This window comes from Hemicordylus capensis, chromosome 2 (genome assembly GCF_027244095.1).
Source record: "Hemicordylus capensis ecotype Gifberg chromosome 2, rHemCap1.1.pri, whole genome shotgun sequence".
NCBI lineage: Eukaryota > Metazoa > Chordata > Lepidosauria > Squamata > Cordylidae > Hemicordylus > Hemicordylus capensis.
In genome coordinates this window covers 432,359-705,545 of record NC_069658.1, presented here as the reverse complement: position 1 = coordinate 705,545, position 273,187 = coordinate 432,359, and the positions used below count along the sequence as shown (strand labels likewise).

Here is a 273,187-nt window from a genome sequence, read left to right as displayed (position 1 = left end):
CCCCCAAAATCACCCCTTTGCCCAATCCCCCTGAAATTTGGATGGTAGCCTCCACCCATTGGGCACTACCACCTCACCCCACTATTTTGCCCCTGTTACCCGTTTTTCTAACCCGAATCGATTCAGATTCGGATTCGGATTTAATCCGAATCCGAACTGAATCAGGGGTGATTCGGGTAGCCCATATTCGGGCACAGAACAGAACGGGGGTGATTCGGTTTGGGTCCCAAACCGAATCACCAAAAACCCAAATTGCACACCCCTAATACAAAGGCAGCCCCACACAGAGCACATTACAGAAGTCAAGTCTGGAGGTCACTGATCTCGAGAAATGGGTGCAGCTGTTGTATCAGCCAGAGCTGATAGGAAGCACCCTTGGCCATCGCCTCAACCTGAGAAACCAGGGAGAGGTGTGAATCCAGAAGTACTCCCAGACTGCGAACCTGTTCCTTTTGGGGAAGTGTGACCCCATCTAGAACAGGCAGATCAAAATTATCTCTAGAGTTCTGACCCTGCACAATAAGTACCTCCGTCTTATCTGGATTCAGCTTCAGTTTATTCTCCCTCATCCAGCCCATTACTGCCTCCAGGCAGGCATTTAGGGAGGATATGCCAGCTCTTGAAGAGGTTGACATGGAAGTAGAAGTAGATGCTAAGTTATGTGCTTTGGGTTGGATTTCAGGCACTTTGCACACACTGTTATAAGAACAGCCCTGCTGGATCAGGCCCAAGGAAGCCCATCTAGTCCAGCATCCTGTTTCACACAGTGGCCCACCAGATGCCGCTGGAAGCCACAGACAGGAGTTGAGGGCGTGCCCTCTCTCGTGCCATTACTCCATTACAGTAGTTTTCTGGTGGTTGATTTCATTCATTTGCCTGCTATTATATGCAGACACAGAATCCTAGAGCTGGAGGGTTCCTTGGAGGCCATCTAGTCCAGCCCCCAGCTTCATGCAGGACATCCAGAGCAAAAGCATCCTCAGCAGGTGCTGAAGACCGCCAGTGAGGAGGGGCCACCACTCTCCATGCGGATGAATCCACAGTAGGAGGATTGGGGGGGCCCACAATCTCTTCTCCTCCCCTCCCCCTTTTCTTTACTGGGGCACCAGCTCCAAAGCTGACACACCTTCTGTGCATAAGATATGCAGACCCCAGTTAGAATGATGAGGGCATTCCCAGGGGAAATGTCGGTGGCTGCCCCCATATCTTAGCAGCAGCACCACCACCACCACCAGGATGACCTCCCCCCTCTAGCTTGGCAGCCCCACCAGCCTCACCAGCTGGGCTCTCAGTCTCAACCGCAGTGGCGTATCGGGGGGAAACGGTGCCCAGGGCAAGCGCCCTGAAATGAAGCCCCCCCTCCGCCCCCCGGCCCCCACATACCCGGGTCGGCGTCGGCGTCCCAACTGCGCAGGCGCGCCTACACAGAAGCGAAGCCGGGCCAGAAGGCAGACTTGGCGTCGCTGCCTGCACTCTGCGCTGCCGCTTGGCCGCTACAGCTACACTGAGGAGGCCATCCCATCGCCGCCAGGCCAGCCACCACACCAGCCACCGCTGCACTCGGCGCGGCGGGCAACCCGCCGCCACCGCCACTTGGCGGGCAACCCGCCGCCGAATTGCCGCCCGCATGCCCGCTGCCACACTCGGCGGGCAATCCAGGGGTGGCGGGGGGAGCCACTTTTTGGCGCCCCCCATGTGGCCTGCCGGGGTGGCGCCTGGGGCACGTGCCCCCCCTGCCCCCCTATAGTTACGCCCCTGCTCAACCAAGCCCCACCCACCCAGGAGGGGGTGGCGGTGGCGGCTGCTGCTGAAGTCTGGAACTGTTGCGAGGTGTCTCGTGCCAGCTGAGGAAGAGGCACCAGCCTGGGAAGGTCACAAGACCTTCACAAGTCAGTGATTCAGCAAACAGGGCAGGGAATTCAGCAATATTCTGCACCACCACGGTGTCTTAGATAGCCACAAATATGGGAGCACACGGCTGTGTGGTGATTGTACGGCCACATGGAGCATCCACGTTCAGAAGCACTATATCTTGGGGAGGAGAGGAAACAGTGGGAGAGGGTTGTTGTGCTCCTGCCTGGCTGGTGGGGTTTCCATCCGGCCCTCCACTCTTGGAAAAACGCCAACTTCAAGTATACACTGATGGGATCTGAGCTGTCGGCGACTGACCAAGAGAGGGAGCTTGAGGTCATGGTGGACAGCTCGTTGGCAGTGCCAACTCAATGCACAGCAGCTGTGAAAAAGACCAATTCCATGCAAGGGATCATTAGGAAGGGGACTGGAAATAAAATGGCTAATATTATAATGCCCTTATACAAATCAGTGGTGTGGCCACACCTGGAGTACTGCGTACAATTCTGGTCACCACATCTGAAAAAGAACATTGTAGAACTGGAAAAGGTGCAGAAGAGGGGGACCAAGATGATCAGAGGCCCAGAGCACCTTTCTTATGAGGCAAGGCTACAACACCTGGGACTTTTTAGTTTAGAAAAAAAACAACTGCGGGGAGACATGATAGAGGTCTGTAAAATCAGGCATAGGATAGAGAAAGTGGATGGAGAGAAATTCTTCTCCCTCTCCCATAACACTAGAACTAGGGGTCATCCCATGAAATTGATTGCCAGGAAATTTAGGACCAGTAAACGGAGGTACTTTTTCATACAACGCATAATCAACTTGTGGAATTCTCTGCCACAAGATGTGGTGACAGCCAACAACCTGGATGGCTTTAAGAAGGGTTTGGAAAACTACATGGAGGAGAGGTCTAGCAATGGCTACTAGTAGGTCTAGCAACGGCTACTAGCCTCCAAGGCAGGATGCCTTTGAGTATCAGTTGCAGGGGAGCAACAGCAGGAGAGAGGGCATGCACATGCCTCTTGCCTGTGGGCTTCTCAGGGGCATCTGGTGGGCCACTGTGTGAAACAGGATGCTGGACTATATGGGCATTCTTGGGCCTGATCCAGCAGAGCTGTTCTTATGTTCACTACCAGGGCCTGATCCAGCAGCCAGGCTCTTCTCGTGCATTCTGGAGTGCGACTCTGAAGACAGGAGTCTGAGTGAAGCATGCATATCATGCATGCACACATTACATTCTCATGGGTTCATGTATGACTTAGCTCTCTGAGACTCAAATTCAAGGACCCAGAGAATCCTGGTTGGAAAGGCCAGGAGGGATTAAAGTGAATTTGGTTTGCACAGCACCAATGACACTAAAACCATTGCTGGTTAACTCCAGATTGTACAATAGGAGACGTGATGTACAAGACTGTGGCATTTGTGAACAGGGAGAAGGAAATTGTGGAAAGAAAGGTGCAATATATAAGATTCAATGTTTAGATTGCACTTCATTTTATATTAGAGAATCTGGTAGACCCCTGAAAGATAGATATAAATAACATCTAGTGGATTTGAGGTATTGTGCCGAGAACAAAGCCCTGGTCAATGCTGTATATGAGGAAAAAGCACAAAGGCAAAGTAGTGCCTACTAAAATGTCTGTTTTGGGGATTGAAAGGAATTTACAAAAAAGGAAAATAAAGCAAGCATTATTTATAGAGAAACGGAGACCAGAAGGCATTGGCTGATGCTATAAGGTTCATTAGCCCCTGAGAAACAGAAACAGGTGATTCCCCTTCTCCGCCCCGCCCCCGCCCCCAATCCTCACTTATTATCCCCTTATCCTTTCATTATCTCTTCAGTCACAGAATAGAGTATTATCTGCTCTAAAGGATTTAGCAGGTGGGGAACAGAAGAGGCCTCTTATCTGTGCTCCTTTGTTTAACCGATGATGGTGTGCACGCCAAAACGTTATAAAGAACATAAGAATGGAGCAGCCTGCTGGATCAGGCCCAAGAAAGCCCATCTAGTCCAGCCTCCTGTTTCGCACAGTGGCCCACCAGATGCTGCTGGAAGCCACAGGCAGGAGTTGAGGGCATGCCAGAGCGCTCAGTTCTCTTTTATTTTATGTATACCATACATAAAATAAGTTCCATACCATAGTTTGGCCTTTATTTTTGCATAATAAAGGATCTTTTTGAAGAATGTTGAGATGTTATTATGCACACTGCATCACCGCCATATCAACTTGTACCAAATGCAAGGTGCTAGTCCTCAGTGTTCAAGCCAGGAAGAGCAGCCGGAGGGAAGCATGTGGTTCCCAGAGCCTGAGGTGGGCCTTGGGGCATGGTGGGGTGGGGGGGAGCAGGGCGGATGCCAGTGCAGATTCAGCAGGTAGCTGGGGGAGGGGGGCTGTGCTGCCTCCCCCTCGGCCACCTGTAAAGTGGAAACAAAAGCAAAGTGCTTCCTGTAAGGAGGAGGGGGGGCACAGAGAAAGAGCTGCGCTCTAATGGAAGATGCTCCATGAAGGTAGAGGAGGAGGAGGAGGAGGAGGAGGAGGAGGAGGAGGAGGAGGTCAGTCCCAAGACTGTCAGGCTGGAGGTCAAGCCAGGAGGGACCAGAGACAGGGAGGAGGAGCCCACAGCTGCACCAGCGACAGGAAGCATTGCCACCACTTAGGGCAGCACAGCCGGGGGCCGGGGGTGATAAATCCACCAGACATGCAAGGAAGGCAGGGGCATAACTATCGTAGGGCAAGGGGAGACAGTTGTCTGGGGGCCCACTGCCTTGGGGGGAGGGGCCCAGAGGCAAGTCACATGACTGACTCCCCCAGCCGCGCACCCGCCCGGGCTTCCTTCCGTTGGATTCATCCTCCGAAACTGATGTGACCTGGAGCGACCAGAACAGCATCTCTTTCTCTAGTACCATCAAATGACTTGCATCGTCCACAATTGACAAAACCTTTTTAAAAATAAGGTAGGATGCTGTTCTCTTGTGGCACATAGGATAGATAGATAGATAGATAAGATATAAATTTCACTCTGCCTTTTGTTCCCACTATCCAGCCTCATTTAAGGTTGCTTTACTTCCTGAGCTGAGCTTCAGTGAGGGGGGGGGGCATATTAAAATCTTGTCTCTGGGCCCACTCCAGCCTTGCTATGCCCCTGAAGGAGGGTCAAGAAGAGAGCGGAGCTGCTGCATCCCTGCTTGGCGGTGCAGGAGGGTCCCTCCTCCCAGCTCCACCTCCTGGCAGCATTTCCAGCAGGGGCTGGGCAAGACTTCTGCCTGAAACTCTGGAAAGCTGCTGCCAGTCAGTGCAATCTTGAGCCAGCCAGACGTAGCAAGGGCTGACTCTGCCGGGCAGCTTCCTCTGGTCTTGCCAGTTGTCTGGTCTCTCGTGGTATTTCTCGTACCTGCAACTGCATGCAAACAGCCCGGCCCGATCCCGCTGCCGAAGTCCAGCTCCAGTCCTGCCAGCCAGGCCTTTCTCCTGTTCGGTTGGCAGCAGGCCCAGAGCGACCTGCGGGTCGGGCAACCGCAAGGAGGCTGTTCGCCTGTTGAAGGGACTGAACGGGCCGCGGCGGAGGGCAAATGGCCGGGGGTGGGGCGCAAGGCTTCCCTTTGAGGAACGGCTGAAGGGGTTGAAGGGAGGGAGACAGACACAAACTCGGACACACCCGCGCGCTCTCCTTGTAGCCGGACTTGAGCCGCCACCCACCCGCAATTCAGGGGCGGCAGCAGAATTTCTCTCCCAAAGAATCGCCGCTCCCGGCCGGGCCTGAGCGTGAGCGCGCCGGCCCAAGAAGGTGCGCCTTGCGGAGCGGAGAGGTGCCGCCGGCCGGGGCGCAACAGGCCTCCTGAGAAGCCCATTCTCCTCCTCCTCCTCCGCGCGGGGCTCGCGGGCGATGCGCTCACACTGCGCACGGACTCCGGCGGAGGAGGGGCTGAGCCGGGCCGAGCGACCATCTCCGGGGCTGAGCCGCGGCGAAGGAAGGACGCGAGCCGGCCTCGCACTCGCCACCTCCGCAGCAGCTCCCGGAGCGCCCCGCGCGGCGAGCGGGCAGTGGCGCTTCGCTCCGGGCTCGGCAGCCGAGGAGTTAAGGCTCGCCCCGCCCGCCTCCCGGGGCCAGCTCCGCCTCCCCTCCGCGCAGAGAGGGCGAGCTCCCCAGCGCCCGAGTCCTGCTGCTGCCGCCCCGCACCGGAGCGCCGCGCCTCCTCCTCGCTCTCGCCTCGGTCCCCTGGCCGGCCCTGCGCCCCCGCTCTGGCCCATCGGCTGCTCGCCCGGAGCGCGGCCAGGCGCTATGTGAGCGGGCGCGGGGGGGCCGCCGCCGCTGCTGAGGCCGCCGCCGGCCAGCCACCCCGGAGATGGACTGGGACAAGCTGCCGCGCCGGGCTGGGCTCTCGCTGCGGCTGGACGAGGCCGCCGAGGCGGAGCCCCCGGGAGGCTGGCAGGGTGGCGGCGGCGGCGGCGGCCGTCTCCGGCCGTCTTCGTACCGGGCCCTGCGCAGCGCCGTCTCCACGCTGGCGCGCCTCGACGACTTCTACTGCGAGAAGATCGGCGCCGGCTTCTTCTCGGAGGTCTTCAAGGTGAGCCGGGCAGGACGAGGCGGGTCACGTCGTGCTGGGAGGGAGGAGAAGCGGCCGGCCGGGCGGGCGAGCCAGGCGCTGGCCATCTCGGTGGCGGCGGCGGCGGCGCTTCTGCCTCTGAGCGGCTGCTGGGCTCTCGCTTCTCCCTCGGCCTGCTGGGCGTTTGGTGACAGGAGCTGTCAGCTGCCTCGGCGGGGGACGTGGGCGGCAGCAGCGGGGCTGAGGGTCGGCGGGGACGGGGAGGCCAGCTGGGTGGCCCCTGCCGTTGGCCTGGGAGGCCCTCGGGCCAGCAGCTCCAGGGGCCAGGCCTGCTTGTGGGGCGGGGCTGGGGGGGCACCTGCTGGCTGCGCCGCGAGTGGGGAGACGTGTGTCCGGGGGGGCTGATCGAGTCGGGTGAGTGCTGCGGAGCCCTTCCGGGCCTGGCCTCGGGCTGACCTCCTGGAGGGGCCCTGCATCGGGCGGGCTCGCTCCTGTCCCGGCCGCGGCGGCGTCTCCGAGCCGCTCGGCGAGTGGGAGTGTCCGGCGGCCGCCGCTCTGTTTACAGCAGCCTGGCGGCGGGGGTGGCTGGGGGTGGGGTGGGGAAGAGCCCTCCCGTCCCGCAGACTCGGCGCGGGGGGGGGCACCTCTGAGGACACCGCGCAGGGAGGCGGGGAGACGAAGGGGCTTTGCAACGGGCGGGGGGGGTGTCGTCCAGCGAGAGAGCAGAGACCGGAATGCCCCCTTTGCAGGCGGCGTAGCCAGCTCACGGGTTGGGGCATCCCGTCCTGGCTACCGCCGGAATGAGGGTCTGAGGGCCAGGGTGGGCCAGGCTGTGTCGCCGGCGCCGGCGCCTCCACTCTGTGCCCACAAGGGCTGCTGGTGGTGGGGCAGCCCCGTCCTGTTCCCGTGTGTGTGTGTGGGGGGGGGCTGTCACGTGGGGAGCGACTGGGTGGGCGCAAAGAGGCTCCAGCTCAGAGGCCGGGGCTTCCGGAGAAGGCGGCGCAGAGCCTGAGCTGGGCAGCACTGGGCTGGAGTCATCCGGTCTCTGCCAAGAACCCGCTGCTGGGGAGCCTCCAGCAAGCGGCCCCCCCTCCCGCTGCTGAGTGGGGACAGCAGCACTGGCCTGCCTTGCAGGGTGGTCGTGAGCATGAGCTGCCCCCCTTGCTCAGGGCCCTCCTTGTTTGCCTCTGGATGCCTGGCTGCGTGTGCGCGCTGGAAGAGATGCCATCGCTCCCTGGAGGAGCATCGACATGCTTGCATACCAAAGGTCCCAGCTGCAGTAACAGGAGTTTCCAGTTGTTGTTGACTACAACTCCCATAACCCGCAGGCAGAGGCCATGGCAGCTGGGGATGATGGAATTGTAGTCAGCCACATCTGGGCACTCCTGTTGCAGGGAACACTGCCCCCATGATCACTCCTTGGCATGGCTTCTCCAGGTAGGGCTGGGAGAGAGACTCCTGCCTGCAACCTTGGAGAAGCCGCTGCCAGTCAGTGTCGACAATACTGAGCTAGATGGAGCAAGGTTCTGACTCAGTAGAAGGCAGCTTTGAAATCCTGAGTGTGCAGCCTGTGGTTACTGTCACCTGAGCTAAGGCAGCAGGACGGGGCCTGGACAGTGTGCCCTCGAACAGGGATTCCCAGATGTTCTTGACTACAACTCCCAGCATCCCCAGCTGCAACAGCCTTGGCTTGGGGATTATGGGAGTTGTCGTCAACAAGATCTGGGAATCCCTCTTAGAGGGGACACTGGGCCTGGGAAAGCCAGAAGGCCCGCCGGCCCTGGTTGAGGAGGGCTTGTGAGATGGGGTCACCCACAGTGGGGTGGCACATCTGGCGGCCTTGCTGGCTTGGGTGACGTGGGGAGGCCTGGCTCTCTCCTCCCGCACACCTTGGGCTAGACTGGGGTGCTTCTGCTCCGGGGTGGGTGGGCACGCTGGACCGCAAAGCATCTGCCTCTGTCGTGTCCACCCTCCTCCTTCCCGCTTTTTGTGTGGCTTGTTGTCGCTCTCCATGATCCAGTTCGGCAGAGGGAAGCGTGTTCTGTGTGGGGCATCCGTCACCGTTTTTAGGAAGCAAGTGGAATCTTGGCTTTTCTACCCAGGGGCGGATTAACGCCTAGGCAATATAGGCACTTGCTACGGCGGTGGGGGCGGCAAATTATGAGAGGCGGCAAATTTGGGGGGTTGAGGGCAAGTTAAGTCTGCCTTTAAATGTTTTTCAACCACTGCTTAGTGGGGGGGGGCACACACGGAGGTGAGGGAGACCGAGGCGGGGGAGGCGGCGGCAAGAGGGCCCGCCTGCCGCTCAAATGACAGGCCATTTGGGGCCTCTACGGGCACACATGGCCAATCAGGCCGATAGAAAGATAAATAGCAACTCCCAAGGGATGGGGGGGGCTGCTGGTGACCCTCCCTTGTGGCGTGCCAGGGTGCCAGCCCAGGGCCTCATATTCCTCTTCTGGCCAAGGGGACGAGTGTGCAGTGGTGAGGGCTGCCTCGGGAACTGCTGCTTGTCATGGCCTGGCGGGCGGGGGGGGGCATCTAGCTCCCTCTCATGGTAGCCCTTTGCACCTTGTAGCCTCCTGGCATCAGCGGCTCCTTTGGCTACTCCCCCCCCCCGCAATCCAGTGGCTCCTGGAGGCTGCTTTTGCCCCCCTGGCTCTCTTCTTGCGGCAGTCCACCTGGCGGTGGCGGTGGTGGTGGTGGGGAGTGTCTCCTCTCCCCTGCCCAGGCCACGCCATCGCAGAAGGTCCCCTGGTTTGGAAGGAACCCATTGGACTCTGGGATGCTTGGACCCTTCCTTCGTTTGGGCACAGCCCTTGAGGAGTCCTTGCTGTAGGAGCAGTGCATGCTGGGATAGTGCCATGCCACTTGCCAGCCAGCTGTTGGGGAGGAGAGGCCTGTCCAGGCGGCAAAGGCTCTGCTGGGTGGACCTGGCAGGATCTTTAACTGGGGCCCAGGGAAGGGAGGCCAGCGAGGAGGGCAAGGTCCGTGGGGGCGGGAGGGGAGGGGAGGGAGGAGCCCAGTGCAGAACTCCAGGCCAGCTGGGCCAGTGAGGGCTCTCCTGGTGTGGCTCATGAGTCGCATCCCAGATTGGCCTCATCTGGGACCCGCTCCCAGAGCACGTCCTGGGCGGGCATGCCTGCCTTCTGTCCTGAGAGCTTTGTGTGCACCCTGCTGCCGGGTCCTGTGGATAAGTTGCTGGTGGGAGCCCGCCATAGTCCTGCTGCTGTGTGGACTGTCTTTGGGGCAGGGCACAGCCACAGGGCTCCGATCCAAGGGAAGGGGCCAGCCACAGTGCGGGCCGCTGCACCCTTTGCAGAGCTGGCTTCCTGCTCTGGAGAGGGGCGGGTCCAGCAGAGGCTTGTCCTAAGGAGAAGGGAGGGCGGGACCCGTGTTTCTGAGCAGCGTGGGTTGCTCCTCTCCCTCTCTCTCTCTCTCTCTCTCTCTCTCTCTCTCTCTCTCTCTCTCTCTCTTGACCCACGTGAGAGCTGTGCTGCCTGCAGGCTGGCCATTCATCAGGTAGAACTGCACAGTTAGCCACGCGGGCACTCTGGCTCTCGTGCTCTCCTCCAGGCTGCTTTCCTGGTGCCACCCTGGCCAAGATTCAGGTCTTCAAGGCTGTCCCAGTGCAGTCACTCAACTTGTTACATTTAAGTCAAAATGAGGGGCACAGACAGGCTCCTCGGTCAGATGGAGGCAGATGGCGATGGGCCGGTTCTGAACAAAAGTGATCTCCTCCTTGGGGGTCCCGGCAGCAGCAATAATACACAATACACCGGATATAACTGTAGTCGAGAAGAAAGAAAAACAAGTCAAAATAATTGACATAGCAATACCAGGGGATAGCAGAATAGAAGAAAAAGAAATAGAAAAAATCACCAAATACAAAGATCTACAAACTGAAACTGAAAGGCTGTGGCAGAAGAAGACCAAAATAATCCCAGTGGTCATTGGCGCCCAGGGTGCAGTTCCCAAAGACCCTGAAGAGCACCTCCACACCATAGGGGCCACAGAAATCACCATCAGCCAATTACAAAAAGCAGCTTTACTGGGAACAGCCCATATTCTGCGAAGATATCTATAACAACAACAACAGCAACAATATTGATAATAAAATTCAGCTATCCCAGGTCCTTGGGAAGGACTCGATGTCTGGATAAAACAAACCAGTCAATAACACCTGTCTGTGTAAATAAATAATAATAAACTTTATTTGTTAGCCGCCCCATAACAAATTGTTCTCTGGGTGGCTCACAACAGAAGATTAAAACATACAAGAAAAATATATAACACATTAAATCATAACAGACAAAAAAGTGAAAAGAAAATACAAAATAGAAGACAAAGCAGGTTAAAAACTCATTTTAAAATTAGTTAAAAATCAGACCAAATCAGAAAACCCGAATTTAAAAGGCCTGGGTGAACAGAAAGGTCTCTACCTGGTGTCCAAAAGAACCCAGTAATGAAGCCAGGTGGACCTCACTGGGGAGGCTGTTCCGTAAATGGGGTGCCACCACTGGAAAGGCCCTCTGCCTGGTAGCCACCGGCCTCACCTCGTTTGGCAGGGGCAGGGCCTCCAGAGATCTTAAGGTATGGGTAGGGACATAGGGGGCAAGGCGCTCTCTCAAGTAACCCCGTCCCAAGCCATTTAGGGCTTTTAAGGGTGAAACCAGCACTTTGAACTGGGCCCAGAAATGGACTGGGAGCCAGTGCAGCTGACGAAGCACTGGAGTAATATGATCAAAACATCCAGTCCCAGTTAATAATCCTGCAGCCCTATTTTGTACCAGCTGCAGTTTCCAAACCATTTTCGAAGGCAGCGAGAGGTTACCAGAGCATGAGCAACGATGACCAAGCCATCTCTGCCCACGTGAGGCTGCAATTGGCATATCAGCTGAAGTTGACACTCTAGTGACAGTGCTGGATCGGTGAGCAGCCCCAGACTGCGATCCTGGTCCTTCAGGGGGAGGGCAACCCCAGGCTGAGAACAGGCTGAGCATCATTCGCCCGGGCAGAGGAGCCCCCGACCAGCAGCCCTTCTCTCTTGCCTGGATCGAGTCTCAGCCTGTTCACCCTCATCCAGCCCATCACTGAATCCAGGCATGGATTCAGGACAGTCACCGCCTCGCCTGCCTCTGATGAAAAAGAGAGCGCCAAATCTCTGGACGGCCTTTCCCGGCGGTTCCCTGCAGACGTCAAACAGCAGAGGGGAAAGAAGGGAACCCGATGGTGGCACCCCAGAGCACAACCGCCCAGAGTAGTAACACACACACACACACACACACACACACACCCAGCAGCAGCACCTCATGGGAGCCGGGCCGCCTCCAGCAGTGCCTCCCACACTCAACTGGGCCAGCCTCTCCAAAAGGCTACCCTGGTCAACGGCACGGAGAGCCGCTGAGAGGGGTCAGCAAGGCACCCCCAGGACAGCCAGCGAGGCTTTCCTCCCACTCCTGGGCAGGACCTGAGAGGGGAGAGGCCTGCCTGCCCGCCTGCTTTGGAGGTGCTGTGCCACGCCACCGCCGTCTGCGTGGTCTGGAAGCTCCCTTCCGGCAGCGGTGGCTGGGCCACTTGGCTTCCCTCCTCCCCACATTGGGGATGCTGCTGAACCCCCCAGGACTCTGTGTGACCTGCAGGCCAAGCCCCGCTTCTGAAGAGAGGCCGCCAGCCTTGAAGATCTGGCGGGGCGGGGCCCTTTTGCTCTCACCATGGGTCCAGTGGCTGCTCCTGGAGCTGGGCGGGGATTTTTCTCCCGCTGGAGTGCTCTCCCACAGTGTCCCCTCGAACAGGGATTCCCAGATGTTGTTGACTACAACTCCCATAGTCCCCAAGCGAGAGCCATTGCAGCTGGGGATTCTGGGAGTTGTGGTCAACAAGATCTGGGAATCCCTGTTTGGGGGACACACGGCTCCCCAAGCCCCTGGGCCTGTCCAGGGCAGCACGTGGCCTGGCTGGCTGGCTGGAGGCAGCTGGCGGGAGGGGCTGTGCGGCAGGCAGGCCTCTCCCCCCCCCCGCTGCAGGGCGCTTGCTGCTTCCCCCTTGTGGCTTGTTGCCAGAGCCTGCCCTGTGCAGTGGTGGCGGGGGGGGGGGGTGATGGGGGGGCTGGTCCCAGCCGGCCTTCTGCCCTCCCCCCACCAGCGCTATGTCCTGGGCACGCGGGCCCCCATGCTCAGTCGCAGGCCGTGCATGCTGCGTGCAGAAGGCTGCCCCGGGCCAATCCCTGGCAGCAGCTCCAGGCCTCATCCTGAGTTCGATGGACCAAGAGTGTGAGAGGAGAGCTGGTCTGGTGGTCGCCAGCACGACTTGTCCCCGTAGCTAAGCAGAGTCCGCCCTGGTTGCATATGAATGGGAGACTAGAAGTGTGAGCAGCACTGGAAGAGATTCCCCTTATTAGGGGATGGAGCTGCTCTGGGAAGAGCATCTGAGGTTCCAGGTTCCCTCCCTGGCTGAATCCTCAAGATAGGGCTGAGAGAGAGACTCCTGCCTGCAACCTTGGAGAAGCTGCTGCCAGTCTGTGAAGACAATACTGAGCTGGATAGACCAAGGGTCTGACTCAGTAGAAGGCAGCTTCCTAGGTTCCTAAGAGTCTGACTCAGAGGAGGAGGAGGAAAGCCTGGAGCTGGGCTGTCTGGCTTGGGATGGAGGGCCCTGACTGGGGGGGGGGAGGAGGAGGAAGGAGCTGGGGGGGAGCCTTGCCTGCAACCAATGGCCTCCCCCAGATCCACAAGGGGGGGGGACCCAGCAGTCAGGTGGGGGGTGGCCAGGCCTAGCTCAGCCTGCGTGGCTTCTGACCTCTGCCCGCCACAAGGCTGGGTGGGCCCCCTGTGCAGCTGTGGGTCATCATGCCCCTTGTGTGTGTGTGTGGCTGTTGGTCTTGGGAGTGAGGCCTGGAGTGGGGTGTGTGTGCTGCTGCTTGGCCTCTCTGGGGACCAGCCTCTTTGTGTTGCTGCTGCGTGACTGAGGCTGCCATTGTGTGTCTCCCCTCCAAGTGGCCCAGGTCTCTGGGGCCCGGCCCTGGAGAGTGGGGTGGGTGCTGCAGCAGCCTGGGTCTGTGTGCGCGCTCATGCAGGAGCAGCTGCTCTTGGGAGGGGGGTGGCTGGCTGAGCGGGGCTCCAGGAATGTGCGGGGGGCGGGGGGGCACCACCGCAGGGGGATCTTGCTTCTCCTGCCTGGGCCACACACAGTGCCCCGGCACCTGCTGCCTGCCCCGGGTCCTGCTGGGTCCTGGGTCCTGCCACGGGCAGGGCCCAGGCAGGCGCATTCGTCCTGCTGTGGGTGTCCGTCCCCCCTCTCAGGGCCAGTGGGGGCTGTGCTCTCCTCTCTGCGGGACGACGTGCCTCCCTTTGGGGCCCAGGAGGTGCTCAGCACTGCCCTCCTTTCTCTGCCAGCCGTGGGAGGATTGATTGATGGATTGATGGATTGTTGCTTTTATATACTGCCTTTCATTAAAAACAATCTCAAGATGGTTTACAAAAGTTAAAAAAACATACAATAAAAAGACAATAAAATATTAAGCTAAAAATATTTTTTTAAAACCAAATTAGAAACCTATAAAATACAAGGATAAAAACTATACACAAGTAAAAACACACAGAAGCAGCAATAAAAACAATCATCTAAAAGCCTGGATAGAAAGTCAAGATTTAACAAGCTTTCTAAAAACTGTGATGGAGTCTGAGGAGCGAATGGCCACTGGGAGAGCATTCCAGAGTCTGCATTCCAGATGCATGTGTGCGGGGGGGGGGAGCCCTGGATGGGGGAGGGCCCTGATCCCACAGGGACTCTTGCTGGGCCCCCTTCCTCCTCCTCCTCCTCCTCCCCCCCCCAGCCTGGCAGCTGCTTTTGATCTCCTCTCCCAGCTTGTCAGCCTGGATTAGGGGTTTTGGGCTCCCCGGCCGGAAGGCTCATTCGAGGGGAATTACAGGGACAGCTAATCTGGGGCTGCCCCCACCTGGCCCTGGCAGCTGCTCCTTAAGACCCCCACACACACACACACACACAGGGTCTTGAGGCTAGCAGCCAGCCACCGGGGGCTTCCTGCTTGCCTCTGCCCTGGGGAGGCCTCCTGCTCTAGAGAAGCCCTGTCTCCACAAGACGTCATCTTGGATCTTGCTCCCTCCCTCCCAGCTGCTGGGGCTGGCCGAGGCTGCTGGCTCCCCCCTTGGGATGGTGGTGCCAGGGCCTGGGGGCACAGCAGGGTTGGCAGCTGGGGGGCGGGGAGAAGGGTAACTAGCCAGGAGGTCTCTGAATGTGGCTGGGGAGAGTCTGGACATGGAGGGGGCTTGGCTGAAGGCCAGCTGGACTTGGGGGGGGGCACTGCCACCACCACCAGGCCTACTCCTGAGTCCAGTGGCGCTCTTACCCCTGGACTTTGGGGCCCAAGTCCAGGGCCTCCACACCTCTTGCCCCCCCCAATCCTCATTAGTCTGTCCTGGGTGGTGTGAGTGTCACTGGCCACACTGTGCCGGGAGGCCGCATGTGATTATGGCCTGTGCCGGGTGCTTCAGAGACAGAGCGGGGAGTGGGGGAAGAAACATCTGGGGTGGGGATATGTTAAAGGCCGGGGGGGGGCTCCAAAGGCCTTTAGATGAGGATGCTTAACTTGCAGCGAGGGTGGTGGTGGTGATGGTGGTGGCTCCAAAGGCCTTTAGGTCCTGGCTCCAAAATTGCCTAGCTGCACCTCTGCCTGAGCCCCACCCTCACCGGCCCTGGCCTGCGCATGGTCCGAGGAGGAGGAGGAGGAGGAGGAGGAGGAGGAGGAGGTCTAATTTCCAAGGGGAGGGAGACCGGCAAGGGGAGGAGGATTGCCCACCCCTAAAGGAGCCCCAGGATGAGCCCAGCCTGGTTCCGGAGTGAGCCTTGAGGAGGCTCTCTGCTGCTGCTGCTGCTGCCGCCGCCTTCGGTGGAGTCAGAGTAGGCCAGTCTGGAATCCCAGGATCTCTGGCAGGGAGAGGCCTGTCCCAGCTCTGCTGCCGGAGCGCCTGGGGATGTGGCTGCTGGGCGCAGAGTTTATGCCCCCGCCCCATGCTTGGCCTGTCAGTGGAAGGATCTGGCAGGCTTTGTTCCTGAGCCTGGTGGTGCTCCTGGGAGCTCCTGGCCTCTCCCCTATCCCAGCAGGCCAGTGCAGAGTCCTGGGGGTCCTCCTGGTGTCGGGCCGGGCTGAGCTTGGGCCGGCTGCTTCAGGGTGGTTTGGACAGGAACCTGCAAGGGTGATGGCCAAGAATGCCACATGGTGGGAGCCTTTCCTGATAAGCGCGGTGAGGGCCCCTTCCTCGGGGCCCATGTGGCGCGCAACACTGTTCCTTCTCAGGCGTGCGCACGCTCACAAGTTTCCTGATGTCCGCTCAGTTCATTTAAGAGCCCGCTCAGGTGGAATCAGGAAGGCCCCGTTCTGGATGCACGTGGTGTGCGCACACCCTGCCTGGATCCTGCTGCTGCCCAGAACAACACTCGTTCTGCACAGAGATGGGGGGGGGAATAGAGGGACCTCCCTCATCACTGAGCTTTGTTTTCCTGCCTTCCTCATGCGGTGACCTTTCCCCATTCTGAGAGGCTGCTGGTGGGTCAGGGCCCCCTGGGCTGCAGATCAGAGGTGGGGCTGGACTGCCTAGGACTTTTGAGCACAGCAGGTTTTACCGCACGTTGACGGGGAGGCTTTACTGTGAACTCCAAGTCGTCCCCCCAAACCGCCACAAACCGTGGATTTTTTTACCCTGGATATAAATCAGGATATATAAATATACTCTAACGCAGCGCAGTGGAAATTCTGAATGTTGTGTGAACTGCTCCTCGGTAATTGGCAGGGGTAAATCTGGCCGATGTGTGAATGCACCCCCGAGTTAGAGGGCTTCAAAAGCCCCGTGTGAAAAGCTTCCTGGCGGGATTTGGTGAAGGACCGCGGGTCATCTCTTCTCCTCCTGCGGTGGTTTGTCCGTGGAGCTGAACTTCTCCCAGAAACACTCCTTGCTCCCATCCAGGGCTTTGGCAGCCTGGCCTTGGGCTGTGAGGGAGAGGAGGCGGAGGCAGTGCCTCCTGCAACCATCCAGCCACAGACCCAGCAGAACTGCTGACGGGCCCCAGTTCAGCAGGACGGGAGGAAACCACCCTCCGCTTCCAGGGCTGGGCCTCCCCGCAGGCCAGAAGCAGAAGCTGCTCTGGGTTCTGCTGAGATGGGCACTTCCTGGCGGGCACCTCCAGAGGCCTGCAAGGCACCGGAGGGGCCTCCCTGGGCAGACCAGCAGCTCCTGGCCTCTTCGGCTGCCCCTCCAGGCGGAAAGGAGCAGCCCTGGGTTCCTCACTGCCCCCCCCCCCCCGCCGCCCAGGGCGACTTTGGGCTGGCTGGCGGTGATCAGTGGGCCGCTTGTGACATCTGCATCAGGCAGCAGCCCTTCTGAGGAAGCAGGGAGGAGAAGGCGGGGCTGTGGCCGGCTCCTTCCTTCCTGCCTTGTGCCTTGACTCTGCTGCAGGGAGTTCTCTTGGAGCCGGGGGTGGGGGGGCTTTTGTGGGCTGCTTTCCAAGGTCTCTGTTTGCTCCAGGATTCTGGCACACAGTGAGGGGGATCACAGGGATTCCCAGATGTTGTGGACTACAACTCCCAGAATCCCTAAGCAAAAGCCGTTGCAGCTGGGGATGCTGGGAGTGGTAGGAATCCCTGTGAGAGGCGACACTGGAGGCCTGTGCAGCAGAAGGCTCTCTGCCCCCCCCCCGCCATCAAATGCTCTGGGCGTCCCCCGGCTGCTCACGGTGTCCAGGGCAGTGCATGGCCCCCTGGAGGCTCCTCCTGAGAGAGGCCCCTAAGCCCTCCAGGGTCAGGGACGTGCAGGCGGGACTCACCTGGAGGGCGTGGCTGGGGCCCAGGGGCCAGCCCCGGACATAGACAGCTGCCGGCGGCCCACCCAGCTCGGGGTACACTGGCTGGCAGCGGCTGTCCCGCCCCCCCCACCCCCAGGCGAGGCTGCGGGCGGGGGGGCGTCCCCTGGTTCGCTCTTGGCCCGCGGAGGCTTCCTGGCCATCGGCGCTCTGGGGTGCTGTGTGGGGGAGCCATGCCGGCTGCCCAGAGTGGGCCGGGAGGCCACGATCCGCAGGCAAGCGCCTCCTCCCCCAGCTCAGTCCCAGTCTGGGGGGGGGGAGGGAGGGTGCGGTTTCTTTAGCCAAGCACAGGAGAGACTGGCACAGGGGCAGGCGGCTGGCGCCTGATTCCACCTGGCAGGGTGCAGAGAGGTCCCTGAGGAAGCTGCCTTCTCCCGAGTCAGACCCCTCCCTGCCCCAGCGAGCTCTCAGCATGGTCTACCCGGACCGGCAGCGGCTTCTCCGAGGTTGCAGGTGGGAGTCCCTCCGCCCCAGCCGGTCTGGTGATGCTGCCAGGGAGGGAAGGAGGGCCTTCTGTTCTCCCCCCCCCCGTCCCATCCCCAGCGGCAGAGGCTCCCTCCTACCCAGGCAGTTCTTTCATGACTGAGGCTGCAGGAGTGTGAAGACCGGGATGGGGCTGGCCGGAAGCAGACTTGGGGTCTTGGGGCGGGGGGGGGGCGTCCGTCCTCCAGCTAGGAATGCCTGCTCTCTGCAGCAAAGGCCGCTTTGTGCTTCCTTCTTGAAGCCGAAAGGGGAGGCCCCTTCCCCCCCCCCCCGGGCAGAGCGGAGTTCTTCGGCTCTGGGGCCCGGCATCTCCTGCCTCCCCCTGCAGCGCAGCAGGCTCCGGAGCCATGGAGCTCTGCAACAAGTCTTCAGCATGGCGCATGTGTAGGGAAGTGCGCCACTGGGGGCTTTTTTGCAGGGTGGGGGGACAGTTTCTGTGCATGCAACTGGACGGAGGCGGGAGGGGCCTTCACCCCTTCTCCCGAGGAGCCGGCCAGCCTTGCTGCTTGGTGACTTCTGAGTCTTTAGTTGGCTGCCTCGCTACAGCTGGGAGACTAGAAAGCGCTGGGAGCTGCCCTTGGATCCGTGAGGCCGGGCCAGGCACTGGGGCAGAAGGAGGGCTTGTTGGGCAGAGCCCCACGGCGCTGCTCCCCCTCCATTCGGGCATTGATCTCTAGCTTCTGACTCATGCGCTTGTGGTGCTCAGGTAGGGCTGAGTTCCGACGTGGGGCGGCAGCATGGCGGGGTGGGGGGGCCTTGAGAGTCTGCCCCACTGGGAGGCTGCCAGCCTCCCCCACCGCAAACAGTGTGTACACCCAACATTCCCTGCCTGAGCAAGGTGAGATCCCAGCAACAGATCCCTGGACAGGGCTGAGCCGGGTGTGTGTGTGTCTCTCAGACACTCAGGTGCCGCTCCAGAGCTTGCTGAGCAAGCGTCAAAAGAGGAGGGTCCTGAGCATGTGCAGAGTGCATTTCCCTCACGCTAACCACCCATGGGCAGGGCTTCCTGGCCACTCCTGACTTGGCCTGAGAACAGAAGCCTCATCCTGGGGTGTGGAGATGCTGAGGCTTGAACCCGGGTCCACCTTCCAGGCACCTGCTGTGGCCGCCTTCTCTGTGGCAGGTGTGCAGCCATCCCTGCTGGCATCCAACCCCTTGGACTGGCGACAGGTCTGTGCCCCCCTGCACCAGCCCCTCCTGCAGCCCCTGCTCTCTCTCCCTCCCCTCCCCATCAGCCCCTCCTCCTGCTGAGCTCCCCCCCTCCCGCTGCAGGAGGCTGGCCCGGGCGGCAGCTGCTTTGTGAGAGCATTGACTAAAATGGGCAAGCGAGAGCAGGGAGCTGACGGCAGCACCGAGGAATCCGGAGGGGGGGAGCAGGCTTTGTGGCTGGCTCCCTGGAGGGCTGGGGCAGGAGGGGGCAGCAGCTGACTGGCCCCGTAGGTGGGGGCAGGAGACCCCTCCCTCCCTCCCTCTTGCCTGGGCACTCTCCCAAGGGGCCTGCTGGCTGCCAGCATGACTTGTGGGGAGGGAGGGAGAGAAGTGCTGTGAGCCAGAGCGCTCGGGAGCAGTGCCCGTCTTCTGTAGTTGTAAGGATCAAAAGGGAGGGGGGTACGAGATCCCTCCTCCAGCTGTGAGGAGTCCTGGGTAGGCGGCCACCATCCCCTTTCTTATAGGAGCAGATTCACCCTCCCAAGGGAATATTCTGGGAGAGTTACATGGAAAGCCCCTCCCTACAAGAAAGAGGCCTTCGCACACAAGCGCGTGTGACTAGGGCAGGGCCCAATAAGGAGTGACACTCAACAACAGCAACAACAACAACAACAAGGATTTATTGGTAATTGGTTGATAAGGGAGAGGACAGAGGCACCAACCAGCGCTGCTTGCATTCTAGTCCAACCCTTCCCCAGGAACCACAAGAAGCATGCAGTCAGATCCAAGCACTTAAGCAAGAATAAATTCCCTGACGCGTCTAGCTAAACTGGTCTCTATCCTCCCTGCTTCCTTCCAGCTTAAGGAACTCCCAGCTGATCCCCAGCCCAAGGCCGTTAGTCTCCCCTTTCCCTGCAGTAGCTGCTGACCAGACCTCACTCCGAGGCCCCTCCAGGGAGGGAAGACCTGTGCTCTGGCCTCCCCCTCCCCAGCTCCTCTCTAGGCTGGGGTCCAGGGAGCCCCTCGCTCTGCCCTGGGCCACGGGGGGCTTTCTTCCTTGGGCGGAGGGGAGGCCCACCCTCCCAGCAGCAGTTCCCCGTACTGAGGCCTGGCCCTCCTCCCTCATGACAGCAGCTGTTGCTTGGCGGGGTCTGGCCACAGCCCAGGCCTGGCTGTGGCTGCTGCGCTGGAGATGGCTCAGGGCTGCCAGGTGGGGGTGGGTGGGTGGGTGGGGGCCAGCCCTCCCCCCTCGCCTGCAGTCTGTGCTGCCTCACCCCCACCAGGGCTGGGCTCGGGGCCTTTGCCGTGGGGTGACGCAGGCTCTCTTCCTGAGGCGGGGGGTGCCTGGTTCTGCGCCCCACAGAGTGCTACCTTTTTGCCCTGGTGGGGTGGAGGGAGGGCTCCTGGCCATTCCTCGCCCTCAGCCCTCCTGTGGCCTGCTGGGTGCCCCTCTTCCCCAGCCCTTGCAGACCGTGTGCCTAAGAGCTTGTCAACTGCCTGTCTGGGCAGGCTGCCCCAATGCACAAAGCAGTTCCTGGGCATGCGTAGAGTGCTCTTGCCTCCCCGCAGGGACAGTAACTCTTCCGGGGTTTGATGGAAGCGCTTGGCGCATGTGCAGAGGTACTTCTCCTGCATGGGCGTCTGCTGGTCGTCACAGTTGGGCGGGTGGGGTGGGGGCTGCCTCCCCAGCTCCCACAGCCTAGACGTGCAAATGTGGCCAGCAGCAACCACTGTGGGGTCCGCCTGGAGTCTGGAGACCTCCCTGCTGCTCCTCGGCGGTGCTGTGTGCCCCCTCCGGAGAGGGAGGAGCCACGGCCGGCCAGGACCTGGACCCTGCCGGCAGGCGCCCTCTCTTCTGAGCCCCTGGCTGGCTTGGCTGCCGCGCCCACTCCCCGGGCACATCTCCGGCCTCTAGGCCTGCCTGCCCCCGCCCCAGCCCCACAGCGCCGGGCAGCAACTGCTTGCTCCCCCTTTGGGAGTGGGTCTCTGGTTCTTACTGGGCCTGCAGTCCCGCGGGTGAGGCCTGGAGACACTGGGGTGAGACCCAGCCCACGTGTGCCGTGCAGGAGAGTGGATTGGGCCCCTGCAGGTTGCAGGTGGGGGTGCCATGTCTAAATGCTCCCCTGTGGAAAGCGAAGCCCAGCTCCCCCAGGGAGAAATGCCGCATAACGTTGGGGCGAAAGGGCCAAGGCAGCGCACTGGCCCAGGTTGGCACCAGCGGGGAGTGGAGCGGGAGACTCCTGTGCCCACTCCTGATGGAGGGAAGCTCTTGGCCCGAATCGTTGGGCACTCCAAGCCCCACCTGATGCCCACATTTGGAAAGCCAGCCAGAGCCCAGGGAGGAGCCGAGGGCCCCTTTCCTGCTCTGAGCCCAGGGAAGGCGGTAGGGGCTGCCCAGAAGAGCCGGTTGGCTGCAGAAAGCTGGAGGGGGCAGCCCCAGAGGGAGGGAGGGAGGGATGGTGGCCCTCTTGGGGGTTGTGATTATGTAGCAAAGCACCAAGGAAGCTTCCACTCCACTTACAAGATGCAGAGTTTAGTTGCTGCAGCTATTTAGAGTAACACGTCGCATGGAGATCACTGTAGAGTCTAATATTTATTTATTTATTCATTCATTCATTCGTCTATTTATTTATTTATTCGTTTATTTATTTATTTATTTATTTCTGATGTCTTGTTTCGGATGTAATCGCTGCAATTTATTGCTATAACGTTGTATGTCTGGCGTCAAAAGTTTGCTGTCTTCTCCAGTTGTAAGTTTTCGCGAGACTGCTCCCCCTGCTGGTCGCTGTGCTATTTATGTTTTGAATGTGATTTGCCTGAACCGAAGCATTTTGCTGCTAATCTGGAAAGTTCCCTGGAGAGCCTTACTCACTGTCTCTACTCCCACTGCCCCTGGTGGTCGTTGGGATGAGGTCGATGCACTGGGACGCCATCTCCAACCCCCCGCCCCCCCCCCGCCCCCCCGCCCCTTAAGGCTTGCTGTGTCCTCTAGTTTATCCAATTTGCAGTCGAATGTCACTAATGGTATTAGTCAGAATTATCTGTTAGCCATTTGCTTCAAGGGCAAGTTGCTGCTTCAATCTGAGTGGGGAATTGTGGTGGCGGTGGGGGGGGGGGATGGCATGGGGTGGGGGGACTGTGAACCCCTCCTCCTCCTCCTCACTGTGTACCACATTCCCAGGCTGGATTGGGGCCCCACAGCTAATTTTGAAAGAGAGACAGCCCTGTCCTCACGAAGCCATCGAAGCCATCGTGTCATGCCAGGTTTGGGGGGGGGGGGCGGTGTCGTGTGGCTCACTCCCTTCTGATCAGCAAGAGCAGCGCCCTCTCTCCTCCTCTGCCCCAGAGAGCCTCTCTGTCTCCCAGGCTTCCCGGCCTGTTCCAGGTTGGCGCCTTTTGGATTATGAACCTGCAGGCAGGGCCCAGCCGCCCCCTCCAGGCCCAAGGAATGGGGACAGACCCATGCAGACCCCTTGCCTCTTCAAGGGTCCTCTCCTGTGTCACCATCGTCTGGTGGCTGGTCCCTGGAAGCCTTCCGAAAGCGGACGCTCCTGCCCCCCTTTCTGCCCCACCCGCCCCAGCTGGTCCTTCAAGCCTCGGCTCTTTCAGGGCTTCTGCTCAGAACCCCTGTGGGGTCATGTGTCCAGAGGCGTATCTAGGGAAAATAGCGCCTAGGGCAAGCATGAAATTGCGCCCCCTGTCCAAACATCTGACACCCATCTTTTACATAACTTTACTATAATATCAGCTGGAAAATATAAGTCAAGCTCGTTAATCTTCTAAAATTTCAAAAACTATTTAGCAGTGGACGTCACCAGAGCAAAAAATGCTGGAAAACTACCAATTTCAGTATGCTGGGGCTCATGAAATACCCAAATACTATGTGGAGGTGTACTTGCAAAACTAAACAGAAGTGCCTGTCTAATTCTCTACTATGCATTGTAGCATCACTATTACATCAGTTTTAAAAATAAATGGAGAATTTGGCTTTTCCCAGATACTCTGAAAATAATTAATGGATATGCAGAGTAAACTGTGGCACTGCTTGGAATATATTCTAATATTTCAGAAAGACAGTTAAAATGAGAGAAAGAGAGCAAGAAACTCCTAGTGGGCCTTAATATTAAGGATTTCACACTGATTCAAAGACAAACTCACCATTAATAGCCATATTGTTAAGACACCACATTTAACTCACTTATCACAAGAAGCAAAGTAAGAGCAAATGAATACAATCCTAGCTCATAAGCTTCAGCTCTGTATTCACAAGCCCTGATTCTCTGTACAAAGTGTCAAACTGAATATGTGTACAGTGACTTATATTATATTTAAAAAATTTTTTAACCTGTAGCCCCTTTGGGGCGCTTCCTATAGGCCATGGGAGGGGGGCATCTGCAAAGGTTACCCCTCCCACTGCTGGCCTCTGGGGCCTTGCAGAGACCATTTGAGCATTTGCTGTGGCCATTTTTTAAAATAATTGGGTTTAAAAAAAAAAAGGCTGCTGAAAACAAAATGGCCACTGTGCATGCTCAAATGGCCTCTGTGAGGCCTGGTGTGGCCTAGAGCCTCACAGAGGCCATTTGAGCATGTGCAGTGCCCATTTTGTTTTTGGTGGCCATTTTTTTTTTTTAAATTAATTTTAAGAATTTGCGCCCCCCCTTCAAGTGGCGCCCAGGGCACGTGCCCTGCCTGCCCTACCCTAGATATGCCCCTGTGTGTGCCAGCCCCCTTGCAGACTCCCTTTTTCGAGGGTGTCAAGAGCAGTTTGGGGAGGAGGCCTTTTGCTCCTGCCCCGCCCTCCAGGGCAGCCTCTCCTGGGCCTTCTCCTTCAGCAGATCCTCTCCTCGAATCTATGGCCCCTTCCTTGCTCCGCCTGTGCCAGAGATGCTCCAGCCAGGGAAGGAGCAGCCTCCCCTCTTGGCAGCCCTTCTGGGGCTCCAGACGGGAGGGGCTGTGGGGAGCTGAGAGGCTTCTTGGATGCTTGTCTCGGTCATGGGGGGACGGGGTGGGTGCCCCGTACAGATCTGTGGGGGCGTAGTCAGTGCTCTCCTGAATCCTTGGCCGAATTATTTCTGAGTCCACTTGTCAGGAGGCCGGTTCCAGGGTTTGGGGCTTGCCGCCTGGGCAGGCTGGCTGCCTGCCCCTCTGTGGCTGCTCTGGCCGCCCCCTCGCCATGCGGTGGCCGCCCCCTCCTCCTCTGGGCGCCATCACTGCTCAGAGCGCTTTACCGGGAGTGATTTGACTGGCCTTGCTGACCGCGGGTGGGAGGCGAGGGGCTGGCTGCTCCTCCTGGCTGGTGGGTCCCTGCCAGGTGGAGAAGGAGCCCCTTGCATGGGGCCTGGCAGCCCCGGGGGGGGGGGCTGAGGCCCTGGGGGGAGGCTGCCCTGGGGGCTGGCAGCCACCCCCTGGACTAACCCCGGCCCTTTCCTGCAGGTGAGGCACCGCCAGTCGGGCCAGATCATGGTGCTGAAGATGAACAAGCTGATGAGTAACCGTGGCAACATGCTGCGGGAGGTGCAGCTCATGAACCGCCTTTCGCATCCCAACATCCTCCGGTGAAGCTCTATCCGGGGGGGCCGGGGGGGCTGCCTCCCTCCCTCAGCACTGGGTGGCGGCTTTGGCCCAGATTAGGGGGTGCTCGGAGATGCCCGCCTTCTGCTCCCCCCCCGGGGCTCCTGGCAGCCCCCCCCCTCCAGTAGCCTGCCCTGCCAAGGCTGGGCTCAGAAGACACTCGGGCCACAGAAGTGGGCTGCCCGCTGCCCTTCTCCTGCCCGGAGGAAGAGGTCCCTTTCCGTGCTCCTCCAGAGCAGACAGCCCACCCCCATCCGTGAGGCTGGAGTCTGGCCTGTGGCTCTGTCCAGGGAGGGGTCCTCTCCTACCCCTGAGAGGTCCGCCCACCCCTGGAGTTGGGGCCTGCTGGATCTCTCCGCCTGCCTCCCCCACCCCCAGAGTCTAGGTGCTCCCAGTCCCGTGCCAGCCCCCAGCAGAGAGCCAGGCTTGTGGGCAGCTGTTGGAGGCTCTCTGTTTGCCTTCCAAAGCACAGGCGGGTGCACTGACCCCCCCCTCTCCCTCCCCGCCCCCAGGTTCATGGGTGTCTGCGTGCACCAGGGCCAGCTCCATGCCTTGACTGAGGTGAGTCAGCTGCCAGACCTTTTCCTGTGGGAGGGGCGGGGCTCAGGAGGGGGCTGCACAACTGGCAGGGGGGCTCACTGCAGGCCTCTGTGGGGAAGGGGGAGCCGGGCCACAGGCTGATGGAGCCCTTCCTGCCTCCCTCCCTTCCTTCCTGTGGACTCTCCTGCCAGTACATCAATGGTGGGAACCTGGAGCAGCTGCTGGACAGCCCCACCGCTCTGCCTTGGCCGGTCCGCGTCAAACTGGCCCTGGACATCGCCCGCGGGCTGCGCTACCTGCACAGCAAGGGCATCTTCCACCGGGACCTCACCTCCAAGGTAGGGAGGAGGCCCTTCTCCTGGCTCCTGGCTTCAGCCGGGGCCCTGCCCTGCCCTGCCCCGCTCCAGCCACTGAGCCTGCTGGTGCGGAATGCCCTCCCCCCGCCCCCCCCCCCACCTTTGAGCTGCCATCTGTGGCTGGGGGGGCTCATGGTGGATTGTTCTCCCCGCCCCAACCAGAACTGCCTGGTGAGGTGTGAGGACAACGGCTACACGGCTGTCGTGGGTGACTTTGGCCTGGCTGAGAAGATCCCGACCTACAGGTGAGTCCTGCTCTGCTCAGAGGGCCCCAGATGCCCGTTGGGTGGGGCCGCCCCTGGTGGGGGTGGGGGGGCAAGGGGGCTCCCGCATTGGATTCATGCTCCTCTCTCTCCTCCTGCCCCCCAGCGAGGGGAGTGAAAAGGAGCCTCTGGCGGTGGTGGGCTCTCCGTACTGGATGGCGCCTGAGGTTCTGCATGGGGAGCTCTACAATGAGAAGGTAAGGGTGGGGCAGGGTGGGGGGGCTTCAGGCGGGCCCCCTGCAGTTACACCAGCTGGTTGCCAGCAGGATATTTGCTGGGACAGGGAGGGGGCAAATCTGTGCCCAGGCCTGGAGGGAGGCTTGGAGGGGAAGGCCAGAGAGCTTCTCTCCTGCTGGGAGGGGCACTCCATCCCACCCACCCCACCCTGGGGTCTTAGGATGAAGGCTGCTGCAGGCACCACTCCCTCCCTCAAATGAATGTGCTGGGTGGGGCTGCCTGCCTCATGGCCTCCTGCCTTCTGCCCCACCAGGCTGACGTCTTTGCATATGGGATCATCCTCTGCGAGACCATCGCCCGGGTGCCAGCTGACCCGGACTACCTGCCCCGCACAGAGGTAAGCCCCTCCCTCCAGTGCTGACTGCTCCCCCCCCCCGAGCCGGGGGCTTTTCCCTTTCCCGCTTTGTTGGCACATGGTGTTGTGGGAAGAACTAGGCTGGGTTGCAGCAGGGAGATTTGGGGAGACCCCTGAGAGACCCCCTGTCTGGAATGGCCCTTCTGAGCCCAAGGAGCGAATCCCATACTTTGGAGTGTTGGTGACAGAATAGATGTTGTTGCTGAAATAAAGCAAAACACTCAGCTTCTAAAGTGGAAGAAAAATATTTGTGCGTGTATGGATGCGTGCACACACACACACACACACACGGCACCACCATTCCAGGTAGTGTGAAGGTGAGGTGTAAACATGGCGTTCATCCATTGCTATAACTCTGGGGAAAGCCCTGAGCATTTGTGGTCTGCAGCGTCTGTGCCGTTATTCCATTGTCCGGAGACGTGTCTCAGGTGTCATCAAGGTGACAAGCACCACCGCCTGTTCCACGTTCTGTGAAGATCCATTGAAAAATGGGCAGATGCCACAGTATTTTGGCAATAGACATTTTGTAAGGCATAGCATACCGAACATTCCCTGGTCCATTTTTAGCCTGCTTTCCTTAAGGAAAGTAAACGTATGAGATCAGCCGGCATCCTGTGTCCGTGTCCCCCGCTATCAACTTGGCAATGCCTGGACCAACATGAACCAAATTTGGTACAGTTGTAGTTTGTAATGATGTCATCCACCCTGATTCAAGATGGCGGACACATGAAAGTTTGAGGCATGAGAGGTCCTCAAACTGGTGGACTGTTTAACCAATTTGAACCAAATTTGGTACAGTTGTAGTGATAGCAAAAGGGAAGTAGGCAGACTAGTTCTTACCAGAACGACTTGTGATTTTATCCAGAAATGTAGGTCCAGCTGGGCTAGTGCCTCTTGCTTGTTTGAAAAAAATTCTGCCCTGTATTTTTCAAGTTATTCGCATCTGGAGTTCCCATAATAGCAGGCTAATCATTTAAGGGCACACGCCACAGATTCTGACAGTTGAGGGAACTGAAGCCAGAGCTAGGAGTGACAAGTCCTGGCAAGTTCTGGAGAGGGGCTTCCTGAGGCTGAGCACTCCGGCCCTTGTGCCAGTGAACCAAGTTCCCCTTTCCTTTTATGAGCTTCCTCTTCTCTTCTCCCACCCCCACCAACCTCCGCACAGGGGAAGCTGCCCTCGACTCAGTGAGACCTTTGATCCATTAGGTCAGTATTGCCTGCTCTGACAGGCAGCGGCTATCCAGGGGATCAGGCAGGGATTTGTCTCAATCCTGCCTGGAGATGCTGTCAGGATTTGAACCTGAGACCTTCTGCATGCTAAGCAGATGCTCTACCCCTGAGCTGTGGCACCTTCCCCACTGAGCACCCAAGTAGGGAAGCAAACCTTGGAAAAAGCAGGTGAGAAGGAAGCCCGTTGGTTTTCGTGGGCCTTGTCTGTGAGCCGGTGGGCCATCCCTGAATCTGGGGGAAGTGACTGTAGCTGGGTGGTGGACCTGTTGAATTCGTGCCTGGACACTGACTCTAGGCACTGGCGTTTGGGAGAAGCCCTGTGCCTTGCAGAGGTGCCTCCACAGAAATCCATAAGGGGCATCTGCAGCAGGAGGTTGGGAACATATTAGCCACACAGGGAGCGGCCTCCTACCGAGTCAGGCCCCGGGTCCATCTAGCTCAGTCTTGTCCGCACAGACTGGCAGCGGCTTCTCCCAGGTGTCAGGCAGGAGTCTCTCTCAGCCCTCTCTTGGAGATGCTGCTGCTGCCAGGGAGGGGACTGGGACCCTTCTGCATGCAAGCCGCTCTTGCCCGTGCTCTTCCCAGAGCCATGGCCCCGTCCCCTCAGGGGAATATGCTACCAGTGCTCACACATGTAGTCTCCCATTCAAATGTAAACCAGGACAGACCCTGCTTGGCAAAGGGGACAATTCATACTTGATGCCACAAGACCAGCTCTCCTTCCCCAGATGGGGAAGCTGCATCTGTTGAATTTCTGCCTGGATGCATCCTCTGCCGCCTAGTGTCAAGATGAAAGACCAGGGTAAAGTATGGGCTCATGGAGCCCAGTTTGTAAATCCAGCATTTTAGTACGTGGAATGTGAGATTACGGTGAGCACCTTCCGTGGCAGCTGGCATGCTTTTTACGGCACCCTTGAAAACGGAAAGGCCCCCAAGTCCCTCCCCAGAGCCAAAGGGTGGTTGTTCCTGTAGGGCCAATGCTGTGTGATGGTTGCAGTGGGGAGGCCCAGGAACAAACCCCACCCGCCCCCCTAAACTCACTGGGTGGCTGTGAAGATGAAAATAACTGTATACTATATACCACCCCATCCACCTTAAGTGGCACAGCAGGGAAATGCTTGGCTAAAAAGCAGATGGTTGCTGGTTCGAATCCCCGCTGGGACTATATCAGGCAGCAGCGATCTAGGAAGATGCTGAAAGGCATCATCTCACACTGCGCGGGAAGAGGCAATGGTCAACCCCTCCTGTATCCTACCAAAGACAACCACAGGGCTCTGTGGCCTCCAGGAGTCAAAATCGACTTGATGGCACACTTGACCTTTAGACACCACCCCAAGCTCCATGGAAGAAGAGCAGGGTGTAAATGTAAACATCTCTTTTATATAAAAATGCACGTCTCCCTGGCTAAGCGGTTCAGGATTGAGGAGGTGCCATTGCTGAGATATATTTCACCCATCATCTCCCCACCCCCACCCCCTCCGGCCCCTCCTCTGAAATATTGGCCACCAGGGATCCAGCCACAGTGCAGATGAGCTCCAGCCTCTCCCAACTCCCTCTCACTGGGAGGCTCTTAATTACGCAGATTTTTATTTATTTATTGTTAGATTTTTATATCGCGTTTCATGAAAACCATCTCAAGGGAATTTGCAAAACTTTTAAAACAATCTAAGACTATAAAACAATTATGCAATAAAAATATTAAATTGGAATATAAAAATACAAATCTAATTAAAAGTTTAAAACACACACACAATAGGACCATAAAATACAGAGCAGCGGCAACAACATAAATAACACTATAAAAGCCTGGGGGTAAAAAGCCAAGATTTCACTTGCTTCCTAAAAAAAAACGGTGATGGAGACTGAGGAGCGGACGCCCAGGACGCCCACCCGGAGAGCATTTGGCTTGTGGAGGGAGGAGGGGGGTAATTGCCCCCCCCTCCTACCTGTGGAATGTGTCTTGTGCATCACCTGAAGGACTTAACTAGCTGATTAAACAAATGGTTCATTTCCTCTCTAGGATGTTTGTGTTCATTCATGGGGGATATTCATCCATCCATTCATTCATTCATTCATCCATCCATCTGATTTCTATACTGCCCTTCCAAAAATGGCTCAGGGCCATTTCGAAGAAACTCTCCTGCTCAGGAAACCTTCTGGGCTCTCGTTTCACACTGGATCTGTGAAAGGATTTCTGGTCTGCACTTCAGTCCCCCAAAGGCCTCCAAGGTGGCTTACAAAGTCAAACCACCACCACGCAAGAGAGTCTGTCCCTCATTGGACGTTCTTTCAGCAGATTGGTCCCATGAAAAAGTTGCCCAGTACGAGGGCCTGATCCAGTCCGATCCAGTACAGTGCAAGTGGCCTTGTGCACCCTGGATTGGATCCGTGGGCTCTGCTTGTGTGCTTGGGGTGGGGGGAGATTCTCCTTCGGAAGCCTGCTGCCCAGCGGAGAGGGGGCCTGTGTTCAGGCCGTTGGTCCCTCTAGCTCAGCATGGTCTACCCGGACCGGCAGCGGCTCTCCCAGGTTTCAGGCCCAGGGCAGGGGTCTGTCCTCCCAGCCCTCCCGGGAGTGGCTGCTGCCAGGCCTGCACCTGCTGGGGCTTCCTGCAGGCAAGCGGGGGCTTTCCCACTGAGCTCTGCCCCCTGCTTGGAGGCATCTGGCTGGCCACTGTGGGGAAACAGGAGGCAGCAGGGCTCATCTGATGCCATAAGCAAACCGCTGCCTGCCATGGCGTTCTGTGTGGCTTGCAGACTTGACGTTGGGTGTTTTGCGTTCATTGCCGTTTGTCCAATGAAAGTTGAGTTCGAAAACTCCTCTCCTCACACCTTGCTGTGAACTGTGGGGAGAGAGAATTATAGGCAGGAAGGATCAGAACAGCCCTGCTGGGTCAGGCCCCCAAAGAGGCCCATCTAGTCCAGCATATCCTGTTTCGCACAGTGGCCCACCAGATGCCCCTGGAAGCCACAGGCAGGAGCTGAGGGCGTGCTCTTTCTCCTGTTGTTCCTCCCCTGCAACTGGCACTCAGAGGCATCCTGCCTTGGAGACTGGAGGTGGCCCACAGCCCTCCAAGGATGGCCAAGCACTCTGTGCCATTCGTTCGTTCGTTCATTCCTGTACCGCCCTCCCAAAATGGCTCAGGGTGGTTTGCAATCAAAACAAAACCATTAAAATCCATTAGTGGGCCAAGCTACTTTACAGCAGCCTTGTCAAACCAAGAGAACCGTCGGAGGTTCCTTAGGAGAGAGCAGCGGGCTTCCTGCAGGCAGCACCCCCTGCCCGTGGCTCCTGTCCCTCCCCCTTGTGGGGCTGGCTGCCAAGGGGAGAGGCGGCTGGCCTGGAGCCTGGAGCCGCCCGGCTTCCCCGCCACCCCCCCCCCCCGCCCCCGTGACTGGGAGTTGAGCAAGGCGCCTCGCACAGCAGGGCTTGCATCAGCCGGCTCAGAACTGGGTCGTGGCTGTGGCGGCCTCCTTGTTTTGCAGAGCAGCTCTGTCCTCATAACAGGCTGGCCTGGTGCAGCAGGGCACCTTCAGGGCTGGGCGGGGAGCGCCCTCGGCATTTCCGGAATGGCTGGCGTGGGAGCCGGAGCCCTGCCCAGTGCCAGGGGAGGCCTGGCCGGAGGAGGAAAGCGCTCCAGCTGGCTGGCCTGTGCTCTCCCCCCCCCCCGCCCTCCCAGAGGTCCCGTGTGGGTCTTCTGGAGTAGCTCCCTCCAGGGGATTTGGGCCCCGTGGCCTGGGAAGGAGAGAGGCCTTCCTCCTGCCCCCCAGAGGTGCTGTGATCGGAACCCAGGTGGTGGACCCATGGAGGGCTCAGCCCTAGAGGGGTGCTGGGAGGGCCCCATCTCCTCCCCTCTCCGGGCTGCTCTGGAGTGGTTCTTGGCATAGCTGTCCATGCTGAGGGCGGGGGGGGGGCCCTCTCTTGCCCAAGGCCGGCTTCCAAATTGCACTGACTGAGAACTCATTTGTGGGGCTAAAGGGAGTCTTCAGACTTGGCTCCCGTGCCCAGCTTTGGGGCTGGGGCAGGTCGAGGCTGCAGTGGGCAGTTGTGGGCTCTTGGTTCGCTTCTCAGCTAGGAATAGGCCCGTGCAGCTGCATCCCTCCCTGTGCCAGGGTGCCATGGATGGCTGCCTGCCCCTTCTGAATACCGTAATTCTTGGTTCGATCGATCTATCTAGCTGTCTAGCTATCTATCTAATTTGCTAAGATGTACCAGTGGCTAATCCCGTGTGTGGCAGCTCTCGCGAGAGAGCTGCTGGGAAGGGGAGAGCAAGCGGCGGTGGCTGGGGGGTGGAGTGAGAAGGGGGGGAGCCGAGAACAAGGGCGGGGGAGAGAAAGGGGAGAACTTGAGGCACAGATGTTCTGCTCCAGGGCCAGCTAGTTTGGGTTAATTGTCCAATGTGCCTTTCAAATGTGGGTCGGGCAAAGGCTGTGTGTGCTGCCCCTGCCTTGGTCCTGCCTGGGCCTTGGCAGCCTCCTGCATCAGGAAGCTCTCCCCCCCGCCCCCGCCCCCGCCCCTACTCTCCCTTCCCTCTTTCTCCTCTGCAGGACTTTGGGCTTGACGTGGCCGCATTCTGCAACCTGGTAGGAGCCGACTGTCCTGCGACCTTCCTCCAGCTGGCCTTCCACTGCTGCAGTGTAAGACCCCCACCCCACCCCACCCCCGGGCCTGCCCCCCCCCCACCAAGGCTCCTCTGCAGGTGCAGTCAAAAGGCCCCCAGTGGCAGAGTCAGCAGAGGGCAGGAGCTGCACTGTGTGTGAGCCCAGCGGCCTCCCCAAGACTTGGCATGAGGGAGGCAGGCAGGCCCCGCAGGCAGGCGTGTACATTTGTGGGGGCTCAGAGGACAGGACAGGTCTACCTGTGGCTACCAGGCTGGTGGCAGTGGGCCCCCTCCAGCCTCCAAGGCACGATGCCCCTGAAAACCAGCTGCAGGGGAGCAGCAGCAGCAGGAGAGAGGGCCTGCCCTCCCCTCTTGCCTGTGGGGGTCCCAGAGGCATCTGGTGTGGGGCCAGTGTGGGAAACTGGATGCCGGACTGGAGGGACCTCTTTGGGCCTGATCCATAAGAGGGCTCCTCTTCGATCCTGACCAGGGGCTCAAGGTTGACTCAGCCTTCCATCCTTCCGAGGTCGGTAAAATGAGTACCCAGAATGTTGGGGGGCAATATGCTAAATCATTGTAAACCGCTTAGAGAGCTCCGGCTATAGAGCGGTATATAAATGTAAGTGCTATTGCTATTGCTATGTACACCCTCATGCTGTGACCCAGCTGCACGTGTGGACGGACTCCCTGGGGTTGTGATGGGGGAATTATGCACGTGTGTGGCCAGGTAATGCTTCAGCCATCCTCTCCCGGAGGCCAGCCCACGGGTGGCCTCGATCTTGTGCTCAGGGGAGCAGCTCCCGAGGAGTTAATAAGCAAGCCCCAAAGCCCCACCTCCCTCGCCTCGCCTTGGTTCTCCTGGCTCAGCCCCGCTTTGCCTGCAGAAGGTCCTCCCAGGCTCAGTTCCTGGTGGTGGCGGCAGCAGCAGCAGCATCCCAGGCAGGGGTTGGGAAAGACCCCGGCCTGAGACCCGGGAGGTTTCCCAGACCGCAGGCTTTTCCAGGGGTTTACTGAGAGGCTTCACTGCGAGTTTGAAGTTGCCCCCAAAAACCGACACAAAAAGTGGATTTTTTAAAAACCTCGGATATAAACTGGGCGACACACTTAACATCCAATGGAAAACCCAAATTGTGTGTGAACTGCTCCCTGATAGCTCACAGGGACTTTGGGGTCAATTTGGCCGATCTGTGAACGCACCCGCACCCCCTCCATCCTGGACAAGATGCGAACTCAGAGCCAGGCGTGAAAAGACTCCCTTCAGAGCTATGCTGAGCTCCATGGATCCCAAGGTCTGCCTTGGTGTCAGCTGACTTGTGGAGTCATCCCCTGCTGACTGGGCAAAGAGGCACCTTTTTCAAAGGGTGACTCTCTCATACTGAGCAGGGGGAGAGCAACCGGGCCTCTCCATCCCCAGCACAGCATCCCTCCAGTGGCTGATGTTGCTGGTGTCTATCTTAATGTTTTTTTTTAGATTGTGAGCCCTGTGGGGCTGTTTTGTTTACTTTTTCTGTGTCGTTCTTTGAGAACGTGTCTTGAGAAGCAGCCTAGTAGCAGTTAGTCGTCTTTCCTCCCCGGGGACAGTCCCCCTGACCTCCCCCTTGCTGGCCTCTGAGCTTGCCTTTTGGAGGAAGTCTCTGAAACCAGGCGGGCTGGGCAGTCTGCTGGGCTGGACAAAGCAGCCAGGAGGAGGGACGCAGCCTGTGTGTGAGACGCCGAAGCCTGTGCTGTCTGCACACTCCCAGACATCTGTGCACTGCTACACTTTGGGAATGCAGCCCAGGCTGGGGAGCAACACCTCTGTCTCCCCATGGAGTTGCGGGGGGGGGTGTCCAGACTCTGGGCCGGGCACCACACGGCTAGGCTGCTCCTGGCGGGGCCTCTTGCTCTCTGCTGCCGCTGCGGAGTTCATCTCTTGCCTCTGTGCCCTCTGGGGTGTCGGAGCCCAGCCACCAGCCTGCCCCCTGGCAGGATGTGGCCGCCCCTGGCCTGCTCTCCTCCCTGCTGCCCTTACAAAGGCTTGGGGCAAGTGGGGACCCCAGCATAGGGATGTGCAAAACGTTTCGGGTACAGAACGATCTGTACCCGAAACTGCCTGTTTCGGGTGCTTCGTTGCCGAAACGAATCACCCTTTTGCCCTCCCGAAATGTTTTGGATCCGAAATGAATCACCCCCGTTTCGGCTAAGAATAATTTGAGGTTTCGGCCCTCCATTTTGTGGCCGATCAAGTGCTTCTTCTTCCTTCTCCATTTTCTGATGTCTATTTGAATTTCCCGCCTTTTTGCCTCCCTTTTGACTTCAATGCAGAAAGGTCCGATCCGACGTCCACCTGAATTTCGGGTCCCAGGGCCAAAAGAGGGGGGGGTGGGGTGGCAGTGCCAAATTGCAGTGGGACTGGGCAAAGGGCTGGGTTTGGGTGATTGGTTGACGTTTATGCATCTCTTTCAGACCTTTCTCCATAGGGAATCATGGAGGTTTCAGCCGCCCCATAACTGCACTTGGTGGGTGCTGGGGTGGCCCAGAGCGAGTGCCGGTGTTGTGCACAGAGGGTGCCAACCACCCCCAAGGGCTCTCTTGTTTCTGAGGTGTCCTGAGTGTAGATGCTCTGGTAGCATCTGGGATTTCCAATACAAACCATGAATCCACTCTCATATGCTACCAGAGCATCTGCACTCAGGACGCCTCAGAAACAACACTGAAAATCTGACTTGCACGCCCTGGAGGGAGGAGGCGCCCCTGCTCAGCACTCTCCTCCTCCTCCTCCTCCTCCTCCTCCTCCTCTCCCGCCTCCCCGCAGATGGAGCCCCCCTCCCGGCCCTCCTTCCTGGAGATCACGCAGCGCCTGGAGGCCGTCCTGGAGCAGCCGCCGCGCAGAGACTGCCACGCTGCCCTGCAGAGGAGCGAGGGGGTCTGCGGCCTTCCCGGGAGCCCAGCGGCTGCACTGCACGGTGGGTGCCGCTTCGGGCAGCCGTGCTCGGGGGGGGGGGCGGCGCCACTTTTCCTCGGGCACCTCGTCATCATCACCGTCATCGTCACTGGGGGGCACCTTCGGTTTCAACCAGATGTTTGGCCACGAATTGCCTGCTGCCTGGGGTGGGGGTGGGAAAGAAGGGAGGGCCGTCTAGAAAACCGACCAACCTGAGATGCAAGCAGAGGCCAAAGGAAGCCAGACCTTCCCTTTTGCCTTGGACGGGGCCTTTGCCGTGCCCCCTCCTGCCTCTGGGCAGAGCATAGAACGGGGCAGGGGGTTGCCAGGGATCAGGAGCTTTCAGGCTTGGTCTCGGTGAGTTCCCCAGAGCCGAAGCAAGAGCTCTCCAGCCCTCCTTGTGGCTAGGCGGGGGGCGGGGGGCAGGGTTGGCTTGCCACATCCAGGCTGGGCCTTGGCATGGGCTTTGTGGCCCCCAGGGTGCTTGGAGGCCCAGCCCTGGGTGACTCCGCTTCCTTGCCTCCAGGTCATGTGGCCAAGGAGCAGCCCGCCTTCCCCACGCCTCTGTCCAGCCTGCCGGACCAGCAGCACCTGCTCCCGGACCAGCGCCTCTCGCGCAGCCAGTCGGACATGTTCCCGCCCGGATCAGCCGCCTTGCCCCAGGCCCAGGGTGGCACTCCGCAGCGGGTCAACCCCTTCTCTCAGCGCCAGGACCTCCAGGGGGGCAGGATCAAGCTTTTTGACACCCCCAGCAAGTCCTTGATCTCGCTGACCTTTGACCTGCCCCCTCCCTCGCCCTTCCCGCCAGGCACCCCCATCACGCCGGAGCCCGCCGTGGAGGCCCACTGTGACTTCTCGGAGCCCCTCGCCTTCACCCGCAGGTGCCGCTCACTGCCAGCCTCCCCCGAGCTCTCCCGCCGAGGGCAGCCCCAGCCCCACAGCGACTGCCTCCTGGCCCTGGACTGCAGCCGCCTCCAGCCCCCCTGCTCCCCTGCCGCTGAGCTCATGGACTGCAGCCCCGACCCCGAGCCGGCGGCCCCCACCCCCCCTCTGTCCAACGGCGGCGGCAGCAGCTTCATCCGCACGGCTGTCTCTGGGCTCCAGCCGTGGCCCCCCAACGGGCTGCTCCTGAACAACAACAGCAAGCCCCACGGCTGGGGTGGGAGGTTCTCGGAGCTCAGCGTGCCCCCCACCGTGGACGGGGTGCCCTCGGAACACACGGGCGCGGCCCTGGCCCTGAGCGCCCCTGGTGGCGGCGGCAGTGGCGGCAGCAGCGCCGGCGCCGCCGTGATGGAGCAGGAGGAGGCGCTGGCTTGCCCCGCCTGCTGCCTGGGCCCCTTCAGCTTCAGCTTTGCCTCCGTCTGCCACCGGCCAGCCGCCAGCACCCCCCGCTACCAGAACCTCAACTGCGAGGCCAAGAGCCTCCTGTGCCCGGACAGGCTCCAGCAGCACCACCCCAAGGGCCCGGGGCCCGTGCTGGCCGAGCCCAGCCTCACGTTGCCCGAAGCCCAGTCCTAAGGCTGGGGGGTGGGCTGCGCTACGGACACACCCTGCTGGGGGCAGAAGAGGGCCGGACGCCCACGGCGGCGGCAGGCAGACAGCTCCCCTCCTCGTAGCAGCCTCAGGGATGCAGCCGCTGCAGCAGCTCCCCCCCCCCGTGAACGAGACCTGTTGTTGCCACAGCAACGCTGGGCCTGCGCTGGGTCCTGGCAGGCGGGAGTCTGGGGGTGATGTGGGGGGCGCGTTGTGCCAGGGACCAGCAGGAGGAGAAAAACACCAGCCGGTCACCTTCCTCAGTGTTGTGGGGGGGGGTGCAAGGGGGCTGCGCACCATCCGGAGGATATTGGCCTGGTGTGTCCGGGGGGGGGTCCCACTCCCCACAGATGTGTCCACATTGACAGAGAAGATGGGCTTGGCAGCTTCCCCAGGGGGAGGGAGACGCCTCTTGCTTTCCATCTGGGCTGAGGGAGGGGGGTGGGTGGTGGCTGCTCCGTCCCTTTGGCCAGAAATGGGACTTGGTGGGGGTGGGGCCGCCTCCCGCAGGCTGGTGGCCTGGGCCCTGCCAGTTGGCGTCACCTGCTCTGGGCATGGTCCTGAGCGGCTGGGGGGCCCCTGCAGGGTGGGGCTGGTGACGCCTGTGCCCGGCACGCCCTCTTCTCTGCTGGCCCCCCTCCTGGTGCAGTCATGGTGACCAGAGCTGCTCCCGGTTGTGGCTTGAGCCCCCCCCCCTTCAGAGGGCTTGCCCGCCTCCCTTGGGCCCTCTTCTCTATCCGGTGCACTGTGGGGGAGGTGCTGCCGCTGCCTTTTTAATGACGAGAAATGCTACACCCCCCAACCCTTATTTAAAGTGTTCAAGAAATAAAGCCTGACTCCTCTCCCAGCGCCTGGGCTGGCCTGGTTTTTGCTGACTGAGGTGAGGGGTCTGCCTGCCCTCCGGCCAGGCGGGAGGGCTGATGAGTCCCAAGTCGTGACCCACTGGGCTTTTTCATTCTGCTCTCCTTTGCGGGGCCCGTGACCCACATCCTAGCTGGGGGTCACCAGAGCTGGGCTAGGTCCCCCTGGCCTTCTCCTCCTAGTGATAGCAGCTGTGATTGCCACTGGGTCGATGCTGGTGGTGTTGGGGGGGGTGAGTTAGAATTGCATCCTGTGGGGAGGGAAGAGGGAAGAGAGGCCTGCTCTCCTGGGCCCAGAAGACCTCTCAAGAAAAGCCAGGCTCCCCCCTCCTGCTGGGCTGCGGCCTGGAGGGCGTCTCTTGCCCCACTCCTGGCACTGGCGCCCCTCCCAAGCACTAGAGGAACGGCCTTGGGGGTCAGACTAGCAAGGTCCTCCAGGAGGGGCCACCCTGCCCCATTGGGCCGGACCCTTGTATCTTTCAGACCCCTCTTGGGAAACCTCTCAAGCTCCCTGCAAGGCAGGTCCAGCCCCGGCACCCAGCTGTCCCTCCTTGGCCTGGCTGGGGCCCGAGAATGAGCTCCCTGCTGCCTTTCCCAGGGTCCCAGGGAGGCTGTCTTGCCGGAGAAGGAGAGCCATGGGTTCAAGGGCAAGGAGCAGCTGGCGGGCCTCCGAGGAGCTCCGGGTAGTGTGCAAAGGGTGTCGCAGTGCCACCTCCTGGCAGACATGTGCGAAGCAGGTTGGTCGAAAGTGATGCCCGTAGGGGCCGGAGATTCTGTGTTAGCAGGCAGGGAGAGCGATCCGGGCAGCCCGGCTGCTCCGAAGGCCACCTGGTCCTTCTGCATCTCAGCAAGGTAGCAAATCAAGGCGAGGGCTCGGACTCTGTTTCTTCTGCTCTGCTTCTGTGAAGCGTGGCCCAAAGCTGAGGGCAGCAGGCTTTCAGGGAAGGGGGCACCGGAGCCCCCTTCAGCCCCTGGCCCACCCTAGACGAGGTTTGCTGGCCATCCCTCCACTTCCCAGACGGGAAATGGGCCCTCCTCCAGCCGGGATGTGGGATGTGTATTCTGTGGGAAGCTCTCCTGCCAGCAGCCAGCCACCTAATAGCACAGCCGGAAAATGACTTGACTAGCAAGCCAGAGGTTGCCGGTTTGAATTGGTTTCCCCGACTCTGGGGACTCGGGCGGCAGCGGCACGCTTGACCTTGAGCTGCCAGCAGCACGAGGGCTTGTTTCCTGCAAGCTGCTGTTTCCTGTTGGCTCACTTCTAACAGGAGAGTCGTGCAAGGAATGGTTGCAGCCCCCACTGTCTTCTGGGCTCTTTCTCCCGCGAGATCCGGACTTGATTTCTGGCCCAGGCAGGGGATCCTGTCGCTCAGGAGCAGAGCTCAGACATCGTCTGTGGGGTTTAAGCTGATGGAGGCCCCAGGGCTGGAGAGGGCCTCTGCTGGCCAGAGGAGTCGGCCCTGGGCTAGAGGGACCAAGGGCAAGAAGGCAGAACTTGACCTGCAGCTTCCAGGGAGTGAGTGGAGGAGGATTTGCTCTCCACTGCCTGCCAGCCCTATTCCTGAGCAAGCAACCTTGCATTTGCATCCAGCTCTGGTGAGATGCTGGCCCTCTTCGACTGGCTTAGGAGAAGGGGGCTGAAGAGTGGGCGATGGGGGAACTCCCCCTACAGCAACAGACAAGTGCCTTGTTGTGGGGAGGGGAGAAGGGGAACTGGGATGCTGTTGCTACCCACCCACCCTGCAGCGGTCCTGGCCCTGGGAGGGAGAGCAAGGTGATCTCCTCCTGATTCTGCCCCCGGGAGCAGAAAGCACCACAGCCAGTGGGGTGTGGATCTGCAGTTTGTTTATTTATTTATTTATTTATTTATTTACATTTATATCCTGCTCTTCCTCCAAGGAGCCCAGAGCGGTGTACTACAGACTTTCTTTCTCACAACAACCCTGTGAAGTAGGTTAGGCTGAGAGAGAAGTGACTGGCCCAGAGTCACCCAGTTAGTTTCATGGCTGAATGGGGATTTGAACTCGGGTCTCCCTGGTTCTAGTCCAGCACTCTAACCACTACACCACGCTGGCTCTTGTAACTCAGTTGTAACTGCACTGCTACCAACTAGTGGAAGAGCAGCATTGCAGCACCAAGCAAGGGCCCTCAGCCAGAACCAGTCGTCTAGTCCCACCCCAGGCCCCTCCGGAGATGCCGCTCCTGAGCTTGCCCAGTGGCTGGAGGCTGTCAGGGTCTGGATGGGCCAAAACACGCTCCGACGGAATCTCTCCAAGACTGAGTTGCTCTCGCTTATTCCTCGATCTGGCCAATTGCCGAGTCTGAGCGCCTCCCTGGAGGGGGTTGTGCTGCCCCTGAAGGAGGTGGTCCATGACTGGGGGACCTCTTGGACTCGCGGCTGTTGCGGTCCAGGCCTGATTTATATACCAAATATGCTCATTAGCTAGCATACAAAATTAGGCCTGTCCCATAGTGTCACCAAGTGACCAAGTTCTTTTATATAGTGACCATGTAGGATCTGGGCGCAAGGAAGAAAGGAGATCAAACCACTCCTAAAAGGATTCAATGGGCTTTATTGAGTATAAAAGAATAACAACATCAATTCTAGCTGAGCAGAAAGCAAAACACTCTATCAATATTACTAACAGTATTTAAACAGAACATCCTAGCCAGCACCAATATTCAACCAGTGTTCCTAACTAACATATGTGTGTGTATTAAATCTTCCTAGAGCCTAATATAATTCAGATATAGACAGAAAAGGGGGGGGGGGTAAGGAAGGCTGAGGGCTGGCATGGTTTGGGGAGATCAGGAATTAGTAGAGGGAAAGGGGGGGGAGAGAAGAAGGGGAAGGGATGAAGGGATCCCAGGCTTGTAAGGGCAGCATATTACCAGGATCAGAGAGACTTGAGAGCGGTGGATCTCTTCAGCTGAAGGAGCAAGGCCTTTGGTTGGAGACAGGAGCTGGGGAGACATCAAGCATGCAGTTTGCTCAGAGCATGGCTGAGAGTCAGAGCACCATGGCTGGGGAAGTCTTGACTTCTCACTGCACAGTAGAAGTCACAGACAGCTCCTGTCCATGGACAGAGTTCCTGCTTGTTGCCCCGTGGCTTAGCAGCAAACTCTGGGATTGCTTGTGAGCGGGTCTTGCATGTAGGCACAAGATTGCCCATAGGCACAAGACTGCTAGCTCTCTGTCCAGTAGCCTCATTCTTTATAGTTGTATTTTCCTTTGATCTCTCAAATCTCATCTTTTCCTGGGTCCTCAAAAAGGGATGACAATGCTGTTACCTTCTGGATAATGTCTTTTAATTATTCAGGATATTGGCCAGTAGGGAGAGATCTGAATCTCATCTTCTGTAAACTGTGCACTGGGGGGGGGACATTGCCCAAAGCAAATCTGCATCTCTGAGCTACAAATGGCATCTTCCCCGATTTGCCAGTCTGACCCCAAAAGGTGTTAAAGTGTTAGTAAAGTAAGAATTATAGTCTATAGGTGTTTTCTTTGTATGCATCTACCTATGGTGGTGCAGTGGTAAAACTGCTGCCCTGTAACCAGAAGGTTACAAGTTCGATCCTGACCAGGGGCTCAAGGTTGACTCAGCCTTCCATCCTTCCGAGGTCGGTAAAATGAGTACCCAGAATGTTGGGGGCAATATGCTAAAATCATTGTAAACCGCTTAGAGAGCTCCGGCTATAAAGCGGTATATAAATGTAAGTGCTATTGCTATTGCTATTGCTATGTTGAATTTCTATAGAGAGCAATTGAGTTAATCCTTGGCAAGGATTAACTCTGACTTCTTGCAACAGGAGAGGGGAGATCAGCCTCTGGCCTCTTCCACAGACATTATTTGATAGTGAGTCACATTTTAGCATTTGGATTGTTCGGCCTGGCCTCCAGTACCCATTTCACAATACAATGCTGGATTGCCTCCTCCTTCACAGAGCAGTTGAGATCTGGGGTGCCAATTCACCCTGAGTCCAGGCGTTAATTGAACTCTTCATATAAAATGAAATCAGACACAGGCCTGCATTCCATGTATTTCTGGGCTGATACCTCTGGTTCTAATATGTTGGTGTTGGCCATCCGTAACACGGCTCCTGCTTAAGCAGCAGGTGGAGGCCATGGCCAGCGGTGTCTTTGCCCAGCTTCGGCTAGGCTGTCAGTGATGGCCCTGTCTTGACCGGCAGGGCCTGGCAATGGTCACTCATGTCCTCATCCTCTCTCATCTGGATTACTGCAATGCACTCTACCTGGGGTTGCCTTTGAAGATGACCCGGAAGCTTCCGTTGGTCCAGAATGCGGTGGCCCACCTGCTTATGGGTACTTGGAGATACGTTAGTGTGTCACCTCTCTTGCGGCTGCAGCACTGCTTACATATTTGCTTCTGGGTCCAATTCGGAGTGCTGGTTCTTCTCACCTTTAAAACCCTTCAGGGCTTAGTGCCTGCTTACCTTCAGGACTGCCTCTCCTGGCCAATCCTGTCCCATCCTGTGAGATCTTCTCAGGTTGCCCTTCTTTCGCTCCCTGGTCTCGGAGAGGTCTGTCGTACTAGGGCCCTTGGAAGGGCTTTCGCTGTCGCTGCCCCTTCACTTTGGAATTCTCTCCCCCCCCCCACCCCCGGATTCAGTCTGCCTCCTCCCTTTCGGCCTTTAAGATCTTATTGAAGACATTTCTTTTCTGCCAGGCATTTGCCTTTTAATTTTGTTGTTGTTTGTTTATCCCCCCCCCCACCTTAAATCTCAGATGCTGCTCTTGTTTATACACTGCCCTGAGTCTGTGGATTGGGCGGTATATTAAATCTCTTAATACAATAAATAAATAATAAAACCAGCCTCAGTCAACCCATGTGGCTTGACACAGACCAGGCAGGGAACTTCTTTTCCTAGGATCAAGAGGTTAGATCAAAGCATTACAAAAACCCCTTTGCTTACAATGAGAGTTGTGGTGCTTTACCATTTTCACTCATGCTCTAACAAGCATAGGGATTGCAAGCGGAGGTGGCCGCCTTGACTTCTATGCCATGTAAACAGTAGCGGCATCGTACGGTTTCATAGATTGGCCGTGGCCTTTCAGCCTCATCACTGGGCTGGGAAAGGATGTGTCCTGACAAGAATTCAGCAGGTGCAGCTTCCCCAATCACTTTCTAGAGAGGTCGTCCACTGAATTTCTGCCTGATGCTGTTCTGCATGGTACAGTGCTGCTCCCTCCAAATCCATCTTCTGTCATCAGGGTCTAGCCAGAAATTCAACAGCTGCTGTTGCTTGTTTCAACACTTAAGCATTCGGGCTTGTTACCCAAGTTGATGATTGCTGAGCATGGTTCGGTTTGGAAGATGCAGTCCCCGTCCCCCCACACAATTAGGTGGGGCATGCTGTGCCCACTGGGAAGAGCGGAGTGGACATCCAGTTGCCACCGGCTCCTCTGGTGGCTACGCAGGGATGGGCCTTCTCTGAGGCTTTCCTGGGACTCTGGAATGCACTCCCTGCTGAGATCAGAGCCTCCCCATCTCTGATAACTTTTTACAAATCTCTAAGGACTTTTTCTTTCACCCAAGGACTGTGGTTTTAAATTGTTTTAAGGTTTTCACTTTTAATCTGTTTTATGTTGTTTTAAACCGCCCAGAGATGAAGGTATGTGGTGGTTTAAACACTTGAAAAATGAATAAACAATGAATCAACCCCCTCCTGGCACATCCCTTTAGGTGTGGGGGGCCAGGCTGTTCATCCGAATGCTCCCTTGGCACACACTCTAAACACTTATTTACACAAGTATTTGGAGTGTGTGTAGAGATGCCATTTGGAAGAATAACCCCTGTACATGACACAGGGATTTGCCAGGAGGTGGTCAGGAGGATGTCCCATCTAATTGTATGGGGGGGGGGCTGAATTGTCTGAACCAGCCCACTAGGTTATCATGCTGCAAGGAGAGGAAACAACCCATAAGAGCAATTGTCTGTCTCAGTATGGTAAATATTAGATTAGAGCTAGTCTAAAAAAAGTCCAGGCCTAGTCCATCTTTTTGTTCTGCACCTGAAGACAGGCAGCAAGGTCTTGCCTCTATTTTATATTTTATATTATTTTATATTTTATATTATTTTATATTTTATATTATTTTATATTTTATATTTATTTTATTTCATGCATTTATATACCACCCCAAACTCATGTCCCCAGGAGGTCTGCACAGTAAAATATAACATAATTCAAACATTTAAAAACAATTTTATAAAAGAACACTCTTCAAATTTAATTGAAAGTTGGTGGTGGCTTGAGATTTTCAAAAGCTATCAGAGATGGGCAGGATATTTTGACCGGCAGGACATTCCAGAGCCCCGAAGTGGCTGCAGAGAAGGCACATCCTGAGAAGCCACCCGCTGAACCACTGGCAGCTGTAGATGGCCCTTCACAGACCACCGCCATCGGTGATGGGGCTCACAAGAAAGAAGATGTCCTCTCGGATATCCTGGGCACCAGAGGTAATAACCAGCACTTCGTTGTTTGCCCAGAAACATAGCAGCAGCCAGCGTAGTTCTTGTAATACAGGGCACTTTCCAGATTAGAACCTACAACGGGATCACGGCGTATCTGCTAAGTGTGCTTCCGTACTTCCTGTGTTGTGACAGCGCAGTCCTTGCACTGTCAGCAGGTGCCATTCACATTTTGGATGCCTTGTTTCAGATGTAATCGCTGTGATTTAGTGCTATAATGTTGCATGTGTGGCGCAGAAAAATAGCTGTATTTTCTGGTTGTGGAGTTTTTGCAAGACTGCTCCCTCTGCTGGTAGCTTTGCACAAGAGCCTTTATTTACGTTTTGAATGCGATCTGCACAAACCAAAGCATTTTACTACTGTTGAGCAGGTAATCTGGAAAGCGCCCAGGAGCAAGTGGATGATGCGTTGTGTGAAAAAGTATTTCCGTTTGTTGGTCCTAGATTTCCTGGCAATCAATTTCATGGGATGACCCCTGGTTCTAGTGTTATGGGAGAGGGTGAAGAATTTCTCTCTATGCACTTTCTCCACACCATGCATGATATAGACCTCTATCATGTCTCCCTGCGGTTGTCCTTTTTCTAAACTAAAAAGCCCCAGGTGTTGTAGTCTTGCCTCACAAGAAAGGCGCTCTAGGCCCCTAATCATCTTGGTTGCCCTCTTCTGTACCTTTTCCAGTTCTACAATGTCCTTTTTTAGATGTGGTGACCAGAATTGTACGCAGTACTCCAAGTGTGGTCACACCATAGTTTTGTATAAGGGTATTATAATGTTAGCCATTTTATTTTCAATCCCCTTCCTAATGATCCCGGTCCCAGTACAGATCCCTGGGGGACCCCACTTCTTACTTCCCTCCATGGTGAAAACTCTCCATTTATACCTACCCTCTGTTTCCTGTCTTTCAACCAGTTAGCAATCCACACATGTACTTGTCCCCTTATCCCATGACCGCTAATTTTCCTCAGGAGTCTTTGATGAGGAACTTGGTCAAAAGCTTTTTGGAAGTCCAGGTATACGATGTCAACTGGATCACCTTGATCCACACACTTGTTGACACTCTCAAAGAACTCCAAAAGTTTGGTGAGGCAAAATTTACCTTTGCGGAAGCCATGCTGGTTCTCTCCCAGCAGGGTCTGTTCTTCTAGATGCTTTACAATTTTATCCTTGAGGATGCTTTCCATCAATTTGCCTGGAACAGATGTTAAGCTAACCGGCCTGTCATTTCGTGGATCACCCCTAGATCCATTTTTGAAAATTGGTGTTACATTTGCTACTTTCCAGTCCTCTGGTAAAGAGCCCAATTTCAGGGATAAGTTATATATTTTGAGTTTTTTGAGGACTCTAGGGTGGATGCCATCTGGCCCTGGTGATTTGTTAGTTTTCAGTTTTTCCAGACAGTTTAGAACATCTTCTCTTGTCACTTCTATCTGACTCAGTTTTTTAGCCTCCATCCCTAAAAAGCCTGGTTCAGGAACAGGTATATGTTCAGTATCCTCTGCCATGAAGACAGATGCAACAAACTCATTTAGCTTCTCTGCAACCTCCATATCCTCCTTAATAATCCCTTTCACTCCCTCATTGTCTAATGGTCCAACTGCCTCCTTGACAGGTTTCCTGCTTCTGATGTATTTAAAGAAGTTTTTGTTATTCCCCTAGATACTTTTGGCTAAATGTTCCTCAAACTCTCTTTTGCCTCCCTTATTGTCTGTCACCTTGCATTTCTTTTGCCAGGGTTTGTGTTCCTTTCTGTTCTCTTCGTTTGGACAGGCCTTCCAGTTTCGGAAGGAAGTCTTCTTCCCTTTTATGGCTTCCTTGACGGTACCCGTTAGCCATGCTGGCATCCTCCTGGACTTAGTGGTACCTTTCCTCCTTTGAGGTATACAATCTAACTGGGCTTCTAGTATTGTGGTTTTGAGTAAACTCCATGCACTATGGAGCGAAGTGACTCTCCTGATTTTTCCTTTCAGCTTCCTTTTCACCATACTCCTCATGCTGGAGAAGTTTCCTCTTCTGAAATTCAAAATGTCTGTGTTAGACATCCTTGGTGATTCTCTCCCCGCATGTATGCTGAATTTGATGGCACTATGGTCACTGTTCCCTAAGGGGTTGATGACCCCAACATCATGCACTAGGTCCTGGGTGCCACTCAGGATTAAGTCCAAGGTCTCCTTCTCTCTGGTTGGTTCCAAGACCAACTGTTCTAGGGCACAGTCATTCAGCGTATCTAGAAATCTGACCTCTTTGTCATGACCTGACTGTGAATTTGCCCTGCCTCTCCTTGATGCCTCCCTGATTTCCTGCTGCAACACCCAGTCACTGTCAGCGTTTTGATTCGGAGGGCGATAGCACGTCTCTAGTAGCACGTTCCCTTTCAGGCCTTGTATTGTGACCCACAGGGTTTCTGTGGAGGAATCCAGTCCACCTAGGTTTTCTAGCTTGTGAGATTCAACCCCTTCTTTAGCATACAGTGCTACTCCACGGAGCCCCTCCCTGTCCTTTCTATAGCGTTTATATCCTATGGTTCTCAGTATTCCACCATGTTTCTGTTATGCCCACTATATCTATTTCTGCATTAGCCACCAAGCACTCCAGCTCACCCATCTTGGCTCAGAGGCTTCTGGCATTGACATATAAGCACCTATACACTGAATCTCTCACCTGATGTGTGCTATATTTCTTTTGACTCTTTCACCAGCTGGCACAGGCTCCTGTCTGCTCTTTATGTGGTTCTGCTCTGTCCCCATCTGTTTTATCTGAATTCTTTGCAGCCTCACACTTTAAAGGATGGCTTTTGCCAAACGGGATACTGCCCAGCTCCCATCGGCTGTTCCCCAGGCATCATTTTAAAAGCTGCTCTGCAACCTTTTTGATTTTAAGTGCCAGCAGTCTGGTTCCATCTTGGTTCAAGTGCAGCCCGTCCCTTTTGTACAGGCCTTGCTTGCCCCAAAATGTGTCCCAGTGCCTAACAAATCTAAACCCCTCCTCCCGGCACCAACGTCTCATCCACGCATTGAAACCCCTCAGCTCTGCCTGTCTCACTGTACCTGCGCGTGGAACAGGTAGCATTTCTGAGAATGCTACCTTGGGGGTCCTGGACTTCAATACGCTACCTATCAGCCGAAATTTGGCTTCCAGGACCTCCCGACTACATTTCCCCACATCATTGGTGCTGACATGCACCACGACAGCTGTCTCCTCCCCAGCACTGCCTAAGAGCCTATCTAGACACTGCGTGATGTCCACAACCTTCGCACCAGGCAGGCAAGTCACTGTGCGGTCAACACGCGGGTCACAAACCCATCTCTCTATCCCTCTAATGATCGAATCACCCACTACAAGGAGGCCCCCACCCCTCGGAGGAGTATCCCCTGTGCGAGAGGATATGGGCTCATCATCCATGGAAGGGGTCCGTTCTAAAGGAGCATTTCCCGCTTCCTCGGACCGATGTCCTCCTTCCCCAAGACCTTCATTCTCCCTGACAGCAGAGGAGCTACCAGCCCTGGAGTGGGATGCCTCTATCACATCCCTGAAGGTCTCGTCCACATGCCTCTCTGTCTCTCTGAGCTTCTCCAGATCTGCCACCTTGGTCTCGAGGGAACGAACTTGTTCCCGGAGAGCCAGGAGCTCCTTGCACCGAGCACACACCCATGACTTCTGCCCATGGGGCAAATAGTCATACATGTGGCACTCTGTGCAATACACTGGGAAGTGCCCCTTCCTCTGCTGATTTTCTATCTTCATACTGTTTTTGTTGGCTGTTTACAGTATTTAGAGATAGCTTATTTGAAGTAGTTTATTATCTGTTTATTATTATCTGTTTATTAGCTAGTTTGTTAAAAAGATAGGTCTCAACTGTAATGGTCTGCTATTTTTCTGTCCAAACAGCCTTTCCCAGGAATATGAGGGATATGAGGGAGGGATTTGTACTTACATTCTCTTCTCCACCAGGCTCCTTGTGATCACCGGGGCTTGTTCCAGGCTCCCCCGCACACTTCCTGCTAAACTCCTGCAAAACTCCTAAGTCCTGTTTGCTATCCCTGTTCACTATGCTCTGTTCGCTATGTTCTCGGGCCTTCACCTCTTATGTAGAGAGTAGTCTTCCAACTGAGACTCAGGATGTGAGTCAAAGGAATGTGAGGCCTCCCCCAGCCCTAGATGACTCCACCCCCTCCAGGCAGGGACAAAGTAAAACACTGGAGTTTGCTAGCCCTGGCAACTTCTAGCCCTGGCAAATAACACACACACAGAGAGACTAAGACTTACCCCTTAAAGAGAAACTAGCCCCTGAAAATCTCCCCTCTTCCTGTTAGTTAGTTTGAAGGGAAAAGGCTAGATGTTTAGAAAAGCTTGCTCCCTCTTCAGCTGTGTCTGCTCTTCACAGAGTCGTCTTCCAACTCTGAAAAAGAAAAGAAGACGTTCTCTGAAATACCCAGGGCCCAAGCTGTTTAGGGCTTTATAGGTTATAACCAAAACATTGTACTCTGCCTGGAAACTTAGTGGTAGCCAGTGTAGATCTTTTAAGCTGGGAGTGATATGGTCTCTCCAAGATGACCCAGAGACCAACCTGGCCGCCACATTCTGGACTAACTGCAGTTTCCGGACTATGTACAAAGGCAGCCCCACATAGAGCGCGTTGCAGTAGTCAAGTCTGGAACATAGGAAGCTGCCATACTGAGTCAGACCACTAGTCCATCTAGCTCAGTATTGCCTTCACAGACTGGCAGCAGCTTCTCCCAGGTTGCAGGCAGGAATCTCTCTCAGGCCTGTCTGGAGATGCTGCCAGGGAGGGAACTTGGAACCTAGATGCTCTTCCCAGAGCGGCTCCATCCCCTGAGGGGAATATCTCACAGTGCTCACACATCAAGGCTCAAGGTTGACTCAGCCTTCCATCCTTCCGAGGTCGGTAAAATGAGTACCCAGAATGTTGGGGGCAATATGCTAAATCATTGTAAACCGCTTAGAGAGCTCCGGCTATAAAGCAGTATATATATGTAAGTGCTATTGCTATTGCTATTGCTATCATGTCTCCCATTCATATGCAACCAGGGTGGACCCTGCTTAGCTATGGGGACAAGTCATGCTTGCTCCCACCAGACCAGCTCTCCTCTCAGGCAAGAGCCCCCACCTGCCAGCAGGTCCTCGAAACATGTCTCCTCCCTGCCGGCAAGGGCCTCCTGGGCTGGGATGTGGAAGGACCCCCACCTCTGGCCCCTTCTGCTTCTCTTGGTGATCAGCACAGCACAGGCTCCTCTGGGGAGCCTGGCAGGCTTCTTACCTTCTTCTCCTGGGGTGCTGTTGTGCTTGGCAGGCTTCATATGCCAGCAGGCCTGAGCTGCTTGGTGCAGAGGACAACTGCACCCCACATGTAGCATCAACTGGACTGCCAAGGCTGGGGGTAGCTGGGGGGGGATCCGGGGGGTGGGGTGGGCTGCAACAGCTCCTCGGAGCTGCCTAAGGCACAGAGCTCCCCTTCCCAGGTGCTCTGGGCTCACTGCCCAGCTCCAGGCCCACCATCCCCTGGACTCTCCCAGCCTTGCTCCTGATGGGGAGCCCCCCCCCCGTGCCAATCTCACCGGCAAGGGAGCAGGACTGAGGAGGACGGGGCTGTGTGGGCTCTGCTGCTCCCACTCTCTCCACTTGCCCCAGCAGCCAGACGCAGGTGGGTGGCCGGGCTCCGGGGAAGCGGGCTGTTCTGTGGGCCAGTCATCCAGCTGCCAGAGCCGGTGCCTGGGGCTAGCACAAAAACAGAAGGGCAACCATGACTGGACTTGGAATTGTGGGGAATCCATGCAGGACGGTAGGAGGAGCCAGTCTGGGATGCTGGGAGGGGCCAGTGGGGAGACAGGCCTCCATGCACTCAATCGCATCTTCAAGTTCCTAGTCTTGGGTGTTTTGTAGAAAGGGCTAAAAGGAGCCTGGCATCCAGAAGTGTTCGAAAAAAGTGTTGGGAAGTATTACCAAAATGTCAGAAGTGCCCAGGGAGGGATTGCAGATTGTGTGTGCGTGTGGTTTTCTCTCTCCCTAAATTGCATCAAGAAGGGTTCGTCTCTGGGTGCAGAAGGGACCCCACCCCACCCCCGTGCAGGCCAATCCTCTGATGACGTCCCAGTGGATCACCCCTCCGTTCCGCAGCCTGTTTTTAACTGGGGCGGTTCCCAAGTCTTCAGAGGAAACAGGGCGTGATATGAATGGGGAAACCCCCTCCCAGAGCTTTGAAACTGCAGAGGATCCTCCGTTTATTTTATATCCCGCTCTTCCTCCAAGGAGCCCAGAGCTCTTTGTACTACATGCTTAGGTTTCTCCTCACAACAACCCTGTGAAGTAGGTTAGGCTGAGATCCATGGGCTGCATCCCACTCTGTTCCCATCACAACTGTCATCCCAGCTCCTCCACTCTCACAGTAGGGCAGGGTGGGGGGGCACATTCCTTCCCCCCAGTTCAGACTCCCCAGCCCACAGCTGGTAGCCACAGTGTCCTCTCTCCTAGCCACTGGCCAAGCTGAAGCCCCACCCCCCGCACTGGGATGCTGGATGAGCAGCTCTGCCTTTCCCTGACAGCCCACAAGGCCCCCCCCCATGACTCCCTCCTCCCTTCAGGACCCACCTGTGGGCTGCTGGCCACTTTCCAGATACCACCCGAGAACAGCAGTGAAAGGCTTTGGCTTGGCAGGACCATATCAGGAACGGCGGTGTCACAACACAGGAATTATGGAAGCACACTTAGCAGATCCGTAGGGACACTATAGAGAGGGTGAATCTGGAAAGTGTTGGGAATTCTCTCTGGTAAGAGAGAAACCCTTTTTCATTATAGCAGAGTGTACAGAGGCACAACACAGCGGAATTTGGTTAGGCATGCGTGTATGCTGAGAGAAAAGTAACTTGGAGCCAGTTCATAGTTTCAAATAAATACTCCTTATATTTATTAGAGAACTCCATTGTAGATAGTAAAGTGAAGAGATAGGATCTCTAATCTATCTATCTAGCTGGATGCGGATGGATTCTGCATCTCTGCACACATGGTGCAGGGAGAGAGGAGCTTGCATGTTGCAAGGGAGAAGGAAGGGAAGAGGAAGTGGCAGGAAGGAAAGAAGGAAGTCCCTGAGATTAGCAATCTACACATCAAAGGGATAGTGTCAGAGTAGCAGAGAAGGGATGACCAATGGCTTGACCCTCTAGCCCTCTGACTCACTAGTCTGTCCTCCTATGTCACTGAGACAAGAGACAGCGTATAGTCCTTCACTTCCAACAGAAAGCACCCCGGCTACAGTCAGCATCCGCATGGTGAAGCCAGCGCTGGGTTCCTCCGAGGAAAGCTCCACACTGAAAGTGCCGTGAGTGGCCTGGCTGGATGTGGGCCAGAAGAACTCCAGGTATGTCTGCTGAAAGGAAGTGTGAATGTGCAGGGGAGCCTTTTGGTCAAGAGGATGGAGGCAAACACGTTGGTGCAGGCCAAGAAGGGATGTGTTCTCAGTTCAGGGCAAAGCGGCATCGACATGGCCACTTCCCATGCTGTCTGTCTCTCCACAATGCTGAGGAAAGCAGGATCATGCCCCTGAGCCCAACAGGGCGATGGTATACATTCTTTGGCTCACCTTGCGTCCTTATCTGACACCTTCTCCTTCTAGCACATGCAACCCACACTCTGCAAAGGTGTCTAAAGGGGTCGGAAGAGGGAGATGAAATGAGCCAGGCATTTCAGGAAACAGAGAGAGCAGCGGTGAGGTGGGAGCAGGCCAGGGCCCAGAAGCAGACCAGGGCTTGGGGAGAGGTCTGTGAAGTGCTGGCAGGCCCAGCAGCAGGTTGTAGAAGGAAGACAGACTCCACCACTGCCCACTGCCAGCTGGCACACTGAGGGTCCCTGAAATGGTGCCGTGTGGTCCATATGTGTGCATGTTCCTGTGCAAAAGCTGAGGTTGAGGTGTTGGAAGTTAAGGACTTTGCGCTGTCTCTTGTCTCAAAGACAGTGGAGGACAGACTAGTGAGTCAGAGGGCTAGAGAGTCAAGACACTGGTCATCCCTTCTCTACTGCTCTGACACTATCCCTTTGGAATGTAGATTGCTAGTCTCAGGGACACTTCCTCTCTCTTCTCTTCCTGTTCCTTCTGCCTTGCAACATGCAAGCAAGCAAGCAAGCTACTCTCCCTGCAGCATGTGTGCAGAGAAGATGCAGAATCCATCTGCATCCAGCTAGCTAGCTAAATTAGAGATCCTGACTCCTCACTTTCCTATCTAGAATGGAGTTCTCTAATAAATACCACTTATATTGATTTGAAACTATGAACTGGCTCCAAGTTACTTTACTCTCAGCATACACACATGCCTAACCAAATTCTGCTGTGTTGTGCCTCTGTGCACTCTGCTATAATGAAAAAGGGTTTCTCTACCAAAGAGAATTCCCAACAGAGGTCACCCCTTTATGCACCGCTAAGGCTGCTCCAGGGCTGGCTATGTGGCTGGATGAGGGAGCTAGGTCTGTGACTCAGAGCCATTGAGGCCCAAACACTTGTCTGCCACCCAGGAGGAGCCTCCTGGGAGCTGCCTCTGGAAGGTCTGGGGGGGCCAGCTGGACCAGGGGGCTGAACCTGGCTGCGGACTTCCTTCCTCTCAAACATCCTCAGAAACTAAGCTCATGACTGTGTGACAACAGAGGAGGAGGAGGAGGAGGAGGAGGAGGAGGAGCCTTCTCCCCCAACTGCCAGGTAAGGGCTGCTCATTCACAATGGTTCTCCGACTCCTGTGTGAAGCAGGCTTTTCCCATAAGGAGACCAGCCGCAAACATGCTAGCTGTACGCTCGTTTGAGCTGGTTAATGTACTTCTGGAAATGGTGTGCCTGTTCCTCTAGGTTTAATCCTTTAAAATTCTCTCAGCTGTTCCTTTGCGATGAGGGTGAACAGGCTGAGACTCGATCCAGGCAAGAGAGAAGGGCTGCTGGTCGGGGGCTCCTCTGCCCGGGCGAATGATGCTCAGCCTGGGGTCGCCCTCCCCCTGCAGGACCAGGATCGCCGTCTGGGGCTGCTCTGTCACCCCCAGCACTGTCACTAGAGTGTCAACTTCAGCTGATATGCCAACTGCAGCCTCACCTGGGCAGAGATGGCCTGGCCATCGTTCATCGTTGCTCATGCTCTGGTAACCTCTCGCTGCCTTCGAAAATGGTTTGGAAGCTGCAGCTGGTACAAAATAGGGCTGCAGGATTATTAACGGGGACTGGATGTTTTGAACATATTACTCCAGTGCTTCGTCAGCTGCACTGGCTCCCAGTCCATTTCTGGGCCCAACTCAAAGAGTTGGCTTTATTTATTTATTATTTATTTATTACATTTATAAACCGCCCCATCCAGAGGCTCTGGGCGGTGTACAACAACTTTTAAAAAGACATAAAAACACACAATTCAAAACACAGTATGAAAAACAATATAAAAACAATCCAAAAACAATTAAAACCATTTAAAACCAATTAAAATACTTTTAAAAAACAACACTTTACAAGCCTTGGAAGGCCAGGCCAAACAAATAAGTTTTTAGGGCTTTCTTAAAGGCCAACAGCGAGCCTAAACTGTGGATATCTGCCGGGAGGGCATTCCATAGACCAGGAACAGCTACAGAAAAGGCACAGTTCCAAGTTGCCAGCAGACGTACCGGAGGATATTGGAGACGGACCTCTCCAGATGACCTCAACGAGCAATGGGGATCATGCAGAAGAAGGCACTCTCTAAGGCAGGCTTCCTTAAACTGCGGCCCTCCAGATGTTGCTGAACTACAACTCCCAGCATACCCAGCCACATAAAATTGTGTCTAGGGATGCTGGGAGTTGTAGTTCAGCAACATCTGGAGGGCCGCAGTTTGGGGAAGCCTGCTCTAAGGTAACCTGGACATAAGCCATTCAGAGCTTTAAAGGTAATAACCAGCACTTTGTATTTCACCCGGAAACATATCAGCAGCCAGTGCAGCTGTTTTAAGACAGGCATAATATGGTCTCTCCAGGTTACCCCAGAGACCAATCTAACTGCTGCATTTTGAACTAACTGAAGTTTCCGAACTACATACAAAGGCAGCCCCACGTAGAGCACATTGCAGTAGTTGAGCCTGGAGGTTACCAGCTGATGCACCACTGTTTTGAAGTCATTCTCTTCAAGGAATGGATGCAGCTGTTGAATCAGCCAAAGCTGATAGAAAGCACTCCTGGCCATAGCCTCCACCTGAGATACCATGGTGAGGCCTGGATCCAAGAGCATTCCCAACCTGTGTACCCATTCCTTCTGGGGGAGTGTAACCCCATCCAGCACAGGAAGATCTAACTCATCCCTTAAATTCCGATCCCCACAATGAGCACCTCCGTCTTGCTTGGATTCAGTTTCAATTTGTTATCCCTCATCCAGCCCATTACTGCCTGTAGGCAGGCATTTAGGGAGTGAATGCCATTTCCTGATTATGATGATGATAAAGAGAAATAGATTTGGGTGTCATCAGCATACTGATAACACCCTGCACCAAATCTCCTGATGACCTCACCCAGCAGTTTCAGGTAGATATTGAAAAGCATTGGTGACAGAATGGAGCCCTGAGGGACTCCATATAACAGTTCCTGTTTTGAGGAGCAACTGTCACCAAGCTCCACCATCTGGAATCTACCCGCGAGATAGGAGTGGAACCACTGCAAGGCAGTGCCCCCTATCCTCCAGGTGATCCAGAAGGATCCCATGGTCAATGGTATCAAATGCCACTGAGAGATCCAAGAGAACCAACAGAGTCACAATCCCTCTGTCAATTCCCCAGTAAAGGTCATCCATCAGGCCGACCAAGGCATACTCAACCCCACAGCCCACTCTAAAGCCAGTTTGAAATGGGTCTAGATAATCAGTTTCCTCTAAAACCGCCTGAAGTTGGTAGCCACCACTCTCTCATTCTCCTTGCCCAACCATGGGAGATTGAAGACCAGCCTATAGCTATCCATCACTGAGAAACATTGGAAACATGGAGCTACCATTCCAAATAGAGTCGTTTATTGAGGAAATTCAGCAGGGAGAGTGAGAAGGCCTATCATACCTCATTGCTAGAAGGGGAGGGAGAAGACAGAAATCTCATTCTCTAGGAGCTTTCCCAGACAGCAAACTTTACTGTGGGTTTACTGTGAGTCCGAATATGCCCCCCCCCCAAGATGCAAAAAGTAGATTTTTTTTTACCCCAAACATAAATCGGGCTAGGCTCTAACGTGCAATTAAAAACCTGAATTGTGTGTGAAGTGCCCCCCCCCCCCACCGTATCTCGCACAGAGTTTGTCGTGGGTCTGGCCAATGTGCGAACGCACACCCTAACCCTCCGTTCCGAGCTAAAAGCTCCATCTGGAAATGCTCTAGGTGAGAGAATGGAAGCGGAGACCATCATGCTAAGGGAGGGGAGGCAGAGTGGAGAGAGCGTAGCCGGAGGGGGAATTCCCTTGCTCCCTGTTTCCTAGCGGCCAATGGGGCTGCTGGTGCTAAGAGTCGATGATGCCGTCAGGAGCTGCATCGCCAACATGTCGGGAGCTCTGCAGCAGAGGGCCGGTCTAGGCAGCGGAGAAAAACCTCCGTACATTCAGGAAATAAGCCTCCTGCCTGCCTGTCACCCGGGAAGGACTTCTGGTTCTCCTTCGGAGCTGGCTGCCTTCTCGCAGATGTAGTGATGCTGCTCTTGACAGGGGTACCCTGACAGCATTCCGTTGCTCAGTTTTACACAAAGTTGATGCCAATTCTTATAAGGAGAGACGTCATTTCTGGAAAGGTGGGGAGAAACCCGCAGAGGAAGTCAGAAGCTCGCACAGCTCTTCATTTTCTATTCTACCCCCAAACGTTTTACACACGTGCATTTGCCTCCCCCCCCCCCATTCACAAGGCTGGCTGCAGCCACACTCAGCCAGGTGAGGCCCCAGATGGACTCTTGGTGGCAGAGGCAGGTTTGGGAGCCCCGTCTCTGATGAATGGCTGGAAGGAGGGACTGTGCAGACGCAGCACAGAGGCCGATGATGATGATGATGAAGAAGAAGAAGAGGGTGCGCAACCCTTCCTCTTTTCACCTCCTTCAAGCTGCTTTGCTCTGCAATACAGCAAAGGTGTCTGGAGTCCCAGCTGGAGGGAAAGCAGCAGTCAGAAGAGTAGTGGGCGGGGGGGGGATGGCAGGTGCACCCCTCCCTGCCCCCCTTCTCCAGTGCCGGTTGCACTTCCCCCCTGCCCCACATCACACTCCACTGCCCCCCTGCTTTGCAGCTGTTTGGTCCCAGAGGTGCTCTTACCCCTGGACTTCGGGGCCACAGTCCAGGGCCTCCACACCCCCTGCCCCCCCCCTCTACTCTGTTCTGGGTGGCGTGGTCACCACCACTGGCCTGCACTCTGCTGGGTGGCTGAGTGTGATTGTGACCTGCGACAGGCGCTTAGAGACAGAGGGGAGAGGCGGGGAAGAAATATGTGGGGTGGGAAGCTGTTAGATTGCCTGTTGAAATGTTTCTGATCATGCATATTCGCATCAATAGACCTGTTTTATGTTCTTACATTCAGCAAGTTCAGTTGCTGTTTGCACCCTCAGGAAGCCACATGTTAAAAAAATACTGTCTCTGTGTGTGTGTTTGTGTAGAGCGATGATGTTTAACTTGCAGTGGGGTGTGTGTGTGTCCATAGGCCTTTCTGTCCAGGCTCCAAAGTTATCTAGGCACACCTCTGTTGGGGCCTGAGGTGGGGCCTCTGTGTGTGTGTGTGTGTGTGTGTGTGTGTGTGTGTGTGTGTAAGAACTGGAAAATTCCTGCCATGATTTGGTCAAAATAACGGGGGCAAGGAGAGAAGGGAGCAGGGCATGGATTACTAGAGGATTTTCAGGCCGGCTTTCACTGCACCATGAATGCTTCCTCCAAAAGAGGAGTGGTTTCCATAGGTGCTCGTGGCTATGAAGGGCAAGACTTTTGTCCATTATTTTAAAAACAAAACAACCTAAAAATGCTGATTGGATTTATCACAGAAACATAAGAACAGCCCTGCTGATCAGGCCCAAGTAAGCCCAACACAGGGGCGTAGCTATAATTGAGCAGATGGCTTCAAAGAACCCGGGGACTCCAGCTCCTGAGGGTCTTCCAGGTCCAGCCCTCCCTATTTCCTTCTTTATCTCCCTCACTCCAAGGGGCCTGGGGAAGAGGGGCAAACACGGCCCCTCCCCCCTAATTACGCCCCTGGCCCACCAGATGCCTCCAAGAAGCCTACAGGCAAGAGCTGAGGCATGCCCTCTCAGCTCCTGCGGTCCCTCCCCTGCAACTGGCATGGAGAGGCATCTTGCCTCTGAGGCTGGAGGTGGCCTATAGCCTTCTGACTAGTAGCCGTTGATAGACCTCTCCTCCATGAATTTATCTAAGCCCTTCTTAAAGCCACCCAGGCTGGTGGATTTTACCACATCTTGTGGCAGATAATTCCATAGGTTACTGTAATTATACGTTTGGTGAAAAAGTACTTTCTCCTGTATGTCCTAAAGTTCTTGGTAATCAGTTTCATGGGATGAACCCTGGTTGTAGTGTTATGCGAGAAGGAGAAATTTTTCTCTCTGTCCACACTGTGCATAGTTTTATAGACCTCTATCGTATTGCCTCTCAGTCATCTTTCTTCTAAACTAAAAAGCCCCAGGAGTTGTAGCCTTGCCTCATAAGGAAGGTGCTCTAGGCCTCTGGTCATCTTGGTTGCTCTCTTCTGTACCTTCTCTGGTTTTATAATGTTCTTTTTGAGGTATGGTGACCAAAGGCCAGGCCTTTGCCCTGTAGTTCATTTTTCTGTTTTTTTGGTAGTTACTTTAGTTCTTTAATAATTTTTAATTATTAACGCAATGTAATTTTTAATGTTGCCTGTTTGCCTGTTGTTGTATACCGCCCAGAGTCTTCGGAGTGGGCGGTATATTAAATGTCTCTACTAAATAAAAATAAATAAATAAAACTGTATCCAGCAATCCAAATGTGACTGCACCATAGATTTGTAAAAGGGCATAATAATCTTAGCATTTTGATTTTCAATCCACTTCCTAATAGTCCCTAGCATGGAATTGGCCTTTTTCACAGCTGCCACACATTGAGTCGACCCTTTCAATGAGCTGTCCACCATGACCCCAAGATCCCTCTCCTGTTCAGTCACCGACAGCTCAGACCCTATCGGTGTATATATGAAGTTGGGATTTTTTTGCTCCAATATGCATCACCTGACACTTGCCAACACTGAACCACATTTGTCATTTTGTTGCCCACTCCCCCAGTTTGGAGAGAACCTTTTGGAGCTCCTCACAATGCGTTTTGGATTTCACCACCCTAAATAGTTTGGTGCCATCTGCATATGTGTCCACCTTGCTGCTTACCTCAACTTTATCAGAGGATGCTAAAGTTGGGGTGGTGATTATGCTGTCTGAATGGGCTCCCCTCACTGCCTTGTCAAATGGGCAGCTTCACACGCATGACACACCCCTCCCCAGTGTAGGGGAAGAATGGCAGTTCAGTCCCCAAACAGCAGAGCAAAACCAGTTTGGTGAGAAAGCAGCAAAGCAAGAGGTCTTAAGACAGTTCTTTAGTACTGAAGAACTACAAGGAGTTATTTAAAGAAAAGGTTGCAAACAAACGCGAAAGAGCCTGCAGCTTATTCCAGCTGTAGAGACCAAAACAGCCAGCCATCTCTGGAGAAACAAAATGGAGACTAACACTGGAAGAACAAAGAGGGGAGGAGTCCGGCACTTTTATCCATGACCCTTAAAAACCCCAATGGTCACTATGGGACACTGCAGCTGAGAGCTGATGCTGCCAAGGTCCTAGCTCCGACACCCAGAAGGTCTTTGTGTTTGGGGGGGGGGGAAGGAGGGGTGCCATTGTTGTTGCATGGGCCAGAAGAGTCACCCAGGAGATCCCGTCTCTCAGCTGCAGAGCTCAGACACTGCGCCTGAAAAGTCGATCTGGTCAGAGGCCCCAGAAATGGCCGCTGCTTGAGACCCTGAAGGCCTCCTGCTGCTGGTCAGAGCAGGCAGTCCTGGGCTCAAGGGACCAAGGGGCTGCCTCGGTCCAGTAAGGCAGGACTCCACAGAAGGCTGCAGGTCCTGGGGGTGGAAGAATGGTCTGGATCCATGCTGCTGCCCATCCTTCACCCACCCACCAAAAATAATCCCCTACACTTACCTTTCATAGTGTGAGCCGTCAACCCATTCGTAGCCTGACCACCTTTTTGTTCTACTCAGTCCAATCCAGTAGTCCCTTGGTTGCTGATCGCTCTGGGGTCAAAAAGAAAGTATTAACTGAAGGTTACAGTCCTGGTTAATATAAGATTCCATGAAGAGAACCCCTTTTGTTCGCAGCCCTTAACAACTGGGCTATTTAGGCAATATGGAAATGGCATCCTTTGCCGTGGCCGTGGCCGTTCCAGATCCCCCCTTGCCTTGGAGCTGGCTGGCTGTCAGGGGCAGAGGGGAGGGGTCCCAGAGTTGCCTGTTCCCCGTAACAGACACATGGAGTCTATCCAGCTGAAACTATTGCCTCATGTGTCCAGGACCCAACTGGCAGCAACCCACAAGGTCCACACAGAATGACAGAGTTGGAAGGCTCCTGACCGGCCAACAGGCCCCACTCTCTGCTCCGTGTGGGAAGGCCACCTGAACAACAGACCCACCCTCCGGGGCTGGAGCCCTCCCCTCTGCGCCACTGACAGCCATCCAGCTCCAGGGCAGTGAGGAAGCTGGAACGAACCACGACACAGGATACCATTTTTGTTGGAAGTGAAGGACTATGCGCTGTCTCTTGTCTCAATGACATAGGAGGACAGACTAGTGAGTCAGAGGGCTAGAGGGTCAAGACATTGGTCATCCCTTCTCTGCTACTCTGACACTATCCCTTTGGTGTGTAGATTGCTAATCTCAGGGACTTCCTTCTTTCCTTCCTGCCACTTCCACTTTTCTTCATCCCTTCCTTCTCCCTTGCAACATGCAAGCTCCTCTCTCCCTGCACCATGTGTTCAGAGATGCAGAATCCATCTGCATCCAGCTAGATAGATAGATTAGCGATCCTATCCCTTCACTTTACTATCTAGAATGGAGTTCTCTAATAAATACTCCATATATTGATTTGAAACTATGAACTGGCTCCAAGTTATTTTACTCTCAGCATACACGCATGCCTGACCAAATTCTGCTGTGTTGTGCCTCTGTGCACTCTGCTATAATGAGAAAGGGGTTCTCTTACCAGAGAGAATTCCCAACAATTTCCATGCTGCCTAAACAGTTTACATGCTGCTTTTCATTAAAATAATCCCAAAGCGGTTTACAATATAATTAAAAATACACAATTAAAAGTGCAAATATTAAATGCAAATGTAAATATACAGCTATTTAAAAAGTTTAAAAACCTATATAAAATAATTTGTTCCAGTAAGAACTAACCTGCCAACTTTTCTTTCACTATCCCTACAACTGAAATAAACTTGGTCCAAATCAGTTAGACAGTTCACAGCCCACTTGTGCTCAAATGTTCACGTGTCCGCCATCTTGAACTGGGTGGATGACATAATCACAAACTATGCGTTTGAGGTGTCCCTACAACTTCATCAAATTTGGTCCAAATTGGTTACCACTTGCACCTCAGATGTTCACATGTCCACCATCTTGAATCAGGATGGATGACATCATTACTAACTATGCCCTTTGAGCCCTCCCTATGTGTCCCTACAGCTGTAGCAAATTTGGTTTAAATCAGTTAGACAGTCCACAAGTTAGCCCACATGCGCCTTAAAAGTTTAAGCATCTGCCGTCTTGAATCGGGGTGAATGACATCAGCCCAAACTGCACAGTTGGGGTGTCCCTGTGTCTCCCTACAACTGTATTCGATTTGGTTCATATTGGTCCAGGTATTGCAAAGTTGATGGGGGGGGGGGAAGGGGACACACACAGAATGCTGGGTGATCTCATAAGCCTACTGGAAAGTAGGTTAATAAAACAGTAACAAAACACAGAGCAGCAATAGCAAAAAACAGTTATCCTCTATAATAAAACCCTTGAGCGTGATCCCGTGCCGCCCGTATCTTTGTCGGCAGTTCTGGGCATGCACAAAGCGCATGCCCAGAACCGCCGAGAAAGACACAGCCACCCAGACACAGGTGGCCATGTTGGCTCCGGGATCAAGAGAAGGGAGCGGGGAAAGACGGGGCAGGGAAAAACGTGGGACAGGAAAAGGCGGCGGCGGCGGCAGGGACCAGGCGGCCACGTTGGCGGCTGCAACAGAGAGTTTAAAAGCACACACAGGCACGGAAAACGCCCGCCCCCCCCCAAACCCACCGGAGACGATCAGAGACACCAAGAGCAGTCACGATCCCCCTCCCCCACCCGAGAGCCGAGAGACTATAGCGGTCAGGCCAGACACTTCTACTGCCACCAGTCGCCCCCGCCCCCCCACCTGATTAAGGGCCAAATCGGCCCAAACAATGGCCGCCGCGGCCGCCGCCCACCCTCCCTCCCAGCTGCCCGAGTCCTCCTCACCCTGTAAGGCCCGCGTCAGACAGGCGATCAAAGATCATATTCTTAGAAGGAGAGAGGAGCTCGCAAACAGAGCTCCTCTCTCAGCAAAGCCTCTGCCCGAACTGGCGCTTTGGCCGCAAAGGATGCAACAGGCGGAGGAGGACTCAGGCAGCTGGGAGGGAGGGCGGGCGGCGGCCGCGGCAGCAATTGTTTGGCCTGATTTGGCCCTTAATCATGGGGGGGGGGGTTTAGGAGGATTCCGGCAGCTGGGAGGGCGGAAAAGAGAAAAAGAAAAGAAAAGAAAACAAAAAGTTATCTATTTTTCCCTATTAAAGGGAAACAAAAAAACCTAGCGCCCGTTATTATAATGGGCTTAAAAATACTAGTCTCATATAAAAGCCTGAGTAAATCACATGTTAACTTGCTTTCTAAAAGCTGTATTGGAGACTGAGGAGTGGATGCCTAACATGAAGGTCCCAGTCTTGCACATGTTTACTCAAAAGTAAACCTCAGATAAATCCATGGTTTTTTCTCTATGCTTTACTGAGCGGCTGGGAGGAAGGAAAAAGAGAGCCCGCATTCTTGCCTGGGATCTCCGCTGGTCCTCCTGCTGTGTGGGCTTACTGAGATTTACGTCCCTGTGGAATCAACGGGCTGCTAATAAACTCCTTCCAAACTGCTCTTGGTGGCTGGTGCATTTGCCCCCCATACTTCCCGAATTATCCTCTAAGTTTTTGCTGCATCTTCTCCAGACAGTCAATAAGATAATTCTCCTAACTAACCCTCAGAGGCTCGATGCCTCTCAGTCCCAGGGGCAGGGGAGCCACAGCGGCAGGAGAGAGAGTGCGCCCTCCCCCCTTGCCGGTGGGCTCCCCAGAGGCGGCATCTGGCGGGCCCCTGTGGGAAACGGGATGCTGGACTGGATGGGCCTCCTTGCGGGGCCTGACCCAGCAGGGCTGTTCTGATGTTCTTATGGAGGCAGCCAGAGAACACCATGTTGGAGATGGCATTCCAGTGCATTGGCCTTTTGCACCAACTATTCTAGTGACCACTAGGGGCATTGGGAGCAGAGGCAGTGAGTGGGGGTCTCCTTGCCTGTCCCTGCTTTGCCTCTCTGACCCCTGCCTTGACTCCTTCTCAGGTATTTCCTGTGGGGACTCAGCCCACTTCCTTTCCTCTTGGAGAGTAGATGGAAACCTCTCTCTCTCCCCATCTATCCATGATGTAGCTTTTAGACAGGGATTGATTGATTGATTATGTGCCGTCAAGTCGGGGTCGACTCTTAGCGACCACCTAGATAGATTCTCTCCAGGATAATGATCTGTCTTCCACTTGGCCTTAAGGTCTCTCAGTGGTGCATGCATGGTTGCTGGGATCGAGTCCATCCACCTTGCAGCTGGTCTGGCTCTGGGAGACAGGACTTTCCTGTCCAGAATGGACTTCACTGATAAACCGATTTAGTTTAGATTGTACCTCCATGTGTGTTCTTTAGATGACTGCAGCAAGAAAAGCTCTGCACTCTTTGTTGGTGCTTTGAAAAATAATTACAATCTCTAACACACCAGACTTCCACTTGAGGGCAGCACTGGTGAAGGCCAAAAGGCAGGAGGAGCCAAAAGGAGCCCGACGGCAGGATTTTGCCGGCCTCCCACCCACAGCATGGCAGCAGCTCCCACCATCGGATCATGACAGTCCTGCACGTAAAAAGCTTTGGCATGTTTGTGCCTTCAGTGCAAGAGTGGCTGCTTCCTCCAAGGGCTCCCAGAACGCCCTTCTCTCTCCCTTCCCTTTGTCCTTTTTTGCACCTGTCCTCGTCCCTCCACTTGGCTGCTTAAAAACACAAAAAACTGAAGCGGCTTCTTTGCCATCTGAGCCCGGCCAGTCAGGGACCAAGATGGGCTGAATGGGGTGCCTTGCAGGCCCAGCCCATGTAGCCCACCAGACAAGGCTACACCGTGACATGGAGGAGGAGGAGGAGGAGGTCAAAAAGGCGCCCGTCTCCCTGCTCACTCCCAACTCATTCCTGAGGCAGTCAGGGCCTGCTCCCTTGCTGTGCTTCGGGGTTCAGCAGCTCCAAAGCCACCTGCTGCCACATGAGCTGAGGTCACGTGAAGGAAGGAGAGAGCGGCCAAGGATTCCCCCAGAGCAGCTCTGGTTGGAGGTGGCGGGGAGGCTCAGCTGGCCCCCCAAGCAAACCTGTGCTTCTGAAGTGTTGGGAGAGCCCTTTGGAGAGCAGGGAGCTGCTGCTCCCTTCCATGGAGGAGAGGGGTGCCAAAAGCAAGAGCAGGGCCCCCCCCCTCTCAGGAAGGCGGGTTTGGGTTCAACCCTGGGGGGGAAACGCCTGCTTGCTGCCGCCCAGCAGTGAGGAGGAGTGGGAGTGGCCCGTCCTTCCAGGGCAAGGGAAGCGGCTGGCGGGGGGGGCACCCCTTGCTGAGCTGGCCTGGGCTGGGGCAGAGCTGGGCCCAGAGTGAGCCTCTGCCTGCCGCCCTTCCCGGCGGCCTCTGCTTGTCTCTCGGCACTGGCAGCAGCCCCTGCTGGCACTCTGGGTGTGGCTGCTCCCCCTTGCCTGGCCTTTCCACGGGGCACAAGGGCCGGGCGGACCTGCAGCGAGATGAGAGAGCAGCCGGGCAGGACGGCCCAATCCCGGTGCCGCCGCAGAGGGAAGGGAAGGGTCCGCTTTTGATGCCCTCCCCTTCCCCAGACGCCCCCTGTGCCTCCTGAGGGCTGCTCAGTCCTCAGTCCTGGGGAATAGGAGGGCGTCCAAACCGGCTGCTCCTCCCCTGCTGCAACGGGGCCTTGGTTGGGCCCTGGGGGGGGGGGCAGGCTGCTCTCTCTCTCTCTCGCTGCAGGGCAGCTGCACCTTTGCTCTCCAGCTCAGCCATTGAGATCAAAGGGAAACGCTTGTGCCGGTCAACCCTTGGGATGTTTGGTTAGTGCTTGCTCTTAACTTGTGCTTCACTGTCCACCCCAGGGAGGAAGGGCCCTGTGGAGGTACAAAGCAACACAGACTGCTCCTGCCCCCTCCCCCTCCCGGCTATTCCCCCCCCTCCACCTACCGTGATGACTTGAGCATCCCTCAGTCCTCCAGCATCCAAGGGCTCTTTTAAAACCAGCAGCTGAGACGATTGCCTTTCACAGGCCTCCTTGCTTCGTTCCCAAGTAGTCGTGACTGGAGAGACCCAGAAGCATTTCCACCTGAAGAGCTTCCATTCAGGGGGACAACAGCCTGGTGAAAGAGACAGGACGGGGCAAGAGAGAGGAGGGTCAGTCGGTCCCCTCCTGTTCTCAGAAGGGCGGCGGCTGCTGTTGTCGTGTGCTCCAGCCTGGCTCGTGGGAGTCCTGCTCCGGCAGCTGGATGAGGCCCAGTCTGCGGGGGGGGGAGGGGGGAGCCCCTGTGAGAGTCCAGAGGTGAGACACCCCCAAAGAGGAGCTGTGGGGCCCAGTTCAGGAGAAACATTGGCTGCTGGCTGCAAAGGTGGGGCATCTCCCTAGAGAGAGGTGTCTTCTCTCTGTGGCATCAGGTGGGCCACTGTGGGGAAAGGGATGCTGGGCTGGAGAGGCCTCCCTGGGCCGGATCCAGCAGGGCTGTTCTGCTGTTCATCCCTTCTAAGCTCAGCATCCACCCATTGGGAATGAAGGGAGCAGCAGCATCCGAACAGCCATGGTCCTGCGGGGCTTCATGAGCAGGGAGGTGTCCCGCCTCGGCCACCACCAGCAGGACCCACATGCTGCTGAGCAGGACGCTGCTGCCTCCCTCTCTGCCTCTCGCTTAGAATGGGGCGGGGGCAGGGGTGTAGCAAGGTTGGAGTGGGCCCAGAGACAAGATTTTAAAATGCCCCCCCCCAAAGTCCAGGGCCTCCGCACACCCCAGGCCCCCAAGGATTTAAGTCTGATATTCCAAAATAAGTATGCTGCCTGCAAATACATTTCACTGAATACACACACACACACACACACGTCACAATATATAGTGATATACATTGAGTACTATACATTTGTATTACTTTTAATGCCTAGAACACACTAGAAAGATGAATTATTAAAATGGGCCCCTCGCTGCAGATTAGCAAAGGAGACTTTCAACCATGCAGGGTGAGCCTATGTTCGTTTTCTCAGAATTCTGAACAAATTCAGTCAAGTTTGATTCCAGGAGGTTTTTCACAGGAGGCGTTTAAAGCCCTTTAAGACACATCTCCTCTGGAATGGAGGTGCTGCATTCACATGTTGGCCAGATGTCCCTGCAAGTTATTGGGGAGCAGTTCACACACAAGAAAAATAAAATAAAAGCACCACACATGCTTCCCAGTTCTCACTCAGACCTTCTGGGTTGCAAAACAACTTGAACATAAGTGCATTTATAAATGAATGAATGAATAAATAAAATTAATAAAATACTGTTCCAGAAGTTTTTGCAATTTTCTGCCATGAAACAAGCCACTTATAGGACTTTTTAGATAGTTTTTTTTAAGTCAGCAAATTTTCCAAGCTGTTTCAAAATAAATATTCAGAGACTTCTCGGTCCCTCCCCCCCCCATATCCAAGCCCTATGGCAAGCAGATCCCTATATATGGGGGGGGGGCGAGAAAGGTAACCACAAAAAGGAGTTCACACTCTACCTGGCCAATGCTGGTCTGGGTTAAGCAGGGCAGCAAGGGGTCTTCTGCTGCAGAGAACACTCTGGCTGCCTCCTCCTTCCTGGCTGGCTGGGGCCCTACTCGAGTTCAGGCTTCACTGCGGCCTACACAGAGGAGGCCTCCGTGGAAGCCCCGCCCACCCGCCGATCAGCTGAGAGGCGCCCAGGAGAAAAGGAGCTCTTGGCAGCTGGGCTGCTGCTTCCATTGCCGGCCAGCAGAACAAGCTGGAGAGACGGCGAAGAGGGCAAGGGGCTGAGGGGCCTTGGGGCTGGGCAGGGGGCAATGGGGAGTCACATGAGGTGCCTCTGGGGTGCCCCTCCAGGCAGTGGGGCCCCCAGACAACTGTCTCCCCTTGCCCTATCATTGTTACGCGCCTGGGCGGGGGCGGGGGGGGCCCTGTGACACCTGGAAGCCTCCGTCCTTTGCATGTAGTTTGATTTTCAAGGTTCGTTCTGGCCTGCTCTGGCTGAGTTGGAGGGAAATGTAGCATTGTGCAGGTGTTCTGACCGTTAGGAGATGTCAGTAAGCATCTGCTCAAACAGACATCAGGCTCCAACAGGTTTGAAATGCTTGGTTTGACTGCCAAGACGTGCGACAACCCTCTTGGCGGCAGGAACCGGCAGGAGGTTGCGGGTGCAAAATGGAAATACAAGCCTCACTGCCGATTCCAGCTGGGCAGACTTCCTCTCACATTCCATGAAATAGCACCACGGATACATGAGCTGCCTTGCATGCCAGAACTGAATTTGCTGCCTGTTTTGGCCTCTTTGAGTAATACTGGCTGAAATCGCAGGATGTTCCACAGGAGACGAGCTCTTCAGCCAGCCGAGTTCAAGGACAAACGGGACATGCTGCTGGCAAGAGGCAACCTGGCGCCCGTCACCTCTGACCACAGGGAGCCACCACAGCAGGTGGACTGAGCCATTGGATGGTCAGTTTGCTTCACTGATGGCAGTGCTGAAAGGCAGGAAGCCAATGCGGAGTGAGGGGAGCTCTCCCAGCAGCAGCACAGCCCCACCGGACGTACCTCTCTGCTGGCAAGATGTGGCCTGTAGCCATTTGGCCTCCGTCTCGTTCAGCCTCCGTCCCGTCTCCTGCCTCTGCTGCTGCACCCGAGCCACTGCCTCCAGTTGTTCTTCCAGCCGCCTCCGGGTCCGGTTCCCGGCCTCCCAGCTCTCCCAAAGGGCCGCCCTGGTGGAGCTGAGTCTCATCTCGGCCTCCCGCAGCAGCTGCTGGGATCGCTCCAGGCCCCCCTCCTGGGCCCCGATTCTCTGGGCCTGGGCCTTGCGCTCCCTTTCATGGGCCCGGGATGCCTGCTGGAGCTGACGGGAGACCTGCCAGTCTGTCGGGCACAGGCAGGAGCAGGATGAGGCCAAGGCTCTCCCAGCTGGGACTCGGGGCCATCAGACCCGCTTCGGACTGCGGGGAGGGGCAGGCGAGATGGCCCAGGGAGGCCGAGGGGGCCAGGTCTTCCGGGTGAGGGGCCACAGCCTGGCATTCAAGCCCCTCCGCGTCCTGCTCCCTGACCCCTCCCTGAGCCAGGGGAGGTGGCAGGCCCAGCAGCAAGAGGGGCCACTCCCCCCCCACCCGGGGTGGGCCTCTGCTACTCACATCGGACCCCGAGGCCTATGCTGGTGGCCAGGAGAAAGAGGCAGGTGCCCAAGACTGCCGCCAGGGCCGTGTACCCGGCTTGCCGGTGCAACGCTGGGAAAGAAACACACCGCGGTTGGCACGGCTGCAGGCTACTCCGGGAGGCCACCCCCTGGAACCCCAGCACTGACTTCCTGCAGGCAAAGCGCCACCCTCTCCACGATGGCTTCCAACTGTTACCTGAAGCTCGTTGCTGATTCCTGGAGACCCCAAGCCCATCCCGGAGGGGGGTGGCGGTGGCGGCAGCAGCCCAGCAGTAGGTTGGGGAGGGCCCTGGGGCCAGGGCAACCCCCACCCCCAATCACCCTGTCTGCAGACGGGGAGTGGCTGCTTCCAGAGGTGGGGCTGCAGATGGTTGTGGGGCATTTCCTTTCATGGCCTGGGGTGTGGGGTGTGTGCCCCATCTCTGTTCAGGGGGGGGGGAAGAGGGGGAAGTGAGGCTCTGTGGAGTCCTGTCCTGCCCTTTCTGGTTGCATCCGCACAGAGGTTAATCATGCCTCCTCCATGTCCCCATCTCTGGAGGGATGTGGTCCTAAGGAGGAGGAGGAGGAGGACCACGACTGCTGCCCCACATCCACAGTAGGGGCTGGCAACAGAGCCTCCAGCAGCCAGGTGAAGAAAGCTAGACGCTCCTCGGGGGGGGGGGGGTGACGACCTTCCCACCTTCCCTCTCAGGCAGACCGGAGCAGTCCTATGGGGCACTCACCTTCTGCACCCCCTGCGCTCCTGGGGGGACCCTCCTCCTCTTCCCGGGGCCTGGACACCTGGATGTTCTCATAGGTGAGGTCCCCCTCGCTTGCCTCTGCAAGAGGAGATGTGGGGAGGGTGTGAGGCCCAGGGAGGTGGAGGGGGAGCTTCTTGGAAGGGTGTCGCGGGGGGGGGGGGGACCTGGACCGGCTGGCCCCGTACCTTCCTGTTGGGCCTGGGGTTGCTGGCTCCTCTCCGGAGGGGCCTTCACAAACCTCAGGTCAGCGTAGGTCACGCCCTGGGACATCCTGGCGGCGAAAGGGCCTCCCCCAGGGTGCCTCGTGGTGGTGTCCTGCTGGCTTGCTGGGACCGCGGCTCTCTCTGCAGAAGAGAGGAAGCTGTGCGGCAGCAGCAGCTGGGGGTGGGAAGCAGAAGCTTGTGAGGGGCAGATGGGGCCAGCCAGGCATAGCCCAGGACTGCCGGCACCGCCCACCGTCTCCCCAGGGCAGAAGTGAAAGCCTCGGCCCCGCTGGCGAGGTGTCTCACGCACCCACTGAGGTGTGGCCGTGAGCGCAGCAGGGGAGCTCTGGGCGCTGTGGGGTCCTCCCAGTCCCTTTGCCTGATTGGCCAAAGGAAGGACAGACAGACCCCGAACGTACCATAGGAAGACAAACGCGTATTAACATGCTCACCACATCCCAGGGGGAGAAAAGCTACAGCTTCATTCAGACAACAGACAACCTGCCCTTGCTGTCTTAGGGCACCACCAGTACCCAACTCCACGTGCCTCCTGTAGAGGCCCAGAAGGAAGATGGTGACTCCGAATGTCCCAAGGCTCAGCCTTTTAGACCACTTTTCCCATCAGTGCCGCCTCCTCGTCCTCCTCCCTCCTCCATCATCATCATGACAGGTCACTGCGGCATCACAGAAGCCTCCAGCCCAAAGACACCATTGGTCCCCAGCATTCCTTTTTCCTGCCCTCCCGAAGTCAACCACGTGGCCCCATCCAGCTCTGAATTTCAGATGGCCAGTTAGGCGTGTCGGGATTTCTGCTGATGCTGCCTTATTTCACGTAACTGATGGATTTGCTTACAAGGCTGGTTTTGCATACTGGGAGCCACTTATAGACATTTGCCTCATCTGGACCACAAATAGCGATGAAGTCCACAGATTTCCGGTAACAGCCTCACTTCCTCTTCCCCAGCCTTGATGACGCCTCTGTTCTCACGCTCCGGCCCCAAGAGCGTTCAGCTGGGGAGGGCCAAGGCCACAGACATGGTCAGGAAACAGCCAGCCACAAGGCCGCCCTCCTGGCCCTCACGTGGCCTTATGGATTTATCAGCCCAGCCCCAAATTTATCACCTCAGTTCCATGCAATGCCACAGTTTTTCTCTACCCCCCCCCAGTGAGCCGAAGTGCAGAGGCGTAACTATAGGGGGGGCAGGGGGGGCACGTGCCCCGGGCGCCATCTTTTCTGGTCACGTGGGGGGTGCCGCCATGACAAAAAAATTTTGTTAATTTTTTTTAAAAAATTTGTTAATACAAATGTTTCCTGCTCAGTGCAGCAGCGCTGCAGCAGTTAAGGGAGCGCGTCGGCGCCCCCTCCCCCACGAGCGGTCCCTTCAGCGCCACCCGCGCCCCCCCATTGCTTTGCTGGCGCCTGGCGGCCAGTCAGTGGCCTGGCTTGGCAGCGGTGGGCGCTTGTGAGGAAAAACCTAAGTATAATGCAGTATGTTGGGGGGCGGGGGGCACCATTTCAGTGCTTGCCCCGGGCGCTGCTTTCCCTAGTTACGCCTCTGCCGAAGTGGGTGCATCGGCACTCACCCTGCAGTGCAAACCATCCTCCCTCCTCGCCCCCCCACCCCCCGCAAGGGATCAGGCCATTGCAGGCCCCCCTCAAGGTGTCCTTTCCCCAGCGCTGGGCCAGCCCCTCCACCCTGCCTGCCTGCTTCTCCCTCTGCCTAGTCAGTAAAGGAAGCTGCCTGCCTTTGTTTGAACGTCTTCCCACCGCTGGAGGAAGGGGAGAGAAGCCGGGCAAGGGTGGATCCTGCCCTGTCGCCGCCTCCTGAGAGTCGCCTTCCAGAAAGAGAGAGCCCAGGCAGGCAGCAGGCAGGCCGGAAGCCACGTCATATGGTCCGGGGCAGGGGAAGGGGAAGGAAAGCCCTGCCTCCTGCCTCCTGCTTCTCCTGCTTCCCCTGCTGCGGGCGGGGTGGGAAGAGAAAGCACCCCAGCTGCTGGGAGCCTTGCTCTGCTGCTCTGCAGGAAGGAAGGGGGTGGCCCCAGCTGGGCAGAGTCGGCAAGAGCCTTTCTCAGGAGCGCCTGGGGTCAGCCCTGGAGGCGCCCAGCACTCCCTGCACAGCCACCCAGCGGGGAGTGGGAGTCTGCGCTCATTCAGGCCCAGCAGGACTCCCGGCACCGCCCAGCATCTCCCCAGGGCAGGAGGGGAAGCCTGGGCCTCGCCTGCCCTTGGCCTCCTTGTGCTCCCCCGTGAGCTGAGCTGGGCGCATGGCTCTCCTCCCGCAGGACAGCCCATCAGCCGCAGGCTCCACCTGCAGCATCCCTGGGAGGAGTGAGGTGGCCGGCTCCGGGCCTGTGCACCCCAGGTGGGGCTCTGCTGGCCATCAGGAGGCCTTTGGTGCTTCCAGTCCGGGAGCTTTCAGTGCTGTCCAGGCATTGGTTTCTCCACTCTAAGCGACGTGCAGATTTGCAACTCAGCTTCCGTGTTTTGGGAGACATAAGGTGTGTGGAGAAGGACCAGCTTCTGGTCGACCCAAACGCCAGTGTGGACATTTTGACTCTGAACCTCCAGTCCAAGCCGGTCTAACCATCAGGCACCAGCCTGCCTGCTTACGGACATGTCTCATGCATCACCCTGGGTGCGTTTCCCTGTGTCAAGGAACCCACAAAAGGCCCTCAGGGCCATCATGCAGATCAGGGCAGGAAGGTGAGCACATGCTTTGGGTTTCTCTAGGACAGGCCCAGAGAGGAATGGCTCCAGCGCTTGTGCCTTCAAGTGCAGCAGAGCAGTTAACCCCGGAGGGCTGCATAGAGAGAGGGATGCAATTTTAATGAACACTCATCTGTCCAAACTCCCATGTCTGATGCTGGGTGGTGATCAGGAGTGTGACAGCTTTGTCCTTTTGATGTCCCTTATCAAGGCCAGAGAGAGCCCATGCTTTTGGGGTAAGTTTTTGTCCTGACTTGGTTCATGGCTCTTCCCCATGGGCTTCCTTGAAAGACTCTTCCTGGAGTCCAGACTGCATGCTCTGAGGAGGGTGCAGAGTTCCTTCCAGTCATGCTGAAAGGTATTGTTTTGTTAGAGGTTGTTGATTTTTACCCACAATAGGTAAAACAGCAGAGCACCAAGGAATGAGCACACACTCCAGTTACAGAGTAGGCAGCAGAGGATGGTTTGGATATTGCAGCTATTTAAAGAAAACACATGGAGATCCTTGTGTGACTAAACACTAAATATTTATTGGTTAAATACACTTAGATAGGAAAGACCTATCTCTAATCTAAAGGACTACATAGTGGATAGGTAAGGAGAGAGAGAGATGTTTCCATCTGCTCTCTAGGAGGAAAGGAAGGATTGTGACTCAGCCCAGCAAGTACTGCAGAGTCAGTTCAGGGGTCATAGAGTAGGGACAGATCGGGAGACCCTGACTCACTGTCTCTACTCCCAATGCCCCTTGTGGTCATTAGGACAGTTGGTGCAAAAGGTCGATGCACTGGAAGTTCATCTCCAGCAGGTTTGTGCCTCCATCCTTTGTCCCAAAGACCATCAGCCTCCTGGCCTCTTCACATCAATGCATTAGAGGAAGGTAATGTGATTTTGCTCTTGAACATTTGCTTTTATATTTTGCATTGCTTGAAAATGGTCCCTTAAATTTTTACTTAACAAATTAGACTTCTTCTACCATCACTTGGGCTTGTGCTAAGAAGTGCTCTGGGCCAGGAGACCGTTCAAGCCATTTTGCTACTGAAAAGGCTCTGGGGTGTGTTTTTGTTTGTTTGTTTTTGAGGTCACCCCTTTTGGGCTAAAGGGGAAACATTCTGTGTTCACACACTGGGCCACCCCTTGTGAGCGTGGGAGGTCCTGACTGTGGTTGGGGAGGCCCCAGTCCAGAAGGCTGGGTGGCGGTGGCACCAAAACTCACTTAAGGGAGGAAGTTGTACACAGACAAGGGCTGACTAGCCTCAACCCCCCCCTTTTGGGTGTGTGTGTGTGTGTGTGTGTGTGTGTGTGTGTGTGTGTGTGTGTCCCATACATCCTGCATGGAACACACACCATCTTCCATGCATCCTGCTACAACTCCATCCGCACGAGTGAGCACATGGGACAATGTCGAAAGGGTAGTGCTTGGGCAAACCATCCACCCACCTTTCCTCCACCCCCAGCTGTGAGGGGGAGACAGGAACAGAACTTCAACAACAGGCCTCTTGGTGGAAAGGAAACTCCATCCCACGCTCTGAGAGGGTGAGGGAGACATCCCCCCACCCCACCCCCTTGCAGCCCGACCTCCTGCCTGCTCCCCTGAAGCTGCCCAGACTCTCAGCTCTTGCCAGTCCGTGAAGCAAGAGCCTCGCCCCACCCATCCCCTTCCCTTTGCACCTCCCCCCGCCCCACACTCATACTGCTTGCTCAGGAGAGGCGTACCCGGCTGGGGTGGGGTGGGGGATCCAGGGCGACTCCAGCAGTCCTTCCTGTCAGCTGTTGCAGGGTCCTACGTTCTCTTGACTGCTGATTCTTTGGGCCAATTTTTGCAGTGGGGGTCAGATGTCATCCTGCACATCACATAACATCTGCTTGGAAATCTGTGAAACTCCCCCCAGTCTTTTTTCCATAGGACATTGATTCTAACTTGCCCAAGGAGGGAAAGGTGTGTGGACACACAGCCCAGTGCAACCTGTAAGGAGGACTGATCTGCGTAGGTGGCGACACATGTGGCAGAGGGGAGGTCGCCCGAAAAGGATGCTCCAGCGCACACACCCCTCACTTCCATCCCTGAGTGCACTTTTCTGCTGCTTTTTGCCTGAGGTTGTACTTTTTTTATTTTATTTATATTTTATCCAAAGGCAGTTCGGTTGCTATTACACCCTTTTGGCCCTCAATTCAATCCCTGACGGTCAGCGACCAGCATTATACACACATCAACTACATTAGAATATATACCACCTTCTTTATTTATTAAATTTGTACTCCACCCCACGCTTATGTCTCTGGGTGGCTCAAAACAAAAATAGCAAGACAAAACAGTAAAACAATTTAAGACTACAGTTCTAGTTAAAATGCTTGGGTGTTGTTTAGAGACTTTTAAGAAGCTGTCAGAGATGCAGAGGCTCTTTTCTCAGCAGGGAGCGCATTCTAGAGTCTCGGGTGGCAGCAGAGAAAGCCCATCCCTGAGTAGCCACCAGACGAGCCAGTGGCAATTGCAGACGGACCTTTCCAGATGACCTCATTGGGTGGTGGGGCTCATAGTGAAGCAGACGTTCTCTTAAATACCCTTAACCATACTTTCTTAAATATTGTGACCAAGTATCCAGTTGCAATAACCTGCAAGTCAGCACTCACACATAATATTCAACAGCTTGTCTACTTAGCTACCTATAAATAAAAAACATATCCACAGAGTACATTGATATTTAGGCTGAAATCACACCCCCTCTCCCAGGTCCTCTGTGGGAGGCTTGGACTGAAAAAGCTGAAGAAAAAGCCACCGTAAATGAAGTACCTTAGAGTAGAAAGAAATGCCGCCCAAGGAAAACTGTGGCAGGGAAAGTTCTTCGATGGACACTGAAGCTCTTCCCACAATCCGTGAGAAGAGCTTCGGGGCTGTCTGCGGGGAAGGAGGGTTGAGCTTCTCCTCCCTGCAGATGACCTCCAGGAGGTCCCTGGGCAGGCGGATCACCCGCCCAGACAAGCGGCAGCTCACCTACCCTTTGCCTGGCCGGGTGTCCATGGCGCCCCCACCCCCCCACCCCGGAGCCCCCCAAATGCACTGCATGAGTGCATGGTGCATTCCTGGGATCCCCTCTCCCTCCCCCCCAGTGTGCCCGCCACAGCTGCAAGCAGCTGCGGCAGACACATGATTTAAAAAACAAGGCCAAGGGCACGCTCGCTCCCTGAACCCCATTGAGGCAGGGGGCTACTGGGGTGGGTTTGCCGCTGTGTAGCCGCTGGGATCGGCCATGATCCCGGTGGTTCACACAAGTGTGCAAAACTGGGCTGGGCTCCCTTCGCCGGGTTTTGCACACTTGTGTGAATAGCCTCATTGTGTTAGGTTGTTTCAGTGTGCTGTGAATCCTACAAACCCGTTTGTTTTTCCTGTTACTAACCCTTATGTTTTTCTCAGCCATCAAGTACTTCAGAGAATGAAACACTCTTTCTTCTTTGCCATCGTTTGAAATCCTCTGTGGGAAAGGGGAGGGAAGTTCCTTAGCATCACGTCATCGAGCCCTGGAGCCAAGGGGTCACCAGTGGCGCCTGTCCTGTGAGAGTAATGTATTGATTCCCGTTGGATGGCGGGTGGTCTGGCTGCCCAAGGTGAGAGGGAGGGAGGACCCTACCCGAAAGGAGAGTAGGTGGCGGTGGCAGCAGGCATGGCCAGCCTGGAGGACCAGTCTCTTATGGGGAGTGAGTCCTTCAGTCACCCTGTAACTGGAGGGGGGTCCCCTCAGTGGGTCGGGGGGGGGGGCATCCTGCTATCATGGGATGTTCTGGTGTCTGCCATGCGGTACAGCGGAGAGTAGAACCTCATCGCCTTTGTTAGCACTCTCCTCAATTTTGGCCTTGTTAAATAAAATAAATAAATAGCTGGTATATCTTCAGTTCTAATGCTCAAATCCTCTTGGCATTCCATATCTCCGACATGCTGGATCAGCAATCATTTTGCATTATCATAACCTAATGAAAAAAGGTACTCCCCAGAAAATCCACATGCCTTCAGTTTTTTAGTCGCTGCTCCTAACCAATCAGAGGTGAAGACATCCCTTAATGTCAAGGGAACTAATCCTGTCAGGAAAAATTAATTTTAACCAAAAATTGAAGATATACAGTGAAGCCATGCTTGGGTTTCAACTCTCAGCAACCGCACCTGTAACCACAAGATGGTATTTGGTACACACCCTGAAACAGCCAAAATTGATCTAAGAAACTTTGTATCGCTTCCAGAGAATGGAAATACATAATTATGGACCATATAACAACTGGCACTTTGAAGCACTTTAACTTCAAATGCTTCAATGGCTGAGGTAGCATAATGACACCCCACCCCCACCCCCAGTGCCATAAAATCTAAGAATGGCATTTGCAGATCTCTCTTCATTCTCTTGCACATATTTGATTTGTTCACTCCAACTACCAGTAGCTTTTTAGATATTTACAAGACATTTCCTGCTCAATGTCAGCTCCACCTATCAGCCATTCATGCAGAGTGGGCCTGATCCTCCTTGTGAAGACTGCAGCCTTCATCTTTGGATCGTTTGTCTGCAGAAACTCTTCTCTGCCATCTGCCACTAAAGAGCGTTAACATCCTTCTCATTGCCGCCGCCACCGCCAGGGACAGGAGTCCTGCCTCATCAGCACAGAGAGGTGTGGCTAGATGCCTGTCACTTAATTTTGGAGGATGGAATTATAGGATTCATATAACAATTAAATAGTGGGGCCAATATACATCCCTGCCACACCCCTTTTGAAATCGTTATAAGGCTACTTAGATGACCCTGCAAATCACAATCTTCCCTAAGATGAGTGTTCTCATAACTTTTTTTGAGAAGAAGAAGTTGCCGCCGATCGGCCTGCACACGTTTTCACCAGATGTTGCAAACTGAGCCCCTGATCCAATGTAGTCCAGCCCACTCTAAAACCTGCTTGCTCATCTACTATAATATTATCTTGATCCATCTAGCTCAGTTTTCCAGTACAAATGCCCAGCATACAGTTTACTTATTATGCTTAAAAGGCTGATTGGCCTCAGGGGCATAGCAAGATTGTAGTGGGCCCAGAGACAAGATTTTCAAATGCCCCACCCCCACCCCCACTGAAGCTCAACTCATGAAGTAAAGTTGTGGACAATGCAAGTCATTGAATGGTACTAGAGAAAGAGATGCTGTTCTGGTAGCTCCAGGTCTTAACACTCACATCAGTTTCGGAGGATGAATACAACGGAAGGAAGCCCGGGCGGGTGCGTGGCTGGGGGAGAAAGTCATGTGACTTGCCTCTGAGGGGCCCCCCAAGGCAGTGGGCCCCCAGACAACTGTCTCCCCTTGCCCTATTATACTTATGACCCTGATTGGCCTGATTACGACCCTATAGTTCAATGGGCCAGCCCTATTTCCCTTCTAAAAAGGGGTATAATTATAGCTAGGCTCCAGTCTTTGGGCACACTGACCAATAGAGGTGCTTAAGGCTGCCCAAACTGGCTTGAATTGGTTCCACAGGGATAAAATAATGCCCTGGACCCTGATTTGTTAATTTTGACAGGGCAGTTTCATTTGTGCCTAGAGACACAGTGGGTGGGGATTAGCCACAGGTGAGTCACATAGCCTGTGGGAGGGGCCACATTCCTGAGGAGGACCAGTTTGGAGGAAGCTCTTGAGAAGACAACGCTCAGACCAGGGGAGCTTTGCTACCCAGAGCTTGGATTGTGTTAGACAACTCACTGAAAGTCAAAATGCTAATTGAAAATTAAAATGGTAATATTATAATGCCCTTATACTGATCTGTGGTGCAGCCACATTTGGAGTACTGCTTACAATTCTGGTCCCTGTATCTTAAGAAGGACATTGTAGAAGTGGAAAAGGTGCAGGAGGGGGCACTCAAAATGACCAGGGGCCTGGAGCACCTTCCTTAGGAGACAAGGCTACAGTAGTTGGGAAAAGAGGCAAGTATGGAGAAATGTGATAGAGGTGTGTGAAGGAATGAGGCCTAAACCAATTCTTGTTCTATATTAGCCCTGTAATTATTGCATTAATATTTGTCAAACTCTTCTTTCTGTAAATAGGATTGTATGTGCAAATTTCTCTGTGTTGGAAAATTAATAACAACAACAACAACAAATTCTATTTCTATACCGCCCTTCCAAAAAATGGCTCAAGGCAGTTTACACAGAGAAATAACAAACAAATAAGATGGCTCCCTGTCCCCAAAGGGCTCACATTCTAAAAAGAAACATAAGAGAGACACCAGCAACAGTCACTGGAGGTCCTGTGCTGGGGGTGGAGAGGGCCAGTAATTCTCCCTCTGCTAAATAAAGAGAATCACCACGTTCAAAGATGCCTCTTTGCCCAGTTAGCAGGGACAAGCTGGCAAGGTCAAATGTTCATGGCTTCTGCTCAAGCAAGATTCAGCTAAAGATGATGCAATGTACTGAACAGGGCAGAGCCACCATTGGGCCAATGGGTTCAAAGAACCCGGGCCGCTGACCAATCAGAGGCTGCATCTCACAGCCCCAACATGCCCCCCGCGTCTGGCGTCAGATGCGGGGATGCTAGTTTAGCTCCCGAGCGGGGGCTGTGCAGCCCCTTCGGGAGCTAAACTAAGGCTGGCACTGCCACGTTCGCAGTTCTCAGCAAGGAGCGACTCTTCCCTGCCTTTGCTGGATGGCGCTGCAAACGTGGCAGTGCCAGCCTTAGCCCCTGCTCGGGAGCTAAACTAGCATCCCCGCATCTGATGCCAGACACGAGGGGCATGTCGGGGCCGTAAGATGCGGCCCGATTGGTCAGCGGCCCAGGTTCTTTGAACCCGTTGGCCCAATGGTGGCTCTGCCCCTGTTCAGTACATTGCATCATCTTTAGCTGAATTTTGCTTGAGTTAGGGCCAGCCTAACTAGTTCCTGAAGGGGCCGGGCAGCCCCTCCGGCAGTTAAACTACACTAGTCCCATCCCTCCAGACCACGCCTCCGCCTCTGATGTCAGGCGCGGGGGCGGGGTCAGCGGGGCCGCCGTGGCACACCATCGCACACAGGCCACCGGCAGTCCCGCTCCGTCACTGGTACTGAATTAATTTTGGAGGGAAAGGGAGCTTTGGTTTAATTGGTTGCATTTTGTAAAATGGAGGGAACTTAAGTTGTGCTGATTGGGTTGTTTTAAAAATGGTTAGAGAAAGATTGTGTGTGTATAGGAGGCTGCTTTAGGAGAGAGTTAGAGTTCAGTTTGGAAATCAGGCTGTGCAAGACAGAGCTGAGATTCAGAAGAAGAAGAAGAAGAAGAAATCGGTTCTGGCTCAGAGGCTGTAGCCAAAACTGAAATGACTTATAGGGAGTGGAGACCCTCTGCTGGGGCTAAGGACCCGTTCAGATAGGTTAGTTCGATGTGTTTTTCCATAACCTTTTATTTCTTCCCTTTATGCTCTAATGGTAACTGTTTGTTTTTTCTAAGCTTATCTGTGTAAAGAAACCATAAAGCTAATGTTTTCAACTGACCAGTTTTTTACAAAGTAAACTTTCTTGTTGCATTTAAAGATTAGAAGCTTGTCTCCACCCCACGCCTAAAGCCTTTCCACTCTGAGGTGTTTGATTGTTTGTTCGTTTGTATTACTGCGGTTAAAGGGCTGTTTTAGTAGACACAGCCACCGAGAAGAAAAGTCTCCTTGGTGGCAGAGGTAAAGAACAGATATCCCAGGGCTGGTGAGAGCGGTAATTCCACCGCACATGGTGTCTCCAAGGTGGGACCAGTAAGCTGTTCCTCCATGAGGTGTATAAAAGTATGCATGGAGCAGAGAGAGTGGAGAGAAAGAAGTTCTTTCTCTCTTATAACATCATAGCCATTTATAGGCACTTAGTTCTGATCTTTTAAAGAACCGTCCCTGCAGCAGAGAGCAGCACAACCCTGCAGCTGTGAATTCCATTTTTAGCAATGCATCTTTCCTTGGTACGTCCTAGAGGGGCAGAAATGGCAGCTCCTGTGGGGCACTTTCTATGTCTGTCATTAAAAACAAATAGTGTTTTTTCCTTTGATGATACAGGAAACTGAGTTTATAGGACGGTATGGGAGTGAGGCATCTGTTAAGTTTTTACCTGGTCAGAAAAAGACCATCAACAGCCTGAGACAACAACCGTGCTTGATAAATCTTGTGTGACGTTTTTAATATTTAAAACCACGTTGGGTGCCTTGGTCAAGGCAGAAAGGTGGTATTAAAATGCAACACGTAATAATACTGGTGTCTACATGGCCAGAGAATTGGTTAGAGAGCAGCCATCCTAAGGAGAAGAGAACGCAGGGGTGGAAACTGGAGCTCCATGCCAAAAATGTCGACCTTCCCCTTCATTCTTGCTGCTTGTAGGTCATGGGTTGTAAAAACAATTTCTAAAAGATATAAGCAGTGCACATAACATCATAATAATAATCTTTATTATGGTCGTTGACTAGCACAGTGCACATAACAGCCCATAAACAGCAAGATAATCCAAGCCAGGGGGCAGAAAGAAACCACAGGGGACCACCAGAGCCTCTTCTGTCAGAGTTTGAATGGCCTGGACAAAGAAAAAGCACCTTTGGGGCAGATGTCCCAGAGACAAATGGCTCAGTGACAGGCAAGCCTCCCTGGGGAGGGCACTCCCCAGGCAGGGTGGCAGAGGGGACAGAGCCACCTCCCCAGTCACCCCCCACACACACACACCTGATCTCAGGTAGTGGGAAGAGAGAAAGCATCAGGAACCGGGGGTGGGGTGGGGTGGGGGTGCAGGCCGTGCGGGGTCTGGACAAGAGCCACCATCCTGTGGCAGAGCGCCAGCCACCACTGGTCTCGGCGATGGCAGACTCCATCAGGTCTGCTGCTCATGATTAGCCAGAAGAGTGTGCGTCCCTTTCAGCGGCACCGCCATTGGTACCCCAGTAATACGGCCCAGTGGCATCCATCCTCCTCGCTCCACGTAGCACACAGCTCAGCTCCCCTCCTTGGCCTCAGACAAGTCAGGCTGCATTTCACCAGTTCCACTGGGACGGGCACACGCACACACACCCCCAGCAGCTGAGGGTGGCGTCACAGCACGACCCGCTGCCCAAGACGGGCGTGCCTGTGGCGGTGCCTGCAGTGGGGATGAAGATTCTGGCGATGCCAGCAAGGAGGAGAGGGGCAGAGAGAAGGTGGGCTCTGCTCCTGCAGCAGCTCCAAGAGGGCTCCCCCCCCCGCCCTCCCCTGCAGATGGCGCTTTGCCCTTCTAAGAAAGGCTTGGCTCCCCCCCTCCCGCCAAAGACATCCCCTGCATGCTTCTGTGCCTCCTCCCGCCCACCCCACAAGGAAGGGAGGCCTTGGGCAGCCAAAGGACCTCTTATTATTGATCTATTCCTTACATTTCTCTCCTGCCCCATACCAAAAGGTCCCTGGGCAGTTCACAATCACAGGCTTCAGAAGCTGGCCCGATAGGTCTGCTCTTGGGCTCCTAGGGATGGGGGTGGTGGGGCCATTCGGCCGTGGAGATCACTGACTCCCCCTCAGCTGGAGTGCCACGAGAGGGGTGAGCTCCAGCTGTCCTTCCGGTTCCACGGTGCCCTCCGCCATGGGGCCCCTGAAGGATCCAGGTCCTCCTCTTCCCCCCAGGAGGCTTCGGGGTCTTGGCATACACTAGGAGGAGGCGGAGGCGTTCCTGGCACTTGCTAGCCAGGCGGCAGGACAGGATTTGCCTGGGCTTGGACCCGGAGGAGGAGGAGGAGGAGGAAGACCCGGAAGCCACTGCCTGACGGCTGGAACTACCCTCCTCTGCTGGCGCCGAAGCTCCCGCCCTGAGCTGCTTTTGGAACCCAGGCTGGAGCCTCCTCGGGGCTTATCCCTCCTGCGGCCCGGCCCAGGTACCTGGTCCTGCTGGAAGTTCCGGCAGGGGTCTTGCGGCTCCGGAGGCAAGAAGGCGAGTGGCCAGCTGGGAGGGAGGCGAGAGGGGGAGGCTGGTGTCCCAAGAAGCCAGGGGGTCGCTGTGGAGGGGCCACGTGGCAGCAAGGACCATGCCCGCTGGGGACGAAGGGGCCAGCCACAGAGGCCAAAAGGGATTGAAGCTGCAAGACAAATCCAAGGGTGAGTTTGTGGAGGGAGACCGGCCTGCCCTCCTGCCTGCCTGCCTTCCCCACAGAGATGATTGCCTTGCCAAGCTGCAGACCAACACTGTGGAGCCCCGGTGGGAGGCAGGCTGCGTGTCCGTGGCTGGAGGGCAGGCACAGCCCTTCCAGCTCTCACTGCCGATTCCACAGACAGGCAGCAGCCGGGATTGAGTCCCAGACGGGACGCCCTGCCAGCCCTCCCTCCGGCTTCCTGGCATCTGCAGGTCTGATCGGCAGCAGCCCCTCTATTCCCTCCTGCAAGTCAGGGGCGCAAATGCTGAAGAGTGCAGCAGGCCCCAGAACCCAGCCACCCCCCACCCCATGGGGCTCCACTCTGTACCTCCCTCCAGCCTGCCCTGGAGCCTTGGGTGGGGGCTGACTGGGCCCGTTCCTTCGAGCAGCTGTGAATCCAGCACCGAGAGTGGACCGAGAGGCCCCTCCTGGCCTGACGGATCTCAGCACCGGGAGGGCCCCTATCCCTCCCTCCGATTCCACCTCTCTCCTCAGCACTGAAATGAGCTCCGGAGGAGAACAACGACGAGGGCGGGTGTGTGGCGGGCCTTCCGTGGGCGGTGGAGGCCACAGCTGCAGGCGGCAGGTGGAGGCTGCTGCCCCTGCTTGCCCTCCAAGAGGGGGCACAATGTCGCCTGCTGTGGGGGGGGGGTCTGCGTGGCTGGAAGGCCACGCAGTGGGGGGGGCTCCCAGTGGGGCTCCCAGAAGCCCCTCCAGCAGCCCCTTGGCCCTTCACACCCGCTCTAGCCGAGGGACCGTCAGCACACCAGAGAAGGGCATCAACATGCCATACCTGTCAACAAGGAAAGGGGTCTGGCGGCCCAGGGTCCTCGGCTGGCTTCTCACAAATGTAGTGATAGGATTCTCTGCTAGCTTGTCCTGACAGACGCCCATTAATCAGTGCACCGTAGGTAGAGTGATAGCTAGAGGAAAGCGTCCTGGAAGATTCAAAAAAGAAGAACTGATGAAGGAATCCAAAAGTTCAAAAGTCACCACTCAGCCACTCCCCACCGACACCACCATAGAATGTACAACGCCCACATTTGGGAGGACTCAGATTTCCAGAGCTGGTCGTATCTGCAGGGGGCCAGCTGGCCTGTGGGGCTGGGAGAGACCCCAACCTCCCGTGGTGGCCTGGCAGAGACACCCGCCCCAACCCCCTCCGCTGCCCCCCCACCCCCGGCCAAGCCTCACACAGGTTCCGGCCCCACCCCACCCCACCTTCTTAAAAGGCAAAGGACAGAGCAGGCTCTGCCTTTTCAAAAGGCAAGGAGGGGCAAAGTCAGGGCACCTTGGGGGTGGGGGCAGGTGGGTGGGGAAGCGATTGAGCAGCAGGCCAGGAAAAACCAGCCGGAAGAGACGGGCACCCTCTGTCTGTCTGACGTGGGGTGGGCTGGGTCTATGGTGGCCGTGGGGTGTGCGTTTGTGTGTGTGTGTACGCTTAACCCTGCCCCGCTGATTCCCCCCTTCAGTCCCCTCCCTCAAGCCACTTTTCTCTGCGATGCATCTCGGTCTCACCCTTGCCTTGCATACAGACACTCGCATGCACCCCTGGAACCATGGGGTGGGGGGATGTAGCTGGGCCAAGGGGCTGCCGCCGCGGAAAAGGAGGGGTTCCTGCCTGGCGGCTGCTTCACTACAAATCAAGCCCCCCCGCCCCGCCCCCCCCCATGACTAGGCCTGAGGCAGAGCTGGTGAAAGAACTGGCAAATTGTTGCAATGGCCTGGCAAAGCCGACAGCCGAGGGACGGGCAGGGAAGGAAGGGCCACGCTTCTATTTTCTGCCAGCCCAGAGATGATCCCAGTTGACTTCCGTGATGTCAGGACTGCTGGGAGAAGGACCCTTCCCAGTGCATGGCAGAAGCTGGGAGGGGGAGGAGAGAGAAAGGCCTCCCCCCCCCCACGCCCCACTGCTGCCACTGGGTCAGCAGCTCCCAGTGTGCTCTCCTTCTCTAGAAGTTGAAGACTGAGGTGGGGTGTGTGGATGGGCTGAGCTGATGCTAGTGCCCAGAGATGCAGCCCAATGTGGATGCAAGGTGGGATCCGGATCTGCACCGATTCTGCCTTGGGACTCACCAAGGCAGAATTTGCGAGTCCCCAAGCGAGCATGCTTGGCCGCTCAGGCTCCATCCTTAGCACTTGCAGGTCAAGCCACTCAGGTGGCCAGACTGGGGGCGGGGAGCTTATTTCTTCTACCAAAGGGGAAACCAGCAGTTGGTTGGTTTCTCCCACGCTTGGAGCGCCATTGCTAGTCAGAGTAGTCGAGACGGTCCTGGGCTAGAGGGCCTGATCAGGGTCTGGGTCAGCACAAGGAGGCAGAAACCTCGAACACCAAAAGGACTGCAGGACAAGACTGTGGACTCTCGTGGTGGCTGCTGGTGAGAGGAGGAGCTGGGGCCATCATCCCTCTGCGCTCCACCCGTAAATCTGATTCTTCTCTTCTCCACTTTTCCACTTACCCTTCATAGCCTGAGCCATCAACCCAAACCCACTTCCTTGAAGAACTTATTTTATACAGTCCAATCCAGTATCCATTTGATGGCTCTAGGATCTAGGATCAAAAAGAAAATACGGAACTGGATAAGCATCAGTTTGGGAGGTTTGCCATATGGATCGCCTGCTGGAATGTTCAAACTATGCCTGCCCTTACCACGGGGTGGGGGGTAAGACAACTCCCTCCCAATGGATCTGTACTTACTCAGGGTGGGATCCAGTAGGGTTGTTCACATGACTGTTAATGGGGTAGGACCAATGACCTATCCAGCTGTAGGAGCTGTGAGCACTCCCCATTTTCAGTCGTGTGAGCAAAAAACAAGGCACAGGGGTGGAAATGAGATTGGGGGGGGGGCTGGGTAGGTGGTCTATCCAGAATAAGGCATAAGAAAGGTCCTAAAACAACCCAGATCTTAAAAGCACAACCCACCACAGTAGGACAGCCTGTCCTCCTCCCTTGTTAAGATCTTGGGTACCAGAGCTGGGTAGGATGCAGCCGCCCTCCCCAGCTCCTCTCTCACAGACAATCACTGCCCCTCCTCCCCACTGGGTTTTTGCAAAAAGAAGACTGAAATTGGGAGCATGCAAAGCTCCCAAAGTGGGGTAGGGCACTTGTCTCACCCCATTAATGGTCGTGTGAACAGCCTTTCTGGTTGATGAGAGTCGTGTGAGTTAAGGACTTATGACCAGATGGCAGAGGGGTTTTCTAGGAATTGAACAGTATTTCTGATGGCTGGAAGTTTAGCAGAGGCTGCTTGGTTTCTGGGTGGAGAAGTTTGTTGGGCGTTCCAAAGGACTGGGGAGTGGTAACAATAGTTCCAATCTATAAAAAGGGTGAAATAAAATTATCTTGAAAATTACCAACCTATTAGTCTCCTAAGTATAGTGAGTAAGATGTATGCTAGGCACTTGTGTGAGTGATTAGTGGATTGGATGGACTCTGAAAATATTCTTGCTGACTTAGACACATTCAGGTTTGTGCCTCACGGCTAGACCGTATGTGGGCAGTACTGCAAGTTTCAGAGCGGAGAGCTGGTCTGGTGGGAGCAAGCAGGACTGGTCCCCTTAGCTTAGCAGGGTCTGCGCCCTGGTTGCATGTGAAAGGGAGACTAGAAGTGTGAGCGCTGCAAGAGATTCGCCTCAGGGGATGGAGCCACCGCTCTGGGAAGAGCAGAAGGTTCCAAGTTCCTACGTTTTTGTTAGCAACCATGCAAGCACTCCAGCTCACCCATCTTGGCTCAGAGGCTTCTGGCATTGGTACACAAACACCTATATGCCGACTGTCCCTTACTGTCATTTGACTTTCCCTGCTGTTCCTTTCTTTTTCATCTCAACATCTTAGCATAGTTTCACAAACTGGCATCCTCACGGACTTGTGCTTTTTCTTCCTCCTCTGTTCTTTTCTGCTTCAGGCAAGGGCAGGTTGGATGTTCCAGCACAGAAAAACTCCCTCGTACAGAAAACTAGCACTTGAGGGAGAAGAGCTCAGCCTAGAATGGGAAGGGGTCCTCTAGGCCATCCTGTCCAGCCCCCGCTTGATGCAGGGAATCCAGAGCTAGCTCATCCCCCCTGGAGATGCCTGTCAAGCCTCTGCCTGAAGAGGTCCAGCAGCGAGCAAGGGAGACCCCGCCTCTCTCCGAAGCACTTTGTTCCATTGTCAAGCTAAGAAGTTTCTCTGTACGGTCAACTGAAATCTACCCGGCTTATTTTTCTGTGTTATTTTTTCTGCGACGAGAACTTTCCTTGATAAGTGATATATAAACCTTTGCAGTTGTGCCCTTCTGTAACTTATGCCTACAGGTCTGCTGCTCCTTCTTCTGTGTGAATGCCCCTCAGATGCTTGCAGACCATGATCATTCCTCCCGTAGGCTTTCCTTCTCCAGGCAAGGCATGACCAGCTCCCACAACCTTTTCCAGAGCCCTCAACAGCCCTCTCAGCACTCTAAAGTCAAGTGGCTTGTCCTGGGAGTTATCCAGACATGGCTTCATGGTTATCGGAGTTATTCAGTTATCCAGACATGGCTTCATGGTTATCGGAGTTATTCAGTTATCCAGACATGGCTTCATGGTTAGACATGGTTATTGCAAGAGTGAATCTGCTTCGCAGCAGATTCGGAGCTGTTTAATTCACAGCATTAAATGGACCGTTCGCATTTCCTCAGCTCCTCTCTGTATTCCCTGCTGATCTTTCTCTGTGTGCGTTCCCACAGCTTGCTCCGGGTTTTTTCTTCCACCAATCACATTCCAGAGGAGGAGTCATGAGATGCCTCCCTTCATTATTACTTTTTAGCCTACTTTCCAGGAGGCTTATGAGATCACCCGGCTTTCTCTGTGTGTGTGTGTGTGTGTGTGTGTGTGTATGTCCGTGTCCCCCTCCCCCATCAACTTTGCAACGCCTGGACCAATTTGAACCAAATTGGGTACTGTTGTAGGGACACATTGGGACACCTCAACGGCATAGTTTGTGATAGTGTCATCCACTCTGATCCAAGATGGAGGACACGTAAACTTTTGAGGCGCAGGTGGGCTAACTTGTGAACCACCTAACCGATTTGAACCAAATTTGCTAGAGCTGTAGAGACACATAAGAATGCCCAAATAGCGTGGTGTGCGATGATGTCATCCACTCCAATTCAAAATGGTGGCCGCATGAACATCTGAGGCACAAGCGGGCTAATTTGTTGACTGCCTAACCAATTTAAACCAAATTAGTTTCAGTTGCAGTGAGTGAAACACAGGGACACCTCAACGGCATAGTCTGATAGTCTGTGATGATGTCATCCACAACGATAGAAGATGGCAGACGCGTAAACTTTTGAGGCGCAAGTAAGCTAACGTGAACCGCTTAACTGATTTGAGCCAAAATTGCTGCAGCTGTAGGGACACATAGGAACACCTCATTGGCGTAGTTTGTGATGATGTCCACCCCAATTCAAGATGGTGGACACATAACCTTTTGAGGCGCAAGTGAGCTAACTTGTGAACCGCTTAACCAATTTGAACCGAATTTGGTACAGCTATAGGGACACATAAGGAGACATCAATGGTGTAGTTTGTGTTGATGTCATCCACCCCAGTCCAAGATGGTTGTCGCGTGAATGTCTGAGGTGCAAGCCAGCTAATTTGTGGACTGTCTAACCCATTTGAGCCAAATTGGGTACAGTTGCAGTGAGTGACACACAGGGACACCTCAATAGCATAGTTTGTGATGATGTCATCCACACCGATTCAAGATGGCGGACATGTAAACCTTTGAAGCGGAAGTGGGTCAACTTGTGAACTGCTTCACCTATTTGAACCCAATTTGCTGCAGCTGTAGAGACACATAGGGACACCTCAATGGCGTAGTTTGTGATGATGTTATCCACCCCAATCCAAAATAGTGGACATGTGAACATTTAAGGCACAAGTGCACTAACTTGAGGACTGTCTAAGCCAGGGATTCTCAACGTGTGGGTCCCCAGATGTAATTGGACTTCAACTCCCATAATTCCTACCAAAGGCCACTGGGGCTGGGGATTATGGGAGCTGAAGTCCAATCACATCTGGGGACCCACACGTTGAGAAACCGTGGTCTAAGCGATTAGAACCAAATTAGGTACAGTTGTAGTGAGTGACACACAGGGACACCTCAGTGGTGTAGTTTGTAATGATGTCATCCACCCCGATCCAAGATGGCGGATGCATGAACATTCAAGGTGCAAGAAATCTAACTTGTGGACCTTGATTTACACCAAATTTAGTCCAGATGTAGAGACAGTGAAAGGAAAGTAGGCTGATTAGTTCTTACTAGAACAACTTGTGTGTGTGTTTTTTTTAGTTTGACAGCCAGCCGGTGTTCCGCAAGACTGACTAGTCAAAACAACAGAACGCTTAACCCGAACCTCCTGAATCTGACCCAGATCTTTGCTGATTTTTATAATGAACTTGCCTGTGTGACTGCCTTCATCACCTCATGGCCTCCCACCCCACCCCAGACCATTTAAGAGGCCATGGAAGTTTAAAGTAGAAATCATTGCTTTCTCTCTGTGATGAAGAAAAATGCGGCCTCATAGAATCAGCTCAGACACAAAGGGCTCAGGGGACATCGAACCTGTAGTCTCCATTGTTAAGCACCCAGGCATCCTCCAACAACATCTGCATATGTAAAGCCTATGTTCCTATGGTGACCAAGCTTCAATAAGAGGAAACCTTATAGGAAGACCCACATTTTGCATTCCTTTTTAACTTGGGAATTTCTACCTCCCCCTCCCCTTCTGGACTCCCTCTACAGACTTTCACCAAGCGGCCACATCCCTGCCCCCCCGGCCCTAACCCTAACCCAGCACTCGAAATTGCAAATCACTCAGAGAGCAGACCATACCAGACACAGCTGTCAAACTCCCCTTCATGCTGACACTTGGCATTCTGGAAATCTACCCAGCAAACTTTTTAAAAAACAAAACAAAACATGAAAGTGCAAGTTTGGAAAAAAGCCGAATTATTGGCCATGGCCCCTCCACACATCACAGATAAGCATCGGGGTTAACCATAAGCCTCTGGTTCCTCCCACAAAAAAAGCTCCTGAAAATAGAGGATTTTTTTACACTGGACATAATTCAGGCTAAACCAGAATGTGCAGCCATAATTCAGGGGGAAACAGAGTTGTGTCTGAACTGGTCCCTGATAGCCTGCAGTGACTTTGGGGTAAATCCAGCTGATATGTGGACTCGCACCCTCCATTCCAGGGGAGATTCAAACTAACAGCCATGTGTGTAAAAGTTCCTGGGCTGGTGGAACTGGAGACCATGCCAGCTCCAGGTGTCTCCTTCTGGCTCACAGGGCTTGCCTGCAGAATCCCCCAGCCCCCTGCCCCCTACAGCTGCCATTACCTCTGCATCCTTTCCTCCAACAGCATCCCAAGGCTTTTTTACAATAAGCAGCTGAGCAGATTTCTCATGACAGGCCCAACGGCTGTTGGCCCAAGTCTCCTTTTCTTGCGAGATCCACAGGCATTTCCACCTGAAGAGCTTCCATCCACAGGGGCAGCAGCCTGGAGGAGGAGACAAGACAGGGGCAAGAGAGAGGAGGGGGTCAGTCCCTCCCTGGATGCTGCCATCTGCCTCCGCCTGGCTCAGGGTGAGTCCCACCCCAGGAGCTGGAGGATCCGATTCCAGTCTCCGTCAATGGGGGAGTGGAGCCCCTACGAGAGTCCGGAGAGGCAGGAAATGCCGGCAAAAGGGGGTCCGTGCAAGGGCCAGGCCGGGCTTCTTCACAGGGTTCCACACGTGACGGGACAACGACTGCCGCCCCAAACCCCTGCGTCTTCCTAGGGAAAGAGGCACTTTAAAAAACAAACAAACAACCCTTTCTTTCCTATGCCTTTTGGAGTCTGGCGAGGAATGTGAACCACGGAAGGACCAGCGAATGGCCTGAGGGTGTGTAACGCTGCTGCTACTGCTGCCACTGCCTTGTGAAAGCCACACTTGTGGAGGCTGTGAGAGGAGATCTTAGGAAGGCAGCCGTCATATCCCCCCGCCCCCGCCCCCGCCCCCGCCCTGTCTTCTCTTCTTGGGCTAAACATAGCCAGCAGCTCCTTCAAGAGCTCCATCTAGGACTTGATTTCCAGGCGCCTCACCAATGCCCTCCTCTGGACCCATTTATCAGCGTCCCTCTTAACATGTGGGGCCCCACAACTGGGCCCAGAATTCCCAGTGAAGTCTGAGCAGAAGAGAGGGGCAGGGTGACTTCTTGGGATCCAGCCGTGATGTTTCTGTTCCGGCAGCCCCAGACTGCCTTGGCTTTTTTAGTGACCGGTTCATAAATAAATAAGTTGTACTAAGAAAAGCGGCAGGGGAGCTCTGGAAGGAAGGAAGGCCACAGTGCCAAGCTCTGGGCGGGAGGGAGGGAGGGAGGGAAGAAGGCCAAAGCTGGAAGGCAAAAGGAACTCCTAGCCTGGGCCAAGGAGGTTGAGTCCGGGTCGGCCGTTGGGGGAGCTCTTCTGCCTTGCATATCACAAGGTCATATCGGTCATCCTGGCTTGCAGGCAAACTGTGGTCTGAGCAGGGTAGTTTGCCCAATGCAGATGCAGCAAGTCAGAGTCAAAGTCAAAGCAGAAGTCATTTCAGAAATCCTGGCATGTGAGCGGAGGGAGGCTGGGAAAGACCTGCTCGGTCTGGGACCCTGAAGAGCCAGGACTCCGCTAGATGACGTGGTGTAGGCAGCTCCCCGTGAGCCAGATGTGGGTCCTGGCACTGCTCCTGCGTCTGGTGCCATCTGAGCTGTCGTCAATGCTGCGCAGGATACCTTCTAGGCAACCGAGATGTGTTTGGTGTGTTCCTTCCCCTATAGGCCAAATTTTGCCAGAGCCAGCATGCAGAGTGTATGCAGTGTATGCGTGTGTGTGTGTGTGTGTGTGTAGTCAGTCGATGGATGAAAGGTACCCAAAGACAATTAACACTGAGAAGGCTGAAGAGGAGACAGAGAAGTAAACAAGAAAAGGACAGGGGGAAGCGGTCTTGATGAAAAGGGTTCGAGGGAAAGAGGTCTGTATGTCCATCTATCTCTTGATTTCTCCTAGGCGTACCCGTCGCTAATCCCATGCATGGCAGCTCTCGCAAGAGTTCGTGAGCAGCTGCCAGACTAGCGATGGGTGCGGAGAGAGAAAATGGTGGCTGCCGCTGGGCGGGCGGGAAGGAAAGCGCCCGCCGCCAGGCCGGCCAGTGGGGAGGGAGGGAGGGAGGGAGAGTGCCCACCACTGGGCCAGTGGGCGGAGGAGGAGAGCACACGGCTCCTTCCCGTGGGGAAGGAGAGCGCCTGCTGCTGGGCTGGCAGGCGGGGAAGGAGAGCGGCCACCCCGGGCCAGCTGGCCATCAGGGGACAGGATGAACGAGGGGTGCAGATGCTCTGTGCCAGGTCAGCGGGTTGAACATAATGTGTGAACAGAGCTCCAGCCACATTCAAAACTGGACATCCCCAGCCCTAGACCTCCAACTGATCCTGTAATCTGCCTGTCATTCTCAAGGTGCACCTCATTAAAGGCCTCCTTCCAATCAAAGACACTTCTCCCCTGCCCCCCCCCCCACCGAAGGAAGTGAGGCGGGGTCGATACATCCAAAGCCGCACGCGAATAAAAATCCCCTTGGCAGCCGCCAGAGCTGGACGTGGCACCCACAACCTGCCATGTTTCCATAAAACGGGAGAGAAGGTGGGCTGGTCCTCATGGCCGATGGCTGGGCAGGGGGAGCATCCAGCCAGGCTCTATGCCCCATGCAGGGCCCCCCCCCCGCAAGAAACGGGTGTGTTGGCAAAACTGGCGGGGGGGAGGGAGTGACCGCCTGCCATCCAGCTGGGCTGGCCTGCTGGCCTGCTGGCCTGGGCTGGCCTTCTGGCCTGCCATCCAGCTGGGCTGGATGGCAGCGGCCAAACCGCATTGTGTCCCCAGCACTGTAGTGTGTGTGTGGGGGGGGGGAGAAGCATGTCCTGCTCCGCCCCACCCTGACCCCCACCATCCCCCTTGATGTTTGCTGACACACCACCACCATGTCTCTGGAGGTGCAGGTGGGCTGGATGCTCTTCCTGCCCTGGGTCTGTGCAACTTTAAAGAACCTGGAGGAAGAGCTGTGGGAGGAGAGGGCAAGATTTGTCCACATTTCACCGCCGGAGGTAGTGACTGCTGCCGAGTGCCCCAAAGTGTGGAGCCAGTTGGGTCCATTCACACCAAAGCGAGAGGCAGGAAGCCAATGCGGAGTGAGGGGAGCTCTCCCAGCAGCAGCACAGCCCCACCGGACGTACCTCTCTGCTGGCAAGATGTGGCCTGTTGCCACTTGGCCTCCGTCTCGTTCAGCCTCCGTCCCGTCTCCTGCCTCTGCTGCTGCACCTGAGCCACTGCCTCCAGTTGTTCTTCCAGCCGCCTCCGGGTCCGGTTCCCGGCCTCCCAGCTCTCCCAAAGGGCCGCCCTGGTGGAGCTGAGTCTCATCTCGGCCTCCCGCAGCAGCTGCTGGGATCGCTCCAGGCCCCCCTCCTGGGCCCCGATTCTCTGGGCCTGGGCCTTGCGCTCCCTTTCATGGGCCCGGGATGCCTGCTGGAGCTGACGGGAGACCTGCCAGTCTGTCGGGCACAGGCAGGAGCAGGATGAGGCCAAGGCTCTCCCAGCTGGGACTCAGGGCCATCAGACCCGCTTCGGACTGCGGGGAGGGGCAGGCGAGATGGCCCAGGGAGGCCGAGGGGGCCAGGTCTTCCGGGTGAGGGGCCACAGCCTGGCATTCAAGCCCCTCCGCGTCCTGCTCCCTGACCCCTCCCTGAGCCAGGGGAGGTGGCAGGCCCAGCAGCAAGAGGGGCCACTCCCCCCCCACCCGGGGTGGGCCTCTGCTACTCACATCGGACCCCGAAGCCTATGCTGGTGGCCAGGAGAAAGAGGCAGGCGCCCAAGACTGCCGCCAGGGCCGCGTACCCGGCTCGCCGGTGCGACGCTGGGAAAGAAACACACCGCGGTTAGTTGGGAAAGGGCTGATGGGATGGTTGCCCCCCCCCCCTTGCCAAAAGCACCCTCATTCTAGATGGGAAATGAATGTTTCTGGATGGAGTAAAGCACCCCAAATGGCGGGGCTGGGATTGGGAAGGGATATAGGAGGCATTGAAGCCACCCCGCCCCACCCCCACGCTGCCTTTCACAGCCTGGTGTGTTGACTTGTGCCCATGTGTGTACACTGTGGGGGAGAGAGGGGAGGTCTGGGGTCATTTTGGCTGGGGGTGATGTTGGTAATCGGGGAGCTGCGACCTTGGAGGACCCAAAGCTGGGAAGCCCCCCTGCACGGTAGGGCATTCGTGCACTGGGGAAGGGGGCCAAATCTCTCCAGAAATGGAAGGCTCCTTCTTCACAGGGATGAGCTGTCGGTGACTGACCAGGAGAGGGATCTTGGGGTCATGGTGGACAGCTTGTTGGAAGTGTCAACTCAATGTGTGGCTGCTGTGAAAAAGGCCAATTCCATGCTAGGGATCATTAGGAAGGGGACTGGAAATAAAACGGCTAATATTATAATGCCCTTATACAAATCAATGGTGCAGCCACATCTGGAGTACTGCGTACAGTTCTGGTCACCGTATCTTAAGAAGCAGATTGTAGAACTAGAAAAGATGCAGAAGAGGGCAGCCAAGATGATCAGGGGCCTAGAGCACCTTCCTTATGAGGCTAGGCTACAACACTTGGGGCTTTTTAGTTTAGAAAAAAGACGACTGCAGGGAGACATGATAGAGGTCTATAAAGCCATGCATGGTGTGGAGAAAGTGGAGAGGGAAATTCTTCTCCCTTTCCCATAACACTAGAACCAGGTGTCATCCCATGAAACTGATTGCCGGGAAATCTAGGACCAACAAACGGAAGTACTTTTTCACACAACACATCATCCACTTGTGGAATTCTCTGCCACAAGATGTGGTGACAGCCAACAACCTGGATGGCTTTAAGAGGGGTTTGGATAACTTCATGGAGGAGAGGTCTATCAATGGCTACTAGTCGGAGGGCTGTAGGTCACCTCCAGCCTCAAAAGTACCAAAGGTACCTCTGAGTACCAGTTGCAGGGGAGTAACAGCAGGAGAGAGGGCATGCCCTCAACTCCTGCCTGTGGCTTCCAGCGGCATCTGGTGGGCCACTATGTGAAACAGGATATGATGGACTAGATGGGCCTCCTTGGGCCTGATCCTGCAGGGCTGTTCTGATGGGCTTTTGAGTCAGTATGCACCCCTCCCCCTGGCCCCGCCATTCCATGGTCCATGTCTGGGGGGGATCTGGAATCGTCTCCCAGATTCCTGTTCACCAAAGTTCACAGTTGCCCAGTGTGAATATTTGTGAAAGGTTGTGGGAGGATGACCATGTTTTGAAATGAAAGCAACAAAGAGTGACTAGTTTCTGGTTGGCCTGCAAGGTATACAGCAAGGCAAAGAGGCTTCCAGGGACATAAGCCCCCCCCCCCCCCAGCCAAGCAGGAGCCAACTCCGGAATAAAGCCTTCGCTTTCCACGCACTCCACGCCTGCTGCAGACAACAAGCCCTGTCAGGAAGGCAGGGCTCCTCCCGCAGCGGGGTGGGTGGGAGCTCTCCCGCACATGACCTTGAGTGCCGCATGGATGCCTGTTGGACCCCAGTTCCTGTTGCAGAGATGGGATTCCAGTGACCCCAATCCGAGCAGCACGTGTGTGAGAAGAAGCAAGTCCATTAAGAGTTACCTGAGACGGACATTTAAGGTCCCAAAACTTGTAAAGGTTTACTCAGGAAGTTACGACCTTGGTTAGAAAAGCTGGTGTCCCTGAGCTTTCTAGAGGAAAAGACTGTGTCATCGAATCGGTATCAACTCCTGGCGACCACAGAGCCTTCCTCCTACACAATATGAGATGACAGGATTTGAACTCACAGCCTCTTGCTCCCTAGGCAAGCTGCTTCTCCACTGCACCACCACAGCTGGTAGAATAAGGAAGGAGGGAGGTAAAAATGTGACAAGCAGGTACAAAGAGGGAGGGGCGTAAGTGCCTCTGTCCACCAATCAGAGGAAGCCGGAGACAAGGAGAGTGGGGAAACCAAGAACATGAGAACAGCCCTGCTGGATCAGGCCCAAGGAGGCCCATCTAGTCCATCATATCCTGTTTCGCACAGTGGCCCACCTGATGCCGCTGGAAGCCACAGGCAGGAGTTGGGGGCATGCCCTCCCTCCTGCTGTTGCTCCCCTGCAGCTGGTACTCAGAGGCATCCTGCCTTGGAGGCTGGAGGTGGCCTATAGCCCTCTGACTAGTTGCCGTGGAAAGACCTCTCCTCCATGAAGTTATCCAAACCAAGCCATAGCAATAGCAATAGCACTTACATTTATATACCGCTCTATAGCTGGAAGCTCTCTAAGCGGTTTACAATGATTTAGCATATTGCCCCCCAACATTCTGGGTACTCATTTTACCGACCTCGGAAGGATGGAAGGCTGAGTCAACCTTGAGCCCCTGGTCAGGATCGAACTTGTAACCTTCTGGTTACAGGGCGGCAGTTTTACCACTGCGCCACCAGGGGCTCATAGTGGGCTCACAGCCCCACCAGGGCTCACAGCCAACAAAGCATCCAGGTTGTTGGCTGTCACCACATCTTGTGGCAGAGAATTCCACAAGTTGATTATGTGTTGTGTGAAAAAGTACTTCCGTTTGCTGGTCCTAAATTTCCTGGCAGTGTGCATGGTTTATCCTCGCAACAGCCCTGTGAGGTAGGTTAGGCTAAGAGATAAGTGACTGGCCCAGAGTCCCCCAGTGAGTTTCATGGTCAAATGGAGATTTGAATTTGGGTAGGGAGTCCTAGAAGTGGGTGATTCAATCATTAGGAACTTGGCAAGATGGGTCTGTGAGGGGCATGCCAACCGCTGGCGATCCAGCTCCCAATGGCATCGACCTTTTGCACCAGTAGCCCGACAGACCACTAGGGGGGCATTGGGGGTAGAGACAGAGAGTTAGGGTCTCCTTCTCTTTCCTGTGTATCTCTGCCTCTATGAGTCACTCAGAACTTCCTAAGAGTGACGACTCCGACTCCTCCTCCTCTTCCTCCCCGCCTCAAATGCTTCTAGTGCTCTCAGTGCTCTCAGAGCACCATGTAGCCAGCTGTTAGATAGAAGTCTTTTTCTCTCATCATGGACTTCTGAATAAAGTAGATCAGTTTCACCGGACATGACCCTCCATGCTTATCATTGACAAGCTGTTGCCCCTGAGACCCTGTCAACTTCTGCTGTCCTGGGAGTGAGTGAGTGAGCTCCTGAAATACTCTGCTATATGAGTAATTGCCCCCGACACCAACCCACATGGTGAGCGGCCTGCCTGGGGTGACGGCCATGGGCATTCTGCATTCTGCCTGGAGTGACACAACCCGCCCTCTGTCCAGCCTGGCTTCTATTATCCGGCCGTTGGAGGGGGCTTGGTCGAGATCATGCGGGCTCCTCTGCAGGGGGGGCGCGATGCCTCCTCGTCTCCTTTCCAAGAGGCCTGCGCTGGATCGAGTGAGGCCGTTCTAGGCCCGTCTGCAACCTCCCGTGGATGGGGGCAAGGGGACTGAGAGGGTGGGGGCCGCTCTGCTCCAGGCAGTCTGGGAGGAAACGGATGATCCAGACCCATTTCAACCTGGATTTTGGTCAGCCTATGGGGCGGAGACTGCTTTGGTCAGCCTAATGGATGATCTCCCATTGGGAATTGACAAGGGGAGTGTGACTCTCTCGGTCCCTCTGGATCTCTCGGCAGCTTTCGATGCCATGGTATTCTTCTGGATCGCCTGCGAGGGTTAGTTGGGAGTGGGAGGCACTCTTTTACAGTGGCTCCATTCGTACCTCTCAGTCAGATTTCAGACGGTGTCACTTGGAAACTGCTGTTCTTCCAAGCGAGAGCTTTCATATGGAGTCCCCTAAGGCTCCGTTTTCTCTCCAGTGTCTTTTAAGATCTACATGAAACCTCTGGGGGAAATCATCAGAAGATCTGATGCAGGGCACCATTAGCACGCTGATGACACCCAAATCTATTTCTGCACATTCAGTGCTATAAGCACGTGACATTTCAGAGCCTTCTGGCCAGCCAGTTTGGGAGTCATTAATAGTTCTGAGTTTCCCATTGATCCCTATGGGGAAATTAGGATTGACGTTGGGAATTCCTTCCCGGCATGTAGCATGCTTATTGCTCAATTTTAGATCCGCCCCTGGACTTCTGACTGAGTGACCGCTGTGTGCTGTCAAAAAGGAAGGTTCCACGCCTCTTAGGGTGAAGGCACAGTAGAGCTCTGCACACAGCGGGAGGCTTTCTACGGGGTCCTAATCAGGGGCCCCTCCCTGAGGAAGTGCAGGCAGGCAGCTACCGTGGGCGGCAGAGGGGCGGCCCCTGCGGTGGCCCCACGCAACGGCTAATGCAAGAGGAGACCCCCCCCCGCCTGGTTTTTCTGCTGGCCCTTGGCCGTGCCCTCCTCCTCCTCTCTCCTCCACATCCTCCCAGGGCAGGGAAGGGGGCGCAGCTGGCAGGGAGCTTCCTCGCCCTCCTGCCGCCCCGACTCCCTGGCTCTCAGCCTTGCAAACAGCCGGGGGGCGGGAGGAGGACGGAGGAGGAATGGCTCTATGGCCACGGCCCAAGCAGGGGAAGGGGAAAGGGGACAGAGGAAGCTGCCACCTGCCGGGCCAGACCCTGGGTCCACCTCGCTCAGGAAGGATTGTCTACCCAGACTGGCAGCGGCTTCTCCAAGGCTGCAGCAGGCAGGAGTCTCTCTCGGCCCCGTCTGGAGATGCCGCCAGGGAGGGAACTCGGAACCTCCCGCATGCAAGCCGGCAGGTGCTCTTCCCAGGGCAGCCCCATCCCCGCAGGGGAATATCTCCCAGTGCTCCCACATGCAGTCTCCCGTTCAAATGCAACCAGGGCAGACCCTGCTTAGCAAAGGGGACCAGTCCTGCTGGCTCCCACCAGAGCAGCTCTCCTCCTCCCACGAAAGGGGCCATGGCCTGAGCCCCCCCAGATGAGCCAAGGCCTGGCAAGCAAGCACTCACCTTTTGCAGCACCCCCTGCGCTCCTGGGGGGGCCCTCCTCCTCCTCCTGGGGCCTGGGCAGCTGGATGTTCTCATAGGTGAGGTCCTCTGCAAGAGGAGATGGGGGGGTGAGGCACAAGCAGGGAGGTGGAGGGGAGGCCAGGCGGGGGGTCTGGGCCAGCTGGCTCCATACCTTCTGGGTGGGCCAGAGGGGGCTGGCTCTCCTCCAGGGGGGCCTTCGCAAACCGCAGGTCAGCGTAGGTGATGCCATGGGACATCTTGCGGGTGGCAGGACCTGCTGCCGTGCCTGTGCGGAAGCCCAGAGTGCCTTGGGGTGTCAAAAGGAAGCACCCCTCTCACTGGGAACTGCTACAGAAAAGAGGCAGCTGCATAACTGGAGACAGAAAGCAGAAGTGGAGCTGATGGGGGTTTTCTGCAGCATTTGCCTCATCACCTGACCCCCCAAAGTGAAAGTTTCCGCTCTCCCCCTCCCTGGCATCGCCTCCCCAGGGACAGAAACGCATGCATGGCCCACTCTCTGCACCAGAGCACTGAACGGGGGCGGGGGGGGGCTTCCTCTTTTTCACTCTTCGCCCCTGCCTGAGTTGTAGCTGGAGCAAGCTTGTCTGCCCCAGCCGGCTTCTTTGGGGGGCGAAGGCTCCCTCCGGGGCCAAGCTCCAGGGAAGCCAAGAGCCTGCATGGCTCTGCCTAGCGAGGGGTGTGTGTGTGTGTCTTCCTGCTTCAGTAGCCAAGGGCGCTTCCCCCTAGGAGCAGAGAGGGGGCCTGTCACCAGGAATCCCCCCGCCCGCCAAGAGACTCGTGACTTGGGCAGGTTTCCGCCCCTCGCCTCTCCACACAGCAGCTTTGCTTTGGGGAGCCGTGGGATGAAGACCTGCTTACAGCCGGGTCCACTTTCAGGGCAGCTGCACTTTGGGGATACCACTGGATGGACACCGAGCAATGACGAGCCTGTGCCGGAAACCGACTGACTGCCACACACACCGGCAGGCTTCTGACTTTCGCCCGGCACCCTCTAAGGAGAGCTGGTCCCGTGACAGCAAGCACGGAGCGCTGCTAGCTGGGCCAAGAGGCGCCTTTGAATGGGGTGGTTCTCTTGATTGAGCAGGGGGGGAGCAACTGGCCCCATCCAACCCCAGCACAGCACCCCTCCAGGGACCGTTGCTGGTGTCTCTCTGATGTTTCTTTTTAGTTTGTGAGCCCTTTGGGGACAGGGAGCCATCTATTTATTTTTTATTTCTCTGTGTAAACTTCCCAGAGCCATTTTTGGAAGGGCGGCACAGAAATCAAATAAATAAATGAATTGTCCCCTTTGATAAGCAGGGCCCACCCTGGTTTGCAAATGAATGGGAGACTACATGTGGGGAGCACTGCAAGATGTTGCCCTCAGGTGATGGGGAAGAGAGAGCAGCTGCCGTCTTGCACGCAGAAGGTTCCGGGATTCCCTCCCTGGCAATGTCTCCAAGGCGGGGCTGGGAGAGACTCCTGACTGCAAGGTCGGAGAAGCCGCTGCCAGTCTGGGTAGACAATGCTGAGCTAGATAGAGCAATGGTCTGACTCAGAAGAAGGCAGCTTCCTCTTTTCCCAACTCTGTCTTTACGTGCCCACCCAACCCACAGTCTACAGCCAGGCCCTGAGAGACAGCTGCATGTGTTCCACCTGGCTGGTTGGACGGAGGGGAGGGGAGGGGAGGGCAGGGGGTGCACCCAGCAGCCACTCTGGGCTGGCCCTCGCCTTCTGCTTGACTGGCATGGGGGGCGCAAGGCCTCTGGAAGGGCGCTCTGGTGGGGGGGGCGCCACCAGCTGCGGAGGAGCCTCTTCCAGAGCCAGCCCCTAGGCCACTTGCAGGGGGGCGGGGGCTGCTCTCCGTGGCTCTTGGATCTCGCCACATCTCATGCCAAGGCCAGCACCTTCCGCCGTTGGTGAGGCCTGGCGTGCCCGGAGAGCTCCAGAGGGCTGATCTGGGAGTGCCAGGCCCAGCAGGGGGGGCTCCCCTTGTTCCTGCCTCTCCTTGCAGGGCCCAGCGTGGCCAGCCTGCTCCAGAGCATGCAGCGGCTCCTGGGAAGCCTGGCCAGCGACCCCGTGTCCCACCTGCACGTGCGCCATCTCATCTCGGGCAACCTGGTGCAGGTGGGAGAAACTCGACAGGAGCTGCTGCTTCCGAGTCACCAGCCAGGCCGGTCCCTACGGCGCCCACACGCCCACCGGCGGCGGCCAGGCCCAGCCCTCTTCCCCAGGCCCCCCACCTGCCCCTCCGTTTCGCCAAGAGGAGGCCTCGGCTCCCGCCCTCCCTGCCTGGCCCCGCCTTGAGCCCCCACCCCCTGGCAGAGGTGCAGACACAGCAGGGGGGGCCGGGCCGGGCCAGTGCAAGGGCCTCCCTTGGCTGCTCCGTCTCCCACACTCCGTGGGGAGAAGCCCTCAAATGGCTTGTCATGTTCCTTGTGGCAAGGCCATTCGAACAGGAGGGACCGTCTCCAGCAAGGGAGCCCCCTTCTTCTCACGGGAAGAGCACCGAGCGGCAGTCCGAACAGGCTGGCTCCAGGAAGGTCCCCCCGGACTGGGCCAGTAGCCCACGCTGGGGGGGGGGCCAAGGAGAGCCAGGTAGGACAGCCAAGGCTGCCCCCTGGGAGGAGCGCTGCGGGGGGGGGCAGCTGCAGCCCAAGGAGGACTCCCCCCAGAGCCCATCATGAAGCACCAGAGAACCACCGGGCTGCTTGCAGAGCCTCTGGCCCTGGAGAAGCGGCTTCCTGCTCTGCCTCCGGTGCAGCTGGCTCCTCGTCCCTTGGCGACTGCCTGGGGCGGAAGCCACCTCCAAGCAGGGAGTTGTGTGGGAAGCAGCAGAAGCAGCAGCCGGTGGCACCCTAAAGACGGACACACTCACTGCCGCACAGTCAGTGCCGTCTGCATGGACGGGTGCATGAAGTGTCCTCCGCAGCAGGCAGGCAGGCAGGCGTCAATGCCGGCATAAAGAGAGGGAAAGGGATCCCTGAGGGTCAAAGGCCAGAGGCCTCATCTCCAAGCGCAAAAGTACACAAGAGAAGCAAGGTTGTTTTCGCAACCGCAGCAGCAGCAGCAGCAACTGAAAAACCCACTGAGTGACTTCAGGCCAGTCACTTATTTCTTAGCCTGATCTACCTTGCAGGGTTGTTGTGAAGAGAAAGAGAACCACACACGCCACCCTGACCTCCTTGGGGGAGAGCAGGATAGAAAGGCAAACTGCTAGACAGTCTGCTTCCTGCTGCCTCACCTGGAGTCTCTGACATGCCTGTGCTGAAGAACGGCCACTTCCAGCATGCCGGGGAAGACTGGAGTGTTGCTGTTTCTGATGCCAGAGGGGTGTCCACCATCCCTTCTTTTGAGGGGTGTTTGTCTCATTTGGCAACTGACTGCACTGGCCACACTGGAGGGTCAGCAGGCAAGTCCCTCAGACTAGTGCAGCGGATGTCACTGGGTCCTGTAATGGTGATACTTGAAGGGATCCACTTGTGGAATTCTCTGCCCCAAGATGTGGTGACAGCCAACAGCCTGGATGGCTTTAAGAGGGGTTTGGATGACTTCATGGAGGTCTGTTAATGGCTTCTAGTCGGAGGGCTACAGGCCACCTCCAGCCTCCAAGGCAGGATGCCTCTGAGTCCCAGTTGCAGGGGAGCAACAGCAGGAGGGAGGGCAGGCCCTTTTCAACTCCTGCCTGTAGGCTTCTCAGAGGCATCTGGTGGGCCACTGTGGGAAACAGGATGCTGGACTAGATGGGCCTCCTTGGGCCTGATCCAGCAGGGCTGTTCTTATGAAATGCAGACAAAGTTGGCATTGGAGATTGTGGCAGGGTCTGGTCCTGGTGTGCTGCTGGAAAGCTGCCTTTTGGGGCCCTGGGGGGCTCTCCGCAGGCCAGGACAGAGCTGCTACCTGAGGCCTGTTGGAGAGAAGGGTCCTTGACCACGATGGGCTGGAGATCATGGAGGAGGCACCGGAGTCGCATATCGGCTCAGTGTCTCTCGCTGTCCTTGTGTGTGGAACAGGCAGCATTTTTTGAGACTGACTTCAGCATCCGAGCTAGGAACCTTAATCTGGCCTCAAGTTCCCAGCAGCATTTCTGGGGGAGAGGAGGCACACCATGGCCTCCCCAGGGCTTCCTAGACCGTGTGCAGTAGCGCTTCATCCTAATGAGCCACTGGGGGCACCAAAGGAGGCGCAGCTGCCTCTGCTTCCCAGCAGCAGTTCAATGAGGGGGGGGCTCCTCTCTCTCTCCCTGCCCTGCCCGGAAGCCACACGGCCTGGAGGGTGGCCATCTGGCCGGTAGGCTGTAGTCTCTCTCTCCCCGAGCTATGGATATGAATAAGAATGGGCATTGTAATGAGAAGAATTAAAAGTTCTACACAGAACAGCTCACAACACAATTAAGATCATTGTATGAAAATAAAATATTCAACATCCTCATACATATACCAATAAACTACTAGAAAGGTGTCCCAAAGTGGTGCTCACAAGCGGGCTAAAGTCCTCTTAGAAGGCAGTCAGTCCAGTGCTGGGTTGCCAAGCACTCTGGAGTCCCCTTCAGGTCTTCTCCAGCAGGTCCGACGCGTTTCGCCTGTCCTGTCTGCCTCAGTGGCTTTCGCCATGTACTGTCAGGAGGGCAGGACGCCATGCAGAGGCCCTGGCAATTTCGCAGGAGAAGGCGACGTTTTCAGCTTTTGCGTTTTGACTTTTCAAGTGTTTACAACAAGGAAGAAGAATCCTGCACCACCAAGAGAGCAGGACGATCACCCACCCACCCACCCCGGCCCCTGCCACGGGTAAGCGCTCCGACCAGCCTGGCTCCCCACCCCAGGCGTCTCCTTGGCAGACCAGGGCATGGGCTTGTCACCCAAGGAGCGGCATCGGGGCCCTCTTCCTCCGAAGGACTCCCTTCTCCCCCGGGACCCTCATTCTCTGTGACGGCAGCAGGGCCGGACTCGGGGCACGGAGAGGGCGGGGGAATGTCTGTGGGGAGGGCGCCGGGTGTTGAGCAGAATGAGGGGTGCTGAAGGGTGGGAGTGTTCACTGCTGCCGGGTGAGGCAGGGCGCAGGGGTGCCCCACGGGTGGGGCGCGTCGGGAATATGCCCTGTGGGCCAGTCCCAGCCTGGAGGTCACATCCCAGCCAGCCAGATGCCTCTCTGGTTCTCTCCACTTCTCCAAGAGAACACACTGTTTCCCTGCAGGCCAGGAGCTCCTTGCACTGAGTGTATACTCGGTTTATTTTTATGTATTGCTAAATTTTTATACTGCCTTTCATTAAAATAATCTCAAGGCAGTTTACAAAACAGTTAAAATATAAAAACTACACAACAAGAATTAAAATGGAATATAAAAATACAAATCAAATTAAAAGTTTAAAAAATATGTACAATATAACCATAGGATACAAAGCAGCAGCAAACACGCATTTAAAAAGCCTGGGCGAAAAGCCAAGATTTCACTTGCTTTCTAAAAACTGTGATGGAGACTGGGCAGCAGATGCCCACCAGGAGAGCATTCCAAAGTCTGGGGGCCATGACTGAGAAGGCCCTGCCCCGCATACACAACAGGTGAGCCTCCCTCATTGTCAGCCCACGGAGCAGGGCCCTCCCCGCAATGATCACACCGGGCAGGCAGCAACCCTTGGGAGCAGGCGGTCCCTCAGGCATCCAGGGCCCAAACCATTAAGGGTTTTAAAGGTCAAAACCAGCACCTTGAATTGACCTGGAAACAAGCTGGCAGCCAATGTAGCTCTTTCAGAATGGGTGGAATATGATCCCAGCGGGCAGCACCAGATAACCTCCTAGCTGCCACATTTTTCACTAGCTGCAGCTTCTGAATATTCTTCGGGGGCAGCCCCACATGAAGCGCGTTACAGTAATCCAGCTGACGCGACTAAGGCGTGGGAATCTGCCTTCTCGAGAAAGGGATGCAGCTGGCGCACTAGCCAAAGCTGTGCAAAGGTACCCCTGGCCACCACCTCCACCTGCGCTTCCAAAAGCAGAGCCCCCAAGCAGCACCCTTTCAAGGGGAGTGCAACCCCATCCAGAACCAGTAGAATCACCTCATCCCAATTGGCTCTCCTACTGATTGATCAACAGCACCTCCGTCATGCCCAAATTCAATCTCAGTTGTTTGTTAGCCCACACCCACCCCATCATAAGAGCAGCCCTGCTGGATCAGGCCCAAGGAGGCCCATCCAGTCCAGCGTCCTGGTTCACACAGTGGCCCACCAGATGCCGCCTCTGGGGAGCCCACAGGCAGGAGGGGAGGGCATGTCCTCTCTCTTCCTGCTGTGGCCCCCCTGCCCCTAGGATTCAGAGGACTCTTCTTGCCTCGGAGGCTGGAGGTGGCCCACAGCCACCAGACTAGTAGCCATGGATAGACCTGTCCACCATGAATCTGTCTAAGCCCCTCTTAAAGCCATCGATCCCATGGCAAAGAATTCCATAGATTAATTTTGCGCTGTGTGAAAAAGTACTTCCACTTGTCGGTCCTCAATTTCCCAACCTTCAGTTTCATGGGGTGACCCCTGGTTCTAGTGTTGTGAGAGAGGGAGGAACATTTCTCTCCGTCCACCCTCTCCATTTTTGTCACCCACTCCCTCGGTTTGGAGAGTTTGTGGACTTCACTACCTAAAATAGCTTAGTGTCGTCTGCAAATTTGGCCACCGCTGGTCACCCCAACTTCTAGATTGTTTATGAACAAGTTAAGGAGCACTGGTCCCAGTACCGATCTCTGGAGGACCCCACTTCCTACCTCCTTCCATTGTGCAAACTGTCCATTTATTCCTACTGTTTCCTGTCCTTCAACCAGTTACCCAGCCACACGTGAACCTGTCCCCTTAACCCATGATTGCTAAGTTTACTCAAGAGCCTTTGGTGGGGAACTTTATCAAAAGCCTTCTGGAAGTCCATCACTGCTTACAGCCCCCACCCCCCCTGCATTCAGGACACCCACTGCCTCCCTAGGATCAGGTGACAAGGAGAGAGAGCGCTGAGTGCCATCTGCATATTGCTGACTACTCCGCCCAAGTCCCAGGAAGACCTCTCCCAGCGGTTTCATGTCGCTGTTGAACAGCATGGGGGGCAAAAGCCATTGGCCTGCAGGACCCCACAGGCCAATGGCCAAGGAGCCAGGCAGTGGTTCCCCAGCACCACGTTCTGGACCCTTGCCCCCAAGAAAGGACTGAAGCCACTCCAAAGCAGTGCCTCTAGTCCCCAAGCCTGAGAGGCGGTCCAGAAGGATACCATGGTTGATGGTACTGAACCCCACTGAGAGGTCCTCAAATTCTGCCCAAAAGGGACTAGGAAAGGGATCTTGGGGCCATGCTGGAGAGCATAAAGCAAACAGTGCCCCAGTGTGCAGCAGGTGTGAAAAGGGCAGATTCTGTGCCAGGGATCATCAGGATACTGACTGAAAATAAAACCATTAGTATTGTAATAGGATTATGCTCTTATACAAATCTATGGCGAGCCCACATTTGGAATCCTGTGTACAGGTCTGGTTGCTGCATCTAAAGGATACTGTAGACTGAAAAGGGGGCAGAAAAGACCAACCAGAATAATCCAGGGCTGGACAAACGGCTACAGCGTTTGGGACTTTTTAGTTTAGAAGAAGGCAGCTAATGGGGAGAAGCACTTGAGATGTATAGGATCGTGCATGGAATGGAGAAAATGAGTAAAGAGGTTGTTTGGTCCTCCTCTCACAACACTAGAACCAGGGACCTTCAATAAAGGCGGCAGGAGATTTCTAACACAATGCATACTTAATCTGCGGAATTCTCTGCCACAAGATGTGCTGATGGTCACTAGCTTAGATGGCTTCAAAGGGAGATTAGCCATTAAATCTGTTCATGGCTACTAGTCATTACAGCTATATGCCGCCTACCCGTATGTCTAAATACCCACTGTAGGGGCGCCACAGCAGGATCGGGGCAGCTGCCCGGTCTCACGGGGGTGGGGGGGCCGAGGGCGCTCCTGAGAACAGAAGCCCGAAGCAGTCGATTCCCCCGCGGGCTGAAGCTGCAGCCCCCAAGCAGCAGCAGGTCCTTGGCGGGGGCGCCTCCTGCCAGGCAGGCAAGGGGCCGCCTGGTGCAGCTCGCCCCCTCCCCTGGGCGTCATCCGTCAGGGGCAGCAGCACAGCAGCGCCAGGGGCAGCGAAAGGCGGCCAGCCAGCTCCTCCTCCTCTCTCCTCCTCCGGGAGACGCCGGGCAGGGAGCATCCACAGCCGGGCCTCTGCTGCCCGGCCACAGCTTCCGCCGCCCTCCCCGCTGGCTGGCAGCCCTTGTCTTGTAGGCAGCCCGGCCAAGGGGCGGCTCCACTGGGGGGCGGGGGGGGGGTTGGTGCTGCTGCTGCCGCTGCCGCCCAGCGTTGGCTTAGCCGGGCTAAGCCTGCTGCGGCAGGGTCACCGGACGGGGTGGGGGGGGCGCTGCCCGGCGCCTCTGCCTGCAGCCCTGCCCTCCTCCAGGCCAGCCCCGCAACAGCAGCGCCTCCGCCCCCTCCCACCGCAGTGGCTCCTCGCTCTCTCCCTTCCCCCATGGGCGGCCTGCAGGCTGGCCATTCGTCTGGTAGAGCGGCTCGATTACCGCGCAACTCGACCTGACGAATAGCCAGCCTGCAGGCCGCCCCGTGCGAGAGAGAGCTAGGAGCAACTCCTGGCGCTGGTTCCTTGGGACGAGCTGCTACGGCCCGCCACCCGGGGCAGAGACCTCCGCAGCGGCCGGGAGGGAATCATCTCCCCGGGTGGGTGGGCAGGATTCCGCCGCCCCCGCCGCCGCCGCCGCCGCCCCCTCAAAGCAATCAATCAGAGAGAGAGGAGACAAATGCGCCCCGCCAAAAAGGGAGGGGCTGGCTTCCGTTTGCAAATCAGCACTCTGTCGGCCCGTAGTTCCGACGATCGGATTGGGCAGAGCGGGTCGGCTATGGGCAAGAGGGCGGGCCCTGTCGCGTGGCGGCTCTTCTTAGGCCACGCCCCCTCCCCGGCTCTGAAATAGAAACATAGAGCTAGAGAAACGCTAGAGTCACCCTCCCACGCTGAGCACTAAAGTCTGAGCCGGGGGGGGGGGGGGGGCGGGGAGCGGCTCGAGGGACTTCGAACTTCCCAGCGTGGTGTAGCGCTTAAAGCGTCGGCCCAGGACCGGCAAGGGTCGAGTTCAAGTCTCTCTCCGCCTAACCCACCTCGCAGAGTTGTGATGCGGACACCGTTTGCCATGTACGCCGCTCTGGGCTCCTCCTTGGAGGAAGAAGAGCGGGATGCAACTGCAGAAACAAATCAGTGACGGAGCGGGGCGCCCTTCTCCGAGGCGTGCCGCGTACTACCCCGAAGCCAGCGCTGGGCCCCGGCGCCCGGTTTCCCCGGGAGCTCCCGACGAGAGCACCCTGGGGCCGTCCTTTGCCTGGACCGCTCTAGCCCTTCCTGCCTCTATGGGTCCGCCCGGTCCAGAGTCGCCCCAGAAGGCCTTGGGGGGCGCGGTGCATGCTGGGGCTCGTAGTCCTCTCCGCCCTTCCGGAGACTGCGCTTGCGCTCCGCAGCAGCCAGTCTTCCTCCCTCCTCGGTCCCGAGGAGCTGCCAGAGCGAGATGCGGGCGCTCAGCGGGGCGGCGGCCCCCCTCCTCGCGCTCCTGCTGCTGGCGGCGGCCGTCTCGGGCCAGGCGGGCGGCAAGTACTCGCGGGCGGCCAACGAGGAGGAGGCGGCGGCGGCGGCGGCGGCTTCTCCTCCTCCCTCGGCCCGGCCGGCCGCCGAGTTCCCCCTGGTGCGCCTGAACCAGGTCTGGGAGAAGGCGCAGCGGGTGAGTCCCCGGCCCAGCAGGCGGCGGCAGAGGCAGCAGGGCCCCCGGGGCGGGCGGGGGGGGGAGGGCAGGACGGAGGAGGGGGAAGAGGACACGTGGGCGCCCCCCCCCCCCGCGGGCCCTCAGCCGGCCGTGTGGCGCAGCGGCTGCAAACGCCAATGCCATCCTGCTGGGCTGCCTTAGCAGAGGCGTCGCCGCCGCTGCTGCTGGTCAGGCCTCCCGCGGCATTGGGCGTCCAGCTCTGGGCCGGCCTCTGAAGCAGGGCCGGAGGAGGGCGGCAGCCCGGCTGGTGGCCGCGGGTCTGGGAGCCAAGCGCGCCCTACGAGGGGCAGGCGCGGTGGGGCGAGCGGGGCACGTCCAGCCTGCGGACGGAGGCTGGGCGGCCGTTCACCAGGGGTGCTGGAGCCGTTCCCGCAACTGAGCTGACTTCCAAGGCCCCGCCCAGCTTTAAAACTGGGCCGGCTGGACAAGGCTGGTTGTCCATCGCTCAACACCTCTCCTGGCAGGACACTGGAAGAGCCTTGTGATGTTCACGGGTTGCGGTTGAGCTGCACCCCTAAAGAGGCACCGTAGCCGTGAAGAGGCCGGACTTTGCAGAGGTGCCACTATGGCTGTGAAACGTGGGTGTCTGGCCGTGCGCTTCTCTCCCCCACCCCCACCCCCTCCCTGGGCCCTGCAGCGCACAAGGCAGTCCTGGCACAATCCCTCCCCCATGAATAGCCTGCTGCCTGATCAGGTGTGGCTTGCTCTCCGGTGTCCCCAAGGGCATCGAACAGCCCCCTTTGTGTGGGGCAGTCACATCTCCATCGCTGTGAGATTCCCTGACTGTAGATCCCTCCCCCAATCGCTGACCAGCAATGCTGTCCTTTAACACCTAATCAGTCGCCACCACAGACGGCGACTTAATATTAACCTGCCTTCGTTAATGGTTGGCCACATGGAATAGCTTCCATGATCCCTGCCAGAATCCAGGCTTGCCAGGGTGGCCCTGCTGCCGCCGCTGGGACATCTGGCCCACCACCTCATGGTGCCAAGCGGCGGAACAAATGGCCACCGTGCTTGTCCACCTCTGAGCTGGCCCGAGTCATGATGGAGGCTGGGAGGGGGCTGTGGGTCAGTCAGCGTCCAGCGTCGTCTCCTCCTCCTCCTCCTCGGAGCGGGAATGCCAATATCCCTCCTGCCCACATCAGCCCAGAGCCTTTGGGGATGGGGCGGTGTGCAGATTAATGAATGACTAAGTAAAGCCACCGCTGGGCCCCTCCTGAAGCCCTAGAAAGACCCTCCCGAGCCCTGTTCCCCAAGGTGCGCTGGGCAGCACGTTGCAGCTTTGTTGGTCTGCCCAGATTCTGCGGCGTTCCGCCCTTGGCCCCTGGCCTGGGAGTTGGTCTGAAACCAGGACTGTGGGTAAGTGGAGGGGAAATCCCTCAGCCGTTTGGCCAGGTTCAGACTTCAGGAGCGGAACCGTTGCATGATCTGTTTTTCCACTGGAGTGTGTTGCACATCTCTGGGCTCCATGCAGCGTTTCTTCCAAGGCCACGTTCACACCCGAGGCTGAAAATCGACTCCACGCGGCCTTGTCCCGCGGCTGGCATGGCTGCCCAGTTCCTCTTTGTGCAGCTCCCAGGCTGAGCTTCCATGGCACTCCGTGGCTGCTGTCCCCTGCTGGTGATAAGCCACGGGAGAGCATTCCAGCATTAGTGCGCCTCTTGTCATCTGGGGAGGAGATCGCAGGCTGGTAGGCAGGCAGGTGGTGATCACAGCACCTGGTGGCCATAAAGCATCTTGTGCTGTAGAAGGATGAGTCTGGCTGGCTCCGAGGGGAGCATTGGGGTGGGGGGTGGGGAGCACACAATCCAAGTGAATTCAGGATGAAGGGCAGTGGGGGGGGCTCTTGCAGCTGGGGGGGCACACACCGTCTCATCGGGCAACTGTTGGCTGCCCCTCCTTTCAGATTCAGCTCCCTCGGTCCCTTGAGCCGACCGGCTGCGCTCTCTGCTTCCCTCCCGTTGTTAAGTAACGTGCTCCCTGCCAGGTCCCATCAGGCACAATGTCAGTATTATCATTCCTGGTGTCGCTGATGTGCGTCTCCCCCTTTCTTAGCAACTTCATCTCTCTGCTGTTAAACTGGCAGAGCTCCACAGTGATCTCAGAATCCAAGAAAAGGACGAACTGAGCTGGAAAAAACTGAAGGCCGAAGGGCTGGACGAAGATGGAGAAAAAGAAGCCAAACTCCGACGCAATCTGAACGGTAAAGGAGGACACACTGAAATGGATTGCCCTTGGCAAAGCTGAGTGGCTGGAATTTAAAGCGGTTTAGAAAAACAGTCAGTTTTGTGCTTCCTCTCAGAAGTGTGGGCCCCAACTTTGCAACACCACCAGACGTGCTGCTTTGTAGTAAAGGTTTGTGATAGTTATGACCTGGTTTGTGGCAACAGCCCTGCTGGGTCAGGCCCAAGGAGGCCCATCTAGTCCAGCATCCTGTTTCACACAGTGGCCCACCAGATGCTGCTGGAAGCCACAGGCAGGAGTTGAGGGCCTGCCCTCTCGTCTCCTGCTGTTACTCCCCTGCAACTGGGACTCAGATGCATCCTGCCTCTGAAGCTGGAGGTGGCCTATAGCCCTCAGACTAGTAGCCATTGAAAGACCTCTCCTCCAGGAAGTTATCCAAACCCCTCTTAAAGCCATCCAGGTTGTTGGCTGTCACCACATCTCATGGCAGAGAATTCCGCAAGTTCGTTATGCATTGTGTGAAAAAGTACTTCCATTTGCCATTCCCAAATTTCCTGGCAATCAGTTTCATGGGATGACCCCTGTTATGTGAGAGGGAGAAGAATCTCTATCTATCCACTTTCTCCACACTATGCATGATTTTATAGACCTCTCTCATGTCTTCCCACAGTCATCTTTTTTCTAAACTAAATAGCCCCAGATTCTGTAGCCTTGCCTCATAAGGAAGGTGTTCTAGGCCCCTGATCATCTTGGTTGCCCTCTTGTGCACCTTTTCCAGTTCTGCAATGTCCTTCTTTAGATGTGGTGACCAGAATTGTACGCAGTACTCCAGGTGTGGCTGCACCATCGTTTTTTATAAGGGCATTATAATATTAGCCGTTTTATTTCCAATCCCTTTCCTGCTGATCCCTAGCATGGAATTGGTCTCTTTCACAGCTGCTGCATATTGAGTCGACACTAAAGGGTTGGTCCTCATGATAGCTCCGAGACCCCATGAGAGCAGCTTCTGTTCCTCTAGATCATTCTGTCACAAAGGAATTCCCGCCTGGATCACGAATGCAGACTGCCAGGGGTTGTGCAGTTTTCCCGGCTCTGACCTGTGTTGGAGTTCCTTGGCATGGCCACGTACCTCCTCTACACACCCAGCTCTGCCTCTCCGCCCCAGAGGCGTCTCCCTCCGTCCAGCCCCACATGTCGGCTCCATCACCATCTCAGGCTCAACATGCCCAAGACCAAAGTGCCCACCTCTCCTCTCCCCTCTCCTGCCTTGACAGAGTCACCGTGTTGGGCAGGCACGAACGCCCCCGCCCCCCTTTTCCTCATATGCAGTCGGCAGCCCAGTGATGCCGCTTCTCCCTTCACCAGAACATGGCCCTTCCTCTGGCGACCTTCTCCTCTCTTGCCTCACATCAGCTTGCCTCCGCCCAGCACTCTGCTGCCCAAATCCTTCGCTTCTCTCAGCGCAGCGACCACACTGGGTCCCTCCACACTGGCTTCCCGCCCACTCCCAGGATCTTGCCCTTTCCTTCAGAGCCCTCCGTGGCCACGATCCTCCCTCTCTCATATCCCATGACATTCCTGCCTGTGATCTTTGCTCCTCTCCTGCTCCTTCAGACCTCTCCTCCTCTTCTCCCCGGGATCCTCCTCTCTTGCTTCCTGGCTTGCTTTTCTGACATATCCTTTTCCGTAGCCCTCCTTTCCCAGGAAGCCGGAGGCAAAATGCCTGAGTCTCCATCCGCACGTGGCTGAGCCCCTGGCAGACTCCTCCTCCGTTTCCCCCACCCCTCCTCCCCTGAGTCGGTCGCTAGTCTGTCCACCTGCAGGGCTCTCTTCCCTCCTCCTTTGCGAGATGCCACATGCACCAACGACACTTCAGGGCTCCGAGCCCGGGATGCCTCTGAGTTCCGCTCACCCCACTTGGGTTTCTCCAAGCAGCAGTGACCCTTGGTGTCCCGAGCCTCCGTTCTGCCTCTTGCTGGGCTCCTGGGCCCATTGGAGTATAAAGCGGTGGGTTGGCTCCCCAGGCGGCCAGGGTGGCATCCTGCCCGAAAGCCGCATCCTGTTTAGGGTCCTCGCCTGCCTCTCAGTCTAAGAAGGGGGAGTCAGAGGAGGGGAGTCTGGTGCTAGAAGCAGAACGGCCGCAGACGGCAGGGCTCAAAGTATTCCCCCCACCCACATTGAGGAGCGGTGGGGGGGGGGCAGCAACCAGGCTTGTGTGGTCATCTGCTGCTGTTTTTTCAGCCCTCCCACCCCCGGTCCATCGACAGGTGGTGGTTGGTTGGTTTGGCTTGCATGCCGCCCACCCCGGAAGGGCTCGGGGCCGTTCACATCAAGCATGTTATGCCTCTCCCAGGCAAGAGAGTGGTCTTAATCTAACTGGTATCCAGTGGTCCTGGACTTGTTCTCCTTGCTGAGTCCAAGCAAGGTCTGCTCGGTTTTCACGTCTGCCTCTCGCATTGGCCAACTGGATGCCCACAGGCAAGCAGGAGGCCCGCGGTGGCCCGCTGGTGGATCCACCGCGGAAGGAAGATGGGTGGATCTTCAGTCTTCCTTCCTGGTCTGGAGTCCTGGAGGGCAGAGGCAGAGTTGTGGGCCAGGGCCAAAGAGTGGCTGGCATGGCTGGTTCTTGCTTCTCTTTTCCCTCCAGTCATTATGGCTAAATATGGAATGGACGGAAAGAGAGACGCTCCGCTGGGCAGCACAAACTACATCAAAGACGGTCTGGAAGATGATGTGCTTGATGACCCCCGCCTGGAGAAGCTCTGGAACAAGGTGTGTCTGGTTTCTCAGAGAGGGGTTGGAGCCGCCGTTGCTGGGGTGCGGCTTCTCTGGGTGCTGCTTCTTGATTCCTCCTCCGAGGAGCGTTGGGACCGGAGCCGTTCTCCCTCTCAGCCCTTCTGCCTCCGCCTGCAGAGGCTAGAAAGGAAACAGCCCTGCGCAGCTGAGGAGCAGGGGGGTCTGCCTGTCGCCAGTCAGACGCTGGGGGGCCGTCTGGCTCAGGATGGTCTACACTGACTGGCAGCGGCTCTCCAGGGTTCTAGGCAGGAGGAGTCTCTCCCAGCTGAGCCTTGCCTGGAGATGCTGCCAGGCGTTGAGCCCGGGACCTTCTGCATGCCAAGCAGATGCTCCACCACTGAGTGGCAGCCCCCATTTCCCTGAACAGGATACTGTTTGTTCCTCCTCCCCCCCTCCCTTTCTCTCTACACCACTTCCTAGATGTTCCAAGATAGAAGCACAGGCAGGAAAGAATGTCTGGCCTGCTGCTCCCAAGGCCTAGCCTGTGGTGCTTGGCCCATGGGCCTTGTTGCCACAGATGCAGCTGATGACGGAGCGCACTGTTGTAGTCGGGAGAAGCGGGGGCGTTGCCCTTCCTCCCGAGGGCCTGCCCTCTTCCCTGGGTTGTGGGGTGCTTGTCTGGGTTCTCTGGCTGCATTTGCTTGCTGTTGAAAAGGCCGTTGACCGTTGACCCTGGGGGCCCCTGTGATCCTCCCAAGAACAGCTGGATAGCCAGAGTGAGTTGTAAGACCAGGAGTAGGTTTGTTAGGAGCAAAAGAGCTGATTGAAGGACACCTCGTGCCCACTGCAGCCGGCACCTTCCCAAAGGGGCTGTTCAGCCCGCGTGAGGCCCCTGCCCCAAGGCAGCGCCACTTGGCCAGTGTCCCCTGGCTCATCCATGGATCTGTCTTCAAGGCCAAAACCTCAGGGAAGTTTTCGGAGGACGAGCTGGACAAGCTGTGGAGGGAGTTCAAACACCACAAGGAGAAGGTCCATGACTACAATCTCCTGCTAGAGACCGTGAGTCGGACAGAAGGTACTGGGCTGGCTGTCTCTGCCTGAGGGGCTTGCGGGGCGGGGCGAGCAGGTCGAGGGATGTGGGGGCATCGCGGAGGTGCCGTTTCCCTGGCAGATCTTGAATGAATCCCAGCCCCAGGCTTGGGTTGCTGCTCTTGCCTGCTCGGGCGGGGGGGGCTCTCATCCTGTCGACAGCGACATCGGAAGAGGCTCTGCAGGAGGAAGCCAGAGCTTGTGGCCGGGGAGGGCGTTGTTGTGCCCGTACAACATTGCGCAAGCTGCTGTGAGGAGGGAAGGGGCAGTGGGCCAGCCCGGCCTCGCTCATCGGAAGCACTCCAGCACTGGCTAGGACCCTTCTGCTCAGAAAAGTTTTTTGGGGGTGGGTGTTATTTGCTTTGTATAGAGGCTTGGCATCTGCGTTAGGCAGAGGTTCATCACATGTGTCTCTAGCACGTCATTGGAGATGCCATACCTGTTGGATTTCTGCCTGGCCGTGTCCCTCCCCAGCCCAGTGTTTTGCTGAAAGACCAAGGCCAGGTGGGGGTGCCTGGAGCCTCCTTTGTGAAGCCAGCAGAATAGGCAAGGCTGGCCCGGTCTTCATCGCTTGCATGGTGCGGGAGTGACGCTGGGCCCCTCTATGTTGCACTGACCTCTGAATGCACTGAGCCCCATCAGTGCGGGGAGCTGCCTTGAGCCGGCTGGCTTGCGAGGTGTACGAAGGGCATCCCTCGGTGATGGGCGTGTGCAGGGGAGCCTCCGGACAGCTGGAGCGTCCGCTCCCCTCTTCAGCCCGTCCCGGCTGCACAGACCTCTGAGCCGGCTGCTTCCCCACCGGGCTTAGTGCTGCTGGCCGGTGAGCCCCTGGCAGCCCCTGGCTGTCCTCGGACCTCCTCCTGCTGTTGGCCTTTTTCTTTGCAAATCTCCTTTCTGCCAGGTTCAGGCAGGGCTTGGGGGCGGGGCGGGGCGGGGGTCACACCTCTCTGTTTGTCGAGGCTGTTTTTCTTCTGGTGTCAACTCGGGGTGGGGGGGAGGGTGTCTCTTTTTGCAATCATTGACTCCAGTCTTCTTTGCTGTCTGGAAACCATGCCCCCCCCCCCCCCCGAAGTGCCAGGGCTGGCTCTGACCTGTGTGTGTGTTTTGCCGCAGACTCCCATAAAAATGCGATCAGCTCAGTGGAAGAAGGAAGCCTGCTCAAGGAGGAGCAGCTGCACCAGAAGCACTCGGAGCTGAAAGAGAAGCTGCACAGCATCAAGCAGGGCTTTGAGCGCCTGCGCCGAGTCAGTCACCAGGGCTACGACCCCACCAGCGGTAGGGCGCCCCCACCCCTCCTGTGGCCTGCTCGTGTTTGCAGAGTGGCTACTTGTGGGTGGGATCCGGGTGGGACCCTCCTCAGCAGACCCACAGCCCTGTCGACTCTTGTTCGGGGAGCCCACAGTCCAGTGTGACTCGGAGGAAGCCGGGTCTTTGCTGTCCAGTTCCATGCTCGGGGTCTTTAGGAAGGGGGATGAGACTGGGAAGGCTAGTATTGTCATGCCCTGATACAAAACGATGGTGCGGCCACCTCTGGAGTGGGCGGGGAAGAGTCATCTCTCCACTTTTATAGACTGCCTTTCTTTAAAAAAAAAAAAAGGTGTGCAAGATGATATATCATCAGGATTCCTGGACAGCTCAGCTAGTAGCCAGGAAGAGAGAGGAGGGGCCAAAGGGTGCTCCACCTCTTAGTCAGAGGTCTCCTCCCTTTCCTGCACATGCAGAGAGCAGAGCAACGGGGAGGGAGGGGCAGTTCCAAGCTGCCGGGCTGGGAGGCTTCTCTCCTGTCTGCCTTGCTCTTGCCAAGGCAGCCCTTGAGCTCCCTTCAGGTGCCCCCCGGTGTGCCCCCCCGAACAACTCTTGAAGAGGTGAGCAGAACTGCTGCCCAGCTCAGGTTCCTCGCTGGAGGGCCGTGCAGGAGGACGGTTCCCAGCCACCTGCAAGGCTGCACCTGGACGCCCCTTGAGCAGACCCAAGGGACGTACATCAGGTTTGCATTTTGACAGTGGCAATGCATCGTCTTTGTCCCTGCAGAATTTGAGGAGCCCCGAGTGATCGATTTGTGGGACCTGGCGAAATCAGCCAATTTCACAGAGAGGGAGCTGGAGTCGCTGCGGGTAAGTTGGCTTCAACCAAGGTGTCCCCCCCGACTTCTTTCCAAGCTGAAAGTTGATTGTCTCCATTTTCTCATCACCGTCCTGTCCGGAGGAGGCAGACTCTCGTGGGTCACTGCTGGGGGGGTGGGGGGCGTGCTGAGCGCTGGGCGTCCAATCGGGAGCCTCCTCACATAGACGGAATGTCCTTGTAACACTTGCCCACCCTGCATCCCACCATCTGGATGGTTTCCTCACCGAATAGGACAAAGCAGCCTGGCTTCTGGTCTGGGAGGTGTCGGGGCCCCGGGTGGTCTGTGGGTGCTGGGAGGGTATGAAGGATCTGGCTTGCATGGCAAGGGGTGGCGGCGGCGGCGGCTGCTGCAGGCTAGGGATGTGCACGGACCGGTTCGGAGGCCTTTCTACTGGCCTCCAGACTGGTCTGGACGCAGGGCGGTTCGGATTTGGAAGGGTTAGGGTGGGGGGTTCCATTAAGGGCAGGGGGGCTTTACTTACCCCTCCCGCGTTTTCCCAACTCCAGCGCCGTAGTTACTGTAAAAATCCGGCGGCAGGATCCCTCCTTGCTGCCCGCTTCAATCTCCAGATCATGGCTCCTCTGTGGTAAACAATTGGGCGGCAGGATACCTCCCTGCCGCCCCCTTCAATCTGGCCCCCCACAGGACATCTCCCTGCCGCGAGCGAGTGGTGGGGGCGAGATTGAAGGGGGCGGCAGGGGGCTTCAAGGGGGCGGCAGGGAGGTATCCTGCCGCCCGACTGTTTACCACGAAGGAGCCATGATCCGGAGATTGAAGCGGGCAGCAAGGAGATGTTCTGTGGGGGCGAGATTGAAGAGGGCGGCAGGGGGCTTCAAGGGGGCGGCAGGGAGGTATCCTGCTGCCGGATTTTTACAGTAACTACGGCGCTGGAGTTGGGAAAATGCGGGAGGGATAAGTAAAGCCCCCCCCCCGCCCTTAATGGAACCCCCCACCCCAGTGCCGGACCGCAGCTCCGCGGTTCCGTGCACACCCCTACTGCAGGCTGAGCGGAGGCCCTTGAGCCAGCGTGTCCTGTCCTAGGAAGAGCTGAAGCACTTTGAAGCCAAAGTGGAAAAGCACCATCATTACCAGAAGCAGCTGGAGATCTCGCACCAGAAGTTGAAGCATGTGGAGGGGACCGGCGACAAGGAGCACCTCCACAGGAACCAGGAGAAATACGCCGTGCTGGAAGAGAAGACGAAAGAGCTGGGCTACAAGGTGTGCGGGCGGGGGAGCCCTCTGCAGCTGCTGGCATGTCTGCCCTCGAGTGCGTGAGGCGCGTCTCTTTGCCACCTTTGCTGAGCGGTGGAGCGTTTGAGGCTGCTCAGGCCCGGCCCCTGCGGGTAGCAGAAGAGCAGCTCTGGTGTCTCTTGGCGGCTGTGGCCACTTGCCCGGAGCGGCTCCTTCTGGCTTCTCGGAGTGGCCACTCTGGGATCCTCGTTCCAGGTGATGAGAGAAACGGCCTCCCACTGGCAGCTGTTGGGAGCAGCACCAGAAGGCAGCCCCCCCCCGTGCCCCCAGGAACTCCCCCAAATGCCTCCTCCCATTCTGCTGCCTGTGAAAAGGGTGTGTGTGTGGGGGGGTGCACCCCAGCATGTGCAAGGGCAGCAAGGCTGAGAGCAGACCCGCCCCAAGCTCTGTGGGAGGGCGGGTGAGCTGGCCGGGGGTCTGTCTCCTGGGCTAGGAATGTGGCTGCGTGTTTGAAATGTGGGGAAAGAGCGACCTCTCGTGGCGGAAGGAAGAGAAGGGTTGCCCCCCCCAACCCTCAGCCCCCCTCCTCCCCGTCTGCTCCCTGCAAGGGCCCAGCATGGCCCTCCGTCTTCCTCCCCTCTGGAGCAGAAAGGGTTGTGGCTGCGGGGTGAGGAGGCGTCATCGTTGGAGGGTGGTGGAGTTCCTGTTTTTCAAAAACAGCATGTCTCTTCTGTCCCTTCCCAGGGAGTGGGTGGGAAAGGCCTGGCCCAGAATCGGGGCCCACTGAGTCCCCCAGGCGGAATCACACTCAGTGTGGGGAGTCAGGACCATGTGGAGCAGGTGGGGGAGGAGGGGGGCTGAAGGGGCCCGTTGGGCAGGGCTGGCGCCTGTGCAGCCACTCAGGGCGGGGCGGTGCCTCTCCCTCCCTGCGGTGGACATGCGCACGATCTCCCCCCCCCCCGGCCCTGCTGCTCCAGAGTGCAGTTCTGGGCAGGGACCTGCCTGGCAGAAGCGGGCTCTGGCCACAGCACTCCGTCCAAAGCAGGGGCTGGCCAGCCAGGGGGGCAGCCCAGGAGGAAGGGCGCTGGGGGGCCGGCACCCCCATGGGTGTCGCTGCCCCCCCCCCAGCAGAGGCTGCAGCTGCCTCCCTCAGACCCTGGAGCTGCCGGTCTTGCCTGGGGAGCTGCTCTGCTCCTGCCTGCCCGTCTAGGGAGCTGGAGCTCGGCAGGCGGCCCCTCCCCTCCCTCCCCCCCCATCTCTGTCATCCAGACAGGGGCCCTAGGGGTACCTGGGGGGGGGGGCAGCACCCCGAGTCTGTTTTCCCTTGGGCCAGGCTGACTCCTCCTTGGGCAGAGTGAGCAGCAGTCCTCCCCCGACTGGGATTCCCAGATGCTGTGGACTGCAACTCCCAGAATCCCCAAGCAAAGGCCGTTGCAGCGGGGGATTCTGGGAGCTGTAGCCAGCCACATCTGGGAATCCCTGTTAGAGGGGATGCTGGTGAGCAAGAGGGCTGGATTTGCCCTGCGGGGTGAGGCCAAGGCCACCTAGCCCAGGGGTCGGGTTCCATCAATGGCCAGACACCGGCATCGGGGGTGGAGAGTGGGGGTCCGGAGCATGCTTAGGGGGCAGTGCATGGGGAGAAGCCCCGTTCAGACCACCCACTGAAGCCTGGAGGTCAGAGGGTGGGGCTAGCAGGTGCCCCCGCCCCCCATGTATTCACTGTGCCCTTGGTGGGAAGGTCTGGGTGGAGCTTCAGAGCTGCGGTGGGGGGAGGTTCCTGCAGGATGGCGGCCCTGTGGGTGGCGCCCCAGAGGGGCCTGCTTGAGCTCAGCCCCCTTGCTTAGGAAACGGCGCCTCTCTGTCTTCTCAGGTCAAGAAGCACCTGCAGGACCTCTCGGGCAGGATCTCCAGAGGCCTTCCACACAATGAACTCTGAAACGACGTGGCCAGCCGGGGGCATCGGTGCGCTGCCCAAAATGCCGCTCTGGGTAGGCCGTGAGATGCCTGTGCCTCACTTCAGAAGCAGGCGGGGAGGAGCCCTCCTTTCCTTGGAGGAGCCTTTTCGCCCCTCTCCTGGTCACGTATTGCTAGGTCTAGAAGTGCTGATGCCGCCCAGCTCCCTGCCTCTTGTCCTGATGCCTGCCTCAAAGTGACACTGGGTTCAGGACAAAGGGGTTGCGAGAAAGAGCCTCTTCCGGCACGCAAACAAAGGTTTCTCATGGTGATGGTCCCCACTTTCCACTGAGGCTTGCGAAGTGGCCACGGGCCCAGGGAGGACCAGCCAGGGCTGGCAGGAAGGGGTCTGGCTGGGGGGAGGAAGGCGGCATGGGGCCAGGGACCACGCAGAGCGACTCTCCTGCTTGCCCGTTAGTGCTGCGTCTTTCTGTCGCGTGTTGTTTAATAAATAAATAAAACACACTTGAAAGAGATGTTGCCCCACCCCCACCCCCGGACTAGTTTCCATTCCTGCCGCTTTGCTGTGCTGGGGGGGGTTCCTGTCACGCTATGCAGGTGGGGATCCGCCAAGTGCCGTGCACAGGGTCTCCCTGGGAGAAAGGGCCAGGCTTCTCTGGAACTCTTGGCCTGATGGGTCGATATGGGCTCAGTCTGCAATCCCAGAAGAAAACACACTTGAAAGCGGAGATGTTGCCCACCCTCTGAGCAAAGAGGCGGGCTGGGGGAGCCGGGCGGGTGTGGCTTGCAGATGCACAGGTGCCTGTGGGTTCCGCTCTGCAGGCTGAGCCAGGGCTGGGGCCCCTCTGCAATCCGCAGGGCCAGCTCCGGCGTGGTTGAGAGAAGTGAATGATGTGGCACTTCACACTTCTGTTTTCAGCATTGTGGACGTGGAAGCACAGTGTGCTCTTTCTCTGGGCTCAGGCAGTGGTGAAGCTCTGCATTGGTGTCTGGGTTGCCTCGTCACCAGGGTCTGGCTGGGAGGCTTCCCGCCCTCCCTTGGCTCTGGCTTTCTGCCCCACCCCGAGCCCAGCGGCTAGCGCAGGAGTTGTGGCCGGGACGTCCAGGGCTCTCGGATGGGAAGCTGCGTCGCCACGGATGCTTGCCGCGCCAGGTTCAGAAGTGGATTTGGAATGGCCAACTTCAGACTCCATTGGGGTGCTGCTTCCCTCGCCCCCCCCCCCCCGCAGGCTTTAGTCCTCTGCCCTGGTTCGTGGGGAGGGGGGGGCCAAGGGCGGTGCTCTCAGGTGGTCGGCTGGGGCGTCAGCATCTCGGTCCTCCCTAGGAGGGGGGAGAAATACTCCCTGGGTAGCTTGCCCCTCTGCTGAGCTTCCAGGTGGGGCATTGGGGGAGCTGCCCAGGAGCCCCCCCCTTGCTGCTTGCCCGAGTGAGCCCCAGTTGCTCCGTAGCTTGGAACAAGCAGGAAGGGAAGCCGCCCAGGCGGATCAAGGCACGGCCCCGCTGTGGGGAAAGGCTTGCAAAGAATGAGAGGGTCAGTCCCTGGCCCAGGGGGCTTACCATCAGGACAGAGGAAGGGAGCGGGCCTGCACCTAGGTCAGCCTCGTTGGGGATGGTGCCAAAGGAGGCGTCCTCCATTCTGGCAGACTCTGTGTCTGGGCTGCCTTGCGGGAGCCTGGGGGCCCGGCTGCCCCTGAGGGCCCCTTCGCTCTGGGCAACCCGCTGGGCTTGGAAAGAAGAGCTCTGTGGCTGCCCTGAAGAAGCGGGGCTGCGCTGGCCAGAGGGGTGTTGCCAGCCCCCCCCCAGCTTACACTGCAGGACTGGAGACCCCCCAACAGGGAGGGGGGCCCCTGAGGACATGGGGCGGGGCAGTGCTGGGCTCATGCAGAGCTCTTCTGTAGGCTGCGGAGGCTGTTATGGGGAGTTGGGTTCAGCCTTCTACAAGCTGGATCTTGGCACCGTTTTGCTGCCAAAGAGCGTAAGAAGGGCCCTGCGGCAGGAAAGGCAGCACCGTTTGGTAAGCAGGATTGGAACATGGGTGGATTTGCATTGTGCCTTCTTCATTGTGGTGCCTCAGATGCAGAATGCTGCCCACCCGGGAAAATTTGCCTGGGGCTGAGCAGGTATTCTTGGCGGCAGGTGAGAAGCTTTTCATTTCCCTGGCCTCTTATAGCCACTTGGCTCTCTGCTGTTTTATTGAATACAGACATGAATCCAGTGCTGCTACTGCTGCCTGCTGAGTCAGGGTCATGATCCCTTTCACCCGGGACTCTTGGCACTGACTGGCAGCAGCTCTGCAGGGTCGCAGGCAGACGGGGGTCTTGCTGCTTGAGGTCCTTTGGAATCTAGAACCTTCTGCTTGCAAGGCGGGCCTCCTGCCCCTGAGCCCCCCAAGCTGAATGTGCCTTTTTGATGGTTTCAAGAAGGCATTGCTGCTGTTGATTGTATGCCCTGTTCAAAGACGTTTTGGGAGTCTCATCGGCTGAAAAGCCGCTACAAGTACCCCCCGCAATAAATGACCAGTCCCAAACGAAAACGACCTTCATCTGTCCCTTTCATGGGTGGGGAGTGGCTGCTTTCTTCTTCTTCCTGGATCTGAAGGGGCTTCACAGCAGCAGCAGCAACAGCCCAAGCAAGTGGGTGTGGGGACTCAGGCAATGCTATGCAGTGACCATGCAGCGCCTCCTGCTGGGAGAGGGGGGGGGCCCCCAACTGCCCCCCCCACTAGGACAAGCTGCTCCTGCATTCACCTGTACAAGCATGTCTTGAAAGAAGGTGGAGACGGGCACTCGGATCCAGCGAGAAGCAGCCGCCTTCTGCATCTTGGCATCGCTTGAGGGCTACAGAGCAATACCCGTGTTGGACACAGTTAAAAGTAGTTATTACATTTAGATCCTGCTCTTCCTCCAAGAAGCCCAAAACAGTGTACTCCATACTTAAGTTTCTCTTTCACAACAACCCTGTGAAGTAGGCTAGGCTGAGGGAGAAGTGACTGGCCCAGAGTCACCCAGCAAGTCTCGTGGCTGAATGGAGATTTGAACTCGGGTCTCCCCGGTCCTAGCCCAGCACTCTAGCCACTCCACCACGCTGGCTCAGAAGTTTTCACTCTGGACTCAACCATCTCAAGTTCATCACTGAACATTTGTCTTAATGTAAGCAACTGGCCTCAGTGATACGGCCTTATTTGAACCATATCCTTCTGGTTTCCCTTCTTAACGATAAGCAGTCTTGTGCAGACTCTGAACAAACCTTGTCTAACACTGAAGTGTCACATTCAAGACCTCAGCAGGCGGAGCCCCTGGCAGCCTCCCGCCAGCCCGTCTCTGGACTTCACGGCCCCCGTTCATGGGCTCTGGTTCCTTTCAGGCACTCCCTGCTCAGGATCGTCAATCCTGCCCATGGGACCCCCTTTTTGGCTCCGTTTCTCAGGACACCAAGCCCGGCCTAAGCCTCAGGGCCCAGAAGTGGCTGTGGGTGGCCTGGCCCTGGCTGGGACCTAGGAGAGGGGCTGCCGCCTTGTGCCTCTCCATCCACTGGCTGGTGGGGACCAAAAAAAAGCCCAGGTGTGCAGCCCAGGGAAGAACGCAGCACCCCTACTCTCTGGAAGGACGGAGTGGGAAAGACAAGAGGTTTCCCTCTGGTGAAGAGGAGGCATCTTGGTGGGTGTTTCAGGGGGTCAGAAAAGTTACAGCAGCAATGGTGGACGGGGGGGGGTGACGCCTCTGACGATCCTTCCCACGGCCCCCAGCTTCCTCTGCTCTAGGTTCCTGGCTATTTGGATGGGCCATTATCACTGCAGAGCAGCTGTGGGGTGGGGCATTCAGAGGGGTGCAGGCGCTAGCTGGTGCTGCATCCATTGGCATGGTGCAGGGGGCATTTTTCAGTACTCCCAGTACCTTTGAAATGCCGCAGTTGTCACCCAGGGGGCCAGTCTCTTGATTCTGGACCACCACTTAAGTCTCTCACCCTGGTGCCCTGTGAGCTCCCTCCCTCCCTCTGGGTTCCTTCATGGGTCTACCAGGAGCTTGTCCATGAGCATGGCTGTCTGGTTCCTCTCTGGCTGGAGGGGAGAGAGAATGTCCTGGAGAAGAGGCTGGACACAAACCCCAGTCCCACTGGACAGGGCCAGAGCGGCTTGCTTGTGGGAACAGCTGGGATTCTGACTTGGAAGGGCTGCTTTGAGAGAGGTGGCCTCTCGTGCCATGGAGGAAGATTCCCGGGTGGCTGTGTGTGTCCGCATGCCCCGTTGGAGGTGAGCTGGGGAGCCACTCCACCACAACCATGCTGGCTGAGCAGAAGCGGGGCCTGGCCTCTCAGCAAGCTCACTGGGCAGCAGGAGCTGGATGTGCCACAGCTGGGAACCCAGGCTGGGTAGTTCCTTTCCTTCGAGCTTGTTTCTCCTGTGTCCAGCCAATATGCAGAGACTAAGGCACCTAATGCTTTAGAGGTCATCGACAGTAGCGCTGTGGATCATGCCCAGCAAGCTATTTCAATGTCCCCAAAATTCAGTTTAAGGTGAGACGTCCTTACAGTTTTCACCCATGCATGCGCCAAAAAGTGTGGAAAGCTCAAGTTAAGGTGGTCACCTTAACTTCTGCACCATGTGGGCACTGAAGACCTCCTACAGTCTGCATACATTTTGTTGGCTGTACAAATGCAGTTCCAGACGCCCACACATTGCTGAGGTCTTTCAGCTTGATATTGAGCAGGAGAGGGAGGCTAGGATCAGGCATGTTTACCAGACTTCTTTCATGTGAAGAGCTGGAACTGGGGCTTGTGTCTTTTAATGGTCCCAATCATGATGGATCCTCATGAACTGGCTGCCCCTTTCTGCAGTCCTTGCACCTGGTTCCCACCCCCAGTCACACTTATGTGAGGAACGCCAGACCCAGAATCAACAAGGACTCAGTGGGCCCCAGGCTGACAAGCTCTCCAGCAACCCCCAGCAAAGAGGGCCCAGCTCCCTATCTATGAAGATGCAGGAGCTGGTTTCTTGTTTCCCAGCATCGGCCCTGTTGGATGGTGTTGTGATGGGAAGGATTGGGTGGTGGACCAGGCTTCAGTTAGAGCAACTGCTGGGAGGGTGGGCCTTTCCTAATAAGGGGGGAAACCTGGGAAAATCGCACCAGAAGGACCAATCCAGAGGACTGGGCGGGAACTACACTCACAGCCACCAGCAGCAGAAGAGAAAGCTTGGTTCTGTTGGTTTGTTCTGTCCCAAGAGTGCCCTGAGGAAGCAGCTGGCTGAGAAGCTGCTGGGGAATTGGGAAGGCCACAGCCTGGAGGCGGGAGACAGCAGGAAGAAGATCCCTGCTTGTGAGTCATAAGATTGGGACCAGTTCAGTTAGACATGTGAGGGGAGTTGTTTTCCTTTATTGTATCGCTTGGATCTGAGTTGCATGATTAATGAAAACCTCTCTCTCTCACAATCTGCTTTATGAAGAGCAAATGTTCTTATTGCGTGCTCTTATTTTTCTTTAATCTGTTAATAAACCCTTGTTTGTGAAGTGTGCTACTCTTTGTTTTGGGTCTGCCTTAGTCACACACTTTTGGAGGCCTAGGACTGCTCAGCCCTTCTAGGGAGGTTTTTGCCAATCTCACCCCCCACCCCACCCACCCCGAATCTTATATGGAGAGAGTGGTTTGTCCCACATTAAAATAAAGTGGATGGTGGCAGAATCCAGTGAATCCCTGCCAGTCCTAGATTCAGTCCAGTGAACTGCCCCTCTCCCCCTGGCCCTGGTTTCCAAACAGTCTTCTCCCCCAGAGCTCTGTGTAACCACAACTGCCCCTGGTGGTGTCCTGGGTGTTTTATCTGTTAGGCTGCCCCAGTTAACTCAGTGGGCCCCATGGGAAGAGGAGCACAGTGGGTATTTGCTTGCTATAGGGATGTCAGTGCTGCTGAGGTACTTGGTTGCTATGGGGACAATGTTGCCATGATCATCTGGCTGCTATGACTGAGCATAGGGAGACATCACTGGGGGGGGGGCTTCCTTCAGGTTGAGCATGCACAGCGACCTCGGAAGGACGGAGTGGGCAGCAGCGAACCCTCCACCCGATGGAAGGCCATTTGTGGCTCAGGGATGAGGGCCATTTCCTTGAACTGGGTTGACCTGGGGACTCTGGGCTGAGGCCAGGAAGGATGCAAGGGCAGGGCAGGGCAGGGCAACCCTGGAGCCAGCGTCTTCTCCCAGCCTCATCGGTGGCACTCCCCGGCTGCCTTGGCCTCGGACCCTAACCCCCACCCCTCCCCTGCCACCTGGTCACTGAAGGGGCCTAACCGCCTGCCCCTCCGGCTAGCAGCGGGGTCTCTCTTTCCGGAGCCTTGCTTTGAAAACTGCTGCTGCAGCCGGCTTTAAAATGCCGCCGTCCGTGTCGCAAGAGGCTGGGGCTTGCTGGCTCTGGGGGAGTTAAGCTGCCCTTTCCCTCTTTTTCTGAAGTGAGTGACAACTGAGATTCTCCCCACAGGAAGTGTGGGGCAGAAAGCAGGAGGAGGCTGCGCTCCGCCCATCTCCTTCCTCTCTCCACCCAGGTCCAGGCGGAAAGGCTGGGGGGGGGGGGCGTCCTGGCCAGCTCGTGGCCGTTGTTGGGTTGCTTTTCCCAGCAAGTGGGAGCGTTGGCTTTGGCCTGAGAAAGGCCTCCAAGGGCCACCTCAGAGCCTGAGAGGTCACAAGGCAGAGCCAGCTGTCCCGTCCCCCCCCCCCACACACACACACCCCTCGCGGCTTCTTCCCTCTCTCTCGGCAGCCAGCCTGCTGGCCTCCCTTTGAGCTGCTGGGTTGCAGCCAGATGGGACTGCTTGGGCAAGAGGGTGCTGGCGGCAGCAGCAGCAGCTCCTCCCATTGGGCTGCTGGGGGGAGAAACAGCAGCTGCCCACCCTTCACCCCTTGCTGTGCACGGCCTGCCCCAAGACGGACCTGGCATGCCCAGCGGCCTGGTGGGCCTTGTTGCCCTTGGAGCCTGGGGGATGGATGCACTGCCAGGCCAGAGCTCCACTGGCAGCGTCTGGATGGCAAGCCCCGGGGGCAGTGAGGGGAGCATCCCCGTCTTGGGCCCGGCACCAGAGGCAGGTGGAAGGGGAGCCGCTGGAGCTGGAGGCAGGTGTCCCATTGCTTTGGCCCCTGCTGCCCGCCAGGGTCTGGCACCCATTGCAAGGAAGGGCCGGGGCAGTCGCTGGGCTTGGGCAGGCAGCGTGTCTGGAGTCCCTGCTCGGCAGCCAGCAGCTCAAGAGTGGCTGGGCCTGCCCTGCAGTTGGGAGAAGGAAAGAGACCAGGCTGGCTGTGGAATACATAAGCACCTCCTGTGGGGAAAGGCATCAGAAGGGAATGATTGCAATCAAAGTATGTGAGGACAAGCGGGGAGGAGGCACGGCTGGGGAGGACACCCATGGCGGCCCTCCACACGCACAACCCACGGCGGCCTGGCCCCCCCCCTCCTCCTCCGTCGCCTGGCTCTGCCTAGCTCAGACACGCCCCGTCATCCTTGGCAGTGCCCTTCTCAGAGCAGGGGCCTCTGGGATTTGGAAGCTCAACCCAGCTCTCTTGCAGTAGGGATCCTGAAATTTGCCAGCAGCCACACAAAGTCACCTCCTGTGCTGGAGAGGACTCCAGAGGGGAGGCAATTAGCCCCCTGCTCTTTGAACAGGTGTGAGACCCTCAGCGCCTGAGCCCAGCTCAGCCCCTCCCTCATGGCTTTAAAGTCCGAGGACAAAGGCCTGCCCAGTTTCCCATCTGCAAATGGGTGTTCTGTGCCACAGGAGAAGCTGCAGAGATTAAGGCTCTCTCAGCCAAGGCCCTGCCTACTGGCAAGGTCACACTCAGTGCTAATCAGTCTCTCTCAGTGCTTTTTGTATTTTCTTTTGCATTCCTGTATTCCTTTCTTTACTCCCAGTTCCACCCTATCCCCCCCCCAGTTTCTTATTCTGTGTGCAACCCCTCTTTCTTAATAAAGTTCATATACTCAGAAGTGGCTTCAGTCTGGTCTAAAAGGTTCTGGAGGCTTCCTTGCAAAACTCTTCCATGTGCCTCGTAAGGTCATTCGCTACTGTTGAGTGGTTTCACAATAAAATCTTGTTGTCTAGAGCTGGGTTGTGTGGACTCTGGCTGGGCAGTGCCTGTAAGTCCCAAGCCGGAGAGTTCTCGGTTGTTGAAGCCGTGTCTAAGCCTGGTCAATGGTTTAGATCAGTCTTCAACTGGTGGCAGCCTACCTTGAAGGAGTGGCGTGCTCCCAGATTTGGGGTCAGAGCCATCTCTCTACTGAGGGTAGATCCCAGGAAAGCATAGAGTCACCGCCATTTCATCACAGGTTTCAACCAGAGCAGCACAACACGGTGGAGAGAGAGAGGCTAGTGACTGAGGCCTTTCAAATGTGGGTGCGGGTAGCAGGGAAGACCACAACTGTCAGCTGAAGGGTATCAAAATCTCACTTTATAAACCCCCTGCTTGACCCAGAGGCCTCAAGGGGGCAGACAGGCACAGAGTCACTTCTGCAAACCGAACACAAGAGCTCACAAGCATCCAGGCAGCCCGGCCTACCGCAGCGGTGGCCAGCATACAGCACAAGGGGTGTGTGTGGGGGGGGGGGGTGATGGCACGAGGGAGGGGCACAGGCAAGGGCTGCTGGTGCCAGGTCTGGAGGCCCTGGCGATGCCTGCTGAGATTCAGACCCGCCTGCCCGCCCCCCGCCCTGCTTCCCTCTGCAGCCCAGGACTGAATCTGGCATGCTCCACTCCTGCTGCCTGCCTGCCTTCCACAGACTGGCTAGGGTGGCTTAGAGGTGCCACTGCAAGGCCAGCTAGTCCCCCCCCCCGCCCCCTGCGGTGCCTTCTTCGTGCCCTCTGGAGGATGCCAGCTCTGCTCCTGCCCGCTTCGGGTGTCGGGGGGGGGGGGCTGAGTCTCTGCTCCTCCGCCATCACCCCTCCCTCCCTGCGGCACGGAGGGGACCTTCTGACGGCCGCGCCTCTTTGCTGGCATCTCTGAGCTGGGAGGGAGAGGCCAAGAGCAGCGCCCCCAGACACACCAACCGCCCCCCCCCCCGCGCACGGAAGCTTGCTTAGGCCGGGGAATGGGGGAGGCAGCCGCCCAAGGGCAGGGCTTCCTCAGGGGTCACAGGCTTCCTCCTGAGCCCGCGGAACCGGCCAAGGGCAGCACCTCGGCGACTCCCGCCCGGGGCTCCGCTCGAGGAGCGCCTCGTCTTCTCTGCCCGCCTTGCTCGCTGGCCGCCTCTGGCTACATTCCAAATAAAGCCGGACCCTGCCTCTTCCTCCCCCCGCAACCCACCGCTGCCCCGGGGGGCGCCCTGCTGCCGCTGCCGCTGGGCCCTCGCCTGCGGGCGGCTCCCTCCGGCCCTTTCCTCCCGCGGGCCTCGGCTGGGGACGGGGCGAGGGCAGCCCCGCGAGTCTGCTGGGAAAGGGCCCTCAGGCACCTGGCGGCTTCCCTCCAAGGGCGGCCCGGTGGGGCGTGAGCTGGGGCGGCGGCGGCTCCGGCCCAGCAGCAAGCGAGAGAGAGCGGAGAGCCGTCTGCGTGCAGCTCTGCGGGCCGCCACGGGGGCCCCCAGCCGAGGGCAGGCTCCGGTAGGCAGCCAGAGGCGCGGCGCAGAACGCCGCGGCGCCTCCCAGCAGCAACAGGCAGCCGCGGCTCCGTCAGCGGCCCGAAAGCAGACGGAGGGAGAGCCGCCGCCGCCGCCGCCGCCGCCCTCCACCCTGGGGACACGCCCGCCCCGTCCGCCGCCCCACAAGCAAAGGGCACCAGGCGCGGCTGGAGAGAATGTCCGGCCCGGCGGGGAGGGCACCTCGGGCGACAGGCCTCTCTGCGGCCATCTGGAGGGCTGGCAGTGGGAGAAGTCCCGCGGGGATGCGGAAGACCGCGATGCCCCCGCCGCCCCCGCGGCTTCCGCTCTTTGATGCTCGTCCTCAGGGAATGTCGGAGAGGGCGCGGCGGGTCCTCCCCGGCCCCGATCACGCATCCCCGCCACCGGTCGCCTTCCTTGTCTGCTGAGCGCCGGCCGGGGGCCCTCGTCTCTGCCGGCCCGCGTGGGCCCTGCTGCCCCCCTGCCCCGGTGAGCGCCCCTTCTGCTTGTACGCTCCCCGCACAGGCACACGGAACCCCCAGCCAAGGTTGCTCCCGGGGAGACTGGCCCCTCAGCAGGAGTGCATGCGTTCTTCTTTCCCCGGCGGGAGGGGTGGCCTCCCGGGGCCAGCCTCTCCTCCAGGTTGGGTCTTGCCTGCGGCACTCCACGGGGAGGGCGACGGTGTCCCTCCAGGTCAGGGGCAAAGTCCCGTGAGGAACGGCAGGCCGGGGAGCCGAAGTGGCGGCAGCCGTCGATGGGGCCCTTTCAAGGCCGGGGCACTGCGTGCTGGGATCCGGCCCAGACGGAAGGGTGCCCTTCCCCAGCTGAGCCGCGAAGCAGCGGCGCTTGCCTGCCAGCCCACGGCCCACTTGGGCTCCATCTGCTCCTCCCTCGGAGCCAGGAGTCCGTGGAGCCAGGCCAGGGTGGGTGGTGCCGGCCTCCTGCTGCCCCTCCGGAGGGAGAAGGAGCAGCCGCCCAGCCCTGAGCAGCCGGAGGCAGGCCCGAGAGGGCGGCGGGTATCCCCAGCCAGCCCTCCAGATCAACCATCCTCCCTCACAGCAGGCGGCCCCTCCGCTGCAGCATTCTTCCCAGCATGGTCATTCGGGCCTCGTGGTGGGATCATCTGCCGCCACCAGCAGCTCAGGCCCCATAAGCCAGCACTGGGGCACCCGGGGGTCAGAATCCCTCCGCACCCCAAGCCCCTCGCCCAGCCTGGAGTGCTCAGCCCCCGGGCGTCTTGGCACTGGACAGGGAAGCACCCAGGACTGTCCTTCTGGCCCTGGACGGGCTCCCAGGCAAGCCTCACCTGACGTGTATGGGGCGGGGGGGGACAGCAGCAGCAGGGTGGGGGGGGGCCTCCTTGCGATCAGCCTCTCGTCTCAGGCCTCGTGAGCCGCCCTCAGGGAAAGCTGCCCCCTTCCTCTGCCGCAGGTGTCCCGGCGCAGGTGGGGAGATGCTCCGTGGGCCCTGGGCGGCCACTTAGGACGTGGGGGCGGCGGCGGGGTTTGGGCTCAGTGTCCCAGCAGCGGGTGCAGGGCCTCGGTCCCGGCTGACCCAGCGAGGAGGAGGAGGAATGCCCCAGTCCTCCGCCCCGAGCAGTCTGCCCCAGGCAGGGCCCCCCATCAGCTGGCGCAGACACTGGTGACGGAGGCTCCTGCGGCCGAGGGGTCCACCAGGCCCAGCTCCTCCTGCTCGTTGATGCAGAGCTGGTAGCCGCAGCCCTTCCGGCGAGGCAGGGGGCCCGGGAGGGCGGCGGCGGCGGCGGCGGCCTCGGGCTTGGCTTGCGGGGGCAGCAGGAAGCCGACGCTGCCCGCGATCAGCATGTGCCAGATGCTGTGGATGTAGAAATAGTTCTCCTCGGTCTCCACGAAGGCGTAGAGCAGCACCGCCGAGGCCGCGATCAGCGCTCCGGGCAGCAGGTAGAAGGTCCAGCGCTGCCAGGTGGGCGGGTAGCAGCGTCTCCGGCGGATGCTGCGAGCCGTCTGCGGGCAAAGGAGGCGGGGCGTCAGGGCGGGCGGGCGGGCGAGTGCCGAAGCAGGGCTGCCCCGCCCCGCCCCAGAGAGCCTCCCTGTGCCCGGCTGGGAGTCTTAGTTCTGGGGCGGGCGCTTCAGCCACGGCCGTTGCCTTGGTGGGCGGGCGCTGGTGGGCCTTGGGGGGCCCTGGCACTCACCCACCACAGGTGGCACGCAGGGCCAGGCTCAACCCTGGGCCTTCCGGGATGGGGACGCCCCTGTGCCTTCATCCCGTGCACAGGCCGTGGGGCGGGGGCTGTCTGAGGGGAATGCCCACTTGGCACTTCAGAGTCACCCCTGGGCATGATGGGGACCAAGCGGGGCACCCCCAGCCCCCCGCCAGATTCCTTGGCATGTTTACCATCCCCCCGAGAAAAAAGCTCCCGAGACCCAAGTTCTTGGGGGTGAGATCCGTCCAGATCCAGTGTCTCTGTGCGAAAGGGAGGGAGGGGCGAGGCCATGGGATCCCTCCTTTCCCCTTGAGTCCCCCCCCCATCCTTCTTACCCAAGCGATGGCCATGATCCCTAAGGCAAAAAGGCTGGGTCCCAGCAGGTTCCAGAGGCCGTGCCGGTCCAGCTGCAGTGCCATGGAGAGCAGCATTGCACCCAGCAGATACAGCACCTGCCCAGGGAGGGAGGGGGGGAGCCGCGTGAGACCCACCAGGTCTCCGGCCCCCTCACCTAGAGAGCAGACTGCAGGCTTTGTGCATAGAAAACCTCCAGGTGGATCATTCCTCATCTCAGCTCACTGCATCCTGTAAGCCCCCCGCCCCATGTCCTGACTGCCTGTGTGTGTGTGTAATCAGCAGCCTCCAGACCTGCCCACAAGGACCCAGGTCCACTCCCTGCCTGGCGGCAGCATCTCCAGCTCGGGCTTTTGGCCTGGACTGCCAGCCAGAGGAGTCAGTTAAGACATGAGTCAGCTGCGGGGCTTGGAACAATCTGGGGGCGGGGTGGGGGGGCAGTGCTCATTGTGATTTCTGACAAAATCAGCACCCCTAGAGAAGAAAAGGACACTATCATAACACTGCAAGACCTTCAGCTTTCAGTGTGTAGTGCCACACTTTTCTCGTTCTGACTATCAGGCCTGCAGTGGCCAAATTTGCAAGGGTGTTTTCAAAGCTTCAAAAAGTTTTAAAAACAGGAAAACGTCTATAGAATGTTATTGATGTCAAAGGAATGGAAATGACAACTGGCAGGAACGTCCTCCAAAGAGGACTCCATGGACGGAGGTCAACAGTTGGTCCGTTGCTGCCCTGCCCTGCTCCTTTTCTCTGTGCAGGAATGACTGCCATTTTATCCTAATCATTTGGGGGGTGGGAATAGAGGAGGGGTGACAACGCACAGAAAGCTGTAAGCACAACAAGGCAATCACCAATTTTCCATCTCGGGGTGGGGGTGATTGATGCTGCCCAAACACACTGCGAGCATTTGTCCTCTGAGACGACCCCATGGCCAAAATTGTGGGCCTGGCTCCGTGCTGTGCGAGATGGACCAAGGGCCTGACTCTGTATACGGCAGCTTCCTGTGCACCTCTCGGCACCAGATTCAAATCCCCACAAGGGTGATCTAGAGCCAGTCACTCTCTCTCAGCTTAGCCTACCTCACTAGGTTGTTGTGAGTAAAAATGGAGGGAGGGAAGGAGGACCAAGAATGCTGCCCTAAGCTTCTTGGAGGACAAGAAGGATAACTCAACCGGCTTGGGGTTGTTTTTAACGAAAGGCGGTATATAAATCTAACAATAAAATAAAATAAATAAATAAACTCCCTCGATAACTGCGGTCGGGCAGAAGAATGCCATCCCTGGCCATCCCGGGCAATAGTCGCTTGGCAAGGAAGGGGTGCTGCCAGCAGGGACGTCACATCATCACCAGGTGCAGCCCCTAGGGAGAGAGGGCATGCCCTCACTGCTTGCCTGTGGGCTCCTCAGGGGCCACTGGGGGGCCACTGGGTGAAACGGGAGGATGGACTAGAGGGGCCTCCTGGGGCCTGATCCGGCAGCAGGGCTGTTCTCATGACGACCCTCCTTCCTGCGCCTCCAGTCCCCAGGGCGGCCCCAGGCAGCAAGAAGGTGGCGCATAGCGCGAGCTCGGCAGAGCCCCAGGGCTCGGCAGGCAGCCGCAGGCTCGGCTGACTCCTCGCTGGCCCTGAGGCCGCCTCGTCCTCCAGCCCAGGGCCAGGCAGCTCTTGGCGCCGTCCTTGCTCTCGGGCGGGAACTGGCCGGCTTGCTGGGCTGAGGGGGCCTCCACAGCCTGGCCGGCTCCTTCCCGGGCGGCAGCAGCAGGTGCTGCTCCGCAGGCTTCACTATCAGCAGGACGGGCGGGGGCGGGGCGGGCCCCGCTGCTCCTCTGAGCCAGGGAAACGGCAGGGGCCTTTCCATGGGGCGGGGCAGCAACAAGGATCCACACACACCCCCACACCCCGAGTGGCAGACCGCTGCCCAGCTGCCGGCTCTCACTCTGGCCCTCCTCGCTCCCGCCTTGGCTCTGCACTGACCCTTCCCGAGAGAGGGCATTCCCATCCCCACGCCAGCCAGGCCCCCCCCCCGCCGCCGCAGGCTCCTCCTCGGCTTCCGCAGATGGACGTCGCAGGGGGGCACAGAGGGGGGGCCGTTCGTTCTCCAAGAGAAGGCGCCTCCCCCAGGCCCGGCGTCCGGACGGCTCCCTCCCACACACTGCCCCCCCTCCTCGGCCCTGGCTGGCCCGTTTCCCTCGCGACGCTGAGGCCCCCCAAGCCAGAGGCAGCAGCTGCCCCCCCGCCCCGCTTACCTGCTTGACCACCGGCTGGAGCCGGGCCATGGCAATGACCGTGACCCAGACGGACATGAGGGACCCCAGGAAGTCGCAGAACTGCAGCACGTCGTAGTCCATGATGCAGAAGACCACGATGCCCGGCTGGTCGCAGGCGTGGTAGAACTGGCGGCAGAGCGGAGGGAGGGAGGAGGGAGGGGGCGGGTCAGCCCCCGGGGAGCCCCTCCTGCGCCCCTTCCCTGCAGCCTCTCCCAGGGAGCGCGGAGAAGACAACGCTCCCCCCCCCCGCGCCCCACTTGCTGCGCCAGCGCCCCCTTGCCCGAGTCCGCTTCCCTGGGGTCTCCGCTGCTGCCAGCCTGTGTGCTGGCGAGAGGTGACTGCGGGCGGGGGTCCCAGCTGCCCCTCCTTCCTGCAAAGCTGCCTCGGGGCTCCCCGGCGCCGCCACTCACTGTGGAGAAGAACATGGTGAAGATGTAGACGGCGGCCTCCAGCAGGTAGTGGCTCCGGAGGGCGATGAGCACCGGCGGGACGAACATGAGGTTGCTGAGGCAGAGCAGCAGCGTGGAGAGGAGCTGGAAGCCGTAGGAGAAGGCGGCCCCGTTGTCCGTGCAGCCCCAGCCGCTCCAGCCTGGGGGGGGGGCAGGGAGGGGTGATCGGGAGCTGCCGCCAGGGGAGGGGCCCAGGGCCCTGGGAGGGCCAAGGCCCCGGAGCCTGCGCTGCGCTCCAGGAGAGAGCCCTGAGGAGAGGCCATTTGGGAGCCTGGACCTCCTAGAGGCCTTTGGAGCGCCCCCCCCCCCTTCATCCTGCTCGGCCGGGTGACCAAAGAAGCCTGCAGGGGGCCCAGGGGCTGTGCAGGGCCTGGACTTCGCCCAAAGCCCCGGGGTAGGAGCACCTCTGCAGAGAGGGAGAAGGGGAGTTCAGCTCCAGGGGAAAGGCGCCTGCTGCCGGTGGAGCCCGGAGGCCCTTGCACAGGGGGCACAAAGGGCCTCCCCCACCCAGGGAGCCAGGCCGTGCCAGGGACCAGCTCCAGGTCACTGCAGATGGGATACTGTGGGAAGCAGTGCCCCTGGGCATGGGCAGAGTCCCTTGCCCCAGCTGGGCCCTGGGAGGCATGGATCCTAGCCCTCCTCTGAGGAGCAGCAGCAGCAGTGAGACCCCTTGCCCCCAGCGGCCTGCAGGCTTGCTCAGCCGGCCTGGGCCTGCCTCCCCGAGCCCAGCTCACCTGCTTTGCACTCGCAGGCAGCATACAGGTAGTTGTTGGTGCGCAGCAGTTTGCACTGCCCGTAGGGGCCACAGTCGTTGATGCAGGGGGAGAGGTAGGTGCGCAGGTAGACCTCGGCCGTCACGTTCCCACACGGCTCCAGCCTGCAGAAGGAGGGCCGGAGGTCAGCAGCAGAGCAGGGCTCTGGGTCTCGCCGGCAAGGGGGCTCGCTCTGGGGCAGGGGTGGCACCCACCCGCCGGGTCATGGCCCTGGTGGCGCCTCCCTCTGTGCAGACATCCTTGGGCCCAAAGGCGAAGGGCAGAGCAGGCGGAAGGGGAGACCCTTGCAGGGCCCCGGGGGGGGGGCCCTCCTTGGCCTCCTGACAAGTCCCAAAGCTCTCTGGGCCGTGGGTGGGCTGGCTGACTCATGCGGTTTACGTACCGCCCTTCCTAAAGTGGCTCAGGGCAGTTTACATTGAAACCAAACGGGCCTAATAAAACAATGTTTTGAAAAAGAAAGGAACTGAGCCAGGTTAAAACTAAAACCGGCTCTTGTTGAAAGCCAGGCGAAAGAGCTGGGCCTTGAAGGCTCTCCCGAAGGCCTCCCAGGAAGACAAGGAGCACGTCAGCCGAGAAGCCCCGACCCCAGCAGGGCACCACCAGATGAACGGGTGGCACCCAACGACAGCCCCTCCCGACAGTCTCCGGGAGCAGCAGCGGTGGGCATCTGGCGGAGCCCTGCTGAGCCTGGCTCAGCGGCAGGTGAGCTCCTCCCCCCCATGACCCTGCCCCCTTTAGTTGCCCCCAGAGGTGGTGCCGGAAGCGGGGGAAAAGAGAAGCCCCCAAGGTCAGCCCAGCCAGGGCTTGTGGCTCCCCCCTCCAGCCCCCCACCGGCTGGCCCAGCTCCCTGGCCAAAGAGCAGAGGGCGGGGCCACTGGGGAGAGGCTGGGAACTGGGGGCCTGGAATGGTGGCCAGGAAGGCAACCGGACCACCACCTCCCTGGGCGCTTGGCTGCACCTGGCTGGGAAGTGCCCCCCCCGCCCCGCCCCCCCCGTTCCTCTCCATCCCCAGCTTCTCAGCCCTGAGGAGTCTCCAGCCCTCCCAAGGTCTGGGGGCAGCAGCAGGCACCACCACACTGCTCCCCACCCACCCTGACGTCAGGAGGGCTGCTTGGCCCTGGATCTCTTGGCCCCCAGCTCACCCCGAGGCCTGCCAGCCTCCCTGGCTCCAGGATCTGGCCTCTGGCTCCGGCCTCCCTCTTCCACCCTCTGCAGGGTGTGTGTGTGGCGCTCGGGTGAGCCTGAGGAAGTCCAGCGGGGTCAGGGTTAGGGCTGCTGCCCCCTTTGCCTGGGGGCAACAGGACTGGGAGGGGCCAGGCTGGGCGCAGTAAGCAGCAAACAGGGCCGGGAAGGAGGCTGCTCCCCAGGGCTTGAGGTGGGGACGTGGTGGGGAGGGTCTTACTTTCTCCCCCTGCTCAGCAACCTGTCCCTCTCCAGGACCACCTGGAGCAGCAGGATTGATGCAACTGGCTAGAGAGCTGCGTCCTTCGGGGCAGAGCACGTGATGAAGGCTTTGGTGAGGGGGGGGGGAGTCCCTGGAGAGGCCTGGGCCGGAGAAGGGGGCAGAGGAGCCCAGGAGGAGCCTGGGGGCTGCCGGCCCCCTTACCCGTGGCCCGTGGAGCAGAGCGAACGCAGACTCAGGTACCAGTTCCCCGTCTGGGGGTAGGGGATCCGCAGGCGAGTGAGGGGGGCCGTGGCGTTGATGGACAGAAGGAAGCCCAGCAGGAGCTCTGCCGAGGAGAAGCAGAAGGTGAGCAGGCGGGCCAAAGGCAGCGCCCCCCCCCCACTGCCAGCCTAGACCTTGCGCCTTCATGGCTGCCTCCCCCCCCCCGCCAAGCCAGCTGCAGCAAGGCCTGGGGTGGTGGGCGTGGCCTGACCCTCACCTGTCTCACAGGTGACAGAGGAGTTCTCTTCCGAGGCCAAAGGGACCTCGTGGCTCAGGCAGGCAAAGACGGTCGCGTTCTCCCCCCGCAGAGAGGACTGAGGAAAGAAAAGGAGGCTGCGGCGGCGGCGGCCTCGGCTGGCGGCACACTGGGGCGCCCTTCTGGTCCCCATGGTGGCTCCAGGAAGGCCATGTCGGTCCCCTGTTGATGCACCTCCGCAGCCTCTCAGCCCCCAGGGTCCTCCCCTCCCACCAGCTGAATGACCTGGACACATGAAGCCGCCTCCTCCTGAGTCAGACCCTTGGTCCAACTTGCTTAGCATTGTCTACCCTGACCGGCAGCAGCTCTCCAGAGTTTCCCCCCAGCCCTGCCACCTGGAGATGCTACCGGGGCGGGACCAGGGACCTTCTGCCCCCACCCCGCAGCCGGTTCTGCCCGTGCCTCCCGGCCCCGCCCCAGCCTCCTCCTCTGGGCCCCCCCCCGCTCAGCCCCTTCAAGCCACCTGCCCCCCCGCCCTGCCCACGTGACTCACCACGTTCAGCTTGAGCTCCAGGTTGAGGACGCTGCCGCTGTCCAGCACAGGCAGGAGGCTGACGGCGAAGATGGCCGGCCGGTCGGGGGGCACCGAGACGTTGGGGCCGAAGAAGATGTAGAAGTGCACGGAGAAGGTGTCCAGCTCGTTGCGGAGGGTGGGCCGGATGGGCCAGCAGTGCTCGCCGGCCGTGGGGGGCGAGGGGGGCGGGGGGCGGGTGCTGTTTGGAGGGAAGGGGGGCAGGCTGTGGGCCAGGGCCAGCCCCCCCGGGGAGCCGAAGGAGTGAGGCATGTTCAGACTGGAGCCCGGCAGCTGGAAGGGGGCGCGAGGCAGGCCTGTCCGGGAGCAATCTGTGGGGAGGAAGGAGTGGGGCAGCAGCAGGCACGCTAGGACCGCCAGCCGGCAGCCCCTCGTCCCCCACGGCAAGGCTCCTGCCAGCCCTTCGGCCTCACTCTCTCCCGCCCCACAAGCCCCCCAGCTCGCCTCTCCGGTCCCCGCGTCCCAGTCCAGGGTGTCTCCTCCTGAGCCGGGCGGGCGCCTTCCTGGCCAGAAGCCTGACTGGCACACAGACCGCCCCCCCCACCCCCACCCCCACACAGCAGAGCCTGTTCTGTGGTGGCGGCGGCGGCGGCCCCTTCGGGGAGGGCTGCTCTCTCGGAGCAAGTGGCCACCACCGAGCTAGGGAAGAGCACCGGCGTGCTGGGTCTTTGGGGGCATCGTCCGTCTCTCTCTCTGGTTGGGGGGATATTGGTGGTCTCGCTAGTTCACCGCTTGGGCAGGGCTTTCTCGAGCACGGTTTGGGGCGCGAGGGGGCCGGCTGAGCAAACACGGGCAACCCAGCCCAGCAGCATCCCGGAGGCCCCCCGCCCCGCCCCGCCCCGCCCCGCTCCGGCTCATCTGCCTGGAGAAAACCCGAGCGGCGGCGCCGGCTGCTCCTCGCGGCGGCTTCCGCTTCGGCAGGGGGGCGCCTCCACCACCCCTGGGCCGCCAGGTTCGGCTGGGGGCGGCGGCCTCCTGAGACCCACCCGTCTGCCTGGGGCCTTGCTGTGTCCCAGCAACCACTGGAGCCCCCCCCCCCCCCGCTGCCCACTCACCCTTCAGCTGCACCAGAAGCTGGAAGCTGACGTTGCCAGCCGCGCCCGGGGCCTTCTCCACCAGCAGGTAGTACCAGTGCTGCCAGAAGGGGAGCTCCAGGGCCAGGCGGCAGGGCGAGGGGTCCCGGCAGTCCCGGGCGGTGGAGTTGTGCAGGGGAGGCGCCTTGCCGCGCACCTTCAGCCACAGCGGGCAGCCCTCCCGGTCCCCGCTCGGGCGGCCGCCGCGGCAGTTCAGCAGCTGCACCAGCACCCGCGAGGTGTAGCTGGGAATGAAGACCCTGCAGTGGGCGCGGGGGGGGGGGAGGGAGAGGCGCCGTCAGGGCAGGGCTTGTTGCCCCCATCAGCCCCTGCTCCTCCGAGAAAGCGTCCGGGCTGAGAAGGGCCTCCAAGCCCGAGGGGGCCGGGGGCTCTGTGCCCGCACACGGGGGCGGAGGGGGGCCGGGGCGGGGGGGGCAGGCGCCGTTAGTTCTGCCCTTCGCCGCACTTGATGGACAAGCGACCTAAAACCAAGACCCAGGAAGGGGGCATGCTGGGCCCGGAAAAGCTGCCGCCTGGAGGCTGGAGGGGCCGCTGGGCATCGGTGCTCCGGCTTCGGGAACTGCGGCTCTGGGCTGCCAGTGGGGCATGAGAGGTGGCTGGAGGGCACCCTCCTTTGCCCCCCCCCACCCCGCGTGCGCCTCCGGAGGATAGCCTCCTGTCCCCATCCGGGGGGGGGGTGTCTGTCCCCGTGTCTCTGGCACTCACTTGTACAGCAGGGACCGGTTGTGGGGGGAGAGGGCATGTCCGCTCACATAGCCAGGATACAGCACCCCGATGCCCACCAGGCGCTGGACGATCAGCTGGGGCTGGAAGAGGTACTGGCAGTCCTCGGCAAGGCCCTGTGGGGGGGGGCACGGGGTGAGAAGGCAGCCGCCGCCCAGGTGGGAGGCCAGCCCCTCCGGCAGAAGCAGGCCCCTTGCCAGGGGGGCAGCGCCGTCCGTCCCTTGGGGGCATGAAGCTCCTCGGAGGCTGGAGAGGCAAGGAGCCCCTTCAGCAGCAGCCTGGCAGGGGCCGGGCCGGACTGAGCATTCTTGCACACCCCTCTGGGCAGGGGGTGGGGGCTGTGGGGGCTGGCAGGCCTGGAACCCATTGCTGCTGCTTGTCTGCTGTGGGGTGCATGCCAAGGCAGGGGGCATGGCCAGCCCGGGGGGGACCGGGGCCAGGGAGTGAGCATTTCATTCACCCACTGGGGCCAGAAGGGGGGCAAGGGAGTGCCCTGGGGGAGGGGTGCCCTGGTGGCCCCCAGACCCCGGTGGCCCAGGGACATTTGTCCCCCACCCTTGCCCAGCGGTGCTTGCCTCTGGGCTAGAGAGAGGAGCTGCCCCTCCGAGCCCTCTGCCCTGGCCATGACACGTCCCATCACAGGGCCTCCCTCGGTCCTCCCTTGAGCTCTCTTTGGGGCTCCAGCCAGCAACTCAGCGGACGGAAGCCTTTCCCATTCTATCCAGGATGCAGGAAGCGGCCACACACAGAGTCAGGCTCTTGGTCCAGCAAGCTCAGTTTTGTGGGCACTGGCTGGCAGCAACTCTCCAGGGGTCTTCCCCTGCTCTGCTGTGCCCGGGACTGAACCTCAGACGTGACGCAAAGCAAGTGTCCTGCCATGGGGCTGAAGCTCTGCTGCCTCCCAAGACCCCATTGGTTTGGGGGCTTTGCCCACAGCGGGGCTGGCAGCCCAGGCAAAGAACTGCTTTGGCGGGGGGGGAGAGCTCTAGAAGCAGCCTTATACCTGGCCCTTGCGAAGGAGTGATTGTGGGGTTGGATCAGGTAGGGCTGTTGGGTTAAATGACGCCTCGCAGCACTGGGTGGTTCTCGCAATGGTTCGCCCCGGGCTGTTCGCCCCGGCTGTTCGCCCCGGGCTGTTCGCCCCGGCCGCGTCCCAGTTCCAGAACTCTTGGGGGGTTTCCAGCCGAAGGGGAAAGGGCCCGGGTGGGTCACGGGAAAGAGAGGTCACCCTCATACGGACAGATGCACATGCACGGATACGAAGGTGCCCAGAGGGGCGGAGGGCCGCAGCGTTTGCAAAGCAGGCCGTCCGGATGTGCTGCCAATGAGAAAAGGCCACGTGCCCCACCCGCCAGGGTCGCCGTGCTGCTCATGGGCCTCCAGGGTGACCTCTCTGCCCACCCACCCACCCCCCCGCCAGGGATGAAGCCGGGCCTGCTGCCTGCTCTTTGGGTCCAACTGCAGGAATGTTCTGGATCCGGGGTGTCTTTCTCTGTTCAATGCGGGGGCTGTCTCCTTTGTGGGGCACACAGGCTTGGAGGACCCCGCCACAGTAGCTGGCTGCTGGCTGGCCATACTCCAGCAGGCGAAAGAGGTTTCCGCATCCGGATGACTTGCTCCTTGTGCATGGAGCTGGGGAATGGCAGCCTTGCCTGGAGCGCCAGTCTCAGCCCTGGCACCACTCGGGATGAGTCTGAGAGGCCGCTTGCCCTGCCCCCTACAGCCCCCCCCTCTCCCCACCCCACCCATGCCACACACCCCCACCTCTTGCAGCTCTGCTTTACTGCCTGGGGAGCCTGCACCCGAGTCGCAGAGTGCAGGCCGGGCCTGGCTGGGGCCAGAGCCCTCCCTTGCTGGCCCCCACCCCTTGCACTTGGAAGCCCCCTCATGGCTTGCCAGGCAGGGGAGGCAGAGCAGTCACAAGGGGAGGGCGGAGCAGCGGCAGGCTGGTGAGGCGGTGCCCGTGGCGGGGGTGGGGGGGTGGGCAGGGCAGGGTGCCTGCACTTGTTTTGCCACCAGTGTTCCCTCTCTCAGGGATTCCCAGGCATTGTTGACTACAACTCCCAGAATCCCCAGCCAAAGCCCATTGCAGCTGGGGATGCTGGGAGTTGTAGTGAACAACATCTGGGAATCCCTGTCAGAGGGAACACTGCTTGCCACCCCCAGGCATAGGCCTGAGGCCATCACCTCAGCTCATCCCATGAGCAAGGCACCCCAGCCGGCCGGCCTGGGATCCAGGCCTTTCCATCCTAGCTCTGTTACCTGTGATGCTTTGAACTGGAGATGCCCACTGATTGCACCCAAGGCCATCTCCACACCACCCACATTTCAAGGCAGTGGAGCACTTGGTTTATTTTTAATGATTTCTTTTTTAGTTTTTACAGATTTTGTATATTTCCACCATAGGAAATAATGGGGATTCAAAGTCATCTTATCCAAGGGGATTGAACGTAAAAATTAGTGTTGTGCGAATCAATTTGGGTACAAATTGATTTGGACCCACATCTAGCTGATTTGGGTGATTTGGAGACAGAACAAATCATCCCTATGGTCCATTGGCTAGATTTGGGTCCAAATTGAATCCCACAAGATTCAATTTGAATCGATTCAAAATTTGGATTCTTTGTATTAATTCCCCCAGATTCCAAGCTTTCATTTTCAAAAAGCTGAGCTCTAGCCCTTGTAGAAGTGGAGTTATGGAGCAAAATGTGTGGTCACTATTTTTCAAGTGTTTGGCTTCTTTGGTGTATGATAGCTTTTCCTCATAATTAATCCCTATGAAGATTCATTGCACACCTTCATTTTGTCTGTTCTTTTTGACTGTCATTGGACAGTGCCAACTGTCACTTGCCATGGGCCAACTACACCCCCCTCCCACCTGCAAGGCAGTGAGGTACTTAGGGGTTTTTTTGTGGGGGGATATTGAAGTGTTTAGATTCTTTGGTGTCTTCAGTACATACCTTCATTTCTTCAGTTCATTTTGACCCCACTGCTTTCAGGGTGGGGGTGGGGAATTAGTGGCATCCCATGTGCCAACCATCCCCCAACCCACAAGCCACTGCAACTCAGTTTATATTTTACGAATTTTTGAAGTGTTTAGACTCTCATGGGGATTCATTATGAGGAAAGATTATTAGACACTGTGATGAAATGGCGGTGACTCTATGCTTTCCTGGGATCTACCCTCAGTAGAGAGATGGCTCTGACCCCAAATCTGGGAGCACGCCACTCCTTCAAGGTAGGCTGCCACCAGTTGAAGACTGATCTAAACCATTGACCAGGCTTAGACACGGCTTCAACAACCGAGAACTCTCCGGCTTGGGACTTACAGGCACTGCCCAGCCAGAGTCCACACAACCCAGCTCTAGACAACAAGATTTTATTGTGAAACCAACGCAACAGTAGCAAATGACCTTGCGAGGCACATGGAAGAGTTTTGCAAGGAAGCCTCCAGAACCTTTTAAACCAGACTGAAGCCACTTCTGAGTATATGAACTTTATTAAGAAAGAGGGGTTGCACACAGAATAAGAAACTGGGGGGGGGATAGGGTGGAACTGGGAGTAAAGAAAGGAATACAGGAATGCAAAAGAAAATACAAAAAGCACTGAGAGAGACTGATTAGCACTGAGTGTGACCTTGCCAGTAGGCAGGGCCTTGGCTGAGAGAGCCTTAATCTCTGCAGCTTCTCCTGTGGCACAGAACACCCATTTGCAGATGGGAAACTGGGCAGGCCTTTGTCCTCTGACTTTAAAGCCATGAGGGAGGGGCTGAGCTGGGCTCAGGCGCTGTGGGTCTCGGCTCACACCTGTCCGTAGTTCAAAGAGTAGGCTAATTTCCTCCCCTCTGGGTGGTGAGATGCAAGGTGGCCCTATCTCCTGTCAGATAAGATTAGGGAATTGGTGAACTCTTCCTTCAAGATGATGGGAGGTCTGCCTTTGTCACAGACACCAACAAGTCTAAACACTTTTAAAAATGCCTAGAACATAAACTGAATAGTACCCCACTGCCTTGTGGGTGGGAGTGGGGTGTAGTTGGCTCATGGCAGTTGCCAGCTAGCACTGTCCAAAGACAGTCAAAATGAATAGAAGAAATGAAGGTGTGTAATGAATTCTCATAGGGTTTCATTGAGGGAAAGTTATTATACACCAAAGAATCTAAACACTTGAAAAAATAGTGACAACACACATTTTGCTCCGTAACTCCGCTTCTACAAAGGCTAGAGCTCAGCTTTAAAAAAAAAAACAAATGAAAGAAAGCTGGGAATATGGGGAAATTAATATGAGGAATCCGAATTTCAAATTGATTCAAATTGAATCTTGTGGGATTCAATTTGGACCCAAATCTAGCCAATGGATCACAGAGGTGATTTGTTCTGTCTCCAAGTCGTCCAAATCAGCTAGATGTGGGTCCAAATCAATTTGTACCCAAATCGATTTGCACATCCCTAATCTTTACTTTCAATCTCCTTCCTAATGATCTCTAGCATGGAATTTGCCTTGTTCACTGCCACTGCGCACTGAGTCGACACTTTCGATGAGCTGTCCACCACGACCCCAAGATCCTTCTCCTGCTCAGTCACCGACAGCTCAGACCCCATGTGAAGTTGTGTTTCTTTGCCTTAATATGCATCATTTTACACTTGCTCACATTGAACTGCAGTTTGTCGCATTTTGTTTGCATTTTGTCTCCCACTCCCCCAGTTTGAAGAGCTCTTGTGGTATCAAGCATGAATTGTCCCCTTTGCTAAGCATGGTCTGCCCTGGTTTGCATTTGAATGGGAGTCTACATGTCAGCACTGTACGATATTCCCTCAGGGGACGGGGCTGCCCTGGGAAGAGCCCCTGCCTGCTTGCATGCAGAAGGCTTCCCAGTTCCCTCCCTGGCAGCAGCATCGCCAAAATAGGGCCGGGAGAGAACTCCTGCCTGCAGCTTTGGAGAAGCCGCTGCCAGTCTGTGCATAGACAGTCCTGAACTAGATGGACCCAGGGTCTGACTCGGTATAGGGCAGCTTCCTGTATCCCTACGCACCCTGGTCCTCCTGCTTGCCCCCAGGGTCCTCAACTCACTCCAGCCCTGTGGACTGGCCACATTCTTGGAACCAGAGCATGCATCCCCTTTATCCCCAGCCTCACCTTGACAGAGATCTTGCCCTGCTCCTTGGGCAAGTGGGCAGCCAGGAACCAGTCCCCAGGCAGTGGGCTGGTGATGTTGAAGACCCCCGTGGTCCTGTTTGGCAGGGTCCAGGTGAGTGTGAGGGCGAAGGAGCCGGGCACGGCTGTCTCCCGGGGGAAGTGGGTGCCCAGAGGGTTAATGACCGGGGGTGCCCCAGAGCGAAAATACCTGTAAAGGAAAGAGAGAGAGGTGAAGGCGAGGAACAGATTAGGGTGTGTGGTGGGGGGAGAAAGGAAGGCCCTTTGGAGGTCATCTAGCCTGCCTGTCTGCTTGGGCAGAGGATCTTCTGCCCCCAGTGCATGCCTCACAGGTGCCTGCCCAGCAGCAGCACACAGAGGACCTTCCAGGCGGGGATTCCAGCAGGCCCTCCGCGGCAAGGCTGCATTCCTTTCCCGTGTGCTTGCCGGCCTGTCCTTGGGCCCTGCGGCTTCTTGCTCGGTCCTCTGTCCATTGTGGAGCTGAGTGGCATGCTCCTCTCTCTGGAGCTCCTGGAAACGTTGGGGAATGACCAGCACCTGCCCCTCCCGCCTGTGCAGGGGGAGCAGCAGCGTTTCCAGGCACTCTGCAGCCAGCCAGCCATGGGGACAGGGCTGGTGCCTGCCATGCCGATGGGTCCGCTGCTTGTGGCCCACCCGGCCAAGGCCTTTTCATCTCTGCAGTGCTTCAGTCAGCCCCCAGCACAAAGCCCTCACTAGGCCCCACAGCCAAGGCCACCCCACTGCAGGAGACATGAGGCCACCGTGGGGTGCCTGCCCCAGCCCCCTTAGAGAGTGCCCTGGACCCTACTGGGGACCAGGCCATCGCCGGGCGGTGGGGGGGGCTGCTCTGCATGCCCCGGGTCCAGAGCCAGGCAGGGCTGGGAAAGACACCCGAAGGCCTGCCTGTGTGGGCCATGCTGAGCTAGATGGAGGGAGCTCTGCCTCACCCATCAGTAGAAGGCAGCTTTTAAAAATATCTTTAAAAAGAAAAGAAAAGCAAGTCGCTCCTATATATATATATATTCAGATCAATAGTGTGGCAGCTTCAGAGGGTCATATGAGCCCAGAGACATAGGTTTTGGGCGGTATAAAAGTATGTATGTATGTATGTATGTAAATAAATAAATAAATAAAATATGAGCAACTCACTCTCCCCCCACCCCTGCCAGGCCTGTTCTTAAACTGTACCCATCTCTCCATCTGGTCCTCTCCCAGTTCATCCAGCAGGACTCCTGCAGGGCCTCTGCGGCTGATCCAGCTAGTGGGCTCTGCAAGCAATGGGGCAGACCCCACCAGGACTCTCACTGGCAAATCTCCAGCTGCCAGGGGTGTGCCCAAGCCCTGCTCTGCCACTGGCTGGGCCGGTTTTCCCACAGGAAGTGCAAGGGAGAGGCCCCGACTTGCTCCTCCGGGACACTAGAAGTGTCAAGGGGAACCACAAAAACCTCTTTACATATCTCAGAAGCACGAAACCTGCCAGGGTGGCAGATGATGTCCCTGGCATGAAAGGGATTTTTAAGGAGGACAAAGAGATTGCAGAGAAGCTGGATCAGTTCTTTGCATCTGTCTTCACGGCGGAGGATACTGACCATATACCCTTTCTGGAACAGAGCTTCTCAGGCTTGGAGTCTGAAGAACTGGGACAATTTGAGGTGACAAGGGAGGATGTTCTAAACTGTCTTGAGAAACTAAAAATTAACAAATTGCCAGGGCCAGATGGCATCCACCCAAGAGTTCTGAAGGAACTCAAATGTGAAATTGCTGATCTCCTGGCAAAAATATGTAACTTGTCCCTCCAATCAGGCTCCATATCAGAGGACTGGAAAGTAGCCAATGTGACTCCCATATTCAAAAAGGGATTGAATGGAGATCCGGGAAACTACAGGCTGGTTAGCTTAACTTCTCTGCCGGCTAAATTGATGAAAAACATACATAAGGACAACATTGTTAAACATGTGTGGATTGGTAATTGGTTGCAGGACAGGAAACAGGGAGCAGGGATAAATGGATAGTTCTCTAAATGGAGGGAAGTAAGAAGTGGCATCCCCCAGGGTTCTGTACTTGGACCGGTGCTCTTTAACTTGTTCATACATTATGCAGAAGTTGGCATAACCAGTGAAGTAGCCAAATTCACAGATGACACTAAACTATTTAGGGTAGTGAAATCCAAAGCAGATTATGAGGAGCTCCAAAAGGATCTCTCCAATTGGGTGTGTAGGCGACACAATGGCAAATGCGGTTCAATGTAAGTGTAAAGTGATGCATACTGGGCAAAAAACCTCAACTTCACGTATACACTGTTGGGATCTGAGCTGTCGGTGACTGAGCAGGAGAGAGGTCTTGGGGTTGTGTGGACAGCCTGTTGAAAGTATCGACAATTCTTTCTGGCAGCTGGACTGCCGTTGGGGGAAAATGCATCAAAACCACAGGACTGACCCATTTCCTTGAAATAAAAATACAGAGTCCTGCCATCTTGGGCTGCAGGTCTGCCCAGTTTCAGAAGTCTAAGCCCAGCCATTCTGGAAATATAAAAGGTTGGGCAAAGCGTGGGGGTGAGGGGGACCTGTTGCACTTTCTTTGTAAAGGCAATGGGCAGATTCCTCCATGTGGGGCGGGGGGGGGAGTGGAATGATGGTCCAAGGTGGGGCTTCAGTTCCAGAAGTTTTTGTAATTTTCTGCCATGAAACAAGCCATTTCTGGGACTTTTTGGAAGTTCTTTTAAAATTGGTTTTAAAAACACCATTAAAAATCCATAGATTGACCAATCTGCTTCAAAATCAACACAGAGAGTCCTGATAACCTGGACTCTAGGCCAAGCCGTTCCAGAAATAGAAAAGGGAACTAGGAATGTGCACGGAACCGATTCTGCCAGTTCAAAGGTGGGGGGCATACCTTTAAGGGTGGGGGAGGAAGTCTCCATTGGGGTGGCAGTGTACCGCCCCGCCGCCCCAGTGTCCTCCTTGGCCGAAAGTAAAAGGAAGTACCCAATGCGTGTGTGCTCACTCGCGCGTGTCCTCAGCATGCACGTGAGCGAGTGTGATGTGTGCGTGCATCCACGCCGGGTACTTCCTGTTATTTCTGGCCAAGGCGGACACCGAGGCGGCAGGGAGGCACGCCGCTGCCCCGACAGAGCCTTTTAAAATGGCGCCCCGGTGGGGGGGAAACGTGGCGGGAAGAGTCGGGGCACCCTCCCCCACCCTCAAAGGGATGCCCCCTGCCTTCGAATCACCTCCCGCCAGTTCCGTGCACATCCCTAAAGGGAGCCGCTCTTTTCCCTTGGGGAACATCATGGCCCCTCTCCTAGAGTGGGCACACGGACGTGGGGCCCCAGGTCCATGCCTAGCGGTGCCCCTCCAGTCACTGGCATCTCCAGGTAGGGAGGGCTGAAAGCGACTCCTGCCTGAGGCCCTGGAGAGCCACGTCCCGTCAGTTGCCACCAAACCCACCACCCACAACAGTGCAGCTCCTCTGTTGTCCTTCCCTCAGTTTGTGTTCAGCAAAATGCTGCCAGCAAAACTCTGGCTGCCCTGTGGGGCAGAGACAGCTGTCCAGTGGCTGGCTGGGCTCTGCCTCAGGAGTGCGGCTGTGTCCCTGGAAGAGCGAACTCATGGGGAAGGGGGGGGCGGGCGTCTGCCTGGCAGAGACTCCACATGTGATATCCCTTGACTCCTGGAGCAGGTCACAAGGATCTGCGAGTCCAGGCTAGTTAACGTCTTCATTATATTTCGTAACTTCTCTCTCCCCAACTCCTTTTCAAATGCAGGCTCTTACTCCTTTGGTAAACTAAGCCACCTTTGGATTTCGTGATGGCAGATCTGTATTTAGCCTCACCCCCAATTCCCCACAGCCTAGCTGTCTGGGCACCCTGTTGTAAAAAGGGGCTAGCCAGCCTTTCTCTGCCAGGAGGCCTGTTACATCAGTATGGCCAATGCTGAGCTAAGTGGACGCAAAGCCTCACTCCGTAGGAGGCAGCAGCAGCTTCCTATGTTCCTCAGCTCTGAAGCATTCCAGACAGCAGGTGGCCTTCTGGGCCACACTTCCACGCCAGGCCTGGCTGGAGCTGCTGGCGGGACCCACATGAAGCCCAGAGGAGCAGTCTAGTCCAGTGTTTCTCAAACTTTTTGGAGTCAAGGACCGCTAAATTCTTCGTGCAGAGTTTCAAGGACCGCTACATTCTTCATGCGCAGTTTCCCGGACCAGCAGTTAGTAAAGGGGTTTCAAGTCTATCTATCTATCTATCTATCTATCTATCTATCTATCTATCTATCTATCTATCTATCTATCTCTCAGACTTCTATACTGCCCAAAACTTGCATCTCTGGGCAGTTTAGAATGAAAATAATATAAGCATTAAAATAATTAAATTTGGAATCTTTTGCAAACATGGAATATTAGGGGTTCTTAACCTTGGGTCCCTCAGTTAAACTCCTATAACCCCCAACAACAATGGCATTTGGCCATTATGGCTGGGGATTATGGGAGTAGAAGTCCACCAACGTCTGGGTACCCAAGGTTGAGAACCCCTGAATCTAAAAGCCTGGGTGAACACATTTGTCTCCAGTATGTCTGGAGTGGAGGTGCTTGTGATTACTCAATGGAGAGGGGATGTTGGGCCATTAGAAAAATTCAAAAGCTACATGGGGCCAATGAAAACAACATACAAGCAAGCCCCACTGATGCAAGAGGGAAACAGCGTCCCCTCTCAAGGCACCTCGACCACAACAGGCAGCTGGGTTTCAATCAACCAACCTTTGGCTGCAAACAATGAGCGTGCAAGAACCAGCAGCCCTTCAAGTGGCGCCCACTGCCATACTTTTTCCTCCATGCCCCTGCACCGCATACAATTTGAAGCTGTAAAGATAGGGAATAAGATAGCTGTAGGAAGATCTCAGCAGCACGTGGAAGCAAGGCACAAGAAGGGTCCCATGCCTCCGTGATACTCTTCCTCTTCCGTGCCATGTGCAAAATTGAGGAAGTGAGTGCCTTGATTTCAGTTGAGGGGGGGTTGACTCCCAGTCAGGGACCGGCACTCAACCCTTCGGGGACCGGCAGCGGTCCAGGGACCGGTGGTTGAGAAACACTGGTCTAGTCTGTGTGTCCTAGAGGAAGCCAACCCTCAGGCCAAACAGGATCAAAAGAGGTAGTGGGGTGAACGAAACCAGGGCATCCCTAGAGGTCTAAACCAAGGAAGCCCCATCTCATCACATCACAGTCCTACCCGCTTTGGTCCAAGCAGCAACTGCTCCCTGGCGATAGCAGGCTTGGGGGGAAAGGAGAGCGAGGCTCAGATTCCTGCCTCCTTTGGATCGGGATGCTAGAGAAGAGCTTATTTCCCCTTTGTTACTCAAATTTCCTGGGAGGTGCGAGTGTTTTTATACATATTACTGTCATGCGGATGTAAGCTCTGATATTACAAAAATTGTAGCAACATTTTTTTGTATTGCCATTAGTTTAAGGTCTCAATTAAGTGCTTAACTGTGGGAGCTATTTATGCTTTTTAAACTAATTTTTTATGAATGACTGTATTTTGATTTATTGTGTTCTAGAATTGTTGCATTGGATATGTTTGTTATTTCTATTTCTGCTGGCCAATGGCTGTAATAAAATTGATGATGATTCCTGTGTCTCGGCAGGGTCCACTGGACCTGGCAGGCTCCAGCCCCAATCCTGTGCACGCTTCCCTGGGAGTGCCTGCCTTGCATGCCATGGCCCTCACTTCCCGGTAGGCATGCCTTGGAGCCCTCGCCTTGGGGCAAAGGGTGAAGGGCCGTTGGTGCCATGGCCATGGGAAGGCCCCCTGGCTGCAAGCATTGGCTCACTCTCACTGGGTGTGTGTTTAACACTACGATACTGTCCTGGTGCATCCCTGCTCTGGCTGTTTTGATCTTGTTAACTGTCTTGAGTGTTTTAGAGTTGCTGAAACACTCCCCAGTTGCAGGGGAGTAGCAGCAGGAGGGAGGGCATGCCCTCAACTCCTGCCTGTGAGCTTCTCATGGGCATCTGGTGGGCCACTGTGTGAAACAGGAGGCTGGACTAGATGATGGGCCTCCTTGGGCGTGATCCAGCAGGGCTGTTCTTATGTTCTTAGATAGGAGGAGGGGATACAGACATTTTGCATGAAAATCTAGCCTGGTTCATCATTGTGGTAGGTAGGAACACACACACACACCCCGCCGAAGAATCTCATCCAGTCAACTGAGAAGGCTGGAGGTGTACACAGACCTAACCGGACCTGACCTGCCCCACTCCAAGAGGGACCAGACAAAAGGCTCTGACTGCCCAGCTGCCTGGGAGCAGAAGTGGAGCACCCTCAAGCGCCAGCAGCACCCTCTTGGCAGGCCTGCCCACTGACGGCACCAGGGAGCATGGTCCTTCCCAGCGCTTTCCTAGGAGAGCCCCGCACCCCGTGGCCATCCTGGAAGGGGCCATGGACACCTCCCAGGAGGGCCCTGGGGCTCAGATCCATTCTCAGCCCCCGAATGGTGGACCCTCCATCAAGGGCCAGGCCAGGCTGGGCAAAGGGGAAGGCCTCTCACACAATGGCTCTCAGGCAGAGGGACTTTGCCAAAGTGGCCCCCGCTTGGAAAACTGGAAAGGTCCCTGGCCTAGACCAGAACATGATCCGGGGACTGCTACTCTCCCTTTGCGCCCCCCCCCCGGGCTCTGTGTGTGTGTGTGTGTGTGTTGGGGATGCTGGCACGGGCCAGAGCTCCTGGCACTGAGGGGCCCCCAGAAGGGAAGCAGCAGCACAAGGGCCCTGTGGACTGGAGAGGGAGGGGGGATGGAGCTCCTGCCCTGCCTGAGGCAAGGCCCCCCAGGACCCGGGATGGCCCCCCTGCTGGCAGCCCAGTCCCGCCAGCCAGGGGTCCTGGCCACAGCACTGGGAAGAGGGGCTGCTCTCTGCTCCCCGAGTCTGAGCATGTAGAAGGGACCGGCAGAGCCCCCCCCCCGCCATCACTGCCTGACTCACACGGTGATGCTTCGGTCCGGGCACTGGTCCCCAAAGGTGCCGCCTTGCTCTTTGAAGGTGATGAGGTTCCAGACAGCCACCACTGTGTCCTCAGGGATGCGGAAGTGGAAGAGCTCGATGCTGGTGAAGGAGCGGAAGGGGTTCAGCTTGCGGGGGGTCCGGGTGAAATAGTCCGTGACAAAGAGCCCACCTGCGGGGGGGGGAGAGTGAGGAGGAGGGGAGGTCAGGATGAGCCAGGCTTCCTACCCCCTGCGCAGTCCACGCAGGCGCTGAACCCCAAACACCCCCAAACTCCCACCCCCAGGAACCAGCCCATGCCCCCCAGGAACGAGGCCTAGAGGCCATCTGGGGCGGAGGAAGGCTTGCTACCCGCTCTTTATTTCAAAGGACAGTTCTTTAGGGAGCAGTAAGATGGACCTGCTCTTTATCCACTTAAGACAGAACGCAGTTGGTTCAGTATCTTTCCAGCCCTCTCAGGTAGGCCAGTCACTGACTGCAGTGCACACACCCGGAAGAGGCTGGCTTCACGTTGCAGGCCTCCTGAAGGCAGAATCCTCCTTCTTCAGCCCGGCAGGCTGGAGAGCAGATTGCCCTCTGGCACTACAACTCCCAAAAGTCCAGCTTTGCCCCTGCAGGCAGATGGGAGGCGGCTGAGCCTTGTGTGGAGGCAGCAGAGAGCAGCCAGGCCTGTGAAGGCAAATGGCGGCCCCTTCCCCAAAAGTCTCGCCCTGGAGTTGAGCAGCAGAACTGTCTGTCATCTTCTTCCACCCAACCTCCAGCAAAAAGGGTAAAGTAAAGTGTGCCGACTCCTGGCGACCACAGAACCCTGTGGTTGTCTTTGGTAGGAGGTGCTTAGCATGGCCTCCTGCCGCAAGTCTGAGATGATGCCTTTCAGCACCTTCCTATATCACTGCTGCCCGATAGAGGTGGGAACATCCCAGCAGGGATTCAAACCGTCAACCTCTTGCTCCCTAGGCAAGTTACTTCCCTGCTGGGCCAGTTGGTGGCCATAGCAAAAAATGTAGGAGAATGCAAAAATATCGTGAAGAATTGGGGAAGCAGTTCCGTTAGTTGCCTAAAGTGCATGATAACGCTTTGAAAGCTTGAGTGCTAATGTTTAGTTCTGCACAGTGGAGCATGTGAGGTGAGACCGCAGGCAGCTGGAGAAGGTCACGTTTGCAACATTCAAACGAGGGGCCAAAATCGAGTCATAGCCAAGTGTCTAACTAATGAAAGTTCATCAGAAGCCAATAAGGCATCTTTTTATCATCTCTTGTTGTTTTGCCAGTTTTTATTTATTTATTTTTACATTTAGATCCCGCTCTTCCTCCAAGGAGCCCAGAGCGATGTATTACATACTTAGGTTTCTCTTCACAACAACCCTGTGAAGTAGGCTAGGCTGAGAGAGACGTGACTGGCCCAGAGTCACCCAGCAAGCATCATGGCTGAATGGGGATTGGAACTCGGGTCTCCCCAGCCCTAGTCCAGCACTCTAACCATGACACCATGCTGGCTCCCGTGGAAGCAATATGAGGGGCTCTCTCCGGTGACAAAGCTACTCTCACTTCATATGAAAAATGTTAAGAACACTAGTCTTTCTTCTGTGCTGCTAATACGTGTATATTGCTGAGCCTGGATGGTTGCATCCAGCTTTTTTGCTTTATTTATTCATTAAAACTTTTGTGTCCCACCTTTCTAGCAAGCTAGAACATAGGAAGCTGCCTTAAACTGAGTCAGACCCTGGGTCCATCTAGCGCAGTATTGTCTTCACAGACTGGCAGCGGCTTCTCCAAGGCTGCAGGCAGGAGTCTCTCTCAGCCCCATCTAGAGATGCTGCCAGGGAACCTTCTGCATGCAAGCAGGCAGGTGATCTTCCCAGTGCAGCCCCATCTCCGAAGGGGTATCTCTTCCAGGGCTCCCATGTAGTCTGCCATTCAAATGCAAAGCAGGGCAGACCATGCTTGCTACCACAAGACCAGCTCGCCTCCCAAGCTATTCAAGGCAGCTTACAATACCAAAATTGTACAAACATGAAGTAACCAAAAATACTGCAAGAAGTCACCAAAAAAACTCATGGAGAAGATGAGATTTACTCTACAGGCAAAAGGCATGTTAAATTAAAGTTGCTATCTGTTTTAAATGGGTTGAAATGGTGCTGTTACCAGCTATGTCGTTTTCTTGTAATGCTGCTTTTCAAAATTGCTGTTGCTTATTATGGGGAGAGCATTCAGACAAAGTTACGCAAGAGAAGCACCACTGAAATCACAGAGAGTTTTCTTTACAACCCATAAATTTCAATGTTACTCATTTGTGGCTAAGTCTGAATGCTACCCATGAGTTCTGAGAAAAGCAGGATATAAATGTATTAGATAGATTTAATACATCAATACATTACGCTACCAATAAATTATTGTTCATGTTCTGATGGACACACATCATGTCATCGTATGACGGTCTTCTAGTGGGGCTGTTCTCACATGCCGCCCAACCCCAGCGAGGGACGCCCAGGCTGGCTTGGACTGCGCATGAGAACCCCCACGACTGGGCCCGATCCCAGCAGCTGGGCAGTGCCACCTCGCCCAGCTTTGAGGCCCGGCTGTGAGCTGAGGTTAAGGGGGCCTTCGCTCCCTCAACCCCGGCCGGCTCCCTGCTCATGGGCAAGCACGGTCTGCCTTCCAGCCTGGCTGCAGCTAGAGACAGGCACCAAGAGCGCCCTCAGGAGATTCCCCCAGTGCATTGTGGGATCGTCCCAACCTCTGGAGCTTCACACTGCACCACGCAGCACTGCTGGCCTGTGCTCCCAGGAGCATGAAATCCCTCATGGCGGGGGGGGAGGTGAGTTCAAGCAGCCTCCCCACCCACCAGCTGCCTGGTGGGTGGGCAGCAGGAGGCAACCCTTGTGAGAGGCGGGCAGGGCAGAGCAGTGGAGAGCCCTGGGAGCCGGAGAGATCCCCTCTGCCAGCCCTGCCCTGCCGCCCCCCAGCACGGCCCCCTCTCGCCCTTCCAGGCCTGGCCCTTTGGTGCGAGGGAGCCCCCCACTCGGGGGCCCAGTCCCCGCCTCCTCCCGCTGGCCTCTCTCCTGATCTCCCTCCCTGCAGAGGCTGGTGGGGCCCCACTCCTCCCGCTGCCCCAGGGGAGGCCGAGCACTGCCCCAGCCCCACCTCCGCAGCCTTCTCTGGGAAGTGCCGCCCACCCCCTCGGTGCTGCCCCAGGCTCCCCTCCTGCTCCTGCCTCGGCCCCCTTTCCTAGCGGGAGGGCAGCAGGACCCAGCCTCCTCCGGCTTCTCTCCACTGGCAGCAGGCAGGGAGGAGTGGGGGTGCTCTTGAGAGGCTCCTCCCCCCCCCCGCACAGGAAATGAGGCCCTCCCTGGCCTGCTCTCCAGCTGGCAGAGGGAGTGGACTGTATTCTGTGTATATGTGGGCGGGGGGCACATTCAGAAGGGATAGCCCCCCCACCTGCAGTTGGAAGTGGGACGGTCCACTCCGCCATGCCAGGACCCTCCCTGCCCCCACTGCAGAGGGCCGCCTGGGTAATGTTGGCCTCTGGACCAAAGCACATGGGGTTCTTGAGGGCACAAAGTCAGCAACGGAACTCATAGGCATGTAAGAATATACAACAGGTACATGTTTGCAAATAAATATGCATGAGCAAAAACCTTTCCTCACGCAACTTAACCCATTCCCACCCACCCCCCATTCCTTCCCCCATCCTCCTTCTGTCTCTGAAGCAGAGCTCAGGTCACAGCCACACTCGGCCACCTGGTGCAGCAGCACAGTTGACCCTCACACACCCCAGGACAGACTAAAGAGCGGGGGGGGGTCGGGGGGAGGCCCTGGACTTCAGCCCAAAGTCCAGGGGCAAGAGCACCAGGGGAGCTCCTTCCGGCTGGCCGGAACCTGCCCTGCCATGAAGCAGAGCAAGATGGGGCACTCCAGGCAGAAGATGGGGGGGGGCTTCCCCCTTCCTCATGAGTAAATGCGCTCACTTCCTCCTGTCCTGAAGTGTGCCCTGAGAGAGAACTAAGTGGAAATCCTGAATTCCACATTGCTCCCCTAAGAGGGGAGGATAGAAGGGAGAGAGAATTATCAGGAAACCAAGGAAAGCGGAGAGATTTGGACAAAGGAAGCGATATTTTCCAAAGAAAAGGCAGGCGCTGTGGGTTGGAGACGGCGTTCCAGGGCATCGACCTTTTGCATCGACTATCCTAATGACCACGAGGGTCACTGGGAGCAGAGGCAGCGAGGGAGGGTCTCCTTACCTGTCCCTGCTGGCCTCTGCTCTCTGACCCCTGCCTTGACTCCTGCTCAGGTACTTACTTCCTGTAGTGAGTCAGTCCTCTTCCTTCCCTCCTAGAGAGAAGATGGAAACCTCTCTCTCTCTCCCTACATTACAGGTGAAACTCAGAAAATTAGAATATCGTGCAAAAGTCCATTAATTTCAGTCATGCAAATTAAAAGGTGAACCTGATATATGAGACAGACGCATTACATGCAAAGCGAGATAAGTCAAGCCTCAATTTGTTATCATTGTGATGATCATGGCGTACAGCTCATGAAAACCCCAAATCCACAATCTCAGAAAATTAGAATATTACATGGAACCAAGAAGACAAGGATTGAAGAATAGAACAATATCGGACCTCTGAAAAGTATACAGTGTACTGTGCTTGATTGGCCAGCAAACTCGCCTGACCTGACCCCATAGAGAATCTATGGGGCATTGCCAAGAGAAGGATGAGAGACATGAGACTAAACAATGCAGAAGAGCTGAAGGCCGCTAATGAAGCATCCTGGTCTTCCATAACACCTCAGCAGTGCCACAGGCTGATAGCATCCATGCCACGCCGCATTGAGGCAGTAATTGCTGCAAAAGGGGCCCAAACCAAGTACAGAATACATATGCATGCTTATACTTTTCAGAGGTCTGATATTGTTCTATTCTTCAATCCTTATCTTCTTGGTTCCATGTAATATTCTAATTTTCTGGGATTGTGGATTTGGGGTTTTCATGAGCTGTACGCCATGATCATCACAATGATAACAAATTAAGGCTTGACTTATCTCGCTTTGCATGTAATGCGTCTGTCTCATATACCAGTTTCACCTTTTAATTTGCATTACTGAAATTAATGGACTTTTGCACGATATTCTAATTTTCCGAGTTTCACCTGTAGGTAGCTGATAGACAGGACAGGTCTTTCCTATCTCAGATGTATGTCACCAATAAATACTTAGTAGAGATGGCAATGGTCCACCCCTCCTTTATTCTGCCATAGACAACCAAAGGGTACTGTGCTTGTCCACGGCACAACTTGACTTGACTTTACGTAGTTTGACAGGAATCTCCCTGGGTCTTCTCTTGATAGCTGCAACTACTAAGCTCTGCAACTGCTCTGTAGCTGGAGTGGGCAGCTTCTTGAGTGCTCTGCTTATTTACTGGGGGATAAAAATCTCAGCCCTCCAAACTATGGAAGGTGACAGCCAGGGAGGGAGAGAGAGAGGGAGGGGGCATCTGGTTCTCCTCTGCAGGCAGCAACATGCTCAGGCCAGCCCGGGATTCCCTCAGTGGCTGAGGCTGAAGGGGCAGTGGGGCGTGTGTGTGTGTGTGTGTGTGCTGACCTTCATCTGTGCCTGTGGGTCACCCCCCCCCTTCCTGAAGTGTTTGCTCTGGCCGGCGGTTTCTGGGGGGCCATCGTGTTCTTCTCCCGCTTGCAGCCCACGGAGGACTGCCGGCCTGAGGGTGGTCCATGTGGGAGGCTGGTGGGAGGGCAGCCTGGCTTGTCCTGGGGGAGGAGCGGGGAGGAATTCAGTGCCCCCCCCCGTGGTTCTGCACCCCCCATTCTCTGTCTCTGCTTGCTCAGATCAGGTCGTAGGAGATATGGGGGGGCATGAGGAACAGCACAATTCCTCCCCGACTCCCCTCCCCCCCCACTTTATCCATAAAAAGGGACTCTGCTCAAAGGCCAGGGGGCGGCTGGGCCCCCTCCTGTAACCTGGGCTCCCCATGCAGGGGCTTGTTGCGGGGAGGAGGTGGGCACGGTTCCCCCCCCCAAAAAAACTGGTTATTGCCAGTTTGCAGCCCCTCACCTCACCTGGGCCAAGGAGGCAGTTTTCTTCCATGCCAGCCTCCCCACCCAGCCCTGCCCCCCACCCCAGGTGGGGCATGTGATTCTGCAGCACAGCCAGCATCTGGGCCCCCATCCTTGCTAATCCACACAGTAGATCCAGTGCAGGGGTTCCTTCCCAGCCTGGGGAGGGTCCTCCAGGGGCTGCTAAACTACAACTCCCATCATCCTCAGCCACAAGAAATATTCGCAGCAGCAGCAACAGCAGCACCGGCGAGTGGCCGAGGTGGGTGGGAGGGAGGGAGCCTGGACTGGGGGTCGTCCTGCTGCTCTGTCCCGGAACCGCCGCCGCCGGGAGGCCCCTTTCCTGCCCAGGCGGCCTCCTGCCCGCGCCCGCCTCCCTCGGCAAAGCAGGGCGGCCTTTGCCCGGCCGCACGATCTGACTCCTGTCCGCAGCGGCCGCCCGCAGGAAATTACAGTCCCAGCAGCAGCAGCAGCAGGTGGAGGGACGAGCCGAAGGGCACAGGCGGGGGAGGCTCGCCGCCTCCCGCTCCCCAGAGCGCAGCAACCCGTCCCGGTGGGTTCGGGGAGAGCAGGCGGCCGCAGCTGGCGAGGCGCGGGGGGTGGCCTGTGGGGCCGGTGGCCGGGCGGCAGCCTGGCGCGCGCGGGGCGGGGGGGGGGCGCTTTCTTGCCCGGAATGAAGCGGGATCTCTCTGGGTCTCTCCCTGGAGAGACAGCCCCCCGCCCCGCCCCTCGAGTAAGCAGAGTCTGGTCTAGCTGCCTGTGCAGATGCTTCGGCGGTGCGCGCGAGGCGGGGGGGGGGGTCCTCCTCCTCTCTGCCAGGAGCAGCTGCCCGCAATTGCCAGCACGCTGGCCGGGGAGCGAGAGGCTTGGCACACACCTGCAGCAGCAGCAGCCGCCGCCCCGGCCCAGGCGGGAGAGGCGTGGGCCGCGCCCCTGCTCCATCGCCGGGGTTCCCCAGGTGGCCCCTCTCCTCCTCCTCCCCCCGCCCCTCCGGTGGAGAGGCCTGCTCAGGGCCGGGCGATGGGAGTCCCCCTGGGACCCCCCGGGCCTCTGTCTGGACAGGCAGGTCTCTGGCGCTAGGAGACGACCACCCTCCACCCAGGCGGCTTCCCTGACTGGTGCTTCTTCTCAGGAATAAAGGAAGCTGCCTCCTACTGAGGCAAGCGACTGCTCCATCGAGCTCAGGACTGTCCACACTGACTGGCAGCAGCCGCTCTCTAGAGTTTCAGGCCTGGGAGAGAGCCGGGTGTGTGCTAGCAGGATTTGACCTGAGCGAGTCCTTTTGCATGCCAAGCAGAGGCCTTACTCCTGAGTAACATTACTTCCGCTGCTGCTTCCAACAAAGCTCTGGCCTGCTTGTCATGGGGTTGTTGTCTGGCGTTATATTGTAAGTCATAATGATTTCTTGGGAGTGTGAGAGGAGGAAAGATTTCCAGGTCTTTAGGCTCAGAACTGTAAGCCCCGCCGCCCCCGCCCCCATAACAGCGGCAGGGCGGGGAGGGCCAGCAATGCCCTGAAGCCAAGGACCTTGGAGAAGCCGCTGCCAGTCTGTGAAGACAATACGGAGCTCGATAGACTCATGGTCTGACTCGGTATATGGCAGCTGCCTATGTTCGTGGCGTGGCCCAGAAGGAACCTTCTTGCTAGATTCGCCCCCGCCCAGGTTTCCACGCGTCGATAACAATGGAGCGCCACGAGGTCATCACTGGAGATGGGGACATCAGCCCAGCTAGCTGAGCAGGGCCCGGGTGGGCAGAGGAGCCCAGAGGCGCCCCTCCCCGCATGGTTGCCCTTGGCTTGGCTTTGGAGCTGGCTTTCAGCCAAGGGCGCTTGTTGGCGGCGGGGCGGGGGCTGAGCTCCTCCCCGCCGCTTGTTGGAAAGGCGGCCGCTGGCAAAAGCTCCTCTCTCTGAATCCGAGAGCCAGTTGCTGGTGTGACCTGTTTGGGGCTGCAAAAGCCGCGGACAGCGTGTGAGTCGAGCGAGGTCTCCAGAGAGGGCAAAGAAGAGGCGATGATGCCTTCCGGAGGCGAAAGCCTGCAAGCAGCCGAGCTGGCTGGGAGGTCCCAGCAGGAACCCCTCGGGGTCTGGAGGCCCCCCTGCGCGGAGAAACAGCGGTGGGGAGGGGGACGGAGGCTTTCCAGGGAGAAGCTCCTACCCAGCAGCAGGCGGAGAACCGCCCGCCCACTCCGTGTGTGGTTTTGGAAGGGCACCCTCCGTGTAAACAGAGGGGGGCAGAGGAGCGGGCCGCTTGGCAGCGCATGTGGGGCTCCCGCGTTGGAACAAGGCCGACGCACCGCACAGGGCAGCCGGGGCTGTAAATCAAGGTAAGTGCTGTCAGCCTTCGCCATAAAATACTTTTGTGCAAGTTCAAGGGAGCACATAGAATATTCCACCCGCCATTTCCCTCCACATGAAAATGATCTCATTATTCTTGCTGGGAGCCATCAATTACGAGGTAATTAAATGTCCTGGGATGCTGGTGACAGCATCGTTACATCCACCCCCGGAGCTAGAATCAAGGCCGGCCGGCCCTTGGCTGCCCCGAGACAGACACCAGCAGGGCGCCGTCAGAGGAGGGCCCAGGCAAGAGGGGCTCCTGAGACGGGACGGTGCCGCGCCCCGCTGCGCCCGACCCTTGGCCACTGCTGCGGGCAGAGGAGGGAGGGTGGGTGGGGAAAGGGCCCGGGGAGAGGCGCGAAGGGTGCCGGCGGGGGGCTGGAGATTCCCCAAGGGGGAGCAGCGAGCCGGGCGCCCAGCCAGGGGGCCCCGAGGCTCCTTGCACCAGCAAAGGCAGGGGCCCCGTGGAGGGCAGGGGGTGGATTCAAGCAAAGGCAAGGGCAGCAGGGAGTGGACGAAGGAGAGGGGAGGAGGGAGACTCTCCGAGAGCAGCGGGAGGGCAGGGAAAGGGACGCCACACTTCCCCCCCCAAGCCCTCTTGCAGCCCCCCGTCTGGCCAGCCCCTCAGAGGGAAAGGGAGCTGGAGGCGCTGGAACGATCCCTTCTTGCCCCCCTCTTCCTGTGGTTTGTCACCCTGACCTCTGCTGACTCCCCTTCTGCTAGCTCCTCGGGGCAGGGGCCTAGGTTTCTTGCTAGTGTTTCCCTGTGAAGCACCATCTGCAAGAAGAAGAATTACTAATAACTGGGAGGGAAAGGCTTCAGCCCCCGTCTCTCGGAGCTGCCCTTTGCCTCCAGCTGCCGCCGCGGCCTTGAGCGCAGAGCAGCCGCTGAGCGAGTCCCCGCAGGGCTGCCGGCGGGGGCAGCACCCGAGAGGGCCCCCGGACAGTCCTAGGCCTCGCCTTACCCCCAGAACCCCTCCCTACTCAGAGGCAGGAAGAGGCCCGGATGCCCCCGCGCCTTGCAAAGCAGCTGCCCGCCCCCGCTCCCCAGGCTTCAGCACCTCGGCGAGGGACAGCTCCTGCAGGCCGCCCACGAGGCTTCCGAGCGCCTGCCAGGAGGGGCCATTCAGGCCCCGCTGCGAGCAAAGTGGGGCCAGCCGCCCAGCACCCGCCACGCGCGCGCGCTCCCCTGTCCCAGCTCCGGGCGGGCGGCGCTTGGCCCCCACCGTTGCGGGAGGGCAAGAGGAGCGCGCTCAGCACCACGCCGCCGCTGGACAGCTCCGGGCTTCGGGGTCTCTCGGCGAGAAGCGCCGCCGCCCGCCCCCCCCCCCCCCGCCCCCCGCCCGTGCCCGCCTGCCTCCCTCCCTGGGTGTGTGCGTGGGGGGAGCAGCACTCACCAGCCGGGCGTCCCAGGCTGAGCCAGGCGAGCAGCTGGAGCAGCAGCAGCTGAATCCTCCCAAGCCCCGCGCGGCGGCCCATGCTGCGCCCGGAGCCAAGCCCGTTCTCTGGCTGGCTGGCTGGCCCGGGCTGCCGCGCTCCCGCTCCGGCGGCGACGCACCACCACCACCGGCAGCAGCGGCGGCGGCGGCGGCCCAGCTGTCGTGACGTCAAGCCCAGCGGCCGCCTGGAGCCCCCGCGCCTTCCCCATTGGCCCAGCGCGCCAGCTTGCCTGGGGATGCCGCGGCCCATTGGCCCAGCGAGCTGCCGGTCACTCGCCCCCCACCCCGCACGCAGCTGCTGCCGCCGCCTGCCGGAGGCGAGACCGGCTGGCCGGCGGACCCGAGGAGGAAGCGGAGGAAGACCCTGCGGGCTGCCAGTGCTGGCAGAGCCCGGTTTCCCCAAGGCAGAGCTGGACGGACAGAGCAGGAGGGGAGCCTCAAAGGAGGAGCGGGCGGGCTAGCGGGAGACTCCCCCTCTCGAGGCCCTGGGAGCAGCCGGGCTCCGCTCTGGGCCTCCTCGGGGCGGGCGCCAGCAGTGCCTGCCTGCCTTCCCTCCCTTGAGAAGATTTCCAGTGGCAGCCGGGGAGGGCAAATGTCCCTAGGCCCCCCTGGGACTGCTCTTTGCCCGCCTCCTCAGCCTCTCTGGGGAAGGAGAAGCAGAAGGAGGGGGTCAGGGGCCAACCCTCCCTTTTCCTCCTAGGTCCCATCTCCAGCCTTGCCACGTTGGCATCCAGCCAGGGCCAGCCCTAGGGGCAAACTGTGTCTCGGGGAAGCCTTCGGCATTGGGTGCCCTTCTCCGTGGTTAGTTGACCAGCTGGGCACCTCTTCCAGGTAGGCACACTGGACAACCGCCCAGCTCACCCTCTCCTCAGGCCAGCCTGACTGCCCTAGACCCAGAGTTCATTGGCCTGTCCCAAGTTGTCAGCAAGGCCCGCAGCCGCCCGCTCAAGCATCCACCCAGAGATCAGATTCCACTCTGCTGCTTCTCTGCTGGCAGCCCATGATGAGCAACGTTCCTCGGGGTGAGTGACCCCTGAGGGGGGCATTGCCTCAGTTTGCTCCCTGTCACTTTGGGCCCCCAAAGCCAGCAGTGGAGAGCAGAGGGGTGTCTAGCAATGGCACTGTCCTCATGGCAGAGGCAAAGGCAGCCTGCCTGGGGATTTGCAGCACAGCAGGGAGTGAGAGTCCTGGGTTGCTGGACATGCCACTGACCTCAGAAGAGCACCTAGCAGGCTTTCTGGGGTTCCTCTGTGTGCTACCTTTTTGTCCACAGAAAATATCCCTCCATGACAGCAAAACAATCTACCTGTGTAGTGTACTGCAATTCACAGCATCTGCTTTCTCCTATCTGGGGATTAACTCCAGGGAAATCTTGGGATACCCTAGTGATCAGATCACCTAAGCCAGATGGGGTTCCTATGAAGGCCCCAGGTGCCACACAATGATATTCACCATCCACTGGTGGTGGTGGTGGAGGACACTGTTGAGCCTCCCTGGCTCATCGTCTTCAATTTGTCTTTCTTTTCTAGGAAAGGACAGCTAACTGGGCAAAGAGGCACCTTTTTCCGTGGCGATTCTCTTTATTTAGCAGGGGGAGAGTAACTGGCCCTATCCACACCCAGCACAGCATCCCTCCAGTGACTGTTGCTGGTGTCTAGCTTGTGTTTCTTTTTAGAATGTGAGCCCTTTGGGTACAGGGAGCCATCTTACTTATTTATTATTTCTCTGTGTAAACCACCCTGAGCCATTTTTGGAAGGGCGGTATAGAAATCAAATTAACAACAACAACAACAACAACAACTGATGCCCATCTATCCCATAACAACTGGTGTCAGCAAAAACATTCAGATATTTATTTTAAAAAGCAATGAGCATGTGGAGTACACAGTTAACAATCAATGGTGAGACACTTGGACAGGTTAGCATTAGAAGAGGCATTTTCCAAGGGGACTCACTATCCCCTCTGTTGTTTGTAATCACCATGACCCCACTTTCACAAATACTCAACAAAACAGGCCTCTGATACCAAACATCTAAAACATCAAGTAAAATCAACCATCTGCTGTACATGGACGATCTGAAGTTGTATGGAAAGTCCCAGTCAGAAATCGAATCACTGCTAAACACTGTCCGTATATTCAGTAGCGATATAGCAATGGAGTTTGGACTAGACAAGTGTGCTGCATTAATAATGAACAGAGGGAAAATAAGAAAAACAGAAGGAATAGAACTGCCCAATGGAAGCAAGATCAAGAACTTGGAAGAGAAAGAACATTACAAATACTTGGGCATTCTCCAGGCTGATAACATCGCACACACTGAAGTTAAAAGAAAAATGGGAAGTGAATACATCAGGAGAGTTAGAAAAATCCTCAAGTCCAAACTCAATGGCGGGAACACCATACAAGCCATAAACACCTGGGCTATACCTGTTATCAGATACAGTGCAGGAATAATAGACTGGACCCAGGCAGAGCTAGAGATGCTGGATCGTAAGACCAGGAAAATCATGACCGTCAATCATGCTCTGCACCCCCACAGTGATGTAGATAGGCTCTACCTCCCTCGCAGCTCAGGTGGAAGAGGAATGCTGCAAGTCCATCAAACAGCAGAGGAGGAGAAAAGAGGCCTTGAAGAATATATCAAGGACAGTGAAGAAGATGCACTTCAAATGGTCAATAACGCGAAACTATTCGACACCAATGAAACAAAGCAAGCCCACAAGAAAGAACAAGTCAAGAACCGAGCAGAAAAATGGAAAAATAAGCCCCTGCATGGTCAATATTTGCACAATATAAATGGAAAATCAGACATCACCAAGACCTGGCAATAGCTTAAGAATGGTTGCTTGAAGAAAGAAACAGAGGGTTTAATACTGGCTGTGCAAGAACAAACAGGCACTAAGAACAAATGCAATAAGAGCCAAAGTTGAAAAATCCACAACAAACAGCAAGTGCCACCTTTGTAAAGAAGCAGATGAAACAGTGGACCACCTAATCAGCTGTTGTAAAAAGATTGCACAGACTGACTACAAACAAAGGCATGACAAGGTAGCAGGGATGATACACTGGAACATCTGCAAAAAATACAAGCTACCTGTAGCCAAAAATTGGTGGGATCATAAAATTGAAAAAGTTGAAGAAAATGAAGATGTAAAAATATTATGGGACTTCCGACTACAAACAGACAATCATCTGCCACACAATACACCAGATATAACTGTAGTCGAGAAGAAAGGAAAACAAGTTAAAATAATTGAAATAGCAATACCAGGAGATAGCAGAATAGAAGAAAAAGAAATCACCAAATACAAAGATCTACAAATTGAAATGGAAAGGCTGTGGCAGAAAAAGACCCAAATAATCCCAGTGGTAATTGGTGCCCTGGGTGCAGTCCCAAAAGACCTTGAAGAGCACCTCAACACCATAGGGGCCACAGAAATCACCATCAGCCAATTACAAAAAGCAGCTTTACTGGGAACAGCCTATATTTTGCGACATCTATAATAACCAACAGTATTGATGATAAAATTCAGCCATCCCAGGTCCTTGGGAAGGACTCGATGTCTGGATAAAACAAACCATTCAATAACACCTGTCTGACTGTGTAAACAAGAAATAATAACTGATGCCCATCTATCCCATCACTTTCTCCATGACCTTGGAGAAGCCGCTGCTTGTCTGTGTAGACAATACTGAGCTAAGAACATAAGAACACAGCCCTGCTGGATCAGGCCCAAGGAGTCCCATCTAGTCCAGCATCCTGTTTCACACAGTGGCCCACCAGATGCCACTGGAAGCCCACAGGCAAGAGCTGAGGGCAGATCCTGGTGAGGCCCACGTCCCCTCAACTAAAGAAAAGAACTGAACAAACCCCAGTTTTATTCAATTACTATAGACTGCTTCTGTCTGAGACTTTCTCAGCTTTTAGATACTGTTAAGAATACTTAGTTGGAAACAAAAATAGTTTGTCTTAGGCATGTTTAAGTGTTTATAGGGTCCTTTGCAATGCCCTAGGAGGCTGGGCATAGGCTAGTGTTTCTTATTTTAACTACATTGCAGGTAAACAACACTAGAAGAGTATCAGGGATATACAAAGCACATAAACAAAGAAATATAAGTTTCTAATTCAAAGTCTGACTAAACAAACTATCCCCTAAATTAATCTACCCAAAGTCAAAGCCCAGGATTCCTTTCCTTGAACTCAACAAACTCCTGTTGAGAATCAAGCCCCTGCAGTTCTATCTTCCAAGAGCTGCAGTCATCCTGTTGCAGTAAACTCCATTGCCACATGTCCCCTTGCTCCTCCAGCACAGAACTTCCTTTCTTGGTCCCAGAATTCCCAGGAACAGCTCTCTAGGTATGCCCCCACCCCCACCCCAGGGGATGGATTTGGGCGATCTCTGTAGGTCACCAGCCTGTCAGTCAAGACAAGGGTTCACTCCCTGTTAACTCTTTAGAGAGACCAGGAGAGAAGCCTGGTCACTACACATGGGATAAGGGGACAGGTTTATGTGTGGATTGGTAACTGGTTGAAGGCCAGGAAACAGAGGGTAGGAAACATGGACAGTTCTCTAAATGGAGCGAAGTAAGAAGTTGGGTCCCCCAGGGATCTGTACTAGGACCAGTGTTCTTTAACATTAATAAATGATCTAGAAGTAGGGGTAAGCCGTGAAATAGCCAAGCTTGCAGATGCCACTAAACTACTTAGGTATTTGAAATCCACAACAGATTATGAGGAGCTCCAAAAAGATCTCTTCAAACTGGGTGAGTGGATGACAAAAATGGCAAATGTGGTTCAATGTTGGCAAGTGTCAAGTGATGCACACTGGGGCAAAAAAACCCAACTTCACATATACGTTGATGGGATCTGAGCTGTTGGTGCCTGACCAGGAGAGGGATCTTGGGGTCGTGGTGGACAACTCGTTGAAAGTGTCGACTCAATCTGTGGCAGCTGTGAAAAAGGCCAATTCCAAGCTAGGGATCTTTAGGAAGGGGATTGAAAATAAAATGGCTAATATTATAATGCCCTTATACAAAACTATGGGGCGGCCACACCTGGAGTACTGTGTACAATTCTGGCCACCACATCTGAAAAAGAACATTGTAGAACTGGAAAAGGTGCAGAAGAGGGCAGCCAAGATGATCAGGGGCCTAGAGCACCTTTCTTATGAGGCAAGGCTACAACACCTGGGGCTCTTTAGTTTAGAAAAAAGATGACTGCGGGGAGACATGATAGAGGTCTATAAAATCATGCATGGTGTGGAGAGAGAGAAATTCTTCTCCCTCTCCCATCACACCAGAACCAGGGATCATCCCATGAAATTGATAGCCAGGAAATTTAGAGACCAACAAACGGAAGTATTCTTTCACACCACGCATAATCAACTTGTGGAATTCTCTGCCACAAGATGTGGTGACAGCCAACAACCTGGATGGCTTTAAGAAGGGTTTGGAAAACTTCATGGAGGAGAGGTCTATCAACAGCTACTAGTTGGAGGGCTACAGGCCACCTCCAGCCTCCAAGGCAGGATGCCTCTGAGTACCAGTTGCAGGGGAGTCACAGCAGGAGAGAGGGCAGGCCCCTTTCAGCTCCTCCTAATCCAGCAGGGCTGTTCTTATGGTCTTACCTTCTCACCCTTGCAGTGCTGGCAAGGTGTGCCTCTCCTGACCCTTCTTGCTAGCAGCACAAGGACAGGAGAGGAGGCCAAGCCTGAGAGCAACCTTCCCTCCTCCCTGCTCCCCATGTATTTTCAACACTTGCAAGGGCTGCCCCACCCCCAACACCAGGGGCGTGGGGCCACCCCAGGCACCGGGTTGTGCCTTGCCTAATCATTTGGGCTGCCTCTTCCTCCGGCCTTCCTCTGGTTCCAGGCATCCCCCTTAAGCCCCTCGGCATGAAGTTTGCCAGACCCCGCCTAGCTTTGCTCTTTCTCCATAGCCTCAGCCGTCCTGGACCTGGCCCCCCAGGCTTGGGCCGTCCTTTGCCCCCCTCCTCCTGGGCTACATGCTCCTCCTTCCATTTCCCGTTTGCACCGTTTTGGCTTCTCAGCTGCTGAGATCTCTCTAGACAGAGGGAGGGAGGGAGGGGCCCCCAGGCAGCACCTTCGGGTGGCAGGCAGCTTGCTCACATGTGGCCCAAGCACCGCTGCTCTTCTGCGCAGCAAATGCAGACCTACCCAGGCTGGCGGGGGCAGTGTCTGGAAGAGGAGATGGGGAGCGAGTGGCCGCAGCTGCCACGAAGAGAGCGCGTCCACTGGGCTCGAGGGCTGCTGCCGGCGGTGCCTAGTGCCTGTCGGGTGCAGAACAGCAGCGGCTCTCTCTAGACGGGCGCGTGGCAGGCAGCTTTACAGGAGGAGCCCAGGCGGCTGTGCTGGGGGGAGCATCCCTGGGCAGCACAGGGCACCCTCCACCTCCACAGTGGCAGCTCCCCAGAGGAAGACAGCAGGCAGAGCGGGAAACTGCTCACTGCAGCTGATGGCTTGTCCTGCATGCTGCATGGGCAGCATACAAGGGTGTAACAAGGCTGGAGTGGGCCCAGAGACAAAATTTTAAAATGGGCCCCTTGCTGGCACACACACACACACACACACACACACACACACACTTCACAATATATAGTCATGTGACTTGCCTCGGGGGGGGGGGCTCGAGGCGTGGGGGCCCCCAGGCAGCCGCCTCCCCTTGCCTAAGAGTAGTTACGCCCCTGGCAGCCTGTGAGGATGGAAAGGGAATACTCCATGGCTGCCTGTGGGGCATATTCCAGCTCTCTGTCCCGCATTACCAGAACTGCCCCGGAGTGCTGGCAAGACACTCTGGCGGTACTTTTAGCTTGGCTTGGGGAAGGAGCTTGGCTTGAAGGAGCAAGGTTTGGGTTTTGGAAATGAAGAGGCAGCAGAAATGCAACACAGCAGATTTATTTAGGATACAGCTGGTGTACAGGGGAGCAAAAATTGGTTAGGCAGGCAATAAAATCTTAACTGATAGTCTTAAGAAGAATCTCATTGAAATGAATTTAGCGGAAGGTTCAAGCTGCAGGTAAAGCAGCTTAAGGCTTGCCATAGAAAGGGCTTGAATGTGGAGATGGACAGGGAAGAGAAGGGGATGGGGAGATTGAGAGGGGCAGGAGGATTGAGAGGAGGCAAGGATTACCTGTCCCTGCCCGTTGGTGCGCCTCTCTGATTCTCGGCCCCCAGGAAGCGGCTTCCAAGGGCCTGAAGTCTGGTCACCATTGGTGTCTGGACCCTGCCCACTTGCTCGGAGCTGCTCCTCCGTGTGTGCCTCCCCCTTCCCCATACACACCTCTCTGGACACTTCCTTGGCCTTCAGCTGAAAAGCTCCTGGTGCTTCTGCTGCAACGTCTCTCTGGCAGGACTTGAGACTTCTTGTTGGCATCTGGCAACCACCTTCCAAACGGCAAAGCAACCCACCCACCCCCAGCAAGACGGATGGCAAGCCTGTGGCGGGGGGGGGCTGTGTGAGTGCAGGCAGGGAGGACAGGCCGGGGGTGGTTTGTGCACTGAGCAAAACAGGCAGCCCAGTGCCTGGAGCCCAGGTGCAGGCAGGCAGGCCCTCCATGGGCACCTGGCAGAGGCTGCAGAAAGAGCCAGAACCCAGCCAGTTGCCATGCCAATAAACAAGGTTTCTGTTGCCATGGAAGTGCTTCCTCCCCCCCCCAGGGCATGAAGTGGGGCTTCCTGGCTACAGCTGGCCTGCCTGAAGAGCCCTACGGAGGTGGGAGTGCACCAGGGTGCCTGCTGCTGCCCAGCCCTCCTGCCCCAGCCCCTCCAGCAGCCTGCCTCGCCACCCTCTGGGCCCATCACTTGGCCCCTGGATGGCCCGGGGGGGGGCTGTGGCTCAGTGGTCCAGCGCATGGTGGGCCAGAGGTCCCAGTTCAATTCCCAGCATCTCAAGTTCAGAGAGCCCAGGGAGGAGGGCAGGGAGGGAATGCCGCCTCCTGCTCCCCAGGCCCTGGAGAGCCATTGGGGAGGAGCCGTGGCTCAGTGGGGGAGCCCCTGTTTTGCCCACAGAAGGTCCCAGTTCGGGGGGGGGGGGGGCAGCAGCCTCTGCAGGCAGCCAGGGCTGGGAAAGGCCCGTCTCTGCCAGAAGCCCAGAGAGGAGAGCCAGGGCTGACGGTGTCCACACTGCAGGGCCAGCTGGGGAGGGCAGGGTCTATCTAGGGCTACTCGTCTGGGGGCGATAGGTCGCCTGCGGCCTCAGAGGCAAGAGGCCTCTCAATCCCAGTGGCAAGGGAGGGGCATGTCCTCCCCTCTTGCCCGTGGGCTTCTCAGAAGCATCGCGGGGGGGGGCACTGTGGGTGGGAAACTAGAGGCCGCCTCCTCCTCGGAGCTGACCCCGCAGGGCTCTTCTGAGGAACCCAGGGCTGCTGCTCCGGTTGGGGCAGCAGCCGGCCGGCCGGCCAGCCAGCCAGCCCCCCTGCCCACGTCCCTTCAGGCCTGAGAGATCCGGGCAGGCCCGCGCAGGCTGCTGCTTCCGCCTCTGCGGCTCGGGGTGCCGCTGGCTTGCCGGTCTCTGTGGCAGGAGCTCAGCCGCTGGCGCCCGTCCCCGCCGCTGCCTAGCGACGGAGGGACAACAGCCGGCCCGCCCTGCTCTCTCTCGCTCTCTCTCAGCCTGCCCTGTTGCTCCCCGCGCAGAGCCGGCATGGAGGAGGAGGAGGAGGAGCCCATGGAAGAGGTGCCGGAGGAGGGGGCCTCGGAGCCCCCCGTCTCGGAGGAGGAGCAGGAGCAGGGGGGGGAGGAGGAGGAGGACGCCGCGCTGCTGCGGACCTCCTCCACCGCCCTGGAGGTGGAAGAGGAGCTCATCGTGCCGACTTCCACCACGGCCGAGGACGACGACGACGACGAGGACACGCTGGAGCCCCGGTCCACCACCTCCCGAGAAGAGGGGGAGCGGGGGGGCCTCCGGGACACCTCGCTGCTGCTGCCGCCGCCGCCCTCCTCCTCCGAGGACGAGAGCTCCGAGTCGGGAGCCCCCCGAGAGCAGAGGAGCCCCCCGAGCGGAGCGTCTTCGCCGCCGCCGCCGCCCCCTCGGGAGGACCTCTCCTCCGCCCCCTCCTCGCTGACCACGTCGCCTCTTCCCTGGAAGGTGCCCCCGGAGGAGGGCGACGTGAGCGCGGAGGCCGAGCGGGGCCTCCCGGCCGCGGAGAGCTCCGGCAGCAGCCCCCCGCGGGACCAGCAGCTGGAGCTGAAGAAGGCCAAGAAGAAAGTCGCGGCCAAGAAAGGGGCGCTGAGTAGGTCCGGCCGGCGGGCGGGCGGGTGGGCGGAGGCTTTGGGCGAGCCAGCGGGGAGGCGGGCGGGCTGCAGGGGCCTGCCGGGCGGGCCGGAGATGGAGATCTGGAGCCGCAGCGGGGGAGCTGCTGGGGGCAGGCGGGAGGGACCCCAAAGCGCGGCCGGCCGCAGGCAGGGCGCCCAGCCGGCTCTCCACCCGCCGTCTGCGCCCTGCCTGGCCTGCAGAGCACCTTCGAGGCTGTTCTTCTGGAAGGGAGGGGCCTGCTCCTGCAGGGAGGGGCCGCGGAGACGAAGGGGGGAGCGCCCCCTCCTGGCAGTGCTGGGCACAGGACAGAGAGAGGGGAAGAGGAGCGTCCCAGAGATTGGGGGGGGGGGCAAAGTCAAGGGGAGTGGTGGAATCCAGCATCCTCCTTGGGACTGGATGATGAAGCCACCAGGGCACGTGCAGAGAGCGAGGGAGCCAGGAGCTGGGGGCCACAGGCGGGACATGAGCCTGGGCTCCGCATTCTAAGAAGGACGTTGGTCAAATGGAAGAGGAGGGAAAGCAAGTCCTGCAAGGCTTGGCTGAAGGCTCAGTGCAGCCCGGAGAAGAGAAGGCTGCAGGGGGAGGGAGGCAGTGGGAGCGGGCAGCACTCCACAGAAGGAGGAGTGGACTCCTCCTTGGTTGTGCCAGCGGGCAGGGCTAGCACCACCATTGGGCTGAAATGGCAAGGAAGCAGACTTAGGCTAGACATGGGGAAGAACGTCTTAACCAGAAGAGCTGCCGGTCAGTGGAACAGCCTGCCTCATGCAATGGCGTGCTCTCCTTCACTGAAGGTCTTTGGGCAGCGCCTGGACAGGCATCTGTCAGGGAGGCAGTAGTGGCTAGACTAGAAGGCCTCTGAGGTCCCCCTACCTCCTGAATTCTATTATTCTAACGCAGTGATTTAGCCCGGGGAGGGCTACAGAACTGGGAATACTGCCGACCTTTGCAAATATTGGTTTGAACTTGAGCCAGAGGGTGGGTTCTGACCTGGGGGTGTGGTCTGGTGCTGGCCCCCACCTGCGGCGTCCTGACCAAGGGCACCTCTGCCCTCAGACTACACCGTGAGGCCCGTCGTGCCAGCAGAAAAGGCCGAGCTGCTGTCGGTGGCCAAAGCCATGCACCGCGAGAACTTTGGCAAGAACGTCAAGGAGCTCTTCCACCTGGAGAAGGAGGCAGCGCTGAGGTCCATCGAGACAGGTGCGGGGGCTGGGCAGACACCTCCCGCCAGGCTCCTGGAGGCCACCAAGGCCCCCTCCTGTGGAGGCAAGCAGGGGCAGGAGCTGGCTGGCCCCGGTGGTGTGTGTGGAGGGGGGGGCTCCCTCTCACTGCTCAAGAGGAAGGACAAGAAGGAATGCTCAGCGCCCTCCCAAGATGACAGGCCCCATCCAGAAGCAGCCGCAGCCGCAGCAGCACAGGGCTCCCTCCTGTGTGGTGGGGGGGGGGAGCCATGACCCCAGAGGCACCTTCCACCGTGTCTGTGCTGGGAGTCTGAAGGATGTCCTTGGCTTTCTCTCTTTCCAGGTAAGGCATGAGAGGTCCCCGCTGTGCCACTGGCAGACCCCCGAAGATATGTCAGGCTCCCCACGGTGGGTCTCCCCCAAACCAGACTTGGCAAGGAGGTCATCATCCCAATGCCCAGGGGCTGGCAAGCTGGCAGAGGCAGACGGTGGGTCCTTCCTGGCCAGAGCGCTCTCCTCTGACGAGTGGCAGCTCCGCAGCTGCTCAGGCACGGCTGCTGTAGATCCCTACAGACTGAGCGGGGGGGGGGGTGTGAGGTGCGGAACTTGCTTCTGTGCCCAGATCAGGAGCTCTGCTGCCAGGGACCGAGAGGCTGCTCTGGACGGGATGCGGAGAAGCAAGCCCAAACTCAATCCAGAGAAGACGGAAGTGCTCTGGGTTGGGAAAACGGATCATCCGAGTAGTGAGGTAAATCTGGTCTTGGATGGGGTCACGCTCCCTCTGAAAGGCATAGCCCGCCGCTTGGGGTGTTTCTGGACCTGACGCTGTCCTTGGAGGCACAGGTGGCCGGGGTGTGCAGAGGTGCTTTTCACCAGCTACGGCTGGTACACCAGCTGCGACCCTACTTGGAGAAGTTGGCTCTGACCCCAGCCACTCATGCTTTAGTAATGTCCAGCTTGGACTACTACAATGCGCTCTATGTGGGGCTGGCCTTGAAGATGGTTCAGAAGCTTCAAGGTGGTCCAGAAAGCGGCCGCAAGGATGCTCATGGGTGCAAGTCACTTCCTGAGTGTCACACCCATCCTGCAGCACCTTCATTGGTTACTAGTCCACTTCCAGGCTAGGTGGCCAGATTTGGCTTTTAAAAAACCAAATTCTGGCTTACGGCCCATTTGACCCACAAGTATACTCCTTAGGTTCTGGCAACCCTGCGAGTCCAGGCTGGATTCAAGGTGCTGGTCTTGACCTTTAAAGCTCTCCATGGCTTGGGGCCAGGGTACCTGTCGGACCCCAAGGCCCTCTGCTCATCATCTCAGGCCCTGCTCATGGCCCCACCAGTAACAGAGATCCGGTTGGCAGGGACTAGAGACGGGGACTTTTCAGTTGTGGCCCCTCGGCTTTGGAACGCCCTTCCTGAAGAGTTTCACCATGCTCCCTCCCTCAGTGATTTTTTAAAAACCCAAGAACGCATCTTTTAAAAGAGGCTTTTTAACGGCTTTAATGCTGCTTATATCTGGTAGGGGTTTTTTTTAGTTCTGAGTTTTTTTACTTTCTATTTAATATAAAACTTTTAGAATTTGTAATTTTAAATGTAGTTTGAGTCTGGTCTTTTAGCTTGTTTAACTTTTTTCATCGTTTACTTTACAATGTATTTGTTGTGTTGCTATTGTGAGCCACACCAAGCAGTAGTGTACTGGAGGGGCGGGGTATAAATATCTTAAATGAATAAATAAATACAAATTCAATGGTGCTGCAGCCCCTTCTCTGGCCATGGCCTGCCCCATCCCTGAGCCCCTGACGTGGGCATTGGGGCAGACGTAGAGTAGGGGGGGACCTTGGTCTGGGGACCCCCCTTGGCCTCCCTGCTGGGAAAGGGGAGTGCCAGGCCAGTGACGCCAGCCCTGCAGAATGGCTGACACACACACCCCAGTGTTCCCAGGGCCCCCTGGAGCTCGGCTCTCTGGAGCTGCATCCTGCGGCCTCTAGAGGCAGGCTTGCTTTCTCTGTGGCCTTCCTGGTCCTTCTCAGAGTAGAGTCACTCGCCTGGGGCTGAGGAGGGTGCAGAGTGAAGGGCCAGGGCGTGGAGGGGGGGTGGCTGGCCTCTCTGAGAAGGTGCCCCTCCTTTCCTGCTCCTCCTCACACAGCCCAGAGCACCCTGGGGTTGGGGAGGAAGGGCCAGGCTGGGAAATGCCTCTGAGAAGGCTGGAGTTGGGGCCCTGGGGCCTGGCAGAATGCGCTGGTGCGGGCTTGGAGAGCAGCGGGGCTTGCAAGGCTCATGGGACAGGCAGCCAGAGAAGGGTCTTCCCAGCCGGGGAACTTCTGCCTGCAAAGCAAGGGCTCTCCCCTGAGCTACGCTCCCTGCCCCACCAGAGCAGCCGGGAGTGACACAAATCCTGCAGTTCTGATCACCCAGTTGGGGCAATAGACGGCATCCTGCTTCTTGCCAGGGAGACACCATCAGAATTGTTGGGGTTTGTGATTATTTATTTAGCAAAGCACCAAGGAAGCTTCCACCCCAGTTACAAGGTGCAGAGTTTAGTTGTTGCAGCTACTGAAGGAACACACATGGAGAACACTGTAGAGTCTAAACTAAATTGATTGATTGGTGAAGTACATTTGAGATAGGAAAGACCTGTCATAAGGACATAAGAACAGCCCTGCTGGATCAGGCCCAAGGAGGCCCATCTAGTCCAACATCCTGTTTCCCACAGTGGTCCACCAGATGCCTCTGGGGAGCCCTCAGGCAAGAGGTGAAGGCGTGCCTTCTCTCCTGCTGTTGCTCCCCCTCCACTGGTATTCAGAAGCATCCTGCCTCTGAGGCTGGAGATGGCCCAAAGCCATCAGACTAGTAGCCATTGATAGACCTGTGCTCCATGAATTTGCCTAAGCCCCCTTTAAAGCCATCCAAACTGGTGGCCATCACCACATCCTATGGCAAGGAATTCCATAGATTAGTTATGCACTGTGTGAAAAAGTACTTCCTCTTGTCAGTCCTGAATTTCCCAACCTTCTGTTTCATGGGGTGACTAGTGTTGTAAGAGAGGGAGAAAAATTTCTCTCTGTCCACCCTCTGCACTCGATGCATAATTTTATACACTTTGATTATGTCTCCCCTTAGTCGCCTCTTTTCCAAGGTAAAGAGCCCCAGATGCTGTAGCCTAGCCAGATAAGGAAGGTGCTCCAGGCCCCTAATCCTATCTATCATCTACAAAATGAATAGGTAGGGGGAGAGAGAGATGTTTCCATCTTCTCTCTAGGAGGAAAGGAAGAGGACTGACTCACTACAGGAAGTACCTGAGGAGTCAAGGCAGGGGCCATAGAGCACAGGCCAGCAGGGGACAGGTAAGGAGAGGAGACCCTCCCTCACTGCCTCTGCTCCCAATGCCCCTAGTGGCCATTAGGATAGTCGGTGCAAAAGGTCGATGCACTGGAACTCTGTCTGCAACACCGCTTCTCATCACCTGTCACACCGATTCACGACTCCCATCTTCTCACGAAGCAGCTGGAATCTGTCTCTGGGCAGGGGCTCAGTCAATCCATCTGCCACCATCTCTTCTGTTGGGCTGTACTCCAACTGGACTACCCCTTTTCCTTCGATGCCTCGAATGTAGTGATACTTTTGGGGAATGTGCTTAGTTCGAGACTTCATCTTCTCCATCTGGGAGATCTGGATACAACTTTGGTTATCCTCAGACACTGTTGTGGGCTTTGGTTCCTCAATCCCAAAGTCTGATAGTAGTAGATAGTAGAGAGCCAGCGTGGTGTAGTGGTTAGAGTGCTGGACTAGGACCGGGGAGACCCAAGTTCAAATCCCCATTCAGCCATAATACTAGCTGGGTGACTCTGGGCCAGTCACTTCTCTCTCAGCCTAACCTACTTCACAGGGTTGCTGTGAAAGAGAAACTCAAGGATCTAGTACACCGCTCTGGGCTCCTTGGAGGAAGAGCGGGATATAAATGTAATAATAATAATAATAATAATAATAATAATAATAATAATAATAATAATAATAGCTGGTGTATCCACACCGCTTCCTTGCACACTTCAGCTGCAGAAATATCTTCCGCTTCTGTGGATGAGGGTGCAACAAGTGACAGCTTGCAGCTAGCCCAACTTATGGCTCCATCTCCATACAAGAACAGGTGTCTGTCCTGTCTTCTCCCCCATCTGCATCCATGTATCCCACTAGTCTGGGATTGCTGCTTGCTGGAATCTCCAGCGCATAGTGTGCGGAATCCTTTAGGTGTTTTCCCAGTCTTTTTGACTGCAATCCAATCATGGTTGGCTGGTGAAATTAACTTTCTGCTCAGGATACCCACTGCTGGAGCAATATCTGGCCTTGTCACTGTGGCTATACAGAAGCTTCCCATCTGCCTTTCTGTTATTGATTGTTGGCTGGTAGAGCATCATGTAACATGCATCTGGTCACTTCTGGTAGAGAGCGATTTTTCCTCTCTGCCACACCATTGAGTTCAGGTGTATATGTGGGAATAGTTTCATATGGAATCCCATGTTGCTTTAGGAATCTTTTCATGTCATTTGACATGTATTTGCCTCCATTGTCTGACCTTAGTCTCTGAGGCTTTCTTCCAAATTTGTTCTTGACCAGTGCAATGTATTCCCTAAATCCTTCAAACACTTGACTTTTCTCTCTCAGAAGATATACATAAGTAAATCTTGAAAAATCATCGATAAATGTGAGTATGTAGCAATTGCCACCCATACTGTGTTCAAGTGCACCACAGACATCAGAATGTATTCGTTCCAGAGGATCCTGTGACTCCCTCTGTGTCTGTCCAGAAAAGCTGGGTCTCACCCCTTTATTAAGTAATCAACACTGACATCTTGTGGCAGCATCTTTGCAAGACTCTACTTTAAAGTCCGTAATTAGTCCATTTCCCCCAAGCTCATTTATCACATTTGTTTGCCTATGCACAAGTCTTTTATGCCATATGGTAGAACAATTCTTGCGTTTGTGTGAGGCTGCAAGGCTTGCCTGTTCAGTTACACAGTCCAATTGAAAAATACCATCTTTATGCAAATAGGCTGTCATAATTAAATCATCATCTTTGGTGATGTAGCAAACTTTGTCCTCAAAAGTCACTTTGCAACCTTTATTGGCTCCCTGTCCCACAGAGATCAAGTTACTCTGCATATCAGGGACTAAGAATGCATCACAGATTAAAATATTTTCAAATTTTCCATCAAATTACCTGCAGTACAGTTCAGCTGATCCTCTCCCCATCAAATAAAGATTGTTCCCATCAGCAGCACAAACAGCAACTCTGTAATCTTTGTCTAAACCAATAAACAGTTCAGGGGAATGCAGGATATTTTGGGTAGCACCTGAATCAATAATAAAACCATTTCTTGTATTCCTGCTTGCTACATTGAAAGCCTTGGCTCATTGGCTGTCTCTCTCTTTTTCCTGTTCTTTAAATCCAGCATGCTGTTTGCTTTTCTGTCCGTGAGAAACAGTTATCTTCCTTTCTGTTGTGTTCACAAAGTGTGAGTCATCTCTGTAGCTATGGTAACCAGGTTTTCCTCCTCTAGGATTCTTTCTGCATTTCCCATCTTTAGGCTCTGGGCAACCCCTGCTAACTTGGCAAAGAGGCACCTTTTAACGTGGTCATTCTCGTTATTTCGCAGAGGGAGAGTAACTGGCATTATCCAACCCCAGCACAGTACCTCCAGTGACTGTTGCTGGTGTATATCTTATGTTGGTTTTTTTTATTGTGAGCCCTTTGGGGACAGGGATCCATCTTATTTATTTATTATTTTTCTGTGTAAACTGCCCTGAGCCATTTTTGGAAGGGCGGTATAGAAATTGAATTAATAATAAAAATAATAACTAACATGCAAATGCCCTGCTTTGTTACAGTTGAAGCAATGCCTTTGTTTCCTGAAAAAAGCTATAGCACTGTCTCCATGCTTTTCAAAAACTGTTTCTTCCTGATTACGGTTGAAATCTTGCAGGCATGCAATTACAGTTTCCAATTCAATTTTACTGTTTGGAACCTCTAGTGCCATTTTTACTTGATTATAACTTTGTGGCAAAGATCTCAAAATCGAGCCAATTAACACTTGATCATCCCAAGTAGACCCATGTCGTTTAAGTAATCTGTGAGTCTCCTGCATTGCATTTATATGGGTTGAAAGATTCCCTCCTTCTTCCAGCTGCATTTTGCAAATCTTTTGAATTAAAAGGACAGCAGCGTTGGGAGAGACCCTCCCACATTGCTTTTTAAGCTTGTCCCAAACCTCCGAGGCAATTTCAGTCTCTTTGAAATGCATTAGCAAGTCATCATTCACATTCAGGAGAATCAAGCCGTATGCTCTGTCGCTCTATGAATCCCATTCCTTCTGGAATGCCGCCCCATCTGTTGGTGTTGGTTCTGTGAGGGCTCCATCAAGTCCTTCAGGAGGGCTTCCATTTTCATGACCCATTGATCGTAATTCTTCCCATTCAGCTTGGAGAGGGCAGCATTGCTCACCTCTGGATCCATGCTGTCTTACCAACTCACTCAGCTGCGCTTTAAAAGAAAAACTCTGCTGCAGACTTTTGGGCTGCTGGGCCCATAACCCTGTTGGGGTTTGTGATTATTTAGCAAAGCACCAAGGAAGTTACCACTCCAGTTCCAGGGTGCAGAGTTTAGTTGTTGCAGCTATTTAGAGTAACACACAAGGAGATCACTGTAGATTCTACACTAAATTGATTTATTGGTGAAGTACATTTGAGATAGGAAAGCCCTGTCCTATCTATCAGCTACATAATGGATAGGTAGGGGGAGAGAGAGATGTCTCCATCTTCTCTCTAGGTGGAAAGGAAGAGGACTGACTCACTACAGGAAGTACCTGAGCAGGAGTCAAGGCAGGGGTCATAGAGCAGAGGCAAGCAGGGACAGGTAAGGAGACCCTCACTCACTGCCTCTGCTCCCAGTGCCCCTAGTGGTCATTAGGATAGTCAATGCAAAAGGTCAATGCACTGGAACTCCATCTCCAACAAGAATCAGGGTGCAGAGCGCAGCCCTTGAATGGCTTGGCCTGTCCGCAGAGCGCCACACCGCTGGCATGCAGCTTCCCTGGGAGACTGCAGAAGCAGAGACAGCAGGGCAGAGCCTCCGCTCTCCTGACCTCCCCCAGACTAGGAGGCCGACCTACACAGGCCTGCTGCTGCTGCTGCTCAGGTTGGTCTTGGGGTGTTAGCCGTAGAGGCCACGGTCCAGGGCGGCCTGGGGAGGTGGGCTTCAGTGCCACTGTGCTGCCACTGTCAGAAGCTGGCCAGACTTTGCCCCCGCCATGGCCAGCGGCTGCCTGCAGAGCCAACAGGCCTTGTGCAGACCACACAGGCACCATCCCACTGCCCTGCCCCCCAACCAAGCCTGTTAGACAAGCAAGACGGCCTGAGGCATTGGCAACAGGCAGGCAGCCAAGATGGAGACAGGAAGGCACCTGGGAGGCGCCCCGAGCAGTCGTGTCCTGGAGGAGCGGGGTATAAATATGTTAAATAGAGAAATAAAGATGAGGTGGCGGCAGAGAGAAATGTCCCCCGGCGGTGTCCGGCCATGCGGGAGGCCCTGCCAGCCCACAGAGCAGAGGCCCCCTCCCTCCTGAGCGGCAAGGGCCTGCCCAGACTGTCTCCTTTCCCACCACAGGTCTCTACATTGGCTGGCGCTGCCCAGAATACCTGTGGGACTGCTTCCGCGTGGGCGACGAGTCCAAGTGTTTCTGTGGGCATCTGCTGAAGCAACATCAGGTCTACGTAGGTAGGTCGTGGAGGCCGGAGGCTGCCAGGCAGGGAGCCCAGCAGAGAGGCAGAGTGGGTGGCCCCAGCAGGCCAGGCAGTTGTCTGGCAGGCCGCTCGCCCTGCAGGATGAGGCCCATGTTCAGGGCACAAAGGCGAAGGACCCTCCTATCAAATGGCCCCAGTACTGGCTCTTCCCTCTGGGCACAGAGCACCCCTTCAACAGCCGCCATCCTGGCCAGGAGCTCTGCAAGGTGAGAAGGATCCTCCAGGAATCTGTCCAATCCTTTGCAAAAAGCGGTCTAAACAAGTGGTGAGGACCACATCCTGTGGCAAGGAGTGGCATAAACGGAGGGTTCCCAAATGTTTGGTTGGACGACGGATCCCAGTTTCATTCCCAGCCACAATGGCCTTGGGTGTGAGAACCCCCCTGGCATATGCTAAGGAGAGGCTGCGTAGTGTGTGAAGCGTTCCTCCTTTCAGCTTGTCCATGGCACTGGGTGATGCTGAGTTCTAGTAATAGGAGGCAGAAACGGCTCTGTCCAGTCTCTCTTCTCACTGCCCCTCGTTCTATAAACGTCAGTCATTAAAAGTCTCAAAAGAAATGATTCCATAAAACAGAATTCCTGTTTCAATAATGCAGAGAAAAGTTGCTTTGCTGAAGGAGAAAAAGGTGAAATGGAAGAGTCCTCCTGCTGCAAGATCTGAGCTCTTGCTTTGCTTCTTGTCTGCTCCCGGTGCTTGTCCTCCTGGCATGTGTGACACTCAAAGCCAGAATTCTTCCTGCCACATTTTTCCTCTGCTGGGAACTTACTGCGGAGGGGCACAAGTAAAGCTTCTCACTCTAGGCTCTGACTTCCAGCTGCACAAGCCAGCAGGAAGCTTGCCTCTGGACATTTCCTGCAAAACTCATGTTGTTCTTTTCATGTCGATGGACCACTTACAGACTTAACCTTTTTAGAGCACCAGAATGTAATTCTGTTTTAGAGGTTTTTTTAATTGTATGAGTTGCCTTGAAGGCCTTTTCTTGGGCAAAGAAGAAGGCAACCAAGAAGATCAGGGGCCTAGAGCATCTTCCTTAGGAGACAACAACAAATATTCATATACCACTTTTTAACAAAAGTTCCCAAAGCGGTTTACATAGAGGAAAAAATAATAATAATAAGATGGCTCCCTGTCCCCAAAGGGCTCACGATCTCAGCAGAACCTAAAGCTAGACACCAGCCACAGCCACTGGAGGGGTGCTGTGCTGGGGGTGGAGAGGGCCAGTTGCTCTCCCCCTGCTCAATCAAGAGAATCACCATGTTTAAGAGGTGCCTCTTTGCCCAGTTAGCAGGGAAGCAGGGTAGGGGTGTGCAAACAGGTTCGGTTCAAAGGTTTGGGGTTGAGCTGAACCACTCCCGGTTCAGCAGGACCCTGGACTGAACACCCACCCACCTCAGTCTGGGGGCTCGTCGAGCCTTTAAAAAAAGTTTCCCTTTTTAAAAACTTACCCCATCCGGGGGGCTTCTCCGAGGTGGTGGTGGGGTGCCTGCGGAGGTTCCCCTAGCCCCTGCCGGCCTTCTTTTTTGTAAAAATCGCTCAGTTTGGCCGCCTTTGGCCCTTTCTGGGCTTATTCCATTTTGGAGGCTGCCGTGCCTGCACAGAGGGACCCTGCGTGGCCGAGTCATGACCCAGGAAAGGGCTGAAGACGCCCAAACCAGGCAATTGGCCGGCAGAGGGAGGGGGACCTCCATGAACCCCACCCCCACCACCTTGGAGAAGCCCCCGGAAGGTTAAAAGACATGATGGAGGTGTATAAAATGATGCTTGGAGCAGAGAGAGTGGGCAGTGAGCCTTTCCCCCATGAAACTGAAGGCTGGGAAATGGAGGACCAACAAGAGGAAGTCCCTTTTCACACAGTGCATAAGTAATCTATGGAATTCTCTGCCACGGGACGTGGTGATGGCCACCAGCTTGGATGGCTTTAAGAGGGCCTTAGACAAATCCATGGAGGACAGGCCTATCCATGGCGACGCTATAGGCCGGCTCCAGCCTCAGAGAGCTGATGCTCTCAATCCCAGTGGCAGGGGAGCAACAGCAGGAGAGAGGCTGGACCCTCCCTTCCTGCCTGTGGGCTTCTCGGGGCGTCTGGAGGGCCACTCTGGGAAACAGGATGCTGGACTGGATGGGCCTCCTTGGGCCTGGCCCAGCAGGGCTGTTCTCATGTTCTTCTTAGGTGGTGCGTCTGCCCCCTGCCCAGCCTGGCCCGGAGGAGTCCTGCTGCGGCTGCCCCTCCCCTCCCTCCATGTCCCTCCTTCCTTGGCCTGAGCCTGAGCTCCAGGATTGCCTGGGGGCCTCCTCCCTCTGGCCACTTGCTCCAAGAGGTGCAAGCTCACGGAGAGGCAGCCCGGCTGTTTCCAGTTCACTCAGAGCCGGATTTCTTGGCCCAGGCCCAGCCCCGCCCTCCTCATGGGTCCATGGCACACGGGTCCTCCAGGCCTTGCTTCTGCGGAGACCCATTGGCCCATCCCGCTCCAAGCTGCTGCTGTTGCAGCCAACCTTGCAAAAGGAGGCCACCGCCTGGGGTGGGGGCAACCCCCAGCACAAAGGCGCTGGCCTCTCTCTGGGACGCTTCTTCGCCGGCTTTGGGAGGACACCGCTGGAGGGCCAGCACAACGGGGCTCCCACCATCAGAGTCCTCCTCGTGCGGCTCAAAGTGACCTTTTAAGCCACAGCACAGGATCGGGCCCTCAGGCTTCATGGAGCAGGAGGCAGTTGCTGATGCCTGCTGCCGCTCCCCCCCCCACCCATGGTGCAGCACTCTGCTGGGGGGGCCCAGAGCTGCTCCCCCCGCCCCCCTCTTGTGGCCCCGTCTCAAGCAGCCGCCTGCTGTGTCTTTCAGAGCGGCGGGCAACCGTGCCCTGCACCCTCCCCGGCTGCCGCTGCCCGGGCTTCACCTTCATCCCATCCCACCCGGAGGAAGTGGGCGAATTCTGGCTGCGGAGGAGGACCGGGTTCGATCCGGCTGGCTGGAGGGCCAAGTGCCGCTGCAAGCACACTCACGAGGAGCACGCCCCGGCCGGAGCCCGCTCCTGTGGGGCCCGAGGTGAGCGTGGGCATGGCCGCCCCCTCCCTCTTGAGAAGGAGGAGAGTGTGTGTGTGGGGGGCCTTGCCTGCAGTGAGGTCTCCGCTCAGGAAGGGGAGCAAGCAGGTCGCCCATCATAGCCCCCCCCCCGCAGGAGGAGGAGGAGGAGGGGCGGGGAATGAGATGCTTTCGCTGGGTGGGGGGAGGGGTGCTGGGGGGGATAGTCCCCCCCACCCGTTTTTTGCTAAAGCCTCCTATGGAAACAATGGAGACATTGCGGGGGGGGGGTGAGGGGTTAATACCTCTTGAGAGCTTTTTCCTTTTATGGGATGATCTGAACAATAACTTGTTCAGGTCACCTTTTGTGCAGCATCCTTGTGGATGCCCTTCAGAGGAGAAGGGATTTCATGCGGAAGTGCAGGATGCGAGGGGGAGGCCCGCGATGGGTTTTCGGCGGCCAGGGCTGCCCCCGGCTCCCTCGGGACCCTCTGGGCTCCCACGCCAGCAGCCCCCCGGCTGAGGAGAGCAGCCGGCCCTCCCCCGGCCCGGGGGGCCCCTCCCCTGCCCTCCAGGCGCCGCCACGCAGCTCGGGCCGGAAGGCGCCCTCCTCCTCCTCCTCGCCTGTCCGGCCTCGGGGCAGGGCCGGCCTTTCCGGCTCCCTCGGACCCACCCGGAGCGCCCCCAATGCTGCGCAGTCCGAGCTGGGGCCCCGCTCCTCGCTTGGCAGGGGGAGCTCCCACGCGGGGGCGGGGGGGGGGCGGCGTCGGCACCGGCTTCTTCCCAGGAGACCGAGGAGGACTTGCCCGCCAGGCTGCCCCCCCCCTGCGCTTGTGTCGTGGCATAGGGGGCGGCTGAGGATTCGAGGGGACCCTCTGCCCCCCCCCCCCGTGGGCCACGGCAGCCTGGCTGGGCAGCCCTCCCTGGCCTGAGGCATGCCCCCCCCCGCCCCCGCCCTCTGCCCTCTAGGCTGCTCCTGCTCGGCCTTCGCCTCCAACTTCCTGTGTGCGGCCTGCGACCGGCGCTGGGAGGAGCACGAGACCTTCTTTGAGTCAGAAGACACACGCCGCAAAGGGGGCCGGCCATGGGGTACGCAGCAAGGGGGCTGGGGGTGCCGGCAGCGGACTCCCCCCGCCCCCCCCCCCGCCGCCCTTCTCCCAAGTCAGACCCTTGGCCGGGCCCATCTGGCTCGGGATTGCCTGCTCTGACGCAGCAGCTCCGGGGGGGGGTCCCCAATCCAGGGGGGTCCTTTCCCAGCCCTGCTTCCTGAGGTCCTCCCCCTGGAAATGGGGAGAGTCTGCATGCCAAGCGCGGCTCCCCTCCCCTCCCGGCAGGCCAAGCCCCCTTCTTCCCCCCTTCTTGGCTGTGCCCCCCACCCCGCCCGGATGCGCCACCCACCACCACAGCCAGTGGCCAGGGAGTCTCTTCCAAGCTGGAGTGGTTCAGGCAGAAGACCCTCCCTTCCCCCAGCAGCGCAGAGGGGAGCACCCCCCCATACACCCCCCCCGTTCTTCTGCAGGGGACCCTGCCTCTCGGAAACCCACCAGCCCCCGCCCCGCTGCCTTCCATGGACTTCAGCCGAAGCTTCTGGAGCCCTGGAGATGCTGGGGGGGCTCCAGGAGCAGCGGGTCCTCCCCAGCCAGGGTGAGCGCTTGCCAAAGGGGGCCCAGCTGCTGCTGCTTCCCGGAGCTCCCTGGGCTCCTCTTTCTCTCGCGCGTGCGTGCGCTCTCTCATCCTGCCATGCTTCCTGCAGGCTGGCCATTCATCCGGTCAAGCTGCCGCTCAGCTCTACCTGGCAAATGGCCAGCTTGAGCCAGCGCCGCTCTAGGCAGGACAGGAGGGGGGAACACATCAAAGGACGCTCCAGGAAGCAGAGGCAGCTGCTGCACCTCCTTTGGCGCCCCGCCTTGGCTCCTGGGATGAGCCGCTCCTGCCTCCGCCTACCCCAAGCAGTCCAGCTGAGGACGGGCTCGGCCAGGCCGGCCTCTGGGCTCCGAGCAGGGAGCTTCTGCTAGCCCTGCTGCCGCTACTGGACAAGCCGCACCTGCATCTGGGTGGCAGCCACAACAGCAACAGTCTCCCCCCACTTCTCCCCCCCCGTTAACTCCAGATTCCAGCCCAGTGTGAACGGTGTCGTTTGCAGCACCCGGAGGGCTTTGGCCCCCAGACTGGCCTGGCCTTGTATACCCAGCCTGGGCTCTCTTGATCTGCTGCCAGCTCGCTCTGCATGCACCCAGCTGCTGGACCACAAGCCCCCCGTGGGGCTCCCCCCGGCTCAGCCCCACACCTCCCTCTTTTTCCACCAGGAGAAGCCTATCTGCCCTTTGCTGAGATGCCTGACCTGCGAAACGCTGTCCTGACCGGGCGCTCCGAGGATGACTCTGCCCACCAGGCCCTCCTCGTCCAGGGCCTGCCCGCCCCCTCTGGCTCACGTGCTCTGCCTCTTCCCCCCTCAGGGCCCCGCAGGATTCTGGAGAAGGACGACAAGAAGGCCTGAGGGTGGCCTGCAGCCGGGACTCCTCCTCGTGCCGCTGGAAGGCAATAAAGAGAGCTTGCTCCCAGCACGGCGGCAGCGGTCTCTGGGTGTGTGTGTGGCGGGGCGCTGGGGGGGGGCGCTCTGGCCCCCTGGCCTCCATCCCAGGCTGCAGGCCTTGCAGCCAGCAGAGCGTCTTTCCGGGGGGGGGACTCAGGGAGCCAAGCAGAGAGCCCAGCATGGCCCAGGCAGGCAGCCCTCTCCTGGCTTGGCTGAGAACCCTGCCTCCATCCTTCAGAGCATCGAGACAGCCCTGCTGGATCAGGCCCAAGGAAGCCCGCCTAGTCCAGCATCCTGTTTCACACACGAACCCACCAGATGCCTCGGAGAAGCCCACAGGCAAGAGGGGAGGGTGTCGAGGAACAGTTGCCTAGGCCACCACTTTGCCACCACGTGTGGAGGCTCTGCCCTGCTGGTACCACGAGACACGGATCTCCCCGGAAACTACCCGTTGAACTGCTGCCACCAAGTCGACTTTTGTGCTTTAGGCCGAGTCTCCCACAGCAGCCTTTCAAACTTCTGTTCCCAAAACAAACTTTGGTAGAGGGGGGGTATAGAGGCCTAGAGGTGCTGGAGAAACAGAAGCTACAGTTTTTCGATAAACAAGAAATTTTACTTGGCAATTAGTTCCATCAAAATTTGCTTCACAAGCTTAGTATATAAAAAACAAAACCATCAACCAAAGGAGCATAGGGAACAAGCAAAAGGTGCTCAGGAATGCCTCCACGGACCTGACTCTCACGGAGCCCTAACTCCGAGGCCTGGGTGATGACACCCGTAGCAACAATTAGTTCTTCTCCCTCAGTTCAGCCTCCGGTTCTGTCCTTTCCAGGGCTTGGTGCTTTCCTCTCTGCAGAGATTTCACTTCTCTGCCGGTGATTTTAACAGCTCTGTGCCAGCAGTTCTTTAGTCCTGCAGTGGGGGCGGAGGCACCATTGGCCCAAGGGGTTCAAAGAACCCGGGCCGCGCCCAATCAGGGGCCATGCCCCCCCCGCGCCTGACGTCAGACGCGGGGGTGCTGGTTTAGCTCCAGAGCGGGGGCCACGCGGCCCCTTCGGGAGCTAAACTGAGGCTGGCACTGCGTTCACAGTGCAGCCAGGAGCGGCTCTTCCCCGCATGGCCCCTTCGGGGGTTGAACTCTGGGAGCCAGACCACGCCACCCACGGCTGATGTCAGACGCGGGGGCGGGGTCAGCCGCACCCAGGCCGCCGGCCGGCGGTCAAGCTCCGCCACTGTCCTGCAGCCTCTCTTCCTCCAAATCTTCTGCTTTGACTGCAAGCTGAACTCTTCTCTCGGTCTGCAAGACACTCTCCAACTCTTTCCAACTCAGCTTCTTCACTCATCAGCTGGTGACTTCAGACCAGTGTTGTTCCATACTGGAAACCGAAATTCCCTACCAGAGGCCCAGAAATTCCCTAACTGCCCTTGAAACTCCCTGCACGAATTAAAAATTATATATGCAATAGACAGAAAATTGATCAGTTATTTCTAAGTTTTCTCTCTCTCTCAAAACAATTTTTACTCAGCAAAAGGCCACACACTTCCCATCATCATCCCATAGCAAAACACTCTACAGAAGAATATATACTCGATCGAGTTCAAAATAATAAGATGTGTTTATTTAAGAAGTAAGTAAGTATGTGTGCACTTTAGGAATACACAACAATACTCCACGTCGCGATTTCAGTTCTTGGGTAGCAATGATGTAAAATATAAGGCAACAATTCTGCAACTCTGATATACCTGGTTTGTTTTTGGTAACAGACTCAAGGGTTTCCTCACATTCTTCCCCAATGGCAAAAAAAATGTGGGGGTCTGCTTCAGGAATTTCTGCTACTCTTTCCCCCAATTGGCCAGCTAAAATGTAATTTTGCATCATAGTGAGAATGATTTTCTCACTTTCCTGCTGAATACTATATACAAGAACATTTTTCGTTTGAAACAGAGCATTGGAAGTGTCAAATACCTGCAGGGAGTATTTCAGGCTTTGGCCCGCCTAGGGATTTCTTGGCTCCTGCAAACATAGGTCAGCCCTGACCAGCCTGTCTTTTGCACTAGCAGATGTGAAGAATTGCAGCAGCAAACACACCCGGATGAGGAGGAGCTAACCAGCTCGTGTTCAGTGGTTTCAGTCATTTGCACCATCTAGTTGTAGTTGCTCAAAAGGCAGAAAGTTATCTCCTCTAGTCAGATAAAGGAACAACAGGAAAATAAACTATCTAAAACTCCCTGCATCACTTGGATTTTTCTTTGCATCCTGCATTTCACCACTTTTTAGGTGGGATTCCCCTTTCCCTTATTTTTGAAACTAGAATTCTCTGCATTTGGGGGAGATTTCTGCAGGGAACATCTCTGCTCTCTCTGCTAAAGCAGCTTCCTATATACACACAATTTTTCTCTAACTGTTTCTTAAACAACCCAGTCAGTACAACTTAAGTTCCCTCCATTTTACAAAATGCAATCAATTAAATCAAAGCTCCCTTTCCCTCCAGAAGTACATTGCGTCGTCTTTAACGGAATCTTGCTTGAGCAGAAGCCATGAACTTTTGACGCTTCCAGCTTTTTTCTAACACAGGGACTTTGCAAGCATTTTATGATCACAATCTATTTACAGTAATGATGAGGTATTAGGAATTTCAATGCAATAATAATACAATTCATTTACAGGGGCTTATTTACAACAAAAAACAAGAGGTCTAGGCCTCGTTCCTCCACAGAGGGCATGCCCTCTCTCTTGATATTGCTCCCCTACAAGTGGGATTCAGAGGCATCATGCCTCTGAGGCTGGAGGTGGCCCTATAGCCACCAAATTAGTAGCCACTGATAGACCTGTCCACCATGAATTTCTCTAAGACCCCTTTAAAGGCATCCAAGCTGGTGGCCATCACCACATCCCATGTCAAAGAATTCTTCCTTTTTCTTGGTCCTAAATTTCTTGACCTTCAGTTTCATGGGTGCTGGCCCCTGGTTCTAGTGTTGTGAGAGGTTGGGGGGGTGTCTCTCCGTCCACCCTCTCCACTCCATGCATAATTTTAGACACCTCTATCATGTCTCCCCAAAGTTGCCTCTTTTCCAAACCAAAAAGCCCCAGATGCTGTAGCCTTGCCCCATAAGGAAGGTGCTCCAGGCAGCCCCGATCATCTTGGTTGTCAAGGTCAGAAGGGCCGGCACCCACCTCGGCCCCTTCCCATTAGCCCAGGCCCTTGTGGGGATGCCACGGTGACTGCCGGGGGGGGTTGTCTCTGGAGTGGCGGCTCTGCTGAGGATCATTCCCAAAGCAGCCAAGCAGGTGAGGAGGACTGACCAGAGGAGAAGCCACAGCAGCCAGCAGCACAGCCAGCCCCAAAGCTAGGGGGGGCTGCCTGCCCCGGGGGGGGACTTCTGCCCCCATTCTAGGGCAGAAGGCCCTGCGCGGGCCCTGGCTGAGGCACCGGACTAGCCCACTGCGGGCTCTGAGGTGGGGGGGCACCCCAGCTCCTCACAGGAACTCTGCGAGTGCACCGGGGGGGGGGCTGCTGGAGCCCCTGGCCTCTCCTCTGCTCTCCTGGGCAGATTGATGGACGGAGGGGAAACAGACCCCTTGTCTGGGAAGCTGCGTGTGGGACGGGGCAGTGGCTGGACCCCTCCTGCAGCTCACAAGATTATGCGGGCAGTGAGAAGAATTTGGAGCGGCGGGGGGGGCTGCTGGTGACGAGTCCCTGCTTGGCCAGCGGCTCCCTCCGGCCTTCGTTTGCAGGGGGCGGCAGCGGTGGCTGTTGTGACCTTGGCCTGTCCGGGGGGGGGGAGTGAGTCACGGGGGAACAGCAGCGGCCCTGTGAAGGAGGGTGGGTGGGTGCTCAGGCCACCCGCAGAGGCTCTCTGACCCCTGGACTTTGGGGCGGAAGTCCCCTGGGGGCCCCCAGAGCCTCTGTAGTCTGTCCCGGCTGGTGTGGCTGCCGGATGTGCCGCTTCTCCCTCCGCCAGGGAGACCAAGCTGGCGGCAGCTGCGGGTTGAGCACCACTCTCAGCTGCCCCCCCCCCACGCCATCGAAAGCTGGCAGATATGGCGGCCAGCAAGGGACATGGGGGAGGACGACGACCTCTGGGCCAGGAGCAGCTCAGCCAAAGGGGCGGGCGGGGGAGGGAGGGAGGGAGGGGTGCTGCTAATGGAGGCAGATGGGAGGGTCCTCTCTCCCCCTCCCCACCCAAGAGCTGCGCGGCCTGCAGAGCGCTTGCTGGCCGGGGCTGTTCCTCAGGCAGCCTGGCTCTCGGGCCGGGCGGCAGAGCAAGGAGCCCCTGCCAGTAAGTGAGGCTGCCGCAGCCCCTCTTGCTCCTTCTGAGTCTCCTCACTCCCGGGGGGGGGGCTCCAGCGGCAGTTATGGCGTTGCCTCTTAAGTGTTGCCAGCTGCTTGAAACAGAGCATGGATGATGGTGCTTGGACCTTGAGGCGCGTTGGGGAGATCTGCGTATCTTCATCTATTTTATGCATTAAAGAGGTCTAAACAATGGTTTGAAGAACGGAAGTATGCGCATATCATCGCCATTATATTGTCTTTCAAAATCCAACAAACATTTCAAAAACTATTGGGAAATGGGAGATATCTGCAAAAAAGCTCCCCCTCCACCCTGAAGCAGTCACGCCATTATTATTATTATTATTATTATTATTATTATTATTATTATTATTAATTCAATTTCTATACTGCCCTTCCAAAAATGGCTCAGGGCGGTTTACACAGAGAAATAATAAATAAATAAGAGGGCTCCCTGTCCCCAAAGGGCTCACAATCTAAAAAGAAACACAAGAGAGACACCAGCAACAGTCACTGGAGGGATACTGTGCTGGGGGTGGAGAGGGCCAGTGACTCTCCCCCTGCTCAATAAAGAGAATTATCACAGTAAAAGGTGCCTCTTGGCCCAGTTAGCAGGGATTATGCCATGAACTGATTTAAGCACAACTTGGAAATGCCCTGGGGTTGCTGGCAGGTGCATCACCAGTTAGACTTCAAGACGTTTTGCAAGTGGAATCAGCTATTCTCACATCTGAGCAACAAGAACAACAAAACCCTGCCCTGCAAATTTTTGAATTTTAAGTTCAAAAATTCAATATTTTTGAATTTAAAAATATGAACATTTTTAAATGTTTATATGCATATATAGCTTTGTGTTTCAAGCTAAGAAAAAAAATTACATTGAGACAGGATGCAGTGAGAAGAAAGTTGGGGCAGGGGAAGGGGGAGCTTGAATGACATTCTGCCCACTCAGGGAGGAGTCTTAAAAAGGCCCCCCACCCACAACATGCAGCTGCTGCACAGAACCACAGAGGCAGTAGAGCCCTTACCTTCTAGAGTGTGGGGATGCAGCATCTCCCCACTCACCCAGGGACTCTGCCAGATGCCAGCAGGAGCATCTGGGGGCTCAGTCTGTGTGCCGACTCTCCGAGGGGGCCCCATGAGCTCCTCCCAGGGGAACGGGGTTCCCTTTTATATTTCTGGAATGGCTTGGCCTAGAGCCCTAAAATTTGTCACAGACATAGGACAGGTTATCAGGACTCTCTGTGTTGATTTTGAAGCAGATTGGTCAATCTATGGATTTTTAATGGTGTTTTAAAAACCAATTTTAAAAGAACTTCCCAAAAGTCCCAGAAATGGCTTGTTTCATGGCAGAAAATTACAAAAACTTCTGGAACTGAAGCCCCACCTTGGACCATCATTCCACACACCCCCGCCCCACATGGAGGAATCTGCCCATTGCCTTTAGAAAGAAAGTGCAACAGGTCCCCCTCACCCCCACGCTTTGCCCAACCTTTTATATTTCCAGAATGGCTGGGCTTAGACTTCTGAAACTGGGCAGACGTGCAGCCCAAGATGGCAGGAGGACTCTGTCTTTTTATTTCAAGGAAATGGGTCAGTCCTGTGGTTTTGATGCATTTCCCCGGCCCACGGCAGTCCAGCTGCCAGAGAGAGTTCTCTGTCCACAGACTAGTGCGTGTCACACCGAGTGAAAGGAGAATTAACTGTTGCTTCTGAACAAACAAGCAACGTTTCTTTAAACAAATGCACTGTGCTCAAGTTGGTTTGGGGTCCAAATGGCCGAAGGAGGAGAACTATGAAGCACGTGCGGCTGTGGCTGTCCTTTTTGTATCCTTACAAACGGACACTACATGACCAGGCTGGTTTTGTGCGAGAACTGTGGCGCAAGGGACACGTGTTGTGTCGCAGTTCGTTAGGGGGGGGTCAAGAAGCGGTGTGGATCCATTTGGGCTTGAGTAGCTTTGGGGGGGGGGCGGCCAGGGGGCACTGAGGCTTATTTGGCGGTATGGGGCGTGGGGGCATAATAAGCTCGTTAGCTCCTGCGGGATTCAAAATGACCTAGTTGCACCCCTGGCCGCCAGAGGGAGCAAGCTGCCTTCCGCCGCGGCCGCTCTGGCCACCCGATCTCCTCTCTCCGCAGCGCTGCGGCGGGGCTCTTCCGGCCGCGGGTTCGAGTCCCGCTCGGACTCGGAGGCGGCAGCATGGCGTTCCCCAGCCTCCTCTTCCCCGGGCACCTGGGCGCCGCCGGGCCCCCACCGAGCCGCTGCGCCCCGCGGGTTGCCGGCTGGGGCCGGTACGAACAGGTGCGCCTGGCCCGCCAGGAGGAGGAGGAGGAGGCGGCGGGCCGAGGGCGCCCCCCGGCTGGCTGGGCCGCCGCCTCTTGCCGGGCTCGTCCTCGGGGGTCCCGCGGAGGCGGCGGCGGCGGCGCTGCTGCTGCTGCTCCTCCTCCTCCTCCCGGGGCCTCCCCGCAGCCGCCGGCGCCTCCCCGGTTCGAGCCGCGCCGCCGCCCCGACGGGGAGGGCTGGGTGCCCGCCGAGCCCGCTCCGGTGCCGCTGACGCCGCCCAGCCGGACCCCGGGGCAGCCCGGGGGCGCTCCTGCCGCTGCTGCTCCCCGCGCCGTCCCCGCTGCCGCCGCCGCCCAGGACAGCCTCTACGTCGGGCAGCTGCAGCGCTCAGCCCCGGCCGGCAGCACCGGAGCGCGCGCCGCCCTCGACTTCGCCGAGCAGGTGGGGGGCGCGGGCGCGCGCGAGGGGGCGGCGGGGACCCTGACCCTCTGCAGGCGACGCGGGGGCCTCGGCCCCACGCCTGCTGCTCCGTCCTTTACCAATCGGCCAGGCGCCCCCCCCCCCATGCTCCCCCCCCCCATGCTTCCTTCCCCCTCCGCGCCTTCCAGAGCAGAACTCGGCGGTCGCTTCCCTCGGGGCGAGATCGGTGTACAGGTTGTGTTTGTCCTCACAACAGCCCTGCGAGGTAGGATGGGCTGAGGGAGAAGCCACGGGCCCAGAGAGCGGGGCTGGCGCTCACAAGGACGCTGATTTTGCTCCTGTCTAGCTGGCTTCTTGCAGTGTGCAGCTGGGCAGCGCCCTAATCGAGTCTGTCTGTCTGGCTGCAGCTGAGCACCTTCTTCCTGGACCACTCCGAGGTGGCCTTTGGGGCGCTGGGCCGCCTGCTCCAGGAGAACCTCTGGCTGGGGGACGCCCCCCTGTGGGTGAGTGAGCTGTCTAGGGCAGGCAGCCGCCCTGCCTCCCACCCCCAGCGCTGGGCACTTGGCCTCCTCTGGCTTCCCTGGGCCGGTCGGGGAATGGGGGTGCCCAGCTCCCGCACGAGCAGTGCTGAAGCTCCAGGCAGAACTGCCATCCTCGCCAGGCTGCCCTGCTGCAGCACTCTCTCCCCGCCCCCCAGAGCACCCCCCCCCCAGAGCCTACCCCACTCCCCTCCTACCCTGGGCACTGACTCCGGGGGGGCGGGGGGGGGTTTCCAACTTGGAATTCCAACTCCTTCTGAGGTGCCTAGTGGGAGGGGGCCAGTTGCGCCCCCCCTGCCGGATGTGAGGGAGCTGCCCCCTGGAGAAGTGCCCCGGAGGAGTCCCTTGGGGCCGGCCGGCCTCTGCTCTGAGTCTGAGTCTGCCTCTGCTCCCTGCAGGGGAAAGCCCAGGACAACGTCTGCCGCATGGCCGCCGTGCTCAAGGGCCTCGAAGCCCAGGAGGGCTGCCGGTGAGTGACCTGACCTGCATGGGGCCTCCTGTGCAGCGTCAGCAGCTCTCGGCACTGGCCCTCAGCAGCCCCTCTTCCACTGACTACAACTAGCCATCCACGCTAGCTGGCTGGCTCCCCAGTGCTCCCCACAGTTGCTTGGGAGGGGTCGGGGGTCGGTGCCGTGACGGGCCAGGTCCTCTGTTTGCCGCGCAGGGAGTCTCTTCTTGCAGGGCTCGGGGCGGGGGGCTTCTGGCGGCCCAGCCGGGCTCCCTCGGCTGCTGGGGCTGTCTGTTTCGTTGGGGAGACCTCAGACTTGGAGCAGGCAGGCCCAGAGGCACCACACGATGGAGGCGGCTGCAGCAGTCTCTAGCCACAGGCCCATTGGGATCCCGTTCCTGGAGAGACGGGGCGGGGGGTGTCAGAAGCGCCCTGGAGCCCATGGCGCAGGCAACCTTGGCAAGTCGAGCAGAGCCGCACCCAGTGGCTTGTCCTGAATCTCTGCCGCCAATCATGGGGGGGGATGCAGAGCCGCCTGGTGTCCACTGTTCCCTCCAAGGCGTCCGCATGTGCCCTCGCTCACGCGCTTGGGGATGTCCGCTCAGGCCCCGCTCTGAATGCACTTGGGGCGCGGTCACTGCCTGGACCCTGCTGCCGCCCAGAACGAAACTCATTCCGCCCAGAGATGGAGAAAGGCGAGGGACCCCCGGGCCTGCTCCCTGGCCCCCACCCTCCCTCTCCTGGCAAGCGTTTCCGCCCCTGACCCCCAGGGCTTTGAGCTTCCCTGCCCAGTCAGAAGGACCGCGCCGCCTTTGGGTGCCGCTGCGCTCTCTCTGGGCCAGACCCCCAGTCGGATTCTGCGGCCTCGAGGGGGCTGGGAGTCCAGCCGTGCGGGCTCCCTTGCTGGCCTCTGTGTGGGGCTGATGCTCTCTCCCGCCCCCCCTTCCTCCCCCCAGCAACTGCCCCGCTTTCAGGGCCAGGGAGACTCTGCGCAGCGTCGTCCACGTGTGGCGGGACTGGCTCTTTGAGCTGCCCCTGGAGCCGATGGCTGGCTGGGTCCACGAGGACATGGCCGAGCAGTGGAGGCGCCTCTCCTTTGACGACACCCCTGCGGGAGGCGCGCTGGTCTGGCTGCCCGGGCCGTGTGGGACCAGTGGCTGCCTGGCCTACCCAGCTGGCGAAGCCATGAACCAGCTCTGTATCCTGAGCGCAGGGGACGGGGGGGGGGACAACTCCCTCGCTAATCCCGTCTGTATCCTGCCTGCCCTCGACTAACCTCTGTGGGGCTCCCAGCCAGGCTGGAGCTGGAGCTGGGGCGGTGGCCTCTTGGCGTGCCTTCCAGCCGTGCCCCCCTCCCGTGGGGTGAGCGCCCTCCGGTCCCCCTCGCAGCCCTCGCCTCCCCTTCCTTAGCGCCTCCTCCAGGCTTCCGAGAGGTGGCTCTGGTGCCCACCCGTGACGGCGCCCTGAGACCGCGACTCCGGAGCTGCCCGGCCCAATTTGAGCTCAACGGGACGGTCCGGCAGGTGGCGGCCGCGCGGGCGGATGGCGATGGTGAGCGAGACGCAGCCCCTGCCTAGGAGTGCCCTTCTGTGCCCCGGGGGTCCCTGCCGCTCTGGTGCCACTTGTGGGTCCGAGAGGCTGGGGCAGGTGTCAAGGGGGCAGGAGCTGGGCTCCAAACAGTCTCCCCTCCCCTCCGCCGGCATTTCTTCCAGGCCACCGAGTCTGATCTCTCTTCCTGCCCTTCCAACGCAGACTTTGTTGGGGTGCGCTCAGATTATCTCTGTGGAGCCTGGAGGATCCAGCGCGGTGCAGCACCCTGGCCCCTCCAGGTGGTCCGCACAGATGCCCCCTGCTGCTCTCTCACGGTCAGGTCAGTTGTGCCGGCTGGGTTGGTTTCTCAGAGCTCCTCGGGAGGAGCAGGAGGTGGCTGGTCAGGGCGGGTGGGCAGCGATCCCCGTTCCTGGAGGGCGCGGGTGGGAGGCTCTCCAGAGCCCGCTCGTGCTGGAGGGGCCCCGAGCTTCCTGCTGCTGGAGAGTCTGGGGGTGACCTGTGGCTGCTTCATGCCTCCCGTGGCCACTTGCTGCGCTTGCCCAGTGAGAAAAGGCCCTCGGGTGGGTCTGGTGCCCCCGGGCTCTGCCACTGCCGTCTCCCTTCAGAACTGGCTCTACCCCCCAAATGGATCAGGCCCAAGAAGGCTTCCAGCTTCCTGTGATGTGCGGGGGCCCACCAGCTGCCTCTGAGGAGCCCACCGGCCAGAGGGGAGGCCGCGCGGCCCCCTCTCCTGCTGCTCTTGCTCCCCTGAGGCACCTGTGCAGCCTGCCAAAGCCGCCAGACTGACTGTGCCTTGCATCCCCTGGGGAGAGAAGGTCCTCCACTTCAGCAGAGCATTTGGCAACATTCTCCGTGTCGTATCTGTCCGCAAACTGGCCACATGCCGGCTAGGTGGTGATTTCATCTGCTGGATCCCCACTGACTGGGCAGCTGGTCTCAAAGAGGGCTCCTCGTCAAGCTGGAGGGAGGCTGGAGTGGGGTGTTCACTCCTGGACTCAGATGGCTCCCATGACTTAGATGAAGCCGTCGAGGGAGTCTTCAGTCTTGCCGATGGCTCAAAACTGGCAGGGCTCGCTAACTCCGAAGACCAGGATAGAACTTCAGAGAACAGAAGCCAGGGCTGAAACCAGCAACCTGAAATTCAGCAGAGACAGGTGCCAAGTTCTGTATTTGGCGGGTGGGGAATGAACTGCGCAGGGATCCGATGGGGATGCCTGTCCTGGCACTAAAAGGAAGGTGTGCTGCCAAGTTGACCTTGACTCCTGGCACCCACAGAGGCCGGTGGTTTCCTTGGGGTAGACTACAGTAGCCCATGTGACAAGGATCTCGGGCCTGCTACCAATCTCATGCTGAATATGAGCCAGCAGTGACGTGCTGCAGCAGCAGCAGCAGCAGCAAGAAGAAAAAGCAAATGCGACCGAACCCGAGTTTCAGAGTCATGAGAAGCGTGTCTAGTCAGACCTCACTTGAGGTTCTGGGTGCCGCACTTGAAGGGGGATGTAGACCCATTGGGAAGGGTTGGGAGGTGGGCAGTGAAAGTGGTCCCGGGTTTGGAGAGAAGCCTTGTGAGGACAAGTGGCAGGGACTGCCTTTGTTTCGCCTGGAGGAGAGAGAGGAGGGCGGGGGGGGGAGAGCGCTCTCCAGACCCCCCAAGGGCTGACGTGGAGCAGCAGCGGCTCTGGCTCAGGCTTCCCCGCAGCGTCGAGCAGAGCGTGGGCTGCCTGGCCTCAAGGGCCTGCCTGTTCCGATTCCGGCAAGACTGAGGCAGGTGTCATTCGCGAGGAGCAGCAGGAAGCTCCCTGCACGCACCTCCTCAGCCGAACGGGTTCTCCATCCCCCAAAGGCTCCCCTGGCAGATGGCGGCAACAGCCCCAGGAGGACACTCGGCTGAGCCGGATAGGGGCCGTGGCTGGTGCTGGCCCTGGCCCCGCTAGCCGCAAAGGGAGCCTCCGCGTTGAAAGGGGCCTCCTCTTGCTCCGGGGAGCGTTTCTGGCGGGGTGGCCCCTGCTCGCCTGGCCCGTCTCCGTCCGGCCTCTCGTGCGCTGGGGGTGGCGGGTCCTCTCCTGAGGCCTGCCGGGCTGTGCCCGCCCAGCGGCTCCTCTGCTCTCTTTCCCCTGCAGCCCCCACCTGCCTGGCGAGCTCTCCCTCTGCACCCTCCAGGGCGCCCTCTACCTGTGGAATGTCGAGACTGGGTGAGCAGCGGGGGGGGGGGACTCTCCTCCATGAGTTGTGCTCGGATTGGGACAGGCGCCCGGGCTTGTGGGGCGGAGACCCCCAGGCCATGGGGAGGTGCGTCACGCTTCCCTGGATCTCTGGGAAGAGGAGCAGCCCTGTGCGTAGCCAGCGAGAGGCTCCAGAGAGGGTTAATGTGGGGCTGCGGAGAGGAGGAGGAGGGAAGGGGCTCTGGCCCAGTGCCATGGGGGAAGGGGGCTCTGGGGCTCAGCTGAGCGACACGGTGGGGACTGAGCCTCCAGGGGTTGGTCTCTGTCTGGCTTGTGGCCAGTTGTGGTCCTGGTTGGGGCCGCCTGCCCAGCTGGGCCTTGGGTTTTAACACGGCAAGTAGCCGAAGCAGATGCATTGCCCCATTCATGCCCCCCACTCCCCGCCGAAGAATTCCTGTCCTGTGGGGTCTGCAACATCAGGCAAGGGATCCTGGCCTCGCCAGCCCTTCAGACACAAGGGGCGGGGCGGAGGCAGCAGCCCGGCTGGAGAGGTTTCCAGAAGCCCCCACCCCGCCCCGCCCCGCCTGGGTCTGTGCTTGGGCAGGGAGTGTGAGCAGGCAACGCGTGGCCCCCTCTCAGCGCCGCGTGTCCTCCCCCCCCCCCCCCAGACTTCAGCGGCTGCACCAGGACCCCGAGACCCTGTATTTCCGGGAGGCTTCGCCTTGGCGCTGGAGCGAGTTCACGGCCCACCCTCGGGTGCTCTCTTATGCCGACCGGACCGGCCTGATGGGCATTGACCAGAGAGTAAGGCTCGGGGGGGGCCCTGAGGAGGGACGTTGGAGCCCCCCCTGCTGTGAGGTTGGGGGGAGGCCGCATTTCCCGTGGGCGGACACCCCCGTCTTCTGAACCGGGAGCTTGTGCTCCCCTCCCCACCCCCGAAGTGTGTGGGACCTGCTGGGGGCCCGCAAGGGGGAGGTCCAAGGGGTGGGGGGCCGCAGTGGGGGGGTGGCCGTTCTCACGGTGTCGGTGTTCCAGGTGCCGTCTTCAAGGTCTGAGCTCTTCAAGGTGGGGGGTGAAGCCGGCTGCCAGCGGGGGGAGCGCCTGGTCCTGTCCAAGTCCCTGGGCCAGGCCCAGCCCTACCACCACCTGGTGGCCACTCAGGTGAGGCTGGTGCCCCCTGGAGCGCTTCCTGGGCCCCTCCAGAGAGCCTCTCCCCGTGGGCCAAGTGGCTGCCGCTGCTACAGGTCAAGCAGGCCGTGCCTGGTGGCAGGGGGAGGCATGCCCCTGCCCGGGGCCTTGGGGGGGGGAGGGAGGGAGGCTTTTGTCCTCCCCCCCCCGCCCCCAGCCAGTCTCCTCCTCCTCCTCCTCAGTTCTCGGTGTACGTGCTGGACGAGCGCTTCCCGTTGGTGCCTGCCCTGCGCTGGGAGCACATGATGCAGAGGCCCCCCATCTATGCCCACCTCACCCCCGCCGGGGCTCCGCAGCGCAGCCACAAGCTCCTCCTCGGTGCCCACCACTCCCAGGAGCTGCTGCTGCTGCAGTATGCAGGTGGGGCAGCTCAGGGGGGCTGCGGGGGGGGGCAGCGAGCCGGCCGCTTGGCTCTTGGCCCTGGCGGTGGGGGTCCCTTCTGGCACTCCTGGCCTCTCTCCACACACAGGCGGCTCCAGCGCCCCTTGCCAGCTCTGGGGCCCCCCGCAGAAGCTCTCGCCCTTCAGGGAGTGCCTGCCTGGCTTTCCCCGGCAAGTGCCCCTCCGCCACAGTGCCCTGCACCAGCGCCTCTCTGTGCCTGCCGCCGGTACGTGCCGGGGCCCGGAGGGGGGGCTGGGGGGCCAGCGGGAGGGAGGGAGGGGGCCACCCAGCCCCTGTTCCCCCAGCAGCAACAGCAGCAGCACGAGGGCCTCTGGGTGGGGCTGCTGCTGCCGCTGGGGGCTGGGCCGGAGAGAGAGCGAGCCTGGCCCGCCCAGAGGCCGGCAGCAGGGCGGGGGGGGGAGGCGCCTTCTGGCCCCAGGAAGAGCCAAGAGGCCTCTCCCCCCCCCCGCCCCCAGCCAAGCAGCAGACAGCCTTTGCTCGGTGTCCGTGGGTGGCCCTTGCACTCCTGGCGGTGCTGGGCCCCTCCCTGGCTCGGGGCCTCTGGCGCTCTCTCCATCGCCCGCTCTCCCCCCGCCTGCCCGGACTGCCTGGCCTCATGCCCTCTCCTCCCTCTGCCTGCAGGCATCGCGGCCGCCCTTGGCCAGCAGGGCACCGCGGAGTCTCTGCTGATCTTCCAGCTCTCGGAGGCCGGCGACCTCTTCTACCAGCCCCTGCTCCACCGCCCGGGGGGCCTGGCCGCTGGGGAGCCTCTGCCGGAGCCAGGCCCCTCCCAGGAAGGCGGCAGGGGCCCTGAAGCGGGGAGGCCTTCGCAGGGCCCCCGGCCGGCCCTGACTCGCCCAGCCGCCGCCGCCGCCAGTTCCCGGCGTTGGCTCCGGGCCTGGAAGCAGCTGCCCACGGAGGCCTCCGGGCTGCAGCCCCCCTGCCTTCTCAGCCAGAGCCGGCTCTTCACCAGCCGGGAGCTGCAGGCCGCTGGGGCCGCCCCCCACTACAGGCCGGCCCGCCAGCAGCTGCGCAGGGCCATGCAGCAGAAGCAGCTCCTCTGCCCCTGGCCGGGGCCCGCCGCTCCGCTGCCCCCGGCCTCCGAGCCCTGCGGGCAGCCGGCCGCTGGACTTGGCCAGCGGCTCTCGGCCTCCTGGACCGGCAGCTGGGACTCCTGGTGGCAGGAGAGGCTGGGCACGGGCCAGGCCCGCAAGCAGCAGGCCCTGAGGAGGGAGCAGCGCCGCCGCCGCCGCCTGAGGAGGGCCCGGGGGGCCCCCCTCAGCCTCTCGGGCAGCTTCACCTCTTCCACCAGCTACCAGTCGGACCTCAGCGACGTCTCCGGGTGGCCGGGCAGCGACAGCAGCGGCCAGCGCCCCCCCAGCCGGGCCCCCCCTGGCACGGACAGCGCCCCGTGGCCCACAGAGGAGGCCGCCCTGCCCGCCCCCCAGGCGGCCTCCTCCCAGGAGCCGGAGCCGGGCTCCCCGGACTTGGCGCAGCTGCTCTCCTCCCAGACGCTGGGCTCTCGCGGCATCCCCAAAGAGCGCCGCCGGACCCTCCGCGACTACCTGGCCATCTTCAACGAGCCGCCGGAGCCTCAGGCCGACCTGCCTGCCAGTCAGGCCTCCAGCCTGGGCAGCCAGCGCCCCCTCCCCTCCTCCCAGGGCTCCCAGCGCAAACGGGCCCGCATGGGCTTTTGAGGGGCTCCCTGCTGCTGCTGCTGCCGCCCGTCTGGGCCCAGGCCTGCCTTGCCCGACGCTCCTGCAGGCGCCCCATGTCCCTAACCCCCCCCCCCCCGACCAAGGAGAGCCACCTCAGGCCAGCCGGCCGGCCTTGATCACCCTTGTGGCCTTTAGAAGCTGTGGGCCGGGCGGGGGCTTGAGCAGACCTCCAGCTGGGGGAGGGGGCCAGCCCTTGCTCTGCACAGCCTCCCCTCGCGGTGGGGGAGGAAAGGGCTTGCTCCTCTTTGCGCCCTCCACTTGTGGGCCCAACCCTGCCCCTGCTCCTGCTCCAACCGCTCCGCCTTACCGACAGGACAGTAATAATAAAGGCAAGTTGTGGAAGCATCAAACTACTACTTTGAAATCGCTACTCTAAGACTTTATTATATTATGATATGACAAAAGGGCTACACCTTAGAAAAGAGGGCAGCTATGAAATCATTCAAACCATTTATAAACAACTATATTTGAAAAGTTATGAGCATAAAAATATATATTAAAAATGCAAAAATCAGTGGCTAAAATGGAGTCTGTAAAATACGTTCACTAAGTGGGGACACTAGACGGAAAAGAGAAAAGGGTCAGTCGCTTAAAGCAGAGGCAGAGCAGAAAGAGAAGCCTGGCCCGGCCGTCTCTAGGGCAGGAGCAGGAGAGGAGTTCATGCTCTGGGGCCAGGCCTCTGCACGGCGGAGGAGAGGGGGGGTGAGGGTGGAGGCCCCTCCGTGGCGGCTTGGGCTTTCTCGCTGGGGCCGGGAGGCAGAGGGCCTGGGTCTTTCCGAGGACAGAGAGGTGGGAGTTCTGGCCTGGCGCTCAGTGTCCATCGCTTGATGACCGCTCTCGCCTGGTCACGGCCCAGAGCAAGTCGGAGAGCAGCGGAGAAGCGGCCCAGGAAGGCCCGTCGAGTCCAAAAGGCCGAAGGGGGCCGGCCCCGAGGGTGGAGGGACCCCGTGAGCCAGAGGTTCCGAATGGCCATCTACACCCTGGCGGCAGCCTTTCTCCTGCCCGTTTCCAAGTGCAGGGCGCCATCTGAGACACAGCATGGGATTTGGAGGGCCGCGCTTGGAAGTCTGGACTGGGAAGCAAAATTGGAGGGGGCCCCGTGGAGGAGTGGCACCCGGGGTGCAAGGACAATCTGAGTGCTGCAGAACGTGCTGGGCCGCCTCACAGTCGGGGTTTCAGGATGGGGCCGGAGCTCTTCTGAGTGCTGAGGGCGACGTGGCTGCAGTGGGCCTTGCTTGACCACCCCTGGATACTTGGAACAAGCGACACATTTGACCTTGTGGCCATCTATACTCCAGGGGCAAGTCTTGGGTCTTCTGCTGAAAGCCATAACGCTTTAGTTATTGGGTACATCAAAACAGCCCTGCTGGATCAGGCCCAAGGATGCCCATCTAGTCCAGCATCCTGTTTCACACAGGGCCTGCCCTCTCTCCTGCTGCTACTCCCCCACAACTGGTACTTATCCAAACCTCTTTTGAAGCCATCCAACTAGTAGTAGTGATGTGCACGGACCAGTCCGGAGGCCATGCTACAGACTTCCGGACCGGCCTGAGCATGGGGCGGTCTGCGGTTCGAACAGCGCAGGGGGTGGGTGTTCCTTTAAGGGTGGGGAGAGGGTGTACTTATCCCTCCCGCTGCTTTTCCCCTGCTGGCACACCTTTTTTTGTTAGCATTTGGGGTGGCAGAATACCCCCCTGCCGCCTCTTCCCCCTCTCGGCTGCAAAAGGCTTCAGGAAGCCTTTTGTGCATGGGCACATCGCGCATGCACCACGTCTCCATGACGTGCGCGCACATGCGCAAAAGGCTTCCTGAAGCCTTTTGCAGCCGAGAGGGGCAAATGCTAACAAAAAAAGCATGCCGGCAAGGGAAAAGCGGCGGGAGGGGTAAGTACACTCTCCCCTGCCCTTAAAGGAACCCCCACCCCAGTGCTGGACCGCAGCTCCATGGTTCCGGGCACATCCCTAACTAGTAGCCAACACTACATCTTGTGGCAGAGAATTCCACATGTTGGTTATGTGTTGTGTGAAAAAGCACCTCCGTTTACTGGTCCTAAATTTCCTGGCAATCAATTTCATGGGATGACCCCTGGTTCTAGTCTTATGTGAGACGGAGAAGGATTTCTCTCTATCCACTTTCTCCACACCTTGCATGATTTTATAGACCTCTTATCATGCCTCCCTGCAGTCGTCTTTTTTCTAAACTAAAAAGCCCCAAGTGTTGTAGCCTTGCCTCATAAGAAAGGTGCTCTAGGCCCCTGATCATCTTGGTTGCCCTCTTAGGGACATAGGAAGCTGCCATATACTCAGTCAGACCCTTGGTCCATCTAGCTCAGTATTGTCTACACAGACTGGCAGCGGCTTCTCCAAGGTTGCAGGCAGGAGGCTCTCTTGCCTTGGAGATGCTGCCAGGGAGGGAACTTGGAACCTTCTGCTCTTCCCAGAGCGGCTCCATCCCCTGAGGGGAATATCTCGCAGTGCTCGTGCATCAAGTCCTCCCATTCAGATGCAACCAGGGTGGACCCTGCTTAGCTAAGGGGACAAGTCATGCTTGCTACCACCAGACCAGCTCTCCTCCCAGTTCTACAATGTCCTTCTTTAGATGTGGCGACCAGAATTGTACACAGTACTCCAGGTGTGGCCACACCATAGTTGTATAAGGGCATTACAATATTAGCCGTTTTATTTTCTATCCCCTTCCTAACGATCCCTAGCATGGAATTGGCCTTTTTCACAGCTGCCGCACATTGAGTCGACACTTTCAACGTTGTGCATCACGACTCCAAAATCCCTCTCCTGGTCAGTCACCACAACAGCTCAGATCCCACCAGTACAATACTTGAAGTTGGTGGTTTTCATCCCAATGTGCATCACTTTACACTTGGGATGTGCGAATCGTTTCAGGTACAAAATGATCTGTACCCAAATCTAGCTGATTCATAGACAGAACAAATCACCCCTGTGCTCAATTGCCCAGATTTGAGTTAAAAAAAAATAAAAATTACCCCAGATTTGGACCCAAAAGATTTGGAGATGCAGACCTCCATTTTGTGGCCAAAGTGGGTTGGGTGGTGGTCCCCAATGGGTGGAAGCGCCCAAAATGTATCCCAGTGCCTAAGAAATTGAGACCCCTCCTCCTGGCACCAATGTCTCATCCACGCATTGAGACCCCTGAGTTCTGCCTGGGGAACGGGTAGCATTTGATTTCTGCTATCAATGGCAGTTTATTTCTGGTTGGTGGTTCTTGCAGTACCCTGAGCCAGAGCTGCCAAGGCTCTTCTGAGACTGATAGGAGCCCTTGAGAAGACTGCAGCATCGTTGGCCTAGACGATGGGTGGGAATGCTTCTACCTGCCAGCTAGGGAGGATGAACGTCTGAGCTACTAACGTGGCTCACTGATTGAGCCATTGATGCAGAAGCTGAAAAGGAACAAGGCATCCTTGACTCCCTTCTGTGTCGGGACAGGGTTCACAAGGTACCCTTGAGGGTTGTATCTGCATGAAGAATGTGGGTCGGAGAGAGCAGGCGCTGGTTGACTGAGGAGGATACCAACTTCTCCCATAGCTTGACACGGGAGAGGGAATCAAATGCAGCCTTCAGATCTATGAAGGCAACATAAAGGGAGGCTGAGTTGTTGGAAGAATATTTTTCAGTGAGGTGCAGGAGCACCAGGCATTGGTCAGTTGTGGATCTACCCTCCCTGAAGCCTGCTTGCTCCTCTGCAAGCAGATTGTCTTGGTCTAGCCAGTCCCTAAGTTTCCCATACAGATGTCTAGCGGGGGGCTTGCTGATAGTGTTGAGCAAGCTAATGGGCCTATAGCTGGCGGGGTCGTCCTTTCTTCCCTCCTTGAATATGGGGACAATGGTGGCCAGTTCCCAGTCCTTGGGAGTCAATGTAAGTAAAGAGCGAGGCCAAGACTGGAGCCCACCCCTCTAAAGTGGTTTTTATAAGCTCCAGAGGGATCTGGATTAAATGAGGCTGGGTTGGGAAAGAAGGGACTGAGCCTCAGCTGTAGAGACTGGTGGCCACATGGGCAGGCCCTCTATACTCTAAGGAAGTCAGGCGGTCAATACATTTGCTAAATACATAAATACTGGGGCGGGGGGAGGGCATCTTCCACAGTGGAGTCTTCATACGGCTTCTGGAAGTGCCTCTCCCCGATCCCTAGTGGGATATGGGCATCTGAGCCAAGCCATTGCCGGTGGAGGTGGTTGTGATGCACTAGAACGTGGCCGAGACCAAGTCCTTTGCTCTGACCGCCTGGATGAGCCGTGGGCAAGGGGCCTTCCTTGCCTCTCTTTTCTCGTGTGCCCGTCGGTGTCTATATCGTCTCTTGAGGTGCAGCAGGTGTGGGAGGGCCATGGGGGCATTGGTGGCTGGAAAGAAGAGCTTTCTGGGCATCAACACAGTCCTTGTCAAACCACAGTTTGGACAGACACACAGGCAGTTTGGGGGGCAGGGGGGAGGTCAGCCTTACGGATTAGGCGCTTTTGTAGCTGGTGCACTAGAGTGTCGTAGGTCACGGGGAGGGGGGGCACGAGTGGGATCTGTCAGGCAAGCAGCTCCTCAGTTGTCTGAGCTAACTGGGCGGCGGACCACTGGCAGGACACCTGGCTTGGCCTGCAGGTAAGATAGTGGGGAGGTAGCCAGCCTCCAAGCAGGTCTGCTGGGTGAAAGGCAGTGACTGGAAGCAGATCTGGAAATGCTGCTCCTGCTTGTAGCTGGCGAATGGCTGGAGGGAATTTCAAGGTGGCCCCACGGCCCCTATTGCACACGGGTATACCAGTGGGCCCCATCTGTAACTGGGGAGCAGGGGAGGGCCCACATTATTATTATTATTACATTTATATCCCGTTCTTCCTCCAAGGAGCCCAGAGCAGTGTACTACATACTTGAGTTTCTCTTCACAACAACCCTGTGAAGTAGGCTAGGCTGAGAGAGAACTCGGGTCTCCCCAGTCCTAGTCCAGCACTGTAACCGCTACACCACGCTGCTAGCAACAGCGGGGGGCGGGGGCGGCAGTGGACTTGTGGGGCTTCCTGTTGCAGGGGCCAGGCGCCTGAAGGTATCTCAGCTGCCTTGGCTGCATAGTCCCTTGAGAGGCTGGTTCTTAAGTTTACGGGGCGGGGGGGGCATGCAAGCATGGACACGCCCCCCCCAACAAGGGCTGCCCCTTGAAGGAGGAAGGACAATTTGCCGGCTGAGAGGCCCCCCCTTGGCGATGCGGGAGGGGGGCTTGGCAGACCCCCCCCCCTTATTCCTCTGGCCGCCATAGTAGGGGCTCCTGTTCGGTCTTCCTTCCAAGGAATTGCGTGCAGTAACGTGGAGCCTGTCCAGCCCAGGGAGAAGCAGGCAGGCAGGCAAGCAGGCGGCTGTCACCTTTCTCCCCAGACCCGCGTCATCTCCTGCTCCTGCCTGGGCCCGGGCCGGGCCTTTCTGGCCCCTAGGCGTCGGGCCGGCTTGCCACGTGGACTGCCCCTTCCCTGCGGCGCTTAACCCCACGGGGGAACATAGGAAACTGCCATAGACTGAGTCAGACCCTTGGTCCATCTAGCTCAGTATTGTCTACCCAGACTGGCAGCGGCTTCTCCAAGGTTGCAGGCAGGAATCTCTCTCAGCCCCATCTTGGAGATGCTGCCGCCAGGGAGGGAACTGGGAACCTTCTTCTGCTCTTCCCAGAGTGGCGGCTCCATCCCCTGCTGAGGGGAATCTCTTGCAGTGCTGCTCACACTTCTAGTCTCCCATTCAGATGCCACCAGGGCAGACCCTGCTTAGCTATGGGGACAAGTCCTGCTGGCGACCACCAGACCAGCTCTCCTCTCCTTGCACTGAGGAATCCCACCTTCCGTTCATTCAGAGGAATGTGGGTCTCGTGCCCCGCCCTAGCGTCCATGAGAGCTGCGCTGCTTGCAGTCTGGCTATTCGTCAGGTAGAGCTGCTCCGCGCAACCCTACCTGATGAACAGACAGTCTGCAAGTAGGGCGGGCAGGAGCCGAGGCGCTCCCCCGGCAGAGCTGCACCGCCTCCCTCCGTCACCTCCGGGGCGTGGCCCCGCGGGTGGATTGGCAGCGCCAGCAGCCTATCGGGGCCCGGGGCGAGGGGGCAGGATCCTACCTCGGAGAGAGGCCCGGCGCGGATGGCGGCGGCGGCGGCGGCGGCAGCGTGGAGGCGAGGAGGGGCGGCGCGGGGGCGGCTGCTGCCGCTGCTGCTGCGTGGAGCCTGGCGCGGCCCCGCCGCACAGGTGCGCGCCGGACGCGGCCAGGGCTCTGGGGGGGCGCGTGCGCGTGCCACCCTCCTCTCCTGGACCCGGACCCGCGCCCCGCCCCCCGCCGCCGCCATTGCCTGGGGAGGGGCTGGGCTGGGCTGGGCTGGGCTGGGCGGCCCCCCCGGGCCTGGGCGGGGGTCCTCCGCGGGGGCCGTGGCTGCGGCCGGGCGGGCGGCCGAGAGGCAACAACAGCGGCGGGCCTGCGTGAGGCGGCGCCCTCCGCCCCCTCCTGGCCCGGGCTGCCCCCACCCCGCGGGGCTGGGTGGGGAGGGGGCGCGGCGGCGGCGGCGGCGGCGGGGGGTGAGGACTGAGCGCCGCCCCCGGCGGGTCTCTCCCCGGCACAGCGAGCCTTTGCGGCGGCCCGAGCGCCCGGCGGGGAGGTGGGCGAGGCGGCGGCGGCGGCGGCGGCGGCAGGCGAGGAGCCCGGCGGCCCCACCGTCTTCAGCAGGATCGCGGAGGGCGCCCTCCCGGCAGACATCCTCTACCAGGACGAGCAGGTGACTCTCGCCTGGCTCTGGCTGGGCTCGCTGGCGCCGGGCCCTTGCTCGGGGCCTGCCTCCGGGGTGCCTCTGAGCATGGGCAGAGGGCTGCCTGCTTGCCCGCCCGCCCGCCCCTCACACCTAGGCCTGCTTCTCCGGGAAAAGAGGCACTTTCTGAAGTGATGACTCTCTTATGTGTAGCCGTGGGAGAGCAGCTGGCCCTGTCCAACCCCAGCACAGCATCCCTCCAATGGCGGTGGCTGGTGTCTGCCTGATAATAGTTGAGGAGGAGGAGTAAACTTTATTTGTTGGCTACCCCATAACAAATCGTTCTATTTCTGTTTAGATTGTGAGCCCTTTGGGGGCAGGGGACTATCTTGATTTATTTACATTTTCTGTGTAAACTGCTTTGAGAAATTCTGTTGAAAAAGCAGTATCTAAGTGGTAGTAGTGGTAGGGTGCCTTCCCTCCCTCTTCCTCTCCCTCCCTGCTGCACTTGTCCCTGGAGGAGAGGAGAGCTGGTCTGGTGGTAGCCAGCATGACTTGTCCCCATAGCTAAGCAGGGTCCACCCTGGTTGCATCTGAATGGGAGACTTGATGTGTGACAGGCACTGCAAGATGCATCCCTCAGGGGATGGAGCCAGAAGGTTCTTCCAAGCTCCCTCCTGCCAGCACCTCCAAGACAGGCCTGAGAGAGATCTCTGCCTGCAACCTTGGAGAAGCCGCTGCCAGTCCGTGTAGACAATACTGAGCTAGATGGACCAATGGGGTCTGACTCAGTAGATGGCAGCTTCCTATGTCCCTACAGGTGAAACTCGGAAAATTAGAATATTGTGCAAAAGTCCATTAATTTCAGTAATGCAAATTAAAAGGTGAAACTGATATATGAGACAGACGCATTACATGCAAAGCGAGATAAGTCAAGCCTTAATTTGTTATCATTGTGATGATCATGGCGTACAGCTCATGAAAACCCCAAATCCACAATCTCAGAAAATTAGAATATTACGTGAAACCAATAAAACAAGGATTGTAGAATAGAACAATATCGGACCTCTGAAAAGTATAAGCATGCATATGTATTCAGTACTTGGTTTGGGCCCCTTTTGCAGCAATGACTGCCTCCATGCGGCGTGGCATGGATGCGATCAGCCTGTGGCACTGCTGAGGTGTTATGGAAGACCAGGATGCTTCATTAGCGGCCTGCAGCTCTTCTGCATTGTTTGGTCTCATGTCTCTCATCCTTCTCTCGGCAATGCCCCATAGATTCTCAATGGGGTCAGGTCAGGCGAGTTTGCTGGCCAATCAAGCACAGTACACTGTATACTTTTCAGAGGTCCGATATTGTTCTATTCTTCAATCCTTGTCTTCTTGGTTCCATGTAATATTCTAATTTTCTGAGATTGTGGATTTGGGGTTTTCATGAGCTGTACGCCATGATCATCACAATGATAACAAATTAAGGCTTGACTTATCTCGCTTTGCATGTAATGCGTCTGTCTCATATATCAGTTTCACCTTTTAATTTACATGACTGAAATTAATGGACTTTTGCACGATATTCTAATTTTCTGAGTTTCACCTGTATATTCCTATCTCCTTCCTCTTCCTCTCGCTCCTGCAGTGCGTGGCCTTCCGAGACGTGGCCCCCCAGGCTCCGGTGCACTTCCTTGTGATCCCGAGGCGCCCCATCTCCCGCATCAGTCGCGTGGCAGAGAGTGACGCCCAGGTGAGCAGGCCAGGCCCCCCCCCCCACCGGCAGGCAGGAGCCGGGCTGTCCCACACACCTTGGGGCTAGCTTCTGCGTGGCTGGGAGGGGTTCGTGAGAGCCTAGCCACAGGGTGGCGAGTCTTCCTCGCCTGGGGAGGAGGTGCCCCTTGGCCGGGGAGGCTCCTGTGCTGGGCTCCACCCATGGGCTGATGCTGTTGGTGTGCAGCAGCACCCACCCCTGACCCCCTTGGCGGGAGGTGGTGCCGAAAGGCAGAAGGCATTTGCCCTCCCAGCCCTGCAGCAGGATGAATGCTGCCCCCCCCCGCCCCCCGTGGCTGGGGATTGGCCAGCTCAGGAGCCGTCTGTGCCTCACGCCCGGTCCGGAAGCAGCCCCGTGCCCCTGGCTGCATGTGCCGTCCTTCCTCCCCAGGACTTAGGAGAGCTGGTCTGGTGGTCGCAAGCATGACTGGCCCGTATAGCTAAGCAGGGTCTGCCCTGGTTGCAAATGAATGGGAGACTAGAAGTGTGAGCTGTGGAAGAGATTCCCCTCAGGGGATGGAGCCGCTCTGGGAAGAGCAGAAGGTTCCACGTTCCCACCCTGGCAGCATCTCCAAGAGAGGGCTGAGAGAGACTCCTGCCTGCAGCCTTGGAGAAGCCGCTGCCAGTCTGTGAAGACAATGCTGAGCTAGATGGACCAAGGGTCTGACTCAGTGTATGGCAGCTTCCGATGTTCCTATGTTCTCTTCTGGCCTCCTCCTCTCCCTCTCCATTCTCCCCAGTTAGACTGTAAGCCTGGGCGGGGGGGGGGGGGCTTGCCATTGAATCTCTGCACTGTCTGCCCCCCAAGCAGCTTGCAGGGGGGTGGAGGCCAGCACAAGGCGGTCTCTGCACTCATGGCCTTGCAGCCTGCCTCCATAGGGCTGCAGGGCGTGCCCTGACCCCCCCCCCCCCGCTCCCCCCCCCCGCTCTTGTCTCCAGCTCCTCGGGCACTTGCTGGTGGTAGCAAGTCAGACCGCGAAGGCGCAGGGCCTCTCGGAGGGCTACCGGGTGGGTGAGTAGCAGCCGCCAAGTCCGTGTCCCCCCCCCCCCCCCCGCCCCGGATGTTGCTCACCTGTGGCTGTGGAGGGGTGGCGGGAGGGGGGTTGCCCCCAGGCGACAGTCTCTGAGCCCTGGCAGAGCCGGCTCTGGGCAGAGGACCTGTGCCCACCCGCCTTCCTTCACTGGGCGGGAGCCCCTCTGCCTGGCCTGCTCAGCCCTCCCTCCCTGCCCAGAGCAGGTCCCGGGAGAGGCCTTGCCAGGGAGCGGCGCCCTCACTTCACAGCAGCCCTGCAAAGTAGGCTGGACTGGGGCCGAGTGGCTGGTCCCGTCACTGGGCGGAGACGCAGGCCATTGCTGCCCCCCCGCCCCCCGCCCGGCGGAGTGGTTGCTTTGGGGCCCCAGGGGAGTGCCCCGCCCTGCTGACCCCTTCCTTCTCTTGCAGTGGTCAACGACGGGCGGCAAGGGGCGCAGTCTGTCTACCACCTCCACCTGCACGTGCTGGGGGGGCGCCAGATGGGCTGGCCGCCCGGCTGACCCCAGGGAGCGGGGCTCGGGCACCCAGGAGCAATAAACCTCTGCGCTGGGACTTGTTTGGGCTGATCCTTGCCGGGAGCCTTTCCTGCTGGTGCCTGGAGCGGAGGGGGGTGTGTCTCTGCTGGATCCCAGGCCCCTCCCTCTCCCATGGAGCGGGGGCCGGCTAGGGGCTGGCAACCCCTCTGAGCACCCCTGAGCTGCTCCTCCTTCCGTGGGGCTGGGCTGGTCCCGATCTTAAAACGTAGCCCTGCATCCTGGCAGGGAGCATCAGCCGGGCCGTGGAGAGAAGAGGAAGCCCACTGCTGCCTCCCCGCCCCCATCACCGTGCCCCCCCCGTTAGTAAAGCAGGCATCTTGCGGGGGGGGGACACACCACAGGAAAGGCCGGCCCTGCTTTGTGCTGGCACTGAGCACCGTGAGCGGCAGCTTAGAGGGAGACGGGGGGGGGGGGCAGGAGCCGCCCTGCCATTGCCAGAGCCACATAGGTTTGGGCCATGCTTCTGAGCAGCTCAGGCTGGCATCTGTGGCAGCCACCCCTGCCTCCTTTATCCTCGCAACGATCCTGCGAGGTGGGTTGCCAGCTGGCCCAGGGCTTCCGGCGGGGGGGGGGGGATTTGACCCAGGTTCTCCCCAGATCGAGAGGGCATTTCAGCCACTCTGCCATACCGGCTGCCTTCCTGGACTGGGGCACGCCGGTGCTGGGACCAACGAAAGATTCCTTGGCTCCAGGACCAGCTGCCTGCCCCAAGCAGGAGAAGGCCCAGAGCTGCTGGGTGAAGCCGGGCGCTGGACCAGGTGGGCCTCTGGCCTGGCCCAGCGGGGGGGCTGCTGCTGCTGCTGCTGCTCCGCTGGCAGCTGCTTGGGGCCTGCAGCCGTCAGAGCCTGGAGGGCGTCCAGGCGGAGAGGTGGTTGTGGGGCGTCTGGACCTGGAGAAGGGTCCTCCTGCTCAGCGGGCGGGCTGGGGGGTGGCACGCCCAGCGACCGCCCTGCTGCCATGGTGGCATCTTCCATGCAGAGGACAGAGCCTCCAGGAGTCTCTTGGGCCAGGAGGCCTCTGCAGGGCCCCTTCGCTCCCCCCGGGGCTCCCCTTCCTCTCCCTACCGCAGCTCGGCCGCCATAAAAGCCAGAAGAAGGGAGAGTGCTTTGGATGCTTAGCCAAGAGCCCCCTGTGAAGCTCCAGCTGGCATGGGGGGGGGCGCTCCTCATCTGCGCGGAGGGCTCCATGTCCTGGCCTGGGAGCGAGCCAGGAGCGCTGGTCTTCTGGTGAGGTGAGGTTGTGTCGGCTCCTGGCGCCCACAGAGCCCTGTGGTTTTCTTTGGGGAGGGGGGGTTGGCCATGGCCATCTCCCGCGCAGGGTTATGAGACGATGATGCCTTTCAGCACCTTCCCATAGCGCTGCTGCCCAACAGAGATGTTTCCCATAGTCTGGGGAACATACCAGTGGGGATTCGAACCAGCAACCTCTGGCTCCCTAGGCAAGTTACCTCCCCACTGTGCCAGCAGGGTCCACCCTGGTTTGTATTTGAATGGGAGACTACGTGTGTGAGCACTGTCAGATATCCCCCTCAGGGGATGGGGCCATAGCTCTGAGAAGAGTATCTGCATGCAGAGGGTTCCCAGCCCCCTCCCTGGCAGCAGCCTCTCCAAGAGAGGGCTGGGAGAGGCTCCTGCCCGCAACCTTGGAGAAGCTGCTGCCAGTCTGTGTGTAGACAGTACTGAGCTAGATGGACCAAGGGTCTGACTCAGTAGAAGGCAGCTTCCAGTGTTGCTTCCAAAAATGTTAGGGAAGCTTCTCCATTGTGACCCTCAGCTTCATCGAGTACTCTCTGTGATTAAGCCACAAATGCACCATTTTTATTTTTATTGTTTTGTTAAGCCACTGTACTCATTTAGCCTCTCACCGGGATGATCACCTCAGCTCCAGGAAAACATCTGCTCTATACGTCGTGCATATAGGCCAGTGCCTGGGGTTGGGGGGGGGGGGGTCAGGGATCACATGCCCCAGAATGCAGCAGCACTTGGGAGCCTGTGTGCCCGAGCCTTGCACCTCAAAAGGGATTCCTGTAGAAAACAAGTGACTAAGCGGGGGGGGGGGGAGAAAAGACTCCCCCCCTTTCCTCCCCCCCCCCCGTTGAACCTGGACTCGTCCCATGCAGCTGCTGGCCAAGAAGTCTAGGACCACCACAAGGAAGTCCTTGAGCACACAGCACGTAACCAGTGGAGTTTCCTGCCACAGGATGTGGTGATGGCCGGTGGCTTCAAAAGGAGGTTGGCCAAATGCATGCAGAGCGGCCTGCCAGTATCACTCAATGAAACTGGAGAACTGGCCTGGTGGTTGCCCGCATGACTTGTCCCCTCAGCTAAGCAGGCTCTGCCCTGGTTGCATTTGAGTGGGAGACTTGATGTGTGAGCAGCACTGGAAGAGATTCCCCTCAGGGGATGGGGCCACTCTGGGAAGAGCAGAAGAAGGTTCCAAGTCCCCTCCCTGGCGGCAGCATCTCCAAGACAGGCCTGAGAGAGAATCCTGCCTGCAACCTTGGAGAAGCCGCTGCCAGTCTGGGTAGACAATCCTGAGCTAGATAGACCAAGGGTCTGACTCCGTATATGGCAGCTTCCTAACCTCTGGGAGGGCCGGAGGAAATGTGCCTCTGAAAGGCCGTTGGAGAGCACCAGTCAGAGAGGGCTGTTTGCCCAAACTTGCTGCTTCTGGGCTTCGGTGAGGAAGCAGAGGCTTGGCCCACAGCAGCTTCCCCTGCCTTTGGGCTCAGGTCCAGGGCCAGGCGGGCACGGAGAGGGCGCCGGGTTCTGAGCAGAGTAATGGGTGCTGAAGGGTGGGGGTGTTCACAGCTGCCGAGTGCGGCGGGGTGCCCCGGGAATATGCCGTGTGGGCCGCCGGTCCGAGCCCGCTCAGGTCTCTGCTGTCTGGGATTCTGTTCTGCAGGGGGCGCAGGACACCGAGCGGAAGATTTGCAACATGCCTGCGCACGCACAGCTTTGCCTGCGGGGGGGGGGGCGGCAGAGGGGCCTTAACGGGATCCACAGGCCTGAACCGTTAGCTCGCCACCATTTTAGCCAAATCCCGTCCCCGCCCGCCACTAGCCCACTGAATCCAGTAGTAGCCAGGGGGTGGCCGCTGTACTCCATGCACTGAGAACGCACCGGCGGGGGGCGGGGCTTGTTTCCTGCCCTCGGCTAAAGCTCCTCTTGGTGGAACCCCTCGGCCCAGCTGCCGGCCTGCGCCCGCTCTCCGCCTCCCGCTGCAGACTCCCTCCGGCTTAAGTAAGAAGCAGCAGCAGGAGCGGGCAGGCAGGCAGGCAGGCAGGCGCGAGGGTCGCACCAGGTGCAAGGAGCTGGCACTGGGCTTCCCGTGCGGTGGCGTTCGGGCAGGAGGCCGAGAAGGGCAGACACGGCACCCTTTCCTTGGAGCCGGGCGGGAGGGAACCCCTGGCCTGAGGGCAAAGCCGCCGCCGCTCCTGGAGGAGGAGGAGGTCCCTCTCCGTGGGAGAAAAGGTGGCGGCGGCTGCTGCCCTGCCCTCCTCCCCCGCCCCCAGGAGTGCCCTCCCGACTGGCCAGCTGGAGGGGGGCTCAAGGCCATCTGGCAGGCGAGTGTCCCCCTCCCCGCGCCTTGCTTCCCGCGAGGGCCCGCCAGGAAGGTGCGCAGCAGCTCCCGAACGGAGGCAGAGAGAGCCCTTCCGGCCCCGAGCCAGCAGAATTCATCCTCCCGGCCATTCTGCGCGGGGTGGGAGTCCTGCTGCTGCGTCCAGTCCGGCGGCCCCGCATGATGGGAAGGAGGACATTGATAAGCTGGGGCGGGGGGGGGGTATCAGGCAACCCAGCTCTAGATGGAGCCGCTGGAGAGCTGCCTGTCCCCCCCGCTCCCGCAGTCAGAGGAAGCCGCCGCCGCCGCCTTGTGCTCGGGGTCTCCGGCGGGCGGGCGGGCAGGACTAGATCCCCGGGGCGGGGTGGGCGTGGCCAGGGAGCGCCGGGCTGCTCTCCACGGCGGGCTCCAAGCCGAGGAGGCCGCTGGGCAGCCCCGTCTGTCGGGCGCTGAGCAAGCGGGGGGCGGGCGAGGCAGAGGCGCGCCTCCAAGGCGCCTTCCCGCGGGGTGCACCTGGGAGGGTCCCTCCTTCCTCATCTCTCGCGGCCATTCACGCCACGAGGCCGGCCGCCCTTTCCCGCCGCTGCTGCTGCTGCTGCTGGGCTGGCCGAGACGGCAGCAGCCTCCCCTCGCCGCTCGCAAGCCGCCTTCATCGTGCAGACGCGCGGCCGGCCAGGCTCCCGCTGGAGGGCAGCTGCTTGCCTGCCTCTCCCCTCGACTGGGCCGCGGCTTAAATTGCGCCCTGCCTGCTGCCCAGCGCCCTCCCCGCCCGCCGCCTCCTCCTGGCACAGAGCGGCGGTGCCTCTGGACGGCTGGGCCGAGCGCGGCGGCGGCGGCGGCGGCTGCTGGCCAGGGCGGGGCCTCCGGGGCCCGAGCAGGGAGCAGGAGCCGCAGCCGGCAGCCTCTCAATGGCCCTCTTGTTCCCTCCTCGGCAAGTGCCGCTTGCCGCGCGGGCGCTAAGTGGCGCTGCGGACCGACCGAGGGAGGGAGGGAGGAGGGAGGGAGGCCTGGCCCGGAGAGGCCGTCGCGGGCTTGCCCTGCAGCGGCCGGAAGATGAAGAGGCGTGTTGGGACGTGGCTGGCCACGGGAAGCTCCGGGCTCCCCAGAGCTGATCGCCGCCGCCGCCTCGTTCAGGTGCTACGGTTGGTGCTGAGCCCCTGCCCCCCGCCGCCAAGCCTACCTGGCTGGCTCCTCTCTGCCAGGGCGGGGACTCCGTCTGAGCCACAGAACAAGCGCTGAAGACGGCAGGTCGGCCTGGACCCCTGCGAAGATGGCGGGGGAGAATGGGGACTCCTCTGAGCATGTGCAGAGGCCTTTTCTCTCACTACGAGAGGAATGGTGATGCCATTTGACTGGAAAGAGAAGCAGCCGAGGGCCCAATGGCCCGTGGCAAGAGCAGGCGGGTGGTCCAGGGACATCTCTTCCCGCCGCCCCCCCCCAACCAGGTGCCAAGGCTCGCCAGTCTCCTGCGGGTGCAGAGCAGCCATCAGGCTCGTTTCCGGAACAGGCACAAGCAACTCTGTGGGGTCCGTCTTTTCATTTTACAGACTTTTGCACCCTTTTCCAGTCACCAAGCTGTTCCCAAGGCACCCTCCCCTTTTTGAAAACCCAAACCGCTCTGGCCCCGCAGGAGCCTTGCTTTTGCTGAGGGGGCAGCCGTTGCTCTCAAAGAAGACCTGCGGGGGTGTCTGGACCCTGCGCGCTGTTGCTGCCTGCAGGAGGCGGCTGCCGGGGCGAGGAGGAGGACGACGTGCCACTTGCAGCCGCGGGTGCAGCTGGTGAGCAGCCAATTAGGGGCCTGCTCCTCGCGGGGCCTGCTCCCAGCATCCTCCAGGCCACCCCTAAATATAGCCAGGCCTGGAATGGTCCTCGGTTTCCGCTCCCCAGGCTCTGTGTGTGTGGTGTGTGTGTACGTGGACACATGCACAGCACCCTACCCAGCCCAGTGACACCTGGCCTCTCGCGGGCGGGCTCAGCAGCCCCCGCGATTCTGGCTCTGCTCTGCAACAAAGCAGCCGGCTGCACTTCACAAAGGGCTGGGCTGGGACCAGCAGTCAGCGGCGGACGAGTCCTAAAAGCACTCTTGGTCCCTGAGGAGGGTGTCTGCAGGGCACAAGACCGGGCTCCTCCTTCAAGGGCTGGACGCAGCTGCCCAGCAGGACGACACACGACAGGCTACCTTAAGGGGTGTGCAAGGGAGCCTCTGCTGGACTCCGCTTCCCTCCCGCCTTACCTGCCCACCCCCAGCCCACAAATCCATGCCGAAAAGGTGGCCTAGAGTGGGGTGTGGTGGGTGGTAATGCCCAATGGGTGCAAGGAAGCTACCACCATTTCAATGGAATTGGGCAAAGGGGTGATTTTTAGATTGTTTTTTGAAGTTGATGCGTCTTTAAGCTTTTTTCCATAGGGAATAATGGGGATTTCAGTAGCCTTAGTTATAACTCCCTGGGGGGGTGGCCCTAAGGTGGCCAAGAGTGGGTTGTGATGGGTGGTAGTGCCCAATGGGTGCAAGGAAGCTAACACCCAGGTTTCAAAGAAATTGGGCAAAGGACTGATTTTTAAATGATTTTTGAAGTTGGCATGCCTTTGTGGCAGATTCGGGGCAGAAAGGGGGTTTGGGGAGCATAAGAGTGGGTCAGGCGGTAGTGCCCCAATGGGTGCCTGCTACCATCCAGATTTCAAAGAAATTGGTGAAAGGAGTGATTTTTAAAGAATTTCTGAAGTTTGTGCATCTTTAAGCTTTCCCCCCATAGGGAATAATGGGGGATTTCAGCAGCCCCATAGCTCCTAGAGCAAGTGGTGGTGTAGTGCACATAGGGTGCCAACCACCCCCATACCCACAAGCCCATGGGGTACTGAGTTTTCCTGTTTCTGAGGTGTTCTGTGTGTAGATTCTCTGGTAACAAATGGGAGTGGATTCATTTTCAATGACAAACAATGAATCCATTCTAGTACTCCTGGACCTAGGCCCCACCCTGGTATCTCAGGTGGAGGCTGTGGCCAGTGCTTTCTATCAGCTTCAGTTGATTCAACAGTTGCGCCCATTCCTTGAAGAGGATGACCTCAAAACAGTGGTGCATCAGCTGGTAACCTCCAGGCTTGACTATCGCAATGCGCTCTACGTGGGGCTGCCTTTGTACGTAGTCCGGAAACTTCAGTTAGTTCAGAATGCGGCAGCCAGATTGGTCTCTGGGGCAACCCGGAGAGACCCATATTATGCTTGTTTGTTGACCTGGCTGCTGCTATTTTATTTTATTTTATTTCTTTACATTTTATATCCCACTCTTCTTCCAAGGAGCCCAGAGCGGTGTACTACATACTTAAGTTTCTCCTCACAACAACCCTGGGCAAAATACGAAGTGCTGGTCATTACCTCTAAAGCCCTGAACGGCTTAGGCCCAAGTTACCTCAGAGAGCACCTTCTTCTGCATGATCCCCACCGCACATTAAGGTCATCTGAGGAGGTCTGTCTCCAGTTACCACCGGTATGTCTGGTGGCGACTCAGAGGCGGGCCTTCTCCGTAGCTGCTCCTGGGCTGTGGAATGCACTCCCCCCGGGAGAAATCCATAATCTGGATGCTTTATTGACCTTCAGGAGAGCCCTTAAAACCCATCTGTTTGGCCTGGCCTTCCAGGGTTTTTAAACTGTTTTAAATGTTTTAATTGTTAACTAGCTGAACCCACACAGAGCTATTTGGGGCTGGCGGTTCCCCCCACCCCCGCCACCTTCTGCCCCAGTCTCTCCTGCCCTCCCCCACCTTCTGCAACCGTCTTCTGGCCATCAAAACGCTTTCCCTCCCGGCTGGCTGGGGCTCCACCTCCCACCTAGCTGGGCTGCTCTCCGTGGCATGGCTCTACCGCCGCTCGCTGCCGCCTCCTCTTCCTGGCAGCCCAGCCGCCTCCCCGAGCCGCCGCCGCCTCCCCCATTTCCACCGCCGCCACCTCCCCTGCTGCCACCACCACCACCTCCCCACCGTGGCCCTTGCCGGGCTGCTCCAAGCGGCCCAGGACCCACCTCCCGGGCCAGGTCAGGCCAGGCCGGGACGCTACAACCATTACCGTGGTCAGAACTCTGGCGTGACCTTTGGAGAGTTCTGCCATGATGACACAAATCCCCACGGTGGGTTGCCAAGAGAATTAATAATATAGATGGTTTTATGCTGTTTTTAAATTGTCCTGTAATGATTGGTTTTTTTAAAGGATTGAACTGTGAGTTTTATTTTTGTTGTTGTGCACCGCTCAGAGCCGCTTGGATGGGGCAGTATATAAATGTAATAAATAAATAAATAAATAAATAAATAAATAAAATCACCTAGAAGATAAGAAAACCGCAAGAGAAATGCAGGAGAGATTGAGGGAGGCTTTCCAACAGCAAACTGAGCCCTTAAGTCTCTTCCATGATAAAGTTGTGCAACAAAAGAGTCAGAGAATGAGAAAACCTGCAGCAGCACATAAGAACATAAGAACAGCCCTGCTGGATCAGGCCCAAGAAGGCCCATCTAGTCCAGCATCCTGTTTCGCACAGTGGCCCACCAGATGCCGCTGGAAGCCACAGACAGGAGTTGAGGGCATACCCTCTCTCCTGCCATTACTCCCCTGCAACTGGTACTCAGAGGCACCCTGCCCTTGATGCTGGAGGTGGCCCACAGCCCTCCGACTAGTAGCCATTGATAGACCTCTCCTCCATGAAGTCATCCAAACCCCTCCAGGTTGTTGGCTGTCACCACGTCCTGTGGCAGAGAGTTCCACAAGTGGATCACGCATTGTGTGAAAAAGTAATTCCGTTTGTTGGTCCTAGACCTCCTGGCAATCAATTTCATGGAGTGACCCCTGGTTCTAGTGTTGTGTGAGAGGGAAAAGAATCTCTCTCTCTCCACTTTCTCCACACCATGCATGATTTTATAGACCTCTATCATGTCTCCCTGCAGTCGTCTTTTTTCTAAACTAAAAAGCCCCAGGTGTTGTAGTCTTGCCTCATAAGAAAGGTGCTCTAGGCCCCTGATCATCTTGGTTGCCCTCTTCTGCACCTTCTCCAGTTCAACAATGTCCTTTTAAAGATGTGGTGACCAGAATTGTACGCAGTACTCCAAGTGTGGTCGCACCATAGTTTTGTATAAGGGCATTATAATGTTAGCCGTTTTATTTTCAATCCCCTTCCTAATGATCCCTAGCATGGAATTGGCCTTTTTCACAGCTGCCGCACAGTGAGTCAACACGTTCAACGAGCTGTCCACCATGACCCCAAGATCCCTCTCTTGGTCAGTCACCGACAGCTCAGATCCCATCAGCATATACTTGAAGTTGGGGTTCTTTGTCCCAATGTGCATCACTTGACACTTGCCAACATTGAACCGCATTTGCCATTTTGTCGCCCACTCCCCCAGGTTGGAGAGATCCTTTTGGAGCTGTTCACAATCCGTTTGGGATTTCACTACCTGGAAGAGTTTGGTATCATCTGCAAATTTGGCCACATCGCTGCTTACCCCTGCTTCTAGATCATTAATGGATAAATTAATGGGCTCATAGGCTCTTTATGGGAGTGTTGAAAGAATCAGAAGAGCCGGAGATAAGATTACCTGAACCAGCCAAAATTGGGTTCTTGTTAAATACTTTGCCTAAGCATTACAAATGTTTAATTAACTTCCTGCAAATAAAGGAGAATTTGTCTTTGAGTTTTGTACAAGAACATTTGTTGGAGTTTGATATAACAAACAGAAAGGGAGGAAATAGTCCAAAATTATCCTCATAAACTTACTAATGACAGGCAATGTTTTGTGTGCGGAAGTACATCACATTTACAGAGCACATTTTCTAACAGAGAAGAGAAAAACAATTTCCAGGAGAGAATGCTGGTCCACAAAGGCAACTAAAAAGCCCCAGGTGTTGTCGTCTTGCCTCACAAGAAAGGCGCTCTAGGCCCCTGATCATCTTGGTTGCTCTCTTCGGCACCTTTTCCAATTCTACAATGTCCTTTTTTAGATGTGGTAACCAGAATTGTATGCAGTACTCCAAGTGTGGCCGCACCATAGTTTTGTATAAGGGCATTATAATATTAGCCGTTTTATTTCCAATCCCCTTCCTAACGATCCCTGCATGGAATTGGCCTTTTTCACAGCTGCCGCACATTGAGTTGACACTTTCAACAAGCTATCCACCATGACCCCAAGATCTCTCTCCTGGTCAGTCACCGTCAGCTCAGATCCCATCAGCATATACTTGAAGTTGGGGTTCTTTGTCCCAATGTGCATCACTTGACACTTGCCAACATTGAACTACATTTGCCACTTTGTCGCCCACTCACCCAATTTGGAGAGATCCCTTTGGAGCTGCTCACAATCTGTTTTGGATTTTACTACCCGGAAGAGTTTGGTATCATCTGCAAATTTGGCCACCTCGCTGCTTACCCCTGCTTCTAGATCATTTATGAATAAATTAAAAAGCACCGGTCCCGGTACAGATCCCTGGGGGACCCCACTTCTTACTTCCCTCCATTGCGAAAACTCTCCATTGATCCCTACCCTCTGTTTCCTGTCTTTCAACCAGTTAGCAATCCACACATGTACTTGTCCCCTTATCCCATGACCGCTAAGTTTCCTCAGGAGTAGTCGATGAGGAACTTTGTCAAAAGCTTTTTGGAAGTCCAGGTATACTATGTCAACTGGATCACCTTGATCCACACACTTGTTGACACTCTCAAAGAACTCCAAAAGGTTGGTCAGGCAAGATTTACCTTTGCGGAAGCCATGCTGGTTCTCTCCCAGCAGGGCCTGTTCTTCTACGTGCTTTACAATTTTATCCTTGAGGATGCTTTCCATCAGTTTGCCTGGAACGGATGTTAAGCTAACTGGCCTGTAATTTCCCGGATCACCCCTGGATCCCTTCTTGAAAATCGGTGTTACATTTGCTACTTTCCAGTCCTCTGGTACAGAGCCCGATTTCAGGGATAAGTTAAATATTTTAGCAAGGAGGTCGGCAATTTCACATTTGAGTTCTTTAAGGACTCTTGGATGGATGCTATCTGGCCCTGGTGATTTGTTAGCTTTCAGTTTTTCCAGACAGTTTAGAGCATCGTCTCTTGTCACTTCTATCTGACTCAGTTCTTTAGCCTCCATCCCCAAAAAGCCTGGTTCAGGAACTGGTATATGCTCAGTATCCTCTGCCATGAAGATGGACGCAAAGAACTCATTTAGCTTCTCTGCAACCTCCATATCCTCCTTAATAATCCCTTTCACTCCCTCATTGTCTAATGGTCCAACTGCCTCCCTGGCAGGTTTCCTGCTTCTGATGTATTTGAAGAAGCTTTTTGTTATTCCCCTTGATCCTTTTAGCTAAATGTTCCTCAAACTCTCTTTTCGCCTCCCTTATTGTTGCCTTGCATTTCTTTTACCAGAGTTTGTGTTCCTTTCTGTTCTCTTCATTTGGACAGGCCTTCCCATTTCAGAAGGAAGTCTTCTTCCCTTTTATGGCTTCCTTGACGGTACCCGTTAGCCATGCTGGCATCCTCCTGGACCTAGTGGTATCTTTCCTCCTTGGGGGTATACAGTCTAACTGGGCTTCTAGTACTGTGGTTTTGAGTAAACTCCATGCACTCTGGAGCGAAGTGACTCTCCTGATTTTCCCTTTCCGCTTTCTTTTCACCATACTCCTCATGCTGGAGAAGTTTCCTCTTCTAAAATTCAAAATGCCTGTGTTAGACTTCCTTGGTGATTCTCTCCCCGCACGTATGCTGAATTGGATGGCACTATGGTCACTGTTCCCTAAAGGATTCATGACACTGACATCACGCACCAGGTCCTGGGTGCCACTCAGGATTAAGTCCAAGGTCGCCTTCTCTCTGGTTGGTTCCAAGGCCAACTGTTCTAGGGCACAGTCATTCAGCGTAACTAGAAATCTGACCTCTTTGTCATGACCTCGTAAATTTGGTGAGCCCCAAAGGGTGGGAAACACCCACATCCCCCAGGCACCCCCGCCCTGATGTCCTAGCTGGGATCGTGCTGTGGGCAGGGGATGGTGCTGCTGCATCCCAGCCAGGCTCCCCCCAGGGAAGCTGCTGGGGGCACCCCAAGCCCACCTCCAAGCTGTGAGGTGCAGCCAGCCCAGTGAGGTTCCTGAAGCCACCCCCCCCACACACACACACACACTGGGCTCAGCCTGGGCCTCCCTCCCCCCTTGCCCCTTGTGCTGCACAGCAACCGCCAGCTGTTCACAGCCTGCCTTGCGCTGACATCACAGCCAGCAGCTGCCTGTTGACTTTGGCTGCTGGAGGAGCCCATGACCTTGGGGCGGAGCTGGGGGGGCTGCTGCCTGCCTGCCTGCCTGCCTGCCTGCCATCCCAACAGGTTTGATGATGATGATGATGACGCACTTTCCCAAAGGAGCTGCCGACAGTCTCAGCTGCTCCCAAGCATCCCAGCTGCTGTCAGAGGCCAACCAGGGCCCCCCGGGAGTGGGGCGGGCTAGCACCTCTGGTTTCACTTGCCCTGCCTCCAGATCACACGGGGGGGGGGTATTCTTCCTTCTACAGACACCTATGCCCTCCCCGCTCAAGTATCGGGGGGGGGGCCTGAAAGGGGCCCTCCCCCACCCTCCGCTACCCCCCCCGCCCCGCCCCGCCCCGCGGCAGGAAGACGAATAGGACGAATATGGATATGCCGCTCTTGGCAGCAAAAGGTCCCCAAGCGGTCCACGGCCGGGTCTGGGGGCTCTCGCCCGCCCCGACGGCTGCTGCCTGCCCCGGGACACTGGGGAGGGAGAGGGCGGCTCCGAGAACGAGGACGTGTGGAGGGGCTGCTGGGCAGGGCGCCCGCCCCAAGGCCTCCTGGGGAAGGGCCGCCCTGCCTGGGGGGCCGGGCTTGCACAGGCGCTACAGCCCCCCCCCACCCCCGGAGTCTCTTGCGCGGGGCGGCCGGGAGAGACGATGAGGAGGAGCCAACGAACAGCTGCCGGGCACCAGAGCCCGCCTCGGAGCCACAGACTGGGGGGGGGTGCGTGTGGGGGGGCGGGGGGCTCGCCTCGCCTCGCCTCGCCTGGAGGAGGAGGAGGAGGAGGCGGGGCGGGGCGCAGCCAGGACGGCGGCTTGGCTTGCTGGCGGCAGCCTCTGCAGGCAGGGCTGGGAGAGACTCCTGCCTGGAACCCTGGAGAGCCGCTGCCAGTCCGGGTCGACAGTACCAAGCGCGGTGGCCCAAAGGTCCGACTCGCTGTAAGGCAGCTTCCTCTCTTCTAGAAGCTCTTGGCCCGGCTGCCAAGGCGCGCACTGGGGGCTCGGAAGCCAGAGTCTGGCCAGCTTTCCCTTACAGCAAGTCCTCCGCACAGCAAGCTTTCCCTTACAGCAAGTCCTTCGCAGGTAGACTGCCCCTGCACGCGGGGCTCCATTCCCAGAAATGCCGAGCGGGGCCAGCGAGGCTCCACCCCCGCCCCCCGCCGCTGTCCCGCCGGCCACGCGCACCCGGAGAGGGGGAGTAGGCGTGGCCTCCCGCAGCTTTAGGGGGCGGGAGGGGCGCGGCTACATCAGAGCCAATGAAGAACTTCCCCGCTGTCCTCCGCCTGCTGAGCCCAACCAATGGGCGCGCTGCGCCTCCGTTGCCATAGAGCCGGGTGCCCCCTCCGTGTTTGCCCACACCCACCCTGCCTGGAGACGGCGCAGGCGCGTGAGGAGCGGTCGAAGGATGGAGGCGAACGGGTGAGGGGCGCCGCCGAGGCGGAGGCCCGGCAGCAGGAGGTTCCGCAGGCGAAGCTCCGCTCAGGAGCCACGGCCCTCGGTCTCTGGGGGCCCTTCGCTGGAGGCCATCGGGGTTCAGTCTCTCTCCTGCCCTGTCCAAGAGCCGCTTAACCGCGCAGCTCTACCTGACGAATGCCCAGCTTGCAGGCAGCGCGGCTCTCTGGTGGGCGGGAGGAAAAGGGAGGAGCCACCCGAGCTGCTGCTGCTGCTGCTGCTCTACCTGACGAATGCACAGCCTGCGGGCAGCCAGCCTGCGGCCATCCGTTCCCTGCTAACTGAGCGAGGAGGCCCCTTTTCCAGGTGGCGATTCTCGTCTGTTGAGCAGGGGGAGCCACTGGCCCTCTCCATCCCCAGCAGCATCTCTCCAGGGGCTGTTGCTGGTGTCTGTCTTTTAAAATGCTGAGCCCTTTGAGGACAGAGAGCCATTTTATTTTGTTTTATTTATGTCTCTGTAAACCACTTTGGGAACTTTTTGAAAAGTGGTATATAAATATTCGGTGTATTCGTATCCCCGTTGCCTCCTTGGGCGCCCTCAGAGTCCCGCAGGTTCAGGGGAGCCTCGGACAAGCCAGGTGCCCAGGGGGCCCACCATCCGGTGGCGGGAGTGAAAAGGTGTTCAGTGCAGCAAGGGGTGATGGGCATTGGAGTCTACGGGAGCCAAGCTGGAGGCCCACTGGTGGTGTGAGTTGGGGCAGGGGGAGCCCAGTGCATGAAAGCCCCACGGGCTGAGGAGGACAGCCACAAGGCCCTTCTGCCTGCCTGTTAGCCGCCTCCTCTTGTGGAGCCCCACGGTGGTTTCTGGTGAGCTCTGTGAGTATTTGGCCCCCGGCCCACCCTTGCACCTCTGGCCTGGGAAGGATGGGTCAGCCCATCAGCGGCCACAGCGGGGAGCCAGGCCTGCCCTCAGAGCTCCCCCCCCCACTCCTCCTCTTCTTCTCTGCAGAGGATCGGCCCCCTTGGAGTGCCTCTCCTCCCATGCCGTGCCCAGCCCTGCAGAGGTGGCCCCTGGCGAGGCTCCCGGCGAGGCTGGAGTCCCCTGCCCAGGCCAGGAGGTGGCGGGGCCCGAGGCGGCAGTCCCGGTGGTGCTGAAGACCCCAGCCTATTTGGTGCAGCTGCCCGCCTGCCACGGCACCCCCGGGCCCACGCTTGGAGAAATCCCAGCCACCGGACAGGAGGTGGTCCCCATCCAGGCTCCAGGGCCTCCCCGGGAGCTCCCCATCCGCGGGAAGTGCCTGATGGACAACTGGCAGGAGGAGGTAAGGCTCCCTCCCCCCTCCCCCCCCGGGACCCCCATGGAGCAGTTTTGCTCTGGGCAGGAAGCCTGTGGCGAGGGGCAGCTGGGCTGGTCTCGCATCCCCCCAGCCTGTGCCCAGCCTCTGGGCATGGAAGGGGTGGGGCCGGGCCGGGCCGGGCCAGGAGAGCCCGTGTGGGAGCCAGCCACGGCCGCCGCCCTCCCCGGCAGTTCTGCGCTCTGGGCAGGGCCCGGCTCTGCTAAGGGGAGTGGGGCGCTGGGGCCAGCCATCCCAACAGACGCGGGCCTGGCGGGTGGCTTCCCCACGCCTTGGCCTTCCCTTGCTGGCGGAGCCCCTCCGGGTGCAGGGAAGGCTCCTGCTGGCCGCCCGCCCGCCCGCCCGCCACGGCTCCTGCCCTTTCCCCCCAGAGAGCCACCAACGCCCTGGACCGGGTGCCGAACCCTGCGTGTGGCACGGAGGGGTATTTCTACCGGCACGGGCACTGCGGGCTGCTCACCCTCCAGAGTCAAGATGGCCTCTCCGAGAGAACCACCATGAAGGACTCCTACCAGAGACCCTGGAGGACCGGGCTCCCCGTGAGAGGTGGGGAGGGTCAGTCAAGGGGGCTTGAAGGGGGAGCTTGGCAGGAAACGGCGGACTGAAGGGGGTCAGGGCAGAAGGGCTGGGGGGGGGCTGCTGCAGATGAACGGGAGGGCGTGCCGGCCGGCCAGGGAACATCGTCCTCTTGGCCAGCAAAGTGAGGGGCAAGACGGCCTTCCGCTGTCCATGGGTCGGGTGAACAGCTGCTTCTGCACTGGGCTCCCCCCAGCCCCACCCCGCCCTAGGCTGCAGGACTCCATCCCTGGCTGGGCTCTGGGCCCAGTCCGAGGAACTGGCCATGAATGATTCGAGGGTCCGCCTCCAGCCATGAAGTTATGCTCAAGGGTCAGGGTAGAAATAGCAATACCTGAAGGACAGCAGGCCTCCTAACTGAGCAAAGAGACAGAAGCGGCGGCTCTCTTTCTTGAGCAGGGGGGGAGCAACTGGCCCTCTCCGTCCCCAGCACAGCATCCCTCCAGTGGCGGCTGCTGCTGGGGTCTGCCTTGGGTTTCTTTTTAGATTCCTAGGAGTCAGCGTGGTAGTGTTCTGCTTCCACGGGGAGCTTTCCACAAGTGCCCAGTGCTGCAGTGGGGCTGGTAAACATCCCTGCCTTCTGCTGGGGCACAAAGGGAGGGGTCCAAGGAGGCTGGTGATGGCCAAGGGGGGCGTTGTGAGCCCGAGGAGGGCCTTCCCAGCCATCCTGGCTGGTGCCTCCAGAAGCCACTCCGGTGCTGTGTGGACGCCCTTGGCTTGACCTCCCCGCTGGGGTCTGGAAGTGCAAGGGGGGAGGACTCCTTGGCTCCCTCCCCCGCCGCCTCCCCCCGGCTGGCTCCACCATGTCTGAGCTCTGGCTGCTCTCTTCTTCCTCCCCCAGGAAAGCGGGAGGCCATGATGGAGTGGCTTCTGCGGCAGAAATACAGGTACCTCTCCTCCTCCTTCCCCACAAGAGCAGGAAGTGGGCCTTGGGCTGCCCCAGACCTGGCCATCCCTGCTTGAGTCGTGCAGAGGGGCTGGGCTCCGTCTCCCGGGCTGGGGCTGGGCTTTTGAGCGGCGGCCCCTTCCCAGAGTCCTGGGCTGAGGCTCATCACCTGTGCCCCACGTCTGCGGGGGGGGGGGGGGGGGAGCTTGGCCAGGGTCGCCTTGCCGGCGGGGGGGGGGGGGGGGCCCTGATCCAGTGAGCCTGAGATCTCCAGACTTCCCAAGAGAGCTGGACACGTCCCTCCCCAAAGGCCCCAGAACAGACAGGGTGGCCGGTTCTCTTGTGAGCGGATGGCAACTCAGCAGAGCGCAGGAAGCGGAGGAGGAGGAGGAGGAGGGAGGGAGGCTGGATCTGAGCCCGGGCGGGTGGGCGCCCCGTGGGGGTCTGGCACAGTCAGCGCAAGGCAGGAGAGAGCCCCCGGCCAGCCAGCCAGCCAGCCCCAGCAGGGTTGCTCCAGGCGGGGCAATGGGCAGATCTGCCCCCCCTCAACAGGAAGGTGCCCCTGGGCAAAAGGCCCCCGCAGGCCTCCTTCCTTGGTGGCTGCTGGCCAGGAGGGCTGTCTGTCGTGGGCACAGGGGAGCCTGGGAGGCGGCGCAGACCAGTGGCCTGGGTCACGGATGTCCCCATGCCCAGCCCCGCCCCGCCTCCTGCTGCCACTTTAGGACCTGGGAGGAACGGGCTTGAGTGCCAAAGGGCAAGTGCTGCAGGGCTGCCCGAGGAATCTGGGGGGCGAAGCAGGGAGACTGGCCCCCGCCACAAGGCGCCCAGTTAGCGGTCCCCAGTGGGGACACCCCCTGCCGAAAGGCTGCTCCCGGACAGAGTTGGGAGTCCGCAGCATCAGCAGCCTCCATTCGGCTGCGCACCACGCCGGCCCGTGCCTGGAAGGGGAGTCCCGCCATCTGGCATGAGCCACCCAGTCTAATATCAGCCGTTTTATTTGCCATCCCCTTCCTCATGGCCCCTTTCACAGCGGCCGCCCATTGAGTCGGCCCTTCCAACGAGCTGCCCACCACGACCCCCAGGTCCCTCTCCCCGTCAGTCAGCTCAGACCCCCATCAGCGTAGACTTGAAGGTGGGGGGGTTTGTCCCACTGTGCATCACTGGACACTTGCCCACATTGAAGCGCATTTGCCACTTGGTGGCCCCCTCCCCCAGTTTGGAGAGATCCTCGCCATCTCTTGGGCATTTCACTCCCCGAAAGAGTTTAGGGTCCTTTGGCCACTTGGCCGCAGACCGCGCTCTGCAGCGTGCCGGGAGGAGCCGTGGTTCTGGCCAGGCGCCCTTTGCCTGCCTGGGGGCTGGGCTTGCTAGTGTCTCCCCCCCGCCCTCCCCCACAGGGCCCCCAGCAGAGCCCAGCCCCCAGCCCTGAACCCCGAGAAGATGCTGGGCAGCAGGAGATCTGGGGGTGGGGGGTTCCCCTGCCTTCCCCTCCACCCCCCGGGGCATGCTTTGTGGGACTGGGCGCCTCCCGGGGCTGGGGGCCTCCTCGGCCTTTCTGAGGTTGCTCTCGGGGCCCTTGTGCTCGTCCGGGCTCCTCCGGCCACCCGTTCGCCCCCATCAGCTGCGGCTGTGTCGGTCTCTGTCCAGCAAGGAGCTCCTGGAGGACACGGAGGCGCCCCCGCCGCAGCCCATGGAGTCTCTCTCCACCACCCACCGGGACTTTCAGCAGGAGGGCTTCGTGTCTGTGCCTCCGGCCCCCAGCAAGGTGAGCGAGAGGCTGTGGCTGGCGCCCGGCCCTGGGAGGGGGCCTGGGGGGTGTCGCGGCTGCACGCGCCCGGCAGCCCACGGCTCAGCCTCCGTTGACTTTTGCTCCCCACAGCCCCACGACTACCGGCTGGAGCAGCCGCAGAGCTTCTGGCTGGAGCATGCCCGGCGTGTGCCTGTGAGTGAGCCCACCCTGCTCCCACCAGGGGATCAGCCATCGCTGGGCGCCCTGCCAGGCCAGCACTGGCCTCCGGGCAGGCTCTCCTCTCCTCGCCTGCTCCCCCCCGCAGGGAGAGGAGCTTCCGGGTCCTCAAGCACCCCCCCCCCCTCTCGCTGTAGGGTGTCTCCAGCATCCGGACGGGCGACACCCCCTTCAAGAAGTGTGCGACGTTCACGACCCCCATCACGGAGTACCTCGACCAGCCTTTGCCCTATGGCCCCGAGAACTACCCCAAGCTTTGACGAAATAAAAGGCCCCCCCGGCCCTCGGCCTGTCTGAGTGCAGTCACAGGCTGGCAGAGACGGGGCGAGAGATGCCGGAAGGGAGCCGCCCTCCTGCCCTTGCCCAACCCCGCAGCACAAGCCCTGGGAGTGGCTGCTCGGGGGGGGGGGGGCTGTGTGCACGTGTGCTTCCGCCTCCAGGGTAGTGGCTGCCCCAAGGCCAGCCCTCCGCTCCGGGCAGAGCAGCAGCTGCCCCAGGGTGCGTGCCTTCTACACACACACACACACACACACACACAAACAGGGCCGCCAGAAGGCCTGGCCGCCTGGATTTCCAGCACGTGTCCTTTCCTGCCTCCCCTTGAGCTGGGTGGTGCCATGATGCAGCGCCAAGAGATCTGACAGGACTGGGGCTGGCCATGCCCCCGCCCCACCCCACCCCCGCCCACAAACAAAGGCTCCCCCCCATTTGGGGGGGGTTAAAAAGTCTGTATTCCAACAAAATATCTTGCACTCTTTCTGAAGTTCTATATTTACACCCAGAGGGGAAGGGGGGAGCAGCGGCGTGGTGGTGGTGGTGGTTGCAGGAGGCATGGCTCAGCCAGCTGAGATGCGGAGCGGGGCCCCAGCGGGCGGGGGCCCTGCCTTGCTCCTGCAGGGGCTCTCTGTGGTGGGGTCCTGCAGCAGGCCTCTTGCTGGCCCGGCCCTTGGGGTCTGAGCCAGAGGCCAGTGTGAGTGAGTGGGGAGCCGGAAGGGGGGCAGGAGCAGGCCTGCCGCCTTCAGCCCAGGGCCTCTCCAGGCAGGGGTCCCTGGCCCGCCCTGCCGGTCGTCCGTCCTCTCTCTCAATCTCTCGTTGCTGCTGGGGGGCGCGAGGGCGTGGTGGGCCAAGTGAGTCCCCCGCAGCCCCAGCTCCTGTGGGGAGGAGGCCGGCGGTGCCCCTGGTGGGAGGGCCAGGAGCCGTCAGATGACTCCGCTCTCCTTCTCCCCCAGCAGCCAGTAGGTCCGCATCTTCCCCTTGCCCTGCCGGAGAGAAAGAGCAGAGCGTCCGAGAGCTGCTGGCTCCCCAGCCCGAGAGGGGCCCTCTGCCCACAAAGGGCCAAGGACGGCCCAGGCCTGCTGGTCTCGCACGGGGAGTGAACCCCCCCCGCCCCGTGGCCACCTCCTCCCCCCTGGGAGCCCAAGGCAGATGCCCGGGGTGGGCAGGGGTGAGCTGTTGCTAACCCTCCCTCCCCCCCCCCGCTGAGGAGGTAGAGCTCACCTTCATCTCCACATCCCCTCTCAGTTCCAACTCGAAGCAGCCAAATTCATCCAGGATCTCCTTTGTGGTGGAAGAGACGTGGATCTTTAAGGCTGGGGCAGAGGAAGGGTGCAGTCAGTTCCAGCACAGCCCTCCTAGACTGACGGGCGGGACGGGCGGGAGGGAGAGGCCAAAGCAACGGGCATCTTTGCGGGGGGGGGGCAGCGCCATGGTGGAATGCCCCCTACGAGGTGGTGGGAGGGAGGCGGCTCACCTGCGCCATTGGACTCCATGCGTGACGCTGTGTTGACCGTGTCCCCAAAGAGGCAGTAGCGCGGCATCTTGAGGCCCACCACGCCGGCACACACGGGCCCTGCAGGAAGAGGAAGAGGAAGGGGCCTGCCACCTCGGGCACACCCCTCCCTCCCAGGGTGGGCCAGGCTAGCCCTGCAGCCCCATCCCCCGAGGGGAATATTCCTACAGCGTTTACACCTCAAGTCTCCCATTCAGATGCAACCAGGGCAGACCCTGCTTAGCCCTGCTGGCTCCCACAAGGCCTGCCCTGCTCTGCCCCCGCCCCCCAGGGGCGTACCAGAGTGGATGCCGATGCGGAGGCACAGCTGCTCGTTGGGCCGGTGCCGGATGCGGAAAGTTCGGACCGCCTCGAGGAGGGCGAGGGCCATGCGGATGATCTCGTGGGCATGCAGCTTCCCATTTCGAACCGGCAACCCCGACACCACCATGTAGGCGTCTCCAATTGTCTCCACCTGCAGAGCGGGCGCCATCAGGGAGGCCTGGGCTCTGCTGCAGCCCGGCATCCTCCCTGCACCACCACCAGCTGGTCCCAGCTCCCCCCCCCCATGCCACAGGCACCCCCCCCCGGCAAGGCTGCACTCACCTTGTAGACATCGAAGTTATCAATGATGGCATCAAAGCAGGTGTAGAGGTCATTGAGCAGGGTCACCACCTGAGGAGAGGGAGGAGGTGTGCAGGTGAGCTGGCCAGAGCACCTTTTTGGAGAGTTCAGCACCAGTGCACACACACACACACAGACAGACCCAGCAGATCACCCAGGGAGAGCTGGTGCCCTCCTGGTGCACGTGACCCCAAGGTGGGAGAGAGGCTTCCAAGACTCCTCAAACCCACCAACCACCACCCCTTCCCATGGATACAGGTGGGGACAAACAATACCACCCAAAGAAACCATAGATATGTGGGGATTATGAGGCACTGAGCAGGATGGAAGGCAAGTGGTGCACAAGAGAATGTGGGATCCAGTGTGACCCTCAGGAGCAGATTGATACCAGTATAAGCTGCCTTTGGAGGGAGGGGAAAGATGTGGACATTGTTCCACCCTCCCCCACTGCACAAAGAAGAGTAATCATGGGTGACTTCAATTACCCACACCTAGACTGGGTAAATTCACAGTCAGGTCATGACAAAGAGGTCAGATTTCTAGTTACGCTGAATGACTGTGCCCTAGAACAGTTGGTCTTGGAACCAACCAGAGAGAAGGCGACCTTGGACTTAATCCTGAGTGGCACCCAGGACCTGGTGCGTGATGTCAGTGTCATGAATCCTTTAGGGAACAGTGACCATAGTGCCATCCAATTCAGCATACATGCGGGGAGAGAATCACCAAGGAAGTCTAACACAGGCATTTTGAATTTCAGAAGAGGAAACTTCTCTAAAATGAGGAGTATGGTGAAAAGAAAGCTGAGGGGGAAAATCAGGAGAGTCACTTCGCTCCAGAGTGCATGGAGTTTACTCAAAGCCACAATACTAGAAGCCCAGTTAGATTGTATACCCCCAAGGAGGAAAGGTACCACTAAGTCCAGGAGGATGCCAGCATGGCTAACAGGTACCGTCAAGGGAGCCATAAAAGGGTAGAAGACTTCCTTCTGAAATGGGAAGGCCTGCCCAAATGAGGAGAACAGAAAGGAATACAAACTCTGGCAAAATAAATGCAAGGTGACAATAAGGGGGGGGGCGCGAAAAGAGAGTTTGAGGAACATTTAGCTAAAAGCATCAAGGGGAATAACAAAAAGCTTCTTCAAATACATCAGAAGCAGGAAACCTGCCAGGGAGGTGGTTGGACATAGGAAGCTGCCATATACTGAGTCAGACCATTGGTCTATCTAGCTCAATCTTGTCTTCACAGACTGGCAGCAGCTTCTCCAAGGTTGCAGGCAGGAAACTCTCTCAGCCCTATCTTGGAGAAGCCAGGGAGGGAACTTGAAAGCTGCTGTTCTTCCCAGAGCGGCTCCATCCCCCTAAGGGGAATATCTTCCAGTGCTCACACTTCTAGTCTCCCATTCAGATGCAACCAGGGCGGACCCAGCTTAGCTAAGGGGTTAGGGTTGCTACCACAAGACCAGCTCTCCTCATAAGCACAAGAAGGACCATTAGACAATGAAGGAGTGAAAGGGATTATTAAGGAGGATACGGAGGTTGCAGAGAAGCTAAATGAGTTCTTTGCGTCCGTCTTCACGGCAGAAGATACTGAGTATATACCTGTTCCTGAACCAGGCTTTTTAGGGATGGAGGCTAGAGAGCTGAGTCAGATAGAAGTGACAAGGGATGATGTTCTAAACTGTCTGGAAAAACTGAAAGCTAACAAATCACCAGGGCCGGATGGCATCCATCCAAGAGTCCTCAAAGAACTCAAATGTGAAATTGCTGACCTCCTTGCTAAAATATTTAACTTATCCCTGAAATCGGGCTCTGTACCAGAGGACTGGAGAGTAGCAAATGTCACACCGATTTTCAAAAAGGGATCCAGGGGCGAGCCGGGAAATTACAGGCCGGTTAGCCTAACGTCCGTTCCAGGCAAATTGATGGAAAGCATCCTCAAGGATAAAATTGTAAAGCACCTAGAAGAACAGGCCCTTCTGGGAGTGAGCCAGCAGCATGGCTTCCGCAAAGGTAAATCTTGCCTGACCAACCTTTTGGAGTTCTTTGAGAGTGTCAACAAGTGTGTGGATCAAGGTGATCCAGTTGACACAGTATACCTGGACTTCCAAAAAGCTTTCAACAAAGTTCCTCATCAAAGACTCCTGAGGAAACTTAGCGGTCATGGGATAAAGGGACAAGTACATGTGTGGGTTGCTAACTGGTTGAAAGACAGGAAACAGAGGGTAGGTATGAATGGAGAGTATTCACAATGGAGGGAAGTAAGAAGTGGGGTCCCCCAGGGATCTGTACTGGGACTGGTGCTTTTTAATTTATTCATAAATGATCTAGAAGCAGGGGTAAGCAGCGAGGCGGCCAAATTGGCAGATGATACCAAACTCTTCCAGGTAGTGAAATCCAAAACGGATTGTGAGGAGCTCCAAAAGGATCTCTCCAAATTGGGTGAGTAGGCGACAAAGTGGCAAATGTGGTTCAATGTTGGCAAGTGTCAAGTGATGCACTTTGGGACAAAAAAATCGCAACTTCAAGTCTACGCTGATGGGATCTGAGCTGTCGGTGACGGACCAGGAGAGGGATCTTGGGGTTGTGGTTGACAGCTCGTTGAAAGTGTCAACTCAATGTGCAGCAGCTGTGAAAAAGGCCAATTCCATGCTAGGAATCATTAGGGATTGAAAATAAAATGGCGAATATTATAATACGCTTATAGAAAACTATGGTGCGGCCACACCTGGAGTACTGCGTACAATTCTGGTCACCACATCTAAAAAAGGACATTGTCGAACTGGGAAAGGTGCCGAAGAGGGCAACCAAGATGATCAGGGGCCTAGAGCGCCTTCCTTGTGAGGCAAGGCTTCACCACCTGGGGCTTTTTAGTTTAGAAAAAAGACGACTGCTGGGAGACATGAGAGAGGTCTATAAAATCCTGCATGGAGTAGAGTAGAGTAGAAAGAAATCTTTCTCCATCTTTCACAACACTTGAACTGGGGTCACCCCAATGAACTGATGGCTAGGAAATTTAGGACCAACTCAAGGAAGTACTCTTTCACATAGTGCATAATTAATCTATGGAACTCTCTACCACAGCCTTTGAAGACGGCCACCGGCTTGGATGGCTTTAAGCAGGGCTTACACCAATTAATGAAGGGTAGGTCTATCAATGGCTACTGGTCTTGATGGCTAGAAGCCACCTCCAGGAGCAGAGCAGGATTCCTCATCAGTTGCCTTTGTGGATTTCACAGAAGCTCCTGGTGGGCTACTGTGGGAAACAGGGTGCTGGTCTAGAGAAGCTTCCTTGGGCCTGATCCAGCACGCCTCTTCTCATCATCCTGTAGGGAGGTGTTGAATGGAGCTCCAGCGGGGGACTCTGTCCGGGCCCGATGCTATTCAACATTTTCATAAATGACTTGTGAGTAGAAGGGATGCCTATCAAATCTGCAGATGCCACACACCTGGGGCTGGGGGAGGGGTCATGCTAACACCTTGAAGCATTCTGGGGAGGCTCAGCTACTGGTCCAAAATTAAGAAGATGATGAAGTTGAACAGCCACAGCATTCAGGTCCTATGATTCTACTCAGCTCCTCATTGCTTGCAGCTGTGCAGGGGCCTTTGTGGACCAGCATTCTTGGCTCTGGAGTGAAACGAAGCCCGTCTGCGCTGCTTGGCGCACAGGGGCTGATCCGCATGTGCAAGCCAGTCATGCACCTAGGGACGAGCCCCATACGGGGGCCCCTGCGGGACGGCTTCCTCTCAAATAGGGCGGTCTTGGAGGCAGGCTCTCCTCCTCTGCACCCGGCCCATTCCTGGCTGGGATGCGGGGGGCGTTCTGGGCACCTGCCACCAGATGCTGAGATGATTCCCTCCAGCACCAAGGGAAGACTGTCCTGTCCCCCTGAGCGTCACAGAAATCTCATGCTCTTGCATTTCACTGCTGCAATGGAGAGCAGATTGTGGAGTTGAGTGTTGTGCTTCATAGTGTTTAATCGCAACATTGTCTGGTTATTGAGTCGATTGTTTGTAAGTATTGATATTATTGTTGCCTGGGATGTCTGGACACATCTGGACAGCCCAACAACATGCTTTGCCCGTTGTTAAGCTGCCTTGGGCACTGCAAAGTGGCATGGTGGGAGAGCTGGGATTCCAAGGAAGCAGGGCGCCCGGGCGGGGGGGGGGGGATTTCATGGAGGCCCTTCGACATCCGCTCGGGAGTTCCACTCAGACCCCCCAAAGTGATGCCAAAGCGCCAGACAGGCTGTCGGCAGACGGAGCCACTGAGGCCAGCCCTCAGGCTCTGCTGCGCCTGCCTCAAGCCCGAGTCCCTCTGGAGAGAGGCAACTGTCAGGTTTGGCCACTGGGCCATTGGCTGGCTTTGGGCAGCCGCCATCCTCCTGGCCATCTCCATGCATTTTCGAAACCCCGAGGAAAGTGGCCAGCCAGGCAAGCCAGAGGGGCCGCCCTGCCAGAAACAACTCAGGCGTGCTAGAAGGCTCTGCCTTGCCGGGAAAGGCGGTGGGCGGGGGGGAGGAGAGGCACTGGCTGCACCAGCCGGCTGGGGGAGGCAGCAGATTTGCCACCTGCGCGGATCGGCCACCAGAGGCTTCCTTTGTCTGCCGCCCCTGAAAGCAGCGGCACCGAAATCAGCCTGGCGTGTGTGACAGGCGGGAAGGGAAGCGCCAGCCCGCCCCCCACCCAGGGACGGCCGTGCCAAGGGGGTTGGCCACACCTGTCTCAGCAAGCGGAGGGGGGCCCCAGGGGACCTACGGCGAGGGGCCCTCAGGCCCCCGCTTGCCACAGCTACCTGCATCGGGGTGCTCTCTGCCGACAGGGAGGTGAAGCCCACAATGTCGCTGAAGTAGATGGTGACACAGTCAAAGGCTTCTGCTTGCACCGTCTCGCCCCGCTTCAGCTGCTCCGCCACCGAGCTGGGGGGGGAGGAGGGGGGCTGTGAGTGCCAGGGCCCCCCCCCATGGATACCCATGCTCAGGAGGGCGGGCGGGCCTGCTGTCGAGAAAGGTCTCCGCCCCCCGAGCGGGCAGGCAAGGGCAAGGCGCCCCTGCACTGGGCCCCCTGCTGCCCCCTGCCCGCCCACCGTGGCCCGCGACCTGACTCACTGGGGGAGGATCTGGTAGAGCAGGTTCTCGGCCTTGCGCTTCTCCTCCAGGTAGGCCTGGGTGCGCTCCTCCACCAGCTTCTCCAGGTTGTTGGCGTACTGCTCCATGCGGGACAGCAAGTTGTCCAGGATGCTGGTGCTGCCTTCCCTGCTGGGGAGAGGGCAGAACCCGCCGGGGCCCGGGGAGGGGGGCAGAGCAGGCTGAGACTCACGCGGGGGGGGGCTGCACCCCCGGTGGCCCTTTCCCGATCCCGGCTGAGGGGTCGGTCCAGCACAGGGTTCTGCCCCCCCCAACACACACACACACACACCCCGCCCCTTTCCTCTGCTCAATCGACCCCACCTGCATGTTCTAAAGGGGAGGGGGGGACCCTGCACTCCGCCTGCCCCCACTCGCCAGCCAGGCCCCTGAGATCCCTGCAGGGGTGTTGCCACCACAGGGGACTCTCCTTCCCGGCCAGCCCCGAAGACGGCGGCACGAAGACCCAGGAGAGCAGGGGCGGTGGTGGCATGCCGCTCTCCCGCCAGCCACGTCTGGTGGGCCATGGCAGAAACAGGGGGAGGGGAGGCTGGGCGGCTGGCCCTCCTGCCAGTGGCTGCCCCCTCCCAGCAGACTAAGGGGCCTGGGGTGGGGGTGGGGGCGGGGACCCCTCCCCTCTTCTCCAGCACACTGGCACCTTTTAATGCCGCATGTGTAGGGAAATGGCTCCGCCTGCACTGAGCGGGGAGGGGGGCTTCTGGTCTGTGGGGGGGGCCGTGGGGGGGCAGAGGCAAGGGCACAGCACATGCCCAGAGGTGGCGGGGCTGTAGGCGGGGACCCACGCCACCTGCCCCAAGTGGGCCCTCCCTCACGCACTTTCTGCACAGGTTGGGGGCCAAGGGCTGGGGGGGGGACGTTTCGCCACAAGACCCACTGGGAGCGGGGAGGGCATCACGGCGTGCTTCGGGCCGGCTTTGGCCGAGCCCCAAGAGAGGCCCGGCAACTGTGTGGGATTCCTCCCCCCCCCAGACTCCCTGCTTCTTGGAGGGGCCCCGGCTGGCCGGCCGGCCGTGGGGAGCAGCTTGGCCTCCTGGCTGCTGGAGAGGGGAGGAGGGGCCAGTGCGAGGGCTTGAGCATCCCTGGGCCTGGGGAGTCAGGCCACGGGGGGGGGGGCAGACCTCCCCGCAGAGCGCTGGTTGGGGCGGGGCCCTTCTGCAGGCCAAGGCAGCAGCAGCAGGAGGTGTGCGTGTTGGGGAGAGAGAGAGAGAGGCCTGCCCTCTCCCAGCCAGGGGGATCTGCTGGGCCCCTGTGGGCAGCAGCAGCAGCAGGCTGGCCTGGAGGAGCCTCCCTGGGCTTGATCCCGCAGGGCTCTCCTTGTCTCCCCAGCACCCGGTCAGAGGCGCGTCCTCTTGGGGAAAGGTGGCCGCCTGCCCTCCCCCAGCCCCGGCCCCAGCCCCCTCCTGCCTCCAGCACCCACTTGTTGAAGCGCCGGATGAAGATCTTGATCTGGGCGAAGTCCGGGCGCTCGGCCAGCTCTTGCGCCCAGCAGCGCTCCATCAGGACGGCCAGCTCCTCGGCGTGCAGCTGCCTGTCGATGGTGGGTCGGAAATACGGCCTCTGGCTGTTGCGCACTTTCTGCACAATCTCTGTGGGGGGAGGCGGGTGGGGGGTGCACCGGAGTGAATGTGGGGCTGGGTGAAATGGAGGCCGGCCGGCCGGTGGCGGTGGCGAGGGGTGACCATGGGGCGGCAGCATGCTGGGGGGTGGAGGGCTGGCTGGCCCCTGGCACATGAGCATGAGTGTTCTGGGGGAGACGGGAGGGGTGGGGGAGACAGACACAGAGCGGGGCGTCACGGGGGGGGTCGGCCGCGGAGCCCAAGGCCTGCCCTCCCGCCCTCCCGCGGCCGGCCACAAAGCAAGGAGCAGCTCCCAAGGGCAAGCGGGTGAGACCCAGCAGGGGCCCCTCAGGGCGGCTTCCACGTGCCCTTCGTGGCTCGGGCAAAGAGGGGCCCTGTGGGGAACACTGCGGGGGGGGGGGTAGCCTAAAGAGCACCCGCTGATGAGCAAGTCCCGCTGGCAGGCAGGCAGGCAGGCAGGCAGGCGGGTGGGCGGGCAGAAGGCCTGGGCATCAGAGGCTCTCCTGCTTGGGCCACCCCCGGCGGGCAGGAGAAGCGGCCTTCGGCCTGCTGGGCCAAGGCGGGCAGGTGGGGGGGGCAGGGCTGGCCGGGAGGGCACCCACAGCTCAGCGGCAGCCTGCCTGCCTGCCTGGGCTGTCTGCTGCCTTGGAAGAGGCCGGGGCCCTCAGGAGAGGAGAGCTGGTCTGGTGGCAGGCAGCAGGGCTTCTCCCCTCAGCTAAGCAGGGTCCACCCTGGTTGCATATGGAAGGGAGACCAGAAGCAGTGTGAGCAGCCCTGGAAGAGATGCCTCTCAGGGGATGGAGCCGCTGCTCTGAGAAGAGCATCGAGGTTCCAAGTTCCCTCCCCGGCAGCATCTCCAAGACAGCCGCTGCCAGTCTGTGTAGCCAACCCTGAGCTAGAGGGACCAGTGGCCTGACTCAGCATATGGCAGCTTCCTCTGTCCCCAGGAGCCTGTGCGTAGGAACTCTGGGGGCGGCCCCTTGCCCACTTACAATGCACAGGAGACCCTCCAAGGCCCAGGACCTCTCCCCAGAGGGCCCATGTCGAGCAGAGCGGAAGAGGAGGCGCGTCTGAGCCAGGTGGAAGCCCCACCGGTGAGGCCAGAGAAGGGCCCGGCGGCCACGGGCTCCTCCGCGCCCCCTCCTCTCCTCACCCTTGGGGCTGAGGTCCATGCCCTCGATATAGAAGGCTCCGTTGCGCAGCGCGACCTCCTGCAGGATGATGCCGAAGCTGTAGACGTCCGCCTTCTGCATGGCCAGTGGGGGCAGGTGGCCCTTCTGCAGGAGCTCGGGGGCTGTCCACAGCTTCTCTGCAAGGAGGGTGGCGGGGTGGGGGTCAGAGGCCTGCCCTGGGCCCCGTCTCTCCCCACGGCAGGGCACAGAAGCCTGCTCCCTCCCGGGGGGGCCGAGGGGCCAGAGGGGGGGCGGGAGGGGGGCACTCACTGGCATAGAGGGCGTAGCTGCCCTCGCTCTCGCTGCTCTGCCGGAAGCTGGCCAGGCCGTAGTCCGTGATCTTGAGCACAAAGCGGCTGTCCACCACGCAGTTGGAGGACTTGAGGCTGCCGTGGTACCCGATGATGCTGCTGTGCAGGAAAGCCATGCCCTGCGCCAAGGGGGGGGGGGCACAGCGCCTGAGATGGCCCCCGGGAGCAGCAAGGGGAGCCCCAGGAAGGGGGCGGCCTGCAGGCGGAGGAGGGCCAGGGGGGCCAGAGGGGGCCGAGGGGACCCCAGCAAGGAATCCCTCCCCCTCCCCACCCCCAGCTTTTCATTGGGTCCTCTTCCAGCCCCGCCCAAGGGGAGAGCAAGCCCCTCTTTGCAGCTGACAGCCCCCCCCTCACCTTGACAATGTCGTTGATGAGCGAGTAGCGGAACATCCAGTCCAGGTTGATGCTCTCGTTCTCCAGAATGTCCTGGGGGCAGGTGGGGCGGGGGGGGAGGCAGGGTCAGGCCTGGCCTGGGGCTGGGAATGACCCCCCCCGCTCATGGGGGGATCCTAGCAGACCCCCCCGGCCCCACCAGAGACCCACACTGGGCCCCCGCCCCCGTGCCAGGCCTCACCTGCAAGCTCCCCCGGGGGCAGTACTCCGTCACGATGCAGATGTTGGGGGGGTCGATGCAGGCTCCGATGAAGCGGGTCAAGTGGTTGAACTGGATGTCTCGCATCTGGAGCCAGACAGAGATGGGCGGGGGCCCCGTCAGACCCGCTGCCCCCCCACAGAAGGGGCAGAACTGGCATCGGGGCCGGCGGGGAGGGGGGGGAGGCGCTGAGTCAGTGTGACGACCTGTCTATGAGTATTCTGGGATGGCACTCCTGGTGTAGCCCCGCCTCCCAGGGCACAGCGGCTGTGGCCAGCACTGCTGTGGCTACTGACAGACTGTTTTTCAACAAGTCCAGGTCTCCAAGTGGTTTAGGAAGAAAAAGCACCGCCAGGAGAGATGGGCTCACCATCGAAGAAAGCAGCCGAGCCGAGACCCCAGCAACAGCCGCCCCGAAGGGAAGAGGCTGCCCTGGGGCTGGAGCGGGCCAGCTGCTCTCCCCCTGCTTCATATCAAGAGAACGCCCCCCCCCGCCCCCCAAAGGTGCCTCTAGTCTTGGCCCAGTCAGCAGGGGCCGCCCTAACCGCCCCGCCACGCTTGAACGCGGAGGCAGGAGTGCCCCCTCTGTGGCTGAGGCAACCGCCTCCCCTTGCCCCACGGAGGGGCCCATGGAGGCAGTGGTGCAGCCCCCAAGCACCCCCCCAGGCTGGGCCCCGCCCCCTGCCCTTCCTCCTCCTCCTCCTCCTCCTCCTGCTGGGTACCTACATGCTTGAGCTCGAAGAGCACCTGCCTGGTCAGCTCGATCCGCTTCTTGTTCACGTGCTTGATGGCCACCACGTTTCCCTGGAAGTTGCCGAGGGCAGAGTCAGCGGGGGGGGGCAGCCGGCCGGATGGAGCAGCCCCCTGCCTGCCCCTCCCCCCCGACACCCCCCCTCCCAGGCGTCCCAAAGGGCAAAGGGGGTCAGCGGAGCCCAGAGACGAGGAGAGGCTCACCTTGAAGAGTCCCGTGTTGGCAAAAATCTGGTACTTGCCGTGGGCTGTCATCAGAGAGCCGTAGCTGGACCCACGCTATGGCAAGGGGGGGGCAGGAAGAGAGGCGAAAGTCACACCCTGCCCATGCAGCCCCAGGAGGGCGACAGGGTGGGGTGGGGTGGGGTGGGGGTGCCAGGAGGCAGCCAGGGAGGGGGGAGGGGGTCTGGAGCACCTGCGGGGGCCCCTGGCGGGAAGTGGGGGCTCTAGGGCTGCCCGGGGGGACCCACCAGCGAGAGGGTGAGGCGGCTGCCTGCCCCCTTGTAGTAGCGCTCCGAGCTGCCGAACTGCAGCTCGTCCCAGCGGATGCGCCACAGCATGCGGGCCAGCTCCTTCTCCAGCATCAGCTTCCTAGGGGGAGCAAGAAGAGGCCGGTGGGCTTCCCCCCCCCCACGGCTCCCCTGCCCAGAGGCCTGCCGGAGAAGGCCCCGCCCCCAGACACGGGTTCCCGTCAGAGGGAGGAGGGACAACATGCCTCTGCCCCACTCCGGTTCCAGCCAAGGGGCTGCCAATGCCGCCACCCCTGCGAGGTGGGCAAGGGCGCTCAGTGCCTGCCTCTGCTCCTGCCCAGGCGGCCCCTCCCGGCCCAGGGAGCCTGCTGCCAGCACTACCAGCGGGGTGGGGTGGGCAGCTGCAGCGACCTGCGGAGAGAAATGCCCGGCCCTCCTTTCCCAGGCTTGGACATCGGACCCCTCCGTCTTGGAAGCCTGAACCAGCACCTCCTTGGTTGCAGGTGCTGGCAGTCGCAAAAGCACTCTGCGCATGCTTTGGGTGACCTCTGTGATTCCTGCCATGGTTGAGGAGGTGCTGGGGTTGAGCCCCGGCCCTGACGGAATCCTGCCCCTCGAGACCCGACTGTGGGCGGCCCCCACCCCGCATTTCTGCCCTCAGAGAGGGGAAAGAGGGGTGCAAGGGGAGGAGGCCGGGCTGGGGGGCGGCACGGTTGAGGGTGAGCAGCAGCAGCCAAGAGGGTCAGGAGGGCAGAGCAGCTGCAAGCCCCCCCCCCCGGAGCGGGAGGGGCCTTCGAGGGGCCGCTTGGGGGCTCTGGCTCCCCCCCCCCGCCCGCCTGGCAGCTCCAGAATGCAGGACGGGGGGCCCCCGCGGGAAGACCCCCCCCAGCCCGGCACGGCGGACATGCCGGCCACCACATCCCCTCCCTCCCACCCCACCCCCACCCCACCCCGGAAGGGGCTCCCTCGCTGGGGCTGGCCAGGGCGGCCGGAAGCCGGAGCCCGTCACTCACCGGAAGATCAGGAAGCTGGAGATGCCAAACATGAGGAAGGTGAGCCCCGCGCCCAGCGCCACGATGGCCAGGGTGGAGAGCGGGCCTGCAAGCAAGGCAGCGCTGCTGAGCGGCCGCGGGGGGGGGGCTCCCCTCCCACACACAGGCCCCTGCCGGGGCCACATCCTGCCGTCACCCATCTGGGAGCTGGTCCTCAGCACCAGGCGTGCTGCCCCCCCCCGCCGCCCCACTGCAGAAGGGGGCACAAGCAGTCCCAGAAGGGGGGCTGGAGTCCCCCCAGGGAAAACCGGCCCAGCTCTCCGTGGGCCTCAGACTCGCCAGGGCCATTTGGGAGGCTGGCTGGATCCAGGCACCTCTGGAGGTTTCGGAGGTGGGGGGGGGTGTAAGCTGGGAGAAGGCCCAGGGCTCATCTGGGCCCCCGGGGAGGGCTGGTGCCCCCCTCTGGTGCCCCACCCAAGGCCCGGGGAGGGGCCCCGCCAGCCCCTCTGCCTCCACCCCCCCATTTACCACAGGAGGGGTCGCTCATGTCGAAGCAGGGGGGGTTGTCCAGGGGGGGCTCCCCCTTCACCCAGAGGATGGGCCCCAGCCAGCTCATCTCCTTCTTCGACCCCACATAGTGCCCCACCACCTGTGGGCAGAGGAGACCAGATCTGGGTCCCATGGCCAGGAGGGCGCCCCATGGCTGATGCAACACAGCCCCAGGCGCCACAGACACCCCCCCCCCCCGCTTGCTGGCTTCTTGGGGTGGGTGGGCCCCTCCCCCCTGCCCAGGGGCTGCCCCCTCCCACCTGGTACTCGCCCCTCTCCACGTCCGCCATGGCCCACAGGTCAAAATCCGTGTCCCGGTCGTTGTTGCCGTCCATGCTCACCATCCCCGTCACACCTGGGGGGGGGAAGGGAAGCTGAGGAGCCAGCTCTGCCCCCCCCCCAAGCATGGAGTCCAGGGCAGGGCCCGCTGCCCCCCCCAGCCAGGCCTGCTGTGTCTGCTGGTGCTCAGCCCCCCCCCCCCCCGCCCGCCGCCAGTACCCTTGAACTTCCGCCCCTTCATCTTCTCCAGGATGTGGACGGTGTCGTTCTTGGCCCGGCCTTCGTGGAGCGTCTCGTTCAGCGCCATGGCGTAGAGCAGGAGGGCGTCGTGGAAGCAGGCCGCCACCAGGTTCTTCTGCCGAGAGAGAGAGAAGCACAAGGGAGCCCCCCAGGGGCCATGAGCCCCCGCCCAGCCACCCTCGGCCATGGGCAGCCCTCAGCCTGCAGGAGTGGGGCCCGGAGGCACGCAGCAGGGCCCTGGGCTGGCCCACCGGCAGGGGGGGTCCTGAGTGGCAGGCCCTCCCTGGCCCCCTGGAGCTGCTCACGGGGGGGGGGGGCAGCGCTGGGGCCAGCCGGAGGGCAACCCCTCGAACGGCAGGGCCAGCAGACTGGGGGGGGGGGGGAGCCAGCTCAAGGCACCCCGGATCAGCCGCCCTCACACCTGGATTCTTCCTGGGCACGGTCCCCATCGCACCCAGGGGGGCAACCAGGGGGGCGGGAGGGCGGGCGGGCTCACCAGACCCCCAGGCCAGCCGCCGGCCTCCAGGGCAGCCGAGGAGCACACTCTGGCCGGCCGACTTCTCCCTCCTGCCTTACCAGCGAGTCGTTGAGCTCCACCCCAAACTCCTTCCGGGCCCGCAGGATCAGCTGGCTCTGGAAGTGGTGGTACTCGGGGTCCTGCGGCTCGTGGTAGCTGATCACCAGCACCGTCTGCAACGAAAGGACACGGGTGCGAGGAGGGCCGGGGGGGGGGGGGGCCTTTGCCAGCCCAGGCCGGTGGTGGGCCCATCCCTCCCTGCTCTGCAAGCCCCACAGAGGCAAGGAGGCCTTTGGAGAGGCGGGGGGCCGCCCACTCCATCTCTTGCGCCGGGGTTGCCTTTCCCTCGAGGAGAACCTGGGCTGAGCCCCCCCCCCCGTTGGCCACCCGTCCTTGGGGTCTTCCAGAGCATCACGCTGCCCCCCCAGCCCCCTTTGGACTGCAAGAGTGGGATTCTTGGGGGGGGCTGAGCTGGGCTGGGCAGCATCACCAGGCCCCTCTGGCCTGCCTGCTGAGGGCCAAAGTCCAGGGCCTCCGCACCCCCTGGGCCCCCCACATCCTCTCCCGTCTGTCCTGTATGGCGTCTCCGCCCCGGCCGTGGGGAGATGTGAAGTCGTGTGTGGAGATGCTCCTGCTCCTGCAGATGGGCCGGAATCGAGCTGTTCTTTGTTCTGACATTCTCGTGAGCTCAGTTGCAGAGCCCCCCCCCCACCCGCCCCCTGGATACAGTGCCATTCGGGCCAAGGCGCCCCAGGCAGGCGGTCCCTGCTCCGAAGAGTCCTGCTCCCTCGGGAGACCCGGGGCCAGGCAAGAGGAGGCGCGCGGGCGCAGGCGGGGGGGGGGAGGCGGCATGAAACAGCCCCCACCTGCCGCCACCCCTGCCCCTCAGGACCTGTGTCAGAGGCAGAGTCCCACGTGCTTTGCAGCTGCCGCCAGGCCGTGCAGAGGAAGGAAAGGGCCCTCCTTTGAGCACAGCCGCCAAGGGTGACCCTGTCCGGAGCAGCCCAGCGGGCGCCCGTTCTTTCCCCAGCCGGGCTCTGGCCACTCAGGCCTCCCAGCGTCTGCTGAGAGGCCTTCCAAGCCCTGCCTCCGTGCCTGCTCCAGCGGCCCTCCACCGGCGTCCGGCACCGCCCCGGCCACTTGCAGCAGGCAGGCCCTCAGCCCTGCCCCGGGGAGGGCCCAGCACCCTCCCCCCCAGCTCGGGGCTTACCTGGAAGGCCTCTCGCAGGCCTCCGGGATCCTGGCCCTCCTGGCCCTGCCAGGGCTTGGCCGCCTCCCGGCCCCCTTCCGCTCTCAGGCTCTCTCCAAAGACGTCCACGTAGAAGAAGACGTAGTCCCCGTTGGTCAGACCCTCGCACTGGGCCAGGCGCATGATCTGGTGCAGCATCTCTAGCGGCCCACAGATGTAGATGACTGGGGGAGAAAGCAGAGGGCCCGGAGGCACCGCTCAGGGCCGCTGGCCCACCGGGCAGGCTGCAGCCCAGGGGCCAGGAGAGACCGGCGGCCGGGCCCCCGGCAAGCCCCTCCGCCTGACCTCAGCCCTGCCACGCCCTCCCTCGGGGCCCCGGGCAAGCCAGGCTCCCCCCTCCCGCCACGGCAGGCTGCGGGTGGCACTCCCCACCTGCCTTCCGGGGGGACCCCCTGCCAAGGCTCAGGACTCTGAAGCCGCAGGGGGCAGGGAAGCCCCTCCCTCCCGCTCCCGAGGCCCAGCCCAGGGGGCCCCTCCCTCCCCCAAGGGCCACCACAGAGCCCCCAGGGACCCTCTTGCTCGGAGGGGAGAAGGGAGGCCAAGGGCCACGCTCGGATATCAGCGCATGTTTACGTCTGATAGATCGTTCTCTGTGTTCAGGTTTTTTGTACACCCCGTTGGGAGGTTCGCCTGAAAAGTGGCATATCAAGGCCAAATAAACAAACAAACGAATGAAAATAAAGTAAATAAAGAGCGGGGGCGGGGAGTGCCCAAGGAGGCGCAGCTGCCTCTGCTTCCCAGCAGCACCCAGGGTGGCTCCTCTCCCCCCACCCCGCCCGAGAGCCATGCTGCCTGCAGGCTGGCCATTCAACAGGTAGAGCTGTGCGGCTGATCTGAAAAGGTCGCCCCGCCGCTCGTTGGGAGAAGCCGCTCCTGAGACTGAGTCAGGATGTCAGCCTCCGTGGACAGTCCTGGTCACTGCATCTCAAAAAGAATACTTAGAAGAGGGCAGCCAAGATGACCAGAGGGCTGGAGCTCTTTCCTTATGAAGAAAGGCTACAGCATTTGAGGCGTTTTCGTTGTGGGAAAAAGGTGACTGGCAGGGAGATGGTTGGAGAGAGAGAGAAGTTCGCTCCCTCTCTCACCACACAGGAACCAGGAGCCATCCCATGAAAGTGCCTGGAGGGAGACTGAGGACAGGCAAACGGAAATGCTTCTTCACACGGGGCATCGTTGATCTATGGAATTCCCTGCCGCCTGACGTGGTGAGGGTCACTAGCTTAGAAGGCGTTAAAAGGGGGTGCACAAGTTCCTGGAGGAGGAAGAGGCAGAAAGCAGAAAGAAAGGGCTCGTGCTTCTTGCACCCATGACTTCTACAGGGGGTCTATCCTGCCTTTTCACGCACACGTTCAAGGCAGCCAGCCGAAAACACTGGCTGGCAGGGTGGACGGCGTGCTCCATGCGCTGCAATGCACAACGGCGTCTTCTGAGCAGCCCCGGCACTGCCTCAGGAGGACTCCACAGCCGCCGCCGCCTCCCCAGGGCGAGCGTGAGGGCGGTGGGAGGCCGCGCACCCCCCTGTCAGCCCCTGGAAAGCGAACGGTGAACGTTCAGAAGAAACGCAGCAAGGAGCAGCTGGCAAAAGGACAGGCCTCAGCTCCTCCCTCCCCATCGGCTTGCCCCTGTGAAGCGAGGGCATCTGATGCTAGCGCAGGCCCCGATTCAGGCGAGGGGGTCCCAGAGGGCTGGCCGCCCACTCAGCTAGGCTAGCCACATGGCACCTCCAAGCCCAGAGGCCAGCTGCCTCTGCAGAGAGGCTGCTGGGAGAGGACGGAAGCTGCCCTCCGGGCGCTTGGGGTGGGTTAGGGTTAGGGTTAGGGTGGCTGAGACAGCTGGCAGAAGCAGAAGGCAGGGCGAGATTGTTCCGAAGGAGCTGCCGGACCCTGACCCAGCCGGACGACGCTTCGGGAAGGGCAGAAACGGAGCGCTGATGCTAGGAGCATCTGCGGTGAGCGTCTGTTCTGTTGTGAACCACCCAGAGAAGAATTTGTTACGGGGCGACTAACAAATAGAGTTTGCTTGTTTGTTTGTTTGTACCCTAACCAGAAATCCATAGTCCAGCTTGTGCCATTCAACAGGCAACAAGGCCAAGCCCCGTCCGGCTGCAGTCAAGATGGATCTCGCGCCCTCCCTTTCTGCGGTCTGGCCTTGAGATTCATCGCCAGCACCAAAGGCAGCGGGTGACATGATGTTCCAGTGCACAACCGGTGGTGTGTCCACCTGCCTGACAGAGCTGGCAGCTGCAGAGAGCTTCCTTGGTGGGCAGTACGCCAGGAGGATACCCGACAGGAGCTGGGCAGTATGGACACATTTTGGGGCAAGCAAGGCCTGTACAAAAGGGACGTGCTCCACTTGAACCAAGATGGAACCAGACTGCTGGCGCTTAACATCAGAAAGGTCTGAGCTGCTTTTGAAACAGCCAACAGGAGCTGGGCAGTATCCGGTTCGGCAAATGCCATCCCTTAAGGTGCGAGGCTGTAAACGCCTCAGATAAACCAGAAAAGGACAGGGTAGAACCTGATAAAAAGCAGGCAGAAGGATGTGCTAGCTGGTCCAAGAGATCAAATGGCCAAGAGGAAGATCTAGCATACAGATGCTTACAATACCAGAAGCCTCCAAGCCAAGATGGGCGAGCTAGAATGCTTGCTTGCTAGTGAAAAAACAGAGATCTAGTGGGCATAACGGAAACCTGGTGGGACGGCGAGAACCAGTGGGACACGGTTATTCCTGGATACAAGCTCTACGGAAAGGACAGGGAGGGGCGCCTTGGAGGTGGAGTAGCACTGTGTGTTAAAGAAGGGATAGAAGCTCACAAGCCAGAAAACCAACAAAGACCCGAGTCCTCCACAGAAACCCTGTGGGTGACAAGACAAGGCCTGGACGGGAACGTGCTCCTGGGGACGTGCTATCGCCCTCCGGATCAAAGCGCTGACAGTGACTGAGAGTTGCAGCAGGAAATCAGGGAGGGGGTCAAGGAGAGGCAGGGCTCTAATCATGGGTGACCTTCAATTACCACAGTAGACACCTAATGGTGCAGCAGGGAAGCAACCTACCCAGAGAGCAGGAGGCTGTTGGTTCGAATCTCCACTGGCGTATTTCCCAGAATATGGGAACTACAGGTTGCTTATCTGTAACTTTGGTTCTTCTAGTGGTCATCTGTCCTTTGACACCAATGGGCTATGAGCCTGCGCAGAGACCTCGTCGGAACCTAGCAAGCTCAGTTCTCCTGCTTTGGGTGGGAACCCTGCCCCCAGCGGCTATATGCAGCTGCGTCACTCCTTATCCCCTCAGTCACGGAGTCCGCCTTCAGTAGACCCAGCGAGGAGGACTGGAGGGCATGTAAAAGGACAGATGGCCACGAGGAGAATCAAGGTGACAGGGAAGCGACCTGCAGTTCTTCGACGTGGTCTCTGTCTTCTACACCAATGGGTGCATAACAAGCTAGCACCCAAGGAGGAGGGAACAAACGGAAACAATATGTAGTCTGCCAGAAGTATTTATTTCAAAAATGAAATACATCAACTGAGAATGGATTGTAGGACAGTCCTGCCAAACCTAGCATCATTCTGTGCCCCGGCATCAATAGCATAATGACGAATAAAGGAATGGGGCAAAGCCCAAGTAGCTGCTTGACAGATAGTGTCCAAAAGGACCGCATGATCAGAGGCCACCATGGACCTAACCAAATGCATCTTAATGGTCTCGGGCAACTGTTTATGTGCTAATTTGTAGCAAAGTTCAATTGCAGAAATGATCTACCTAGACAGGGACTAAGCAGAAACTTGTAGACCTTTGCGGGGTCCATCATACAGAACAAACAGAGAAGGAGTTTTCCTCCATGCTGCTGACCTCGTCCAAACGATGCAACCTGCACTCTGCAGCAGAGGAAGGGTTTTGGAAAAACACGGGCAAAGTGAGTGGCAAGGAACGATGAAACACAGAAACCACCTTCGGAAGGAATTTGACATCGGCTGGAGAACCACCTTGTCCTTGTGAAACTGTAGGTACAGTGGATCAACTCTCAGGCCCCGCAATTTACTCACCCTCCTAGCAGAGGTGATTGCCACCAGGAAGGCCACCTTCCACGTCAGGAGACGGGGGTCAGTCGAGGCCAAAGGCTCAAAGGGAGCCCGAAGTGGTCCCACTAAAACCACCGGCAGGTCCCAGGCTGGTGACATCACAGGGTCATCTGGGAAAATGTGGGAGAAACCCTTCGGGAAACCTTTAACCAATGGGTCCTTACACCAGGAAACCTGGGGGGCTGGCAAATGCACCACAATGGCCGCCAAATGTACCCTGAGAGAGGATAGCTTTAGACCAGACTCTTTCAGAGATAGCAAATAGGTACAAACATTTTGATCAGACAGGTTAAGCACATCAAACCCATTCTGAGACACAAAGGAACAGAAACATCTCCACTTATGTCCATACGACTTCCGCATCAACAGCTTTCTAGCCGCAAACAGAATGCCTCTGAGTCTCACCGGGAAGTCGGTAGGATCTTCCAGGCCGTCAAGTGCAGGGACTGAACGTCTGGATGGAGCACCCGACCTCTCTCCTGCGACAGCAGGCAAGGCAGAGCAGGGAGGTTCACCCAAGTCACTGCCAGTCGCCTCAGAGCTGCAAACCAAGGCCTCCTGGGCTGCCAGGGGGCTATCGGGATGTCCCTGGCGCAGTCCTCCCTCAGTTTGCACAGAACCCTTGGAATGTGGGGAAACGGAGGAAACAGGTAAAGGAGGGGGCCTGTCCAGGACAGGATGAAAGCATCGCCCCAAGAGCCCTCACCGCCCCCGCTCCTGAGGGCACACGGAGCATTGTCCCGAGATGCCAAGACATCCAGAGCCAGAGCACTCCACACTGCAAATACGCCCCGGAGGACACCCCAGTCAAGGACCACTCGTGGGAGACCGTTGTCAGTCTGCTTAACGGGTCTGCCTGGACATTCAGGGTCCCCTGGATGTAGACTTCATGTGGTGTCATCGCATGTGCCACACACCAATGCCACAGGTCTAGCAAAAAGAACAGAAGGCTCCTCGAGGTTGTGCCTCCCTGCCGATTTATATAGGCTTTTGCCATTGTATTGTATGTCTGGATCGTCACCGAGCAACCCGCAAATGCGGGCAAGAAACCCTTGAGGACATGAAATATGGCCAACAATTCCAAGTAATTGATGTGCCAACCTTTCTCCGTCAACGTCCAATGGCCGCTCAGGTAGAAATTGCCCAAATGAGTGCCCCAACCTAGCTCCGACGTGTCAGTTGCAATCACCCAGCACAGCGGGGAAGCCTGGAAGGTGGGGGGGGGTGAGTTCCTGATGACGAGTGTCGACCCACCATGCCATGACTTCCCACACCTGTCGAGGAGGCATGCGCTCCAAACAAGCCGAGTCCTGAAGAGGGTCAAACACATCCAGGAACCACCGTTGAATGATGAGCATCCAAAGGCGCACATGTGGAAGCACGTACGTGGTGGCAGCCATATGTCCCCAACAGGTGCTCTACCAAATGCATGGTCTGTGCACCTCCGGCCAGGAAAGCGGAGGCCAGACGTACAAGCGTTCCTATGCGGGCCTCTGGGAGGAAGACCTTCTCCAGACTACAAACTGTATCCTGCGGACAGGATCTAGCTGGGACTTCTCAGAATTGGTTTGTAAGCCCAGGCTCTGCAGCAGGGGCGTAGCGAGGGGAGAGGGGGCCCGTGTTCATCCCACTCTCTGGCAGCCCCCCCCCAGTGAGGGAGATGATGAAGAAAACAGGGAGGGGTGGAGCTGGAGGGCCCTCAGGAGCTGGGGGCCCGTGTTCTTTGAACCCTTTTGCTCAATTCTAGCTACGCTCCTGCTCTGCAGAGTATCGATGACCGTGCTGAGCGCCTCCAGGGCAGCTTGCCTGGAACTCGCCAGGATCAGCCAATCGCCCAGGCAAGGTAGGATCTGCATCCCTTGTTTCTGCAGAAAGGCCACAACTGGGGCCAGGCGTTTTGTAAAAACCCTCGGGGTGGTCGTGAGACCCAATGGCAAGGCCTTGAATTGGTAAGGGATCCCCACTATCTGGAAAGGCAGGAAGCGGCAATGCTGGGGGCACGTCGAGACAGGGTGGTATGCGTCTCTCAGGTCCAGGAGACCATCCACATGTCCTTTTCTAGGAGGGCCAGAATAGTCGGTACCGACAACATTCGGAAATGCCTGTGCACAAGGTGTTTGTTCAGGGCTCTGATGCTGACTGCCGTCTGGTTTCGTAACAATAAAGTACCAGGAATAAAAACCGGGGCTCTCCCCGTTTGCGACCCTTTCTTTCACATGCTTGGAGAGCAGAGCGGAGACCTCCTTGTCCAACTCCGGAGTCGGCGGAGTAGTCACAACACCGGACACAGGTGGCGTCCTGCAGTACTCGAGAGCGTAGCCCAAACGTACGACCGTGAGGACCCACTGAGGACCCGCAGTCACCTTGTCCCGATTCACCGCAAAGGGAGCCAGGTGAGTCCAAAAGGGCCAACAGTCATTGCTTCTTTTGAAAAGTGTTCAGACACTGTTTCTGAAAGGTCGGTTTACTAGGTTGGAACCTGGACTTATATCGAGGCTGGAACTTGTGGCCGTGAAAGGAATGTCCCCATGAAGACTGCTGCTGCGCAGGGGCTTTTGCCTATCGATAAGGGGACAACCTGGACGGCCTCTGCGGCTTAGGGGCAGAAGAAGAGTAGGACATCGATTTCGCCATACTCCTCAGCTTCTGCACCTTCCATAGTGTGAGCGTGTCATCCATTTGCTCCACCCTGGAAGGGAAGATCTTCAATCCTAGCCCGGGCCTCATAGGTCAGACTGGATGGATACAGCCAGACATGCCTCCTGAGAGCCACGGACGTGGCCATCACTTTGGCTGCACCCTCCACAGAGTGTCTAGCCGAGTATAGATCTCTTGTTTTGCCACCTGCACTACCTCGCAGAGAAAGGCTTTTGCCGGATCACATTTGTCCTGTGGCAGGAGATCCAAAAAGGGGGCCACCTTCTCCCACAAAAAGTAGTTGTACCTGGCATTCTAGGCCTGGTAATTGGCTACCCACAAGTGGAGAGCCGAAGCCAAGTAGAGCCACCTCCCAAAGGAGTCCAACCTCCTGCCCTCCTCATCCCAGGGTGCAGAATGGCTGCAGCCTTTGGACTTCTGCAGGGATGCCTCCAGTGCAGGGGAGTCAGGGGTGGGGTGGGGTGGTTCTTTAAGAAAGCCGCATCATCCTGCAGCTGTACCCTGTAGAAGTTCTCCGAGCACCTGTTGGGTTGGGAGAGAGTTGCCCTCCCATGACTCCCAACAGTGCCGTGTGAAGGGGCAGAGAAGCCGGGATCTTAGCCTCCACATCCATAAAGCCGAATAAAGGGTCCAGTTCCCCTTTCTGCTGCACACCAAGGCTCACACCCAAGGCAGAGGCCATGCGGGCCACATAGGCTGAGGACTGTTTAAGGTCCTCTGATGGAGATGCGGGCTTAGGGTCTGAGTGATGGTCCAGGGGGAAGACCCCAGGGAAACAGCATCTGAGCCCAGAGAGCCAAGTGCGCTCTCACTGTCCGACTCAGGAGGTGCCAAAGAGTCCGGGGCCTACACCAGCGGGACAACAGGGGAATCCATTGGGCTTTCCAAAGCGTCTGGTACCGAGCCGCCTGGCTCCGCTGGCAGTTCCAGGGTAGGTTTTTGTGCCAGAGATTGAACCGGAACTCCAGAGGGTTCGTCCCAAGGTCACCTGGCCGTGGTACTGGCTCCTCCAATACTGAGCTCTTCCTTCCCTCACCGGCCTAGCTCCCAGGTGGCTGAGGTGTCTCCTAACCTGACTCCTGACCGTACCCATGTGGGTCAGGAACTGTCGGTAGCAACTGCCGAGCAAGGAGACGCTACTTCTGAAGAGGAACCCTATTCACCGGACAAGCCGGCCGTGAACGCATCATGGCTGCCTCGATGTCATTCGTCTCCTAGGCGGTGCATGAAGCATCTCCCTCTTAGGGATCGGAGCGCACGTTGGGACTCGGAAGAATGCTCCTCCGAATACAGGCCCGGAAGAGAATGGCATCGCCAGGAACCTGTTTACGCGGATCGATACCGTATCCCTGAACGACCTTCTTCTTATGTAGAGGACGAGTCCTCCTCTCATGGAGATTGGCTCTGAGACCCCGGCATTGATAGACACTATCCCTCAGATTACCGTTCGGACTGTTTGGACTCTGTCAAGCCCCGGACTAGGCAAAGAACCAAGGAGGGCAGAGTAGCCAGTGAAAGAGGTCAGGTGGCTGTAAGGGAGACCAGCGCACCCACTGATCGTGGGTAAGGGACTCCACATATAGGTGTTTTTACAGGGCCAGAAGCCTCTGAGTCACCCGCGGCATCTTGGGCCAAGGAACATTGAGAACAAATTGGCTAATATGATCATACCTTTCTTTATACAGATCTCTATGGTGCAGCCACCTGGGAGCAGTTCTGGTTACCTTCCCCCAAAAGGGAGATGATAGAACTGGAGAAGGTGCAGAAGAAGAGGGCAGCCAAGATGAACCGTCCAGAGACTTGCATTTTGGGCGGTCTATAAATGTGTGCCAGAGGACACCACCAGACCAGGGGAGAGCTGGTCTGGTGGTAGCCAGCATGACTTGTCCACTTAGCTAAGCAGGGTCTGCCCTGGCTGCCTATGAAAGGGAGACTAGAAGTGTGAGCACTGGAAGAGATTCCCCTTATTAGGGGATGGAGCCGCTCTGGGAAGAGCATTTAGGTTCCAAGCTCCCTCCCTGGCAGCATCTCCAATGAGATCGGGCTGGGAGAGAGACTCCTGCCTGCCACCTTGGAGAAGCCGCTGCCAGTCTGGGTAGACAATACTGAGCTAGAGGGACCAAGGGTCTGACTCAGTCTATGGCAGCTTCCTATGTGTCTATGTAAAATAAATAAGAAGAGAAGAGAAGAGAAGAGAAGAGAAGAGAAGAGAAGAGAAGAGAAGAGAGCCACCAGGGATCTGGCTGTTTCCCTGCTGCCCTCCTGCTAGGGACAGAACTGCTGTTGCCACGCTTGCTTCCCAAAACTGATTTCCGAGGTCCGATTCCTCCGCCTGGGCTCTCAGCGAAGTCCCGCCTTCCCTCCCAGCTGCCTTGCAGTGGCAGCTGGCCCTTTCCAGAGGACAGGCTGCTCAGCAGGACAAGGCTTCTTTGGCAGGATCATTTTGGAGACGCCAGTGGCTTGCGCAGCCCTCCTACACTGGGAAATGACAGCTGTTGATTTGCGACGCACATGCAGCATGGAAGGACCCAACCACAAGGCCAGAATCCCAAAACCGGCCTTGGGAATGGGATGATGGGCACCTGGCTGACAGCACAGCGACTGCCTGCCGTGTCGCATCCCAAGCAGGAGGGAAGCACCCTGAGTGGGCAGCAGCAGCAGCAGCAGCGGCAGCGACACTGTTGCCGCCGCCGTGTGTGGTCTGGAAAGCAGCTTCCACTGGCAAGCTCTCTGCCCCGGAACGCCCTGACCCGGCCTCCTGAGCGGGGCCACTCCCCAGACCCAGACCGCTGCGCTGAAATGCTGGGTGGGCGAGGGGTGGGTCCTCTAGCCCACGGGAGGGGCCCCTCCGTGACGGCCCCCAGCGGGGTCTCTGCCACAGCTCCCCCCGACTTGGGTCCCGGCCGGCGAGGAGAGAGCCTCCTTCTCGCCCCGCTGCTCTCTGACCGGCCGCTTCCCTGCGGGGCTCTCCCGTAGCGCTACTCATGGGGCGGGTGGGCATTGCTGGGCCTGGGCCGGGCCCCACGCCAAGGCCAGAGGCCTACCATGCCTTCGCCAGCCATTCGGTTGCACATCCACACAGCTGCCCTTACACACCGGCACCTTTGGGTGTGAATGGCTGCCCGCCCCCAGCCGCCTTCGGGACTGTGCAGGTCTCCTGGTCTCAGACCCCCGACCCCCCCCGGATGGAGAGTGCCGGACGCCGCGTGTCAATGACGGCATGTGCAGACAGAGTCACACACACACACACACACACACACAGAGCACACCGATGGTCCGCGTGTTGACTAGAACATGCAGGGGCCTAGGGAGCTCATTGGTCGCGGTGGGGCAGGCTCGGGCTGGCGGCCCCCTCCCCGTATCGGTTTGCGCACACCCCCTGCATATGGCATCATCGTACAGGAGCACAGGAAGCTGCCTTCTACGGAGTCCGGCCCTGGGTCCATCTCGCTCAGGACTGTCTACGCACAGACTGGCAGCGGCTTCTCCCAGGCGGCAGGCCGGAGTCTCTCCCGGCCCTATTTTGGCAATGCTGCTGCTGCTGCCAGGGAGGGGGCTGGGAGCCTTCTGCAGGCAAGCAGGCAGGGGCTCTTCCCAGGGACCTGGCCACTGGTGGCAGGAAGGGCCAGCTGCCCTCTGCCGGGTCCACTCAGTGCTTCCTCCGGGCACGGTCTGGCTCGGGGGCATTCTTGCTCTGGACTGGAAGGGGCAGAAGGACAGCCCAGCCCTTCCTGCCACTCGTGGCTGCAGGTGTGGGGAGAGCAGGGGGAGACCTGCAACCGGCAGCAGCCTCTGGCAGCCCCCAGAAGTGCGTGGGGCAGGGGCCTGCTGCACGGCAGCCACAGGCCTGGCCACGGGCGACTCGGGCTCCTCTCACCCCAGAGGACCCCCCCCCCGGCACATGAGCCGCTGTGGTCCAGAGGCTGAGGCGGGCAGGGGGCTGCCGCTCTCGGGGGCTGCCCTTTCGACCCGCCCGCTCACACGCCCATCCCCCGGCAACCCACCAGCCCCTCTGCACAGTGGGGGGGGGGCCTGCCCCTGCCTAGGGAGAGCCTCCACACCCACCGCTGCCCAGGGGCTCACGGCACCCTCTCACTGGGAGGCCTAGGAGGAGGTCCCCGTAGCTCAGCCCTTGGGAGCCTCCCCCTCCTCCCACATGCCCAGAGTCAAGCCTTGAGTTGCTCCCAAAGACCAGCCCCCCTTTTGGAGGCGGGTGAACGGGCAGCCCTCACTCACGCGGCTGGCCCCTCTGCATCACAGAGAGCCTTAAAGGGTTGTGGCCTGGCAAAGGGAGAGGGGTTTGGGTCCCCCATGGGCGGCTGGAGGGGCAGGAGACCAGTGGGGCTGAGAGCTGGGGAAGCCTGGGTGCCACCACGGCCAGCCTGGGTCCAGCTGCCAGCAGCGCCCTGGCACAAGCAGCAGCAGCAGCAGCAGCAAAACAACACGCCTAGGTTTGTGGTTCTGCTGAAAGAATGTGCAGGTTCCTGGATCCCAGCACCTCCTGCCTGGCTGGCTCTGTCATTGGAAACAGAGGGCCCCCGCTGGGCTGCTCCAATTCCAGGAAAGAGGGAGAGGGTCCGTCCTGGCCCAGGAGGATGGCCCCCCTCCCACTTCCCTGCACCCGGATGGAGAGGGGCAAGCCCAGCCCAAGCCCACCCAGCAGGTCCCCTTCGGGCAGGGCAGGCAGAAGCCCTGCTGCCGCCTGGGCCAGGCAAAGGAGCCCTTGTGCCCAGGCAGGCAGCAGGCAAAGCCTTGGAGGGAGGCCTGGCTGGCCACTCACTCCTGCTAGCCACACGGCACCACCCCACAGGTGCTGCTTGCCCTCCTGGGGCTGCCAGACCCCCAAAGCTGGCTTTCTGCACACAGGCACAAGCGCCCCACTGAGGCCCACCCAGGGCACAGCCCCCCTCTTGCCAAGGGAGCTCCCACCCCACCCACTCACCTCGCCAGAAGGCCTGGCTGCTGGGTCATCCCCAAGGGGGGCCATCTCCCCCAGCCCCCTCCTCTTGCTGGAGCCAGGAGGCCAAGAGCTGCTCCCCCCCAGCAACTGGCATCTGGAGGCTGCCCACCTCCCCCGAAGCTGCAGGCTGCCCGGATCTTCCCCACACATGGCTCCCAGCTCCCGAGGGAAATGCTGAGCAAAGCCACTTTGCATGACGCGCCCGGCATGGGGCAAACAGCCCCTCCCCTCTGCTCTTGGGTTTGCTTTTATTTGTTTGTTTGTTTGTTTGTTTTTGAAACTTTTATACCGCGCTTCCAAAAGGCTCAGGGCGGTTTACATTAAAACACCATTAAAATCAATTAATCATTAAAACAAAAATTATAAAGCATAAAACAATGATTAACAATTAAAAACATCATAAAACAACAATTAAATATTCAGAACTATTTAAAAACAAGTTTTAAAAAGCTGAGAAAGCCTGGCTGAAGAGATGGGTTTTCAGGTGTTTTCTGAAAATTGCCAGAGATGGGGGGGAGGATTGTATCTCAGCAGGGAGCGCATTCCACAATCTCGGGGCAGCAGCCGAAAAGGCCCGTCTCTGTGTAGCCACCAAACGAGTTGGTGGCAACTGGAGACGGACCTCCTCAAGTGACCTCAGCGGCCGGTGGGGCTCATAGCGAAGAAGACGCTCTCCTAGATACCCAGGGCCTAAGCCGTTTAGGGCTTTATAAGTTATAATTAGCACTTTGTATTTTGCCCGGAAACCTATTGGCAGCCAGTGTAACTCCATCAACAAAGGAGTAATGTGGTCTCTCCGAGATGACCCAGAGACCAACCTGGCTGCCTCATTCTGAACCAACTGAAGTTTCCGGACTACATACAAAGGCAGCCCCACGTAGAGCGCATTACAGAAGTCCAGTCTAGAGGTTACCAACAGATGTACCACTGTTTTGAGGTCATTGATCTCGAGAAACGGGCGCAGCTGGCGTATCAGCCGGAGCTGATAGAAAGCACCCCTGGCCGCCGCCTCAACCTGAGAAACCAAGGAGAGACGTTGATCCAGAAGTACTCCCAGACTGCGAACCTGTTCCTTTTGGGGAAGTGTGACCCCGTCTAGAACAGGCAGATCAACATCGTCTCTAGAGTTCCGACCCCACACAATAAGTACCTCCATCTTATCTGGATTCAGCTTCAGTTTATTCTCCCTCATCCAGCCCATTACTGCTTCCAGGCAGGCATTTAGGGAGGATATGCCAACTTCTGAAGAAGCTGACATGGAGAAGTAGATCTGGGTGTCATCAGCATACTGGTAACACCCAGCTCCAAATCCCCTGATGATCTCTCCCAGCAGTTTCATGTAGATGTTAAAAAGCATTGGAGAGAGTATGGAGCCCTGAGGAACACCATACTTAAGCTCAGATTTTGAAGAGCAACAATCTCTAATCGACACCATCTGGAACCTGTCAGAGAGGTAGGAGTGGAACCACTGTAAAACAGCGCCTCCCGCCCCCAACAACCTCAGACGTTCCAGAAGGATACTATGGTCGATAGTATCGAAAGCCGCCGAGAGATCCATAACGACCAACAGAGTCACACTTCCTCTGTCAACTGCCAATTGGAGGAGATCATCCATCAGGCCGACCAAGGCAGTCTCCACCCCATAGCCCGCCCAAAAACCAGTTTGAAATGGGTCTAGATAATCAGTTTCCTCCAAGACCGCCTGGAGCTGAGAGGCCACCACCCTCTCAATTACCTTGCCCAGCCATGGGAGGTTGGAAACTGGCCTATAATTGCTCAACTCTTTTGGTGCCGGTGCACATGGCATGCCTCCATGTGTTCCTTCTAGCCAATGGCAAGAGAGAGGGTGTGTGTGTTTGTGAGCTATGGGGCATATCTAGGGTGGGGCAGGCAGGGCACGTGCCCCGGGCGCCACTTGAAGGGGGGGCGCCATTTTTCTAAAATCGAAAAATTAAAAAAAATGGCTGCTGAAAACAAAATGGTCACTGTGCATGCTCAAATGGCCTCTGTGAGGCCCTAGGCCATGCCAGGCCACGCAGAGCCCATTTGAGCATGCACGGTAGCCATTTTGTTTTCAGTGGCCTTTTAATATATATATATATATATATATATATATATATATATATATATATATATATATATATATATTTTAAATGGCCATCGCACATGCTCAAATGGTCTCTGTGAGGCCCTAGAGGCCAACAGGGAGAGGGGGGACCTTTGCATGCCCCCCACAGCCTTTGGGAAGCCCCCAGAAGGGGCTACAAGTAACTTTTTTAAAAAAATTAATATAATATAAGTCATTGTACACATATTCAGTTTGACACTATGTACAGAGTGTCAGGGATTGTGAATAATGAGCTGAAGTTTATGTGCTAGAATTGTATTCATTTGCTCTTACTTTGCTTCTTGTGATAAGTGAGTTAAATGTGATGTCTTAATAATATGGCTATTAATGGTGAGTTTGTCTTTGAATCGGTGTGAAATCCTTAGTATTAAGGCCCACTGGAAGTTTCTTGCTCTCTTTCTCTCATTTTAACTGTCTTTCTGAAAGACTAGAATATATTCCAAGCAGTGACACAGTTTACTCTGCATATCCTTTAATTATTTTCAGAGTATCTGGGAAAAGTCAAATTCTCCATTTATTTTTAAAACTTATGTAATAGTGATGCTACAATGCATAGTAGAGAATTAGACAGGCACTTCTGTTTAGTTTTCCAAGTACACCTCCACATAGTATTTGGGTATTTCATGAGCTCCAGCATACTGAAATTTCTAGTTTCCCAGCATTTTTTGGTCTGGCTACATCCACTGCTAAATAGTTTTTGAAATATTAAAAGATTAGCGAGCTTGACTTGTATTTTTCAGCTGATACTATGGTAAAGTTATCTGAAAGATGGGTGTCAGATGCTTGGACAGGGGGCGCAATTTCAGTGCTTGCCCTAGGCACTATTTCCCCTAGATATGCCTCTGTGTGAGCTCCATGGGGAGGGACACACTGTTGCCTTCAAATCCTCCTGTCCTGGATGGGGAGCATTTGTAGACACAAACAGATTTCTTCCCTTTGTTCCAACACATGCGTGGTGGGCTTTACCTCAGTTCTAAAACCTCTTTTGTAAGCAGCCCGAACCTCAAGCAAGCAGACTAATATTGTTCAAAAAAGTCAACTTGAGCCTACACAGAGGTTTTGTAGCTATAACTTTCAGAGAGTTTGCTGCCTGAAAACTGGATTTCCCACTCTTTGCATCTAAGCAAGGCTGTTCTACCGTATTTGCATTCCTAAAGAGTGTTTTCCTCTTGTCATGTCAATGATTATGTAAAGACTCTAGTCAGCACCTCTCCCGCTTGGCATTTGCTGTGGTGTTCTTAAACTTGCTTAAAACCAGGATTTTTAAAACCCGGAAATACACCGAGACAAGCTAGAATTTGGAAGACACAGTCCAGTGTGTGTGTGACTGTGTGTGTGTGTGTGTGGCGGTGGGGGGGTGCTTCCAAAGATCTCAAATGGACTCCGAAGGAGACTTGCAGTCCCAGTCCCGGAGCAGCAGGAGCGGAGGGTCAGGCAGAAGGGCCAGCCCCACACCCCAGGCCTAGAGCCGGAGACTGCCAGTCAGCGGGCCTCCGAGCCAGAGCGCCCTCAGCCCAAGCCCCCTGCACTCTCCCCAGCCTGCACCCGCCACCAGCAGCAGCCAGCAATGGGCCGCCACCACGGAGGATGCTGGGCCCAGGCCGGAGGGCTGCCCCTGTCCACCGCTCTGCTCTCCAGGCAGGGCGGCAGCGCGGGGCGGGGGGGGGGCCAGTCTGACCCTGGAAGCATTTCCCGGCTCTGCAGCCCCCAGCTGGACAGAGACTGCAAGTAGCCCCGTGACTAGTAGCCATTGTCCTCCAAAGCCCTGGCAGCAGCCAGACAAGTGTTGGAAAGCCGTATCTGCATCTCTCGAATCAGAGACCTGCTTCCAAGCACAACCACTCACCCACTCCAGTGGGAGCGGGGTGGCCAAACAGGGCAGAGTCAAGATGCCAGGAGAAAGGGAGGGGGGTGGCCTCTCTGTCCAGGCCCCCACTCTCCAGGGAGAAGAAAAGTGCCGGGGGGGGGGAGTGAGGGCTCCCCCTGCCGGCCCCCCTCCCCTCCCCTCTCCCTTGTGGTGTTTTGGAGTGTTCGAGGACACCCGGACCGCCCTCACTTCTGCTCGGGTTGCACAGCAGAGAATGCCCAGCATATTTTGAAGCAAGGCAGTCCTTCGGGGGCTTGGACTGTCCTTCCCATGGGGGCAGGTGGGAACCCAGTTACCTTGCTGTGGGCTGCCCCACTTCGCCCTTCTTTGCTCTCTGCACAGCTCGGTCTGCTTCTGCATCTCGGGGCCAGGAGCTTCCATTCCCACCACCCTTCTTGCTGCTCCAGCAGGATAGATCCTCCACAGAGCCGCCCCCCTCATCTCCCCCCTACCTGGGGCCAGTGCACTGCCTTTCCGCTACCAAAACAGAAGCAGGAAACACATTGGGGGAGGGAGCACAATGTACTCCAGACAACGTCTTGGTAATGAAATGTGAATTATGGTCCACCAAAATAAAATAAACGTCTAGTGAAATGCTCCCCGCAAAATGCTCTAACTTTCTTCTGTTTGGGATGTAGAGCCCTTGGAAGGGTGAGGCTCAAAGGCTCAAGGCAGTCCTGGGAGAGCATCTCTCTCACCTCCTTTGACCCCACCCCACTTCCTGCCCCATCTCTTCCCATCTTATGAAGCTCCTCTCCTCTCCTCTCCTCCCTCCAAGGCTCACCTAAGAACATCAGAAGGGTCCTAGTGCTGGATCAGACCAAGCCGGTCCAGCATCCTGTGAGCAACTGAATCTCTCTGGGCACAGAGGCTGCTGCCTTCTATGGAGTCAGACCCTTGTTCCATCTCGCTCAGTCTTGTCTTCACAGACTGGCAGCGGCTTCTCCCAGGTTGCAGGCAGGAGTCTCTCTCCGCCCTCTCTTGGAGATGCTGCTGCCAGGGAGGGGACTCAGGACCTTCTGCTCTTCCCCTCCCCTAAGGGGAATCTCTTCCAGTGCTCACACTTGTAGCCTCCCATGCCAATGCAAACCAGGGCTGACCCACCTGCTGCTGAGCAAAGGGGTCAACTCCTGCTTGCTCCCACAAGCCCAGCTGGCCTCACCCTGATCAGCACCAGCTGCTGCTCTGGGTCCAAAGCCTTGCCAGGGCTTTCTGGGGCTAGCTCCCCGCCCTCGCCCGCCCCCTTGCCACTGCTCCCTGCTTCATATGCCTTCTCGGCCAGGAGCACAACATCCCTTCTGTGCAGGGCCTGGCACATTCTCAGCGCTAAAGAAATGAGTGGGGGGGGGGCTTCTAACCTGCCAAAGGAAAAAGCTGCAAACTCTTGGGGCATCATCACATGCGCACGCTGGACCTCCAGCATCAGCATTTAAATCTCTCAGTCAAAATCTAACATCAAAACAACATTTGACTGTTGCCAAAGAGTATTATTAAAAACATCAGATTGACTACATCCCAGATCAGCTGCCACATCCTTATTGCTCCTGGACGTTCATTGTCAGAACCTTCAAATGTGGGTGGCGCCGTTCTGGATACTGTCAACTAGAGACAGTGACTGCAAACGCTTTGGATGCCAAATGCTGAAGAACAAAGATCTGCTGGATATTTGCCCAACAGCTCTGTGTGTGTGTGTGTGTGTGTGTGTGTGTGTGTGTGTGTGTGTGTACGCGCACACACACACAGCCCCACCACAGACAGTCACCATCAAGATTCTCAGAGGAGGATTTGAAGGACAAATTCATTTCAGCTCTCTGGGCTGTTTGTTTCATAAAAGCTACCGACTTGCACAGCTGAGGTGGATCGAGGCATGAGAGAGCCTCGTGTACGAAGTTGGAGGGCTGGAAGGGGGAGTGGGGGCGGGGGCTCTGGAGGGGCACCCTGCCCGGGCCGCGCTTGCAGTGTTCCTGCTCTGGCTGTGGGGCTCGGACTTCTGCTTCCGCCAAGCCCAAGAGCATGTGGGTCTTCCCAAGCGGACGGAGAGGAGGGGAGGGGAGTCACCCCTCCAGCCCCCCCCCCACCGGCATTCTTGGAGACAGACCTCCAAGGGTCTGCTGCAGCCGCAGAGAGCAGAGCAGGAGGGCCAGAGTCGTGGGGAGCCCAGAGTGGCCACCCCCAGGGACGGAGGGCGGCTCGTCCCTCCCCTCTCTGGAACGCTCACCGCTGGGGCCTGGGGCCTCTCCACAGCCCCAGGACCCTCGAGGCTGGGAGGGGGCACTCTTGCCACTGCCGCCCTTTCCCACCATCCTCCACGGCAAGGAGGAGACCATCACTTGTGGTCCGAGGCACCGGACGGATGCACTTGGCCAAAAGGAAGCAGGGCTGCTGGAAAAGGCCCCCTGGATTCCAGGACAGAAGAGGAGCTCTGCGGGCAGCAGCGAAGAAGGGCAGGCGAGCAAGAGCAGCCTCCCCCGCCCTCCTGGGGCAGAGCAGCAGGGCCTTCCCCATGGCCCAGGTCCTCCTGAGACGACTCCCAAGCCAATGGCAAGCAGGAGCGGGAAGCCCCGGCCTCAGGGCATCCTTCGGGGCACCCTCTGCTGCCCCAGCCAGCTCCGCACAGGGCCTGCCACCAAAGCCCACGGCCGGAGCGAGTGCCTGCCAGGATGGCTAGACTCACCGCCAGGGTCACCCTCTTCCCTGCTCCAAACAAAGCCCCTGGGCTTGGCCTCTTGGACGAGGGGCTGCAGGCCGCCCCCTTCGGCCCTGCTCAGCTCCAGAGGCACACACGGCCGGGGCAGCCTGCAGTCCTCTCCAGGCTCCTCCCCGACACCCCCAAGCAAGAACCCCGCGGCCGGCTGGGCGCTCTCCAGGCGAGACCCCCCCCCAGACTCCCGACGGATCTGCTAAGGCCGCTTCCGTACGTCCTGGCTTGGAAGCAAGGGGCTGCTGCCCACATGGCCAATGCCGCCTTCTTCCAGGGGGGTTTCTTTGCAATTTAGTGCTACAAAGCTGCATGTGCATCGCAGAAAAGTAGCTGCCTTGTCCTGTTGTAGGAGTTGGAGATTCTGGAGATTGTTTTCAGTCCAAGCCTGCGAAGCCAAAGCCTTTCACCCCGGTTGTCGCGTGTCGTCTGGGAAGCGCCAGATGGGATCCTGGCCGGCCGGCTGTTCTGCAGTCTGCCTGAACAAGTCCTCAGGCAAAAAGGAGAGAGAGAGTGGAGCTTCCCCCTGGGCAGCCGAGGGGCTGGGAAGGCAGAGCAGAGGGACATGCACACATAGGGGAATGGAGGAAGCGGCCGTATCCCGAGTCAGGCCCTTGGTCCATCTGGCTCAGGATTGTCTACCCAGACTGGCAGCGGCTTCTCCCAGGCTGCAGGCAGGAGTCTCTCTCTCAGCCCTATCTGGGAGATGCTGCTGCCAGGGAGGAAAGCTGGGACCTTCTGCTCTTCCCAGAAATCAGGCTTGCTCCCACAAGACCAGCTCTCCTCCCGTGCATGAATGCATGCTGGTGTCCACACACCTCCCTCCCCCTCCCACCTTCCCACCATCACAGCTTTCAAAGCGGAGGGAGGAGGACAACTCCTCCTCCTCCATTTCCCCTTTACTTCAATCAACTGCTTATAAATGCCGCTTATGGTTTGACTTTAACGGGACACCAAGTCCAGGGGAGGGGAGAGATGTTCTGCCTCTCGTGGCCCCAGAAACTCAGAGAAGGCACCTCAGGGAGTCCAGCCCCACCTGAGGGAAGTCTAAAGGTTGCCGAGAAGTTTCTGGGCAAAATACAAGGGTTTGGCTATAACCTATAAAGCCTTAAACAGCTTGGGCCCTGGGCACTTAGGAGAACGCCTTCTTGGCTAGGAACCCCAACGCCCACTGAGATCACCTGGAGAGGTTCCTCTGCAGTTGCCACCGGCTTGTCTGGCGGCTACTCGGGGACGGGCCTTCTCCGCTGCTGCCCAGAGGCTTTGGAACGTGCTCCCTGCTGAAATAAAAGCCTGCCCATCTCTGACCACTTTTTAAAGGGCCGTCAAGACGCATATGTTCACCCAGGCTTTTAATTAGACATGGTTTTATTTGTGCTTTAATAGTTTTAATGTTTTATATTTTAAATTGTTGTAATGTTTTAACCTTTTTAATTTGTTTTTATTGTATTATTGTAAACTGCCCAGAGCCTTGCATTTTGAGCATTGCATTTTAATTTATTGAACACAAATGAGTTAAAACAAACAAACAAACAGAGAGACTCTGCTGGACCTGCAGAAGGAGGTCATTCCCTGGCATTCCCTGGCAGGGCGAGGAGAGACCCTTCTCGGTCTGAAGGCGCCTCTGGAGCGCCTCTGCTGCTGGAGGGTGGCCATTGGCAAGCTTCCCAAAGCCAGGTGGCCTGATCGCATATTATGCAAATTAGGCAGCAACTAATTCGCATTTTCATTTATGTATTTATTTGGCAGATTTGTATACTTTCCCCTCCTTCTCTGCCCTCTCATGTGATTGGATCCAGAGTAACATCTGGGCAGCGCATTTGAAATCCATGTAAATCTGGGTGGAATTTATCAGCCGGGGGGAGGAGCCAAACTCGGGGGGGGGGGCTGCCCTGAATTCTGGGTGGGGAGGACAGGGCAAGCCTACGCTGCTGCCAATCAGTGCAAACCATCCTAGGCTAGATGCAGGGGTGTCACTCTCATGGAGCAGATGGGTTCAAAGGAGAGCCTGGGCCTCCCAGCTCCTGAGGACCCCCCAGCTCCACCCCTGACTCGACGGACTGATGGCCGGGCTTGGGCAGGGCTGCTTCCCAGATCCAGGTGTTGTCTGCACAACCCTGGCTGGCTGGCACAGGGCCAGAGCGCCCCCCCCCCGCTGCCCTCCAAGGGGAGGAAAAGGCCCCTTCCGGAGCTCCAGCACCAGCTGCCCAGGACGGCTCGGAGGCTGCTCCGCTGGAGCCTGGATGGGGCTCAAGGAAGGGCAGAAGCAGCTCAGAGCCCTCCTCTCAAGCCAACCCCCCCCACACACACACACCTTTGGGGGGATTGGGGCAGGGGGCGGGGCGGCAGCGGCAGCCCACCTTGGCCCTCAGCAGCTCTTGGTCAGGAGACCTCAAAGGCTGCCTCTCACTGACCTTCAAGGAGTGAGAAATGCCAGGAATGCTCCCAGCTCCCTCTCACCCAGCAGCAGCAGCAGCTCCCTGTCAGAAAAGCCACAGGAAGGAGGAGGCTCCCGGACAGAGTCGGCTAATATCCTCCCCCCCCCCCCGCCCCCGCTCTCTCTCACACACACCCCGGTGCTGGGAGAGCCCCATGCAGAAGGCCCTCTTTGAGGCAGCCGCCCCACAGAACAGCATCCCTCCTCACTGGCAGCCCAAGAAGCCAGGGAGAGCTGCCCAGATGTGGCGGCGCACGCAGCATCTTTCCTGGGCACTTTCCAGATGACAGGCTGTTCTGCAGGGAAATGCTTCGGCTTGGCAGAATGGTTTTGAAAACGTAAATAGCTTGCGCAACCCTCCGACAGCAGGGAAAGACAGCTGGTGGTTGTTGTTGTTGTTGTTCACAACGCACATGCAACGTTGGAGGACTAAGACAGAGGGATACGATCCGAAAGAAGGCATCGGAAATGTGGCCGGCACCTTGCTGGCTGCAGTCTCGAAACAGGCAGTGCGGAAGCACATGTGGCAGATCCACAGTGGCACTGGGAAGTGCTCTGGAGAAGGCCCCCCCAGACTCACACACCGGCCCAGCTCCTCCCCAGCACATTCCCTACATCGCCCCCCCACACACACAGAGGCATGAATGAGTGACTGCAGAGGTGCTGTGCTGATGTTCAGACCCCCCCCCCCCGAGAGGAGGCCAGATCCCACACAGGAGAGGGGCCAACCCAACCCTCCGGCAGTCACACCAAGTTGCTGCTCTTGGGCCTCATGGCGGACTCCTGCCCCCTCCCAGGCCTGGGCTACGAATGCATTTGGGACTGGCACTCCCGAGACTCCGGGGGCACCAAGGGCAGAAGCAAAGCCCTTGACCCAGGAAGGGAGCCCCCTGTGGGTTCCTCCAGACCAGGATGGCCACACCTGAACCGCTCGCTCGTGGCCGGGGGAGGGGGGGTCACACAGGAAAGGTCAGCTAGCCCTTGTCAACCTAGATTTCCCCTCAGATTAACTCACAGTTAATGTGGAAAATCTGACTCCTTCTAGCTGCTCAAGCGATGCTGATAGGTGGTCTGGACTGCTGGCTGCGTGACTGCTCCATCCTTCCGAGAAGGCTGGTTTTGAGGGCGTGACCCACCAGGGGCCAGAGCCCCATCCTCACACACACACACACACACACCCCTGTGCCAGAGCACACCGACACCCTTTCCTTTCCAGCCACCACTGATTTGTTTGGGGGGAGGCCGTGCCGCTGCCCCATTTTTTGATTTTTAAATGGAGTGGCGTTTGTAGCAGGAACGCAGGGCCCTTCCAGCCCCCCCCCCGGATGGAGCACCCCCAGCTGCCCCTGCTCTCTTTGGGTTGCAGGTGGAGTTGCTGCAAGCAACCTCCACACCAGCATGGTGCTGTGCAGGCTGTCAGCAGGATCCCAAGCGCCAATGGTAGCAGCAGACACACAAGGACGGGGAGAAGTGCGGAGAGGCAGAGCAGCATTCTCAGAAGAAAAAGCCCCTGGAGAGATGGGAGGATGCAAAGGCCGGGGGGGGGGATGCAGGCTGACCACAGACTCATGGCGATGCCAGGTGAACCCCTTCCCGTAGAGAGTGACAAACCCGGACTAGGCACCCCGTCTGGAAGTGCCCCCCCCCCAAGCAGGCAGACTTTGCACCAACACTGCCTTGGTGCCTCTGTTGGTTTACTGCCTGTAGTGGCTGCCAGACGGGGCAAGGGCACGCCGGTGCAGCAGCAGCGAGAGAGCAGCCCAGCCCAAGGCCCCAACTCACTGCTCCATGCAGCCCCGAAGCAGCCTTTTTTGAAAACCTCCCCTTCCCCAGGAAACCCTTGGAGCCACCTGGAAATAGGTCCCCAAGGGCAGCGCAAGCCTCGGGGGCATATCTTGGAGCAGCACAGAGAGATTCCTGGAAATTGCTGCTTCCTGCTGCAGGGGCACTTCCTTGCTCTCTATGCCGGCCTGGAGCTTGATGTCAAAGGGTCAAGCGGGCACCAACCATGGAGGTCTGCACATGCCCAGAACAACCCCAGGATGGCCAGGGGAGGGTCAGTCACCCACTGGGGTGTCTCTGTGGGGGGGGGGCACCGAGCTAGGGACAGGCAGGAAAAAGAAACCGGCTGCTGTGGAAGCGGGTGGCCAGGCCAGGCGGCCTACAGCGGAAGGGCCACCACGAGCAAGTCGGAAAGCCGAGCTGCGTGCTGGTCACCCCGGAGGAGGGCTCAGCCTCAGGACTGCCCACGGGGGGGGGGGGGCTCCGTCCAGACCAGCACGGCGGCACGGCGGGGCTCCTGCTTCTGCTGCCTGCCGCCCGGCCACCAAGGCAAGCCTGCCCCACAGGCGACAGCAGCAGCCCCGGCCGCCAAACTGTCCCGCAGCGCCGGCGCTCCTTTCGGGAACTTCTCCCAAAAGGTCGCGCCGGCGCCGGCGGCGGCACCAAGCGCAGCCGTCTAGGGCAGGCAGGAGCCCCGCGCGGCGACCCTCTCCTCCAGCCCACGGCCCCTTCTCCTCTCCCCCGGAGAAGGGCGGGCAAGGCTGCCAGGTTTTCCATCAGCCCATCTGGCCGTCCCTGGCGGCCTCCTTACCCGTCCTAATGACACAGCAGCAGCAGCGGCGGCGGCGGCTCGGCCTCCATTAGCTGCCGCGCGAGATGGAGCAGCAGCAGCCGCCGCCCGGAATCGGATCGATCTCCAAACGCCGCTCATCAATAATGGAAGTGTGTCAGCCAGGCTGCCCTTGGGCTGCGCCCCCCCCCCCCGCCTGCCCCACTCCTCTCCCCCTGCCCGGGGCCCCGCCGCCGCTGCTGCTTCCTGCCGCCGTGCGGCGGGGCGGGGCGGGGCAGGGTAGGGAGGGGGTGACTTACAGCTGCTAATATTCGTGCCCCCCCCTTGTACGCAGACTTTCAGATCCAGGATGCCCCCCTCTAGGCCTTCGCGGGGGAAGGGGCTAGGAGAGCGCCTGGGAGCTCTGGGGAACGTTAAGTGCCATATGCCGGAGGAGGGGAGGGGAGGGGAGGGGAGGGGAGGGAGAGCCCCCCCGCCCTTCCCTCTACCTCGCCCCACCCCGCAAATTCCCATCCAGCTCTAGGCCAGCCGGGCAACAAGCCCACACTTGGCGGGCAGTCTAGAGAGAGTCACAACCCTGCCCCTGCCCCGCGTTGCTCAACCTCGCCAAGACACGCGCCGGGGCCTCCCGCGGTGGGGGCAAAAAGCGCCGGCCACCCCCACCCCCGCGCGCCGCCACTCAATGGGTCGGGGGAGGGAGGGCGGTGCTAGGCCTTCGTGGGGGCGCGAGACACCCGCCCACACACTATTCGGCGGCCTGGCTGCCTTCGGCCGGGGCGGGGGAAGAGCCGACTTACCTCGCCCGTTGGCCTTGATGAAGGGGATGGCGGAGTCCTGGCCCTCGCCGCCGTCCCCGCCCTCCTCCTCCTCGTCCTGGCCGCCGCCGCCGCGGGGCGCGTAGATGGAGTAGCCCACGGTGAGGTTGGCGTAGCGCAGCTCCTCGTAGACGCCTTCGATGGTGAAGTAGAAGGGCCGGTCGTCGGTCTTGCGGTCCACGTAGAGCAGGGCGGCGCGGGTGCTCCAGTTGAAGTGCTCGTGCAGGTGGGCCACGAAGGCGCCGAGCTTGGGCGCCGACGGGCCGGTGCGCACCAGCGTGCTGTAGTGGTCCTTCTTGTGGCTGAAGCCCGAGGCGACGGCGCCGGCCGTCAGCAGCGGCAGGCGCCAGTGAGAAGCGAAGCGCGCCACCGAGGCGGCTGGGTAGACGCAGCCGGGCCCCAGCAGCACGTCGGGGTCGTTGTAGAGCTTCAGGTCCACGGCGTTGAGCGGCGCCACGTACTCCGAGCAGGCGCCGTCCAGCTCCGACGTGGCGAACACGGTGCGCATGGACAGCCCGGCCGCCCGCAGGGCCGGCTCCAGCGCCTCCAGTGCCAGCTGCACGGCAGGGCTCACGCGCGGCCAGGCCCAGGGGTAGCTGGGGTTGTTCTGCGGCAACACCAGGGCCACCGTCACCACCGTGGCCGTGGCCGTGCTGCCGTTGGCGCCCTCGGGGACCGGTGAGGCCGACGCGGGCGCCAGGGCCAAGAAGACCAGCAGCAGCGGCTGCAGGAACGGCGGCGGCGGCGGCGGCGGCGAGAGGGCCATGGAGGGGGCGGGCGCCCTCGGCTAGGATCTCTCTGTTCGGTTCCGCTCGCTCGGCCTCTGCGGGCCTCCTTCGCTGCTGCTGCTGCTGCCGCCGCCGCCTCCTGCGCTACCTTGCGCTGGCCTGCTCCGCACCGTTTGCTGCTGCGGCCGCCGCCGGATCCCGAGTGTAGGACGGGCTTCGCTGCGCTCCCCAGGAGGGGCCGCCCCCTCCGCGGCCGGCCCAGCCGCCCACCCCGCGCCTCCCTCCGGACACTCTGCCAGTGCTGGCGCAGGACGTGAGGGGGCAGCGCCCCCTGGCGTCTCTTCCGACCGACGCCAGGCGCAGGACCAGGCCGAGCGACGGCGGTCCCGGGCGTGGCTCCATCGCTCCTGCGGCTGGGCAGGGCACTCTGCTCCGCGTCCCTCCCCGACACAGCCAGCTGGCGGGGCCAGAGCCGGGAGCTGCTCCGCCGCTGCCTCCCAGGATCCTGCGGCCTTCCTCGCGGCCCCGCCTCTCCATCGACGGCTGCTCTGCCCTGCCGAGGCACAAGGAGCCCGAGCGGCTCAGTCTCTCCACAGCAGCCCTTCTCCGAGCGGGGCCGCCTCCTCTGGCTGCGCCGGCCTCGCCGGTCGGGCTTCGGGTAGGGCAGGAGGCGGCCTGCCCGCACCGGCCGGCCATTCTCTTTCTAGAGGGCGCTGGTGGACCGTCGAGTCCCGAGCTGGCGGAGGAGAATCTGCGAGGACAGGCAAGCCCTTGCCCGGTGAGAGCCTCAAGGGGATGACGGGGGCATTCGCGAGCTCTTGGCCGCCCAGGAAAGCAAAAGCGCAGACCCCCCGCCCAGCTGGGCGGAGCCCCCCCCCCACCTGATCACCCATCCCCTCAGTCCCCAAGACATGTTTTCTCCGCCCGCCCCCAAAGGTGTATTCGGTCTCCCTCCCACCCCCACCCCACCCCCCAAAAAACTCGAAGCCTGGATCTGCTCCTCAAGCGTCCTTCGCTGTAGGTCTGCACAGCAGGGAGATGCACCCCTGCTGCGGGGCGGGGCGGGGGGGGGCTGGCGTGGGAGTGCATACACCACTTCCCCACAGAGCCCCCCACCCAGGACGCTTGGCTGGCAACCAGGTCAAAGGCCTTTGCCTGCCCCGCAAACCTCACCAGCTGCTGCCGGGATGGATAGGACTGGAGGCTGCTGCTGTTTCCCCGCCGGCCCCTGGCGGGTGGGGGGCAGAGAGAGGCACCTGACCCGGCTGCTTCGCTTCCCCTCTGGAGTTCCCCGGATGGTTGCCTGGTCACCGGCCAGAGGGCTCGGGGCGCCTGAGGAGGCCACCCCGCCGCGGCTGCTCAGGAGTGAAGGGAGGGAGACAGGCGGGAGGGGACTGCGTGGCCGGGCACCCCCGTCTGTCGAATCTGCCCGCCCCAGAGTGCTCTCCCCTGCAGAGCCCGCAAGGTCCCGTCGCAGGGAGGGAAGGAGGGAAAAGGCTCCCGGCCGGCGGGCTCGGTGGGCTGGCAGGCAGGCAGGCGGGGAGGCGGTGGGGAGGGGGCCCCCTCCTGCTGCAGCCGTCGGAGAGCCTGGCGCTGCCGGGCCCTGCCCCCCGGCGCCCCCCCCCGTGCTGCGCCCCCCCGGCTGCCTCCCAGGCCTTTCCCCTGCGGCACTGGGCGACGGAAGGCGGTGACCACCCGCTCCCGCTGCCAAGGATGTCCTGAAGAGCCGGCGGGGCGGAGCCCCTCCTGGCCGGTGTCCTGTGCCCCCCCCCCGCCACCGGCTGCCTGGCTGGCTGGCTTCGGACTTGGGCGACTCTACCTGCTGGCCTGCGGGGCGGGGCGGGGCGGGGCGCCTGCCATGTGCGCAGCAACCGGCCCCCCCCCGCCCCGCACCCGGGACTGCAGCAGATCCGGCAAGGCACCGCCGCGGCTTGCCTGCTGCTCCAGCGCGGTGCGGCCCAGAGAGAGCGCGGGGGCCGTGGTGGGGGTCGCAGAGGCGAGCCTGTGAAGAGCGCCTGGCCTGGGCTCTCCTTCTGGGCGGCCCGAGCGCCGCAAGGACGCTTGACGGCGCTGGAGAGAAGGGCGGGGGCTGGCGAGAGGGGGCCGGAGGCCCAGGCTGGCCGCGGAGGCGAGAGGGAGCCCCGCGCCGCTCTTCCTACCGCGGCTAGAGGCGCTGAAAGGGAGCCGCAACCGCCCTCCTCCGCAGCCTCCGTTGCCCGGCAGCTGCCTGGAGATTTGTGAAGACTCTGAGAGCCCTTTGGCGACAGGGAGCCATCTGATCTTCGTCATGTCTTATTTCTCGATGTAAACCGCTTTGGAAACTTTGGTTGAAAAGCGGTCTATAAATCATGGTTGTTGGAGAGAGGCGCCCACCAGCTCCCACCCTGCCCAAGGAGAGCGGCTGGGAGAGCCCCGTCCGCCCGCTCGCTCGCCCAGGCAGACGGCAGCAGCGGTGGGCGATCGCGCACGGCTGGCAGGAGCAGCAGGGCCCCTCCCCGTCGTCGCCCGTCGAGCGGGACTGCTGCTTGCGGCGCATCCCTCCCGGCGGGAAGAGGCGGCCAGTCGCGTCTGAGCAACCCCCTGTGAGGGCGAAGGAGAAGTCTCTCGCGGGGGTCGCTCCTCGCTCCCGCTTCCCAGAGCAGCGACAGTTGCGCCACGGGGGGGGGGGCGGGCGGGCGGGCTCGCCCGCTTTTGCGTCCCCCGACTGCAGTTCCCGTCCACGCCCCTCGTTTTCCTTGACGTGAGCGCTGCAGCCCCGGAGAGCCCGAGCCGTCCTCCCCGAGAGGCCTGCTTCGCTGCGGCCCGGAAGGGGAGCTCAGCGGGGACTGAACTGGTTCAGGGGGGACTGGGGCCAGCCCAGGCGCCCTTCTCCGGAGCTGCAGAGTGGCCCGGTTGGGGCCGAAAGAGGCAGGCTGGGCTGGCCCCCCAGGCAACCCGCAGGCTCCTGGGGGCGGGCTCAACTCGCTGGAGGGGCGGAGGACGCCTCAGTGACCCCACAGGGGCTCTCCATGCGGCGGCGGCGGCGGGTCCCGGGTTCAGTCGGGGCAGGCCAGGGCAAGACCCTCTTCTCGGTCTGAAATGCGGGGAGCCCACAGCGCTGCGAACGACCACCCTTGGCTCACTTGTAAGCACTAGGGAAGGGGCGGCCCTGTTGTGCTGGAGTTCGGGCTCCTAGAGACCGCTTAGGGTGCCTCCGCCCCAGCCAGGAAAGCACGTCGCTCAGAGAAGCGCAAGGCCGGCTTGGGTGCCTACATCAAGCACCGAGGAAAGGAGGAGCCGAGATGGGCGGGAGTCCGCCGCGAGGAGCCGCTAAGGCGCCGTCACGATCTCTCCCAACCACCCGACAGGGGACCCCGAGTGAGTGAGTGACTGTGGCAGACTCACTGCGCAAGAAGCTTCGCGCGAGGACCAGGAGAGGCGGGGAGGAAAGGGGAAGCCCGCAAGGGAGCCGCGCTCCAAGAGGATGACTGTCTGCAGGTGAGTAGCCCCGACGGGCCCGGAGGAAGGAGGCTGCCGTTCCGAGTCCGTCCAAGGTGCATCCGAAGGGGCAGGGAGGAGCCCGGAGGAGGCTGCTGCTGGGCCCTGAGAGAAGGTGGCGGCGCGCTCAGCTCCTGCTCTGAGGCCTCCGCACTGCAGGGGAGCCCGGCCAGCAGCACGAGTGGTCAGGGTTCGGGAGGGACTGCAGAGCAGCAGGGTCCGTGCAAAACCATGTGTTTTGCAAAACCAGATACGCAACTGCAATTAAGACAACACCACAAAATGAAACATCCACGAGAAACAGGTTCCCAAAGCAGGAGGGGCTCAGAAAGCGCCTCCCTGCCTGAAATGAGGGCGTGTGATGTCCTCTGACCCCCGCTGCATCCACCGCGGACGGACGCTGGCGGAAGGGGCTGAGGTCCTCCTCCTCTCACAACCTGTGTGTCGTCTGCTGCTCTGCTCGGAGAGATGCTGGTGAGGCGCCAGAGACTGGAGACGGGCTAGCTCCCCGCCCCGCAGGCTGCACGAAGCAGTAGGACTGTTCCCAGGAGGCCCCTCCTCAGGGGAGCCAGCCAGGCTCGTAGGAGAACCAGCCGCCCTCCTCTTGGTCCATGGTCGTGGTGTGAACTCAGAAAGCAACGGGGGGAGGGCGGACGATCGTCTGGGAGGCTGGAGCTGGGTATGCTGTGCTCCCGTCTACCCGGGTTAAATGCTGTGGGTGGGGTGTGGGTGGGGCGCACCCAGTTCCCGCCTCCCACAGGATCGCCCTCCCCTCCCCTCCTCCTTTGCTTTCTGAGTCCACACCAGCAGGAATCAGGAGTAGTTCACCCAGTAGTCTTGCCCGGGCTGGCAGCTCCATTTACCGGTTGCGGATCGTGAAAACCAGCCTCGTGATTAACGCAGAAGCCAACACAGATTTGTCGGGGCGGCCGGACCGACGAACAGGCTTTTAGAGCTGGGCGCCCACTCGCTTCGTGGATTGCGGGGAGGCCTGGAGTCGGCTTGAGCTTGGCTGTGGTCAAGCAAACGGGCCAGATGCCAGCTAGCGGAGAAGACCATCGGCTGGTTGGACGGCCCTGCTCGCAGAAGGCTCCTCGGTGTCTCTTCCTCATACAGGGGAGGGAGGTTTCGAGGGCGGGGGGGGGCTGTCTCTGTCCTGGGCCCGGGACTCTCCATCTTCCGCATTTCAAACCATGGCTAGAGAAAGGGGTGGGGGGGGGCTCTTTGGTGTTGCAGATGACGCCGAAGTGGGAGGGGGGCGCCGGAGGACCATCTAGCGTTGGGGATGTCCAGCTTGGCTTGGACCTTGAGATGGCAACTGATCAGAAGGAGGTGCGGCACGGTGGCAAAAGGGTGTGTGTGATTTGGGGCGGCATCGTGAGCGGGCGCAATTGCCCTGCTTCCTGCTGGACTAGTCAGACCTCCTCTGGAGTCTG

The 273,187-nt window shown here is 58.3% G+C and overlaps 10 protein-coding genes and 1 long non-coding RNA gene across 32 annotated transcripts; 7 read left to right on the top strand and 4 right to left on the bottom strand.

The window, feature by feature from the left end:
• Positions 1 to 6,199: 6,199 nt before the first annotated feature.
• Positions 6,200 to 36,649, top strand: TESK1 (testis associated actin remodelling kinase 1). 3 transcript variants are annotated; one of them, XM_053293769.1, is made up of 10 exons: positions 6,200 to 6,421; positions 24,341 to 24,462; positions 24,991 to 25,039; positions 25,210 to 25,356; positions 25,537 to 25,619; positions 25,744 to 25,834; positions 26,128 to 26,211; positions 32,005 to 32,094; positions 34,852 to 35,002; positions 35,507 to 36,649. In XM_053293769.1, exons 1-10 carry the CDS (start codon positions 6,200 to 6,202, stop codon positions 36,496 to 36,498), a joined length of 2,031 nt encoding a protein of 676 aa, XP_053149744.1. In that variant the 3' UTR covers positions 36,499 to 36,649. The 3 variants fall into 3 exon arrangements, with proteins under 3 accessions (XP_053149744.1, XP_053149745.1, XP_053149746.1); XM_053293770.1 differs by lacking the exon at positions 6,200 to 6,421 and adding an exon at positions 17,365 to 17,490; XM_053293771.1 differs by lacking the exon at positions 6,200 to 6,421 and adding an exon at positions 18,185 to 18,464.
• An 18,160-nt stretch (positions 36,650 to 54,809) lies between these two features.
• Positions 54,810 to 68,660, bottom strand: LOC128345984 (CD209 antigen-like protein C). The gene is made up of 6 exons (XM_053298756.1): positions 68,536 to 68,660; positions 68,333 to 68,428; positions 67,004 to 67,318; positions 64,399 to 64,568; positions 59,019 to 59,110; positions 54,810 to 55,613 (listed from the first exon to the last, which is right to left on the bottom strand). The coding sequence occupies exons 1-6, from the start codon at positions 68,618 to 68,620 to the stop codon at positions 55,463 to 55,465; spliced, it is 909 nt and encodes a 302-aa protein (XP_053154731.1). The 5' UTR covers positions 68,621 to 68,660; the 3' UTR covers positions 54,810 to 55,462.
• Positions 68,661 to 80,518: 11,858 nt separating this feature from the next.
• Positions 80,519 to 106,758, bottom strand: LOC128347837 (B-cell differentiation antigen CD72-like). The gene is made up of 9 exons (XM_053303011.1): positions 106,532 to 106,758; positions 97,536 to 97,736; positions 97,364 to 97,450; positions 92,208 to 92,300; positions 91,624 to 91,938; positions 88,722 to 88,882; positions 83,817 to 83,908; positions 82,151 to 82,295; positions 80,519 to 81,303 (listed from the first exon to the last, which is right to left on the bottom strand). Exons 2-8 carry the CDS (start codon positions 97,618 to 97,620, stop codon positions 82,154 to 82,156), a joined length of 975 nt encoding a protein of 324 aa, XP_053158986.1. The 5' UTR covers positions 97,621 to 97,736; positions 106,532 to 106,758; the 3' UTR covers positions 80,519 to 81,303; positions 82,151 to 82,153.
• A 124-nt stretch (positions 106,759 to 106,882) lies between these two features.
• LRPAP1 (LDL receptor related protein associated protein 1) lies at positions 106,883 to 118,941 on the top strand. Its single transcript, XM_053300078.1, has 8 exons — positions 106,883 to 107,142; positions 109,243 to 109,390; positions 112,019 to 112,143; positions 113,062 to 113,182; positions 114,310 to 114,471; positions 115,228 to 115,310; positions 116,363 to 116,539; positions 118,383 to 118,941. Exons 1-8 carry the CDS (start codon positions 106,933 to 106,935, stop codon positions 118,446 to 118,448), a joined length of 1,092 nt encoding a protein of 363 aa, XP_053156053.1. The 5' UTR covers positions 106,883 to 106,932; the 3' UTR covers positions 118,449 to 118,941.
• Positions 118,942 to 129,468: 10,527 nt separating this feature from the next.
• TMEM8B (transmembrane protein 8B) lies at positions 129,469 to 168,310 on the bottom strand. 4 transcript variants are annotated; one of them, XM_053296670.1, is made up of 14 exons: positions 167,570 to 168,306; positions 150,406 to 150,595; positions 143,418 to 143,625; positions 138,267 to 138,400; positions 137,523 to 137,800; positions 136,429 to 136,778; positions 135,897 to 135,993; positions 135,620 to 135,743; positions 135,156 to 135,254; positions 133,975 to 134,117; positions 133,202 to 133,380; positions 132,771 to 132,917; positions 130,508 to 130,624; positions 129,469 to 129,972 (listed from the first exon to the last, which is right to left on the bottom strand). In XM_053296670.1, the coding sequence occupies exons 1-14, from the start codon at positions 167,949 to 167,951 to the stop codon at positions 129,613 to 129,615; spliced, it is 2,808 nt and encodes a 935-aa protein (XP_053152645.1). In that variant the 5' UTR covers positions 167,952 to 168,306; the 3' UTR covers positions 129,469 to 129,612. The 4 variants fall into 4 exon arrangements, with proteins under 4 accessions (XP_053152645.1, XP_053152646.1, XP_053152648.1 ...); XM_053296671.1 differs by lacking the exon at positions 167,570 to 168,306 and adding an exon at positions 160,227 to 160,596; XM_053296673.1 differs by lacking the exon at positions 135,156 to 135,254 and having other exon boundaries at positions 167,570 to 168,304.
• Positions 167,944 to 186,305, top strand: FAM221B (family with sequence similarity 221 member B). Of its 10 annotated transcripts, none has more exons than XM_053296675.1 (7): positions 167,944 to 168,001; positions 168,922 to 169,517; positions 170,594 to 170,737; positions 171,346 to 171,466; positions 178,375 to 178,485; positions 181,348 to 181,551; positions 183,984 to 186,305. In XM_053296675.1, the coding sequence occupies exons 2-7, from the start codon at positions 168,929 to 168,931 to the stop codon at positions 184,432 to 184,434; spliced, it is 1,620 nt and encodes a 539-aa protein (XP_053152650.1). In that variant the 5' UTR covers positions 167,944 to 168,001; positions 168,922 to 168,928; the 3' UTR covers positions 184,435 to 186,305. The 10 variants fall into 10 exon arrangements, with proteins under 10 accessions (XP_053152650.1, XP_053152651.1, XP_053152653.1 ...); XM_053296678.1 differs by lacking the exon at positions 167,944 to 168,001 and adding an exon at positions 182,497 to 182,616 and having other exon boundaries at positions 168,782 to 169,517; positions 183,984 to 184,089; XM_053296679.1 differs by lacking the exons at positions 167,944 to 168,001; positions 183,984 to 186,305 and adding exons at positions 182,497 to 182,616; positions 183,834 to 183,971 and having other exon boundaries at positions 168,783 to 169,517.
• A 4,111-nt stretch (positions 186,306 to 190,416) lies between these two features.
• On the top strand, positions 190,417 to 199,558 carry LOC128345991 (TATA box-binding protein-associated factor, RNA polymerase I, subunit C-like). 4 transcript variants are annotated; one of them, XM_053298769.1, is made up of 12 exons: positions 190,418 to 191,078; positions 191,465 to 191,560; positions 191,995 to 192,065; positions 193,001 to 193,242; positions 193,467 to 193,595; positions 193,797 to 193,914; positions 195,716 to 195,787; positions 196,426 to 196,561; positions 196,793 to 196,918; positions 197,128 to 197,305; positions 197,415 to 197,552; positions 197,969 to 199,558. In XM_053298769.1, exons 1-12 carry the CDS (start codon positions 190,554 to 190,556, stop codon positions 199,021 to 199,023), a joined length of 2,886 nt encoding a protein of 961 aa, XP_053154744.1. In that variant the 5' UTR covers positions 190,418 to 190,553; the 3' UTR covers positions 199,024 to 199,558. The 4 variants fall into 4 exon arrangements, with proteins under 4 accessions (XP_053154745.1, XP_053154746.1, XP_053154744.1 ...); XM_053298772.1 differs by having other exon boundaries at positions 190,419 to 190,655; XM_053298770.1 differs by lacking the exon at positions 196,793 to 196,918 and having other exon boundaries at positions 190,417 to 191,078.
• Positions 199,559 to 205,121: 5,563 nt separating this feature from the next.
• Positions 205,122 to 209,119, top strand: HINT2 (histidine triad nucleotide binding protein 2). Its single transcript, XM_053298773.1, has 5 exons — positions 205,122 to 205,282; positions 205,651 to 205,803; positions 207,410 to 207,514; positions 208,474 to 208,546; positions 208,976 to 209,119. Exons 1-5 carry the CDS (start codon positions 205,178 to 205,180, stop codon positions 209,065 to 209,067), a joined length of 528 nt encoding a protein of 175 aa, XP_053154748.1. The 5' UTR covers positions 205,122 to 205,177; the 3' UTR covers positions 209,068 to 209,119.
• Positions 209,120 to 213,676: 4,557 nt separating this feature from the next.
• Positions 213,677 to 218,336, top strand: LOC128345993 (uncharacterized). The gene is made up of 2 exons (XR_008316729.1): positions 213,677 to 214,442; positions 218,049 to 218,336. It is a non-coding gene; the product is annotated as an uncharacterized LOC128345993 (long non-coding RNA).
• A 3,891-nt stretch (positions 218,337 to 222,227) lies between these two features.
• SPAG8 (sperm associated antigen 8) lies at positions 222,228 to 227,393 on the top strand. Its single transcript, XM_053300017.1, has 7 exons — positions 222,228 to 222,343; positions 223,326 to 223,638; positions 224,043 to 224,217; positions 225,089 to 225,134; positions 226,781 to 226,898; positions 227,013 to 227,075; positions 227,237 to 227,393. Exons 1-7 carry the CDS (start codon positions 222,330 to 222,332, stop codon positions 227,357 to 227,359), a joined length of 852 nt encoding a protein of 283 aa, XP_053155992.1. The 5' UTR covers positions 222,228 to 222,329; the 3' UTR covers positions 227,360 to 227,393.
• A 453-nt stretch (positions 227,394 to 227,846) lies between these two features.
• On the bottom strand, positions 227,847 to 268,553 carry NPR2 (natriuretic peptide receptor 2). Of its 5 annotated transcripts, none has more exons than XM_053300016.1 (22): positions 267,529 to 268,532; positions 243,294 to 243,496; positions 242,143 to 242,256; positions 241,546 to 241,678; positions 241,308 to 241,402; positions 241,027 to 241,147; positions 240,520 to 240,604; positions 239,507 to 239,627; positions 239,241 to 239,315; positions 239,013 to 239,090; positions 238,269 to 238,373; positions 238,049 to 238,120; positions 237,654 to 237,813; positions 237,365 to 237,520; positions 236,052 to 236,220; positions 234,596 to 234,745; positions 234,283 to 234,406; positions 229,474 to 229,542; positions 229,168 to 229,342; positions 228,850 to 228,948; positions 228,597 to 228,688; positions 227,847 to 228,358 (listed from the first exon to the last, which is right to left on the bottom strand). In XM_053300016.1, the coding sequence occupies exons 1-22, from the start codon at positions 268,310 to 268,312 to the stop codon at positions 228,299 to 228,301; spliced, it is 3,240 nt and encodes a 1,079-aa protein (XP_053155991.1). In that variant the 5' UTR covers positions 268,313 to 268,532; the 3' UTR covers positions 227,847 to 228,298. The 5 variants fall into 5 exon arrangements, 3 of the variants coding, with proteins under 3 accessions (XP_053155991.1, XP_053155989.1, XP_053155990.1); XM_053300014.1 differs by having other exon boundaries at positions 241,546 to 241,681; positions 267,529 to 268,531; XM_053300015.1 differs by having other exon boundaries at positions 234,596 to 234,742; positions 241,546 to 241,681; positions 267,529 to 268,528.
• Positions 268,554 to 273,187: the final 4,634 nt, after the last annotated feature.

Coding starts and splice junctions, on each gene's coding strand:
- LOC128345991 (XM_053298769.1), top strand. CDS start 190,554: ATGGCGTTCCCCAGCCTCCTCTTCCCCGGGCACCTGGGCGCCGCCGGG. Junction 195,788..196,425: donor CTGTGGAATGTCGAGACTGG/GTGAGCAGCGGG, acceptor CCCCCCCCCCAG/ACTTCAGCGGCTGCACCAGG. Junction 196,562..196,792: donor TGATGGGCATTGACCAGAGA/GTAAGGCTCGGG, acceptor TCGGTGTTCCAG/GTGCCGTCTTCAAGGTCTGA.
- LOC128347837 (XM_053303011.1), bottom strand. CDS start 97,620: ATGTCCCATGGCATCACCTACGCTGACCTGCGGTTTGCGAAGGCCCCC. Junction 92,301..97,363: donor CGCAGGGGGTGCTGCAAAAG/GTGAGTGCTTGC, acceptor TTTCTTTCCCAG/CGTCGCACCGGCGAGCCGGG. Junction 83,909..88,721: donor TTGGAGGAAAGGATGCAGAG/GTAATGGCAGCT, acceptor TTTTGATCCTAG/ATCCTAGAGCCATCAAATGG.
- TESK1 (XM_053293769.1), top strand. CDS start 6,200: ATGGACTGGGACAAGCTGCCGCGCCGGGCTGGGCTCTCGCTGCGGCTG. Junction 25,357..25,536: donor ACCGGGACCTCACCTCCAAG/GTAGGGAGGAGG, acceptor CGCCCCAACCAG/AACTGCCTGGTGAGGTGTGA. Junction 35,003..35,506: donor CCCAGCGGCTGCACTGCACG/GTGGGTGCCGCT, acceptor CCTTGCCTCCAG/GTCATGTGGCCAAGGAGCAG.
- TMEM8B (XM_053296670.1), bottom strand. CDS start 167,951: ATGCCCTGGGGGGGGGAGGAAGCACTTCCATGGCAACAGAAACCTTGT. Junction 137,801..138,266: donor AACCGGTCCCTGCTGTACAA/GTGAGTGCCAGA, acceptor CGCCCACTGCAG/GGTCTTCATTCCCAGCTACA. Junction 135,994..136,428: donor TGGAGCTCAAGCTGAACGTG/GTGAGTCACGTG, acceptor TTCTTTCCTCAG/TCCTCTCTGCGGGGGGAGAA.
- SPAG8 (XM_053300017.1), top strand. Junction 223,639..224,042: donor TGGACAACTGGCAGGAGGAG/GTAAGGCTCCCT, acceptor CTTTCCCCCCAG/AGAGCCACCAACGCCCTGGA. Junction 224,218..225,088: donor GACCGGGCTCCCCGTGAGAG/GTGGGGAGGGTC, acceptor TTCCTCCCCCAG/GAAAGCGGGAGGCCATGATG.
- HINT2 (XM_053298773.1), top strand. CDS start 205,178: ATGGCGGCGGCGGCGGCGGCGGCAGCGTGGAGGCGAGGAGGGGCGGCG. Junction 205,283..205,650: donor GGCGCGGCCCCGCCGCACAG/GTGCGCGCCGGA, acceptor TCCCCGGCACAG/CGAGCCTTTGCGGCGGCCCG. Junction 205,804..207,409: donor TCCTCTACCAGGACGAGCAG/GTGACTCTCGCC, acceptor TCGCTCCTGCAG/TGCGTGGCCTTCCGAGACGT.
- LOC128345984 (XM_053298756.1), bottom strand. CDS start 68,620: ATGTCCCAGGGCGTGACCTACGCTGACCTGAGGTTTGTGAAGGCCCCT. Junction 68,429..68,535: donor ACCCCAGGCCCAACAGGAAG/GTACGGGGCCAG, acceptor CTCCTCTTGCAG/AGGCAAGCGAGGGGGACCTC. Junction 67,319..68,332: donor GAGCGCAGGGGGTGCAGAAG/GTGAGTGCCCCA, acceptor TGTGCCCGACAG/ACTGGCAGGTCTCCCGTCAG.
- LRPAP1 (XM_053300078.1), top strand. CDS start 106,933: ATGCGGGCGCTCAGCGGGGCGGCGGCCCCCCTCCTCGCGCTCCTGCTG. Junction 112,144..113,061: donor TGGAGAAGCTCTGGAACAAG/GTGTGTCTGGTT, acceptor TCTGTCTTCAAG/GCCAAAACCTCAGGGAAGTT. Junction 116,540..118,382: donor CGAAAGAGCTGGGCTACAAG/GTGTGCGGGCGG, acceptor CTGTCTTCTCAG/GTCAAGAAGCACCTGCAGGA.
- NPR2 (XM_053300014.1), bottom strand. CDS start 268,312: ATGGCCCTCTCGCCGCCGCCGCCGCCGCCGCCGTTCCTGCAGCCGCTG. Junction 241,148..241,307: donor TGGAGAGGGGCGAGTACCAG/GTGGGAGGGGGC, acceptor CTCTGCCCACAG/GTGGTGGGGCACTATGTGGG. Junction 240,605..241,026: donor CATGAGCGACCCCTCCTGTG/GTAAATGGGGGG, acceptor CCTTGCTTGCAG/GCCCGCTCTCCACCCTGGCC.
- FAM221B (XM_053296675.1), top strand. CDS start 168,929: ATGGAGGAGGAGGAGGAGGAGCCCATGGAAGAGGTGCCGGAGGAGGGG. Junction 169,518..170,593: donor GGCCAAGAAAGGGGCGCTGA/GTAGGTCCGGCC, acceptor CTCTGCCCTCAG/ACTACACCGTGAGGCCCGTC. Junction 181,552..183,983: donor CCGCTCCTGTGGGGCCCGAG/GTGAGCGTGGGC, acceptor TTCCCCCCTCAG/GGCCCCGCAGGATTCTGGAG.